Below are 271,015 nucleotides of genomic sequence, written 5' to 3'. Positions count from 1 at the left end.
TTTAGAAAAGCAATGGAATCTACCCACTCCCTCATAAAATGGACCAAAGGACAGATGTTTGGGGCAGTTTGGCATTTTGTTTTTAGGAAAGGCAGACCAGAGCTTCTCAGGCTGTTGAGGCCTGGGTTCTCCACGAGTTGTCAGGAGAGCACTTAGATCCTATCCACCTTCTCTGGACCAGGTTTGTGGACTGCTATCACATTAGTAGCCATGGCTCAGAGAAGGACAGGGTAGGACTATTTGGGGTCATCAAGGTCTTCTGAGAGAGCCGATGAACAGAGCGGCTTGGCTTCTGCCCCAAACACATATCAAGATGCTTCTCACTCCAACTTTACTCCACTTCATACAATATCACATGGCTAGAGAGTGTGCAAGCCGGGGGGTGAGCCCAAATTCTGTCTAACTGCAAAGCCTTGCTCTCAGCCGTCATACTCTGCTGCCTCCTATCCTTCTCGAAAATCTCCAGTATAGGTATTATTATAGGTAAAAAAGAAAAAGGAAGGAAAGAAGGGAGAGAGGGAAGGGAGGGAGGGGGATGTCCTCTACTTCTGTTTCCATATGTTTTCATAAAGAACCTTCCAGTCTGCTTTTTAGAGGAGAGCACTATCTCCCACCCCTGCCACTCATTCTCCCCAAGGAAGGAGCCATTTGCCAGAATGATGAGATTAGGAGAAAGGTCACTCTTACATGCGGCAGCAAATGTTTAGTAATTGGCTTTGGGATGGGGGAAGAGCCCTGACTTGCAGCACAGGCCAGTTCCCATGGTGTAAACACCTCCACCATGGCTGATTTCAAGCTAGTGAAGTAAGGTCAACCAGTTTGCAAAATTCCTGAAAATTGAACACTCAGCTCCCATGAGCTGTTATGTGGGGCACCAGCACACCAACACCCACGTAACATGGTTATGTGGGCCTCAGCTCCGTGCTGTTAACAGACCCCAGATCTCCTCCTCTGTTGCTCCATTGCTTCCACTTCTTCCTGAAAAGCATCACCTGTTTCCCTGGAGCACCTAACTCTTTAAGGAGTTTGGGACTTGGGGAAGTTCAGCCTTTCTCCCTCTCCTTCTCGCTCTCTCTCTCTCTCTTTCTCACACCCACACACATACATACACACAATTAAAGAAAAGAAAAGAAAGAAATGTCTTTTTTTAGCATTTTCTGCTTTCTACCCTACAACACAGACTTCATCTGATGAAGGAACACCAAGGCCAGGCTACCTGCCTTGAAAAGAAGGAAAAATCTAATATAGCATGAACAAAACCCAGTTCATAGAAACTTCACTCTTTGCTGCTCTGTCCTCCACAAGGAAGGGACAAGGACAGTCTTCAGTCTGCGTCCCTGTCCTAAATGAGTTCCCAGTGCTGGGTGACATCTTTGTAAGACTCCAGCCTGGACTCTGAGCACATTTCTGACCTCCCCCTTTCGGAGGCTCTTCTCCTGCCAGGTTTACCATCCCACAAGCCCTGGCTCTTTCTTGTCTGTTGAGGCTGGGCCCTGGGCTGGGGGATCAGGGCAGATATGTGAGAGCATCATGATTGACAGCCCCATCCAGATCCCATGGAATGGGGGTTGACTTTCTCCAAAGGAGGGGAGTATACTGTTTCCAGAAGGAAAGAAGGATGACGTGAGGACCAAAGGCATCCACCACAGGACTTCAGGCATAAATGAGTTGATAGAATACAAGCATCTACTCCCAATAATCAAAGCCGGGGAAGCACAAGAAAATCAGACAGTGGGGCTTCAGTGAGGGAAAGTGACTGAGACCTCTCAAAGCACTAAAGCCTTCTTCAGAGCCTGCATCCAGGTACAAACCCAGTTCAGCCAGCCTACTGTCCACAGTGTGTCCACCGCTGGGCCCACTGCTACTCCTGGAGATACAGGCTTTCCCAAACATCAGCACTTTATTTCCTGGGACCCAGGCAGGGTTGAAAGGCTGGCTGGGCTCCCATTGAACTTATGTTGTCCACTCAGTTCCTGAGCATGGGAAAAGTACTTATGTTGGTCCAGATCCCTGGGCTGGGACCTAATTTGTGCTGAGATGCCCTGGAAGGCAAACGTGGTTCAACCTGAGCCCAACCAATAGCCAGGCACCCAAGTCCAGAGGTGCTTGAGTCAGTTGGTAGGACGCTGGGCCTGCTCCAGGTCTGAGTTCAAAACCACAACAGTTTTCTCCTTGGAGTTTCTGGGGCTTATTCACAATGCCCCCTGCTGACCATTTCTGGTTAACCTTGTGTCTTCTGGATCTCTGGTCAATTTGGTTCATGAAACTAATCCAGGACCCTCTAGAGTGACACGGTGAAGTCAAATAATAGATGTGAAGATGCTCTGGAGAACTGAAAAAGGAAGTCTATATAAATGCAATGGATCATTATTGTAAAGCCAAGATTGAGGTGGACAGAAGTAAACGCTTCCCTTGTCTTCAAAACTTGCCTTCTCCTGTATACCTTTTCAGTAGCATATTATTTCAGTGGAAAGAAATCAATTGTAATGGACTGAATTGTTTTTCCCCAAAATTTGTATGTTGAAGTACTAACCCCCATTTCTTCATAACGTGACTGTATTTGGAGACAGGCCATCTACATGCTGAAGAGAAAGGCCTCAGGTGAAACCAATCTTGCTCATGTCTGGATCTCAGACTTTGAGCCTCCAGAACTGTAAGAAAAATTTCTATTGTTCAAGCCACCTAGTCTGTGGGTGTTGGGCTGCACCCCACAGGCCTGTAAGCCCTGTACTCGCCCAGCCTCAAAACTGAAGAAGAGCCTGGAGTTAATGGCTGAGACATCAATGGTTTAATGGATGGGGGAGCTTACACATATGAAGCAAGGTCCTGGAGCGACACCCCTGCGTCTGTGGCAGATGGCGGGCAGGACGTGGCGGCAGTCTTCGCTCCCAGGGGAAGAGGGAGATTACCAATTACAGGAGGAATTGACATCTGGTTCACTCACTGGTTGCCAGGGAAACCAGCAGAGTGGTGCACCCCTCACAACCCCTTTGACAAACTATCATAGTGGAGATAGTTCTGATTTAAAGATTAGAATAATCACTAGCTGGGGCCAGAGGCAAGTGCATAGGCACTTACTGATTAGGCTCTATGATTAAGGGGGAAGGTCAGTCATGTGAGTAGGGTGTGGGTGAAGCAGGGACTGGTCAAGCAGGGGATGTACAGAGAGCAAGAGAACAGCCATCTTGGGTGGCCCAACCTTACAGTGGTAATTGTTAAGGCAGCTCTAGCAAACTGATACATCATCAGTCTATGATATATTTGAACCCAGCTATTATAACTAAGTTTTACTGTACCTAAAACAAGGCCCTGCATCAGGAATTCATGACCTAGAAGGAAGAGATAGGCAAATACAATTAATTATTATGGGTGTTATTAATAATGCTACCTACTGTATGCCAGATACTTTACCTATGTTGTCTTTAATCCTCACAAGAATCCTAAAATATTGTACAGATGAGAAAGTAAAGGCACAGAGAGGCTTAGAACTTGCTCAAGGTCATAGAGTTATTATCAAGACAATAATTGAATCTATGTTCATCTGACTCAAAAATCTGTTTTATCCCCCACTAGGCCCACTGTCTCTGCACAGAAGGCAGTGGGAACATGAACGGAGCAGTAGGGAGGGTGAGAAGATGATCGTGGTAGACATTGGCGGTCTACTTTCTTTTCCTGGTAACAGCACCTTCTCTTTTATTGGAGAATGGCTCCTCAACAAAGGGAGTACCCATCTTCCCTCCCCAGGTCCAGAGGGATGGTCCAAGGCCTGGCCAATCATAACTTTATCCCTCCATCCAGAGGTCAATGACTGTGCATATGTCTGCAGCCATGCTAACCTTAGTTTTTCCCATAATTTTTATAAGCTAAAACTAGGAGAAAGAAATTTTTGCTCTCCCCTGAGATGTCTGAACTGCATATAAGCCTGGAGCACATTTTCCCCAAGCAAGAGAAAATGAGATAAACTCATAACAAGAAACCAAAGTTTGTGTGTGTGTGTGTGTGTGTGTGTGTGTGTGTGTGTGTGTGTAGACAGAGACAGAGACAGAGCTAACAGCACCATTCAAGTGTTTGGATCCAGCCATTCCTGAGGCTGACTCCAACCAGTCGTCACGTATATAAGTTAATACATCCCCCCTTTTAAACTGAAGTTTGTGGTGGGTTTCTGTCACTTAAAAGCAAGTTTTGAGAAATATAATATTGGTAAAAAAAAAATCTTCATAGATGAGATAACCCAAGAAAGAAGGGACAAGAAAGACAAGAAGAGAAGAGAGACAGAGGCCGAGATGCGTACTAACAGCTACATTTGGGGAACTGCAGACAGCTCAGTATGGCTAGAGCTGAGACATGTGGAGGGGTGGAGAGATAGACAAGGCCTTAGTGCCCTGCTGAGGTAATTTGGTTTTTATATGAGGTCAATGTGGAGCCACGCTGAAGTTGTTTTTTGGTGTTTTTTTTTTTTTTGAATTTTTGAACTTTATTTTATTTATTTATTTTTTATACAGCAGGTTCTTATTAGTTATCTATTTTATACATATTAGTGTATATATGTCAATCCCAATCTCCCAATTCATCCCACCACATTCCCACCTTGGTGTCCATATGTTTGTTCTCTACATCTGTGTCTCTATTTCTGCCTTGCAAACTGGTTCATCTGTACAATTTTTTTAGATTCCACATATATGCGTTAATATGCAATATTTGTTTTTCTCTTTCTGACTTACTTCACTCTGTATGACAGTCTCTAGATCCATCCACATCTCTACAAATGACCCAATTTCATTCCTTTTTATGGCTGAGTAATATTCCATTGTATATATGTACCATATCTTCTTTATCCAAGACCTGTACTCAGAAAACTATAAGACACTGATGAAAGAAATCAAAGATGACACAAACAGTTGGAGAGATATACCATGTTCTTGGATTGGAAGAATCAATATTGTGCAAATGACTATTACTACCCAAAGCAATCTACAGCTTCAATGCAATCCCTATCAAATCACCAGTGGCATTTTTTACAGAACTAGAACAAAAAATCTTTTTTTATGGAGACACAAAAGACCCCAAATAGCCAAAGCAATCTTGAGAAAGAAAAATGGAGCTGGAGGAATAAGACTCCCTGACTTCAGACTATACTACAAAGCTACAGTAATCAAGACAATATGGTACTGGCACAAAAACAGAAATATAGGTCAATGGAACAGGATAGAAAGCCCAAAGATAAACCCACACACCTATGGTCAACTAATCTATGACAAAGGAGGTAAGGATATACAATGGAGAAAAGAAAGTCTCTTCAATAAGTGGTGCTGGGAAAACTGGACAGCTACATGTAAAAGAATGAAATTAAAACAATCCCTAACACCATACACAAAAATAAACTCAAAATGAATTAAAGACCTAAATGTAAGACCAGACACTATAAAACTCTTAAAGGAAAACATAGGAAGAACACTCTTTGACATAAATCACAGCAAGATCTTTTTTGATCCACCTCCTAGAGTAATGGAAATAAACACAAAAATAAACAAATGGGACCTAATGAAACGTAAAAGCTCTTGCACAACAAAGGAAACCGCAACCAAGACCAAAAGACAACCCTCAGAATGGGAGAAAATATTTGCAAACAAATCAACGGACGAGGGATTAATCTCCAAAATATATAAACAGCTCATGCAGCTCAATATTAAAAAAACAAACAACCTAATCCAAAAATGGGCAGAAGACCTAAATACACATTTCTCCAAAGAAGACATACAGATGGCCAAGAAGCACATGAAAAGCTGCTCAACATCACTAATTATTAGAGAAATGCAAATCAAAACAATAAGGTATCACCTCACACCGGTTAGAATGGGCATCTTCAGAAAATCTACAAACAACAAATGCTGGAAAGGGTGTGGAGAAAAGGGAACACTCTTGCCCTGTGGGTGGGAATATTTATTGATACAGGCACTATGGGGAAGAGTATGGAGGTTCCTTTAAAAACTAAAAATAGAATTACCATATGACCCAGCAGTCTCACTACTGGGCATATACCCAGAGAAAACCATAATTCAAAAAGACACATGCATCCCAATGTTCACTGCAGCACTATTTACAATAGCTAGGTCATGGAAGCAACCTAAAGGCCCACCCTGGAGTTTTCAGCAGTGGTATGCTGTGATCAAACTTGTTTCAGAAGGTCACTCGGGAGATAAACGTAAGAGAGAACACAGCAGTAGGCAGTTTCAACAGGAGGCTGCTCCAGGAATCCAGGAGAGAGGTCAGGATGGAAAATGACTCCCAAGTTCTTGGCTTTGCCATTGGCTGGAGGGAAGGGCAGGGACAAAAAGAATTGCATTTTCATCACTGCAAGGTTGAAGTATGTGCCAGACTTTGAAATGGAGTTGTCCAGTATGTATATTAAAAGAGATGCCTGAGTTGGAAAATTTTTTAGAGTTCTGAGTCATCAACTCAACTATTTACTACATGCTTACTACTGGTCAAGCACTGTGCTGAGAAGAATACAGTCAGATTTATGCTGCCCCAGGATTACACTCCAGCGAAGGCAAAACAGATAATAAACAGACAAAGAAATAGGTAAGTGCCTGGTAAACAATAAAGCATCATTGTGTGATAGAGATGGACGTAGAGCAGGGGCTTCATTAGCTTAGGTGATTGGCTGCTAGGAAATGCAGAAGCCCCAAGGGTGGAGGAGGCTGCCACAAAATGAATGTTCCCAAATTCATGCAAATATGAACACGTCCGGTAAAAAATCCATCCATTTGGTAAAGTTGCCTTCTTTACCTGGCTATGCCCTCAAGGTTGGCCATGATGTGACAAGAGGCTTCAGGGCAGAAAACTGAGGCTAGTGCTTGGGAAATTCCCGTCAATTCCTCTTTGTTTATCCAGCGGCTTTCATCCCACATTCCCAACGCCCATCCTGGCATCTGCTCTGTAATTGGCAGGCCTGGCTCATTGGCACAAGCAGGTGGTATCTGATCATTATCCCTGCATCATAAATAAAGGCAACAAAGGCCAAGGTTTACAGGGCATCAGACAAAATTATTTTGTGAGTCAAAGGATCTTATTTTGAGTTGAACCAGAAATACTTGCTGTCTGGTCCTTTCTTTTTCTGGAATCTCCATCCCCATATCTTTCTATTATAATTGTTTCCTCTTTGAACCCAAGCATCTAAAAACTTGGTTTCTCTTCAAGGACCCTGAAGTCATGTTGCTTTATCCCACCTACTCCAGGTCTGCTACTCAAGCCAATCAGTGTTTCTCCCAGAACATTCTTTAAATTGAAGTGTTACTTAAAATTCAAAATACATTACAATTTGTTTCTTTTTTTAGGGGCTCTTGTATAATGGCACAAAATTCATGAAGTAGTTAAGGTGAATTCCTGTGTTTTTAGATTGCCTGGGCAGGGGTTTTGGTTTGGGTGGTTTCCTCAGAAGCTGGGAAGTTCAGGTCACCATCTGGGGGGCTGATTGTTTGGGGCTGTGTTGAAATGATGGTATTACCTTGGAAGCCTGGTCAGTGTAATAAACAATTTCTCTTTCTTGAGGAAATGTTTATGCAAACTAAAGAGGACTGCCATGAGATCATTTTGAATAATCTCATGGAGTTTATGCATAAGATAAAAATCAGGCAGCCTTAGGGACTTCTGGCTATGGCTGTGTGAAGAGGTTGGTGAATCTTCTTGGCAAAAACAAAACAAGTATAAAACTCGATTAAATTATTTAAAAAATAAAGTGTTAGGGCTCTGGAAATTGACCACAGGCAGAAAACAAATTAGGAAACATTTATTCTTGAAAAATTACTAGACCTTCAGATAGGAACAGTGGAAATCTATAGCTGTAATAGTTATCTACTGCTGTGTAACAAATTACTCCAAAATGTAGCTGCTTAAAACAGCAAGCATTTATCATCTCACAGTTTCTGTGCATCGGGAATCCAGGAGTGGTATAGCTGGGTACCTCTGGTTCAAGGTCTCTCATGTGGCTGTAGTCAAGCTGTTGGTAGGGCTGCAGTCTTACCTGAAGACTCAAATAAGAGAGGATCTGCTTTCAAGCTTACTCAGGTGGCAGCTGGCTGGCTTCAGTTCCTTGCTGGTCATTGGCTGGAGGCCTTTCCTCACCACATGAAGTTCTCCATAGGGTTGCCTAACCTCATGGCACCTGGCTTACCCCAGAGAGAGTGATTTGAGAGAGGAAGAAAGGGAGAACCCAAGATGAAAGCTGCAGTGTTTTTTTTTTTTTTCAAGATATAAATTTTACTAATTATTCAACTTTTTTAGAGAAATAAAATTCTGATCTGTGTTTAGAAACATCAAAGAATTTAACAATTTACCTCCTGGCTTAAGCAAAACACACTTGTAAACCAACATATGCAGCCTAGTTCAACTCAAGAGTAGCTTAGAAAGCATTTTTGCTAGTCAAAAGTCCCAAACACTTTAATTCTGCCTCTGCACTGGTTACATCCCCAGAATGTCTTCCTAATTTTTTTTTTTTGTATTGAGATAAGATTCACATAACATAAAATTAACCCTTAACCATTTTATTTTGTTGTTGTTGTTAAAATATTTATTTATTTATTTATTTATTTATTTATTTAATGTACAGTTGATTTCCAATATTATTTTAGTTTCAGGTATACAACATAGCAATTCAATGTTTTTATAAATTATATTCTATTTAAAGTAAAAATATTTACTATATTCCTTGTGCTGTACAATATATCCTTGTATCTTATTTTATACATAGTAGTATGTACCTCTTAGTTCCCTACCCCATCTTGCCCCTCCTCCCATCACAGTCTGTTTTTATTATATTTATTTGTTTGTTTAATTTTTAGATTCTACATGTAAGTGATAACATAGAGTATTGGTCTTTCTCTGATGTTGAGCATCTTTTCATGTGCCTGTTGGCCATCTGTATGTCCTCTTTGGAAAAATGTCTCTTCAGGTCTTCTGCCCATTTTTTAATTGGGTTGTTTGCTTTTTAGATATTGAGTTGTATGAGCTATTTATATATTTTGGATATATGACATATCATTTGCAAATATTTTTTCCCATTCAATAGATTGTCTTTTTATTTTGTTGATGGTTTCCTTTGTTGTGCAAAAGCTTTTAAGTTTAATCAGGTCCCATTTCTTTTTCTTTTTTTTCATTTATTTATTTTTGCTTTTGTTTCCTTTACCTTAGGAGACAGATCCAAAAAAAATATTGCTATGACTTATGTCAAAGAGTGTTCTGCCTATGTTTGCTTCTATGAGTTTTATGGTTTCAGGTATTACATTTAGTTCTTTAACCCATTTTGAGTTTACTTTGGTATATGGTGTGAGAAAGTGTTCTAATTTCATTCTTTTACATGTAGCTGTCTTGTTTTTCCAGCACCACTTATTGAAGAGGTTATCTTTTCCCCATTGTATATTTTTGCCTCCTTTGTTATAGATTAGTTGACCATTTCTGTGTGGATTTATTTCTGGGCTCTTTATTCTGTTCCACCGACCAATGTGTCTGTTTTTGTGCCAGTACCATACTGTTTTGATTACTGTAGCTTTGTAGTATATTCTGAAGTCAGGACATGTGATACCTCCAGTTTTGCTCTTTTATCTCAGATTTCTTTGGCTATTCAGGGTCTTTTGTGGTTCCATATAAATTTTAGGATTATTTGTTCTAGTTCTGTGAAAAATGTTATGGCTATTTTGATAGAGATTGCATTAAATCTGTAGGTTGCTTTGGGTAGTATGGACATTTTAACAAGATCAATTCTGCCAATCCATGAACATGGAACTTCCTTCCATTTCCTTGTATCATCTTCAGTTTCTCTCATCAATGTTTTGTAGTTTTCAGAGGATAAGTGATTCACCTCTTTGGTTAAGTTTATTCCTAGGTATTTTATTCTCTTTGATGTGATTTTAAATGGGATTGTTTTCTTGCTTTCTCTTTCTGATAGTACATTATTAGTGTATAAGGAAACCAACAAATTTCTGTATATTAATTTTGTATCCTGAAATTTTCCTGAATTCATTTATTGGTTCTAATAGTTTTTTGGTGGAGACTTCGGGGTTTTCTATATATAATATTATGTCATCTGCAAACAGTGACAGTTTTACTTCTTCCCTTCCAATTTGGATGCAACACTTAACCATTTTAAAGTGTACAATTCAGTTGTATTCAACACATATAGCCAAAACAATTTTGAAAAGAATATGTTGGAAGACTTACATTACCTGATTTTAAGGCAGCTATTCTAAATCTACAATAATCATGACAATGCATAAGGATAAACATGTAGATCAATGGAACAGAATAGAGAGTGCAGAAATAAACTCTCCTTTATGGTCAGTTGATCTTTGATAAATGTACCAAGGCAATTCAATGCAGAAAGGATATTCTTTTCAACAAGTAATGCTGATTGGATATCTATACACACACATATGCATGAAGGAGGAGGAGGAGAAGGAGAAGGGGTGGAAGAAGAAGATGAGGGAGAAAGAGAAAAAAGAAGAAAAAGAAAAGGAGTAGAAAAAGGAGGAGAATTAGAGTAAGAATTTAGACCCTTACCTCATACCATACACAAAAACCAACTTAAAATGGATCATAGACCTACAGGTAAGAACTAAAACTATAAAAAAACATCTGGAAGAAAACATAAGAGAAAATATTTATGACCTTGGGTTAGGCACAGATTTCTTCAGACAGAAAAAGTATCTATAAAAGAGATAATTGATAAGTTGGACTTCAACAAAATTAAACACTTTTGCACTTCAAAAGACACCATCAAGACAGTGAAAAGACAACCTACAGGAGAGAAAATATTTGCAATCATACATCTGATAAAAGTCTAGTATCCAGAATATATAAAGAATTCTTACAACTCAATAATAAAAAGACAAATAACCTAATTTTTAAATGGGCAAAGGATTTTAAAAAACATTTTTTCAAAGAAGACAAAAAAATGGCCAGTACACTCAACATCATTACTCTTTAGGGAAATGCAAATCAAAACCACATGAGATACAATCACACACCCATTAGAATAGCTAGAATCAAAAGATGGAAAATGAAAAATGTTGGCTAGGATGTGGAGAATTTGGAACCCCTGTACATTGCTGTTATTACTATAAAATGTTGCATCTGCTGTGGAAAAAAAATTGGCACTTCTCAAAAAAGTTAGAATTACAACATGGCTTTGTAATTCTGGGTATAGATCCAAGAGAACTGAAAACATATGTCCATGCAAAAACTTGCCCATAAGTGTTCATAGAAGCATTCACAATAGTCAAAAAGTGGAAACAACACAAATACTTATACTTTGAGGAATGGATAAATAAAATGTGGCATACCCATACAATGGAGTATTATTCAGCCATAAAAAGGAATGAAGTAATGATACATGCTACAACCTTGAAAACATTATGCTAAATGAAAGAAGCCAGAAACAGAAGGCCACATATTATACCATTCCATTTATATGAAATGTCTAGAATGAGCAAATCCATGGAGACAGAATATAAATTAGTGGTTCAGGGGGTGGGAAGAGGTAGGAATGGGGGTGACTGCTAATGAGAACAGGGTTTCTTCTGAGGGATGATAGAAATGTTCTGGAATTGGATAGTGGGAGTGGTTGCACAACCTGTGACTATACTAAAAACCACTTCATTTTACACTTTAAGATGGTAAATTTTATGGTCTGTGAATTATATATCAATAAAAATTCAAGTTTTTCACTTCAAAAGACATCATTAAGAAAATGATTAAGGTATAGATTAGGACAAAATATTTTTAAATCATATATCTGATAAAGGACTTGTATCCAGAGCACAAAAAGAACTCTTACAACTTAATCAGACAAACAAATCTAATTTAAAAAATAGGCAAAAGACTTGAGTAAACATTTCATCAAAGAAAATATTCAAGTGGCTAATAATCACACTCAGAGATGCTCAACATCATTAATCATTAGGAAAATGCAAGTTAATACTACAGAGAATCCACAACAGACTCACTAGAATGCCTATAATCAAAAAGACAGAATATAACAAGTGTTGTTGAGGTTATGGGGAAATTGGAACCCTCATACATTGCTGGTGAAAGTGTATAATGATAGTTACTTTGGAAAAGCTTAGCAGTTTCTTAAGCTAAATATACTTTACAACCTAGCAATTCCACTCCTACCTATGTATCCATGAGAAATGAAAATATACGTCTACACAAATACTTGCTCACAAGTATTTCAAATGGCATTATTCCTTTTTTTTTTTAAATGTATTTATTTATTGGCTGTGTTGGGTCTTCGTTGCTGCGCGTGGGCTTTCTCTAGTTGTGGCGAGCGGGGGCTACTCTTCGTTGCTGTGCGTGGGCTTCTCATTGCGGTGGCTTCCGTTGTTGCAGAGCACAGGCTCTAGGCGTGCCGGCTTCAGTAGTTGTGGCACGTGGGCTGAGTAGTTGTGGTGCACGGGCTTGGTTGCTCTGCGGCATGTGGGATCTTCCCGGACCAGGGATCGAACCTGTGTCCCCTGCGCTGGGAGGTGGATTCTTAACCACTGCACTACCAGAGAAGTCCTGGCATTATCCTTAAGAGCCCCAAATTGGAAACAATCCAAATGTCCACCAACTAGTGAAGAGATAAATCGTTGTGGTATATCTATACAATGTAGTATTTATTAGCAATAAAAGGAACAAATTATTGGTGCATGCAAAGAAAAAAGGATGAACTTCAAAAGTATTATGCTAAGGAAAGGAGACTATGTGTTATATTATTCCATTTATATGAAATTTCTAGAAATGGCAGAACCACAGAGAGAGAGCAGATCAGTGGTTGCCTGGGTTGAAGGCAAGAGTAGACAATGATTATGGACGGGCAGGAGGGGACATTTTGTCACAATAGGAGTGTTCTAAAACTGGATTGTGGTGAAGGTTGCCCAACAGTATACATGTACTTAAAATCACTGAGCTGTTGACAAGAAACAAAAACAAATTAAAAAAACAAACAAAGAGGGACTTCCCTGGCCATCCAGTGGTTAGGACTCTGTGCTTCCACTGCAGGGGGCACAAGTTGGATCCCTGGTTGGGGAACTAAGATCCCGCATGCCATGTAGTGTGGCCAAAAAAGAAAAAGAAATGTGCACAAGGAAGCTTTGGGATAAAGGTAATATTCTTTTTCTTGGCCTGGGTGGTAGGTGGTTATTTGGATGGGTTCATTTAATTTGTGCCCTTATATATATTTCTCAAACTTACAATTTATTCCCTTTACTGTATACATGTCATACTTTAATTTTTAAAGGTTTAAGGCAAAAATTTAACAATTTAGACAATCTAAACAATTCACTGATGAAAAAGAAATCACTAAAGAAATTTAGTTCTGCTGATGTCTGTTGGGCCTAATCTTTGCTGTTAATATTTTTTTCTATAGGGTCCTAAGAGAAGAATAGAGGGGGGACAAAGATAATGGATTTGATAATGACTCTGAGTGTTGGCCAGTCCTAGAGAAAATTGGGAAGTAGGCTAGATGCCTTTAAGGAACTCCCCGGCCCATGCTCTTTTCTTCTTTGGAATATCTTATTCCCTGTGGCCCCTCCCCGCCAAAGACTTGCCTCAACATCAGGTAGCCTGGGCCCTCATGATGCCCTGGAATGGTACCTCATCTGATTCACTCATCTCAGGTGATGCCTAAACTCTGAATTTGCCTGGACTTCTACAGTGTATGTTCTTGGGGATTGGATTTCTATCAGGTGACAGGAAAGCTGAGAAACTTACACAATTTATGTCATCCCTTCCCCCTCGGATGTTATCAAAGGAGTCTTCTCGGGAGAAAGCTGGAATTAAAAACAGCTGTTTTAATGGTGGCAAGTCTGGCTGGGAGATGTTCTCATGGGAACACAGGGCTGTGTGTCTAGCTGGGTCTGGCACAGCTCAACAGTTTCTGCATTTCATTGCAGATGTTTGGTTTGGAATGTCCCTTGGCTCTTTGGCTTCTGGAGTCCTCTCTCACCATGGAACTCCTCTGTGGGAGGACAGAACTCATCAATCACATTCCCCAAATGTCAAGCTCCTGCTGTGTGACCCCAGGAGAACCTTGCTTTTCATCTACATAACAGAAGCAAGGACTCCACGTTTGCTGGATAAAAGCTTGAACTGTTGGGCAAAGGGCCTCCCTGATGGTTAGAATTCCCAAAGAAGGCTATAAATTGCAATATAAAGGTCACCCCCATCCTCTGGATGTTTGTCATTTCACCCTTCCTTCTTCTCTTTCCTACAGTCTCTTAAGAGATACTTAGGGGATGTAATTCACTAACCATAAACAAAATTATATTTAACCTTCTCAGTTAGATGCTGTTTCAGCTATGTGAAGCCAGAGCCCGAGATCCCTGGAAGAGGTCACAGAATCATTCAGGTTCAGACTTGTAGAATTACTTGTACTTTCCAGAACCTGCCACATTTTCCTTTAACTCTAATACTTTAGACCTGCTGCTCCCTTCCAAAATAACTAAACAAACTAGGGAGTATTTCCAGAGAATGTAATTCTAATTAGAATTTGCTTCATATCCTCAAGGCTTGGCCCTGAGGGATAGGAGAAAGGGAAACTGGCAATACTAACTGTAATCTCTGCCTTTAAGGAGTTTTCCATCTTTTTGAGGATGGTACTAGTGTTGGTCACCTCCCTGCACGGCGTCAGACCCTCTCAAGCCCCGACTCCCTCTCCAGCAGTGCCCTGGTGACCACTTTCATTCAAGCCCCTCCAGTTGCACGTGTTCAAAGGCTCATGGGTGAAAGAGTATAGAGCATGCATGGAAATCCACGGAAAATCCAGACTCAAGAAATCAAGGGTAGCTGAAACAAAGTGCATTCATGTGGAAAGGAGCAGAGGCAGTGATGGGAAGGGATGAGGCTGGAAGGCTCTTGATAGGAGCCAGCTCTTGAAGGACTTTTCGATTATGCAAAAGAATGTATCCTTATGCCAAGGAGCAGCCAAAGGACGGTTTGAACAGGGGAGCGACTTGATCAGATTTATGTTTTTAGAAGCTTCCTCTTGTAATAGTGTGGAAAATTGCCCAGAGGAGGGCAAAGCTGGAGGCAGGAAGTTCAGTTGGCAATTACATGTTCTCAATCCTGGCTGCACATGAGAATCACCTGGGGACCCATAAAGAAACATGTAGAGGTGGAAACCACACATCATTTTTTTTTCTTCCAATTCACCAGTAATTCTCATGCGCAACCAGGGTTAAGAGCCATGCCATTAGAGGTACTGGAAGATGTTCAGTACAGCTGGAGTATAGAGGGACATAGGGTAAGGCAGGAGAAACACGCAGGGAGTCCCTGTTCACTAGGCTAGTGATCAACCTGTTCTGTTTTCTCTGATTCACACTAATTTTGGCCCAAATGGTTTTTAAATTTGAATTAGTTGTGCAGAGGGTTTTAGGCCAGTGAAACCATCCTGTATGATACTATAATGGTGGATACGTGTCATTATACATTTGTCCAAACCCATACGATGTAAAACACCAAGAGTGGACTCCTATGTAAACTATGCGCTTTGGGTGATTATGACCTGTCAATGCAGGTTCATGGATTGTAACAAATACACCACTCTGGTGACTGATGTTGATAGTGGGGCAAGGCTATGCATGAGTGGGGACAGTAGGTATATGAGAAATCTCTGTACTTTCCTCTCAATTTTGTTGTGAACCTAAAACCGCTCTAAAAACTAGCCTATTAAAAGCGTGAATAATTGCCAATATTAAAAAATACATAAAATTCACACAAAATATCCAAATTTCTGCTTCTCTAAGAAAGTTGTAAGATCTGGCCACACTGGGTCTGCATGACTCCACGGCAACAAACCAAATACTGACTGTCCACTGTCAACACTCCCCGGGCCATCGCAGTCCCCACCACTTGCTATCAATTTCCACCACTGCAGCTAAGGCCAGTTGCTATTTCATCTTACACCCAGCCAGCTCACTCATTTAACTCAATTGCCTGGTCCTTATCGGGATTAGAGTTTGGAAGTCAAGAGCTAAACTCTACAGGGTGGGAGACTTGTTAAGGATTTTGTTTTTGACCTTGGAAGCAGTGTGAAGCCATTGAAAGGTTTCATACAGAGCAATAATATAATGAAATCTGTGCTGTTAAATGATCAGCCTGGATTGTTTATATTCCAAGTACAGGAACTACTGTACGAGATAATGAAGACAAATCAAGACCCCTCAGCCTCCTGCAGCTCTCTTACATTCCTGTAATCAATTACATTCTTGTAATCAATTTCTTAAGAATGGATACTTTTCACCAGTAATTTTTCAGAAATAATAGCAAAATAACAGGATGACAATAGAATTGAATTAGGAGGCAAAATATCTGGAAATTTTAAGTGACTTTGACTCTGATCCCCTTACCTTTGCTGCCCTCCTTTGTAAAGTGGAAATAATATCAGATTCTCCTACATGCCTCACAGGGTCATTGTGAAGACCAAATAAAATATATGATAGGAGGAGCTTCAAGATGGCAGAAGAGTAAGACGAGGAGATCACCTTCCTCTCCACAAATACATCAGAAATACATCTACATGTGGAACAGCTCCTATAGAACACCTACTGAACGCTGGCAGAAGACCTCAGACCTCCCAAAAGGCAAGAAACTCCCCACGTACCTGGGTAGGGCAAAAGAAAAAAGAATAAAAAGAGACAAAGGAATAGGGACGGGACCTGCACCTCAGGGAGGGAGCTGTGAAGGAGGAAAGGCTTCCACACACTACAAGCCCCTTCGCGGGCGGAGACTGCGGGTGGCGGAGGGGGGAAGCTTCGGAGCCACGGAGGAGAGCGCAGCAACAGGGGTGCGGAGGGCAAAGCAGAGAGATTCCCGCACAGAGGATCGGTGCCGACCAGCACTCCCCAGCCCGAGAGGCTTGTGCATTTCATTGCAGATGTTTGGTTTGGAATGTCCAAACCCTGGGGCGGGCAGGGGCTGGGAGCTGAGGCTCGGGCTTTGGTCGGATCCCAGGGAGAGGACTGGGGTTGGCGGCGTGAACAAAGCCTGAAGGGGGTAAGTGCGCCACGGCTAGCCGGGAGGGAGTCCGGGGAAAAGTCTGGAGCTGCCGAAGAGGCGAGAGACTTTTTCTTCCCTCTTTGTTTCCTGGTGCGCGAGGGGAGGGGATTAAGAGCGCCGCTTAAAGGAGCTCCAGACACGGGCGCGAGCCACGGCTATCAGCGCGGACCCCAGAGACGGGCATGGGACGCTAAGGCTGTTGCTGCCGCCACCAAGAAGCCTGTGTGCGAGCACAGGTCCCTGTCCACACCCCTCTTCCGGGGAGCCTGTGCAGCCTGCCACTGCTAGGGTCCCGTGATCCAGGGACAACTTCCTCGGGAGAACACAAGGTGCGCCTCAGGCTGGTGCAACGTCACGCCGGCCTCTGCCGCGCAGGCTTGCCCCGCACTCCGTGCCCCTCCCTCCCCCTGGCCTGAGTGAGCCAGAGCCCCCGAATCGGCTGCTCCTTTAACCCCATCCTGTCTGAGCGAAGAACAGACGCCCTCAGGTGACCTACACGCAGAGGCGGGTCCAAATCCAAAGCTGAACCCGGAAGCTGTGCGAACAAAGAAGAGAAAGGGAAATTCCTCCCAGCAGCCTCAGGAGCAGCGGATTTAATCTCCACAATCAACTTGATGTACCCTGCATCTGTGGAATACCTGAATAGACGACGAATCATCCCAAACTGAGGAGGTGAACTTTGGGAGCAAAGATATATTTTTTTCCCCTTTTTCTCTTTTTGTGAGTGTGTATGTGTATGCTTCTGTGTGTGATTTTGTCTGTATAGCTTTGCTTTTACCATTTGTCCTAGGGTTCTGTCCGTCTGTTTTTTTTTTTTTTTTTACTTTTTAAAATTTTTTTCTTAATAATATTTTTTATTTTAATAATGTTATTTTCTTTTATTTTACTTTATTTTATTTTATCTTCTTTCTTTTTATTTTTTCTCCCTTTATTCTGAGCCATGTGGATGAAAGGCTTTTGGTGCTCCAGCCAGGTGTCAGTGCTGTGCCTCTGAGGTGGGAGAGCCAACTTCAGGACACTGGTCCACAAGAGACCTCCCAGCTGCACATAATATCAAACGGCGAAGATCTCCCAGACATCTCCATCTCAACACCAAGACCCAGCTTCACTCAACGACGAGCAAGTTACAGTGCTGGACACCCTATGCCAAACAACTAGGAAGACAGGAACACAACCCCATCCATTAGCAGAGAGGCTGCCTAAAATCATAATAAGGCCACAGACACCCCCAAACACACCACCAGACGTCGACCTGCCCACCAGAAAGGCAAGATCCAGCCTCATCCACCAGAACACAGGCACTAGTCCCCTCCACCAGGAAGCCTACACAACCCACTGAACCAACCTTAGCCACTGGGGACAGACACCAAAAATAACGGGAACTATGAATATGCAGGTGGTGAAAAGGAGACCCCAAACACAGTAAGTTAAGCAAAATGAGAAGACAGAAAAACACAGAGCACATGAAGGAGCAAGGTAAAAACCCACCAGACCTAAGAAATGAAGAAGAAATAGGCAGTCTACCTGAAAAAGAATTCATAATAATGAGAGTAAAGATGATCCAAAATCTTGGAAATAGAATAGAGAAAATACAAGAAACATTTAACAGGGACCTAGAAGAACTAAAGAGCAAACAATGATAAACAACACAATAAATGAAATTAAAAATTCTCTAGAAGGGATCAATAGCAGAATAACCGAGGCAGAAGAACGGATAAGTGACCTGGAAGATAAAATAGTGGAAATAACTACTGCAGAGCAGAATAAGGAAAAAAGAATCAAAAGAATTGAGGACAGTCTCAGAGACCTCTGGGACAAGATTAAATGCACCAACGTTCGAATTATAGGGGTCCCAGAAGAAGAAGAGAAAAAGAAAGGGACTGAGAATATTTGAAGATATTATAGTTGAAAACTTCCCTAATATGGGAAAGGAAATAGTTAATCAAGTCCAGGAAGTGCAGAGAGTCCCATACAGGATAAATCCAAGGAGAAACGTGCCAAGACACATATTAATCAAACTATCAAAAATTAAATACAAAGAAAAAATATTAAAAGCAGCAAGGGAAAAACAACAAATAACATACAAGGGAATCCCCATAATGTTAACAGCTGATCATTCAGCAGAAAGTCTGCAAGCCAGAAGGGAGTGACAGGACATATTTAAAGTGATGAAGGAGAAAAACCTGCAACCAAGATTACTCTATCCAGCAAGGATCTCATTCAGATTTGATGGAGAAATTAAAACCTTTACAGACAAGCAAAAACTAAGAGAATTCAACACCACCAAACAAGCTTTACAACAACTGCTAAAGGAACTTCTCTAGGCAGGAAACACAAGAAAAGGAAAAGACCTACAATAACAAACCCAAAACAATTAAGAAAATGGGAATAGGAACATACATATCAATAATAACCTTAAATGTAAATAGATTAAATGCTCCAAACAAAAGACATAGACTGGCTGAATGGATACAAAAACAAGACCCATATATTTGCTGTCTACAAGAGACCCACTTCAGACCTAGAGACACATACAGACTGAAAGTGAGGGGATGGAAAAAGATATTCCATGCAAATGGAAATCAGAATAAAGTTGGAGTAGCAATTCTCATATGAGACAAAATAGACTTTAAAATAAAGACTATTACAAGAGACAAAGAAGGACACTACATAATGATCAAGGGATCGATCCAAGGAGAAGATATAACAATTGTAAATATTTATGCACCCAACATAGGAGCACCTCAATACATAAGGCAAATACTAACAGCCATAAAAGGGGAAATTGACAGTAACACAATCATAGTAGGGGACTTTAATACCCCACTTTCACCAATAGACAGATAATCCAAAATGAAAATAAATAAGGAAACACAAGCTTTAAATGATACATTAAGCAAGATGGACTTAATTGATACTTATAGGACATTCAACCCAAAAACAACAGAATACTCATTCTTCTCAAGTGCTCATGGAACATTCTCCAGGATAGACCATATCTTGGGTCAAATCAAGCCTTGGTAAATTTAGGAAAATTGAACTCGTATCAAGTATCTTTTCTGACCACAATGCTATGAAACTAGATATCAGTTACAGGAAAAAATCTGTAAAAAATACAAACACATGGAGGCTAAACAATACACTACTTAATAACCAAGATATCACTGAAGAAATCAAAAAATACCTAGAAACAAATGACAATGAAAACGCGAAGACCCAAAACTTATGGGATGCTGCAAAAGCAGTTCTAAGAGGGAAGTTTATAGCAATACAATCCTACCTTAAGAAACAAGAAACATCTCAAATAAAAACCTAACCTTACACCTAAAGCAATTAGAGAAAGAAGAACAAAAAAACCCCAAAGTTAGCAGAAGGAAAGAAATCATAAAGATCAGATCAGAAATAAATGAAAAAGAAATGAAGGAAACGATAACAAAGATCAATAAAACTAAAAGCTGGTTCTTTGAGAAGATAAACAAAATTGATAAACCATTAGCCAGACTCATCAAGAAAAAAGGGAGAAGACTCAAATCAATAGAATTACAAGTGAAAAAGGAGAAGTAACAACTGACACTGCAGAAATACAAAGGATCATGAGAGATTACTACAAGAAACTATATACCAATAAAATGGACAACTTGGAAGAAATGGACAAATTCTTAGAAAAGCACAACCTTCCGAGACTGAACCAGGGAGAAATAGAAAATATGAACAGGCCAATCACAAGCACTGAAATTGAAACTGTGATTAAAAATCTTCCAACAAACAAAAGCACAGGATCAGAAGGCCTCACAGGCGAATTCTATCAAACATTTGGAGAAGAACTAACACCTATCCTTCTCAAACTCTTCCAAAATATAGCAGAAGGAGGAACACTCCCAAACTCATTCTACGAGGCCACCATCACCCTGATACCAAAACCAGACAAGGATGTCACAAAAAAAAGAAAACTACAGGCCAATATCACTGATGAACATAGATGCAAAAATCCTCAACAAAATACTAGCAAACAGAATCAAACAGGACATTAAAAGGATCATACACCATGATCAAGTGGGATTTATCCCAGGAATGCAAGGATTCTTCAATATATGCAAATCAATCAATGTAATACACCATATTAAGAAATTGAAGGAGAAAAACCATATGATCATCTCAATAGATGCAGAGAAAGCTTCCGACAAAATTCAACACCCATTTATGATAAAAACCCTGCAGAAAGTAGGCATAGAGGGAACTTTCCTCAACATAATAAAGGCCATATATGACAAACCTGCAGCCAACATCGTCCTCAATGGTTAAAAACTGAGACCTATTCCACTAAGATCAGGAACAAGACAAGGTTGCCCACTCTCACCACTATTATTCAACATAGTTTTGGAAGTTTTAGCCACAGCAATCAGAGAAGAAAAGGAAATAAAAGGAATCCAAATCGGAAAAGAAGAAGTAAACCTGTCACTGTTTGCAGATGACATGACACTATACACAGAGAATCCTAAAGATGCTACCAGAAAACTACTAGAGCTAATCAATGAATTTGGTAAAGTAGCAGGATAAAAAATTAATGCACAGAAATCTCTAGCATTCCTATACACTAATGATGAAAAATCTCAAACTGAAATCAAGAAAACACTCCCATTTACCATTGCAACAAAAAGAATAAAATATCAGGCTTCCCTTGTGGCGCAGTGGTTGAGAGTCCGCCTGCCGATGCAGGGGAAATGGGTTTGTGCCCCGGTCTGGGAGGATCCCACGTGCCGTGGAGCGGCTGGGCCCATGAGCCATGGCTGCTGGGCCTGCACCTCCGGAGCCTGTTGCTCTGCAGCAGGAGAGGCCATGGCAGTGAGAGGCCCACTTACTGCAAAAAAAAAAAAAAAAATCTAGGAATAAATCTACCTAAGGAGACAAAAGACCTGTACGCAGAAAATTATAGGACACTGATGAAAGAAATTAAAGATGATACAAATAGATGGAGAGGTATACTATGTTCTTGGATTGGAAGAATTAACATTGTGAAAATGACTCTACTACCCAAAGCAATCTACAGATTCAGTGCAATCCCTGTCAAACTACCACTGGCATTTTTCAGAGAACTAGAACAAAAAATTCACAATTTGTATGCAAACACAAAAGACCCTGAATAGCCAAAGCAATCTTGAGAACGAAAAACAGAGCTGGAGGAATCAGGCTCCCTGACTTCAGAATATACTACAAAGCTACGGTAATCAAGACAGTATGGTACTGGCACAAAAACAGAAATATAGATCAATGGAACAGGATAGAAAACCCAGAGATAAACCCACACACATATGGTCACCTTATCTTTGATAAAGGAGGCAAGGATATACAGTCGAGAAAAGACAGTCTCTTCAATAAGTGGTGCTGGGAAAACTGGACAGCTACATGTAAAAGTATAAAATCAGAACACTCTCTGACACCATACACAAAAATAAACTCCAAATGAATTAAAGACCTAAATGTAAGGCCAGAAACTATCAAACTCTTAGAGGAAAACATAGGCAGAACACTCTATGACATAAATCACAGCAAGATCCTTTTTGACCCACCTCCTAGAGAATGGAAATAAAAACAAAAGGGACCTAATGAAACTTCAAAGCTTTTGCACAACAAAGGGAGCCATGAACAAGACCAAAAGACCCGCTGAATGGGAGAAAATATTTGCAACCCTCCGAATGGGAGACAATATTTGCAAATGAAGCAACTGACAGAGGATTAATCTCCAAAATTTACAAGCAGCTCATGCAGCTCAATATCAAAAAAACAAACAACCCAATCCAAAAATGGGCAGAAGACCTAAATAGACATTTCTCTAAAGAAGATATACAGATTGCCAACAAACACATGAAAGAATGCTCAACATCATAATTCATTAGAGAAATGCAAATCAAAACTACAATGAGATAGCATCTCACACTAGTCAGAATGGCCATCATCAAAAAATCTAGAAACAATAACTGCTGGAGAGGGTGTGGAGAAAAGGGAACCCTCTTGCACTGTTGGTGGGAATATAAATTGATGCAACCACTATGGAGAACAGTATGGAGGTTCCTTAAAAAACTACAAATAGAACTACCATGCGACCCAGCAATCCCACTACTGGGCATATACCCATAGAAAACCATAATTCAAAAAGAGTCATGTACCACAATGTTCACTGCAGCTCTATTTACAATAGCCAGGACATGGAAGCAACCTAAGTGCCCATCAACAGATGAATGGATAAAGAAGATGTGGCACATATATACAATGGAATATTACTCAGCCATAAAAAGAAACGAAATTGAGTTATTTGTAGTGAGCTGGATGGACCTAGAGTCTGTCATACAGAGTGAAGCAAGTCAGAAAGAGAAAAACAATTACTGTATGCTAATACATATATATGGTATCTAAGAAAAAAAAAATGGTTCTGAAGAACCTAGGGGCAGGACGGGAATCAAGAATAGTAGAGAATGGACTCGAGGACACGGGGAGGGGGAGGGGGAAGGGTAAGCTGGGACAAAGTGAGAGAGTGGCATGGACATATATACACTACCAAACGTAAAATAGCTAGCTAGTGGGAAGCAGCTGCATAGCACAGGGAGATTAGCTCAGTGCTTTGCGACCGCCTAGAGGGGTGGGATAGGGAGGGTGGGAGGGAGGGAGACGCAAGAGAGAAGAGATACGGGAACATATGTATATGTATAGCTGATTCACTTTGTTATAAAGCAGAAACTAACACACCATTGTAAAGCAATTATACTCCAATAAATATGTTAAAGATATATATATATATGATAAATGCTTTATAAACTTCAAAGTGATTCATAGATGTAAAGAACTATCATTATTCAATTATTTCCCCCCCTCATACCCATTCCTACTGTGTTTGGCTTGGGGATATAAAATGAGTAAGACAAGCCCTAGGGGTCTATAGTCTATTCCAAGTACCAGTGATATAAAGAGATTATTATAAGGTATATACACAGAATAGTGTAATTATAAACAGAGACTTGAACACATTCTTATATGCCAATGTTCATAGAAGCATTATTCACAGCAGCCAAGAGGTGGAAACAACTCAAGTGTCCATCCACAGTTGAATGGATGATCAAAACGTGGTATGTACATACAATGGAACATTATTCTGCCAAGAAGAGGAATGAAGTTCTGATACATGGATAAACTTTGAAAACATTATGCTAAGTGAAATCAGCCAGACACAAAAAGACAAAAACTATCATTCTGCTTACATGAAACTTCTAAAATAGGCAAATTCATAGAGACAGAAAGTAAGTTAGAGGGTACCAGAGGCTGGAGATGAGGGTGAAATCAGGGAGTTGTTGCTTAATGGGTACAGAATTTCTGTTTGGGGTGGTGAAAAATTTTGGAAATAGTGGTGATGGTTGCACCACACTGTGTACTTAATTAATGCCACTGAATTGTACACTTAAAAATGGTTAAGATGGCAAGTTTTGTTTTATATATTTGACCATAATAAAAACGAATAAATAAATAAATGGGTGGCTCCCCTGGAGGTGCAGTGGTTAAGAATCCGCCTGCCAGTGCAGGGGACTTGGGTTCGATCCCTCGTCCAGGATCCACGTGCCATGGAGCAACTAAGCCCAGAAGCCACAACTACTGAGCCTGTGTGCCACAACTATTGAAGCCCATGCTCCTAGAGCCTGTGCTCCGCAACAAGAGAAGCCACCACAGGACTTCCCTGGCAGTCCAGTGGTTAAGACTTCGCCTTTCAATGCAGGGGGTGCGGGTTCGATCTCTGGTCAGGGATCTAAGATTCCACATGTCTCGTGGCCATAAAACAGAAGCAATATTGTAACAAATTCAATAAAGACTTTAAAAATTGGACCACATTAAAAAAAATAGAAAATAAATAAGAGAAGCCACCGCAATGAGAAGCCTGCGCACTGCAACAAAAAGTAGACCCCACTCAACGCAACTAGAGAAAGCCCGCACGCAGCAACAAGGACCCAACGCAACCAAAAATAAATAAATAAAAATAAAATAAAATAAAATAAAAAATAAATAAACAAATTGGTTCGAGTTCAACGAAAGACAGCAGAAAAAGAACAACAGAGCAAACCTAAAGAAAGTATAATAAAAATAGTAAGAATAAAAGCAGAAATTAATGAAATAGAAAACAAAGAAACAATAGAGAAAATCAAATCAGCCAAAAGCTGATTCGGTGGAAGAGGAAAGCTAATAAAACAATAAATATAAACAACCAAATAAAAAGAAGTAATTATAACAAAATGTGATAAGTGCTAAAACTGATACACTCATAAAAATGCTATGAAGAAACTCCTAAATGCAAAGGGAAGTAGAGGTCTTCACAAAGACATGCTTTTTGAACTGTGAACTTGGGAGAGAAGTTTTCTAGGGCACAGAGTGTGTGTGTGTGTGTGTGTGTGTCTGCCAGGCAGAGAGACTCTTGTTCTAAACATCACTGTAATGCCTTCCTAGCCCAGCGTCTCAAATCAGGGTGCTTAAGGAATGTTTGCTAAATGAACAAACATCTTCTCTGTCTTTTTCTCCAATGTGTCTTTTGTCTGTCCAGGGATTTTTTTTTTTTTCTGTACGCGGGCCTCTCACTGCTGCGGCCTCTCCCATTGCGGAGCACAGGCTCCGGACGCGCAGGCTCAGCGGTCATGGCTCACGGGTCCAGCCGCTCCGCGGCATGTGGGATCCTCCCGGACCGGAGCACGAACCCGTGTCCCCTGCATCGGCAGGCGGACTCTCAACCACTGCGCCACCAGGGAAGCCCCTGTCCAGGGATTTTAGAATGTAAAATTTCCTTAGCCCCTTACCTATAACTTTCAAATTTGTCCATTCTACAGTCTTTCATGGCAAAGCAGTGTGATGCTATTTTCCTAAAGACCCTACGTTAGAAGCTCACAACATTTTTTCTGTTTCACCTGGAAACACCTTGGCCTGAATAGAAATGGTAGTGCCTGTTGGAAAGAAAACTGAAATTCACGTGTAACAGTGGCTGCCCAACTACCTTATGCATACATATGAGGGTGGGATGTGCCCATCTTCTGCCCCAGCTTTTGGGCATTGGTGTTTGCTGTAGGCATTTTAGGTGCCAAGAGAAGGTTCTATAGCTGCATCGGGGCTGCAGTCATGGTTGTGCAGGTTGTCCACTGCACAAGAGCTCCTGGCAGAGGTGGTGAGGAGGGCTGATATACAGCCTGTATTCCACTTACCAAGCTGTGCACCCTGGGGCTTTGTCCACCCAGATGAAAGAACGCTTTTTTAATCTGGCACAAATGCATCAGTGAGTAGGAGCTACTTGCAGCCCTGTGTCCTTGGCTGTCATCACTGTGCTGTTCCAGCTGGGAGAAGAGTCATGCCTGAGAGTTTCCCTGTCCCTGAGAGTCTTCCTTTCAAAAGAGCTCCCTCAGTTCTCTTCAACTTCAAAGTATCTTTTCAGAGGATCTTCGCAAGCCCTTTGGTGGATGACTAACGCATCACTGGCAATCCACAGGTGGAGAATTATCCTCTGCCAGGAGACCTTCTGAGTTCTGTAAAAAGGCAAAGATAAGCTCATTTCCCCCATGCTTCTTGTAGCCCTGCAGTTGCTTCTCCTGCCACCAGATGGCAACCTCTCCCAGGTACTATAAAGAGACTTCACTGAGGACTAAAGTGGGGAGACAGAGGAAGTGGGGATGCAGGGGCTGCCTGTGTAGAAAGGACTTTAGTTTGATACCAGCTTTTTTTTTATTATGTGATTTGGAAAATACCTTATCATCCTGTCATGTAATTTTATTAAATGGAATAAAAGTTTCACAGCACTCACCAAGCTCATATAGAGCCTCTTTTTCTTGTTCGTCTGGATATGTTTCTTGACCTGGAGACACAGGTCAAGCCACAGGGAACCCAGTTCCCTGAAAACTAGTATTTCTGGGAAATACTACAAGGCCTTATTGATAACATCATGGGGTGTTGGTTTCATAAATTCTGATTCCAGGCAACCAATAGCTATTAATCATTTTAGCATTCTTCTTTTTTAATTGGGGCATAATTTACATTATATTTAAAAGTATAATTTTTTTTAAGGAGAAGATTTTTTTAGTCAAATTTTGATTATGATTTTTCATTGAGCTATAGTTAATTTACAATATTGTGTTAGTTTCAAGTGTACAGCAAAGTGATTCAGTTATACATATATATATATTTCAGATTCTTTTCTGCTATAAGTTATTATAAGACATTGAATATAGTTCCCTGTGCTTGTTTACCTATTTTATATAAAGTAGTGTGTATATGTTAATCCTAAACTCCTAATTTATCTCCCCCATCCCTGCTTAAAGGCAAAATTTTTAAGTGTAATGTTCAGTGTGTTTTAATAAATATATATGCCAGTGTAACCACCACCCCAATTAGGATATAGAACGTATCCATCATGATGGTAAGGTCTCTTGCCTGCCTTCAAAGTCAACCCCCAAGACCTGAAGAAGACTTAAGGCCCAGGGGAATGCAAACAGTGGGTTGAGCAGGGAGTATGTGGCCTTGAGGATAACGTGCATTATAAGAAATTAAAAAGAATTCTTTTTTTAAAACATCTTTATTGGAGTATAATTGTTTTACAATGTTGTGTTAGTTTCTGTTATATAGCAAAGTGATTCAGCTATACGTATACATATATCCCCATATCCCCTCCGTCTTGCGTCTCCCTCCCGCCCTCCCTATCCCACCCCTCTAGGTGGTCACAAAGCACCGAGCTGATATCCCTGTGCTATGCAGCTGCTTCCCACTAGCTATATATTTTACATTTGGTAGCGTGTATATGTCCATGCTACTCTCTCACTTCATCCCAGCTTCCCCCTCCCCGTGTTTTCAGGTCCATTCTCTACGTCTGCGTCTTCATTCCTGTCCTGGCCCTAGGTTCTTCAGAACCTTTTTGTTTGTTTGTTTGTTTGTTTTGATCCCATATATATGTGTTAGCATAAGTATTTGTTTTTCTCTTTCTGACTTACTTCACTCTGGATGACAGTTTCGAGGTCCATCCACCACATTACAAATAACTCAATTTCATCTCTTTTTATGGCTGAGTAATACTCCATTGTATATACGGGCAACATCTTTATCCATTCATCTGTCAATGGACACTTAGCTTGCTTCCATGTCCTGGATATTGTAAATGGAGTTGCAATGAACATTGTGGTACATGACTCTTTTTGAATTATGGTTTTCTCAGGGTATATGCCCAGTAGTGGGATTACTGTGTTGCATGGTAGTTCTATTTTTAGTTTTTTAGGGAACCTCCATACTGTTCTCCATAGTGGCTGTATCAATTTACATTCCCACCAACAGTGTAGGAGGGTTCCCTTTTCTCCACACCCTCTCCAGCATTTATTGTTTGTAGATTTTTTGATGATGGCCATTCTGACCGGTGTGATGTGATACCTCATTGTAGTTTTGATTTGCATTTCTCTAATAATTAGTGATGTTGAGCAGCTTCTCATGTGCTTCCTGGCAATCTGTATATCTTCTTTGGAGAAATGCCTATTTAGATCTTCTGCCCATTTTTGGATTGGGTTGTTTGTTTTTGATATTGAGCTGCATGAGCTGCTTGTATATTTTGAGGATTAATCCTTTGTCAGTTGCTTTATTTGCAAATATTTTCTCCCATTCTGAGGGTTGTCTTTTTGTCTTGTTTATGGTTTCCTGTGCTGTGCAAAAGCTTTTAAATTTCATTTGGTCCCATTTCTTAATTTCTGTTTTTATTTCCATTCTCTAGGAGGTGGGTCAGAAAGGATCTTGCTGTGATTTATGTCATAGAGTGTTCTGCCTATGTTTCCCTCTAAGAGTTTGATAGTTTCTGGCCTTACATTTAGGTCTTTAATCCATTTTGAGTTCATTTTTGTGTATGGTGTTAGGGAGTGTTCTAATTTCATTCTTTTACATGTAGCTGTCCAGTTTTCCCAGCACCACTTATTGAAGAGACTCTCTTTTCTCCATTGTATATTCTTGCCTCCTTTGTCATAGATTAGTTGACCATAGGTGTGTGGGTTTATCTCTGGGCTTTCTATCTTGTTCCATTGATCTATGTTTCTGTTTTTGTGCCAGTACCATATTGTCTTGATTACTGTAGCTTTGTAGTGTATTCTGAAGTCAGGGAGCCTGATTCCTCCAGCTCTGTTTTTCTTTCTCAAGATTGCTTTTGCTATTCAGGGTCTTTTGCATTTGCATACAATTTGTGAAATTTTTTGTTATAGTTCTGTGAAAAATGTCAGTGGTAGTTTGATAGGGATTGCATTGAATCTGTAGATTGCTTTGGGTAGTAGAGTCATTTTCACAATGTTGATTCTTCCAATCCAGGAACATGGTATATCTCTCCATTTGTTTGTATCATCTTTCTTTTTTTTCATCAGTGTCTTATAGTTTTCTACATACAGGTCTTTTGTTTCCTTGGGTAGGTTTATTCCTAGGTATTTTATTCTTTTTGTTGCAGTGGTAAATGGGAGTGTTTCCTTAATTTCTATTTCAGATTTTTCATCATTAGTGTATAAAAATGCAAGACATTTCTGTGCATTGATTTTGTATCCTGCTACTTTACCAAATTCATTGATTAGCTCTAGTAGTTTTCTGGTAACATCTTTAGTATTCTGTATGTATAATATCATGTCATCTGCAAACAGTGACAGTTTTACTTCTTCTTTTCTGATTTGGATTCCTTTTTCTTCTCTGATTGCTGTGGCTAAAACTTCCAAAACTATGTTGAATAATAGTGGTGAGAGTGGGCAACCTTGTCTTGTTCCTGATCTTAGTAGAAATGGTTTTAGTTTTTCACCACTGAGGACAATGTTGGCTGTGTGTTTGTCATATATGGCCTTTATTATGTTGAGGTAAGTTCCCTCTATGCCTACTTTCTGGAGGGTTTTTATCATAAATGGTGTTGAATTTTGTAGAAAACTTTTCCTGCAGCTATTGAGATGATCATATGGTTTTTATTCGTCAGTTTGTTAATATGGTGTATCACGTTGATTGATTTGGGTATACTGAAGAATCCTTGCATTCCTGGGATAAACCCCACCTGATCATGGTGTATGATCCTTTTAATGTGCTGTTGGATTCTATTTGCTAGTATTTTGTTCAGGATTTTTGCATCTATGTTCGTCAGTGATATTGACCTGTAGTTTTCTTTTTTTTGTGACATCTTTGTCTTGTTTTGGTATCAAGGTGATGGTGGCCTCATACAATGAGGTTGGGAGTGTTCCTCCCTCTGCTTATTTTGGAAGAGTTTGAGAAGAATAAGTGTTAGCTCTTCTCTAAATGTTTGATAGAATTCGCCTGTGAAGCCATCTGGTCCTCGGCTTTTGTGTGTTGGAAGATTTTTAATCACAGTTTCTATTTCAGTGCTTGTGATTGGTCTGTTTATATTTTCTATTTCTTTTTGGTTCAGTCTTGTAAGGTTGTGCTTTTCTAAGAATTTGTCCATTTCTTCCAGGTTGTCCATTTTATTGGCATATAGTTGCTTGTAGTAATCTCTCATGATCCTTTGTATTTCTGCAGTGTCAGTTGTTACTTCTCCTTTTTCTTTTCTAATTCTATTGATTTGAGTCTTCTCCCTTTTTTTCTTGATGAGTCTGGCTAATTATTTATCAATTTTGTTTATCTTTTCAAAGAACCAGCTTTTAGTTTTATTGATGTTTGCTATGGAAGAAACTAAATAAAATTCTTAATTACTCACAATCTTATGTTTTCTGGTTTTCAAACAACCGTTTATTGTTAAGAAAGAAATGGCATTTAAGAGCCATTTCATTTTACCCAGCACTTTAGTAATGTAATTTTCTTCCAGATATGACATGGAAAATATGAAATTCTCTAAAATATGTTTAGTCCTTGCTTTGTAAAGTCATTGGTTCTCATAAAGTTCTTTTACTATGCAATTGTTGGGCTGCAGCTGAGAAAATTATCAAAACTGTTTAGTGAGACAACTGATTTGTTTTGAAATTAAGTTTTCCTGAAGAACCAATCAAAGCATTCGTCAGCCCAAGAGTTTTAATTCACTTGTCAGTCTGCACTGGCTGTGCCGTTATTGCTCTGCTAGAGAAATGCAAAGCATACATATGGGAAAGTGCACAGTTCAATGAATTTATACAAAGTAAACACACCATGTAATCAGCACCCAGATCAATTAACAGTTACCAGAACCCCACAAGCCCTTCTAGTCTCTACAAAGGTAACCATTACCCTGACTTTTAAGAACATAGATGGATTTTACCTGCTTTTGGACTTTCCACCTAAATAGAATCATATATTAGGTGCTGCTTTGTGCCCAGCTTCTATTACCCAATGTTTTATTTTTAATTTTATATATATATATATATATATATATAGTTTTTCTTATTCTTTTCCATTATAGTTTATCATAGGATATTGTATATAGTTCTCTGTGCTATATGGTAGGACACTGTTGTTTATCCATTCTATATATAATAGTTTGCAGGTGCTAACCCCAAGTTCCCAATCCATCCCTCCCCCAACCCCCACCCCTTTGACAACCACAGTCTGTTCTCTATCTGTATCACTCAATTTTTTTCTCTTTATATTTGGCTGCATTGGGTCTTCATTGCTGCATGCGGGCTTTCTCTAGTTGCGGCAAGCAGGGGCCACTCTTTGTTGTGGTGCGCGGGCTTCTTGTTGCGGTGGCTTCAGTAGTTTCAGCGTGTGGGCTCTAGGGTACTCAGGCTTCAGTAGTTGTGGCGTCCAGGCTCAGGAGTTGTGGCACACGGGCTTAGTTGCTCCACGGCATGTGGGCTCTTCCTGGACCAGGCATTGAACTAGTGTCCCCTGCATTGGCAGGAGAATTCTCAACCACTGCACCGCCAGGGAAGTCCTCACTCAATATTTTTTTAACATCTTTATTGTAGTATAATTGCTTTAAAATGGTGTGTTAGTTTCTGCTGTATAACCAAGTGAATCAGCCATACATATACATATATCCCCATATCTCCTCCCTCTTGCATCTCCCTCCCACCCTCCCTATCCCACCTCTCTAGGTGGACACAAAGCACTGAGCTGATCTCCCTGTGCAAGTGGCTGCTTCCCACTAGCTATCTATTTTACATTTGGTCTCACTCAATGTTTTATTTGAGAAGATATTCATACTGTTGTGCTGTAATTTGTTCTTGCTCTTGCTGTAGAGTGTTGTGTTGTGTCACCATACCACAATTTATTTATCTATTCCACCATTGATGGACATACATATTGTTCCCAGTTACTGTCTGTTACAAATAATGCTGCTATAAAAATTTTTGAAAATATCTATTGATGCACATTACCTACACATTGCTGGGTCATAGGATCTACATTTTTTCAGCTTAAATTGATGCTGCCAAACTGTTTCTCAGTGTGGGTGTACTAATTACACTCCCATCAGCAGTGTAGGAGAGTAGTAGTTGCTCTGATCTGACAACATTTGATAGAACTAGTCTTTTTCATTTTAGACATTCTGGTGTGTGCAGTGGTATCTCACCAGGGCTTTAATCTGCATTGCTCTTATGACTAATAAAGATGAGCACTTCTTATCATGTTATATTGGCTATTTGAATATCCCTTTTTGTAAAGTGTCAATTTTCTGCAAAACACTTGAACAGGTGTTTTACCAAAGTTGTTATTTTTTTCTTTATTTTTAACTTTTCATTTTGAAATAATTTCAAAATAGTACCCCCAAATCCCATTTTCCCTTCACCCAGCTTCATATCTTGATATCTTGCATAACTATGGTCTGGTTATCAAAACCAATAATTTAACATTGGTACTCAACTACAGACCTTATTACAATTTCATCAATTGTCTCACTAATGATTTTTTCTGGACCAGGATTCAATCCAGGATTACCCATAGCCTTTAGTTGACATGTCTCCTTAGTGCCAATTAATCTGGGATCATTCTTCAGTCTTACTTTGTCTTTTATGACCTTAACACTTTCGATGAGTCAGTTATTCTGTAAAATGCCCTCAATTTGTATTTGTCTAATGTTCCCTCATGATTAAATTCAGGTCATGCATCTTTGGAGGAGTGATGTTGTATCCTTCTCAGTGCATGAGAGCAGGAGGAACATGATGTCAATTGTCTTCTCCGGAGTGATGTCAACTTTGATCACTTGGTTTAAGGTGATATCCGTCAGGTGTCTCTACCATAAAGTTACCATTTTTCCCTTTGTAGTTAGTAAATATCTAGTAAGGTAGTACATAAATGTTCTGTTTCTGGCCATTCTTTTACTCTAAAATGCTTTAAATTTATAGCATTATATATATATACTTGTTATTAGTCCTCTTTTTGATATGTGTATTGTAAATATCATACCCTACTCTAAGACTTGCCTTTTCATGCTCTTCATGTCTTTTGATGAACAGAAGTTCTTAAGATTAATATTATTAAATTGATCATTTTCCCTGTATGATTAGAACTATTTGTATCCTACTTAAGAAATCTTTACCTATTCTAAAACATTGACTTGTCTTCTTCTAAAAACTTTATTTTTTTTTCTTTCATGTTTGGATCTACAGTCCATCTGCAATTGATTCTCTTTTAGGTAACTACCAAGATTCATTATTTTTTCATATGCTGTAAATTGACCCATCATCATTCATGGAAAATGAATGGTGCACTTTCCCCACTGCACTGCTACCTTGGTTATAAATTAGGTGACTGTGTGGGTGAAGGTCTATTTTTGCCCTCTCTCTTCTGTTCCAGTTATCTATTTGTCTATCTTTGTGTGAGTGCCACACTGACTTAAGGACCATATTATTATTTTTTAAATTTTACATAAATTTATTATTTATTTTTGGCGGCGTTGGATCTTTGTTGCTGCGCGCAGGCTTTCTCTAGTTGCAGTGAGCAGGGGTGCGCGGCCCTCTCATTGCAGTGGCTTCTCCTGTTGTGGAGCACGGGCTCAGTAGTTGTGGCTCACGGGCTTAGTTGTTCCACGGCATGTGTGATCTTCCCAGACCAGGGATCGAACCCGTGCCCCCTGCATTGGCAGGTGAATTCTTAACCACTGTGCCACCAGGGAAGTCAGAGGACCTTATTATTAAGTCTTGATATCTTTATACTTCTAGATTTCATCTTCTTCAGCATAGACTTTGCTTTCTAATTAGTGTTTTTGTTTTCTTTGGATAAATACCCAGGAGTGGAATTACTGGGTCATATGGTGGTTCTAGTTTTAATTTTTTGAGGACTCTCCATACTATTTTCCGTAGTGGCTGCACCAATTGACATTCCCACCAATAGTACATGAGGGATCCTTTTTCTCCACATTCTCGGCAACACTTGTTACTTGTTATTTGTTGTCCTTTTGATAATAACCATTCTGACAGGTGTGAGGTGATTTCCCACTGTGGTTTTGATATGCGTTTCCCTGGTGATTAGCCACGTTGAGCATCATTTCATGTGCTCGTTGGCCATCTGTATTTCTTCTTCGGAAAAATGTCTGTTCAGATCCTCTGCCTATTTTTTAATTGGATTGCTGTTGTTGTTGTTGTTGTTTTGATATTGAGTTGTATGAGTTCTTTGTATATTTTGCGTATTAACCCTTATCAGATATATTGCTTGCAAATATCTTCTCCTATTTAGCATGTGGCCTTTTCATTTTGTTGATAGTTTCCTTCATTGTGCAAAAGATTTTAGTTTGATATAGTCCCATTTGTTTATTTTTGCTTTTGTTTCCCTTGCATGAGGAGACATATCCAAACAAATATTACTAAGACTGATGTCAAAGAGTGCACTGCCTATGTTTCCTTGTAGATGTTTTCTGGTTTCAGGTTTTACATTAAGTCCTTAATTTATTTTTTTAAATTAATTAATTAATTTACTTTTGGCTGCATTGGGTCTTCGTTGGGTTGCACGGGCTTCTCATTGCAGTAGCTTCTCTCGTTGCAGAGCACGGGCTCTAGGCTCGAGGGCTTTAGTAGTTGTGGCTCTCGGGCTCTAGAGCACAGGCTCAGTTGTAGCACATGGGCATAGTTGCTCCCCGCCATGTGGGATCTTCCCGGACCAGGGCTTGAACCCGTGTCCCCTGCATTGGCAGGCGGATTCTTAACCACTGTGCCACCTGCGAAGCCCCGTTAATTCATTTTGAATTTATTTTTGTGCATGGTGTGAGAGAGTAGTCCAGTTTGATTCTTTTGCATATAGCTGTCCAGTTTTCCCAGCACCACTTATTGAAGAAGCTGTCTTTTCCCCATTGTATTCTTGCCTCTTTTGTCATAGATTAATTGCCCATATAAGTGTGGGTTCGTTTCTGGGCTTTCTATTCAGTTCCATGGATCTATGTGTATGTTTTTGTGCCGTTTTGATGACAGTAGCTTTGTAACACAGTATAGTCTGAAATCAGGGAACATGACACCTCCAGCTTTGTTCTCCTTTCTCAAGATTGTTTTGACTATTTGTGGTCTTTTGTGTTTTCATACAAAGTTTAGAATTATTTTGTTCCAGATCTGTCAAAAATGTCATTGGTATTTTAACAGGGATTGCATTGAATCTGTATATTGCCTTGGGTAGTATGGACATTTTAAGAATATTAATTCTTTCAATCCAAGAACACAATGTATCTTTCCATCTATTTGTGTCATCCTCAATTTCTTTCATCAATGTCTTATAGTTTTCTGAGTACAGGTCTTTTACCTCCTTAGTTAGATTTATTCCTAGGTATTTTATTTATTTGATATGATTGTAAATGGGATTGTTTCCTTAATTTCTCTTTCAATATTTCATTGTTAATGTATAGAAACAAAACAGATTTCTGTATATTAATTTTGTATCCTGTGGCTTTACCAAATTCATTGATGAGCTCTACCAGTTTTCTGGTGGTGTCTCGAGGATTTTCTATATATAGTATCATATCATCTGCAAACAGTGACAGTTTTATTTCTTCCTTTCCAATTTTGATTCCTTTTATTTATTTTTTCTTGTCTGATTGCTGTGGCTAGGACTTTCAATACTATGTTGAATAAAAGTGGTGAGAGTGGCATCTTTGTCTTGTTCCTAATCTTAAAGGAAATGCTTTCAGCTTTTCACCATTGAGTGTGATGTTAGCTGTGTCTGATTTACTGTGTTTACTGTATATTTGTCTTTAACAATGAGCTTTTTCCTTTTGTGTGGCCTGTCTTTTCTTTTTCTCATAGCGAAGTCCCTTTAACATTTCTTGTAAAGCTGGTTTGGTGGTGTTGAAATCTTTTAGCTTTTGCCTTTATGTAAAACTTTTGATTTCTAAATCAAATCTGAATGAAAGCCTTGCCAGGTATTCTTGGTTGTAGGCTTTTCTCCTTCATCACTTGAAATATATCATCCCACTCCTTTCTGGCCTGCAAAGTTTCTGCTGAAAAGTCAGATCATAGCCTTATGGGCATTCTCTTGTGTATAACTTGTTGCTTTTCCCCTGTTACTTTTAATATTCTCTATTTATTTTTAACTTTTGTCATTTTAATTACAATGCATATTGGTGTGGTCCTCTTTGCGTTGATCCTGTTTGGGACTCTGTTCTTCCTGGACCTGGTTGTCTGTTTCCTTTCCCAAGTTAGGGAAGTTTTCAGCTATTATGTCCTCAAATATATTATTTGCCCCCTTTCTCTGTCTCTTCTCCTTCTGAGACCTCTACAGTGCGAATGTTAGTAGGCCTAATATTGTCTCAGAGATCTCTTAAATCTCAGTGATCTCCTCATTTATTTTTATTCTTGTTTCTTTTTCCTGTTCAGCTTCAGCGATTTCCACCACTCTGTCTTCCAGCCCACTGATCCATTCCTCTGTATCATTGAATCTACTATTGATTCTTTCATGTGTTTTCTCCATTTCAGTTATTGTATTCTTCATCTCTGTTTGGTTGTTCTTTATATTTTCTAACTCTTGGTTAAAAGCTTATAACTTCTCACTCTGATCACCCAATCTATTCCTGAGTTCTTTGGACATCTTTTTTATCATAACCTTGAACCCTTTATCAGGTAGATTGCCTATCTCTATACCTCACTTAGTTCTTCTTCAGGGAATTAATTTTGTTCCTTTGGAAAATATTTCTCTGTCACCTCATTTTGCCTGATTTGCTGTTTTTATTTCTATGTATTTGGTGGGTTGCTTATTTTTCCTGACCTTGGAGAAGTGCCCTTTTGTAGAAGACATCCTATGCATCCCGGGAGGGCACTCCCTTCTGGTCACCAGAACTGTTACTCTAAGAGTGTCCCCTATTTGGGCTGTGTGTGTCCTTCTCTTGTGATGAGCTGACTACTGTGGGCAGCCTGGTAGGTGTGACTGGCCGCTGGTCTAGTTGGCTTTCAGGCCCGGCCTTGTGTGGAGGCTGCTGACCATTGGTGGGTGGGGGCTGGGTTACAAGCCTGCTGGCTGTGGGCCCTAGGGGTATAGTGCTGGCCCACAGTTGGGCATAGCCAGGTTCGTGAGTGGGCGGTTGCAAGGCCAGGAGTCACAGACCTAGTGTCAGCCTGCTGGTGGTTGGGATGGCTTCCTGACATGGCTGGCTGTGGGGTCCAAGGTGTCTTGGAGCTGGTGTCTGCCTGCTGATGGTCAGGGCTGGGTCCTGGGGCTAGTGTCTGCTCACTGGTGGGCAGAGCCTGTCCCAGGGTCCCTGGCTACAAGTCCCTATGGGTCCAGGGGGTAGTGCTGGTGCACTGGCGTTCATGGCCAGGGCCAGGTGGTACTGTGGGCTCATGGAGTCTTAAGGCAGCAGGCTTGCTGGTGGATGGGGCTGTCTCTCCACACTGCTAGTTGCTTGGCCCTAGGTGTCCCAGTACTTGTGCCAGCAGGCTAGTGGGTGAGGCCTGGTCCTGGTGCTAATTAACAATGAGGATTCTAAAATGGTGCTTACTAACACCAGTGTCCACCTGGTAGAAGGAGTTCTCAAAAATGGCTGTCACCAATGTCTATGACCCCAGGGTGAGCCCCAGTTGCCTCCTGCCTCTCTGGGAGGCTCTCCAAGATCAGTAGGTAAGCCTGACCCAGGCTCGTTTTGAATTACTGCTTCTGCCCTGGGTCCCAGAGCATGTGAGATTTTGTGTGCATCCTTTAAGAATGGACTTTATTTCCCACAGCCCTCTGTCTCTCCTGAAAGTGAGCCCCGCTGGCCTTCAAAGCCAAATGTTCTGGGGGCTCATCTTGCTGGTGCAGGACCCCCAGGCTGAGGAGCCCTATGTGGAGCTCAGACCACTCACTTCTTGGGGAGAACCTCTGCAATTGTAATTATCTTCCCATTTGTGGGTTGCCCACCCGGGGGTGTGGGGCTTGACTATACCGTGTTTCCACCCCTCCTACTCATCTTGTTGTGGTTCCTTCTTTATATCTTTAGTTGTAGAAGATCTTTTCTGGTAGATTCCAGTCTTTCTCATCAACAGGTGCTCTGTAAATAATAATTTTGGTGTGCCCATAGGAGGAAGTGAGCTCAGGGTCTTCCTACTCTGCCATCTTGGCCACTCTGAGTCTTGTATGTTGTACTATGCCATTTTATGTAAGGAACTTAAGCACCCAGGGATTTTGGTGTCGGTGGGGGGGGGTCTTGGTACCAATTCCCCATGGATACCAAGGGACAGCTGTATAGAAAAATGGATTATCATGCTAGCTCTCACCCTATACTATTTGCAGCTGCTGTGTTTTTGTGATAGCTGACTTACCTGCAATCACTTCAGGGCTGTCCACGTTCATCTGGGGTATTTGCAAAAACAAATGAGACCATGATGACTCCTATGATCAGAGCTAATTTTCATAATGATGGTTTGATTTTATGAGGCATATATGTGAGCTGCAGGACAGCAGCAGGAAAAGTACAAGCTAGAAGAGCAGATGCTTTAAAAAAAAAAAGGTCAACAATCTTGAAAGAAAATTACCTTCCTCATCAGCTGCCAGGCTTCTGAGTGGGGTGAAACGTGGAAATGGGCACTTCCCTGGAGCCAATGGTCTACAAATGCATTGTTATTTGCTTGTCAAACTTTGCTAAAGTTTATGCTGTTGTAATGCAAGTGATTAACCTCTCTGAGGTCAAATCAGCTTTCTCTTTTGGTTGAGCTGCAGCATCTTATGGTAGCCAAAACAGGTTTTGGAGAAGAAGAGAAAAAAGATGTTCCTCTTTTGGGTCATTGAAAAAGGAAAAGAGCAAGTGCTGCACGTTTTTCTTTGATACATTTCTGGTAGAATTAGACTATCTCCTGATGGGGAATGGGGTTCATAGAGGATTCATCACCACTGCTTACGATGTCTGTCTGTTAGGCAAACATAAATTTCTGAGATCCTAATATCTAAAAATGAGATAAGTTGGGCAATACCTCTTTCCAAACACCAATTCATTGAATAAATATTATTACAGTACCCAAAGAGGACCTAATCCAAAGTTTGTACTAATGTAGGCATGTTGCTCACCTGCTGCCATGTTATGCCTTAAATTTCTTGAAGGAGCCCAGGCTGGAAGTGAAGCAAGTTGCAGTGTCACCTTCTCCATGGAGGCAGTGATCTGCTGGCTCAGGTTTGAGGAGGTGGGGAAAAGGGAAGTCCAATGCTAATCACTGAAGGTAGAACTGTCACTACCATTGGGCAGGGGTGTCGCCAAGCAGACTTGTTTTCCTGTCTGTTTTCTTATCACTGTTCTTTCCCTTACTTTCAATTTAGCAGGTTGGAAACAGAGATCTTCTTAATTTTTTAAATTTTATTTTGTTTTTAAAGTGAGGTATAATTGACATATGACATTATATTATCAATACTTTCAGGCATACAGCATAATGATTCAGTATTTATATACATTGTGACATAACCACCACAATAAGTCTAGTTAACATCCATCACCACACAGTTACAAAAATTTTCTTTTCTTTTCTTTTTTTCTTGTGATGAGGACTTTTAAGACCTACTCTCTTAGCAGCTTTCCAATATGTACTGTAGTATTATTAACTACAATCGCCATGCTGTACATTACATGCCCATGATTTTATTTTATAGCTGGATATTTGTAGCTTTTGACACCCTTCGCCCATTTTGACCCGCCCGACACACACACACTTCCCTCTGGCAACCACCAATCTGTTCTCTGTATCTATGAGCTTGGTTTTTGTTGCTGTTGTTTGTTTGTTTTGTTTTTCAGATTCCACCTACAAGTGAGATCATATGGTATTTATCTTTGTCTGATTTATTTCACTTAGCTTAATGCCTTTGAGGTCCATCTATGTTGTAGCAAATGGCAAGATTTCATTCTTTTTTATGGCGGAGTAATATTCCATTGTGTATATATACATCTTCTTTATCTCTTCATCCACTAATGAACACTTAGGTTGTTTCCATATCTTGGCAATTGTAAATAATGCTACAAGGAATGTGGTGGTGAATGTATCTTTTCAAATTGGGAAACACAGGTTTTCTTCATGAGAATCCCTCTTGCAAACCTTTCACAGACTTTATTTTAGCAAGCCTTATACACTGCTGTGACTTGTGATTGGGATACCTATTATATAATCTCAGGAATCAATGGATTCTATGGCCCCAGATGGGTTTGTGCCTAAAGCAGCACTAGTTCCCTGGCAGAAAGATGGAGAGAGAAAGGAGATGGAAAACTGCTGTTCTTTTTGTAATAAATCTTGTAGAACTATTTGTCTTTTAAAACTATGTGCATTGGGCTTCCCTGGTGGTGCAGTGGTTGAGAGTCCACCTGCCAATGCAGGGGACACGGGTTCGTGCCCCGGTCCGGGAAGATCCCACATGCCGTGGAGTGGCTGAGCCCGTGAGCCATGGCCGCTGAGCCTGCACGTCTGGAGCCTGTGCTCTGCAACGGGAGGGGCCACAACAGTGAGAGGCCTGTGTACCACAAAACAAAAAACAAAAAACTATGTGCATTTGCAACTATGATAAAAATCAAAGCTGTATATTAAAAAAAGTTGGTAGATGGGCTGAATAAAATGGACACAACTAAAAATAGAATTAATGAACTGAGTTAAGATTAATCCTAAGAATTCTCTCAAACTCAGAGCTAAAGGATGAAAACAAAGCCAAAATAAAACAAAAACAACCAATGAAAGAAAGGTTAAGTGACATGGAGGATAAAGTCAAAAGTTCCCACAGCATCAAATAGAAATTCCAGAACAAAAGAATGGAAATAATGGAAGAGAGATACAATATAGGTGAACTTTTCTGAGTTTGGAAAATATTTCAGTCTTAGTGAACAACCTAAGAGTGCCAACCAGGACAAGCAAAACAGGTCCACTCCTAAACACATTCTTCAAGGGAAAGAGGAAATCTTAAGTTTTTCTTGTGAGAAAAACTAGATTATCAACTAAGGAACAAGAACCAGTTGGGTATCAAATTTTTCTTTGATACCAGTGGATTCTAGGAGACAATGGAGAGATATCTTGAAGGACGGTGTCAAATTTAGTTTCCTTATGAGCCCCCAAACATGGCATTTAATATAATTAGGTGGTAGCAAATACTATTGATTTTAAAAGGGAAAGATTGGTTAATAGTTTTGTTATTGAATTTTAATTTTATTAACTGTGATCAGAAAAATAGCTAACACTAACATAGAGTTACAAAAAACTCTTCAAAAAATATGCCATTTAATTATTATAACATAGCACCTATAATGTAGGTACTATCATTATTCCCATTCTACAAATGAGAAAACTAAGGCACAGAAAAGATAAGTGACTCTCTTAAGGTCATCAACTAAGAAATGGTATAGCTGGGATTCAAACTCTGTTTTTATTTTGGAATTTTATGAGGTTTTCTTTGCAATAAATATTTTGTCAGTTTTTGTGAATATTCAGTAGATGATTGAAAGGAAGCTGCTTTCTCTGTAGAACATGGAGTCCAGTCCAGTTCATAACTATTCATTCTACCTCATAAATAATATTATTCCAATCACTTGTATGTTTTTTGGTGTTTGGTCTATCAAAGTCATAGCAGAGACAGTTTAAAACTTACTTCTGTTTCATATTGTAAAACCTGGAAAACTAGTTTCTTCTTCTGCCTCTTAGATGCTGTTTTCTTTTCTTTGTTCCAGAATTTTTTCATGGTTTTATAACCTTTTTTACGCTTACTCATCCTTGAATTTAACCATGCTTTGCACTTGTTCCCAAACAGGATGAGCTAATGCTTCTTGGCTCCCTGCCTGTCTATTTGGATGCTGTTAGAATCTTCTCATATCTTAGGCTGAAGGATTGATTACCTTCCAGCAGCCTGTAAGGATTGTGAAGAGAGCCATCTGGCAAGGAAAGTCACCCCTGTAAGGCTTCTTCTCAATGTTTTTGCAAAGCCACTGTCCCAAAGGGCTGAAGGTTATCTGGCCTTTGTCCTCACCTCCTTCTCGGCCAGCAGCCAGAATGAATATCAGAGAGGAGCTTGCCACTCAGGGTAAAAATTCCGCCCCCCCAAAGGCTCTGGGCCATTTCAGTGAGTACTGGGAAGGGAGATTCAGAAGTCTGGGTTAGACACCCCCACTCCTATCTAGAAGTGTTCTGGTAATCTGTTGTGCCATAAAATAACATCCCAAAGTTCATGGTATGAAACAATGATAATCATTTACTATTGTCATCTCTCAGGAGTCTGGGGATTGGCTGAGCTCAGCTAAGTGGTTCTCACTCAGTGTCTCTCATCTGGCTGCTGTGAGACAGGGATGATGCTGGGGTCATCTGGCTTCTTCATTAGCTTGTCTACCACTGGGTCTGGGAAAGTTCAAACTGCTGGGGCTGAAACAGCTGGGACTCCTCCGACTCTCTTTGTCTTCATGTGGTCTGTCCGCGTAGTCTCCACAGCATGGTGGCTTCAGGGAAGCTGTACTTCAGGTCTCCACAGGCATATGCTCTGAGTGAGAGAACTAGACAGAAGCTATATCATCTTTTAAGACCCAGCTTCAAAAGCATTACTATTGTTATGCAATCACGGAAGCTCACCCAAGAAGTCCACTCAGGTCCAAAGAGTAGGGACAGAGATGCTATCTCTTGACTGGGGTGGGGAGGGTGGTGTTGGAACAGCATGAGAGACTGAATATATTATTACAACCAATTCTGAAAAATACAATCTGCCACAGGAAGTTTAATACAATTTTGTTCAATTAGCAAGTGATTGTATACCATCAATAGTAATACTTACTGACACATACTCCATGCAAGTATCTAACTCATAGAACTGTTGTGAGGATTAACTGATTAAAACAGCATATCTAAAGTACTTAGAATAGTGACTGGCACATGATAAGTGCTTATATAAATGTTAGCTATACTCTACAGTTAAGTAAATTAGACTCAATAACTATAGTGTTAACTAACCACCCTTCCCTGCCATTCAATTTTCAGTTGTCCATTCCACTATTCACTTTTTTTTTTTAAACATTCTTGGTTTACTTCCTTGTTTTGGTGGAACATACCATCTGAAAGCTTCTTAAGAAAAGATTCTTGGAAGATAAAAAAATATTTTTAATCTTGCATGTCTGAAAATATCTTTATTTACCCCCACACTTGACTGATAGTTTGGCTGGGTATAAGAACCTGTATTGGAAATAATTTTCTCCCAGAATTGTAAAGACATTATTCCATTGTCTTCCAGCTTCATGTGTTGCTATGGAGAAGTGATGCCACTCTGATCCTTCCTGATCCTTTGTGTGAAACCTCATTTTTCCCTCTGAGTGCTTACGGTCTACTCTATGTCCCCAGTGTTCTGAAATTTTATCATGATGTGCCTTGGTGTGGTTCTGTTTTTGTCCGTTTTGTTGGGCTCAGTGAGCCCTTTCAATGTGGAAACTCATGTCCTTTAGTTCTAAAAATATATGATTGAATTATTTAATTGATTTCTTGCACTCTGTTTCCCAGATATCCTGGGCTGACGTTTGAATTTTCTTATCCTTTCTTACATCCTTCTCTTTTTTTGGTCTCTTATCTACACATTCTAGGATATTTCCTCACTTTATCTTCCTACCATTCTACTGAGTTTTTCATTTTTGCTATCATAGCTTTAATTTAAAAGAGCTCTGTTTGGTTCTCTGAGTGTTCATTTTTTAGAGAATCTATTGTATTTCTATTCTATTTTATTCTATTTTTGTTTCTCAAAGGAGATCAATGAAAGATTTTTCAAAGTTTTCAACTCTCCATATAGTCTGTTTCTTCCAAGTTTCTTTTTTTCTGCTCTGTTTCATATCAGATCCTTCCCTTAAATTCTGATGACCTTTGGATGTTTGTTCTTACTTAGTAGTGTCAAACTTAGTAAAACAAACAAAACAGGACACTTAGTTAACTTTTCATTGTAGATAAACAATAAATAATTTTTAGTATAAATATACTCATGCAATATTTAGGACATACTGTATATAAGAATTTTATAATTTAGTAAAAAATTATTTGTTATTTATTTGAAATTCCACTTTAAGTGTCTTGTATTTTTTCTAGCAGCCCTAAGACTGAGGTCTAAAATGCTGCCTGGAATAAAAAAGAGTGGGATGAATTGGGAGATTGGGATTAACTTATATACGCTAATATGTATAAAATAGATAACTAATAAGAACTTGCTGTGTTAAAAAAATAAAATTAAAAAAAAAGAATGAAATCTTGCCATTTGGGACAACATGGATGGACCTAGAAGATATTATGCTAAGTGAAATAAGTCAGACAGAGAAAGACAAATACTGTATGATTTCACTTATATGTGGAATCTAAAAAACAACAAATGAACAAACATAACAAAATGGAAACACAGTTATAGATATAGAGAACAAACAGGTGGTTACCAGAAGGAAGGGGGCTGGGGAGAAGAAAGAAATAGATGAGGGAGATTAAAAGGTACAAACTTCCAGTTGCAAAATAAATGTCATGGGTATGAAGGCTTGGGGAATATAGTCAATAACTAAGTAATAGCTTTGTATAGCAACATGTAACTAGATTTATCATGGTGATCATTTTGAAACGTATGGAAAAAATCAGTGTTGAGTAACAGGAACTAACATAGTGTTGTAGGTCAATTATACTTCAAAAACAAACCAACAAACATACAAACAAATTCATAAGAAAAAAGATCAGATTTGTGGTTACCAGAGGTTGGGCAGTGGGCCGGGAGGGGTAATTGGATGAAGGCGGTCAAAAGATACTACAGGGCTTCCCTGTTGGCGCAGTGGTTGAGAGTCCGCCTGCCGATGTAGGGGATGCGGGTTCGTGCCCCAGTCCGGGAAGATCCCACATGCCGCGGAGTGGCTGGGCCCGTGCGCCAACCGGAGAGGCCACAACAGTGAGAGGCCCGCGTACTGAAAAAAAAAAAAAAGGTACTACAAACTTCCAGTTATAAGATTAAATAAATAGTAAGGATGTAATGTACACCATGATAAATATAATTGACACTGCTGTATGTTATACAGGAAAGTTGTTAAGAGAGTAAATCCTAAGTGGTCTCATCACGTGCAAAATTTTTTTCTATTTCTTTAATTTTGTATCTATATGAGATGATGGAGGCTCACTAAACTCATTGTGATAATCATTTCATGATGTATGTGAGTCAAATCATTGTGCTGTACACCTTAAACTTACACAGTGTTGTATGTCAATTATATCTTAATAAAACTGGAAGAAAAAATAAAATAAAATACAAACATTTAAAAATTAAAATAAAATGCTGCCTGGAAGCTCTGTATGCCTGGGTAAGGGGTGGGGCTTGACTATGGTGAAGTCACTAAAGGATTGCTCCGCTTTCATTGAGTAACCGATGACAGTCTCTTTAGGTCTTTTCTCTTCCCCAGAGGAGAGTATTCCAAACTCCTCATCTTGGTTGCCAGGGTTGTAGGAGTCAAGTGAAGGAGGAATACTGAGCAGCTCAACATTCATTATATTAAGTTTCATATAGATCTTCAATTTCAGAGCCACTCCCCCAGCCTTGTGTGGTAGATTAAAGGTGGCTGCAAATTTTTTGCTAGTCTCCCAATTGAGGGATGGAGCCTAATGCCCCTTCCTTGAGTCTGGGCTGGCGTTAGTGACTTCCATGACCTATAGAATGCAACAGAAATAACGTCCAGGGGCTGCCAAGCCTAGATAATAAGAAACCTAGTAACTTTTGCTTGGATCTCTTGGAGTATCCTTTTTGCATGCCCTGAGCCTCCACAGGAAATCTGACTACCCTGAAACTGCCATGTGGAGAGGGCATGTGTAGGTGCTCCTGTGGACAGTGCCTGCTGAGATCAGCCTTCCAGCTCACCTTATCATGGTGGCAGACATGTGAGTGAATCCTCCAGACTGGCCCATCTGCCAGCTGAATACCATCAAGTGACTTGTTTAAAAAAGTTTTGTCTTGTGTATATTTTTAACATACATACATATATATATACACACACATATATATATGTATATATATACATATATACGTGTGTGTATATATATATGTGTATATATATACATATATATGTGTGTATATATATATATGTATATATATATTAGTTCCTGGTATACAACATAGTGAGTTGATATTTCTATACATTTCAAAATAATCACCATAAGTCTAGTTGTCCTCTGTCACCATACATATTACACATTATTACATATTATTACATATTATTGACTATATTCCACACACTGCACATTTCATACCTGTGACTTATTTATTTTGTAACTGGAAGTTCTACCTTTTAATCTCCTTCACCTATTTCTCTCCTTCCCTCCCCTCCCTCCCCTCAGGCAACCACCTGTTTGTTCTCTGTATCTATGGCTCTGTTTCTGTTTGGTTATGTTTTTTCATTTGTTTTGTCATTTAGATTCTACATGTGAGTGAAATCATACAGTATTTGTCTTTCTCTGTCTGACTTATTTTACTTGGCAGAATATACTCTAGGTCCATCCATGTTGTCCCAAATGGCAAAATTTCATTCTTTACTATGGCTGAGTGATATATATATATATATATATATATATATATATATATCTTATTTGTCCATTCATCTATTGATGGGCACTTGGGTTGCTTCCAAATCTTGGCTATTGTAAATAACACTTCAATGAACATAGGGGTGCATATATCTTTTCTAATTAGTGCTTTCGTTTTCTTTGGATAAATAGCCAGAAGTGGAATTGCTGGATTGTATGGTAGTTCTATTTTTAATTTTTTGAGGAATCTCCATACTGCTCTCCATAGTGGCCGCACCAATTTACATTCCCTCCCACGGTGCACGAGGGGTCCCTTTTCTCCACACCTTCACCAACAACTTGTTATCGGTTGTCTTTCTGATAATAGATATCCTGACCTGTGTGAGACCAAGTGATTTCTGTTGATGTCACGTGGAACAGAAGAAATGCCCAGCCAAGCCCTGTCCAAATTCAGACCTAAAAAATCAGGAGATATAATAAAATGGTCATTGTTTTTATTCACCAAGTTCTGGGCTAGTTTGTTAGTCAGCCTTAGATAACCAGAACATCTTGACTACACTTGGTATGCCCCATTCCAGAGATCCTCTGCTTTATCCCCTTCAGAGACTATGTTTCTGATTTGCTGCCCAAGTGGGAGAGGGCAGTGGCAGCTGTGTACTATTGGGAAGGAGATGGAGGAGATTGGCTGCTTCCAGTACAGACCTACAAAAAATCCTCCTGTTTTTAGTTTTAATTATATACCCACTCTTAGAAGCACTTGGTGCAGCACGCAATACCTGCATTACCCTGGGAAATTCTACAATATCATGTTGCTTCTTGGCTTTCCCTACTCCTGGCTTAGGAGTCAGTTTTCTCATGTCTGCTATGTCAATTATCACCTATCTGCTTTCGGGTTTCCAAAATTTTGTTATTTTTCCTCTCTTGTTCTTGTGAGGTTTTCTTGGGGAGAGGGGGTTAGTTTCTTGTTGTTGTTTGTTTGTTTTTTGGCTGTGTCAGGTATTAGTTGTGGCATGCGGGATTTTTGTTGAGGCATACGGGATCTGCAGCATGTAGGATCTTCAGTTGTGGCATGCAGAATCTTTTAGTTGTGGCATGCAGGCTCTTAGCTGAGGCATGCAGGATCTAGTTCCCTGACCCCTGGCCCCCTGCATTGGGAGCGTGGAGTCTTAACTGCTGGACCACCCAGGAAGTCCCTCTTGAGAGTTTTTTTTAATCTACTATTTAAAATTTTTTTTTTACTGAAGTATAGTTGATTTACAATGTTATATTAATTTCTGATGTAAAGCAAAGTGATTCAGTTACACATAGGTATATTCTTTTTCATATTTTTTTCATTATGGTTTATCACAGGATATTGAATATAGTTTCTTGTGCTAGACAGTAGGACCTTGTTGTTTATCCATCATATTTATATATAATAGTTTGCATCTGCTAATCCCAAACTCCCAATCCTTCCCTCTCCCACCCCCCTCCCCCTTGGCAACCACAAGTTCACAAGTCTGTTCTCTGTCTGTGAGTGTTTCTGTTTTGTAGATATATTCATTTGCATCATATTTTAGATTCTGCATATAAGTGATATTATATGGTATTTGATCTTTCACTTTCTGACTTACTTCGCTTTGTACGATAATCTCTAGGTCCATCATGTTGCTACAAATTTGCCCTATTTCATTCTTTAAAAAAATCTACTATTGCTTTAGTGAGATTTCAAGAGGGAGCAAGGCAAATGCATGTGTTCATTCTGCTATCTTTAATTTAAAGTCTCCTTTGAATCTTTAATTTCAACTGTTACATTAATTATTTATTTATTTTTTTAAACTGCTCAGAGGCTGTTGATTTGTTTACTTTCTTTTTTTTAAAGATTTTCTTTTGGATGGGGTACATTTTTTAAAAGTCTTTATTGAATTTGTTACAATATTGCTTCTGTTTTATGTTTTGGAATTTTGGCCGAGAGTCATGTGGGAACTTAGTTCCCTGACCAGGGATTGAACCCTCACCCCCTGCACTGGAAGGCAAAGTCTTAACCACTGGGCAGCTAGGGAAGTCCCTATATTAATTTTTTAAATACTCCTAAAAAAACCTTAAAACATTAAATGAAATAAAATACTCACGGATCAGGTTGCCTAGAAGCAAAGCCCGAGACAGAGATTCTTGTGTAAGTGTCTTAGTGAGGAGGTATTCTCAGGAGAACCTGTGAGTCAAGCAGGACATCACAGAGGAAGAAGCAAAGCACAGAAGGGGTTTCTGCTGAAATTTAGCCTCAGCCTAAGCCCATGGGAGCTCTGGAATAGGAAGGATATCATAGATTAATTCTTGGCCTTTTGTACCCTGTAAGGTTAGCATTGACTGTGGCTTCCCAACCTGGCATGAGGGCAGTTATGGGGAGAAAAGGGGGCGCTGTGAGCTGGGTACACCCGCCTAGTAAAGGTGATCTTGGCAGGGTGCATCTGCTCCATTTCTAACCTTTTCTTTTTTATTTTATTAATTTTTTAAGGATTAAGTAGTGGGTCTAATCCCTCTGAGGAAATGAATTATCCTTATTTCATTTTTTTCCCCACTGTTTGTCTTCTTCAGTTTACTCCACGTTAGTTCATAAACTGAAGCTCAGAAACTTAAAGGTATCAAGCAGAGAAAAGGGGCTGACCAGGTGTAGAATCCAGATCAGTCTGATCCCCAAACCCATGCTCTCAACCATATTAAACCACCTCCTTTAGTTGCATCTTAAGGAAATAATTTAATGTTACCTCTCCAGCTTTTTGTTTTTAATATAAATTTATTTATTCATTTATTTCTGGCTGCGTTGGGTCTTCGTTGCTGTGAGCGGGGGCTACTCTTCATTGCCATGAGCATGCTTCTCACCGCAGTGGCTTCTCTTGTTGCGGAGCACAGGCTCTAGGCCTGTGGGCTTCAGTAGTTGTGGCTCACGGCTCTAGAGCACAGGCTCAGTAGTTGTGGCGCACCGGCTTAGTCGCTCCGTGGCATGTGGGATCTTCCCGGACCAGGGCTCAAACCTGTGTCCCATGCATTGGCAGGCGGATTCTTAACCACTGAGCCACCAGGGAGGCTCACCTCTCCAGCTTTAAGGGTGCTAACAGTCACTTGCATTTTGATCTGTTGGATATAAAGCACACTCCCCAGGTACTTCCCTGGTGACGCAGTGGTTAAGAATCCGCCTGCCAATGCAGGGGATCGATCCCTGGTCCGGGAAGATCCCACAGGCTGCAGAGCAACTAAGCCCCTGCGCCACAACTACTGAGCCTGCACTCTGGAGTCCGCTAGCCACAACTCCTGAAGCCCACGCTCCTAAAGCCGGTGCTCCGCAACAAGAGAAGCCACCGCACTGCGAAGCCTGCGCACCGCAATGCAGAGTAGTCCCCCTTTGCTGCAACTAGAGAAAGCCAGTGCGCTGCAACGAAGACCCAACGCAACCAAAAATAAAAAAATAAAATCGATTCTTAAAACACACACACACACACACACACACAAACAAACACACCCTCCCCAAAGCTACCTACCCTCTGTTAAATGAAATCCGGATTTGCCGATATACCCAATAGGTTCATTATGCGACATTCACCGAGTGCCAGAACGGTACTGGGTGTGAGCGCAAAGACCACTTAGACCCAGTCAGTGCCTTGTTTGAGTCCAATCGGGGAGGCAGATACGAACAAAGACTGTATAATAAGGGGAGAGCGCTGCTTCAATGCCGAACCCGGGAGCTACTTGACCAGCAGCGAACCCAGGTAATGGTAGAGAGAAAGATCTGGGACTGCTCCGAACTCCCATTTCCAAAGGTTTCCCCAAGGAAAGGGAACTTGGCTTTTCTCAAGGTATAAGTGGAACTACGGGTAACTTTGGGGTATGTATAGTGCTGACAGGGAAACGAAATGTGCCGTTCTGATTTCACTTTCCACTTTTCCGGCGTGAGAAAGTGCAATGTCGCGGGGAGGAAGCTTTGACTCTCTGCCGGAATTCCGGCCGCGGTGGGCGCAGGGTGTGTGCGAGAGAGGTCCCGGGGCGCGGCCCTCCGAGGGTGTAGGGGCGCCCGAGCACCGGAGACCTGAGAGTCCGACTGCTTCGACTCGAGGGAGCTCGAGCAGGCCTGGGCGGGGCCGGGCAGGCTGGGATCCAGGCTGGGGACAAAGCCGAGAGCGCGACGCGCGGGCTCGAGGCCGGTGCAGTCCCTCCGCGGGCGCCAGGCGCGGCGGTCCCGGCGCCGGCGTCCAGGTGCGCTTCGCCCGCGTAGGCTTTTCCGGTCTCGTGGGCAGAGAGGGACAACCAGGAACTCGGGCTCAGTCTCCACCCCGAAGCGGGGCGGGTCCGCCTGTGATAAGACCCGCTGCCCGGCCCCGCCAGGGTGTGATCTCGGTGACCGCAGAGAAGGAGCGCCGTCCAGTCTCGGCCCCAGAGGTAAGGGGGTCCCGGGCTCCGGAAGGGGTGCAACAGCCCGGGAAAGCCTCGCGGGGGTGGCGGGTCTGGCGCCGCACCGCTCCCAGGAGGGGGTGCCCCCGGCCGGCCTGCGGGCCCGCCCGGGCAGGCACAGGGTGGAGCGAGCCGGACTCGCTCCGGGTGGGCAAGGGAGAGGCAAACACCGCCCTTATCCACCGGCACCTTCCAGGAGGACCTCCAGAGCGGTTTATGCAGCTCAGGATGTACACCAGTTAGAGAGCACCGCAGCTATTTATTGAGTTCATGTGCCAAGCACGGTGCTGGATTTAGGCATTACAAACAAAGGATTGAGTAATATTCCCTGGAGCTGACTCAGTCCAACACCCAAGTTTTGCTTTTTTAATTCTTTCTTTACTCCGTTTAAGAAACGTACTCCTTTCTCCTAGTCTCTTACCCTTTCTCTCTGTGTGCACCTAACGTGCTCAGCACAATGCCTGGCACATGGGAATCTGATATTATTATGAGATCCATGACCAGAGTCTGCCGATGGCACAGCCTCGCTCTTCAGTCATGGTTTTAACCAGCTGGAGACTTTGGGACCAAAGAGGTTATTGCTTTTCAACAATCTGCCCAATTTTAAGTGCTTCCCAAATTGATGCAAGTCTTCTGTAAGCTGTTGGGAGCATGTGGGTCCTGAGTAACCCACAGCTTTCATGAAAACTGGGCATCTGCTCTCTCCAGCTGACAGTGGGAAGAATGAATAGGGTTCCCCCCCTCTAAATGATCCATCCCATTGTCCATCAGTTCTAGAACCCTCCACCTCCTCCTTACATTGCAAGTAACTCTCTTGATAGGGAAGCCCTCGCTCTTTAGTTGCCAGGGAATTCTCAGATGACAGAGGTGGAAGAGCAAGCAGCAGAGGAAGGGGACAGGGATGAGGAAATGGGTAACCATAGCCGCCCAGGACCGGCTGACTTCCCAGAGCCCTTTCTGGCTAAGGCCGGATCCCCTACATCAGCTTAGATCAGATTTCTATCGCTTTGGGGGTACACGTGCGGGCACAGACGTACACACAACTACTGGATCAAAGGTGTCTGTGAATTTCCCACCTAGATGTTCTTGCATTTGGTTAGGGATAATTTTTCTCTGAAAGCTATTTAGAGGGTAACATTGCAGTCAAGTCCGAGCACACCAGCCCTCAGTATCTGTAGGGTGAGAAGCCGCTTGGTCATCCTCAGACTGTATCTTGCGGCCCATTTCTTTGCTTATGTCTAGCCGCTCATTTGTTTCCCAACCTTGCTCATCTGCTTGGAAACTAAGGCTGCTCTTCTCCAAGAGAGATGGAGGTGAGGGGCAGGCACCGGGATAACAGACCTTGTGCCAGGGAGTACTTGTAGCTCCAGAATAAACCAGAGGGGGAATTTTCCTTGGGTGTCAATTTTATCCAGGTATTTGAGGATAAAAACACTTTTCATACAAAAACAATTACAGATATACTTTGTAGTAGGATTCAGAATTTAGATACCTTCTTCGTATAAAACAGACACTTCTAAACTTTTTGCCTGGGCTTTGGGCTGCAGTTTGACCCAAACCTAACCTTTGGGAGTTTGCTTTTACTGCACTTAGGGCTACTTATGGAGGCAGTTTGGTGGATGCTGTAGTATCCTCCATGGAGGGACTTTGAGTAACAGCCGTGCTAGGTTACTTGTTTAATCTTTATTTCAACCTGAGGCGGGGTTATTAAGCTTGTTTTACAGAAGAGGATCCTGAGGCTCCAAGTGGTGGTCCCTAGTCAAGGTCAGACCCTTTGCAAACATTTAAATCCAGCTGCTGGATACTAAAGCCTGTTCTGTTATCCTCTCTGTCCTACTGTGGCTCTGTCAGAGTGCTTGGTTCAGAGTGATTTGGCATTTGGATTTGTGGCTTCCTGGCTTATTAACTAAATCTTGACCAATGTTTTTCTTTGCCTTTTCAACTTTCTTCTGGTCAAGCTGATATGTAAACCATGGTGGGAAGAACTGGACCTGGCAGTAGTGTGGGGATACAGGTGAATGGCCCTAAATTCGGGAAGGGCTTGGCTTGTGGATGAGGGAATAGACTCACTCTTTGTGGCACTGGGCAGAGCTGGGCAGGAATTTTTGGATGGCAGGTTCTGGTTGGACTTAAGGAAGTGGCTTTTGAAACCCGTAGGCTGGGTGACTTTGGAGCTGGCGGGAGTCTCTCCCCAGAGATATCTGGGCAGAGGCCGAACAGCCCCTTTCTGATGGAGCTGGGAAGGGGACAAGGTTAAACTAAGATGACTTCTAAAGCCATAGTTTCCAAACTTCAGGTACATCCCTCCGGAAGCTTGCACAGCACACAGATTCTTGCCCCAAAAGTTCTGATCAGTATGACAGGGTGGGACCCAGGAATCTGCCTGTCATGGGTTTTATTGGGAATAACTTGTTAGTGTTCAGTTATGTTTGAACTGGACAGAGAGCTTTGCTGTGGGAACCTGTACCACCACCTTTGAAGAATTTATTTTAAAGGTTCAAGATGCTTGAGTCAGTAAATTGCCATTCTGCTTCTTGGTCCGGACTGCTAGACATAAAACTCATGTGGAACATTTTATCTGCAATCAGCAGCAAGGATAAATTGCAGCCAAAGGCCAGACTGTAAATTACTCTGGAAAAGACCTTTGCCTTTTCCCCCTCAACATCATTAACCCTTTAAGGCCTGGACATAACACAGCATGAACAGCCTGACTTGAAACAGATCAGGAGGCCCCATGAGTGGACTTTTGTCAAGTCATCAGAAAGACCTCCCTGCCCAGTCACTGTGGATTCAATCCTCTGGGTTAAGGCACTCACCTCCCCCCACCACCCAACAGGTAACATTAAATTATTACCAGGAGCTAGTGTAGAGGGCCCCTGTGGTGAATGGGAACAAGTTCTCCTGATTCCTGTGTAGTGGAGCCATCTCCTCTGGAGGAGGTCCTTTGTGGACACAAGCCCAGTGATATCAACAGCCCCCAGCACCTGCCTTCTCACTCCTCTCCAAGGGGCTCAGGAAGGCATTTTCTGGATCCTGCTTAGCTTCAGCTTCTGTTATTGCCGCTTTTTGATGCTGTACAAGGACCCAGTGACTCACTGGTTTTCATCCTTGTTAGAGTCACAGACCCCTTTGAAAATTTTTTCTTGTTTTATTTATTTATTTTTATTTTTTGGCCGTGCCACACAGCATGTGGGATCTTAGTTCCCCAACCAGGAACTGAACCTGTGCCCCCTGCAGTGGAAACGCAGAGTCTTAACCACTGGACCGCCAGGGAAGTCCCTGAGAATCTGATTAAAGCCACGAATCTTCTCTTGAGAAGAATAAACATGCATTTGACATTTTCCCATACAGTCTCAAGGGGTTTACGGACACCCTTCTAATCCCAACCATGGACGCCTAGACATTGTGTTAAGAATTGCCCTAAAATTTGGCAATGTTTCTCAAAATTTTTAAATCCATTTACTTTTGTTCCATCAATTTGAATACTAGGAATTTATCTTAAAGGTATACTTGGACATGTGTGTGGAGACATGTGTACAGGGATATATACATTGCAGCATTGTCTGTAGCACCAAAAGTTTGGAGACGATCTAAATATCAGTAAGGGACTGGTTAAGTTATGGAACATCCATGCAACACAATACAATGCAGCTGTTAAAAAGTGGTGCAGGGGCTTCCCTGGTGGCGCAGTGGTTGAGAGTCCGCCTGCCGATGCAGGGGACACGGGTTCGTGCCCCGGTCCGGGAAGATCCCACATGCCGCGGAGCGGCTGGACCTGTGAGCCATGGCCGCTGAACCTGCGCGTCTGGAGCCTGTGCTCCGCACCGGGAGAGGCCACAACAGTGAGAGGCCTGCGTACCGCAAAAAAAAAAAAAAGTGGTGCAGGTTGATAGGAACAGATATAGAATGATATTGAAGATGTATATACATATATTTAAAGCAAAATACAGTTTTACAAGATATGCTAACATTTCTGTATATAAGAATCGTGGAGGCTATTTATATTCTTAGGTACTTGTTAATGCATAAATACTTCTGAAAGGATACACAGGAAAATTATGACTGCCACTGTAGTTGGAGGGAGGTGAAGTTCTTACAGACTTATCAACATATACTTTTTGGTACTATTTGAGTTTTGTTTTTTTTTATCATGTTCATGTATTGTCAGCTTTTTAAAACAGAGAGTTACAGATAGCACCTGTCCATTTAACACTGCTTGTGAAGAGGGAGAATGAAACAGAAATGAAGAATGTACAATTATCAAGTTTTCCAACCTTAAAATTAATATATGGTCATATACTTTCTTATTTGTATACAAAGAGCTAGCATGGAATGTGCTTTGGTTTCCATACATTTCATCTGGCTATACTTTAACTGGTTGCAAAAATATTGTAAGGTGCCTTGACTTGCATGGTGGGGAAAGTTCTGCATTTAAATGGTCCGATGGTTCCATGTGCTTTTAGCTGCAGAAGCAGAGAGAGGAGGTAGATGGGATAAGGCACAGCTTGTAGACTAGATAGACCTGCTGGGGCAGGTCGCTTTGTCAGAGAAAGTCCTCAGTGATATCAGGTCATGGGCACTCAGAGACCTGGCTCTGGCTTCAGAGCCTGGACCTCCTTCTGCGGCTTAGTCTGTGAGGTCTCTGCCTCTCTGTAGGCTGAAACCTAGTGTCCCCTATGAACCTGACCCTGTGCCAAATTTATGGCATGTTACTTTTTAAAAAATTTTCACCTATGTTAGGTGGGTCCTGCTAATGTCGTCTCCATTATACTGATGCAGAAACTGAGGCACAAAGGGATTGAGGAAGTTGCTCGACATCACATACTATCAATTGGTAGAGCCAAGATTTGAACTTGGCAGTCTGATTCTATCTCCTGTGCTTACTACTCTGTTATACTATATAATGGGTTAAAAGCGGGGAATCAGCGTGAGAAGGCAGGGCTGGTAGATTAAGCTGACTACGGGGTTGGACTTTTTCAGAGGTAAAGAGGTAGAGGCTATGTCCACACCACTGGTCCAAGATGGATTTGATGTCATCTGGGTCATTCTAAGTAGGCAGGGAGTCCCAGCTGTTAGGTGGGGAGTGGAGCAAACATCAAACGAGGATGATGTGCTGTGTCATGATGCTGGTGGTGCATCCCTATGGGAGCAAGACTTGGGGCAGCATCTAGGGGCAAGAGAGGCAGCTCAGCACCTCAGAGAAGGGTCTTCAGGTGGTAGGCGGGATGTCAGTGGCCCCCGCCAAATGGCAAAAAGTTCATTCATTTATTATACATATGCTAGCTATTCAAGGATAAAATACCAAGACCCCATCCTTAGGGAGACAAACAAGCAAATCAACAATTAAAAAATCATACAATTGCATGCAATTTTTTTTTTTAACAGAAGCCAAATACGTTTATTAAACCTGCTCTCAGCCAGGCAGTTAGATACAAAGATGTCTATAACTACAGGGGCTTCACAACCTCCAGAACCACTTAACCAGGCAATGCTGGGTAAAGGTGACTTCGATTAGTTTTAAGCAAATAAGTCCATTTTGAGCTGGTCACTTGGCCTCTGGTCAGCAGTCATCCAGTTTGAGAAGTACAGAAGATGCTGCTGCCTCCCAGAGTGTCCTGTCCCGACAGGTGGGCCCTGAGGCTGGGGCACAGGGCAGTCTGCAGAGGTTCACTCCATTGCCTCACTGCATTTATCATTGCATGATAAATGATTTGATACACTATGCACAGACTGCCATAGAACTGAGCGGGTATACCTAACTCCATCCTGGGTGGTCAGAGGAGGCTTCCTGGAGGAGGAACCATCCTGGAGATGGGCTAGGAGAAGAAGGGCTTATGCACAGGCATGGGGATGAGAAAGCAAGACCAGGCACAGTGGAGGAGTGGCATGTCAGCCAGAGCAGGACTAGTCCCAGCGGCCAGAGCAGCAGGGAAATTAAGGCCATTCTGTAGGCCCATGGGAGACAGGACCAATTATTGGGGGATAGGTCTTAGAGAGTCCAGGCATCCCATAGTACAAACTGCTGGCCTAGGTTATAAATCCCTGTTTTCTTTTGCATCTGCTCCAATGCTTAGCACAGTTATGTGATAAATGTTTTTAAATAAAAAGGAAGCTCTGGGTACCAGGAAGGAAGAGATTCAGCCTTGGAAAAACAAGGCTCCCTGCTTCCCTGCCCTACACTAGGCCAACTCTTTAAGGTTTGGCTTAGATATAGTCTTCACCCCTGATTGGCTTAATCTGGGTGAGGGGTCACCCCTGGGTGCTCCTGTCTCCCTGTGATTCCCCTACCACAGGAATGCTTACACTTTTGTGCCTGATTACAGGCCTGTGCCCTCCCCTCAGCTTTGAGCTCCTCTGAGGGCAGGGCCATGTGCCCCCCGTCCTCTGGCCCAGTGCACAGTAGGTGCTCACCAAAGGGATGCTGAATGAATGTGCTATTTTTCATGGCCTGGAAAATTCAGTCCAACCTCCAAGCCCCACAGAATGACCCATTTTTGAAAATGACTGTTCCAGCCTTTATCTCTACTCTCTTCATGTCCTTAAACCAGCCCAACTCCACACTTAATGCATTTGACCCTTGAACAACTCGGGGGTTGTTCACTTCCTGCACGGTTGAAAATCCACGTATCACTTTACAGTCCATCCACTTATCCTTGGTTCCTCAGTATCCTTGGTTCTACATCCGCGGATTCAACCATGTGTGGATGGCATACTGGTGCAGTAGAATTTAGTGAAAAAAGCTCAGGTATAAGTGGCTCTGGGGAAGTTCAAACCTGTATTGTTCAAGGGTCAACTATACTCTTTTCCAAATAAGTCTTACCATTCATAATCAGAGCTGAGGCTTCATTTTTACTGTCTTTGCCTACAGACCTCTTTGCTGTTTAAATCCTGTCTGTCTTTCTAAGCTTTTATCAAATGAGAGCTTTTTGACTCTCTTGGGTGGTGGTGGGACGACTTAGTCTGTAGTCTCTCGCTACCCTGAAGGTTTTATAATAGTTGCCGAGCGCTGCTTTGTCATTGGATTGGTTAGCAAGATCTTCTTCGTCTCTGTTTCTCTCACAATGCCTAGTACCTGATTGGGGCAAAATAACTATTTAAGTAAAGACGATGAGTGCCTGCCCACACAGCAAGTGGCAGTTTTGGAATGGGGGGGTCTCATGCAGGGACCACCTAAATGAGAATTAGGGCCTGGAACTGGGTGTGAGGAGAATAAGCAGGGGTGCTTATTGGAACTTGATTACATAAGGTCTTTGAGCCCCACCCAAGATTTACTGACTCAAGCTCTAGAGTCTAGCATCCCCCAAATCCATTTTTCTAAACACTCTCTGAGTGATTTTTGGGCACACTAAAGTTTGAGGACTTTTCCCAGGTACCGTGCTAGGTGCTTTACCCTCTGTACTAATTAGAATCTTTTTCAAGCCATAGCTCCAGACGCCAAGTCCTGACATCATCCAAGGCCCCAAGGAAGGAGGAAGTTGGTAGGCTGACTCTATCTGTTTTAGCCTGGGGGACACTCTGTCTCCAAGCCCCTTGGCAGGCTTGCCTTTATTTCTCATTGGCCAGAGTGTGTCACATGGCCACTCATAGACCATTGTGGTGGTTGGAATGGGCTTGCCTTGGACCAGTCATTATTTCTTCCTGGGGAGTCCCACCTTCCTGGTTTACCAAACCCAGTCTGTCAACTCATGAAGGTTCTCTTAATGAGGAAGGAGGGTATGATGGGGATTGACATTATTGCTAATCCTGGCAGAAGTCCTGCACAATAGACACAACTATCTCAGATTTATGCCAGAATAAACTGGCTCTCACAGTGGGGGTGAATCTTGGAGCAGGGACTGGAGCTCCGCCCTTGTTCTGGATTCCCAGCCTCCTACCTCCAGCGCCGCATGTCCTCCTTTATAGCCTAGACCAGCACTCACATGTAGGAGGAGACTTGAATTTGGAGTTTCACAGATCTTATAAATTAACAGCTCAGGCCTGCCAGAAGTAAAGCATGTTTGCAGTGGGTGGTTTTGAGAACTCTACTGTTTAAATAATCTTTGGCAAACATATTTCCTGAGTCATATTTAGGCCTAGCTATGCTTGTATATATTAAACGGTGTTAATGTTATGATACCCCCCCTTCCATTAATAAAATTTTGCCTGTTTTTCCCCCCATTACCTTACTCTTGGTGTAAGATCATGAGTGGGAATCTGCACTTATAAAATGCCCATGGGATGGTTTGGGGACCATTTTAGGCATCAGTAGTTGGAATCTAGAATCATTACTCTAAAGCAGTGGTTCTCAAATTTGAGAATGCATCAGAATCACCTGGTGGGCTTCTTAAAAACTAAATTGCTGGACCCCAGCCCCAGAGTTTTGGATTCTGTAGGTCTGAGGTTGGGCCTGAGAATTTACACTTTTAACAAATTCTCAGTTGATGGTGACATTCTTGGCCTGGGAACCACACTTTCACAGCCACTAGGTTGTGTGAACTTCTTTTAGGTTGAAATACTGGTCTGGATTTATTGAAAAGATAAACATAGTGGGATTTTAGTCATGCACATGGCACCTTCTACCTTTTTCAGGTTCTTTTGTGCTCCCTATTAAAGCTGCCTGTGACCTCCCCACCAGAGCCATGCTTTGGGTGGACTGGATTCCCAGGGTTTTCTGTACTTCAGTGAATCTGGGGAAGGCTTATTCCTCAGAAGTGAGAAGATGAAATGGCATCCACACGCCCTCCCTGCAGGCCAAGCATGGTTGTCTGGGCACTAAAGGTGGCCTTAAATATTGGTCTTAAACTCCTGCTTTTACCTTAAGAAGGAATGAATTTCTGATATGTGCTCAAACATATTGATAGAAGAACTTTGAGAACATTATGCCAGGTGAAATAATCCAGACACAAAAGAACAAATATGATTCCACATATAGGGGATGCCTAGAAAAGCCAAATTCAAATTCATAGAGACAGGAAGTAGAATGATGGTTAGCCGAGGCTGGGGTGAGGGGGGAATATCGAGTTATTATTTAATGGGTACAGGGTTTCTGTTTGGGATGTGGTGATGGTTGCATGATATTGGGAATGTAATTAATGCCACTGAATTGTACATTTAAAAATTGTTAAAATGGTAAGTTTTGTTATGCTTATTTTACCACAATTAAAAAGAAAATCATCCTTCATCTCTGTTCTCCCAGTGGTGTGCTGGAGCGTTCTTGTATCAATCCATCAGAGGTGGTTGTTAAATGTTCAGGGGTTTTGCAAGCTGATTGTTAAATATAGCCACTATTTAAAATTCAGTTAGGGCTTCCCTGGTGGCGCAGTGGTTAAGAATCCGCCTGCCGATGCAGGGGACACGGGTTCAAGTCCTGGTCCGGGAAGATCCCACAAGCCATGGAGCAACTAAGCCCGTGGGCCACAACTACTGAGTCTGTGCTCCAGAGCCCGCAATCCACAACTACTGAGCCCGCGTGCCACAGCTACTGAAGCCTGCACTCCTAGAGCCCTTGCTCTGCAAGAAGAGAAGCCACCGCAATGAGAAGCCCACGCACCGCAAGGAAGAGTAGCCCCCGCTCGCCGCAACTAGAGAAAGCCCACGTGCAGCAACGAAGACCCAACACAGCCAAAAATAAATAAATAAAATAAATCAATTTTTAAAAATTCAGTTAAAATGAACTTAGGCGTAAATACATTACATTAAAATAGGCATATTTATAAATAAGTTTTATGTATTTATTTTTAAATGTTTTATTTAAAACAACCCATCACTTTCCAATTATTTTACTACATTTTACTATTATATATGGTCTCTTATATCTGTGTGGTGGAAATACTATATAATGGTGTACTACTGCCTACTTATTCCCAGCTCCAAGTTCAGTGACACCACATAAGTAAGTTGAAATTGGTCATGTTGGAAATATTTACACCAAAGAAATGGAGACAAACCAGGGTTTTCTTTCCCTGGAGAGCTGGCTGTTAGATTATTAGCACACCCCTGGTCTCCTCATGTCTCACTGGTGGAGCAGGGTTGGAGTAAGCTTGTAGGGATAAAGCACCAGCTACTTAGGATCTTCCAGCCAGACTTTCTTGAATTGAATTCCAGCTGTTTCCAGATAGCCATGTCATTGGGTGTTTTCCCCATGCCTGAAAAAGAAGACGTGATGGCTAAGTTTAGTGGGTAGGAAACTGGATGAGTCATATAGTAAGTGAGTGACTTTAACCTCCTGGGCAAGAGTTTTCTCAACTGGAACATGAAAGGGGTGGGAGAAAAACTAGTAGAAATAAAATAAAGCACTTGTTCTAGCAATGGGGAAGAGATACTTTTTTAAAAAAAGTTTTCATTATGGACTTTTCCCCACATATACCCAAAGTGGGAGAACACTAAAATGAAGCCCCATATACCTGTTCCTCACCCAACTCAACAATTATCAACATTTCACCAAAAAAGAGACTTTTCTAACCATTGAAGTAATAATAAGAGGGAAGAGTACGAAGGAAAAGACGGGAAGAGTACAAAGTACAAAGGTATGATTTACAATTTTTCTCACGAATTTTGACTGTACTAAAAGGAGGATATGAAATTGGAAAGATACATAATAAATTCTTGATATAAAATATTAAATTTTATAATATATTCATAATTTCTAGAAATGTGTTAGTGAAGCACCAAGATCCCAAAAATGGGCAAAAAATGCAAACAGATAATTCACAAAGAAGGATACAAGTGGAAAAAGAGAAGAGAGTGTTCCTGCTACGCATTCAAAAAAGCAAGTTAAACCAACGGTAAGGTTCAGTACTACACCTCCTAAATATTAAATTATAAATAAATAGTAAATAAATAAATAAAGCAAGCAAACAAGCTTATGGCTGGCTGGGATTTGGATATCCTTTTAACTTTGGAGGACAACTGGAAATATATTATCAGATATCACAAGGAATAGGTCAAAAGAAGAATAAAATCTACAATGCTAACTCTAAAGATTGTAGTCATAGCATAAAAAAACCTGAACAACCAATAGTAGAGGGACATTGAATAAATTATATCAATACAGTGGAAGAATGTAAATTTAGTAAAATAATAAATATGATGATTGTGTAGAATTAGGAAAATTAAGAGGAGAGAGTAGAACATAAAATGATATACATACTGTGATTACAACTGTGCTAAAAGATTGGAACAAACAGTAAGTGAAAGTTGATGGTAAGTTTACATTTTTTTAAAATGACCTTTTCAGTGCTTAAAGTTGACGTAATAATTTACAAAATAAAATCAAAGGGGGAAATAGATGTGATTACTTAAGAGCTTATAGTCTCTAAAATTCTATGAAAGTTGATCTTTTCCATTTGTAGGAAAGATCCATAATTATTAGCACTGCACTGGAAAATTCTACCTCTCCCCACGTTCTCACTGGGTTTGGGAAACAAGTTTATCAGACCATGCAGGCAACTTAAATAATAACAACTGGAGGGAAAGAGAGGTGACAAATAAAATTAATGCTAACTATCCTGGATCCATACGTCATTGTTACAATTACAAAATCCTGAGGTTGCTAAAACAGAAATAAAACCAAATAATAAATTGTCTGCCATGTACATTTTATAATAAATAAAGGTTATTTTTTAAAAGCTACCCAGTATTTTCTGTTTTATCTTTTCTGTGATCTCTTAAGGTGTTTTTTTAATTTATTTATTATTATTATTATTATTTTTGGCTTCGTTGGGTCTTAGTTGCAGCATGTGCTGGGGTTGTTGTTAATGCACGCGGGATCTTTCATTGCAGCTCCTGGGCTTCTCTCTAGTTGAGGTGTGGGGGTTTTCTCTTCTCAAATTGTGGCGCGTAGGCTACAGAGTGCGTGGGCTCTGTAGTTTGCAGCTCGCGGGCTCTTTAGTTGAGGCGCTGTGAGCTCAGTAGTTGTGGCGCATGGGCCACTATCCCCGCGGCACGCGGGATCTTAGTTCCCTGACCAGGGATCAAACCCGTGTCCCCTGCATTGTAAGGTGGATTCTTTACCACTGGACCACCAGGGAAGTCCCTCTTAAGGTGTTAATATTAGATTTTTTATGATCTCTGCAGATAGTCTCCATGTCTTTTAGAAGGACTCCTGCTGGAGGATTTATTTATTTATTTATTATTATTATTTTTTTGCGGTACACGGGCCTCTCACCGCTGTGGCCTGTCTCGCTGCGGAGCACAGGCTCCGGACGCGCAGGCTCAGCAGCCATGGCTCACGGGCCCAGCCGCTCCGCGGCATGTGGGATCCTCCCGGACCGGGGCACGAACCCGTGTCCCCTGCATCGGCAGGCAGACTCCCAACCACTGCGCCACCAGGGAAGCCCTGGAGGATTTATTTTTATGGGGGAAAAAATAGTTGAATCCAAACAGTAGTGAAAAGAATATTATTTAGATGTGATTTGGTAAGCCCTCTTAAATACACGAGTGTTTTAAAAATAAAATCTCTTGCCACGGGACTTCCCAGGTGGAGCAGTGGTTAAGAATCTGCCTGCCAATGCAGGGGACACGGGTTCGAGCCCTGGTCCAGGAAGATCCTACATGCCACAGAGCAACTAAGCCCGTGCGCCACAACTACTGAGCCTGCGAGCCGCAACTACTGAAGCCCGCGTGCCTAGAGCCCTTGCTCTGCAACAAGAGAAGCCACTGCAATGAGAAGCCCACGCACCGCAACGACGAGTAGCCCCCGCTCGCCACAACTAGAGAAAGCCGGCGCGCAGCAACGAAGACCAAACGCAGCCAAAAAAAAAAAAAGTCACTGTTTTTCAAAAGTAAATTTCTTATAAAAATTAAACCAAAAAAAAAAAAATCTCTTGCCACTCGGGAGGGAGGAAAAGGGTGATCAGAGAAAATTAATCTCGGCCTTGATGTGCTGAATACAGAATATTTAAGCCAAACTCTTTAGTCTCAAAGGATTTCTTGATGTTACTATGCTAATCATTTTCTCCTCCTATTTAGAATGTGTTCTTCTGCCAATGGTTCCCTGAATGTTTCTTATGAATAATTAAGTGAGTTATTTTCAGGGATAAGCTTTGCCTTTAAATATTCTGAGGCTTTTGTTCTTTTGTCATAGACCCGTTATGTGTTTTTCTTTCTTTTTTTAACAAATGGGGAAATTAAGGCACCAAGAAGATAAATAATTTTCTTGGTGAGATCTAAAAGAGGTAATCTGAGATAATCATTCACGTAGTGTTTAGAACAGTGTCTGACACATTATAAGTGCTCAAAAATAGCTCTCACAATTATTACACAAGGTATGTAATAGAAATATAAAGTGAGCCACAAATGTAAGTTTGAATTATCTAGTAGTCAAATTTTAAAAAATAAAAAGATACAGGTGAAATTAATAATATCAATTATCTTACCCAATAGATTCAAAGTATTATCATTTCAATGTATAATCAGTGTAAGAAATGATTAATGAGGTATTTTACAGTATTCTTTTCATACTAAGTCTTAACAAACCGGTGTGTATTTTACACTGACAGAACATCTGAATTCTATTGCTGAAGTTTCATCAGAAATACTTGATCTGCATTTAGATTTAATAAAATTTAGTTTTCATGTAGATTCACATACTCACATTATTTCAACCATACATAAAAGTTTTCCAAAAAACTTAAGTACCAAAAAATAATTTTCCTTTAATATTTGCATCCACATTGAAAAACCTGGTTCATCTTTTTTAGAATTGATTTGACTTTAAACTGAAAAGCACATCACTTTTATTTTATTTATTTTTTATTTTAAAAAATATTTATTTATTTACTTACTTACTTATTTTGGCCGCGCTGGGTTTCAGTTGTGGCATGCAGGATCTTTTCAGTTACGGCATGTGGGATCTAATTCCCCGACCAGGGATGGAACCCAGGCCCCCTGCATTGGGAGTGCAGAGTCTTCCCCACTGGACCATTAGGGAAGTCCCAGCATATCACTTTTAAAACTGCACCTGTCCCAGTTAATTCACTAACTCTTATGCCAATTGAATCTCTTTTTCCTTACTGTGCCAGTCATAATGCTTCTGCCTCTCCACTCAATTCCACATCAGTAAGCTGCCTTCATTTAAAATTTTTAAATGTGTCCATAGCTTTTTTTCACACTAGAAAATGTTATAATTAAAATAAGTATTTAAATGTGATTACAAATTACAGTTTACATAGATATCACTGTAATTCATACTGTCTGCAAGACATAGTCAAATAAACACATTAAAAATGTTGCATCAATCCATAGATAGTATCAGTCAAAGTGAATCAATCCGTTGACGCCAAGTGGATTGGCGGTGTGATTAGATGTAAAACTAGAACAGATGCAACGTGCCTGACATGCGCACTGCACAGTGCAATGGTTAAAGTGAAATGTGACCCCACCAAAACATTGCAGCTGTGTGTTATGGAAAAATATCTTATACTGCCTCAATTTAAAACTTTAAACTTAATTAAAATTAAACAAAATTTAAAGTTATTTTGTCTCACTAGCTGCAGTTCAGTTACTCATAACCACTTGTGGCTTGTGGCTATGGCATTGCACGGCACAGGTATAGACTGTCTGTCAAGGATAGGGTGGATGGGACACTTTGGTCCCATCCTGTGCCCCTTTTTGTGTTTGCATCAGCTTTTTTTTTTAAAATTCATTTTATTTAATTTTTTATTTTTTTTGGCTGCATTGTGTCTTTGCTTGCACCCAGGTTTTCTCTAGTTGCTGAGAGCGGGGGCTACTCTTTGTTGCAGTGCTCAGGCTTCTCATTGCGGTGGCTTGTCTTGTTGCAGAGCACAGGCTCTAGGCGTGCGGGCTTCAATAGTTGTGGCACACAGGCTTCATTAGTTGGGGCTCGCAGGGTCTAGAGCTCAGGCTCAGTAGTTGTGGCGCACGGGCTTAGTTGCTCCGCGGCATGTAGGATCTTCCCGGACCAGGGCTCGAACCTGTGTCCCCTGCATTGGCAGGTGGCTTCTTAACCACTGCGCCACCAGGGAAGCCCGGCATCAGCTTTAAGCAGGAGAGAAGGTTGTTTGTACAGTGCCTGATCGAATTCCCACCTCTAGCTGGTTTTCTCTTTGTTTCCTTTCTGCCTCTCCGAGGTAGCATCTTTTCCTACCCCCAATGCCCGGTTCTCTGATATATAAATGATGCATTTCCGCCAGGGTTTTTTTCACTGGTCACCTTTCCCTGCCTCTACTCTGCCTCTTGCCTGGTTTGGGGATGAGTAGGGTGAGTTAAGGGTCCACCTCACAGCTTCTCAACTCAGGTGGCTGGGTTGGGCTGGGCTGGGGTTTTCTGGAGGGATCCCCACATCAGACAGCTGATGGAGGTGTGTAACCCGTCTCCCCACTGTCTCCCTCTCTCTCTCTCTCTCTCTCTGTCTCTCTCTCTCTCACACACACACACACACACACACACACACACACACACACTCACTCGATATGCCTCAAGTTAGTTTCAGTTCCTCTCAGCTTCTGACATTGTCTGTCAGTCCTAGAGCTTTGGGTTTTGTCACGGAGTTTCTTCCATTGCCTCCCCATGCCTTCATGAGTTTTTTTTTTTTAATTTAATTTAATTTTTTTAATACAGCACGTTCTTATTAGTTACCTATTTTATACATATTAGTGTATATATGTCAATCCCAATCTCCCAATTCATCCCACCACCGCCCCCGCTTCGTGAGGTTTTTAATGAAAAAACTGGGAGAGGCGGCATCAGAAATAGCAAGTTCCCTGTGTGAATCAGACATCCACTGTGGGAGAATTTTAACAGTTCTGTTTTTGTATTCTTCCTTCAGAGTCAGCTTGAACTCTGGAAAGATTTGGAAATAGAACCCTGCGCTGGCCCACTGAGGGAGTGTCTGATCCGGGGGGAGTGGAACTGCCCACAGAGCTAGATCTTGCATATTTGCAGGGCGTGGAGGTGCCAGAAGAATATGTGACATTGAAGAGAGCAGTGTTCATTCTCTGCTCGCTTCCAGATCTCCAAGGTTGAAGCAGTGTAAATCTGTGAAGGAAAACCTAGTTGCTTTTCCCGTTTGTTTAGGAAGAGTGTTTTCTTCCCTCGTGGCGAACAGAAGTGGTGGTATTGGCAAGGAAAGGCCTGGGCTGCATAATACCTGTTTTCCTACCTACAGGCAAACAAACCCTAGCAGGACAGGAGGACGCCTGGCCGCGTCAGACTTTCTCACCGCCTCTTTACCGATCACTCCCCTCCAGTACTATAGTTTCTCATTCGGCCCCGTCTGTCTCCTCCCTTCCTGCATCACAAGGATTTTGTAAAGAACGATGGAGTGGATTTTAGTTTCTCTGGGAAAGATTATAAGAGAAAGGCCAGATGTTAGATTCAGGGTCCTTTTTTCTGATGAGGCGCTCCCCTTGTTTACCCCTAAGACTTACGATGGCTGAGACAAGACAGGAGATCAAGAGTACTGGTCAACCTTGAAATTTGGGTCTCAAAATATGCGGCCTGTTGTTTGTGATTCATAAGGAGGGGTCCGGGTAGCCCAGGTGCAGATGGACATACAGAAGCTCTGCTGATAGAAGAGACAAGAACTGGAGATCAGCACCAGTAGCTTTGTGATCATCCTAGGTGAACAGCTAGTGGGGTTCCTGTCTTAGAGTCTTACTTGCCTGGAATAGTTTACTTACGGTATTTCTGAAGGGGAACATGGAATTAAGTGACCTTTCACATTACCTTGAGGGCCTCTAATTCTAAAATAACTCGGAAAATGGATCGGGAAAACAGTGTAACCTGGGGCAAAGCTTAACTATGCCGAACAGATTTTTCTCTTTGAATAGTTGTTATCCCTGAGGAGCCATGGTTTTACCCGTGATGCTGTGCAAAAGCTGTATGGATTTTTGGATTCCACTGAGTTGGACTTTGTCTTTGAGTGGGTATTGCTAAATGAAAGAGAACAGCAGCAGGCTTCGCCTGAGAGGCCACTGTCAGCCTACAAAGCTGTATAGGTGTGTGTTATCTTAATCATATACTTTTGGCTGTAGACACGTTCATTATCTTATTGAAGTGTAATTTACATACCAAAAATGCACAGATCTTAAGTGCTTAGTTCAAGGAGGTTTTTTTTTTTTTTAAGGAGTTCACTTTTAAAAAATTATTTTTTAAAAATTGTGGTAAAATGCACGTAAGATAAAGAAGATGTGGTACATATATACAATGGAATATTACTCAGCCATAAAAAGAAACAAAATTGGGTCATTTGTAGAGACGTGGATGGATCTAGAGACTGTCATACAGAGTGAAGTAAGACAGAAAGAGAAAAACAAATATTGTATATTAATGCATATGTGTGGAACCTAGAAAAGTGGTACAGATGAACCGGTTTGCAGGACAGAAATAGAGACACAGACGCAGAGAATAAACCTATGGACACCAAGCGGGGAAAGCGGGGTGGGGCAGCGGTGGGATGAATTTGGAGATGGGGATTGACCTATATACACTAATATGTATAAAATAGATAACTAATAAGAACCTGCTGTATAAAAAAATAAAAAAATTCAATTTTTATTGGAAAAAATTATTTTTAAAAAATTGTGGTAAAATACACGTAAGGTAAAATTTACCATCCTAACTATTTTTAGGGGTTCAGTTTAGTGGCGTTCAATGCATTTACATTGTTTTCCACCACTCTTTTCATCTTGCGGAACTGCAACTCTGTACCTGCTAAACTGTAACTCCTTTTCCTCCCTTTCTCTCACCCCCTGGCACTACCATTCTACCTTCTGTTTTATGAGTTTGACTAAGTACCTAATATAAGTGGAATCATACAGTATTGATCTTTATGTGTCTGGCTTATTTCACTTAGCGTAATGTCCTCAAGGTCCATCCATGTTGTGGCACATGTCAAATTTCCTTTCTTTTTAAGGCTGAATAGTAGTGTGTATGTACCACATTGTGTTTATCCATTCATCTGTCAGTTGACACATGGGTTGCTTCCATCTTTTGGCTATTTTGAATAGTGCTGCTGTGAACATGGATATACAAATATCTCTTTCAGTCCCTGCTTTCAACGTTTTTGAAAGATACATACATACATATATATATATATCTCCAGATTGTATATACCTAGAATACATATACCCATAAGTGGAATTGCTGGATCACATAGTAATTACTCTATTTTTAACTTTTCAAGGAACCACCATGCTGTTTTCCAAAGTGGCTGTACTATTTTACACTCCTGCTAGCAGTACACAAGGGATCCGGTTTCTCCACATCTTCACTGACACTTGTTATTTTCTGTTTTGTTTTTGTTTTTGTTTCTGTTTTTTGGCCTCACCACGTGGGATCTTAGTTCCCTGACAGGGATCGAACCTGCGCCCCCTGCAGTGGAAGCGCAGAGTCTTAACCATTGGACTGCCAGGGAAGTCCCATTTTGTTTTGTTTTAGTAGTAGCCATCCTAATGGGTGTGAGGTGAGTTCAATGAGTTTTGACAAATGTATACAGCTGGGTACCACTGCCCCAGTCAAGATAAGGGACATTTCAGTCACCCCCTAAAGTTCCTTTCCTCGTGCTCCTGGGCAGGTATATCCCCTCCGCCTCACCACCACCCACCAACCCCTGACCCTAGGCAACCATTTTTTGCTTTCTGGCATTATACATTAGCTTTGTTTTTTCTAGAATTTCATATAAACTTCATATAAACACTTTATTTGGCTTCATTCACTCAGAATAATATTTTAGATTCATCCATGTTATCACTATATCAGTAGTTTACTGAATAGTATTCCATTGCATGAATATTCTGCAATTTGTTGAATATTGAGCTGTCTCCAGTTTGGAGCAGTTGTGAATAGGGCTCATGTGAACACTCTTGCCCAAGTGTTTTTGTGGATATGGGTTTTCACTTATCTTGGGTAAATAAGAGATGGAATCCTGAGTCAAAGGGTAGATTCATCTTTAACCTTATTTGAAACTGCCGAATAGTTCTCTCAAGTTCACAGTGTTTGAAAGTTTCAGTTGCTCTATATCTTCTCTAACATTTAATGATGTCCGGTTTTTGTTTTCCGTTTTTTTTTTGTTTTTTTTTTTTGCGGTACGCAGGCCTCCCACTGTTGTGGCCTCTCCCGTTGCGGAGCACAGGCTCCGGACGCGCAGGCTCAGCGGCCATGGCTCACGGGACCAGCCGCTCCGCGGCATGTGGGATCTTCCCAGACCGGGGCATGAACCCGTGTCCCCTGCACCGGCAGGCGGACTCCCAACCACCGCGCCACCAGGGAAGCCGCTCCCCCTTTTTTTTTCACCATTTTATGGGATGTGAAATGGTATCTCATTGTGGTTTTAATTTGTATTTTCTGCATAACCAATAACAAGCATGTTTTCATATACTTACTGATCATTCATATATCTTTTGTGAAGTGTCTGTTCAAGTCTTTTGCCCATTTAAAAAATTGCCTTATTCATCCTTGTGTTATGATTTTTAGTTCTTTATATACTCTTGATTCAAGTCCTTTGTCAGATGTATGTGCAGTGAATATTTTTCCCCAATCTATGGCTCTTCTGTTAATTTTCTTAATAGTGTCTTTTATTGAGCAAACCTTTTTTATTTTGATGAATCTTGTCAATATTGGCTTTTATGGCTAGTACTTTTTTGTGTCCTATCTAAGAAATCTCTGCCTACTTCAGGGTGGAGAATATATTCTCCTATGTGGGTGAGAAACAAACCCCAGTTGGACTGTGGCGTTGGCTGCACCACCCTCAGATTTGGACCTTCCCATGGGTGTTTCCCATCAGAAGGACGGCACGGATTCTCCTGTACTAGTGTGAACCTGTCCCACCCATGCTGCCAGCACCTGCCAGACCTTGGGTCAGTGAATGAATCCAACATGTTATTACCACGCATGTTACCCAGAGGCAAACCCACCACTTACCTGTAGACAGGGCTATCTCATGTCTACATGAAGGGGTGGGCTGGGCGCTCTCTGTAGCCTTCTCTACCCTTAAAATCCAGCACTGGTGGAAATGAGCTCTTTCTGGGGCAGGCCTTTCCGCTCCATTTCTACTCCCTCTTTCTTTGTGTACTTACATCATGGCCTTGGATTGCTCTCTCATGGCCTTGGATTGCTCTCTCACCTGTGGTTTGCTAGACGTTTTGATCTGAAATGGGGGAAAAATCAACTCTGGGAGATCAAAAGAATAGTTGTGATTTAATTCTGGAGGGGCACTGCCTCTAATAGCGTAAGTAAACTGCCATCTGGGGCTGGAGAAAACATGTCAGAGCTGCGCCAAACCCATGTTAGACTTTGAATGAAAGCCCGTGCTGTTTTCGGTTCGTAGCATAAGCCGGAAGAGCTATTTCTAGCATCCCTTCTTTCTCTCCCTACTCGTGTACACTGGAGAGTCTAAATATTGCTGACATTAGGATAAACATAACCAAATGGGTCCATTATTTTAAACCTTTGACACTGGACTCAAACTGTCCCAAGGGTGTGATGCATCAGTCAGTCTGAAGCAGGCTGCCCTTGGGGTACTTGCATATTGTGGTTGGAACCCCTGCACTGAGTACAGGGTTCTGGGCCCTGTTATGGGGGGAGAAGCACAGAATGCGCCTGGATGGACTCCTTATGTCCCTCTCAGCTGGAAATGGCACAACTCTGGCCACGTGTCAGCTCCAAGAGACACTGTCACAGAGCCATGTTGCCTTGTTCTCCCACTGGAAAGGCTGGACGGCTGAACTAGGGCAGGGGCGTGTGGGGTTAGAAATATGGTCTCTTCAAAGAGCCAACAGTCTTGTAATCAACACTGTTGACTGGGAGCTGTCTGCCAGTCAAAGTGTGGTCTAGTTTCCAATGGATAAGTCTGGGAGAGGAATGTTTTTGTTGTTGTTTTGTTTTGCATCCAGCTTGTTAAAGACATGAAGAAGAAGAAAGTATTTAGTTCAGCAAAAGAAGTGACAATTTAAAGTTTTGATTCCATTATTACTCTAAAAGCTTCTAGCATTATGCCTGCCCTAATGCATAATGGTACACGTGTGTACACATGCCTGCATTTAACGTGGTATAGTATAAAGGTCTCTAGGGTCACGGCTGTGACTGAAAACACAGCTCCTACCACCCGCTACATGAGTGACTTTGGGCATCATGCTTAACTTTTCTAAAATTTAAGTTATCATGCCCAGTTCACTGTACAATGAGAAGGCGAAAAGATAAGAGTATTGATAAAGGACCCAGGCGCACAGTATAACTAAATGGTCAATAAATATTTATTTAAAAATAAAGTCCCTCCAGCTCCAGCACACATGACAAGGAATACAAGGCCAGCATTCCTGATGCTGAGCAGTGGCAGAGGCTGTCGCACGGCGGAGTGAGCCCCAGGACCAGAAGGAGGAGATTAAAGGCTAGGAGATGAGCCTTCAGAAAGGTTGTAGAGTCCTTGCAATGGGAAGGAAGTTCAGCAGAGTTCTCGCCAACCACCTGCAGGATTTTTTTTACTCGTAGGCTACTCTTGAACAGACAAGGCACAGGGGATAATTTTCTGTATGAAGGGAATAGCCGGGTTGATGAAGGTGTGCCTTTTAGCACCTAGAATGGTACCTAGCCTGGGGCAGGCATTCAGATCATATTTGTTGAATGAATGAGCGTGAAACATCAGTGAAACTATCCTATCAGTTCCATGATTGAGAGCAATAATTGGTGTTACCAGTGCATCAGCTTCTTGTTTCTACGGTCACTAGCCTGAGAGGACGAGGGGAAGTTTGTCTGCAGTTAAAAGGCAGAATAATTTAAAAACACCACCACCACCAAAAAAACCAGCCAACCAGAATTCCAAAGGTCTCCAGTCCACAGGTAGCATTTGGAGTCACTCAGATTATGAAAGAAAATTACTTAGGAAAATTTGAAGCCTTATGTTATGGAAGCTGAATACAGTACCCAGAGAAACACTTATAAAATTTATTAGAATATGCGTTGATTTGTGCCCTGCTTGAAGCTTGTGCCTGGGGAGGGGACACTGAGGTATTATGTGAAGTAGAAAGGACATGTAGCAAAGCAAGCATTGAATTAAGAGTGCAGGGCCCAACCAGCTCTCCAGCAATCATTAAGGCCACCTCATTGCTCTCTTTATTTTTCTAATCTTATCTCTTGATACAATATAGAACTCACCATAGCCAGCTTTCATTATTATATCACCCAGTTGGTTTGTAAAGTGGAGATAATATTATGATTCCAAAGGTTACTGGGTAGATTAAGATCATGTAGAGGAGTGTTTAATAAATGTTCCTTCCCTCCTTCTCCCTACCTTTTGGACAAAGGAATCAGAGTAGAAAACTTTAATAGACTTTGGCATGATGTAGGGATGGTAGAGAAGGAGTGGGGATGTTTTAAATTATATGTAAAACCTGTGTTTTTTAATTATTTGTGGATTGAAATTATTATTACTGTTTCCAACAATGCTATGAATAAGTGGCTAAAATTTGGACAAAAGACTGTTAATAAGTTACTTGCCAGATGATGGGTTGGAATAGATTCTTCCCTGTAATTGCTTAACAAATAGGTTTCCAACTTTCCATTCATTTAGCTTGCACACTTTGCCTTGGATTAAATGTTTGAAAATGAAAACGCCATCCCGGCAACAAAATTTCCTTTGTTTTTATTATTTATTTGGTTGCGCCAGGTCTTAGTTGTGGCAGGCAGGCTCCTTCGTTGCGGCACGTGTGCTCCTTAGTTGTGGCATGAGAACTCTTAGTTGCGTCATGCATGTGAGATCTAGTTCTCTGACCAGGGATCAAACCCAGGCCCCCTGCATTGGGAGCGCAGAGTCTTCTTACCCACTGTGCCACCAGGGAAGTCCATCCTTTAGGAGAATCTGAGTTCCAAGGAAAAAGAGTTGCTTTCATGTTCCCGTTTCATAGACAGTTTTAAAAACCTTTAGTGCCTGGGTGGGGCCCACTCGCACTCCACAGATCCACAGACTAAATGTTTAAATTTGTCATCCTGTGGGATGTAAAATGAAACCATGTACCAAAGAAAAATGGTGAATGACTCACTCACATGTGATCTTCCAGGGAGGAGAAGGATTCAGTAAGAATGTGTCACAAGGACATCAGATCCCTTCACAATGAAGGTTGAGGTTGCCTGTCCTGGCATGTGAGTCAATGTTATGAATCTGAATGGAGGCTGCCAAGTTATGTCGGGGTCTCAAGGAGAGCATCTGGTACTGGGGTGAATTCATCATGGTGCCACATCCAGCAGTACCAGAGAAATTGTATTTGTTAGCACATCAGGAAGGGGTTCACCTCTCAGGGACGGGTTCATATTTATAGGCTTATCACACATATGCACTCACATGCTTGCGCACGCTAATTTATTTATGTTGAGAAATATAACTGTTACTTAGACAAAAATCCTCATACTCCAGTGCTTTGTAGACAGGTCCACATGGGAAGCCAAACTCTAGTCCAGAGGTTGCTTGGCACCCAAGGAATGAAAGCAAAGAGTTTTAAATGGATAAAATTCATCTTCATAGTGGGGAAATGTCTGGTGCCTGAACCATTGATCGTGGGGCCAAGCCACCCTTTCTTGAGGCCAGGGTTTTGATAAATATTTCAAAGTACTCTTCTCTGATGGTTTTGGGTTGAGCTTGCATTGTTGATGGACACAATTTTTCTTTAAATATGTGTTAATACCCTTCAGCAAGCTAGCTTCATCTCAGAAGCCATTCTTTCTCCTTGAGACGAGTTTGCATATCTTTGTTTTTGATGATTATTTACTGATTTTACTAGTGAGTCTAATTTGCCTGCTTTCCAAATTCTGGGTGAGTGGGGAGGAATGCACCACACTGCTGCCTATATGGCCTACTGAAATATTACCAGGAGTCAGGGCCTTGTTCACATACCTGCAGTCTGCCGTAAGGACAGGAGAAACTTTATGCTTGAGTCAGTACCTGGCTTGCCAATTTCGGGCAGTGATACAATAGGGCAGAATGCAGGGTAGTGTAATAATTATCCTTCTGGACATACTAGAGGAAAACAGTAGGGATGTGTTCTCGACATACCTAATTTTTCTTTATGGATTCATCATAAATTATTTATGAAAGTGTATGTAATCTTACTTGAAATAGATTGAACTTATTTATAACTTATTATTCCCTTATGTAACTGCCATTGGGATAGGTCCCTCACATTTAGTTCCCAGCTTTCTTTCAGTTGCTCTAAAACTATCTCCTAAAATCTTCAGGAATCCTATCCTGAGCCCTAGGTGAGGAGTTCCCATATTATAAAGAAGATGCAGTTTCCCACCCACTGCATAACCCATAGTTTTTTTTTTTAAAGGCATCGCAAACATATGGTCCCTTCAGCCTTCATCTTTCCATCTTGAAGTGTCCTGATGCTTTTAAGGTCATTTGAGCGACACCCAAGACTGAGTGTGTCTGCATTTCACAGATGTAAAGACTGAGGCAAGTTGCTAATTATTTGCCCCCTTGTGAGCCACAAAGGAGCTTGTACAACCCCAATATAAAGTCTGAGTCGTTGTGAACTTCGTCACACTGGTCAGTTTATGTGACTGTAGGCTGGCCTTCCGAGAGAAAGAGCAAATGAATCAAGGAGGCTGAGGCAGAAGAGGGTTCCTATAAAGAATCCTTGGCTCTGCAGGCCTGCGGACGTGTGGGTGGCCTTTTAGGGATGGAGTTTCAGGTAGAAGGGCCTTTCATCCTCTGCAGGCTGATTATTCTGCGCAATTAAGAAGAGGCCTACAGCAATTCTCTATTGGGGGGGGTTCGATTCCTTCCCCCATTCTTGCCAGGAGTTATTGAGGTGCCAGATACTGTGCTAGTAAGCATGTGTGTGGGTTCACTTTACACGTGTTACCTGACATCTAATGAAAGAATCAAAGGGTGCCATTTACTGCATTCATTTCTAAAATCGATTTAGAAACTCAGTTGGTACTAGTAAATAATAAATATACAACAGCTGTCTTTATATAAATGGACTTATGCTGTGTGCTGTCCAAGTTTTAAAATAAATTGTCTGGCTAAAAGCACCCTGTGTTCAAGTGTGATACGGTTTTTTCCTTTAGTAAAACATTTCTAGCTCATCGAATAATGACTCTCAGTATTTCCAGAAAGCTTTGCTCAAGCCACCACTGAAATTTGAATTTTATATAATGTTAATGTGTCATAAAATATTATTCTTTTGATTCTTGATCAACTGTTGAAAATGTAAAAAACCATTCTTAGCTTGTAGACTGTAGAAAAGTAGAATTTGGCCCCTGAGCTGAAGTTTGCCAATCCCTCTTCTATACCATTATCCTGTTATATCTTCATCTTACTGGTATCTGAAATTGTTTTACGTATTCATTTGTTTGTTTGTTGTCTGTCTTTCCTGGTACATTGTAAGCTCCATGAAGGCAGGTTCTTTGTCTTATTCACTGTATTATCTCTATCAACTAGAACAGTGTCTGGGATATAGAGGTGTGTTATGAATATTTAGTGATTGAATGAATAAATCCATATAGTTTAGGAGCCACTAAATCCAATAAAGTCTTCCTTCCAAATATCTCATGTGTATATCCTATTCCAGGGGCCACATGCTACCCAGATCTTTGCCTCTGTTTTAGTGCAGATCTTTGCTCCTGTACTAATACCTCGAGCCTTCCTGACCCCTTGTCTCTGACTCTAGTCTACCCTCTAGTATAGTAACTTGCTGAAGTATATTTTGTCTTACATCATTTCTCTGCAAAACCCAAACCTTTTCACTGTTTTCCCATTCCTACAGTATAAGTCAGACTCCTCAGGTGCACGTACAGGGCCCTTGGTAATCAGTTCCCCACCTGCTTTTCCACCCGTATCTCTGAGCCTTCCCTGTAAGGAGCCCTCTGCTCCAGCAGCCTTGTCACCTTCTTGTCCCTGAAGCCACTGCTCATTCCCACCTCTGCACCTTTGCTCCAGCTGTGCCCCAGAGCCAGTGGACATTCCCCGTAGGAAGGGATTGACCCCTAGGTCATAGGAGGTAAGTCTGTAGCGAGTGATGGGAAACAAGGAAGAATGAGCTAAGCCTCAGAAAGTGGAAGATGAAGAATGAACGTGGCCAAACATAACTCAGTTGGTGATAAAGTGGGGCAAGAAGGATGTAGTTATTCTGGGAGAACGATTGAAAAGGGCTGCCTGGCAGGGTTATCTAGGCCAGTGCTTTTCAAACCACTGTGTGGACAGATATTCAGGGAATCTTGTTAAAACGCATATTCTGGCAGTAGGTCTGGAGTGGCAGCCTGGGATTCTGCACTTTGTAAAATTTTTTTTTAATTTATTTTTAAAATCTTTTTTTATTTATTTTTGGCTGTGTTGGGTCTTCGTTTCTGTGCGAGGACTTTCTCTAGTTGCGGCGAGCGGGGGCCACTCTTCATCGCAGCGCGCGGGCCTCTCGCTATCACGGCCTCTCTTGTTGCGGAGCACAGGCCCCAGACGCGCAGGCTCAGTAGTTGTGGCTCACGGGCCTAGTTGCTCCGCGGCATGTGGGATCCTCCCACACCAGGGCTCGAACCTGTGTCCCCTGCATTAGCAGGCAGATTCTCAACCACTGCGCCATCAGGGAAGCCCTGGGATTCTGCACTTTTAAGAAGCTCCCACGTGATGCCCATGCTTCTGGTTCTGGGATGATTCTTTGAGTATCAAGCATCTAACTAAATGCTCAGGAAAGGAGCCTTTTCCATAAGACCTGGATATGGAAACAGGAAGCCAGTTGGCCTGCTCCTCAGAGGCCTGCCTTCAATAAAGACATTTCTTGCATTCTAAACGACTGAATAAATGAGTGATGGCTCCAGTCTTCTTGCTGAAGGAGGGGGTGTTGAAGAGAACTAAGGGCCAAGCTGAGCGTGTAAGGCTGCAGCTTAAAGGGAAGAAGCACCTTTCAGTCCTGAGATGGTGGCAGTGAAAGTGGTCATTGGGAAGTGAAAAGTCTAATGTTGGTTGGGCCAGTGGCCTGTCATTATACACAAATGCGTGCGCGCACACACACACACTCCCTCATTTAGGGTAAAGGCTGGAGTGCAGTGCTTTCCCTGTTGCAGTCGGATTCTCTTTTCTCTCCGAGAGGCACCTCTTCTGATCCACTAGAGCTTCCAGTTCAGAATCTAGGTTTGGCTTGAGTACAAGCAATGTACCTCACCCTAACTAAGCAAGAGGAATCGTTTCTGTAATGTGTTATCTCCAAACAGAAGAGCAGGTAGGACAGTATTTTGTTGGCGTAATTAACTCGCCCCTTAGAACAGTTTCTCTCTAATGATTAGCCTGGCCCTTGTCTCTTTGGCTAATCAATAGCTGGCCTTTTGATGAAATTGGGTGTTACTTCCCTGTGCCTTAACTTTGTGCAAATTGTACGTTATCCTGATTAATGATTTTAATGACACTTCTCTTATCACAGCAATGTCCCTTCTGCTTTTATCACAGAGAAACTTCTGCTTGGCTGACTGAACTCTGATCCTGACATAGAGTCAAAGTCATGGTAAGTTGGAGACGTGCCTCACCCTCCCTGGTGCCAGCTGCAGACAGGTACAGGATGTGTACTCAGGGACTGTTGCCTTATACAAAGGGTTGTTTGCTCATCAGAGGAGAGGGACGAGGAAATGGAAAGGCAGTTTCTTTTTTCGAAAACACCATTTTAACTTCTTTCAGGGGTGGTGAGTAACCTGACCCTGAAAATTAATTCAAAGAGGGACTCCTTTGAATCCTTCTAACATCCTGAGATACAGAAACAAGTTGTAGTTTTCTCTCTGCAGAAACACTACATGTTCATTTGAGAAATTGTAGGCAAATAAAAAGGAAAAACTCAAAATCCCGCAGCCTCCTCCACTAGGAGATGACCGCTGTCTGCACTTTGTGTAACCCCATCATTTCAGGCTCATCAGCTAAGAAACACTTGTCATCTGCCTCCCGCTGTTGGCTGTGACAGGACTCCTCGGAGCTTGGTTACCTGATCTCAGGGACAGGCAGGGAATTGGATCCCTTTGAGGGTTCCATAAAGCTCACTGCTGCTGTGGAAGCTGAGCCTTTCAGCTACAAACATGGCTGTACCTGAGGCTGGCCCCCTGCTCTCCTTCTCCTGCCCAAATAAAGTTTCTCAATAGGCAGGTGATGCTTGATCCCTGGTCTTCTAGGAAGAAATAATAGAAGTAGAATCTCATACTTGGAGAGGAACTAGACATTCCGCCAACTCTACACACTTCCCTTTAGGAAGGTGGATGTGTAAACTATCCTGAACAAAGAGTAATATACTCTTAACATCTTTTTTTAACATTAGACATTCTAGAATTTTCTTCATCATCTCTGACAGTCAAGGGCTTACTCGTGTCTGCACCAAATCTCTTATGCTGTCCTTTAAAATCCATTTGTTCTTGATGGATTCTCCCTGGACATGTACAACATTTATTCAGAGATGTTTACAGTGCCCCTACTTTGTGCATGGTTTTTGGCTCTGGGGACCCATAATTAATGGGACACTCTTCCTGTTCTGAACAAGCTCGCAGCCTTTCTACATGTGAAGACAGTAACCAAGTGACCCTTTAGTGAGCTTTCCACTGAGGAAAATTACCTCAGTTGCTCTCATCTTTCCTCCTAGAACCTGTTTTTCCATTATGACTGTTATTTATTGGACAGATAAAGGGCTTCTTTAAAGGAAAGGAAAACCATACAGTATAATCACAATATTGTAATTCCCAATTATTTTCCATCACTTTATTTTAGACCCTACTTGTATGACAGTGGTTTTGAAATAGTAATAAGAACGTAAAGAACAGTTAATGTATTCACTCTAGTCTTTGCTATGCTAACACGTTTATTTTACATCTTATAGCATATTAAAATTATTTACTCTCGATGGTGGAGTTATGGGTGTTGTATTTTTCTTCTTAATTATTTAAAAATTTTTTATTGAAGTATAGTTGATTTACAATATGTAAATTTCAGGTGTACAGCATAGCAATTCAGTTATATATATATTATGTATATATTCTTTTTCAGGTTCTTTTCCCTTATAGGTTATTACATAATATTGAGTATAGTTCCCTGTGCTATACATTAGGTCCTTGTTGGTTATCTGTTTTATACATAGTAGTTTGTATATGGTAAGCCCAGCCTCCTAATTTATCCCTCCCCCTACCCCCGAGATTTTCTTCTTAATTCTTAAAAAAATTTTTTTTCCAAATCTCTACAATGACCATATGACACATTTCTAAAAGGAAAATATGTTTTAAAAGCCATTGTATTCAAATATTTACCAAAAATTTTTAGAGGTATAATTTACATACAATGAAATGCACAGCTCTTAAGGTTACTGGTAGATGAGTTTTGACAAAGGTATGTATCGTGTGACCTACCCCTCTTATCAAGATAGAACATTTCATCGCTCCAGGAAGTTCCTCTATGCCCCTTCCAGATCAGTGCCCACCCTGCTCTCCACTCCACTCCAGAAATGGAACCATTGTTCTGATTGTTTTCACCATAGATTAGTTTTGCCTGTTCGAGAACATCCTATAAATGGAATCATAGAGCGTGTGCTCTTTTATTGTCAGTATTATATTTTTTGCAATCCATCCCTGATGCTGTATCAGCAGTTTGTTCCTCTGTTCCTTTTTATTGCTAAGTATTTCATCGTATCGTATTCCCATCTTTTGACATTTATCTTCATCATTATTTATTATTTTAATAACTGAATGACATTTCATTGATTGTGATGTATCACTGATTTCTAGCTATTTGTTTTCATCATTCTTCCCTACATCCTCTGCCTGTTTCCTTTGCCTGCTGCCACAAGAAGCCTTCCTGGGGTGGAATCCCCTGCCTTCCTGGAACAGATAATGACACATTATTCCCTGGAATTTAGTCGATATGGATACTTTAGAGCTAACAGGAACCAATTTTCCGGGCTTATCTTGTTCTGGAAAAAAGATGCTGATAGATAAGCTGTATTATCTTTGCACATTTCTCTATCGATTCATCTTGTTAGATATTAATTTTAATCCCATACTAGTGTCCCTCAGCAATGCAATTTGCTTTAAAAGTCAAATGCAGTGTTTAAGTACCATCCAAAATTTTTTCAACACTGGAGTTCCAGAAGAACATTGGGAGACATTTGACTCAGAAAGCTGTCTTGGTGGGGTCAAGAGCTGAGCTAGGCCATTTGAAATTCTGACAGCAAATCACAGCTTGCTTATTACTACAGATATACAGTAGAAGAAAACAAGTAGAATGCCTGCATGAATTTCCTGAGGCTGCCGTAACAAAGCACTGCAAACTGGGTGGTTTAGAATAACAGAAATATGTTGTCTTGTATTTCTGGAGGCTAGAAATCCAAAATCAAGATGTTGGCAGGGCCATGGTCCCTCTGAAATCCGTAGGGGAATTCTTCCTTGTCTCTTTCTAGCTTCTGGTGGTTTGCTAGCCATCTTAGGCGTTTTTTGGCAGACATTGGAGTCAACGACACATTATCATGTGGTGTTCTCCCTGAGTGTCTTTGTCTTCACGTGCTGTTTTCTAAGAAGGACACCAGTCATGTTGAATTAGCGGCTTCCTCATCTTGCTTTAATTAATTACAATTAATTAATTCATTGTAATGACAGTATTTCCAAACAAGGGCACATTCTGTGGTACTGGGGGTTAGGACTTCAACATATCTTTCTTTGGGGATGCAATTCGGTGCAATTGATCTCTTTACCTTTTATGGACACTGTGAATCTCATTATTGATTACAGTTTCCTCTTGTTTGGCTTCTAGACAGAGAAATCTGTGGCTCATGTCGAATAATTACACAGGCCCTTAAGGTCTCCGTTTCCGTTTCCTTCCTACCCCCTTCTTTACTGTAATTTTCTATGCTTTGTGTCCTGTCACTGAACTTCTTCATCTATTTATTTATCTTTTGTATTGAATTATGTTTCTCTTTGCTGCCTCACGTACATAAATAACATTAATAAATTAGTAAATAGATTAGAAATACTCAGGGCACCTCGATCTTAATCAGTACATTATCTCTAAGTCATAAGTCAACTGAATGGTACCTACTGGTTACTAACCCATGTTTTGCTTGTTGATGTTTTTAATTTGTAGTCTGTATATGCAGAGGGTCTGATTCACTAACTTTTTTTTTGTTTGTTTGGTTTGGTTTTTTGTTTTTTTGCGTTACGCGGGCCTCTCACTGTTGTGGCCTCTCCCGCTGCAGAGCACAGGCTCCGGACGCGCAGGCTCAGCAGCCATGGCTCACGGGCCCAGCCGCTTCGCGGCATGTGGGATCTTCCCGCACCGGGGCACGAACCCGTGTCCCCTGCATCGGCAGGCGGACTCTCAACCACTGCGCCACCAGGGAAGCCCAGATTCACTAACTTTTTGTCCCTTGTATGCATCAGAGTATTTCTCACTTTAAGGCATGCTGGTTGTTTCCGGTGATGCTAATCCCCATCTCCAGTGTCTAGACTGCCGTCTCCTCCTCGTGACTTCCCATCCTTCCCTCTGCCACTTGGTCAGGCTTCTGTACCCTCCATTCCACTGCAGAAGCCTTTGTCAGGATCACCAGGACCTTCCGTGTTGCCCAATCTGACCATGCCTTCTGTGTCCTCGACTCACACCTACCTTAGCAGGCACTGACATCTTCCTCCTTCCTCAGCCTCTGGACAACACACAGTCCTGGTTTTCTTTATACATCAAGGACCAGTCCTTCTTGGTTATCCATTCCGGTCCTTCTCTGCTGGAGAGGCCCAGGCTTGTCCTAGGACCCCTGTTCTTCACTTTCTCCCTAGGTCATTTCGTCCAATACCATCCAAACGCTGATGTGTCCTGAATTTATTACTCTAGACTTGCCCTCTAGATTTACGTTGTATAACCAACCATCCTTTTGACAACTCCACTTGGATGTTTAATGGACATCCCAAACTTAACACTTTGGAAATAGAACTTCTAAATCCCACTCCCCACTGCCATCCCAAATCTGGTAGTCCTCCAGCATTCCCCATCTGGGTAGAGGATGCCACTCTCTGCTTGGCTGCTCAGGGAAAAAGATTTAGAGTTACACTTGCTTCTTTTCTTTCCTCACCTCCCACGTCAGTCCATTGGCAAGTTCTGCCGCCTTTGCTCCAAAACATGTGCTGAGTCTGTCTGTCTCTTTCCATTTTTACTGTTTCACCCTCGTCTACCATCATATCCCTGGATCATGGCCCAGATTCTCAACTGGTCTCTGTATCTCCCTACAGCAGCCCAAGTGATCTTTTTAACATGTAAATCAGATCATCTCGTCCATCCCTTTGCGGAAAACCTGCCAGTGCCTCCTACTGCATTTAGAATAAAACAGAAACTCCTCACTGGCTTGTGAAGGTTCTTGTTCTGCCCTTGAAACCTCTCTGATTTTCTTTCTTTTTCATTTTTAAAGTTTTTATTATGGAAAAAGGTAAACACATACAAAAGTAGACCAAATATTAAAAAGAACCCCTTTGTACCTATAATTATTATTAACTCATGGTCAGTAACTATTATATGACATAATAATAACTCAGTAATTATTAACTCATGGTCAGCCTTGTTTCTTCTTTACCCCCACTTACTTCCCCCAACCCGTTATTTTGAAGCAAATTCTAGACATCTTATCCTCTCATCTATAAACTCTTTCAGTGTGTATAAGATTCAAACTCTTAAAAAAGTAAAATATAACCACAATACCATTATCATACCTAAAACCGTTAACACTAGTTGCTTAATGGCATCAAATATCAAGTTAGTGTTCAATGTCCAACTGTCTCATAAATGTCATTTTTTTTTAGTGTTTGATTCAGGATCCCAATAAGTTCATCCATTATGATTATTGATGTGCATTTTTAATCTCTTTTAAGCTATATTTCCCCTCCATCTCTCTCTCTCCCTCTCTTTTTTAAAAGAAATTATTTAATTTAATTTATTTATTTTTGGCTGCGTTGGGTCTTCATTGCTGCGCGCGGGCTTTCTCTAGTTGCGGCGAGCGGGGGCTACTCTTCGTTGCGGTGCGCGGGCTTCTTATTGCAGTGGCTTCTCTTGTTGCAGAGCACGGGCTCTAGGCGCGTGGGCTTCAGTAGTTGTGGCACGTGCGCTCAGTAGTTGTGGCTCGTGGGCTCCAGGGCGCAGGCTTAGTAGTTGTGGCGCACGGGCTTAGTTGCTCCGTGGCATGTAGGATCTTCCCGGACCAGGACTCGAACCCGTGTCCCCTGCATTGGCAGGCGGATTCTTAACCACTGCGCCACCAGGGAAGTCCGTCCATCTCTCTCTTTTCTAATTCTCCTCGCAGTTTATTTGTTGAAGAAACTAGATCGTTCATCAGGTAGTGTTTCTCACAGTCTGGATTGTGCTGATTACAACCCTGTGGGGTGGGTTAACATTTTCCTCTTTCCTCTTTCTCCTATTTACCATAAACTGGTATTTGGCCTTAGAGGCTTGATTGAATTCAGGTTTGATTTTCCCCTTTCAGGGGAGACAAGATTACTTTGTAGGTAATGGTGTAACTTATCTTACCACTCCCCAGCTTGCCCACCAACTCAAGCCACACTGGCCTCTGTCCCACTCCTCCCCCAGAAGGCAGCTCCAGCCTCAGTGCCTTTGTCTCAGCTGTTTCCTCTACCTATAACACTTGCCCCTGATCTTTGCACAGTCAGCTGTTTCCTGTCACTCAGACCTCAGCCTGAATGTCACTCCTCAGAGCAGCCCCTCCAGGACCTCTCTGTCTGCCCTGTAGCCCTTCTCACCACCGGCCGCCTGGTGGAATATTTGTTTGTTGGCTCGTTTACTGTCTGCTTCCTGCTGAACTTGAACATCAGCTCCAGGGGAGCAAGAGCCTCATCTCCCACAGTCACTGCCGTGTCCCAGCACCTGGAAGAGTGTCTGGCCCATGGTGGGTGCTCAGCAAACTTGCTGTGTGAGATGGCGCCATGCTGGTGAGAAGTGCCTCTCAGTCACCATCTTTCTCTGTGTACTCAGGCAGCCAAGGGAGGCACCATCAAAGCTGCTTCAGGCTTCAGTGCCACCGAAGATGCCCAGACCCTGAGGAAGGCCATGAAAGGTCTCGGTAAGTGTCCCACTGGAGGTAAACACCCCTCATGTGCTGTGCATGACAGAGTCACCCAGAGGGTGTTGTGTCCACAGGCAACTGTGAGTACGTCTCAGGCTAAGAAAACACAATGGGAACAAGTTGACTTTTCAAGGCAAACTAGACAGGAGGGTTTTTTACTAAGAGTTTTAAATGTTATGAACTCATTCTGGACTTCCCTGATAATTTAAATCTGTTTTACATTCCGGTATTATGCATCTATATATCAAATTTGAGAAATGTATTTGTTTTCCAGTTAACCCATGTATGCATGTCGTGCCAGAAGGTTTACAAAGCACTTTGACCAACATTATCGGAACGAATACGTGCGATAATCCTGTGATGTAGTGAAAGCAGCTGGTCCTATTGTTATCTTCGCCCCATTTTACAGATGTGAAACTGAGACTCAGAGAAGTAACATAGGAGGGCACAGAGTAAGTGGAACTGAGTCATGAGTCACACTCAGCAGAGCCTGCCAGCTCTAAGTCCATGTTCTTTCCCTTGAGTCAGCCCCCCGCCTGTTGCTGCTGTAATACGCACAGCCAGGCCAGTACCCCCGTGTAGCGTGTGGGATTTTAGGTGAGAAGGCTGTGCGTACGTGACCAGAAGGGCTTGTCTTCCAGTGCACCACCCTCTGGTAGCTCCCGTGGGCAAAGGCCTCCCACTGGGTGGGCACAGCCATGCCCGGGCACTGCAGGCTATGCTGACCTAGACCCTGCCTCCAAACTTGCCTGAGTGGACATTTGGCCAGAGAAGTGCTCTCTGTTTCATAGCTGCTATTTAGAATCTCCTCAAGATTTGGATAAAAACGTTTGACCATAAGGCGTTATTTCCCAGGTTTTCTATCCAAGAAGAATTCATCTTAGCCCCAATGCTACTAACAGGAACAATAACAATATTAGTGAGCATTTATTAAGCTCTACTGTGTGTCAGGCACAATGTGTTACATAGATTATGTTTTAATTCTGACAGCAACTTGTTTAACTCATGAGAAAGTTGAGGTTTAGGGAGATGAGCTAACTTGCCCGAGGTGTCTGGGGTTGTGCGTGTCAGGATTCTAGGCAATTCCAGGCAGTCCGACTCCAGAGCCGGAGCTTAAGCCACTATGCTGTGCTGCTGCCCACCTCTGAACAGGACGTTACCCTGAATCTATCATTTTCCCTTTTTATTAATAAAATGGAAAAGGTACTCGGCCCACCCTTTTTTTCAGGTGTATCCTAATTCTTTGGTGGCTAGCAAGAACACCATAATTCAGAATGTAGACCCCATGGCATTCGGGATTCTCAGAGTCGGGAGGCATTGGATACAACAAACCATTTTCAGTGCTCGCTGTGTGGGCCAGTGAAGGTTAGAGGAGACAAGAACTATAAACCTAGTCCTGTGGTTCAATCGTCCATGGAGGCTAGGCAGCCAAGGCATGCGCAGAAACATGATCGGTTCATAATATGATAGCGACGGGAGGGGCACAAGTAAGATCCCATTAGGAGTCAGAGAGGTCACATGTCATTTGAGAGCATCAGGCAAAACTTCTTGGAGGATGTAGAAATTGAGATGGGCCTTGGGAGATGAGTTAAATTTATTCAGTAAGTAAATAGATAGATAAGAGAGAATGGGTTTCAGGTGAACGGAACAGCGTGAGCAAAGGCATGGGATGAGTGTGAGCATCGCCCTGTTTTGCATTTTAGCGGAGGCGCTTAGCTGCAGGCCACGGAAATACATGGCTTGCAGCAGGATGTACTTACAAAGCAGGAGTTGACTTTTTAGGTGACTTCTGGGAAGGCAGGTAACCATGGGGTGGGTCCTGAGGATGCTACTGACATGGGAGGATGACCCAGAGGCATTGTCCAGGAAACAACAAATGCCAGAATCAGGATGCTAGATGGAGGGGGTTAGGGAGACATAAGCCCATAGACTGGTAATGAAGGAGGTCAGGAGAAAGGAGTGCGGTGTAGTTGGGTCAAGTACAGGAATTCAGGAGCTAAGTCTCTGGATTTGGCTGCCTGTAACTTTTTATGTGGATATTTACAATAGTGAATGGGGTATGGTGGAGAGTCCCAAATGCCAGACAGCAGTGCAGATGGTAAATCTAGCAAGTGGTGGGGAGCCAATGTGTATCCTGAGCAGGGGAGGGACACTGTGAGAGTTTGTCGTTTTAGGAAAATGAATCTAGCAAGACGTTGGAAAGACCAATTAGGAAGTGAGACTACTACTTAGCAGACTTTAAGTTGTCTAAGAAGAAACCCTGAACTGGAGTGGTTGTCATAGGAATTAAAAAGAGGGGACAGATACAAAAAGGGTTTTAGAGCTAGATTTTGCATGACTTGACAGGAAATCTGAATGTGAAGGAAGAGAGCGGGTAAAATAATCAAAGCTGTTTTGAGGGTTCAAGCCTGACAGACCAGAAGAGTGGTGGTGCCTTTCACAGAAACTGGTTAAAAAAGCAAAAAGCAATGAACCTTCTCCCACCAGCTGAGAGTTCTCCTGGAAAAAGGATGGTTGTATCTATTACCCTCTTTTTTTTTTTCCCCCCCGAGAGAACAGAGTAGTTCACTAAGTTATGTAAACTTAAAACTCTATAGTGGGCTTCCCTGATGGCGCACCGGCTGGGAGTCCGCCTGCCAATGTGGGGGACACGGGTTTGAGCCCTGGTCTGGGAAGATCCCACATGCCGCAGAGCAACTAAGCCGGCGAGCCACAACTACCGAGCCCACGTGCCATAACTGCTGAAGCCCGTGCACCTAGAGCCCATGCTCCGTAACAAGAGAAGCCACTGCAGTGAGAAGCCCGTGCACCACAACAAAGAGTAGCCCCTGCTTGCCACAACTAGAGAAAGCCCGTACACAGCGACAAAGACCCAATGCAGCCATAAATAAAAATACCCCGAAAAACAAAAAAAACCTATATAGCTTCCTCCGTACACCTCACATTTTTCTAGATCTCTAATTTTGCAAAGAATAACTCGTAAATCTATACATTTTTTGATTTCTTCCTGAAATATTTCAGTAGACTCTCCTGTAACTCATCACATCTTCCCATACAGTATATGGGAAGATGGAAAACTCACCCAGCATACATGAACATCCAGCTGTGAAAGTCGCCTGTAAAAGCTGCTGCAAGAAACAGGCAAACAAAATTTAAGACATTTTAAATTTGTAATTCAGGGATTTCCCTCATGGTCCAGTGGTTAAGAATCTGCCTTCCAATTCAGGGGATGCGGGTTCGATCCCTGGTCGGGGAACTAAGATCCCACATGCTGCTGGACAAATTAGCCCGTGTGCCGCAACTACTGAGCCCATGCGCTCTAGAGCCCGCACACCACAACTAGAGAGAAGCCTGTGCACCACAATGAAGAGCCCTCGCACCACAACAGCAGATCCCACGTGCCTCAACAAAGATCCTGCATGCCACAGCTAAGACCCGACACAGCCAAATAAATTTTTTTAAAAGAGCAAAGATAAATCTTTTAAAAATACTTTTTTAAAAACTGTAATTCATAGTGAAAAGTTTTGGTAGGATATTGCATCATGGGAATTCATGGGCAGTTATAAAAAGTTTCCTGATCAGAGATCAGGAAAGAGAGCTTAGAAAAGAAAAACACAAATACAGATCTTAAAACGCAGTGGATACAATGAGCAGCCAATTTAAACCCTGTGAAGTGCCAAATCATGAATTAAAAGACAGGTTTGAACTGTTTTGAAACTCATAGGAGACGATAAAGAAATAAAAGTGAGGAGAGAAAGGCAAGAACATGGAAGATAAATATGGGCGATCAAAAGAGGGAAAGTACTATGATCACTCACATTCATAGATAAGGAAACTAATGCTCAGAGAAGTTAACTCTTTCGTTTAGTGGCACATATATACAATGGAATATTACTCACCCATAAAAAGAAACGAAATTGGGTTATTTGTAGTGAGGTGGATGGACCTAGAGTCTGTCATACAGAGTGAAGTAAGTCAGAAAGAGAAAAACAAATACCGTATGCTAACACATATATATGGAATCTAAAAAAGAAAAAAAAATGGTTCTGAAGAACCTAGGGGCAGGACAGAAATGAAGACGCAGATATAGAGAATAGACTTGAGGACATGGGGAGAGGGAAGGGTAAGCTGGGATGAAGTGAGAGAGTGGCATGGACATATATACACTACCAAATGTAAAATAGATAGCTAGTGGGAAGCAGCTGCATAGCACAGGGAGATCAGCTCGGTGCTTTGTGACCACCTAGAGGGGTGGGATAGGGAGGGTGGGAGGGAGGCTTAAGAGGGAGGAGATATGGGGATGTATGTATATGTATAGCTGATTCACTTTGTTATACAGCAGAAACTAACACACCATTGTAAAGCAACTATACTCCAATAAAGATGTTAAAAAAAAATAGCTAATGAAAGGAGAGACCGAGACTCTAATCTAGTGTCTGTTTTCCCACCAAAATAGACAAACCCTCTGAACAAGAACTTCTTTTCTTAGAAAGCTCTCTGTGTGTGTTTGGGTTACACCAGTGTCCGCAGAGGAACCCATTGTCTCATTCCTCTCTCAAATCACACTCACTCCCTGTCTCTGCTCCTCACCAGGCACGGATGAAGATGCCATCATCAACGTCCTGGCCTATCGCAACACAGCCCAGCGCCAGGAAATCAGGACGGCCTACAAGACCACCATCGGCAGGGTAGGTGGCAGCTCTCTGGCTTGACAAGGGACCTGTCAGCAGTAAGGGAGCAGGGGCCCCTTCCTTCTTGAATCCTGAAGTAGTGGCCCTTGGTTTTTAAAAGATGGATTCTTTGCCTTGTGTAAAGATGTTCTTGGAAAAAACAAAAAAACAAACAAGAAACACTTTCAGCACGTTCAAGAGTTCCTCCACTGTCCATAGCCAGAAGTGATTTCAGGGAGCTCTTGATTCACAAAATTCAAGGCTAAGTTTAGTCTCTTCCCCCACAAGTCCTTTCAGGGACTTGGTTGCGGAATGGACTCAGCCCCCTACCCTTTGGAGCACTGGGCAGGGCACAGATTTCAGTGTTGCTTCCCTTGGCCTTTCCTTTAGGCCACTTGCGAATGAAGATCCTCCAAACTGACTAAAATGTTTAAATCCAGTTTGTTCTAAATAGGCTCTCCGAGGATTTAGGGTCTATCCAACTCCTCTACATAAACCCATTTGTAGTATATATTCATTCCTTTGAATGATCCTTAATTGAGAGCCACCCCCTCCAGTTCTAGAATGGGGCTGTGTGTGTGTGTGTGTGTGTGTGTGTGTGTATGTATTTTAGTGGCTTATGCATTCAAAGGCAGTTCACTCACCATGTTTTCCCCTTCTTCTTTGAATTCTACACCCCTGAGCAACCCTGTCTCAGTCTCGTTTTCAACAGCTCACTTACCAGGGTCATTCACCCAATCTTTCCACATCACTGGAAGCCCATCTGTGTGATTAGAGAATCTTTTTATTGAGGTAATGTTCTCAGTGAGTGCTTCCAGGTCTCAGAGTGCTGTTAACTCCATGATAAGTATTTCTATTCTTGGATATTTTTATAAAAGCTAGTCAGACGGGCTGCCTCTCAAAGGCAGGCATTAAGCTGCTGGGTGGGGCATGGCTGGCTCAGCTCTTCCCGGGAGCATCTACATGCAAACCTTGGCTGGGCACCAATGGGATTCCTCCCTCAGATTGCTCAGAGTACCTTCTGGGCATTTTAAGCTCTTCTCCATCCCCAAAGAAATTTAATGAACATGCATGAGATGTGTGAGCTAGAGACAAAGTGTTGCCACACATTTGGGGTTGATTATTCAGCTTCAGAACTAAGCTGATCTGACAGCAGTTTGTTTAGATGACCAACCTTAATGGAGTGACTGAACGCTAATTTATTTGTTCATTCATCTATTTGATACATGTGGATGTAACATAAAAATATGCACAAGAGATTGAAATATAGTGTTGCAGACTCAGGTTTGTGAGAATCTGAGATCGGAACTTGAAACCAAATCAACTCCCTATCGGTTGATCTTAAGCAGGTTCTTAAATTCTCTGACCTGTACTAGGAGGAAATGTGACTAACTGTCTTTAGGAATTAGTCCTTTGGACTCCCTCTTGCGAGAACACCAGAATCACAATTAGCTGCTGGACAGTCATTGACAGGAAGACACTGGAACTCACCAAAAGAAATACCACACATCCAAAGACAAAGGAGAAGTCACAATGAAACGGTAGGAGGGGCGCAATCACAGTAAAATCAAAGCCCATAACTGCTGGGGGTGACTCACCGACTGGAGAACACTTATACCACAGAAGTCCACCCACTGGAGTGAAGGTTCTGAGCCCCACGTCACGCTTCCCAACCTGGGGGTCTGGCAACGGGAGGAGGAATTCCTAGAGAATCAGACTTTGAAGCCTAGTGGGAATTCATTGCGGGACTTCAGCACGACTGGGGGAAACAGTCTCAACTCTTGGAAGGCACACACAAAGTAGTGTGCACATCAGGACCCAGGGGAAGGAGCAGTGACCCAAGGGGAGACTGAACCAGAACTACCTGCTAGTGTTGGAGGGTCTCCTGCAGAGGCCGGGGGTGGCTGTGGCTCACCGTGCGGACAAGGACACTGGCAGCAGAAGTTCTTGGAAGTACTCCCTGGCATGAGCCCTCCCAGAGTCCGCCATTACCCCCAAAGAGCCCAGGTAGGCTCCAGTGTTGGGTCGCCTCAGGCCAAACAACCAACAGGGAGGGAACCCAGCCCCACCCACCAACAGTCAAGTGGATTAAAGTTTTACTGAGCTCTGCCCACCAGAGCAACAGTCAGCTATACCCACCACCAGTCCCTCCCATCAGGAAACTTGAACAAGCCTCTTCGATAGCCTCATCCACCAGAGGGCAGACAGCAGAAGCAAGAAGAAATACAATCCTGCAGCCTGTGGAAGAAAAACCACATTCACAGAAAGATAGACAAGATGAAAAGGCAGAGGGCTATGTACCAGATGAAGGAACAAGATAAAACCCCAGAAAAACAACTAAATGAAGTGGAGATAGGCAACCTTCCAGAAAAAGAATTCAGAATAATGATAGTGAAGATGATCCCAGGACCTCAGAAAAAGAATGGAGGCAAAGATCAAGAAGATGCAAGAAATGTTTAACAGAGATCTAGAAGAATTAAAGAACAAACAAACAGAGATGAACAATACAATAACTGAAATGAAAAATACACTAGAAGGAATCAATAGCACAATAACTGAGGCAGAAGAATGGATAAGTGACCTGGAAGACAGAATGGTGGAATTCACTGCTGTGGAACAGAATAAAGAAAAAAGAATGAAAAGGAATGAAGACAGCCTAAGAGACCTCTGGGACATTAAATGTAACAACATTCGCATTATAGGGGTCCCAGAAGGAGAAGAGAGAGAGAAAGGACCAGAGAAAATATTTGAAGAGATTATAGTCGAAAACTTCCCTAACATGGGAAAGGAAATAGCCACCCAAGTCCAGGAAGTGCAGCAAGTCCCATACAGGATAAACCTAAGGAGAAACACGCTGAGACACATAGTAATCAACTTGCAAAAATTAAAGACAAAGAAAAATTATTGAAAGCAGCAAGGGAAAAATGACAAATAACGTACAAGGGAACTCCCATAAGATTAACAGCTGATTTCTCAGCAAAAACCCTACAAGCCAGAAGGGAGTGGCATGATATACTTAAAGTGATGAAAGGGAAGAACCTACAACCAAAATCACTCTACCCAGCAAAGATCTCATTCAGATTTGATGGAGAAATCAAAAGCTTTACACACAAGCAAAAGCTAAGAGAATTCAGCACCACCAAACCAGCTCTACAATAAATGCTAAAGGAACTTCTCTAAGTGGGAAACACAAGAGAAGAAAAGGACCTACAAAACCAAACCCAAAATAATTAAGAAAATGGTCATAGGAACATACATGTCGATAACTACCTTAAACGTGAATGGATTCAATGCTCCAACCAAAAGACACAGGCTTGCTGAATGGATACAAAAACAAGACCCATCTATATGCTGTCTACAAGAGACCCACTTCAGACCTAGGGACACATACAGACTGAAAGTGAGGGGATGGGAAAAGATGTTCCACGCAAATGGAAATCAAAGAAAGCTGGAGGAGCTATACTCATATCAGATAAAATAGACTTTAAAATAAAGAATGTTACAAGAGACAAGGAAGGACACTACATAATGATCAAGGGATCAATCCAAGAAGAAGATATAACAATTATAAATACATATGCACCCAACATAGGAGCACCTCAGTACATAAGGCAACTGCTAACAGCTATAAAAGAGGAAATCGACAGTAACACAATAATAGTGGGGGACTTTAACACCTCACTTACACCAATGGACAGATCATCCAAAATGAAAATAAATAAGGAAACAGAAGCTTTAAATTACACAACAGATCAGATAGATTTAATTGATATTTATAGGACATTCCATCCCAAAACAGCAGATTACACTTTCTTCTCAAGTGCGCACGGAACATTCTCCAGAGTAGATCACATCTTGGGTCACAAATCAAGCCTCAGTAAATTTAAGAAAATTGAAATCATATCAAGCATCTTTTCTGACCACAATGCTATGAGATTAGAAATGAATTACATGGAAAAAAACGTAAAAAACACAAACACATGGAGGCTGAACAATACAATACTAAATAACCAAGAAATCACTGAAGAAATCAAAGAGGCAATCAAAAAATACCTAGAGACAGGGCTTCCCTGGTGGCGCAGTGGTTGAGAGTCCACCTGCTGGTGCAGGGGACATGGGTTCGTGCCCCGGTCCGGGAGGATCCCACATGCCACAGAGCGGCTGGCCCCGTGAGCCACAGCCACTGAGCCTGCGCGTCTGGAGCCTGTGCTCCGCAACGGGAGAGGCCGCAACAGTTAGAGGCCCATGTACCGCAAAACAAAACAAAAAAAAGAAACCTTAAAGAACACATACATGCACACCACACACAAGTATTAGCACTAATAAAGAAATTTGGCAGATTTTCAGAGTGCAACATCAACACTCAAAAATCAGTTCTTTAAAAAAAAGAAAATACCTAGAGAAAAATGACCATGAACACACGACGATCCAAAACCTATGGGATGCAGCAAAAGCAGTTCTAAGAGGGAAGTTTATAGCAATACAATCCTACCTCAAGAAACAAGAAGAATCTCAAATAAACAATCTAACCTTACACCTAAGGGAACTAGAGAAAGAAGAACAAACAAAACCCAAAGTTAGCAGAAGGAAAGAAGTCATAAAGATCAGAGCAGAAAAAAATGATACAGAAACAAAGAAAACAATAGCAAAGATCAATAAAAGTAAACGCTGGTTCTTTGAGAAGATAAACAAAACTGATAAACCATTAGCCAGACTCATCAAGAAAGAAAGGGAGAAGACTCAAATCAATTAAATTAGAAATTAAAAAGGAGAAGTTACAACAAACACCGCAGAAATACAACACATCCTAAGAGACTACTGCAAGTAACTCTATGCCAATAAAATGGACAACCTGGAAGAAATGGACAAATTCTTAGAAATGTATAGGCTTCCAAGACTGAACCAGGAAGAAACAGAAAATATGAACAGACCAATCACAAACACTGAAACTGAAACTGTGATTAAAAATCTTCCAACAAACCAAAGTCCAGGACCCGATGGCTTCACAGGTGAATTCTATCAAACATTTAGAGAAGAGCTAACACCCATCCTTCTCAAACTCTTCCAAAAAATTGCAGAGGAAGGAACACTCCCAAACTCATTCTATGAGGCCACCATCTCCCTGATACCAAAACCAGACAAAGATACTACAAAAAAAGAAAACTACAGGCCAATATCACTGATGCAAAAACCTCAACAAAATACTAGCAAACAGGATCCAACAACACATTAAAAGGCTCATACACCATGATCAAGTGAGATTTATCCCACGGATGCAAGGATTCTTCAATATATGCAGATCAATGTGATACACCATATTAACAAATTGAAGAATAAAAACCATATGATCATCTCAGTAGATGCAGAAAAAGCTTTTGACAAAATTCAACACCCATTTCTGATAAAATCTCTCCACAAAGTGGGCATAGAGGGAACCTACCTCAACATAATAAAAGCCATATACGACAAACCCACAGCAAACATCATTCTCAATGGTGAAAAACTGAAAGCATTTCCACTAAGATCAGGAATGAGACAAGGATGTCCACTCTCCCCACTATTATTCAACATAGTATTGGAAGTCCTAGCCATGGCAATCAGAGAAGAAAAAGAAATAAAAGGAATACCAATTGGAAAAGAAGAAGTAAAAAAGTCACTGTTTGCAGATGACAGCATACTGTACATAGAGAATCCTAAAAATGCCACCAGAAAGCTACTAGAGCTAATCAATGATTTGGTAAAGTTGCAGGATACAATATTAATGCACAGAAATCTCTTGCATTCCTATACACTAATGGTGAAAAATCTGAAGGAGAAATTAAGGAAACACTCCCATTTACCATTGCAACAAAAAGAATAAAATACCTAGGAATAAACCTACCTAGGGAGACAAAAGACCTGTATGCAGAAAACTATAAGATGCTGATGAAAGAAATTAAAGATGATACCAACAGATAGAGAGATATACCATGTTCTTGGATTGGAAGAAATCATGTTGTTAAAATGACTATACTATCCAAAGCAATCTACAGATTCAGTGCAATCCCTATCAAATTACCAATGGGATTTTTTACGGAACTAGAACAAATAATCTTAAAATTTGTTTGTAGACACAAAAGACCCCAAATAGCCAAAGCAGTCTTGAGGGAAAAAAACGGAACTGGAGGAATCAGACTCCCTGACCTCAGACTATAGTACAAAGCTACAGTAATCAAGACAATACGGTACTGGCACAAAAACAGAAACACAGATCAATGGAACAAGATAGAATGCCCAGAGATAAACCCAGACACCTATGGTCAACTAATCTATAACAAAGGAGGCAAAGATATACAATGGAGAAAAGACAGTCTCTTCAATAAGTGGTGCTGGGAAAACTGGACAGCTACATGTAAAAGAATGAAATTAGAACACTCCCTCTCACCATACACAAAAATAAACTCAAAATGGATTACAGACCTAAATGTAAGACCGGACACTTTAAAACTCTTAGAGGAAAACATAGGAAGAACACTCTTTGACATAAATCACAGCAAGATCTTTTTTCATCCACCTCCTAGAGTAATGGAAATAAAAAGCAAAAATAAACAAATGGGACCAAATGAAACGTCAAAGCTTTTGCACAGCAAAGGAAACCATAAACAAGACCAAAAGACAACCCTCAGAATGGGAGAAAATATTTGCAAACGAATCAACAGACAAAGGATTAATCTCCAAAATATACAAACAGCTCATGCAGCTCAATATTAAAGAGACAAACAACCCAATCCAAAAATGGGCAGTAGATCTAAATAGACATTTCTCCAAAGAAGACATACAGATGGCTAAGAAGCACATGAAAAGCTGCTCAACATCACTAATTATTAGAGAAATGCAAATCAAAACTACAATGAGGTATCACCTGACACCAGTTAGAATGGGCATCATCAGAAAATCTACAAACAAGAAATGCTGGAGAGGGTGTGGAGCAAAGGGAACCCTCTTGCACTGTTGGTTGGAATGTAAATTGATACAGCCCCTATAGAGAACAGTATGGAGGTTCCTTAAAAGACTAAAAATAGAATTACCATATGACCCAGCAATCCCACTACTGGGCATATACCCAGAGAAAACCATGATTCAGAAAGACACATGCACCCCAATGTTCATTGCAGCACTATTTACAATAGCCAGGTCATGGAAGCAACCTAAATGCCCATCGACAGATGAATGGTTAAAGAAGATGTGGTACATATATCCAATGGAATGTTAATCAGCCATTAAAAGGAACGAAACTGGGTCATTTGTAGAGACGTGGATGGATCTAGAGACTGTCGTACAGAGTGAAGTAAGTCAGAAAGAAAAAAAAATATTGTATATTAACGCATGTATGTGGAACCTAGAAAAATGGTACAGATGAACCGGTTTGCAGAGTAGAATTTGAGACACAGATGTAGAGAAGAAACGTATGGACACCAATGGGGGAAAACCGTGGGGGGTTGGGGATGGTGGTGTGCTGATTGGGCGATTGGGATTGACATGTATACACTGATGTGTATAAAATTGATGACTAATAACCTGCTGTATAAAAAAAGAAAAATGCGGTTGATATAATTCCATTTTTGTGGGTTAAAAAAATGTCTAGTAAAAACTCATGGAGCTGTTTACACACACACACAAAAAGGAATTGGTCCTTTGTCCAAATAATTGCATTTCTTTCTAATCATTGAGCGGTAAGAAATAATCATGAATGATCACAAGGATGCAGCTAAATGCCTGTTTAGAAGAATAGTAGAAAAATAGAACGGGGGTCTTATTAAAGAAATTATATTGCCTCTACATATGGAAATTTCTGCAGCTGTTAAAAATGTTGTAGGTAAATATTGACTTGGAAATACATTCAGGTTATATTGTTAAGTGAGCGAATACACTGATGTTGGAACCCCTTTACACTCTTAAATTATTGAGGACCTTTCTGTTTTTGTGGGTTACATCTATTGATGTTAACCATTTTAAAAATTAAAACTTAATTTAAATTAAGGACATTTAAAAATAGGTATTTGTTAACTTATTTAAAAAACTATAAAAACATATTACATGTTAACATAAATAACGATTTTAGGAAAAAATAGCTTTATATTCCAAAAGAGAAAAAATTAGTGAGAAGATTGGCATTCTTTTAATATTTTGCAAATCTCTTTAATGGAATACCCTGGATTCTCATATCTGCTTCTGCTTTCAACTTGTTGCGATATGTGGTTTTGTTTGAAGTAGGAAGGAAATCTGGTCTTGTACAGATAGGTAGTTGGGAAAGGGAGGAATATTTTATTTTATTATTATTATTTTTTTTTTGCAGTATGCGGGCCTCTCACTGTTGTGGCCTCTCCCGTCGCGGAGCACAGGCTCCGGACGCACAGGCCCAGCGGCCATGGCTCACGGACCCAGCTGCTCCGCGGCATGTGGGATCCTCCCGGACCGGGGCACGAACCCGTATCCCCTGCATCGGCAGGCGGACTCTCAACCACTGCGCCACTAGGGAAGCCCGGGAGGAGTATTTTAATAGCCTTTTCGCATAACTGTAGATCTGTAGACGTACCGAGTAGCCTTTGGAAAGCTCCCCTGGACAACTGTGAGAGGATGAGAGTGTAAAGTGAGATCCCAGCGTCTTAGTGTTATTACGAAGATGGTTTTGTGCACACCAGCCCCTGAAAGGGTCTTGTAGCCCCCAGCCGTCCCTGGACCCCACTGAGGGTGGCTGGTTTCCGTTACTGTAGCAGTTAAGCAGCGTGCTTTCTTGTGTCCCAGGACCTGATGGACGACTTGAAGTCAGAACTGAGTGGCAACTTCGAGCAGGTGATCTTGGGGATGATGACGCCCACGGTGCTGTATGATGTGCAGGAGCTGCGAAAGGCCTTGAAGGTTCGTGGTCCTCCCCTCCTGCTCTCGGTGCTGTTTGTGTAAATGCTGGCTGCTGGCGGGCTTTCTCAAGAAACAGTGATAGAGGCCTCCTGAGAGTGGGGAGGAGGAGATATAGGAGAAAGATTTTCCTGCATTTACGACAACTTGAAAACATGACATTGCATTCTAGCCACTGTAATTTAAAAGTTGTCTCTCCAGAAGTTAAGGAATCATTTGTTCTTTCCTGTGGCTCACTGGGGACTGATTAAACTTGTGCTTTTGGTGCAGCTCCAGAAGCTTTCTTGCTGTATTAGCTACTTTTGAGGTATGAAACTTCTGACTGACATCTTGGGGGCCTCTCGGTCTGCTCAGAACTGGTAAAGTGTTCTCAGCTGGATGCTGGATCCACCGTGCCCTACCCCAGGGTCTGCCGATTGTTAATGACCAAGTATGAAATTCAAATACAACTACCCTCCTCCACCATGTCAATAAATACTCAGCCTCGTGGAAGGTTCTGGGCTAGACTCTGGAAAAACAAAGAGATAACAGCCTTTGCCAGAAGATTCTGCCCTGCAAAGGAAAAGTACAGGGGAGGGCAAGGAAAGACAGGCAGAAACTGTCCCTAACCAACACATAGAAACAGCCTATAAATGTATGTTATGACTAATAATGATTATAGTAAACATGTTGGAATTTGGGTCGGCCAGTTAAAAAGGAGCAAATCCTGTTGCTAGAACTTGGTGAGTTGTTTTTATTCTCTGCAGATTCCTGGTTGTATTCCTCCTGTGTCTGGGACCCAACTTGGTAAACTGACTCATAGCCCTCTCCTCTGGGTTTTGCATTTAGGGCGCAGGCACGGATGAGGGCTGCCTGATTGAGATCCTGGCCTCCCGGATGCCCGAGGAGATCCGGCGCATAAACCAGACCTACCAGCTGCGTATGTAGCATCCTCAGTGGCCCTGGCTGAGGCCCTGTTCTCTGAGACCTAGAGTAACAGCAGGTGGTTACCCACTGAAACACTGACCATGAGGGATCCTCAGTTCCAAGCTCTGCCTTCAGGCAGATCCCTGTCTACACAAATGACTGTTGGCTTTTCAAGACTTCTCAGGTGCACCTGCCACTCTACTTAGGCTACCCAGGGTTTTATTACCCTGAAAGCTGGAAAGGGGTTCCTTATTATCAAGCAGAGAATCAAAGGTGCTTGTTCAAAAGTAGTGGTGCCATTGAATCTTAGCATTCCAGGGAATGGCCTGGAGGAGCAGTCTTGCCCAACTTCTTACCTTCAGACTGGACTATAGGTCCTGCAGCCACCTCAGAGGGATAGCCACTTACTCCCCTCTTAAAAATCTCCAGAGGGCTTCCTTGGTGGCGCAGTGGTTGAGAGTCCGCCTGCCGATGCAGGGGACACGGGTTCGTGCCCCGGTCCGGGAAGATCCCACATGCCGCGGAGCGGCTGGGCCCGTGAGCCATGGCCGCTGAGCCTGCGTGTCCGGAGCCTGTGCTCTGCAACGGGAGAGGCCACAACAGTGAGAGACCCGCGTACCGCAAAAAAAAAAAAAAAAAAAAAAATCTCCAGAGAATAATACATCAATACATGCCTTTAAAAGATGCCTACCTTTTTACCCTAAGAATATAATAAAAATGCACAAAGGTTTAGATCACACAGTATTGCTTATATTAGCTTAAAACGTCCAACAGGTTGGCTAAACAAAATATGGTACACACACACAATGTAGTCATCAAAACGTATATTGAAGGATATTATTAAATTACAATAAGTGGTATGGTGTATGGATAAGTGAAAAAGACAAATCATAAAATGGGATGCTATGATCCCGTTTTTCAAAGAAAGAAAAAGATTATGTGTATATGGGGGGAAATGAGGAAGGATATTCACCAAAATGTTATCAATGATTATTATTTCCGGGTGATTAGATTCATGATGAGGTTTTCTTTTCCTCCCTTCATTTTACTTAGTTGTTTTTTCCTAAGTTTTCTGTAATAAACACGTACACTTCGGTAGAAAGAAAACAAAACAATAAGAGTTTTTTGGTAAGTGTTCAGATCTGGAGATTCTAAACTTCGGGAGTCTGGTTCTAGCGCTGGCTCCCCACGTCTGCCGAATACAGGACTTCTCCCTATGGACAGTCCCCTGATTGTCCCCAAACACAGGTTCAGAAACCCCACTCTGTTTGCCTTTCCACGGGCCGCTTAGCTGTTTCTCTGCGTCACTGCAAACCATGTTCAGGACAAACCCCTGGATGGTAGGAACCACAGAGTGGGGATCACAGCCCGGCCTTCTCAACTGCCCAATTCAAGAAAAAAGAGCATCTCATTTCCCCTCTAATGACAAGCTAAACTTATCTTGACCATTTTACCAGAGTTTAGTTTTTGGAAAACTGTGTGTGGGCTGAAAAACCTCACGAGGAGCTGCTTCAGTAGACAGGTCCTGAAGAGGGTGGAAGACTCCGGGGTGTGACGCGGTGCCGGGCAGGGTTCTTTACTCTGATGTCGCTGATTTTACTCTCTTGCTAGAATATGGGCGGAGCCTTGAAGATGACATTCGCTCTGACACATCGCTTATGTTCCAGCGCGTGCTGGTGTCTCTGTCCGCTGTGAGTCGCTCCCTCCTTTTGCGGGGGAGGGTTGGGTGTTATTGAGACACTTACTCTCTACCCACTTTTCCAGCCTTTCTCATCTTTTCACCCTCCCAAATGGGCATATTCCCCTGTGTTTTTCTTGGGTCTCTGTTATTTTATCCTCTCTCCTTTAAAGACTCTGGCTAGTCATGTAGGCCCATTTGTTCTCATTTATACATACAAGCACCAGATACATGCCAGGTGCTCTTTTTTTGTTTGTTTTAAAGTTGTTTTTTGTTTTTTGATGTGGACCATTTTTAAAGTCTTTATTGAATTTGTTACAATATTGCTTCTGTTTTATGTTTCGGTCTTTTTTTGCGCATGTGGGATCTTAGCTCTGACCAGGAATCGCACCTGCATTGGAAGGCGAAGTCTTAAGCACTGGACTGCCCCGGAAGTCCCAGGAAGAGTAATGTTATAGCAATATGTTAGATGAATTGAGCCAGAGGCGGGGAGCCCAGGCAGGAAGGTTACCTCGGTATTCCAGATACCGCGAAAAAAGCAGGTCTGGGCTAGTGTGGGAGCAGGGGTGCCAGAAAAGAGAGATGGATTTGCAAGGCCTTCCCGGTGAGCTGGTGTTGGTGAGGGATGGGGCACTTTCAGGTGCTCCTCAAGCCCCCACCGTTGGCCCCAGAGTCTCTTGATTCTCCTGTCTTTCCAGCTCCTGTTTGGCAGAATTGATCAGTGTACATTTGCGAGTTAGGAAGGCATAAGTCAGCAGGGAAGACACAGGAGTGGGGGGAGGGGAGGAAGGAGGAGAGGACTGTCCCAGAGGGAGCAGTCACCAGGCCATATGTGTCCTCCTGCCCCTTCAGCTGGCAGAGACGCCCACACAACATCAGGGAGCCACACCGAGCTTGCCTTCTGATTGGTCAGCTCAGAACTGTGGGAATATCGCAAGCACGTTCAAAGACATCTTCCTCTCTCCCTAAGCTGGACTCAGGACCCCTTCTGTCTAATTACCATGTCCTTGGGTTCCCACACATTCTGTCTTATCAGACCTCCCAAATCTTCATGGATCCTCTCTCAGTCTCTTTGGTTTGTTTTTCTCATGCTCAGGGTTTGTTTTTCTCATCCTCAGGGTGGCAGGGATGAAGGAACTTATCTGGATGATGCTCTCGTGAGACAGGATGCCCAGGTCAGTAGAACTGCAGCTTCTTTCTTCTCTTTTGCCAATAAGACAGACCCTAGTTGGTGGACACTAGTTGTGTCCTAGTTGGTGGACACACACACACACACACACACACACACACACATATATATATATATATATATATATACCCACTCTCACCTTTTTGTGGGTTTACTAGGTGCTAGGCATTGTGTTAACTACTTTACATTTCTTCCTTACAACAAATCTGTGAAGTAGATGTTATTACTTCTGTTTTATAGATTAGGAGACAGATGCACAGATTTAAGTAACTTGTATAACATCACATAGCTGGTGGAATTGTGCTCTTTGAATCCAGGTCTGTTTGATTTTTTTAAAACCATGCAATTCATATTATAAAGCTATAGTAATCAAAGCAGTACGGTATTGGCATTAAAACAGACATACAGATCAATGGAACAGAATACAAAGCTGAGAAATAAACCCATGCATTAATTTATGACAAAGGAACCAAGAATATACAATGGGCAAAAGATAGTCTCTTCGATAAATTTTGTTGGGAAAACTGAACAGCCATAAACAAAAGAATGAAACTGGACCACTACCTTACACCATACACAAAAATTCACTCAAAATGAATTAAAGACTTGGAAGTAAGACCTGAAACCATAAAGCTTCTAGAAGAAAACATAGGTGATAAGCTACTTGATATGGGTCTTAGCAATAATTATTTTAATCTGACACCAAAGCAAAAGCAACAGAAGCAAAAATAAACAAGTAGGACTACATCAAACTTAAAAGCTTCTGCACAGCAAAAGAAACCATCAACAAAATGAAAAAGCAACATACTAAATGAGAGAAAATACTTGCAAATCATATATCTAATAAAGGGTTAATATCTAAAATACGTAAAGAATTCGTACAACTCAATAGGAAAAACCCAAACAATGCAATTTTAAAATGGGCAGAAGATCTGAATAGACATTTTTCCAAAGACATACAGATGGCCAACAGACACATGAAAAGATGCTCAACATCACTAGACATCAGGGAAATGCAAATCAAAACCACAGTGAGATATCACCTCACTCCTGTCAGAATGGTTGTCATCAAAAAGACAACATGTAGTGAGTGTTGGCGAAGATGTGAAGAAAAGGGAACCCTCATGCACTGTTGGTGGGAATGTAAATTGGTGCAGCCACTATGGAAAACAGTATGGAGTTTCCTCAAAAAATATATAAAAATAGAACTACCTCATGATCCAGCAATTTCACTTCTGGTATTTACCCCTCAAAAATGAAAACACTCAAAAAGATATACGCACTCCCTTGTTCATTGCAGTATTATTTACAATAGCCAAGATATGGAAGCAACCCAAGTGCCCATCAATAGATGAATGGATAAAGAAATTGTGGTGTATATGTACAATGGAATAATGCTAGTCAGCCATAAAAAAAAGATGAAATCTTACTATTTGCAACAATGTGAATGGAGGGCATTATGCTAAGTGAAATAAGTCAGAAAGAGAAAGACAAATACTGTATGATCTCACCTATATGTGGAATCTAAACAGACAAACAACAACCAAAAAAACCAACCTCATAGATACAGAGAACAGATTGGTGGTTGCCAGAGGCAGGGGTGGAGGTGGGCAAAATGGGTGAAGGGGGTCAAAAGGTACAGACTTAGTTATAAAATAAGTAAGTCATAAGGATATAATGTACACCACAGCGACTGCAGTTAATAACGCTGTATTGCATACTTGAAAGTTCCAAAGAGAAAAAGATCTTAAAAGTCCTCATCATAAGAAAAAAAATTTCGTAACTGTGTATGGTGCCAGATGATAACTAGACTCATTGTGATGATCATTTCTCAATACATACAAATATCAAATCATTATGTTTTACACTTGAAACTAAAATAATGTTATATGTCAGTTATACCTAAATTTAAAAAAAATACACACAACGAAAACCATGCAATTCAACAGATACTTGAGAGTTCTTCAAGGAGCACAGTTCTCCTTGGAAGTGACCAGATGAAAAGGTGCTTCCAAACAAATTTGGGCTGGGAGAAGTTGGAAGGAGTAGAAGCAGTAGAACTCAGAATAGGGTTTTTCTGGATCCTCCAAGTCTTACAAAGAGGCAAGGAATTTAAGAACAACTCCAGTCAAGGCTTCAGCTCTTCTTCCAAGATAAGACAGTAGGAAAACCTGGTCAACCTTCGCCCTTTAACATACGTCAGCAGTAACGGATATATGCAAACTTTGGGTATTATAGCTGAATTTTGATGTAGGAAAGTAAATGAGTTTGAGATGAAAAGAATTATCAGAACAAGTGGAATTAGCTAGTAATTTATTATCAAAGGCAGAAATTTTAAAGTATAGAGAGGCTATCATCTAAAAGTCCAATTTTATCTGTTCTTGGTATGAAAACTGCATTGAAGGAAATAGCAGGCAGTATTCAGAATTCCTACTTTAAAAAGAAATTTGTAGGATATTAATGTCACATTAAAATGCCCCTTGGAGCTTTTGTTAGAAGATGGCACATGTTTGATTCCCTTCTGAAAAACAAACAAACGAGGAAATACAAAAATAGAGAAAAATCTGCATCAACACTGGAAACTGTGGAGGAGGGCCATTAAAATGCCAGATGGGCAGCAAAGCTGGGCCAGGGATGCAGGAGAGCCATTCCTGCCCCAGAAAAGATGCTAACACACACACACACACACACACACACACACACACACACACACACGCCCTGCCCCCGCTAGAAATAGACACAGTGGCTTCCTGCAAATGGGGAAACTCCTCAGGGAAGACTTGGGCTGTGTCTCAGGTGCCTCCACTGGACCAGCAGCATGTCCTCCTGTTTGAAATTCATCCAAATGAAAAGTGAGGAGCTCAAAGAAGAATCCACTTCACCTTGTTCTGGGGGAAAAACCAGGTCTGGATATACGGTTCATCATTTCAAGATCAAAGAGCATGAACGTCAACAAATCCGAACTCAAACACTTTGTGGTCTGTGAACAAACTGGGCCACAAAGGGAGGCAAACATGGGCTCACTGTATGGAAAAGACAGATTTCAGATCGCTTTGGATCCTGACACAAATGAGAGAATGACAGATTTTAATTAAACAAGAGCCAAAAAAAAAAAGATGCAATGAGAAAATAATGGAGATGAAAATGGAGCTGGATGAAGGGCAAGCAGAGATAGAGAGCTACATGAGTGAAGGAGAGGTGTTCTTAGGAACAAGGAAAGACAGAATCTAAATGTTTATTAGAAGCAGAAATGATCAGAGATGACATTGCAGAAAACAATCATTGTGGAAGGCAGTACTAAAAAATCTCCAGAGTTCAGAAGAAAAGGACAAAGCAATCAGAGAAGAGGAAGAATATAGAGGAAACACTGTGGAGATTAGAATCTCAACAAGAAGGGTGTGGACAAATTTGCCCTAAAATATATTTAACTATATAATAAATGTACAAATAAATTAAAGCATCTGGTCCTGGTGTAAGAATAGGGAGAAGTCAATGGAATGATTAGAAGGTCTAAGAGCAGAACCAAGCCTATGTGAGAATATTCAGGAATACATACAGAATAGATGCATTTCAAGTCAGTGAAGAAAACACAGATTACTTAGTGGAGTTGGGACGATTGGCTAACCATTTGGGAAACAATAAAGTTAGATCCCAGCTTTCACCTGACATCGTAATAAACTCCAAATAGATTGAAATTTTTAACATAAATAAAGCAAGCCATAAAGGTACTATAAAAAAGTATAGTTAAATATTCTTTTTTAAATCTGGAGCTGGGAAAGGATTTTGTATGCATTTTCTTTTAAGGCAGAAACCATAAGGAAAAGGGTTGATAGTTTGGATAAAAAAAAAAAAAATGCACTGTCTTAGCAAACAATACCACAAACAAAATTACAAGATCAAATGATAGAATGGGAAGAAATTTCACCTTATGTATAATAAGCTTAATATATAAAGTACATAAGTAAACTGCAGTTTTGATACTATGAATAAGAATGCCCCATTTCTCAAAAAAAATGGTTCATGTGTATTAACAGGCAACTCAAAAAAAGGAAAAATAGAAATGGCAAATACACCAAAAGATGACCAACCTCACTAGTTATTTTTTTTAATTAACACAAAAATATACCATCTTCTACCCATTACTAAAACTTTACTCAAGTTCATTTTTATGGTATTTTACAAAAGTATCATTCTGTGACAGATTGAAAGTTCGTTCCTTGCCCACATGTTCTAGTTACTATTGCTGTATAACAAACCACCTCAAACTCAGTGACATGAAACAGCTACCATTTTAGTATGACCATGGATTCTGTGGGTCAATAATCCACACAAGGCACAGGCGAGATGGCTTGTCTCCACTCTGCAATGTCAGAGGTCTTAGCTGGGAAGACTTGAGTAGCTGGAGGGGACTCAAATGGCTGGGGTTGGAGGCTCCATCACTCATGTGTCTGGTGTCTGGGTTGCAGTGACTCAAAGGCTGGGCTCATCTGGGGCTTCGAAAGGATCTCTTACCTGGCCTTTCCAGGTAGCGTGGGCTTCCCAGAGCATGGTGGCTGCATTTCAAGAGGGACCATCTGGAAAGGCAGCACTCCACGAGAACCAAAGCTGCCTGACCTTTATGACCTAGCCTCAGAAATCAGTGTCACTGCCACCACGCTTTAGTGATTGAAGCAGTCACAAGCCTGCTGAGATTCAAGTTTGAAAAACACTGAATTAGATGAACCTTTTGTGCCCTCCCAGCTTTAAAATTCCACAGTCCTATGAACTGACTCTTTCATAGTGTGGGAATTAGAGAAGGAAGTGAAGAAACAGCTGAGTAGATGGAGGTAAGCCCAAGGAATGACACAATGTATCAAGGTAGGGAATTTTGAGAAAATGAACAAGCCAGCTGCTGATTATAAATGAACAGTAGGGTTTAAAAAAATTTTTTTAATAAAATGCATATAAAATTTACCATCTTAATTATTTTTAAGCATACAGTTCAGTAGTGTTAAATATATGTACATTGCTGTGCAGCCAATCTTCAGAACGTTTTCTGAACTTGCACAACTGAAATGCTATGCCTGTTAAACAACTCATTTCCCCCTCGCCCCAGTCACTGGCAACCATCATTCTACTTTTGGGCTCCATGATTTTGATGCATCTAGGTACCTCATATAAGTAGAATTATGCAGTATTTGTCTTCTTGTGACTGATTTATTTCACTTAGCATAATGTCCTCAAGCCTCATCTCTGCTGTAGCATGTGTCAGAATTTCCTTCCTTTGTGAGGCTGCCTTGTATTCTATTGTGTGTGTATATACCACATTTTATTAATCCATTCATGTGTCGATGGACATTTGGGTTGCTTCCACCTTTTGGCTATGGTGAATAATGCTGCTTTGAATATGGGTATACAAATAACTCTTTAAAATCCTAACTTCAGTTCTTTTGGAGATATACCAAGAAGTAGTATTGCCAGATCATATGGTAATTTCATCTTACTTTTTTTGAGGAAAAGCCATGCTGTCTTCTATAGTAGCTGCATCATTTTACATTCTCACCAACATAGCACAAGGGTTCCAATTTCTCCACATACTCATTAACACTTGTTATTTTCTGTTTGTTTCTTTTAAATAGCAGCCGTTGTAACGGGTGTGAGGTGTTATGAACAGTAGTTTTGATTTATCGATAATACTGTATAGTTAAAGGGAATTCCCTGGCGGTCCAGTGGTTAGGACTCCACGCTTTCACTGCTTAGGGAGTGGGTTTAATCCCTTGTCGGTGAACTAAGACCCCGCAAGCTTCACAGCAAAAAAAAAAAAAAAAAAAAAAAAAAGTAATAATATAGTTAAAGTAACCAGAATCAATTTCTTATATTTCTACCAGGTTGGAATATAAGCAATTACTAATGGGGTCCTGGTTCTACTGTGAGACCTTCTGTAGTCTCAAGCAAATCACAGATCATTCCAGAGTGGTGTTGTCCAGTAGACTTTTCTGTGATTGTTGAAAATGTTCTACATCTGCACTGTCTAGTATGGGTAGCCACTAGCCACAAGTAGCCACTGAGCACTTGAAATGTGGCCAGTATGACTGGGGAGTTGAATTTTTAATTTTATTTAATTAATTAAAATTCAAATAGCCACATGTAGTTAGTGGCTACTGTATAGGACAGCCCAAGTCTAGGGCATTCCTTTCGAGTCTTAAGACAGAAACATGTAGTCTGCATGTAGGGAGCTGCTGGTGTTTGCCCTGACTCTCAGGGAGATATTATAGAGTCCCATTAGTTTTATACCTAAGGAAAAATCCTGAGTCATTTCCACTCACTGCCAACACCACTTCCACCGCCATCATCAACAAAATAAAACTAAGCTAACTCTGCTCTCTGAAGTTCTGGAAATATTTACATATGTCCTGGCACCTGCTCCATTGTGTTTTAAACTTGTACTTTGTTTGGCTTCAGGACCTGTATGAGGCTGGAGAGAAGAAATGGGGGACAGATGAGGTGAAATTTCTAACTGTTCTCTGTTCCCGGAATCAAAATCATCTGTTGCATGGTAAGGCACTTGCCTCATTGTCTAAAGAAACTATTTGAAAGATAGTGAAAACTATATCACCTGTAATTGATAACCTTTTTCCCTTTACTTGGTACAAAGATCTAATTTTACTGAACTGTCTTAGATGTCTTACCTTGGAAATTTATGGGTGCAACAATGTGCATGAGGGCCAATTGCTGAAAGATTAATTATGAATAATTAGCAGATATATTCATAGAAGTTTGGAATTCCTGTTGGTAGGAAACTGACCTCCATAGTCAGTCCTTTTTCTAAAGCAGCTCCTTTTAAATTTAGTTACATAAGACAAAATCTTCAGTACATCAGCAAGCAATAAAATAGAAATGTTGGTTGACATTTATTCCTATTTAACATCCAAGTTGTAAAAGCTAATAGAGGGCTTCCCTGGTGGCGCAGTGGTTGGGAGTCCGCCTGCCGATGCTAGGGGACACGGGTTCATGCCCCGGTCTGGGGAGATCCCACATGCCGCGGAGCGGCTGGGCCCGTGAGCCATGGCCGCTGAGCCTGCGCGTCCGGAGCCTGTGCTCTGCAACGGGAGAGGCCGCAACAGTGAGACGCCCGCGTATCGAAAAAAAAAAACTAATAGAAGTGATTTTTTTTAGGGGGTATGTTGCATAAGATGAATAGTGGATGATTTCAGATTTTATTTCCTATGTGTAAAGTTTCTAATTTGCTTCTGATAATGCTAGTCTTTGTAATGTGATTTTAACTTCTTTGGGAAAAAGGTACTATACGATTGTAGAATATTTATTGTCAGGTTTATTTTCTTCTCGTAAACAGCAATAAAGGTTTAATAAAATATTTCATCTTTTATATAAGCTTTGAGGTCTTTATGCTATATCCTAATTTTATAAACTCATCATGCCCTTATAATCACTCACAATTTATAAAACCTGTGGGAAATTTGAGAAGAATGAGTTTGCTAAATTGAAAACGTGAAAAAAATTGAAAATTACGACACATTTGGAAGTTGCAGTTATTTCAGATATTCCACAGTGACAGTAGGTGATTACTCCAGTTAATAAATGTCATGGGCAGTCAGCAGATGCACCAACTTCTGACTCAGATCCTTATTTTTTTTGCCTTCCCTTGCCTGATTGCTAGTAAGGCAAATCTCTCCCTGGTGTTATTTTCCAAGAACTGCAGGTCCTCAGAAGCCGATTTAATGCAAATATATTTGTAACAATTTTCGCTTGCAGGCATGAGTCAATAGTTGGGCAGTTATGAAACATTTGCTTGTAAGCCACTGGAAGAAAATCTTTTCATCATTATTTGAATAAAGAAAACATCATAATTTTCTTACCAACCAACAATAATAGTGAGGATTCATAATAACTAAGATTTTGTTAATTATCTTCTAGGTGCAGTGCTAAGCATATTATAAGCATTGTTCATTGCAGCATCCCAGTGAAGCAGCCATTATTTTCCCCATTTTACAGTGGAGAACACTGAGTCTTAGAAAATGTGTCAATTAGATTTTTTGATTCCAAGAAATAGGCACTGAATAATTACATAGGAAAAGAGAAAATCATATAGAAGGGCACAACAGGGAAAATGGAAAATACTAGAGGTCCATTGAATTGAAGGGAGAGCTGAACAGCTCCAGAAAGACTAGAAATCAAGGCAGTTCTGAGGATCTCAGTAGAAGGGAGTCATGGATTTATTTCTAAGGCAGAGTTTCCTAAAATCTCGTCTCCATTAAAAATGCTGATTCTTGGACCCCTACTTCACAGACTGGCTAACTTAGGATTTCTGACAGTGACACGCAAGGGGTTTAACAGGTTTCCCCGGTGATTCTTATGTTCTCTGAAGTTAAAGGTGACTCAGTGCTTTTGGCCATCCTCATCATATCTACTCAGTTAAAAAATTCCCAAGAGAGTAAGACTGATTGGCCCTGGTTGGATGAACTGCTCACTCATTTGTTAGAGCTTGTCATGTATGTTGGGGGGTAGGGGTGTTCCTGGATTGACAGCCCTGTGAGAATCACTCTGATGGGGGTGGAGTAGCATCCCAAAGAAGGCAGTGTTAAGAAGATAAACAGCAGATATCCACTCTAAGAAGCCTCCAGAAGGAGGCAGCAAGAGAGAAAAATATGTTCATAATATTCAAAAATACTTGGTAGAAAAGGGGAGAAATTTTAATTATGTTAAAGTCTATTAAAAGATGCAAGCAACTGTTACCAAATGTGACCAAGTTTTGAAAAGGTTGAATTGCTCTAGTTATTTTTTAAATTGACGTATAGCTGATTTACAATGTTGTGTTTGTTTCTGGTGTACAGCAAAGTGATTCAGTTATATGTATATGTATATACATATATATATTCTTTTTCAGGTTCTTTTCCATTATAGGTTATTACAAGATATTGAATATAGTTCCCTGTGTTATAGAGTAGGACCTTGTTGTTTATCTATCATATATATAATAGTTTGTATCTGCTAATCCCAAACTCCTAATTTTTCCCTCCCCCACCTTTCCCCTTTGGTAACTCTAAGTTTGTTTTCTATGTCTTTGAGTCTGTATCTGTTGTGTAAGTTCATTCTTATCATTTTTTAGATTCCACATATAAGTGATATCATGTAAAATTTGTCATTCTCTGTCTGACTTACTTCACTTAGTATGATAACCTCTAGGTCCATCCATGTTGCTGCAAATGGCATTATTTCATTCTTTTTTGTGGCTGAGTAATATTCCATTGTGTGTGTGTGTGTGTGTGTGTACACACACCACATCTTCTTTATCCATTCACCTGTCGATGGACATTTAGGTCGCTTCCATGTCTTGGCTCTTGTAAACAGGAATTGCTCTAGTTTTGATGTGCTGAAAGGAAGATGAACATACAGGTGATTGCCAAGCTTATTAAGGAAACAAGGAGAAAAAAAAGCAAATCTCTCCAGAGGTTATCTCCACTTTATGTAGTGAAAACAGGGTCCCACATAAGGGAAATGACTTGCCTGATGTCCTCCAAGATTCACAATATTCCTTCCTCCTCTCCTCTGTTCCATTCCACTTGCCATATGCATCCTGGTTCTCACCCACATTGCTAATTAGTTTCCTCTTGAAATATGCCAAAGAATAATAGTATAGTCTAGTTAAAAGATGCTCATTCTCTCTGTACAGTTTAGTTTCCTCTATTCTTTTTTTATTATTTATAATTTCATTTTGTTATTGTTTGTAGTGTTTGATGAATATAAAAGGATATCACAGAAGGATATTGAACAGAGTATTCAATCTGAAACATCTGGTAGCTTCGAAGATGCTCTGCTGGCCATAGGTAAGCTGGTAGGGGGTGGGGAGTGGAGAAACAAATATTTATAGACTTTCCTCCTTATTATCAATTTGTTGTCATGGGTTGTAGAAATTTTTTTTCAGGGATAAAAAAAATTGTTTAAATCATTCATGACGTGTGATCCAGAAATTTTTTTTAAAATTAGTTTATTTTGGGTTGCACTGGGTCTTCGTTGCTGTGCACGGGCTTTCTCTACTTGAGTCGAGCAGGGGCTACTCTTGGTTGCGGTGTGCGGGCTTCTCATTGCGGTGGCTTCTCTTGTTGCAGAGCATGGGCTCTAGGTGTGTGGGCTTCAGTAATTGTGGAATGCGGGCTCACTAGTTGTGGCTTGCAGGCTGTAGAGCACAGGCTCAGTAGTTGTGGCACACAGGCTTAGTTGCTCCACAGCATGTGGGATCTTCCTGGACCAGGGCTTGAATCCGTGTCTCCTGCGTTGGCAGGTGGATTCTTAACCACTGTGCCACCAGGGAAGTCCCGTGTGACCCAGAATTTTAAGCGAGAAATATTATATATAACCTGATTGTTATTGTACCATGTGGCTTTATCTATTTTATATCCTCTGTGCCTTTATGTCTTAGCACGTGGAAAGGTTAATCCTATACTAGCTGCATCTTGCAAGTCTGTGAATGGTTAGAACTAATAACTGTTTCATATGGTACAGATAGCAATAATCTTTTTGAAATTTTATGCTGCCTTTTGCTTTAATGGCCTTTATTAATTATTTGTCCAGGAACTTGACAATAAATTGAGGGTACTTTCCATCTGTGAAAATGCTTTTAGCATAGCCTATGCTCATAAAACATTGTTTGCCTAAATTTTTCCACAAAGCAATCAAAAATACTACTTCACACCTTGTAGAAACAATGGGAACAACTGTCACTGCTTGTTTTGCAGATTTTATCTGTAATCTTTTCATTTCTCTTTTTATCTCTTGACAGTAAAGTGCATGAGGAACAAATCTGCATATTTTGCTGAAAGGCTTTATAAATCTATGAAGGTAAGTGGCCTCATTGTTAGCATCTGAATGGCTCTGAGGGTCTTGTGTCCACCTTCATATGCTTACTTATATCCCCCATGCAAATTAGGCAAAATCAGCTTGAGCTATTCAGTTCAATTCTTCAAATACTTCACTGAGTGCTTGCTAAGAATAATGCTAGGTAATATTTACTGAGTACTTATAATGTGTGATCACTCTTCCTAATACTTTATATGTATAATTTTATCCCCACAACAGCTCTGTGGGACAGGTACTGTTATCAGCTTCCATTTTACAGATGAGAAAACTGAGGCATAAAGAGGATAGGCAATTTGCCCAGGGTCCTCAGTGAGGAAAGGAATGGAGCAGGGATGCAAACACTGGCAGTCCAACTTCAGAGCCCCAGCTCCTAACCATGCATTGTACTCCGTGCAAGCACCCTTGCTGAGAACCATGGGAGGGGCAAGAGAGATCAAAATGCAATCCCTGGTCTCAAAGATCTTCTAGCTCTGAGAGGAAGGCAGCTATGTGCAAAACACCAGTAAGAACAAAATAGAATGTAAGACGGTAGTTGAGGATCCAAATATTACAGGAACACAGAGGAAAGGGTGTTTAAAAAAATATTTGTTTGGGGGTGAGGATCAGAAAAGGACATATAAAGAAATTGGTATATTTGAGCAGGACCTTAAAGGAAATTTTACATCAGAGGGTTTTACATGGTAGGAAGGATGGTAAAGCTGGGAAGGGAGGATGACATGGTGGGTGGATCACTGTATGTGAGGCAGGAGGGCTGGAGAACACAGGGTATATCTCTAGAAGGGCAGAGAGCTGTCTCCTCTGGTCAGAACACTGAGTGTTGAAAAGATAAGTTGGGGAAACGCTTGAGCTCCGTGGTGAGGAACCAGACTCCACAGGCCTCTAAGGTTAGAGTACAAGGGATGTCATCGGGAGACTGATACATAGTTTACCTTGATAGACTAACAAAGAGCACTGTCTGAAAACTAGCTCAGCTTTGCATGCAGGGATCTTGTTTCTTCCTTAGGGCTTGGGCACTGATGACAACACCCTTATCAGAGTGATGGTTTCTCGAGTGGAGATTGACATGTTGGACATCCGGGCAAACTTCAAGAGGCTCTACGGAAAGTCTCTGTACTCCTTCATCAAGGTGGGTCACAGCAGCCTTGCCTTGGCCCAGAGGAAAGTGCTGATGAAAGGAGGGGGTTCTGACCTAGGCTTTTAGACACTTCTTATCCTCTCCTTGGCAGACATCATTCCATTTAAGGATGGTACTCTAATTCAGATATTTCCAGTCTCTCTCCTTTCCCACAGATGTTTAAATCTCTGCCTGGTTAGAAGCTGGAAATGTTTGCTTTCTAAATAGAGTTAATTATTTCATGTTGACCCCAGACAAAGAAAGATTATATAGATATATTTTTTTTTGGAGTGTCCATATTTTTTTTTAATTTTTTAATTTAATTTTATTTATTTTTTTATACAGCGGTTCTTATTAGTCATCAGTTTTATACACATTAGTGTATACATGTCAATCCCAATCTCCCAATTCATCCCACCACCACCCCCACACCCCCCGCCGCTTTCCCCCTTGGGGTCCATACGTTTGTTCTCTACATCCGTGTCTCAATTTCTGCCCTGCAAACCGGTTCATCTGTACCATTTTTCTAGGTTCCACATACATGCGTTAATATACGATATTTGTTTTTCTCTTTCTGACTTACTTCACTCTGTATGACAGTCTCTAGATCCATCCACGTCTCTACAAATGACCCAATTTCGTTCCTTTTAATGGCTGAGTAATATTCCATTGTATATATGTACCACATCTTCATTATCCATTCATCTGTCGATGGGCACTTAGGTTGCTTCCATGACCTGGCTATTGTAAATAGTGCTGCAATGAACATTGGGGTGCATGTGTCTTTTTGAATCATGATTTTCTTTGGGTATATGCCCAGTAGTGGGATTGCTGGGTCATATGGTAATTCTATTTTTAGTTTTTTAAGGAATCTCCATACTATTCTCTATAGTGGCTGTATCAATTTACATTCCCACCAGCAGTGCAAGAGGGTTCCCTTTTCTCCACACCCTCTCCAGCATTTCTTGTTTGTAGATTTTCTGGTGATGCCCATTCTAACTGGTGTCAGGTGATACCTCATTGTAGTTTTGATTTGCATTTCTCTAATAATTAGTGATGTTGAGCAGCTTTTCATGTACTTCTTGGCCATCTGTATGTCTTCTTTGGAGAAATGTCTATTTAGGTCTTCTGCCCATTTTTGGATTGGGTTGTCTGTTTTTTTAATATTGAGCTGCATGAGCTGTTTATATATTTTGGAGATTAATCCTTTGTCCGTTGATTCGTTTGCAAATATTTTCTCCCATTCTGAGGGTTGTCTTTTGGTCTTGTTTATGGTTTCCTTTGCTGTGCAAAAGCTTTGACGTTTCATTTGGTCCCATTTGTTTATTTTTGTTTTTATTTCCATTACTCTAGGAGGTGGATGAAAAAAGATGTTGCTGTGATTTATGTCAAAGAGTGTTCTTCCTATGTTTTCCTTTAAGAGTTTTATAGTGTCCGGTCTTACATTGAGGTCTGTAATCCATTTTGAGTTTATTTTTGTGTATGGTGTTAAGGAGTGTTCTAATTTCATTCTTTTACATGTAGCTGTCCAGTTTTCCCAGCACCACTTATTGAAGAGACTGTCTTTTCTCCATTGTATATCCTTGCCTCCTTTGTTATAGATTAGTTGACCATAGGTGTCTGGGTTTATCTCTGGGCTTTCTATCTTGTTCCACTGATCTATGTTTCTGTTTTTGTGCCAGTACCATATTGTCTTGATTACTGTAGGTTTGTAGTATAGTCTGAAGTCGGGGAGTCTGATACCTCCAGCTCCGTTTTTTTTCCCCCGAGACTACTTTGGTTACTTGGGGTCTTTTGGGTCCCCATACAAATTTTAAGATTTTTTGTTCTACTTCTGTAAAAAATGCCATTGGTAATTTGATAGAGATTGCATTGAATCTGTACATTGCTTTGGGTAGTACAGTCATTTTCACAATACGGATTCTTCCAATCCAAGGACATGGTATATCTCTCCATCTGTTGGTATCATCTTTAATTTCTTTCATCAGCGTCTTATAGTTTTCTGCATACAGGTCTTTTGTCTCCCTAGGTAGGTTTATTCCTAGGTATTTTATTCTTTTTGCAGTGGTAAATGGGAGTGTTTCCTTAATTTCTCCTTCAGATTTTTCACCATTGGTGTATAGGAATGCAAGAGATTTCTGTGCATTAATATTGTACCCTGCAACTTTACCAAGTTCATTGTTTAGCTCTAGTAGTTTTCTGGTGGCATCTTTAGGATTCTCTATGTATAGTATCATGTCATCTGCAAACAGTGACTGTTTTACTTCTTCTTTTCCAATTTGTATTCCTTTTATTTCTTTTTCTTCTCTGATTGCCATGGCTAGGACTTCCAATACTATGTTGAATAATAGTGGGGAGAGTGGACATCCTTGTCTTTTTCCTCATCTTAGAGGAAATGATTTCAGTTTTTCACCATTGAGAATGATGTTTGCTGTGGTTTGTCATATCTGGCCTTTATAATGTAGAGGTAGGTTCCCTCTATGCCCACTTTGTGGAGAGATTTTATCATAAATGGGTGTTGAATTTTGTCAAAAGCTTTTTCTGCATCTATTGAGATGATCATATGGTTTTTATTCTTCAATTTGTTAATATGGTGTATCACATTGATTGATTTGCATATATTGAGGAATCCTTGCATCCTTTGGATAAATCCCACTTGATCATGGTGTATGATCCTTTTAATGTGTTGTTGGATTCTGTTTGCTAGTATTTTGTTGAGGATTTTTGCGTCTATATTCATCAGTGATATTGGTCTGTAATTTTCTTTTTTTGTAGTATCTTTGTCTGGTTTTGGTATCAGGGTGATGGTGGCCTCATAAAATGAGTTTGGGAGTGTTCCTTCCTCTGCAATTTTTTGAAAGAGTTTGAGAAGGATGGGTGTTATCTCTTCTCTAAATGTTTGATAGAATTCACCTGTGAAGCCATCCAGTTGTGGACTTTTGTTTGTTGGAAGATTTTTAATCACAGTTTAACTTCATTACATGTGATTGGTCTGTTCATGTTTTCTGTTTCTTCCTGGTTCAGTCTTGGAAGGTTATACCTTTCTAAGAATTTGTCCATTTCTTCCAGGTTGTCCATTTTATTGGCATAGAGTTGCTTATAGTAGTCTCTTAGGATGCTTTGTATTTCTGCGGTGTTTATTGTAACTTCTTCTTTTTCATTTCTAAGTTTATTGATTTGAGTCCTCTCCCTCTTTTTCTTGATGAGTCTGGCTAATGGTTTATCAATTTTATTTATCTTCTCAAAGAACCAGCTTTTAGTTTTATTGATCTTTGCTATTGTTTTCTTTGTTTCTGTTTCATTTATTTCTGCTCTGATCTATATGATTTCTTTCCTTCTGCTAACTTTGGGTTTTGTTTCTTCTTCTTTCTCTAGTTCCTTTAGGTGTAAAGTTAGATTGTTTATTTGAGATTTTTCTTGTTTCTTGAGGTAGGCTTGTATAGCTATAAACTTCCCTCTTAGAACTGCTTTTGCTGCATCCCATAGGTTTTGGATTGTCATGTTTTCATTGTCATTTGTCTCTAGGTATTTTTTGATTTCTTCTTTGATTTCTTCAGTGATTTCTTGGTTATTTAGTAACGTAGTTTAGCTTCCATGTGTTTGTGTTTTTTATGTTTTTTTCCATGTAATTGATTTCTAATCTCATAGCGTTGTGGTCAGAAAAGATGTTTGATATGATTTCAATTTTCTTAAACTTACTGAGGCTTGATTTGTGACCCAAGATGTGATCTATCCTGGAGAATGTTCCATGTGCACTTGAGAAGAAAGTGTAATCTGCTGTTTTTGGATGGAATGTCCTATAAATATCAATTAAATCTATCTGGTCTATTGTGTCATTTAAAGCTTGTGTTTCCTTATTTATTTTCATTTTGGATGATCTGTCCATTGGTGTAAGTGAGGTGTTAAAGTCCCCCACTATTATTGTATTATTGTCGATTTCCTCTTTTATAGCTGTTAGCAGTTGCCTTATGTATTGAGGTGCCCCTATGTTAGGTATATATATATTTATAATTGTTATATCTTCTTCTTGGATTGATCCCTTGATCATTATGTAGTGTCCTTCCTTGTTTCTTGTAACATTCTTTATTTTAAAGTCTATTTTATCTGATATGAGTATTGCTGCTCCAGCTTTCTTTCGATTTCCATTTGCATGGAATATCTTCTTCCATCCCCTCACTTTCAGTCTGTATGTGTCCCTAGGTCTGAAGTGGGTCTCTTGTAGACAGCATATATATGGGTCTTGTTTTTGTATCCATTCAGCAAGCCTGTGTATTTTAGTTGGAGCATTTAATCCATTCATGTTTAAAGTAATTATCAATATGTATGTTCCTATGACCATTTTCTTAATTGTTTTGGGTGTGTTTTTGTAGGTCCTTTTCTTCTCTTGTTTTTCCCACTTAGAGAAGATCCTTTAGCATTTGTTGTAGAGCTGGTTTGGTGGTGCTGAATTCTCTTAGCTTTTGCTTGTCTGTAAAGCTTTTGATTTCTCCATCGAATCTGAATGAGATCCTTGCTGGGTAGAGTAATCTTGGTTGTAGGTTCTTCCTTTTCATCACTTTAAGTATATCATGCCACTCCCTTCTGGCTTGTAGAGCTTCTGCTGAGAAATCAGCTGTTATCCTTATGGGAGTGCCCTTGTATGTTATTTGTCATTTTTCCCTTGCTGCTTTCAATAGTTTTTCTTTGTGTTTAATTTTTGCCAATGATTACTATGTGTTTTGGCATGTTTCTCCTTGGGTTTATCCTGTATGGGACTTGCTGTGCTTCCTGGACTTCGGTGGCTACTTCCTTTCCCATGTTAGGGAAGTTTTCAACTATAATCTCTTCAAATATTTTCTCAGGTCCTTTCTCTCTCTCTTCTCCTTCTGGGACCCCTATAATGTGAATGTTGTTGCGTTTAATGTTGTCCCAGAGGGCTCTTAACCTGTCTTCATTTCTTTTCATTCTTTTTTCTTTATTCTGTTCCACAGCAGTGAATTCCATCATTCTGTCTTCCAGGTCACTGATCCATTTTTCTGCCTCAGTTATTCTGCTATTGATTCCTTCTAGTGTAGTTTTCATTTCAGTTATTGTATTGTTCATCTCTGTTTGTTTGTTCTTTAATTCTTCTAGGTCTTTGTTAAACATTTCTTGCATCTTCTCGATCTTTGCCTCCATTCTTTTTCCGAGGTCCTGGATCATCTTCACTATCATTTTGAATTCTTTTTCTGGAAAGTTGCCTATCTCCACTTCACTTGGTTGTTTTTCTGGGGTTTTATCTTGTTCCTTCATCTGGTACATAGCCCTCTGCCTTTTCATCTTGTCTATCTTTCTGTGAATGAGGTTTTGGTTCCACAGGCTGCAGGACTGTAGTTCTTCTTGCTTCTGCTGTCTGCCCTCTGGTGGATGAGGCTGTCTAAGAGTTTTGTGCAAGTTTCCTGATGGGAAGGACTGGTGGTGGATAGAGCTGGCTGTTGCTCTGGTGGGCAGAGCTCAGTAAAACTTTAATCTGCTTGACGGTTGGTGGGTGGGGCTGGGTTCCCTCCTTGTTTGGCCTGAGGCGACCCAACACAAGAACCTACCTGGGCTCTTTGGTGGGGGTAATGGTGGACTCTGGGAGGGCTTATGCCAAGGAGTACTTCCTAGAACTTCTGCTGCCAGTGTCCTTGTCCTCACGGTGAGACAGAGCCACCCTCCACCGCTCAAGAAAGATTATATTTTAATGAATGGTTTTAAGAGCACAATTTCCATTTCTACCTGCTTACAATAAAAGAGAAGCAACTGAATCAGTCATCCAGAACCACATCCAGGACCAGCTGAGGTCTGCTGAAAATATGGGAAAACATGATAGTCATCCTGGATTGCTATTCTTTACCTGGCACCAGACTTCTAGGAGTCCTAACATGGCATGGGAGTGATGCAAAATGATTCATGTCTCTCAAAACCCCTCATTACTGGGACTTTGCTTCTTGAGGAAGCCAGAAGGGCCTCAGGAATATGAAGCCAAACCCATTTCCCTAGAAGCTGGTGTTGCCAGCACAGATCAGGATTTGATCTGTGAATTAAATATTCTGATCCTACTCATAGCTTGGAGAGGTTTAACTACTAGGTGATTTGAGCTGCAGAGTTTATGACTATGTCTACAAGGCATTTAGGAACTTGTTTCTATTTCTGTACAGTCTGTGAGGTCACTGTGTTTTGCAGAGCTGAAATATAGCTAGCTGTAAGCAAAACAATTTTAAGATTCAAGGATGACCATAAATGAAGCTATGGGAAAATATATTTGTAACATATACTTATAATGTAGGGTTAATATCCCTATATGAGGAACTTGTACAAATTACTAAGAACAAGGAGAAAAATCCAAAAAGAAAACTGGACAGAAAGAAAACATGAGCTTCATGAAAGATGAGACACAAATGGACAATAAATATGTACAATGTTTAATCTCACTAATATACAAGGGATTGCAAATAAAAGCAAATCATCATTTTTCACCTAATACCTTAACAAAGTTTAAAGAGGTCATAACCAACATTGAGAAAGGCTTGGGAAAATCTCACCGTCTCTTATGGAAGCACTATAAACTAGTCTAACTTTCCGGGGAGGCAACTTGCCAATAAATGTTTAAAAAATAAACTATACCTCTTACTTAGTTATTATATATTTAAGAATATCTTTAGGCAAAATAATAAGATAAAAGTGCGCTAATCCACAGAATGGGAGAAAATAATATCTAGTAAGGGTTTACTATCCAGAATATATAAAGAACTCCTAAAACTCAATAACAAAAAGACAAACAACCCAATTAAAAAATGACAAGGGATTTAAATATCGTCATTTCTCCAAGGGAGATATACAAGTGGGCAATAAGCACGTGAAAAGCTGTTCAACATCATTATGAAAACCACAGTGAAATACCACGTCGTACCTACTAAGATGGCTATAATTTTTAAAACATGGAAAATAACAAATGTAGGAGAGGATGTGGAGAAATTAGAACCTTGTGTATTGCTGGTGTGAATGTAAAATGGTGCAGCTGTTGTGGAAAACAGTTTGGCGCTTCCTCAAAAATTTAAACATAGAATTACCATGTTACCCCGCAATTCCACTTCCAGGTATATACTCAAAAGAAATGAAAAACGGGACTTAAACAGGTATTTGGACACCAATGTAAACATTATTTATAATAGCCAAAAGGTGGAAACAACCTAAGGGTCCATGAGCAGGTGAATGGATAAACAAAACGTGATATATGCACACATAATGTGAATGAAGTTTCCGATACATGGATGAACTTTGGAAACATGCTAAGTGACATAAACCAGACACAAAAGGACAAATACTGTATATGATTCTACTTACATGAAATATTTAGACTAGGTAAATTCATAGAGACAGAAGGTAGATTAGAGTTTACCAGGGGCTGGAGGATAAGGGGAATAGGAAGTTCTTGCTTAGTGGTTACAGAGTTTATTACACACTATTTTAATTTTTATTAACCAGTAGGGAATGACTCAAATTATGGGAAATCTATCCAGTGGAATACTATACAGACACTAAAATGATGGGGTAAAAAATACTGATTGACTGGGGAAACAGCACAATAAATACATTTACATTATATGTTTGTATATACATAAATACGTTAATATGTGTATACACACACTCACACAACACTGGAAAAAATTTAAAATAAAGAATACATTGCCCATTCAATAAAAATTGTCAAAAGAAACAGAATAGAAATAGAAAATATGTAAATAATAGAAAAAAGACAGGAGTAAGGTTACAAATGTAAGTTATAATAATAAATAAACTCTCAGGTTAGGTAAAAATATAAAATCCTACTCCATGCTGTTTATAAGGAACAATTGAAATACAGTGATATGTAAGAAGCTTTAAAAAGAAAAGGCCAGGGAAAAGAACATTTGACAAAAAGAAAGCAGGGATTATACTATAAGTAAAAAGAAGAATTTAAGGGGAAAAAGCATTAAATAGGACAAAGTAATAGATCACTTTATGTTGATAAAAGCAACAATTTACAACAAAGATTAAATTACCATAAAACGTTAGTTGCCAAATAGTATTGCATTCAAATATATAAATAAGAAACTTGAGGCTCCAAAAGAAGACATTGATGGAAATACTATGCTAGATAGACTTTAACACATCCTTCTCTTTTGGCAGATCAATGAGACAAAGTATAAACAAGGGTGTATTAAGATTGATTTTAATGGATATACATTAAACTTTGAATCCCATCCCATCTTTTCTAGTGCCCATGAAGCACTAGCAAAAATTGATCTATTATTTAGGCCATGAAAAATTCTATGTAAAAATTATAGCACATTTATGGAAGGCTATTTTGCAACCCATATTCAAAGAAAATACATGATCATTAATCTGGTAATTCCCATTTTATGAAAATTTATCCTGAATACATCATTTAAAAATGCACAAAAAGTTATAGTATGTTTATTGCAGCAGTGTTTATAATAGTGAAAAATTGGAAAAAAACATAAATATCCAATGGGGGGTAATCAAATAAATTATTTTACCTATGTACAATAGAATACTCTGTAACCATTAAGGAATGATGTTGTGGAAGAGTACTTAATAAATTAAAATAGGGAAATAGGCATAGATGTTTAAAAAAGTAGAATATGGAAGAATACTACAATCCCATCATGTAAGAATCTATATCCATAGAAAAAAGTCTGGAAGGATATGCAAAAACCAAAATGTTAGGCAGAGTAATCTCTAGATGTTAGAATTATAGATGATGTTTTTATATTCTTTTATGTCTATTTTCTACATTGAACAGGTGTTCTTTTTATAATAAAAAATAACAAATGTCATTTAAAAAAAAAAACCTCTCTAAGAAAGATCCCGGCAAGACTGAAAAAGTTAACCTAGATGACTTTGAGCTGTGTATTCTATTTTAAAACCCATTTATCTGATTGTAACTGTGCTTTCCTTGTCCCCAGGGTGATACATCTGGAGACTACAGGAAGGTATTGCTCATTCTCTGTGGAGGAGATGATTAAAATAAAATCCAGAAAGGATAGGAGGATTCCCTACACTTCGAATTTTTTTTAACTTCATTTTTCTACACTGCTACTAGCATTATCTCAGAATGGTTATTTCCAATTAAAATGCCTACAGATGCCTCCTAAGATATAGACTGCACTATTATTCATCTATAATTACTCACTATGATGCTTTAAAGCTGTACTTGCTTTTCAAAGCTTATAAAACCTAAAAGGAGATTTTAAATTAGAAATAAGAATGTGCTCCATGTTTTCAACAGATTTCTTCCTTGTTTGTGTTTCACAGAAATTGGAATATATTAAATTATTTCATATTTTCTTTTTGGTGAAAACTGTTGAAATGGAAGACTGGAAGACTGTTCTAAAATCACATTTCTTCCCTAATTCTATTTTTAGAGTGGCTAGTAATTTCTTGATTTGAAATTGTGAGCATCTAGTTAGTAAGAAAATCTATCCAATTTGCTATTTTACATGTCATAGTTTGAAAGCATCCACAGATCTCCTTTGTTTAGATTTTTGTCTAAAGTGTTAGTTGATCTTTACTAAGTTTGGCATTAGAGACTTCCTCCATCACATCTTATGTTACCATCTCAGTCTCTCCAGGTTAAAGTATACCAAACTCACCAACTCTTCTGAACGAATTCAATTCTAAGTGTGGTTATACAGATCATATATGTCTGGTTACCAAACATAAATGCTGAACATTCCACAATATTATGGTTAATAATAACAATATAATAAAATAATAATAATGGTATTGATCCAGCTTGAAGATGAATGTGAAAGAATTGTGTCAAACTGTGTATTCTGGTGATGGTGTAGTGCTCTGAATTTATTTTTACTTAAAGAAAAATTTTTGTGCCCAAAATTTTTAAAATCATTTTCAATTTTGTTGATTTGTAGTAATTTATACTTGCACTGTGCCTTTCAACTCTAGAATTACTGTAAAGGTGTACTTGGATTTAATTTAAAAGTTCACTTTGTATACAACATGGAAAAATAATTTCAATAAAACACAGTGCCTTTCAAATGAGGTGTATGCTTTCTCTGACTGACTTTTCTGCTTGTGAGTTTTTTCATCCTGGACTCTGAAAGTAGATATTTTTGAAGGATTTGTGTTACTCAATTTCTATTAGAAAGTACAACATTAGGAAAAATAACGTATTTAATCTGATGTACCTCTACTGCTGTAAAACTAATGTTCATATATACCAAACACTACTTAATGATATAAAATAGTATATTTAAGTTATCTCTGGAAATGAGTGATGCTCTTGGTTCTAAGTAGAACATTCATATTAAATAAGAATATTTGTCTTCTTCATTCTATAGTTATTTGTTGTATTTTGATGGGTGAAATATAAGGATTTGTTTCTACTTGCCTATTACAAGTGCTTGACTACTGGTGAAAGCTATTTACATGAATACTTAGTCATTCCAGTTAATTATAGGAAATAGTACTGCTGCTTCAATACCTACCCAGAAGAGCATGGAATTTCCAAATTAACGTTATTTGGCTTTGGAAGCATTACAAATTTGGGGGGGGGTTATCTTTAAATTATATAGGGCTTAGCCAGAATTTTAAAACAAATTACATATGTTGATGGGAAGCTTTCTACAGAGTAGGTTAAAGCCACCCTGGAGGAATGATTGATGTACTGAACAAGCATGACTTTGTAATATAACTAGGAAGCAACTTTGTTATTTTTCTCCCACTGTCTATTTACATTTATTCATTGGGTCCAGTTCTTCTCCTGTCTTTATATGAAAATTCAGATAGAGGATAGGGTCGTGACTTTTCTGGTCATTCTTAGGCTTTAAAAATTCCTACTATAGAACTGTGTCATTTCAGCAATTAATGTTTTCAGTCAAAATTCCAAACTTCATTTACAGTTGAGGCTTCTCCCCTCATTCAGATCTGGCTTATTGCCAGCAGGAAGCTGGAGTTTGGGGAGGGTGATATGGTGGGCTTCTTTTCTTTCTTCACCTAGTCTTCTTTCTAGACCCTACCTTCCCCTCCCCTACCTAGCAGAAGGGAGGAGAGTAAATGGGAGCAGGAAAGTTCTTATCTGTTAGTGCTGTGGTGGTAGATGATCAATGCTGTGTGACCCTGTCAGATGTTTTTTGTTTTTTAGTTCTGTCAGATGTTTAAAGCCGATTCTTGTTGGCGTTCTCCTGAGTTCCTTTACAACTCCATCACCAGTAAAATACTCATCTTTAGTTCCTTTGGCAAAGCAAATGCAGTTCTCCTTTTTCAGTCCCTAGGAATTCAAGCTCTTTGTGCTGAAGTCTGTTTGTCTTTCCACCCAGGCCTTTTAGACAGGATCTAAGATGATTCCATGCTGGCTGTCTTATAGTGGCCCACATTTGTTCCATGCGTATCCTTTGTGCTGACAAATTCTGGGCATGCAGGCTGATCCCCTAGCAGCAATCATTTTCTGCTTCTCCCCTACCCTCTACCTCCACCAAGCTGCCTCTGCTAGCCTCTCTCAGTCCAGGCTTCGCAGAGTGAATACGCTGTGATGTCCAAATTACATACACCGCTGATGGGAGTATAAACTGGTGCAGTCATTTCAGAGAGCAATTTGGCAACAGATAATAAAGTTGAAACGTTCCCAGCAAATTCACTTCTGGGGATCTATGTGGTGACTCTCTTGCACATGGTGTTTAATGCTTCTCTATAAGAGCAGTAAAGTAGAAACAACCTAACTCCCTCAGTGAGGGAAAGGATAAATTTTGGGTGTCACACAAGAGCAGTGAAAATTAACTATAGATTTGTTAATTGAATAATTCTCAACAGTATAATTTTGAGAGAGAAGAAAGGTGCAAAATGATAGGTATGAATGATTCCATTTAATTTACATGTCTAAACGTGCAAAAGAAAACGTATTGCTATGGGTACACGTATAAGAACGTGCATGGGAATAATGATATACACCATTCTGAGGATAGTGGTCACTAGAGTGGAGGGAGAGAAACAGACTGAGATGGAGAGGGAGCTTCTGCCTATCTGTATTGTTCTACTTAAAAGAATTAATCAAAACAAGTATAATACATTGAAGTTTTTATTAAAATTTGAGTTATCATACTTGTGGTGATAGGTATTTATCATATTACTCGATTTGAGTAATTCACTATAAATATTTCATTTATGGTATTTCATTATAAATATTTTCATTATAAACATTTTATTTAGAAAGTAGCCAAAGGGTGATGAACCTAGGGGCAGGACAGGAATAAAGACAGGAATAAAGATGTAGAGAATGGACTTGAGGACGCAGGGAGGGGGGAAGGGTAAGCTGGGACCAAGTGAGAGAGTAGCATTGACATATATACACTACCAAAAGTAAAATAGATAGCTCGTGGGAAGCAGCTGCATCACCCGGGGAGATCAGCTCGGTGCTTTGTGACCACCTAGAAGTGTGGGATAGGGAGGGTGGGAGGGAGACGCAAGAGAGAGGGGATATGGGGAATATATGTATACATAAAGCTGATTCACTTTGTTATACAGCAGAAACTAACACAACGTTGTAAAACAATTACACTGCAATAAAAATGCTAAAAAAAAAAAAAAAAAAGTAGCCGAAGGGAATCAGGGAATGAAAGCTGACTGTCCAGGGTCCATAGCAATGGCTGCAAACTCCAGGCATACACCTGTAATTTTTGCTCAGACACCTGTAAATTTTGCTTGGGTCTCCAGAAGGCACTTTAAAACCTGACAGTCCCGGTTCAGACCCTATTCAGACATCCCACTGCCGCTGGGAGGGAAGGAAAAGAGAGAATGGAACGGTTGCCATAATCAGTTAAGGGCAGCGGAGAGGTGCTGCTTAAGAAACCCGAGGGCATAGCAAAGTTCCACATTCTAGGTCCTCCTCCGTTGGAAAGCCTGCGCAGGGCGTGACCCTAGCACATGGTGAACTCCTCCAAAGATGACCCCAAACAGCAATGTCTTTTTTGCTCCTTGCCTAACACAGGGCCCGGTAGACATCTGGAGCTTAAGGAACCTTCGCAGAAAGAACAAACGAGGTGGAATTGCCGGTCTTGCTAACACAAAGGGATGTATAAAGTAATTCTAAAAGCTAGCCCGGCCCCCAATTCAGGATTGCAGGTGGGCCTAGCTGACCTCACGGCAGAAAGCGCCAATCTGCACACGCACGTCCGCGCTCCCGCCCTCATCCCATTCTGCGCAGGCTCTATCCGTGGCGTACACGCGCCTCCCCCCGCCCCTTCCGGAGGCTCGCCGTGCGCATGCGCTCTACGGTCCGCGCTTTATTGCGAAAGTCTGGGGGCAAGGTCCTGAGGTCCGCGCGCGCTGCGCGGCGAGACGCGGTGGGCGTGGCGGAGGATGGAGGCGGTAGCGTCCAACGCAACGGTCGGGGTTGCGCGTGAGAAGGTGGCGGTGTAGGCACGCGCGCTACGTGGAGGCCGGCAGTGGTGGTCGGGCCATGGCGGGAGACCGTTTTCGTTGGGCTCCCTGAGGTGCGCTCCCTGAACTGTCGGCGAGCCGTGACCCATGGGCTCGTTGAGCAGCCGAGTGCTGCGCCAGCCGGGGCGAGCCCGAGGCCAGCAGGAGCCGGGTTCTGGGGCTGGGGGCTCGGCCCGGAGGCTGGAGAGTGGTGGCGACGCGGCCGCCCACGTCTTCTGTTACTGTCCGGGCAGCCGTAAGCGCAAGCGGAGCGGAGAGGCCTTCTGCTCCTGTCACCCCGATTCCGAGACAGACGAGGATGAGGAGGAAGGGGACGAGCAGCAGCGACTCCTCAACACCCCTCGAAGGTACGTGGGGGGACGCGCCCGCACCTGTTGGGCGGCTCCCGCGGTCCGGCCTGGGGATGAGCCCGGTGCCCGGGGGGGCTTCGGGGACTGCGGCGCTCCCCAGGCTGTGAAGAGCGGACGTGCCCTTAATGGGGCAGACCTGGGAGCCGGTCCGATGCAGGGCGGATGGGAAGCACCTGGGGAGACGCCCGGTATTCTGGTTTGTAAACCACAGACGCCGCCAGGGTGGTGCTACAGCCCCAAGACGAGACTGAGAAACGCCAAGCTAGAGCTTGCGCCTCATTAAACCTTAGACAGGGCCGGCCGGCTGGCCCTTCGGAGTACACCTTGGTCCTCTCTGAGTGGGTGGCAGTAGAATAAGTTGTTTTGCATCCGGCTGCCTTCTATGGTCCAAGACACGTAAATTTAGGCTCTGAAGTGGGCACCCCTGTTGTCGGTCCACAGTGGAAGGGAAGTGATTACAAACAGGAGCTCTCGCTGTACAGGTGAAATTTATCAGTACTGTGTACATTTGTTCCTCACTAGGAACAGAGTCTTTCAACGTCTCTAGTACTCGAAGTCGTTGACCGTGGATATGTAAGGCAGCTTGCTTAACCTTTTTTAGAAGAAGTGAAAAACGGAATATTTACTTGTGAACTAAAATGTAGTTTATAAGTGGAATAAATTTTCACATAAAAAATCCGGTTGCTCTTTTTTTAAAGGCCATCAGTGGGTCACATAGATGTAATTTTTTAAACGAAACTTTGAAAGATTCTAAAATTTTATGCTACACGTGTTACATATTTATTGTCAAATAAGAGTATCATAAACATTCTTTGTTAGTAGTTTGATTTATAAATCCCTTCATACAGTTTTATGTATGAATGTTTATATTTACAAAAATGGACCCCCACTTCCAAACTGTTCAGTTACCTTTTTGGAGAATTAGTATTTTAAGAGCTCAGATTCTGAGTTCTAGTCTGTACTTTGCACTTAATAGCCTTATTTCCTCATATGTAAAATGGAGATACTAATACTTGCCTTATAGGACTTGACAAATATTAGAATGCATGCGATGCACAGTGCCAGGTATGGAAGCACTCAGTAAATATTAGGACTCCTTGATGAATTGGCTCCCCTTATCTTTACAAAATGTAAAGACATTTACATTCCTGATACTATAGCCACTGCCACTTTCTTTTGATAAGTGTTTAAATGTTACATCCTTTCCCACTCTTTCCCTTTAAACCTGTGTCTTTAAGTATCTTGTAGACAGCATTTAGTGGGGTCTTGATTTTTTAAAAATCCAATAGGATAATCTCTGTCTTTTAATTAGTATTTAGACCACTTGCATTCAGTGTCACTATAGAAATATATATGTTAGGGGTCCATTTCAAAGAAATCACACAGTAATTTGAACAGGGAAAGTTTAATATAACTATTATTAGGAAGTAATAAGCGATTAACTACTAAAGGTAAGTTACTAAGGTAAAGAGATCTCTAAAAAATACAGGAATAGAGGACATAGGGAGCTGTCACTACTTCTAGGACTGAGACAGAATGCCCAAGGAAGGAACAAATTTGGGCTAGGACCACCTTTCCCAAGCTGAGATTCAGATGTTGGAGGAGTTGTGGCCCACTGGATGGTAATGGAGATTGCTAAGATGTGGAAGGCTGAGACTGGCAAGCGAGAAACTGCCCGCTGGCGTGCCAACAAAACTAACTTGGAGGCTGTCTGGTCCACGAAGCTGAAAATATTAACTGTCTAGACCTTTACAGAAAAAGTTTGCCAACCGCTGAACTACATGAGTGGAATGGAAAGCTTCTAAAGCAAATTTTTGTTGGAAAATGCATGTCCGAGTCTAGTATGTGTTGTATCAGTACAAGATGCCTAGTTTATTCAGCTCAGCATGGATGAAGGGTGTAAGAAAATCTTGTATGTTGGCACTAATATGCTTCCTGAGGTTGTCTCGTGCGCTTCCACCTCAACTAACAACTCCATGAAAAGCCTTGGCCTCCAGGCCCACCTTCTCTACCTTATACCTTTTGTCAAGTGCATGTTTTACTTTTACGTTAACAAGACTTAAAACTCAACTGTTCAGCAACCAGATCTTTAGTTTTTCGTTCATAGGTTGTCTCTAAACATTGAAATCTAGTAAACAGTTAGTTGTTGTTATAGCTATGTAAATATTGTTCACTGCAGAGTCAAGTAGTGTGCTAGGATTATAAATCATACATCTTGGGTCCAATGTCACAACCCCTTGTTTTTCTCTTGGGAGAAATTTTCTAACCTCATAATTAAATGGAATTTTTTTTTTACATTCCATCATGTTGGGCCCTATTTTCATTTGTAGCTTATTAGAACAATACTTTTTTGTATTGCTTTTTTATTTTCTTAGACTTTCTGACTGCCTTCCCTCCCACCCCCGCCATTGACAAAATAATAATATTCCTTCATCATATCTTCAGATTTTTCTCTTTCCTAACACACTTGCATGGAGTCCTTCTTCTCTAAACCCAAGACCTCCCTCCTGGGTCCCTGCATCTTCTTGTTCCAATCTGGATCCATTGCTCTCTAGGTCTACACTTATCCTGGGACTTACTTTGACTCTGTCTCTAGGATCGGATCCACTGTTTTCTGTAGCCTGTGTCTTTTTGTTTCTGAACTCATTTGAGGGAACTACATCCTCAAATATTTTCCTAAGAAAGGTGCAAAAGAAGGTAATTTGTGCTTATCTAGTTGTAAATTTAATCTCTCACTTTAGTCATCTTTTGATTGGGTGCAGAAATCTAAAATAACTTTTGATGTCTTTGATGGTATTAATTCATTGTCTTCTAGCCTACCATACTGATGAGAAAATGTGATGCTGGTCTAATTCTCTTTTCTTTTTAGGTGACTTTTTCTCTCTGGAACTTTTGGAATTTTTTCTTTAGTATTTTGGGATTTAACTAGAAGGTGCTTAACTGTAGGTCTTTTAATGGCCTTGGTAGTTGGTGGATCCTTACAATCTGGAGACTAGTTTCGGGAAACTTTCTTCTGCAATTCTCTTTCTCCTGTTATCTTTGTTTTCTCTTTCTTGGACCCCTCTTAACTGGATTTTGGATTTCTTGGATTGTACCTCTTTTCTCTTTTCTTTTTTTCCTTTCTAGGTCTTTTTTGCTTTGTGTTCTGGGAAATTTCCTTAACTTTCCCTTTTGTTTTTTTGAATTTCAGCAACTGTGGTTTTGGTCCCAAAGATCTCTTTTTTTTTCCCCCTTGTTCTGAGTAATACTTTAGCTTAGCATCCTATTATTTTATAAATGTAGTAATCTTAACTCTCTAGATGTACTAGTTATAATTAGAGTGTTAGAGTTTTTTTTCTAAGTTCTGTTTTCCCTGAATTATATGTTTCCTCTGATGCCAATTTTTCTCTTTTTTAAAATAGTCTTTAATGCTGTTAATTTTCCTCATGTTGAGAGATCCTCGATTGTCTGCTTCAGAATGAGTCACGTGTGTGTGTGTGTGTGTGTGTGTGTGTGTTTTGAGTAAATAGATCTGTTTCTGCTGGGCCTTCCCTTTGAGTAGGAAGACTGACTACTAAGTTGGATATGGGTGGGGCATGCTTTGTTTTAGAGCAGAGATTCGCAAGCCTTATTGGTTCACAGTGCCCTTAGTGTCTCAGTAATTTTTTTCATGGCACCTCTGGTCCTAAAGAAATATCTCATAGTTAGGTCCAAACAACTTAATAGCGTAGATTGCATGGTATCTGAAAGATGTTGCTGTGATTTCCTTTAATTTTGGAATATTCCACATGCATCCCTGAATTTGCTGTGGTGCTCCAGGTGCTTTGGCACACAGTTTGGGAACCATGATTTAGGGTGAATGGGTTGGGAGCTAACAGGCTACAGATTCCTCAAATGCCAGAATGAGGATTGCTTTGTCTGGGGCACCAACACCTACACCAAAGTCTTAGATCTTCCTGATAGATTTGTTCTGTTTCTTTCTAGAAAAACCTTGGAATCTGTTTGTATAAGTTATCTGTACTCTGTGTTCATAGAGAGTGGGGGAGGCCATTAGGGGAACAAGTTTCCCCATTTTTTGCCTTCTGTTTCCCTTGAGACCTCATCCTCCCAGCCCCATCCCTACGCCCACGGTTCTGAAGGGCAGATGGGCTTCAACGTCCATCCTAGACCGTGATATCTTTTGGGCTGTGGTTGTCACTGCTCTTTTCCATTCCAGTTTATTTTCTAACTTCCAGATCCATGGAATTCTCTCATCATGTGATAAGCCCACCCTCACCTTTTTCCCGTTGTGGGTTTATTCCTTTCTGTACTTTTAATCTTTTCATATAATTTGGGGAGAGTGCTCTCAGGAACTGGAAACTACATTGTCTCATTTATTTCTTACAGTAACCCAATGAAGTGGATAGTAATATCCTCTTTTCACATCTAAGGTAACTGAGCTGTGGTAGTAGAGCTGGGACTCAAACCCAAGTCTGTCTGCACTGAAGCATGTACATTTTTTACCGTCTGCTGGGAAGGGGTGTTCAATACACTGATTTAAGACACCATCTGAAACAATTACTTCATTTTTTAAAAAGATTTAAAAATTTTACTAGGAAAGCTATCAGGATTGGCCAGGAATATAAAAGATATTGATCAGTCTCTGCCTAGGGCTTTGCTTACTTACTGAACCATCTTGAGCAATGATTGTCAAAACAAAAATAACAATTCTTCCTTTAAATTAAATCTTATGCACAAATCCAAGTTGTTTACAAATATAATATATGATGCTGCTCTGGTTGAAGTTAGATGGGATGCCCAGAGTTCACACCTCGGCTCTCCCTGGTGGCCCCTAAGACACTTCTCTATTGAGCATAATTTTGAAAACCTTTGGTCTAAGGCTGCAAACCATTTGTCCAATGTGGGGAAAAAGACATTTTAAGGAGTTTAAGAATAGTTCGATACTAAAATAAGATAAAATGTAAATTATTTTTAAAATTACTTGTGTAGGGTGAAATTTTTATTCTTGTTCTTCATTTTGTAGTTGCATAGCAGTATTATTGCAACTGTATTACATCATCCATAGTGCTGGTTACTAAATAAGGAAATACGCAAAAATCACCATGCTGACTTTTCTTTATTGAATAGGTAATTCTCTTAGTTCAAAAATCAGAAATTGCTAAAAGCTGTATAGTGAAAGGTCTCTCTTCCACGCTGCCCCCATCTATCCACTATTCCCCCTCTTGGGAATAGAGTACCCCACAGATAACCACTATTATTAGTTTCTTATGTACCCTTTCATACATGAGCACGTTTGAATATATAATATCCCTCTATCTTTTTATACAGTGGACAAATTGGTTCTATTTAATAGAAATTGAGCAAAAGGAGTATTTTGAGTTACATGCAAAATCAGTAAAACATTCAGTTTTACATATATGTAACGTTTGCATTTCTTTTAACAGGAAAAAATTGAAGAGTACATCCAAATATATTTATCAAACATTATTTTTAAATGGTGAAAACAGTGACATTAAGATTTGTGCTCTAGGAGAGGAGTGGAGCTTACACAAAATATATTTATGTCAAGTAAGTATTTTATTTTACTATATATTTGAGTAACCAAGGTAGTCACTTAAAACAACTCACACTTTTATAAGTTTTGTTCTTTCTCATTGCATTTCACAGTAATCTTTTGCATGAACATTTGTTGTTTAAGTCCTGTCTGATGAAGAGTCGTGTTTTGTAAGAGATATGGTGAACATTGTTAGTGAAAACTTAGTTTGGTCTAGAAAACAGATTTTGAGTTTTCATTGTCATACCAGCCTTTTTGTCATTACTCCAATAAGGTACTTATTTTGGTGCCTTCTGTTGACAAAAAGGGAAAAACCATTCAACGTTTAAGTTAGGATTGCTGAATTTGTTTATTTTGTATATGATTATTTCAGTTGGATAAATTCAGCTGAAATGTTGCTTTGTAGTTAAGACTGAATGTAAATGGAAAGTTCTTGGCACTTACTCTTCCCTCTCTCCTGGAAAATGCCAAAACCAAAACCAAAAAAGTATATGGACTAAGTCATTTAGCTGATATACCTGTTTGATATCTGTGAAAATATTATTATCAGCCACCCCATTTTAAAGATTCAAGACTTTCAAAATAAAAGAAAATGTTGTTCTAATGGCTCAAATATTTTAATCATTTATTCCTTCATCAAATCTGTTTTCAAGGCAGTGGGAATAGAACAGTGAACAATTCACTTTTTATCCTATGGAGCTTATATTTTCCCTCTCCTCTTCACGATATGACAGTAATTACTGGTAAGATGGTATAGTATAAGATTTTTCAGTAGAAGCATTTGAAAGGAATTTTTTCTCTTACACTTTAATCATGTTTTTTATTTAATTTTTTTGAACAAGTTTACTTTGGCTTGCATTATATACCCCAGAGACTATATCAGAATACTGGTCTTAACTTGAGGACATGGTCCATATCTTTCTTTTTGATCTCTGAAAGCAGTTTTGTGAATTCAAGGGTGAAAATGCCTCTGTTAAGGCTTTCCCTCTCAAGAGAAACTGGATTGATCATAGTGCAAGACACATGCTAAATTATAAGTCCCCTGAGGACAGAAACATCTGTTTTGTTTTCTGCTATATTCACAGTGCCTTAAACTACATACTCAGTAAATTTTTAAAAATTAGTAGTTAGTATTTGATCCGTTCCAAAGTAATTCTAGTTATGGGAGGTGCTACCTGGAAGGTAACTAAAGACTTCATCCATTCTGATGTCTTTCCAATAATTCAGATTCATTCTGGAATTTTTTTATAAGATAAAACTAAACTTTGGATTTTCCCTAATTCCTTGGGGATCATCCAATTAGTGTTGACTTGGGACTGGTCTGGACCCTTTATAGCCACTGAGATAGAGTAAGGACTCAACAGCTTTTAGTTTTCTCTTCTCTCTTCCTCAGTACATTATTTTGTATCCACGTTGTGTGTTGTTATATGTTTATGAGAGATACTTAAATATATGATATAATTTCTAAGCTTGAATTTAGAATGCTATTGAAAAGGAAAACATATTCATGTAATATACTCAGAAATTGTTCGACTAAGTAAAAAGCTTAGTTGGTTCAAATAGTAACATAGGAAGTCAGTTCAGATAGTAATACGAGAATTTGGTTTGGTTTTCAATAATTAAAGTATTTTGATAAACCTAATAAGTGTCCTTATCTTAATTTCTTTTCTCCTATCTGGCAGTTCGTTTTCTCTTGAAATAATATGATGCGTTAGTTTTGATAGAATAGTTGCTTAGAGTTAGAAATGGGAAAATAATTTGGAAGACACAGAAAGTACTGCATAAGTGTGTTTTTTGTTTTTGTTTTTAAGTCTGGCTACTTTTCTAGTATGTTCAGTGGTTCATGGAAGGAGTCCAGCATGAATATTATTGAACTGGAGATTCCAGACCAGAATATTGATATAGAAGGTAACCGCCACCATGATTACTATTATGCAAAAATCATAAAAACATAAACTTTGTATTCTTTTGACAGAAAATAAATATTTTCTTCTAACTTTGTTGGCTAGAGAAAAGCTCCATTTAACACCCTAAGGTGACAACTTTATATTAATTTACTCCAGAGTTTATCAGTTCTGTTCTAGTATCTTTAATCTATTTAGTCATGTCAGCCTTATCAATCTGTTTACTTCATGTTTGTAAATATATCTGCCTGGGATATAGAGGATGTAGAGTGAAGGAAGGAGAAGTATGACCAATAAACAATAAGCCAATAAACATTATTCACTGATTATTCCCTATATATGAAGACCTTTTCTGGGAATAAGTATATGAATCATGTAGTCAGTATTGTTTTAGAGCTGTAAGGACCTTAGATGAGGAAGCTGAGGTCCAGAGGATTTAAGAGACTTACTTTAGGTCTCAGAGCGGTTTAGTGAGCCTACATCAGACTGTAGGTCTCCTAACTCCTGTCCTAGTGCTCCTGCTCCTGCCTTTGATAGCTGAAGTGGAAGTACCCAGCAGTCACCTCATAGGCAAACAGAAAGGAACATTATAAAGCAAACCATGTAGGGCATGCATGAGAATGGCAGTAGAGAAAAGGGTGGACAGACTTAAATAGCTGTGGCAGCTGGGTGAGAGTGTGGCATGCATAGGACCAGGAGCTTTTCCACACTCCCCAGTGGTAAAGCACTGAAAGCACCAGGGTTAAGATTATCATTGGGTCTGTGTAGTTGTACTTAATGATTGGTTTACTCAGGGATATCTTTATAAAACTTTTTCCAAGGGTGTCTTAATTCTGACCACTAACTAATGTCAAGATTAGTTGTAGAAAAATCCAGCATGATTTGGTAGAACAGATGGAAATGTATAACATTGTTATTAAATTAGCACCATCAGTCCATAACCATTACTAATAGTTAAATTAATGATACTAATCTTATCCTTTTCTGTACCTACTAGATTTAGACATATGTCTTAGTGTATGAAGACTGTCATTGTTATTTTTGTAATGCTCTTACAGCTATAACTGTTATTTCATTCTACCTGTGTACTTTTGCTTTAAGCACTGCAGGTGGCATTTGGGTCATTGTATCGAGATGATGTCTTAATAAAGCCCAGTCGAGTTATTGCCATTTTGGCAGCAGCTAGTATGCTGCAGTTGGTAAGTATGCATAGTACTGAAAAAAAGGATCACACTTGTATTTTTGTTTCAAGGTATCTGTTCCAAAAACCATAATAAAACTTAGCTTTTTTATAACTTTTAAATGAAATGTATAAATATTCCATTCATGATAAGTCATTTAAAATGTTTAATGAAAAGCAGTTTATTACAAATGAGACGGTCTCGATGCCTATGTCAAATGAATGCAAGCTATTTCTGTGTGGATATCTTAGAATGACTATAATGTGGAAGGAAGGTACTTGTCTTAAATCCATTTACAGATTTCTATTCGTTAATAACTTATCTTGACTGTTTTAAGCAGGTGGCTTATTACTAATTCATATAGTTCATGGGTTTGGAAAACATTGAGTGCTTACTATGTAAATGTTTTCTTAATTATGAAATAATTGTGTGTAAACCACCTAAATGTATATAATCTATTGGTAGAATGACAGATTTGTTCATTCATCGGAAGTGTATTGAGCAGTGTGTCAAGCTAGGCATAGAGATACAAAGGTAAATAAAGATATAATCCCCACCTTTAAGAAGCTCACAATATAATGAGTGTGTAGAGTTGGGGAGGGAGGGTTGATATACAGACTCAAAGGTAAAGTAAGAGCTGTCCAATATTATAGATGTGATGATAAACTTTCTGTAGGATTTAGTGGATGCACAAAGTGGTTGGTTTAACCTGTTGGTGTCAAAGAAAGAAGTTGTGTTTGAGGTTGAGCCTTAAAAACTGAAAATGTATTTATCTTGTGAAGTAAGAAGAGAGGGGAAGAAAGAACATTTCAGACAGAAAACTAAGACCTAGAAATATGAAACAGTGGAGGATTAGAGAATCTGAGTGGAACATAGATCTAGCACAGAATATAAGAAGGGTTGGAGAGAGGGAGGCAGAGACCAGATCACGAAAGCCCCTCAATCAATACCTTTTAAGAAGTTGAGACTTTACATATAAGTACTTTTGGAAAGTTTTAATCAGGGGAAAGACAAAGTTGTATTTCAGAATGCTTTGGGAACAGTGTGAAGGATGAACTGAAGGAAAGATGAGTATAAAACCTGTTACATTCCCACCAACAGCTGATTCACTTTGATGTACACTTGAAACTAACACAACATTGTAAATCAACTATACTCCAATAAAAATTATAAAATAAATAAATAAATTAGAAAAATAATGATGAGAAGAAAACTCAAGGTATATTACCATTAAAAATTTGTTGCCACATCTAGGAGAATTATACTAGATATATTAAAATTACTGTACATTCCATTAAATATGAAGAAAATGAAAAAAAACCTATTGCAGTAATCCACGGGAGGGTCTAAATGAGGGTAGTAGCAAAAAGCATGGAGAGGAAAACTGGTTACTGGAGAGGTTAAGCAGGGATAATCCACTGGACTTGGTGACAGATGAGATCTTAAAAGGAAAGGGAAGGAGTCTAGAATGGCTTCCAGGTAAGTGTAAAATCACAGTGGAGTCAACATTTTATTTTGATCATTTTAAAAAGTTGTTTCTTTTTATGTGACTTTTGTATACTGATTTATTTTAAGTATTAGTTAATAGCTTGCTAAATATCCTTGGCTGAGGTAATTTGATTTTTTATAAACGTTTTGATCCTTTCAATACTTATTTCCAATAATTATACTTTATTTTTTAACTTTTAATCCTTTTTTGGTTTTGTTCTTAACTCACTTTCTGCATTATCTTTATGATTTAACTACTTAACAATAATACACTTGCATGATGAATATATCTCAGAAATTTGAGTAAAAAATGATGGGGTCCTTTCCATATATTAAATAAAGTTAGCTATTTGAAATCTTCCATATAAACATTTTAGATTAAAAATTCATTGTAAGTTTTAAACAATAATATATTTGTTTTAGGTGTATTTCTTAGGTATTGATAGGTGTTTTAAACTAATAAAAACTTTCTGATGATTCATATTGTTTACTTACCTAGCCCATCACCTGGTCATCTGACTATATAAAGAGGTCTTAGTTTTAAAAGAACAGGCAAAACAGACAGAATGCTGCTTAAATTTGCAAAGGTCCCAGAGAGGGGAAGGACAGAAAAGAGAGAATAGCAATATTCACCTCTGTCTTACTGCTTTTACTTCCTCCCTTCCATTCTCACTTCCAAGTATTTAGTTTAATACTTGCTGGATTTTTTTAGGTATTTTTACTGGACTTATAAAAAGACTTAGGTTTGCTGCACTTATGAGTTTTCTTTCTTTCTTCCTTTTTTTTTTTTTTACTTTTTAATATGTAAAAGCACATATTCAGAGCTTATTTTTCCCATGTGAAATGGGCCTTTCCAGTGCTTATTTATATTTACAGGATGGTTTAATACAGCAGTGTGGTGAGACAATGAAGGAAACAGTTAATGTGAAAACCGTATGTGGCTATTACACATCAGCAGGGACCTATGGACTGGATTCTGTAAAGAAAAAGTGAGTTACCTTTCTTGTTTTTCCTTTTATCCTGCTTTAGGGAATTTGGCTGCTTTGGTTTCTTAAGAGAATGTATAGCTATAAAAAGAGAGAAAAAAAGGGAGGATAGAATTTGTTATAAAAGGTCTGTTTTTACATTTGGACTATTTAGTACATTCCTCAAAAGTGTGGTCTTTGTGATTGTGGGTGGGTTATACATGCTTATAAAAACCATGGCCACGCTTTACAGCACATCTCTATTAACTTTTTTTAAGCAGTGGGCATAATAGTCATTACAGTCGTCCCTCACTATCCGCAGGGGATTGGTTCCAGGACCTGGGTGGGTACCAGAATCCGCGGATGCTCAAGTCCCTTATTTAATGGTGCAGTATTTGCAAATAACCATCCTCCTGTATACTTTAAATCATCTCTGGATTACTTATAGATACCTAATACAATGTGAATGCTATGTAAATAGTTACAAATACAACGTAAATGCTTTGTAGATAGTTGCTGGCTTGCAGCATATTTAAGTTTTGCTTTTTGGAACATTCTGGAATTCTTTTTTTTTTCTCCAATATTTCCAATTCTCGGTTGGTTGAATCCATGGATACAGAACCCGCGGATACCGAGGGCTGACTGTATATCAGTGCAACTACTGGCAATGTTTTTAATTCTTGAGAATTGCAGTACCCATTTTCAAATTATAAAGAAGGTAATAGAAGTATGTAAACCCCTTCATAAACCATTTAACACAAACTTGAAAATGAGGTTTTCTTAATTAGAAATGCTCTTTTTAATATAAAGGGAATATTCCCTTACTAACTGCTGACAAAAACAATACTAACTTTCCAATTGTTAAATTTAAAAATTTGCGCATGTCCTAGAAAGATTAATATTCTTTTTTTATTTTAACTGTAAGTACTACTTAATAAATCATAGATACATGATATATAATGTAATAATTCCATGTTTAATTCCAGGTGCCTTGAATGGCTTCTAAACAATCTGATGACTCACCAGAATGTTGAACTTTTTAAAGAACTCAGGTACTTGAATTTTAAATAACTTTATTATCATTTGTTCAAGTATGCAAGACATTTGTGTATAAAGTGAAAATATATTGCTTATGAAAAAGTGAACAATTTAATGAAAGGTATCTTGACTACATCATGAATTGAAAAAATGCTACACAAATTTCTTTTCTTTGTTGTAAATGATACAATGTATATTATGAATACTCCTTTAACCAATTTTAATGGAAAAATTCATTGCTGCTATAAAACTATAGAAAAAGGGTTACCTCACTTTTGCTGGGCTCTTAGAGAATCTAAAAGTTTATTTTAAAAACCATCTTTTCCCATTGAGAAATTACATTTGAGGAAATTGCTTTAAACTTTTTGCTAAGCTTAGTGAAATTAAATTCACAATTAAGTTGGTCTTTTGAATTAAGTTTGCTTATTATTCCTAATTTCAACAAATAATTTCTGAATGTCTACTGTGTGTAAAGGTACTATGTTAAGGGCTGTGAAGGAGGCAGAGGTGATTATGTCATGGTCTCTGCCCTCTAGGAGCTTATTTGTAATAATGGAGATGACTTATCTGCCCTGGGTCTGAGAAATTCAGAGTGGGAATGAACTTTTAAAGGCCAGTAGACTGTGCAGTCACTTTCAGGCTTGCAGTTCCTTGACAGTGGTGCTTCTGAGACAAGGGTACAAATGTCCCTAGGAATGTGTGGCATTCTGATGGAAATATGCAAAACCAAAGCCTTAACATTGCGTAGCTTACTGGGATGTCAATTTTAATGATTTTTGGGGGGAGGTGTGGGGAGGAGTAGGAGAGAAGTAAACATTTTTATGTTTAAGCACATTGTGGAATAGAGAGAATTAAGTTTCTTTGGATTTACAAGATGAAATACAAAAATTAATAGAAATGTTATTCTTATGGCTAGCCTACTCCTGGATTCCTGGGTCCTTTCCTTTCCTCTGCCCTTAAGAGGTACTTCGGTAGAAAAGTTTGAGAAGCATTATTCTACCAAAAAATCATCACCTAATGATATCAAGGCATAAACAAAGCTCTGCAGTATGTTTGGTTTAAAAGTCATTAGGGGACTTCCCTGGTGCTGCAGTGGTTGGGAGACCGCCTGCCAATGCAGGGGACGCGGGTTCGAGCCCTGGTCCGGGAAGATCCCACATGCCGCAGAGCGGCTAGGCCTGTGTGCCACAACTACTGAGCCTGCGCTCTGGAGCCCACGAGCCACAACTACTGAAGCCTGCGTGCCTGGAGCCCGTGCTCTGTAACAAGAGAAGCCACCACAATGAGAAGCCCGTGCGCTGCAACTAGAGAAAGCCCACGCGCTGCAACTAGAGAAAGCCCACGCACAGCAACAAAGACCCAAAGCAGCCAAAAATAAATAAATAAATAAATTTATTTAAAAAAAAAAAAAAAAGTCATTAGAAAACACTTTTTCTCTTTTATAATTTCTCGTTGAGCTTTTTCAAAAGGAAGATAAATCATAGTGGTCATCTTAAAGCCCCAGATGATCTTCTGGCTTTTTGTGGCTTAAAGGAAGGAAAGAAAAAGGAAAAAAGAAAAGAAAACAGCTAGTGATATTATTTCCATTCTAAATTTAAACTAACACATATTTCTTGATTTTAATCTCCTTAACAGTAATAAAAACATGTTTTATGACTAAGCAATTCTCTTAAGCCTAGAGGTGAAAGATAGACTTTGAAGATATATCTCTTTCAGTGAATTTTGACAAGTGTCTTTTTTTTTTTTTTTTTTTTTTAAATTGAATGAGGGGGAAAGAAAAAAGAGGAAGGCTGCCACTTTATCAGAGCATACTAAAACTTATCTTACTGGGACCTTGCTTTAACTTGATTAATTAGCACAGCAAAGCTCTTGGTTTCCTTGTCAGTGCAAGAAAAGACCTTTCACAGCATACTGTCTGAACTAAAAGTATCCTTATGTTCAGATAGATTCTTTGTCTTGGGCAAAAAGATTGATGTAATTTTTAATTCCACAGTCTCTTTTGATAAAAAAGACTTAAAGTTTTCAGTTCCACCAGGGTCTTTTAGCTTGTGCATGAAGAGAGGCTCACTACTTCTATTTTATCTTTTCTAGTATAAATGTCATGAAACAACTCATTGGTTCATCTAACTTATTTGTGATGCAAGTGGAAATGGATGTATACACAGCCCTTAAAAAGGTATTGCCATAATATGATGTGTGTAAAGATATCCCCACTGCATTGCTTATAATATTGAAAAGCTGGAAACAGCTAGTGTCCAGTGGTAAGGGAATGGTTATAAATGTGAGAAAAGTAAAAGGAAATATGCCAAAATGTTAAGAAGTCTTTGTGTTTAGGGAGTTGATATCATGATTGATTTCAGTGGTATTCTTTATACTTTCCTCTCCTAAGAATACATTTCTGTTTTTTCCCAGATTTTTTTTCAACAGTTAACATGTTGTTATTTACATAATCAGAAATGTTAAATGTTTTATATGTTTTTCAGAAATGTTTGCAAAATTGAGCTTTAGTTGAATTAATAACTTTATGATGAAGTTTTCACATGTTTTTCTAGAGAATGTTGAAATTCTTTTAAAGGTCTTTTGTACTTCAGGCATATATTTCAGTTCATCCTTTTGAAAGGTTTCAACATTTTTAATATAATTTTGTTTTCACAACTCTCTGAAGAGACCAATTGGCTATTACTCTTGATCTGTAGATGGTAAAACTTAGAATTCTTACAATTATTAAGTGGCAGGCTTGAGGCAGAACCCAGGCCTGTGAATTCTAGTCCATTGCTTTTCCCACTGCATAATTTTGCCTTTAGTCTTTGTCCCTAGCTAACATGGGACAAAAATGTAGTTGAGGGCTTCCCTGGTGGCGCAGTGGTTGAGAGTCCGCCTGCCGATGCAGGGGATGCAGGTTCGTGCCCCGGTCCGGGAAGATCCCACATGCCGTAGAGCGGCTGGGCCCGTGAGCCATGGCCACTGAGCCTGCGCGTCCGGAGCCTGTGTTCCTCAGCGGGAGAGGCCACAGCAGTGAGAGGCCCGCGTACCGCCAAAAAAAAAAAAAAAAAAAAAAAAAAAAATGTAGTTGAGTCTACACTCACAGTGTAGTTGAGTCTATACTAACGCGGTCGTGAAATCTGGGAATAGTCACCTTCTAGGTTATATCATTGGGATTGTTTGTCTTATGATAGAGATGAGACTCTATTACTATTTTTCCTCAGGGAAGTTTAGTAACTGTGTTAACCAGTCATTAAAGGAGGGTAGAGAGTCCATTTCTATCTCTGAGCCACTGGTAGTATTCATTCTTTCCCGTAATTATCGATGAATGCTTACTATGTGCCAGGCACTGCTCTAAGTATGTTACACATATTAATTCTTTTAATGTCCTGTGACATTGACATATTATCATGCTCATCTTACAAATGAAGAAATTAAGGCCCAGATTACATAATGATGTAATTTCCCTAGCTATTAAATGACAGGGCTAGGATTTAAAAAACAGTAATGCTCTTCATTACTCTGCATACTGTCTCAACAGCAATTAAGACAATAAGAAACTCCTTTTTCCCATATTTAATTTCTTTTATAATCTCACATAGTATGTAGTGAAACTGAATTAATTGGTGAGTAGAATAAATTAGTATATTTTATATATATATAGTATATTATATATAATATACATAATAGTGTGTGTATATTATATATATATACACACACACATAGAATATTTACCTTTTTAATACTATAATTACAGTGTGTTTGAGACCATAAGTACTTTTCAGGGATTAGCTTATTCCTTATCATATACTCATCTAGTTTTTATCTTTGGACCATGATTAATGCCATGATGAATTTAAGAATTCTGAGCATATCATGTGATAGTTCTGCTTCTTTCAATTGCTTGTAAAATGGAAATTAAATTTTTTAGATATTATGTTTTAAGGAAGCAGTTTGAAAATGTAAAATCATAAACTAAAGTCTTGTAATTTTTTTAATTTATTTTTTTAACCTAGTGGATGTTCCTTCAACTTGTGCCTTCTTGGAATGGATCTTTAAAACAGCTTTTGACTGAAACAGATGTCTGGTTTTCTAACAGGAGAAAAGGTATGCCTGAAATTTTTATTGAGAACTTGTCTTTTTTGTTTTAAATTGAAATTTAATTAAAATCAGGCCCTGATAAACCTAGGGGATTTTAGAGCTGGAGAGGACCTTAGCAATGATCTAATTCAACTCTGCATTTACACTGAGAAAATTGAGACTGGATAAAACAGATATAGAAAAAACAAAATTTTAATGGCCCTCAGATGCAAAGAAGCAGATAAAAATCGTAATCCTTAGCTCACGATTTTCATAGTTTACTGTCATTTTTGGTCCATGCATGGCCACCTTTTTCATTTTTTTAAATAATGTATTGAACCTCAGTGAATCTTCAAGTACTAGAACATTAGTAACTTCAGTCTGCTCATGTGCTTCTTTCCTATTGTGTCCCTCTGACTTTGCTTTTAAAAAATGTTTAATGTTATGGCATTTTGCACATCTGAACATGAATGCATTACATAGTGATGTGCTGGTAAGCTGCCTCTCTGAAAAAATAATCACTTATTTGTAGCATTTTTTAAAATTTTCATGATACAAATTCTCCCAGCATGGCTAATTTCAGGCTACTAACGTGACACCGCTGAATGTGGAGTTGGGAAGAAATGCATACCATCAGCTCCTGTGAGCCAGCACAAGCCAGATCCAGCACACCACTGGACAATATATCATCCTGTTTTTTTGTTATTGAACTATTTCATATTGTGGTATTGATTTTCATTTCCTTGAAAACTAAGGAGATTGAACACCTGTTTGTGTGTTTATTGGCCATATGTTTCTTCTTCTGTGAAATGTCTGTTCAGGTTTTTTTCCTATTTTAATATTGTATTTGTCTTTTCTTACTGATTTGTCGGCATTCTTTATATATTCTTGATTCTTTGTCATAAGTGTGTGTTGCATTTATCTTTCAGTTTGTAGTTTTCTTTTTTTACTTTTCTGAAGGTGTCTTTTGATGAATAGAGGTTCTTATATTAAAATTTAGTGCTCTTTTTGTCTTGTTTAAATAAATTTTGGGAATTATTTTATGTAGTGAGATTTACTAGCTAATTATTTTTCCTTCAAGCTCATGAACCAAAAATGTGTAAATGACCATATCAATAAAATCTAACTTGATTTGCTTGAAGAACAAAATGCTAAACTTCTATCTTAAATTACACTTTAGAGCTACATTATGGCATTTAAAGAGGGATTTGAGAAATTATAAAGGAAAAAAGTAGAGGAGAAAATTTAACTTAAAAAACAGAGATAAAAGCTGAAAAAGATAAGGACCGTGGAGAAGCTAAAAAGGCAAAGGGGGTCTTCCCTGGTGGTCTAGTGGGTAAGACTCCATGCTCCCAGTGCAGGGGGCGCCTGGGTTAGATCCCTGGTCGGGGAACTAGATCCCGCATGCATGCCACAGTGAAGATCCCACATGCCGCAACTAAGACCCAGCAAAGCCAAAATAAATAAATATTTGTGGGGGTGGGGAGCAAAGGGACTCAATGGAAACAATAGATGTTAGGTAAATGTTGACATAAATTTATGCTCATTTGAGCCCCAGTTGGATTAACTGCAGCAGTCCATCAAGAGAGAAATTATTCTGTAGCCTAAGTGGCAGAAACTAGAATAAGAAGCTGTGGTCCCCTTCTGGTTTTCCCACTCCAGGCTCTCCATCCCAGCCTCAGTAGTGTAAAAGTATACATTTTAAGATAACTTTTCAGGGAAACATTTATTGCATAAGGCAAAATGTATGTCTGATGCCCTTGTTTTTCAGTGAGGACTTTATAAGTTGTTTATCAGTGAGGACTTTATAGGTTTATTTCGTACAGTTTTTAAATTATAAAAGTGATGAATACTCAGGAAATAAGACCAAAAAAATCACTCATGGTCCCCTCACCCACTATATTTTAGTATATTTCTCTTAGGTTTTCTTAATTATTTGACTTTGCAGATATATATGGGTCAGGACCATCAGAACAATAGAAATTTAGAAATTTTTCTGCACAATTATATGTAGGGATTGCTTCTTTTATTTACTGTCCTTAATAGCACCAAGGCTGAGTACACTGCCATGGGTATACCTTGTAATAGAGAACAGGCTAGGGATTATGTACAAGCCTCTGCTTGATAGCAGTAACTCCAGATCTTTCCTTCCCACTCATGAAAGCATATTAGAATGCAACTGAGAGTATTTTTAGAAATAACCTTAAATTCTCCCTATAAGAAAAAATTGATAAACTTGAATTATTTTAACAATAAATACTACCCTCGTGTCGCAAATCCATGGCTACAATGTCTTTGTATCTTATTTTGTATTTTAATAGAGAATTAATATGTTAACTAGTGTTCATCACATGTAACTAAAGCATAAATTAGAAAGATCTCAAGAAATGTTCCATGTCCTGTGTATCTTGTGAAGACCCTTGAGTGAGGCGTCTGGGCTCTAGAGTTCCACTGAAGTGGTGGGATTCTGGAAAGATACCTGAACCCTAACCACCATTCTCAAGCCTTCTTTTCCCACCTTGCTGCACTGTAAGCTCCAAATTCCAGAAAGGTGTCAATTGAATTCCCAGCCCAGGGGTCTAATTAGGACCAAAGTTAATTTCCTGGGGCTTTTTCCTAAATCTCCCCAAGTTTTTTATCCACACACCCAAAGTTTATAAAATCCTTGAAAACTTTGAAACTAGCTTATTTGTATTCTAATAGACGTGTGTGTGTGTGTGTGTGTGTGTGTGTGTGTGTGTGTGTGTGTGTGTCCCTGCCCATAAAAACATGTAGGAATAAATAAATTGATTTGAAAAGAATGGCTGTTTAATTTAATCTGTTTTTTTGTTTTCTTTTACAGATTTTGAAGGTATGACCTTCCTTGAAACTGAGCAAGGAAAACCATTTGTGTCAGTATTCAGACATTTAAGGTTACAGTATATTATCAGTGATTTGGCCTCCGCGAGAATTATCGAACAAGACTCTCTAGTACCTTCAGGTAAGAACATGATGAAATTATGATTTTAAGTAATATCTTTCTGATTATAATAGTAATATCATAGAAAAAAATAATGAGGAAAATAGAAATTATCCTTAATTCCAATAAGGTATACATTTTTATACCAAAGCAGAATCATACCATGTAGATAATTTTCTGTGTTCACATTATATATTGTGAGTATTTTCCCATATCATTAAATACTCTTCAGAACATTTAAATGGCTATATAGTATTCTATAATGTGTGTGTTCTTTAATTTGCTTAACCAGCACACTATTTTGGACTAGACTTTCAAAAGACTTTTGAAAAAAAAATAAATTAATTAGATAAAATAAAAAAGACTTTTGAAGTACTATTTAGAGGTCAACTGCTTTTTCTATTAATACTCCTTAAATTTGTTATTTTCTGTTTTTTTCTTATCCTAATTAAGACTTTGTGTCAAAGTAAATGTAATATCTTTGCCAATTAAAATTTTGAAACAATTACTGGTTTAGTTTTTTAAGTTAAGTATCTAGTGCTTGTGTAGGATTAAGTTTAGTACTATATTTGCATTTAAGAAACAGAAAATAGAATTTGTTTGAAGATTGACTTGTAAATTTGTATAGATTTGTCTGAAAGTTGTAAGTTTTTTGACACCTCGGATTTTAATATAGCTGTGTGTTTATAGATTTAAATTGTTAACTGAAATCTGTAATTTATTTATAAAAGTATTGAATGGAAAACAAACCCAGAGTTAACATTTCTGGTGGTTTTAAAATAATGCATTTTTTATAAAATCACTCTAGGCAGGTTTATAGACAGTGGTTTTTTTGGTTAATTTTGTATAAATCATTTGTATTACGTTTGTGTGGGTCGTTTTTTAAGCCACACTTTCTCTTGAAGGTTATGTTCCCTTATAGTATAGCAGTTCTGTAATAGTTTTAGTTTGTGTTATACACCAGACCCTAGCAATGGTGTAATATTAGATGCCAAGGCCTATTACATACTCCCACTCTAATCATACTTGCTTTTAAGGCTCTCTAGAAATGAATTTTGAAAGAGGTTAAAAGATAAAGTCTGTCGTAAAGTAGTTTAATTTAGGTGTTTCTGTGACGCAAGTGGATAAGCTTTGTATTTTTGGAATGCAAATGCGTACAGGTATTTCTAGTCTGAAATATTTTATTTATTACAAAATTAAAAAGAATTTGTATCCTAAATTTCTGACCAGATTTCAGCCATTTTTTTTCCTGACCTAAAATTACAGTAAAGGGCATTAGTTTTTCCTTTTAGAATATAAATGGACAAATAGTTTTTCCTATATATCCAAATAAAAGTTATCATTTCAAAAGCAGAGTATAAATTAAAATTATATCCCATGCTGTTTGCGAGAGGGCAGAAAGTGGCCACATAGCTCACATTTTTAAGGTACATTGGTAAATGCTGTCAATAGCAATGTATCCTAGATGTGAAATAAATGAAAATAATTTCAATTAGCTAAAATTGACTGCTCATTTTTCAGAAATAGTGCCAAACACGTGTTAACATTATTCAAAGTTATGCATTCAGTAATCTGGGGAATTTTAATGCATACATTTTGATCATCTTTAGGTCAGAATTAAATTCAAATAGAAATTAAAATAGAAAAAATTAAATTTTAATAGAAATATGTTTAATTCCAAATTAAATCAGGATTTTGTATAGAAGCATTGTATTTTAGGATTTAACTGTGTCAAGCACAGTTGAATTCCATTATATCATGGAATTAGATTTACCTTAGGTCAGATCATTATGTGTGTTTCATTCCATGCTTTCATTGTCATACTTCCCTTCCCTTTGATACCTCTGACCTCTCTTGTTGCCATTCCTCCCTGACCTTTCTCTTATGTCTTCTCATGTCTTCCATCTCTTCTCTCCATTTATTTAGCTCTCCCAGAAGAGACTATTTTCCCTCTGTAGAGGACATTCTGTCTCTTAAGACACCCTGCTAATAAAGGGTTAGGAGGCCAGACAGTAATGGGCCAGCCCCCTCAGTGCCCTTTCCAAATCATTGTTGCATATGATCCAGCTCACCCTCTATTCTTTCTCTTCTGATCCCTGGGCATTCTTCCACATTCATTTAAGACTTGGGCACTTAATTTCTGTCTGCCTCTCTACACCTGTTCAGTAACATAATGTGTCCATATTATCATTCCATTTAGTACTCTAGCCTCCTAGTAATTTGACCTCAACTCCTGTAACATTTATCTTTGCTGATCGTTAAGCACTTGCCACCTATGAACCTTGTTGTAACCCAGAATTTCTCAGCATGAGAAATCCAGTAGTTTGCAAGCTGTAACCTTCTAGCGTGTTCATAGCCTCATTCCTTTTACACTGTTGTTTGCTTTCCAATCCGTTTTTTAAAATAAATAAATAAATTTATTTATTTATTTTTGGCTGAGTTGGGTCTTTGTTGCTGCGCGCGGGCTTTCTCTAGTTGCGGTAAGCGGGGGATACTCTTCGTTGCGGTGCGTGGGCTTCTCATTGCTGTGGCTTCTCTTGTAGAGCACAGGCTCTAGGCGCGTGGTCTTCAGCAGTTGTGTCGCACGGGCTCTAGAGTGCAGGCTCAGTAGTTGTGGCGCACAGGCTTAGTTGCTCCGCTGCATGTGGGATCTTCCCAGACCAGGGCTCAAAGCTGTGTCCCCTGCGTTGGCAGGCGGATTCTTAACCACTGCGCTACCAGGGAAGCCCTCCAATCCGTTTTAAGCCCCCCATTTTCTGCCAGTCTTTCAAACCTCCTGCCTTTTCTTCCTTTCAGGCCTGGATTTCATGTTAGATCATCTGGACCACTCTCTCTCACAGTTGCTTTCAACTCTTTGTCCTTCTACTTTACAAAATTCTAAAACTAAATTAAACTTTCTTTGTTTCTATACCCTCTACTCTGTGCTGAGTACTGCTCCAGAGCATTCTATAACTTTTGTATTGGTGCCACTGCAAACTCATATTTCAGTGCTAAGCCTGGACCTTGGGACTCCTTATATACTACTTTTACTTGGTCATTCCTCATTTTCATTTGCTTCAGCAATTATATATCAAACCTCTGCCACTCTGTTCAAGCTTCCTCTCCAGTAACCTTGCTGTCAGTATGGAGTATGGGAACTCTCCTTCTATTTTTTTATATAAATTCTCCTTTAAATTTTTATATAAATTTTATATAAATTTTTGCAAGGTAATCAGGCAAAAATTTGTTTAGATTCCTGGGCTTCTTCACCTGTCCTTCCTGTCTTGTCCCAGAGGTTGAGGTGCTCCCTCCCTGTTCAAGCCAACCTTCTACTGTGTTCATAATCCTATCACTTCCTGTTTATTATGGAATTTTGCACTGTCATTTAATAATCTGTATCTTCAACCCCCTCCTGTTCTCCCTCAGCTTATAAGTGTGGTCAAATCTCTTATTAAAAAACAAAACAAATCCCTCCCTGCCCCCCCCCCCCGCCCCCGGTCTTGACCCTGAGTCCGCTTCATGGTAACTGCTCTTGTCCTTATAATCACCTTCTTCAGAGTTGCTGTCTCCATCTCCTTACCTTTCAGTCATTCCTCAGCCCATTTCAGTCTGTCTTTGGCCCCGCTATTTCACTGAAACTTTCTAGCGAAAGTTAGGTTTGTCCTGTTTGTAAAATCTAGTGGCCTCACGTTAGTCTTACTTTAACTTCTCTAGCATTTTATATCATGGTTTGTTAGTTTTTTTCTTGAAATTCTTACAGTACTACCTTAGTTTAGAAATACTGTACTCTCCTGATTCTTTTCCGGTCTCTTTGACCATTCCTTCTCTTTTTCTTTTGTAAGCTTCTCTTACTCTGCCCACCTCTTAACTTCCTGAGGGTGCCCTTAGCGCATCATTGATATTTTCATTCTATATAGTGTCCCAGAGTGCTTTCCTTCATTCATATGACTCACTGAAAGATTCTAGTTCTGACCTCTCCTCTGAGTTTCATACTTGAATATCCAACTGTTACTAGCCATGTGTAAATTGCTTCAGTTCACCTATTCAAAACAGTACTTATGGGCCTGCCTGGTAACGTAGTGGTTAAGAAGCCGCCTGCCAATGCAGGAGACACGGGATCGAGCCCTGGTCCGGGAAAACCCTGCATGCCGCAGAGCAACTAAGCCTGTGCACCACAACTACTGAGCCTGAGCTCTAGAGCCCATGTGCCACAACTACTGAAGCCTGCGTGCCTAGAGCCCGTGCTTCGCAGCAAGAGAAACCACCGCAATGAGAAGCCCACACACCGCAACGAAGAGTAGCTCCCGCTCGCTGCAACTAGAGAAAGCCTGCTCGCAGCAACAAAGACCCAACACAGCCAAAAATAAATAATAAATAAATAAGTAAATACATAAATTATTTAAAAAAAAAAAAAAGTGCTTATGTCTTTCCCCTCCAGCTCTAGTCCCTGGTTTTTTCTTCCCATGTTCGCTTATCAGTCATCAACATTAAAAACCCACCCAGCGGGCTTCCCTGGTGGCGCAGTGGTTGAGAGTCCGCCTGCCGATGCAGGGGACACGGGTTCGTGCCCTGGTCTGGGAGGATCCCGCATGCCGCAGAGCGGCTGGGCCCGTGAGCCATGGCCGCTGAGCCTGCGCGTCCGGAGCCTGTGCTCCGCAACGGGAGAGGCCACAACAGTGAGAGGCCCGCATACCGGAAAAAAAAAAACAAAAACAAAAAAACCACCCAGCCTCACAAAAAATGGCAGAATCCTGCAAGTCATCCTGTCCTCCTCAAACTGTCTTCCTCCACATCCATTCACTATGTCCTATAGATTTTTTCCCTAGATAATTCTCAAACTCACCTCCTTTTTTTGCCTGCTACCACTTCCTTGTTAAGACATCGTCATCTCTTGCTAGATTACTGTAGTACAGAATATATCTGTGTCCTGGTTGGACTGTATGTTTTTCATCTTTTTCTCTCAGGTACATAGTACAGTGCTTGACAGGTAGTAGGCACTCAGTTTGTGTGAACTAAAATCATTTTCTGAAACATACTAACTTACATATGGCCTAATACTGTATTTACTCTATCAGATAAGTTTAGGTTCTAGCTCCTAACCTAAGAACCTTAAAGGGGAGGAGGAAAAGTAAACAAATATGTGTAGATTCTTCAGTGTCGCAGGTAATACGCCAGATTATACATTTAACACCTATCATGTAACGTAATCTTTGAAATTATCAAGGTAGTTCCCATTTTATAGATGAAGTATTACTATCCTGTCATACAGCTAGTGAGAAGCAGAGCTCAAATGCAACCCCAAGTCTTTCCTGTTCTAAAGCCCATATTTCTTTTGGCTACATCTTACTTAGAAGAAGTCCGCTATGTTTAATCTCTTTAAGTTTGCATATCCAGTTGCAGAAACTTAAGCAAACTTAACTTTGAATTCAAACTTAACTTTGAATCACCATTCTTTTGAGTATGTTTAATTTTTTGGCTTTTGATAACAAAGTAATGCAATAGATTTATTCCCTTACTTTGCATTGTGGGCAAGAAGATAGGTATTCTTGTAACTTTTTATATCAGGAATTACTGTTGTGGGAATAATGGGGAAACTTAATGCTTAATATTTTCGTAAATTCAATAGAGATAATTGTTAAAGCAGTATGAATTTTATGAAAATAAGTTGCTTAAAATGAAAAGGTATATAAATGCATGTAATTAGTTTTACTGAGAAATACTGTACTCAGGAGAGTAAATTTGTCATCTTTTGGAACTAGATTTTTAGGTTATTATACATGAAGATCTTTGAGACGAACTTCTCCATAATTTTATACTAATATACCTGTAGATGCTCTGTACAAAATATTCTTTTATCCAGATAGGAATTTTTTATTATGTAGACTGTCCTTCACCTTCATGATCTAATTCTGACTTAACGTGTTTCATGTAACATTCAACCTGTAGGCTGTTTTTTGCTATATGCTTTACTGGTTGTGAGTAGATTTTTGTATGTGTATATACCTGAATATACATTCTTTCTTTCATTTAAACAATAAAACCAGGCAAATTCAGGGCGTATCTTATCTTCTGTTTGTGTTTTAAAGTTTTGTAAATCTAAGACATTTAGATTTTCAAATAGTATACTTTTGGAGACCCCCTTCGCCATATCCTTTGTATAAGACAAGAGAAATGATCTAAATAAATTCATTCTGACTCATCTCATTTATTCTGTTAGAAAAGTACTGTGTTTACGTTCAAAACTGCTGTCGATTAGATCTGCAGCTGCTGATTTATAGCACTGTCAAATGCCACTTTGACGTGCCCGTTTTGAGTTTTTGTTTTGTATTTTGGTCTGATAAAGTTTAAAAGTGCTTAAATTTGTTTTCACTGAGTGGAAGTTTCTTGAAGGCACTTTTTCAGAATCTTTCCACCGAACACTAACTCTGCCAAAAAGGATTCTGGGAAACTCTGCCTAGTGTATCTGCGTTTTGGGAGATATGTCTGCATATAATCATATTAAAAACTCTGTATAAGGCAAATTGTTTCACTTATTTTTATCCCATGTTTTTCAATCTCATTTTATCAGAGATTTCACCCTGTGTATCAACTGTCAACATTGCATTTGAACTAGTGGTTCTAGTGACATATTTTGGGGCTGCTGCTACTGGATGAACTACCTGTGACCAAAAAGATATCTAGTTTGACTTTTTACTCTTTAAGGCAAGAAAGGAGGGACAAAAATGTGTACCCACATTTTTAACTTGTTAAAAATGCTTTCAGGGAATTCCCTGGCAGTCCAATGGTTAGGATTCGGTGCTTTCACTACCGAGGCCTGGGTTCAGTCTCTGGTCAGGAAACTAAGATCCCGCAAGCCAGGTGGCGCAGCCAAAAAAAAAAAAAATGCTTTTAGTTTTAAAGGAGTTTATTCAAAGTTGTTGAAACTAAATTTTAAAACATTTTCATGGGATATAGCTTATATGATAATTTGAGAATATGAATGTGTAACCCTTTCATTCCATTTTTATAAATGAATCATGAAAAGCCATATTCTATCTCTGGATCAGTGAGTTTCAAACTACAGGCATAACCTGTAGTGAGTTGAGAAATCATTTTAATGGGAAGGGATCAGCTTTTTTTTTTTAATAAAATACAGTAAAACAGAATTTTAAAATCCAAATACCTTGCAAATAAGATGAACAATATGTGTGTAGGTATACAGAGTCACATAAATTTTGCTGTTAGTCTTTACCTACTGAAAATGAATTGTTTGTGGCCTAGATATTCAGCAGTTATTCCTTATAATAGCAACAATATTATTTTAGGGAAAGAAGCACTCATAAGTGTATTTATAGAGAATTTTAAGGAAGGACACCAATAAATCAGTGCAAGTCATCTGGATACCTTTTATTAGTTAGAGAATTATGAAGTGAAAACCCAGATTTTAATTGCACTAGGGTTTTTCCCCTGCCTTTCGGTAGAGGTAGAGAAATCATTTAACTTAAAAATTAGAAAAACTACCCTTTTAGTTGGGAATAAATAAGAGCAAAAAATAGGGCTTCCCTGGTGGCGCAGTGGTTGGGAGTCCGCCTGCCAATGCAGGGGACACAGGTTCGTGCCCTGGTCCGGGAGGATCCCACATGCCGCGGAGCGGCTGGGCCCGTGAGCCATGGCCGCTGAGCCTGAGCGTCCGGCGCCTGTGCTCCGCAATGGGAGAGGCCACAACAGTGAGAGGCCCGCGTACCGAAAAAATAAATAAATAAATAAATAAATAAATATGGTGCTAAGCCAGTTCTGCTTATATTTTTAATAAATCCATGTTTTATGTAAAATAATTAAAATTTCAGCTTCCACAGTCTCATTTTGTGGAAAAATTATATGCTTATTATTAAAGGGAAGAATATCTATAATTATTATATTCCATTTGCAATAATTTAAATTATAATAGTTATCTAAATCGTGTCAAAATTATTTCTTGAGTTGCATAATTCATCTAATAATTTAGAGATGGTATATTTCTCATTAATTGTTTTTAGATAATTTAATATAGGAACAATCCATTATTCAGTTTTCTATTAAAGCTTTTGTTAAAACTGAAAATATTACTTTTGGTATGTTTCTCACAAATGAAAAATAGTGTCAGCTATGAAAAGGAAATTATTAAATACAAGAATATACTTTTAACTAAAGTTTTAAATGTATGTGATCTAAGTAGAGTCTGTCCTAAAGCAAAGGAAGATAACATTTACCACTTTAAAAATCATTAAGCTGTATCGTTATAGCATATTTATAAAATATAAATTACCAGCTTTACTTATTGCTGTTTTAAACTTGAATTGTAAAATGGTAAAAATTTTATCAACTTCTTAAAATTTTTAAACCCTTTATGTTTTTCCATATTTCTTATTATTCTTATATGTATTTTTACATTTTAGAATGGCTATCTTCTGTGTATAAACAGCAGTGGTTTGCTATGCTCCGGGCAGAACAAGACAGTGAGGTGGGGTAAGTATGGTACATCATAGCATTGTTCATTAAAAAAAAAAAAAATTTTTTTTTTTTTTTTTACTGAAATATAGTTAATTTACAATATTGTCTTAGTTTCAGATATACAGCTAAGAGATTCAGTTGTATAATATATATTTTTCAGATTATTTTCAATTATAGGTTACTATAAGATACTGAATATAGTTCCCTTTGCTATACAGTAAATCCTTGTTGCTTATCTATTTTATGTATAGTAGTTTGTATCTGTTAATCTCATACTCCTAATTTACCCTGCCACCCCTCTCTTTCCCCTTTGGTAACCATAAGTTTGTTTTATCTGTGAGTTCTTCTGTTTTTTATATAGATTCATTTGTATTATTTTTTTAGATTCCACATATAAGTGATATCTTATAATTGTCTTTCTCTGTTTGACTTACTTCACTTAGTATGATATTCTCTAGGTCCATCCATGTTGCTGCAAATGGTAATATTTCATTCTTTTTTATGACTGAGTAATACATATTCCATTGTATATAAATATACCACATCTTCCTAAGTCAATCATCTGTTGATGGGCCCTTGGGCTGCTTCGATGTCTTGGCTCTTGTAAATAGTGCTGCTATGAACATTGTGGTGCATGTATCTTTTTGAATTAGAGTTTTCATCTTTTTAGGATATATGCCAAGGAGTGGAATTGCTAGGTATGTTAGCTCTAATCTTAGTTTTTTAAGGAATCTCCACACTGTTTTCCATAGGAGCCGCACCAATTTACATTCCCACCAACAGTGTAGGAGGGTTCCCTTTTCCCCACACCCTCTCCAGATTTATTATTTGTAGACTTTCTGATGATACCCGTTTTGACTGGTGTGAGGTGACATCTCATTGTAGTTTTGATTTGCATTTCTCTGATAATTATTGATGTTGAGCATCTTTCCATGTGCCTGTTGGCCATCTGTATGTCATCTTTGGAGAAATGTCTATTTAGGTCTTCTGCCCATTTTTTGATTGGGTGGTTTGTTTTTTTGAGTTGTATGAGCTGTTTGTATATTTTGGATATTAACCCCTTGTAGGTCACATCATTTGCAAATATTTTCTCCCATTCCCTAGGTTGTCTTTTCATTTTGTTTATGGTTTCCTTTGCTGTGCAAAAGCTTTTAAGTTTGATTAGGTCAGGTCCCATTTGTTCATTTTTGCTTATATTTCTTTTGCCTTGGGAGACTAATCTAAGAAAATATTGCTACAGTTTATATCTGAGAATGTTTTGCCGATGTTCTTTTCTAGGAGTTTTATGGCATCATGTCTTATACTTAGGTATTTAAAGTATTTTGAAGTTTTTTTGTATATAGTGTGAGGGAGTGTTCATATTGATTTACATGTAGCTGTCCAGCTTTCCCACCACCACTTGTTGAAGAGACTGTCTTTTCTCCACTGTATTAATATATTATTGCCTCCATTGTCAATTAATTGACCACAGGTATATGGATTTTGCTATGAATTTTTAAATGTATTCATTATGTTGAAAAACCAGTAACAGTATTAAAGTCAAGAGCTGTTAGAGAAAAAGATCATGTAATCAGCTTTTATTCTTATATTTCTATAACTATCAATATTATAAATATTTATCTTTTTGGTCAATTAGTATAACAGAATGTATTGTCACTTGCTATATTAGTAAAATTGAATAATTGATATACTTTGTTTCACTTAGTGTTATGATATTCTTTTAAGCTATTGAAATATTACCTGGAATAATGCTTTCATAAAGCATGATCTTCATATATATGTATAGGTAAAGCCACTTTTCTTATTTGTGGCAGTATTGTCAAATTCTCACTAAGGTAATAGGGGTTTTTTTGTTTTGTTAAGTTCTTTTTTTAAAAATATTTATTTATTTATTTATTTGACTGCACCAGATCTTAGTTGCGGCATGTGGGATCTTTAGGTGCAACACACGGAATCTTTTAGTTGCAGCACGTGGGATCTTTTAGTTGCGGCATGCGGGCTCTAGTTCCCTGACCAGGGATGAACCCAGTCCCCCTGCATTGGGAGCGTGGAGTCTTAGACACTGGACCACCAGGGAAGTCCCCTGTAATAGTTTTTTTGAAGACTTGAGTGTAAGGTGAATTAACCCATCTGGTTACACAGGTGCCTTCATCAAAAGCATATGACCCCTCTAGAAAATATTTATGTACTGTCTTCATTTTAAGAGAAAGCATATTATCTGTTCTTTAAATGTGTAGTGCTTTGCAGTTCAGTGAAGTACTTCCACATTTATTGTTTGATCTTTATACTAGCTCCTTGGTATAGGCAGTGTGAAGAGACAGTCCACCTGTGAGTACATAAAAAGGTTTTACATTTAAATTTTTTTCTGCCCTGATCTCTTTTAATTTATTTTTATATACTAAAGAACTTACTAAAATAATAGCCTAGTTGTGTTTATAGCTAAACAGTGAGTGTGTGAAAGAGTTCCACAAACTTAAGATAATGATTGCAAGATTATTATCCAGGGTTCTTAGTTTCTACTTTACTTGTAACTTATATCCCATCTTTTCCCAAATATATTCATAGCATACTTATCTTGCACAAATACAGTAAGATTGTTGAAATAGGAGACCCCTCCAAAAAATGAGTTAATTATTTACTGGAATTCAGATTTGAAGCATTTTGTAATGTATGAAATGTTTTATAAACCATCCTACCTACTTCTTTTGTATATTCAGTTTTTAAATGTTGGATGTTCTCTATCATTCAAGATTTTTCTCATCTGTATCCTTTTTGAGTTTAATATAGAGTCTCACCGAAGAGACTGAGTTAGAATAAGTGGCTTTCTTGCATTCTTCTTATGTATATGACTGTATTGCCCCTAATGAAGCACTCTCTTCCACACATACTGAGTATCTGCTCGCTACTGTAGGGCTGCTAAAGTGAGAAAGACAGTGTACTCCATTGACTCTAGGTTATAATCTAGTAAAGTCTCTCCCTCCAGGGTTCTCCTCTTCCAAACGCTTTTCCACATTGCCAACAGGATTAGCCTCCTAAGTAGAAATATAATTTCACTTCCCTGCTTAAATAAGACCAGGGACATTTGATGATAGTTAGGGATTATTGCTTTATGTGTGATATATATTTACGGATTAAAGGATATGATGTCTGGAGGGTCAGCCTCAATAATAATCAGTTGGGAGGGATATGGGGAGAAGTGGGTTGGGAGTAAAACTAAAGCAGGATTATTGAACCTAGATGGTGAGAAAATTTGGCTCATTGTACTATTTACTTTTTTTTTTTAAGCAAAGCTTTTATTTATTTATTATTTTTAAAATGTATTTATTTTTGGCTGCGTTGGGTCTTCATTGCTGTGCATGGGCTTTCTCTAGTTGCTGCGAGTGGGGGCTGCTCTTCCTTGCAGTGCACAGGCTTCTCACTGCGGTAGCTTCTCTTGTTGCGGAGCACAAGCTTTAGGTGCGTGGGCTTCAGTAGTTGTGGCGCGTAGGCTCAGTGGTTGTGGCTCACGGGCTCTAGAGTGCAGGCTCAGTAGTTACAGTGCACGGGATTAGTTGCTCCACAGCATGTGGGATCTTCCTGGACCAGGGTTTGAACCCGTGTCCCCTGCATTGGCAGGTGGATTCTTAAACACTGTGCCACCAGGGAAGTCCCTGTTTACTTTTATATGTTTGAAAGTTTTCGTAAGAAAAAATTTTAAAGTAACAGAACAAATACATGGGAACTCTCTCTTATCTACAGGAAAATTTGAAACTCCTATGAACGTAGCCTGTGGGGCCCTTCAACAGTCTGTCCCAAATGCCTTTCTCTTTATCTCCTCTCATGCTCATTTTAGGCTCCAGCTGCACTAAGTTCTTCATACATTTAGTACCCTTTCATGCTCCGGTCCTTTTTCGCTAGTCCTTCTACCTGGAATGCCCTTCCTCTGCATAGAGTTCACCCCTGACGTCTACCCCAACAAACTCCCTCTCAGGCACAAATAATACTTCCTCTGTTATGATCCCCACTCTTAATCCCAGGCAATAAATCTGTGCCTTCTTCATGCTCTTAACATCAGTTCTCTCCACGTTATTATCTTATTACTTATGTCTAGTTCCCTGCTAGACTGAGCTCTTGGATGTCAAGGATATGTTTCATTAGTTTTATTTACATTTCATTATTTTTATGTATTGTATTTGTTTCAGTATATTTATTAGATAATGATGATGGCCCCGGTATCTAGGTACTTAATAAATGCTGTATATGAATGAATGTATTTTATCATTTGGAATTCTAAGCTAATAATAATGTCATTTTATTATTACATCTTGAAATAACAGTGTTTCTCTTAGTTGATTAAGGTTTTTAAAGTAAGAGGGCCAAGTAAAGATTAACTGATAAAATTCTACAGCTGTTTTCTATTAAATACTGAGTTTGTATAGTTGTACTACTTTAAAAAATGGCTTGTGTGCGAAACAATAATATCAAATGGTAGGTGATACCAAGTCACGTCTTAAATAATAGATTTTAATTTAATTTTACTTAGTAGTTAGACTTTTAAGTGTTTTATTTTCTCGGTAAGCAGAATTTCTCATAGATTATTTCCCCCTCTTTGGTTTCACTGGGCCCTAGTAAAAGTATTCTAGAAGTCAAGGCAATAAATGAAACACTAAAGATTTAAATTTTTTTTATTTAGCAGAGGTAATGGGCTAGATTTAGTCATTGCATTTTGATTTTTATCAGTACTACAAAATTTTATTTTTAAATCTAGTAGAAAGTTTTTCTCTTGTTGTAACTCACAGTTATTTTTCAAATACTAGTTGCTTATTTTCCGTGAGATTTCATGTTTTATATATATTTCTAGGCCTCAAGAAATCAATAAAGAAGAGCTAGAGGGAAAAAGCATGAGGTGTGGTAGAAAGCTTGCCAAAGATGGTGAAGTAAGTATGGGTTGTGACTCTTAATAGTCTTATACAAATTGTTGTACTATTAGTGCAAAATATACTTTCAGTAACAATCATGATACATATTATACCTCAGAAGAGCTTTTTTGTGGATTAGTTTCTGTAGCATGATCTCCTGGGCAAGGAGTTACATACTCAGTGGTGATTGATTATTCAGCCTTCCCTGAGACTGATGAACTTTCTGGGTCTAGATATGAGAAGATCCCTCAGCAAACCAGAAATAAAGATAAATAAGACGTTAAATGGGAGCTGTTACATAGTCTTAAAAGTAACTCTTTCTATTTTACAGTTACCCTAGATCAAAGACATTCAAACGCTTTGATTGCTACCCACATTAAAAATTACGTATTTCATTAACACCCAGTACAAATGCATATAAGTGAAACAAAAGTATTACAAAACAGTGCTTACAGCTGCTTTGTCCTATAGATGTATTTCTACTTAACTTTTTTTAAAAAGCTGATTGTGACTCATTCAATTGATTTTACAGCCACTAAAGAGACATGAACTACATTTTTTTAAAAACTCTACCCTAATTGTAATATTCATCTTTGAAAACAGTTCAGCCTAATTTAGATAACCATTTGGTTATTTTTCTCCCAAATTTTCCCTAATTTTAACTTTAGTTTTGAAAGTTTCATTATTTTATGTTTGCATTCATAATTTCAGAGTATGAAAGAGGAATAGCATCTTATTTATTCCTTAGTCCTCCTTATTGTCGCTTCCAGACCTTGTTCCACCCTCATCGTCATTGAATCACAGCTCCTTTGAAGTGCATACTTCTGCACCACTCACTACTCTGACTGTGGCCATGATTCGCTCGGCTTGCTGGCTTTCTTTCTCCCTACTCTTCTTATCAGTCTTTGTGATTTTAGCATCTGTCCCCTGACCTTCCTTCCCTCCGTGATCTTGTGCTCTACCCTACCTCAGGAACCAATGTCCTATAAGCATATCCTCAATTTTTGTATCACTAATTCATGTACCCTCTTCAAAATCTCCATTTTAAGCATACCACTTGCAGACTCCACCTCGTGTTATCTTTCTAGCACTCTCCCTCTGGTACCTGGACTCCCAACAACTTTTCAACCCCACTAGAATGTACAATACATTGTTCTTACTATCTTTTCCACATTACCCTCTCACCACATCCCTACTTCTTTCTTTACTTGACTTATATTTTATGTTCCATCTTAAAATTGGTCCCTGGCTGGGGTGGGATGAATTGGGAGATTGGGATTGACATATATACACTATTGACACTATGTATAAAATAGATAACTAATGAGAACCTACTGTATAGCTCAGGGAACTCTACTGAATGCTCTGTGCTGACCTAAATGGGAGGGAAATCCAAAAAAGAGGGGATGTATGTATACGTATAGCTGACTCACTTTGCTGTGCAGTAGAAACCAACACAACACTGTAAAGCAACTATACTCCAATAAAAATTAACTTTAAAAAGTTATTGACCAGGGCTTCCCTGATGGCACAGTGGTTAAGAATCCGCCTACCAATGCAGGGGACATGGGTTCGAGCCCTGGTCTGGGAAGATCCCACACGCCACAGTGCAGCTAAGCCCGTGCACCACAACTACTGAGCCTGTGCTCTAGAGCCTGCAAACCACAACTACTGAGCCTGCACATGCCACAACTACTGAAGCCCGTGCTCCGCAGCAAGAGAAGCCACCGCAGTGAGAAGCCCGCGCACTGCAGCGAAGAGTAGCCCCTGCTTGCCACAACTAGAGAAAGCTGGTGCGCAGCAACGAAGACCCAACGCAGCCGTAAATAAATAAATAACAAACAAATACATAAATTTATTTTTAAAAAGTCATTGAGCAAAATTAAGGCTGGGAACTTTTGTAGGTAACAATTAATTAAAAACAATATACAAGGTGAAAAAAAAATTGGTCCCTGGCTTATACTCTTAACTTCCTTTTTCCCTTTTTCACTCAGTCAAATTCACCAGGCTAAACCCCAGTTCTTGTTAAATCCCACCTTTCCATGCATTCCATGCCTGCTTCCATACAAATGAATGTGACTAAAGAAAAACACCATACAAACCCCAGCAGGTTTCACTTGAATGTTGTAACTGTAAACTTCAAGCAGGTTTTTAGTGCTAAATGGTGATCCTCCTACATTTCCCTAGTGAATTTATCCTCCTACTCCTGGAGTAACTCTCATACCTTCTCAAAAGGGCAATGCTACCACCCTTATTCTTTCCATTGGCCTTGCGTCTTTCTTCATTCAGAAAATAAAAGCAGTAGGAAGAGAATCTGTGCATCCTCCTACCAACAATACTACCAGTCTCCTTGCATCTGCAGCCGTGTGCTGTGCTTTTCCTTTTACTAGAATGGATGAACTGTCTGCTTCTATCCTAGTCCACCTCCTCTTATAATGGACCCCATCCCTTCTCACTTGTTCAAAAAGTTTGCTCCTACAGTCATCACCTCCCTCTCCTGCATCATCAGTTTTTCTCTTCGGTATCATTCTCATTTGGCATATTAACATGCTACAGCATCCCCCATCTTAAACCACTCCCTGACTCACATTCCCCTCTAGCTTCCACTCCATTTCTCTGCACCCTTTTTAAGCAAAATTCATTGAAAAAAGTTGCCTGTATCCACTCCAATTCATTTACTCCAGTAAAGTCAAGTGAAACGCTGTGCCATTGTCACCAGTGATTCCTACATTACCAAGTCGAGTAGTTTTTAGTCTTCCGAAAGTTCTTGGCAACATGACCCATCTGTTCACTCACTCCACGGAGATTTTCTCCGTTTGACTTCCAGGACAGCATACTGTGCTGGTTTTCCTCCTGCTTCGTTGGCTGCTCCCTCTAAGTCTTTGCGAGATCCTTCTCTTTCTCAACAAATGTTGGTGTGACTGGAGGCTCAGTACTTGGACTTCTTCCATATCTGTGCTCTCTGTGCTGACTCCTAAGTGATCTCTTATAGTCCCATGACTTTACACCAATTCCTAACTCCTGTATCCAGCTACTCACTTGACATCTTTCTTAGAATTCTAATAGCCTCTCAAACACAGTGGTTCCAGCTGAACTCTTTGATTTTCATTCCCAAACTCCTCCTTCCCAAGTATTCTCCAGCCCATAGATAACCCCTCTGTTCATCCACTGCATAAGCTCCACACTTCAGGTTCTTCTTTCTTTTGTTCCATATCTGTTGTCCATAAGAAGTTCCTTTGAATATATATCTTCCAAATATATATATATATATATATATATATATATATTTTATTTTTGTTAGTTTTTTTTTTTTTGGCTGCATTGGGTCTTCATTGCCATGCATGGGCTCTCTCTAGTTGTGGCGAGCAGGGGCTGCTCTTCCTTGCGGTGCACGGGATTCTCATTGCAGTAGCTTCTCTTGTTGCGGAGCACAGGCTATAGGTGCATGGGCTTCAGTAGTCGTGGCGCACGGGCTCAGTAGTTGTGGCACATGGGCTCTAGAGCACAGGCTCAGTAATTATGGCTCTCGGGCTTAGTTGCTCTGCAGCATGTGGGATCTTCCCGGACCAGGGATCAAACCCATGTCCCCTGCATTGGCAGGTGGATTCTTAACCACTATGCCACCAGGGAAGTCCCCCAAATATATTCTTACCACGTCTACCACTACGACCCAAGTCCAAGCCACCATTATCTCTTGCCTGGACTGTTGTAGCTTCATAACTGCTCTCCCTGTTTTTACTCTTGTTCTTATACATTCTGTTTTCCACACAGCAGCCAAAATCATCTTTTTAAAATGCAAGTTAGATCATGTTACATCCTTCCCTAAAGTTTTCCGTTAGCCTCTTACCACACTTAGAAGAAATCCAAACTCTTTCCTACTGTGGACTCTAGGCCGTATGTTTTCTGGCCCCTGACTGACTCTCTGAACTCATCTCCAGCCTCCATCCCCCTCAGTTATTGCCCTAGCCACGTAACCTTTTTGCTGTTCCTCAGATATGCCAAGCATGTTTTTACCTCCAGAACTTTGTACTTGTTCTCTTTGTCTAAGTCACTTTTCCCCAGATAGCTACCCAGTCCGCTCCTTAGTTGACTCAGGACTCTAGTCTTATAGCATCTCCATAGAGAGATGTTCCCTGACCACCTGCCTGAACCAACAGGCTCCCCAGCTGCCAGCCCACCTCCCCTACCCTGTCACTCTCTCCTGGCATTCTGTTCTGTCCTCTTCCATCCCATTTCATGTTTGTTGTTCATCTCCTCCTCCACACAAACACACACGTATTAAAATATACATTTACTAGGGCAGAAACTTCTTTACTGCCATTTCTTTAATGCCTAGAGCAGTACCTGGCACAAAACATGTGCTCAATAAATGTCAGTGAACTCTTGATTTAATGTTGTAATTCAGAGGGTCAACCAAACACTTGAAGTCCTAACTTTACTTCATTATACAACGCCACTTTACTTAATAGTCTCTCATTAACTATTAGGTGATAGAATAAACAAACTTGTGAACCTCATGATGGTATTTAAAATAACTCAGTTGTGTATCTGTTGGTTAGTTACTTAAGGTATTTTAGGGTATTTTTAAAATGTATTTAAACTAAAAAAGACAGTTCACTCATTTCTCCCACTCCCCACCCCTCGCCTCTGGCACCCACCAAGCTGTTCTCTGTATCTGTAAGCTTAGGGTTTGGTTTTTTTTAGTACATATTTTTTTTAGATTTTACATATAAGAGAGATCACACAAGGTATCACTTAAGGTATTTCAGAGTATTTTTAAAGCAGGAAAAATTTTAGCGGATTCCTATTACCTCTATCTAGACTCCTAGTCCCCTAAACTATACCTACTTAGAGTTGGTATAGCTTATAACTATCAACTAAGCCATATTAGTTATGATAAACTAATTAGTTTAACATATTAGTTATGATAAAATGTGGAGAGTTAATGAAACAGATCATGAAGAGACGATATTAGGAAAGTACCTGAAGGAATAATGATCATAAAGGCTGCTTTTGCTGGCTTTGATATATACTATGTCTATGTGGTAAACCTTGTATATGTATCACAGATATATTGTGTGTGCTAAGCCTTAAGGCACTGACAAAAAGTAGGGACCCATAAGACAGAAATACTTGAAATGAATTAGAAAAAAAAAGACAGTTTGAACTTTTTATTTTTGACTTGCTAATATGATAAACTGAAGTAAATCTTTCTCCTTTGTATTTTAGTACTGCTGGCGGTGGACAGGTTTTAACTTCGGCTTTGACCTGCTTGTAACTTACACCAATCGATACATCATTTTCAAACGCAATACATTGAATCAGCCATGTAGTGGATCTGTCAGTTTACAACCTCGAAGGAGCATAGCGTTTAGGTAGGATGAGATTTTCCCACCCCACTCTTCCTCACTCTAAAAGAACTATAAGAAGTGAAATAAAACCATAATTTACACCAACAGTAGTAGAACTTTGGTAAGATACAATATGTATGAAACTGCAAGGAAATGATAAAGCTCCATTCCTACAAAATGTATTAATAATCAAAATTATAAGACCCAGATCTAGTATGTCAGGAAGAAAGAATGGGCTGGAATATGAATGGTGTAGGATTGATACTGGGCTTGAAGCTGTTGCCTTGCTGCTATTCCTAGAAAATAAAAGGTCTAAACTGGAACTACAACAAGGTATTCTTACAGGAAAACATGTCTGGTATTTTCCTTAACTTTCTATAGGATTTCAGATGTCCAACTTTGCCTAATAGTTGAGCTGGCAGTATTTTTCTGGAGAGGATGCTGACAAAATGGAAAATAGCTCAATGAATGGATTATTTAAAAGTCATATATTTACCTTATACCATACACAAAAATTAACTCAAAATGGATCAAAGACCTAAACATAAGAGCTAAAACCATAAAATAAGTCTTGGAAGAAAACAGGGGAAAAGTTTTATGACATTGAATTTGACAATGATTTCTTCAGTATGATACCAAAGCACAGGCAGCAACAACCACAAAAAAAGTTGAACTTCATCAAAATTAAATTGTGTGTCAAAGGACACTTAACAAAGTGAAAAAACAACCCATGGAATGGGAAAAAATATTTGCTAACCGTATATCTGATAAGACTATATAGAGAACTCCTAATATTCCCCAACAAAAAAACAACCTGATTCAAAAATGGGCAAAGGACTTAAATAAACATTTCTCCGAAGAAAATATACAAATGACCAATAAGCACATGAAAAGATGTTCAACATTACTAATCATAAGGGAAATGCAAATCAAAACCACAGTGAGATACCACCTCACGCCCGTTAGGACGGCCAATATCAAAAACAAAACAAAAGTGTTGGTGCAGATGAGGAGGAATTAGACCCTTGTACATTGCTAGTAGGAATGTAAAATGGTGCTTACTTTGTGGAAAATGGTATGGCAGTTCCTCAAAAAATTAAATAGAATTACCAAATGATCTAGGAATTCCTCTTCTGGTTATTTACCCAAGAGAATTGAAAGCAAGGACTCAAACATATTTGTACACATAGCAACATTATTCACAACAGTTAAAAGGTGGAAGCAACCCAGGTATTGACAGATGAACGGAAAAACAAAATGTGATGTATACCTACAATGGAATATTATTCAGCCTTAAAATGGGAGGAGATTCTGACATGTGCTATAACATGTCAGCTTGAAGCTTGAAGACATTACACTAAGTGAAATAAGCCAGTTACAAAAGAACAAAAATACTGTATGATTCCACTTACATGAGGTACATAGAGTAGACGAGTTTATAGAGACAGAAAGTAGGATGGTGATTGTTGGGGGCTGAGGTAAGGGGAAATGGGGAATTCATTTTTACTGGGTACGGAGTATCAACTGGGGAAGAAGAACAGGTTCTAGAGATGGATGGTGGTGATGACTACAGAACAGTGTGAAATGTGTTGAATGCCAAGAACTATACATTTAAAAATGGTTAAAATGGTAAATTTTATGTATATTTTATCACAATAAAAAAGGCATACTTGGGGACTTCCCTGGCGGCGCAGTGGCTAAGACTCCATGCTCCCAATGCAAGGGGCCTGGGTTCGATCCCCGGTCAGGGAACTAGATCCCACGTGCATGCTGCAACTGAGAGTTCTCATGCCACAACTAAGGAGCCCATGTGCTGCAACTAAGACCTGCTGTAACCTAATTAATTAATTTTTAAAGGCATACTTATAAATTATTTTTATATCTCAGATATGTATAATAGCACAAGCTTGTAAATCTAAATGGAATCAGTTTATAGTTTGAAAAGACTTCAAATTCTTAACAAATAAAAGACTTAAAGAGAATTTTAAAAAATTAAAATAAAAGAATATGGAAGAAAAAAGTAATTATTAAAGTAAGGTAGGGCTTATTTAAATTGATATGTGCTTTAAAAAATCATTAGTTTTTGTGTGTGTGTGTTTTTATTCTAGATTACGTTTGGCTTCTTTTGATAGTAGTGGAAAACTAATATGTAGTAGAACAACTGGCTATCAAATACTTACACTTGAAAAGGACCAGGTATGTTTGATTACTTTTCTGTTAATTTTTTCATTATAGTATTTGCCTTTTGACTCCTCTTTTGAAAATTCTTAAGTAGATTTAATGTTTGATTTAAAGATTGGTTTGAGAACTTTTTGAAGGCAAGTATCGAAGTACCATGTTCACTTTTGCATAATTTACTCCATCCTACCAGAAGTGTAACTAAGACCAAAAACAATAATAATAAAAAGAAAACAGGGCTTCCCTGGTGGCGCAGTGGTTGAGGGTCTGCCTGCCGATGTAGGGGACACGGGTTCGTGCCCCGGTCTGGGAGGATCCCACATGCCACGGAGCAGCTGGGCCCGTGAGCCATGGCCGCTGAGCCTGTGCGTCCGGAGCCTGTGCTCCGCAACGGGAGAGGCCACAACAGTGAGAGGCCCGCGTACCAGAAAAAAAAAAAAAAAAGAAGAAAACACAGTTTGATTTGAGGGGCAGAGCTGACAATAAGGAAATAATTATTCATCCTGAACATGATCTTCACAAAGTTATGAATCTTAATTGTTTTCTCCATTGTGTTCATTTATTTATACAGTAATAACATATCTTAAAGGCAATCCAGTATATCTCCATAGCTCCTAGATATTAAGTGAACATTATCCTCTAGCACAGTAGGTTTCTAAAATGACAGACATCTGTAATGTTCCCAAAATTATCTCTAAAGCCATTTGTTTTTTCATAAATCACATGCATGTAGAAGTTTCAAAATGTCATGATGAAAAAGTAAACCAGTTTCAAAAAGTAAAACGAGAGCTGTTAAAAATCAAGGATGTTTATTTCTAGTAAAGCTAACCACCATTCCAAAGGACATACTGTTTTAATAAAGGGTTTGGAGCCTATGGTTCACATAAATTATTAGAAGTTAGCAGTTTTCCTCAGACTGAAGAGACTCTCATAAAACATCAAAATTTAGCACTGCAAGGAACCTTGAAGTGATAGTTCTGACCTCACCTCCCCTGTATGAGAACTCCTTTAACAGCATTCTTACGGAGGCTCCTCAACCATTGTTGGAACTCTTAGTGAGAGGGAGCTGACTCTGTCGTGTGGTAGGTGTAAGTGAGAGGGTAGGTACATAAGAAGATTCAGATCTGCCTCCATTGGAATTCTCTGTTGGTCCCTCTCACCCTCTTGAGCTGCATGGACAATATCTGTGTTTACCTTCAACTTGGAACTTCATTCAAAAACATTGTCGGGGCTTCCCTGGTGGTGCAGTGGTTGAGAGTCCGCCTGCTGATGCAGGGGACACGGGTTCGTGCCCCGGTCCGGGAAGATCCCACATGCCGTGGAGCGGCTGGGCCCGTGAGCCATGGCCACTGAGCCTGCGCGTCCGGAGCCTGTGCTCCACAGCGGGAGAGGCCACAACAGTGAGAGGCCCACATACTGAAAAAAAAAAAAAAAAAAAAAAAATTGTCATGGCTCAAAGCAGCCAGAGACTTAATTAAAAAGCACCAGGCCAAGATAGTAGTTGTATTCCTAGTGTTCCTTGATTTGTTCATTCAGCAAACATTTGTGTCCCTACTTCATGCTAGGTTCTATGCTAGGAGTGGAGGAGATAAAGAGGAGCTTATATAGCTAAGTAGAAGGAGAGGGATGGGCTCAAAGAGTGTGTAACATTGAGGGAGACATCTCTAACCTTTACTGTGGGGTTGGGGACAGGTGTGGTTATTGGGGGGAGGGGCAGAGACACAGTTCAGGGAAAACCTCTTCTGGACAAGTTGAAAAGTGAATGGATACCTGAACCAAGCCTCAGATGATGAGTAAGATAGAGGCAAGGGGGCTTCCCTAGTGGCGCAGTGGTTAAGAATCTGCCTGCCAATGCAGGGGACACAGGTTCAAGCCCTGGTCCAGGAGGATCCCACATGCCATGGAGCAACTAAGCCCACGTGCCACAACTACTGAAGCCCGTGCGCCTAGACCCTGTGCTCCGCAACAAGAGAAGCCACCTCAATGAGAAGCCCGTGCACCTCAACGAAGATTAGCTCCCACTCACTGCAACTAGAGAAAGCCCGCACGCAGCAACAAAGACCCAACGCAGCCAAAGATAAATAAATAAATAAATTTAAAAAGATAGAGGCAAGGCAGCATGTGGGTCATTCAAGGAATGGAGAGGTTTGGAAGAGGAAGTGTTCAGTAGGTGTAGAGCCAGGGCATGATGGGCCATGGATGGAGTTTGGACTTTTTCCTGAGCTCTGTTAGAGAGCTATGGAAGGATTTTAGTTGGGGGGTTGCATATATGTTTTATGTAGCTTATAGACGTTTGTTATAGAAAAATAGAAAATAAAAATAAGCAGAAAAAAATCATACATAGTCCACTGAGAGATGACACCACTGATACTTTTTTCATTGCCTATATCTTTTTTCCAAAATTTTATCTTACTGTTAACTATTTTGTAGCCTGCTTTTTTTCCACTTTGTTGTATATAGATAGCTTTTCTTGTCAATAAATATATATCCACAACATCATTTTTATTACTGCATAAGAGTTATTTTAGATATACCATAATTTAAATAATGCTTTTTTGGATAAAGTTGATTTTTTTGTTTTTTCACTATAATAAAAAATGTACATGTATCTTTATATGTTTTTCTGATTTTTTAGAAGATGAATTCCACAAAGTGGAATTCTTGTCAAATAAATGGTGTATATATTTTCTTTTTTCTTTTTTTTTTTTTTGCGGTACGCGGGCCTCTCACTGTTGTGGCCTCTCCCGTTGCGGAGCCCAGGCTCCGGACGCACAGGCTCAGCGGCCATGGCTCACGGGCCCAGCCACTCCGCGGCATGTGGGATCTTTCCGGACCGGGGCACGAACCCATGTCCCCTGCATCGGCAGGCGGACTCTCAACCACTGCGCCACCAGGGAAGCCCGGTGTATATATTTTCTAATGGCCAAATTGCCCTCCAAAACTACTGTCAACTTACACTCCCTCCAGTAGTACAGGAGAGCATACGCAAGAAAGTGTATCATTCTTTCTAGTCCTTCTCCCAATATAATAAGTGGGAACAAATCATTTATTTTAGTTTTCATTTGTTTGGTTTCTGATATAGTTGGGTTTTTTTTTTTTACTTATTGAACATATTGTATAAATTGACAGTTTATGTTTGTTTTTTTTTAATTAAGGTGTTTGTTTTCTTGTTAATTTTAACACCTTTTATATATTAAGAATAATAACTTTGTGATATGCTATACTTTTTCCATTTTTGTAATTTATCTTTCACCCTTCATGAAACAGTATCAATCTCTTCCTTTAATGAGTTCTTCTTTCGATGTGCTATTTAGGCCTTCTAGCTGGGATTATATAGTCATCTGGGTTTTTTTCCTATTCCTTTTATTTTTTCATTGGAGTATTTTGATACATCTAAAGTGTATCAGATGTGTCAATGTGTTTGAAATGCCATTTTTATCATATACTGTAAGTTCTTATATACTTGGTTTCATTTCTGAGATTTCTGTTTTACTGATTTTATTGTGGAGACAATAATGCTTTGTTTTAATTAGACTCAATTTAAAAAGAATTTTATTACCAGTAATGCAAATTCACCTTCACCCTTCTCTTTTCAAAAATCCCTGGGTTCTTTGTGCATGATTATTCTGCTGTATGGGGTATAGAATCATTTTGTCCAGTTTCCTCTCAAAAAATCCTATGAGGGTTTTGCTATATACTGTTAAATATAATTTGTGAGAAATTGATATCTTCCCTTCTGGAATATGGTATTTTCTACATTTAATCAGGTCTTCCCTTACGTCTCTAAAATTTAGTTTTCCCCCGTATTTATTCTTGCATGTTTCCTGGAAGTATAACGCTAGGTATTTTATATTTTAATTACTAACATGAAATGAATCCTTTATAAATAGTTTTTGATGACTATAGGAAAGCTAGTGATTTTTATATATTTATTTTAAAACTATCCCTCTTACAGGACTATGCTAACTTTAATCCTTGCACTATAGAAGGATCTCTCAGAAATGTGTAAGAAGGACTAGAAACGTGATAGTGGCAGAAGACAATTTAGAAGCTATTGCTATAATCCAGATCAGAAATGGTGAGAACCTTATGGAAGGTAGCAATGAAGATGAAGAAATGTTGATGGGTTCTAGAAATAAAGGGGTGCAATTGATAAAATTTGGTGCTTAAGTATGTGTGAGGGTGAGGACAAAGAAGTCAAAGGTAGTACCTGGTTTTGTGACTTGGGCAACTTAATTATAGTGGTAATAATAATCCGTCCTATAATTACCGATATTTGAATTATAGGAAGGAAAATGAACATTACTTAAAGTGAGGGTGAAGAGATGATGAATTCAGTTTAAAGCATATTTAATTTGAAGGCATTGAGGTGAGAATTTGATAGACCAGTGGATAAATGGGTCTGGAGTTTATAAGCAACGCCTGGGCTAGAAATAATGATTGGATGAGATAAGCTACAGGAAAATATGTCAAGAATATGACAGGAGGGAAACCTAGGGAACACTGGTCTTTAAGGGGTGGGCAAAAAAAGTAACCTGGTGAGACATGTAAGAGCTGGGATGGGGAATCAAAGCCAATTGCAAGGGTGAAAGTATAGATGGCACAGAAAGAAAGGAAAGAATAGGTAATATTCAGTAGCTGATGATTTGAATTTGAGCTGCTTTATGTCTAAGTGAAGATTTCTAGTAGGGAATTAGATGTATGGATCCTGGAATTTAGACCTATAAATAGAATGTAGGGCAGTAATAGAGCTATAGTACAGGTAAGTAGCATGAGCCTCAGAAAAGCAGAGAAGATAGAAATAACGGCCTGGAAACAGAGATGAAAACCCAGGAAGATACCACCACTCTGATGCTGTGATGTGTAGACTTCACTGCTTCCACTGCATAGTGGAAGAAGGAAAATGGAGCTTTTCTATAAAGATGCTTCAATGCAAGTGTAGGTGTAAATTGAGCCCTCAGGTGGAGTTAAAGGTTTGATGAAGCTAGAATTGGATCTGTCTAGTTTGGGGAGGGGAAATGGGGATTAATACAGTTCAATATTCAGAAATTGGTATGTCCATTCAGCCCCCAAGTGATGTCCGCATGGATCCCTTCTTTTCCCAGAGTTGGCCCTTTGATCTACTCTCCCCCACCAACCTTAACTATATTCAGATACCAGAATGCTAATCTTCCTTGGAGTCTTTGTTTGGTCGTGGTAGAGAATCTTGCTTTTGTCATCAGATACACATATCGTCAAAGCATATGTCCTCAACAAACTTAGTAAATGTGCCTTCACTCAGGTTATTGCTACAAATGTTGACTAGTCCAGGGTGACTCAAGCATCTAAAGATCAACTATGCTTTGACATAATTGCTCTCTGCTTAACCCTGTTAGCACCATCAGCCCAGGTGATTGCTTCACCTGACCTATCATCGTATCCATTTTGTTCACTAACTTAAAAAAAAAAAAACACCACTTTGCCCATTTTGGAGAACATAGAGATTGTGTGTGTTTGTGTGTGTGTGTCACATTTCTATTCCCTACCTTCTTTATCCAAATTTATCTTGCTGCTCCCCCAACACAGAAGCTGTGTCCAGTTGAGCCTTTGTCAATCACTCAAATGTTGCAGTTTTAGTCCCTCTTCATTGCAGGAGCACATGCTTCAGTTAAAAATTTTAAATTCTAGATTTAAACAGTATTTTAATAGTATATTCTCCAAAATATATAAAGGTGAAACTAATGCATATTATTTCAGTATCCAAGTATTTAAAAAGTAGGAGTTCTCATGTCAGTGCTACGGCTTATATTCTGAGGATTTATTCTGTTCACCAAATACTGCTGGTAAAGGATTCCAGAGATCTGTAGCATTGAGTGAGTGAGGGTTCCATTCGTCACTCTCAGGTGTAGTATCAACTCCTGTCTCTGTGGAATTTCAGGTCATTCTCATGTGTATTCATGTAACTGAACCTGAAATTGATTTTACATGATAATGTATTTTAGGTTCCAAGAGACAAATAACATGTTTGCGTTAGAGACAGTGGGAAATCTTAGACAAGAGTGGGAACCATGCTTATTGGTGATAATAATGACTCCCCACCTTCATCCCAAGTATTTGCTATACATAAAGACCATCAGACGTTGAAGCCAAATGAGAAGTGTGTGTATTTGTGCACTGTATCTGTTCATAAAATATGTAGTTACTTGATTAGAAATTTTTCAGTAATGAAAATTACTACCGTTATTTATTACTTAATATATAGCTGGCTTTGTGAGCCCTCTATGTGCGTTGTCTCATTTAATCCTCAGTGTAATCATATGAGGTAGGTACTCTTATTGTCCCCTTTTACAGTAAGGAAGCTGTAGTTGATAAGGTCAGTGACTTGCCCAAGGTCACACAGCTAGTGGGTGGGAGTTTTGAGATTTGAGCAGTGACTCTCAGACTCCAGATGCATACTTTTAACCACCATACTAACCTTCAGTTTACTCAATTCAACAGTTTGGTTCTCTGTTTTATTTTTATAATATTACTATTATTATTAAAGCAACACATTTGTTTTATAGGAACAAGTAGTGATGAACTTGGACAGCAGGCTTCTGATCTTCCCTTTATATATCTGCTGTAACTTCCTGTATATATCTCCCGAAAAAAGAACTGAAAATAATCACCATCCAGAAAATCCAGAAAACTGAGGATCTCATCAGCTGGAAACAGTAGCACTTTGTAAACTTTTTTGGCCAGCTTTAATTTAATGGCCCTGCAGATATTCACATCTAAGGTGACTAACAGTGACAAAGGCCTTATGAACTGTTCACATAATACAGAAGACTATTCTTATCCTCATTATATTTCTATGCATATATAAAAAAACATTTTAAAGCCAAGAAAATATCTGTCAAACCGTTTGTTATAAAGATGTCGACTCATGCTTTTTAATTTGGCATCAGTAGAAAATTGCCGTAGGTAAATTTCACATTTCTCTGCAACCAAATATAGAGTTAATTTTTAGCTTGAACTTTGATCCTACCTAATGTTAGTGAACCTCAATTATCCATCTGTAAGTTTTATTTTTATTTGGCTAAAAGAATGCTAAAGGAATAATTTGGCCAATTATAAATGCTGTTTCAGTTGGTGTGTTTAAAGCTGTCCTTTAATTTTTTCAACTGCTCTTTATGATTCCTCCTCCTAGTCGAATATTCTTCCAATCTATATATGTTTTTAATCATTAAAATTTTTTTTCATGGTTTTGAAAACTGAGGAACTTTTTCTTTAACTTAAACATTTTCATGCTATTTTATTTTGCTTTTTATTGATATTTAGCTTTACTAAGATTTTAACAACAAAAAAATCAGGTTCAGACTTTCAAATGAACTTGGATGGGGGAGAAAATCAGTTGGATTCTGAGGATATTCCTTTGCCTTACATGGTCTTTTCTTTGACATTCTGTACAACTCTATTATTAGGTCACAGATTATTTATGTACCAAATATTACACTTTAAACATTCTCATATTCTGTGATCTTTTTATTTATGTTCAAATTTTTTAAATTGGGAATCCTATTTCCTACTTAAGCTCAGGACTTTATAACCTCTGAATTGAGTGCCTTTGAGTTACACATGCTATTAGAAATCTCATAGTAAATGTAAATAAGGTCGGAGGATATCATATAGAAGCTGATAATAAAACATTAATGTACAAATAGAACTTATTTTTGTCAAAAATGAGATGTACATTTGTCATGATTTATATATGTTGGTTTCTTGTGTTTACTGCTGTTTTGAAAATAGCCATGCTCATTGTCTTTCCAGTCAAAGTGAGTACTTTTTGTGGTTAATGTATATTTTTAGTATGTTTTAAGAAAAATGGGAATTACTTTTGTGTATCTGTACAAATAAATACTCATTTGGAAAAAAGAATCAGCTATTATATAAAATGACCAAAATAAAAAAATGAGTTGAAACCAGAATTTTTTTTCCAAGTTAGATTTTTTCCAATTAGATTTAACTTTTAGAATTTATTGCTAGTTTTTCTTCCCTAGTGATATGTCCATCGATTCATAAATCACTTTTGTCCTTTCAAAATTCATCCTCATGGTAAATTTAAAGGAAGCTTTTAAATGCCTTCCCTATCTCCACCCCTAGAACTGTAGTAAAAAATCCAATAATTTGGCTGTATTGAGGCTTCATTTCTTGTTTTTGTATTTGGCTATAACTATATATCTCTTCCATGAGATGCTTTTGTTTTTTTCCTATCTATGGTAATATCAGAGGTTCCTCACCCTTACATATTAAAAAATATAAATAAATACCAAACAAATTGAATTCTTTGCATAATTGAATTTTTCCAAATCTTGGGAGTAAAGATACTTAAAATTTGAGTATATTAGTGAGTAAAATTATTTCATTTCACTTATATGAATTAATCAAATTGGAATTACATATGGTTCCTGTCCATTCTTTGTTTCCTGGCCAAATTGCTTATGTCATTCACAGATAAAATAAATATTTGTTCAGTCATAAGTAGGTTGTGTTCTCATTGGAGAAACTGGTAATTGTCAGCTAGTACTTCACATTGATAGTAAAGATCTGCTTTTGTTTTCTTACCAAATACTTTAATGTTTGCATACTTTTCATTCTTTATAATTGGAATATTTTCAATAAAGTATTAAAAGTGTCAGCTGAAGTATCATATAAACTATTATATATGAAGGTGTTTGTCAGCTTTTGCCTTATAATCTTTGCCAAGTCTTTTTTTAAGCTGCAAGGGCTAGAAAACAATATTTACCCACTAATAATTATTTTTACTTGGCTATCAGTAAAGAAGAGGTCCTTAAGAGAAAATGTTCTAGAGTTCCATGCTAAATTATTAAAGAGAGATATGAGTGTACCTTTCCTTTTTTTTTTTCTTAAATAAATTTGGCTTGAAACTTAGCAAGGTAGGCAAAATTAAATGAATGTTGTAGTCATTAGCTTTTTAACCGAGTGTTTAGCAGCCAACATTTTATCGCATTTCAAGTCTTTAAATAGGATTCATTGCCGTCATTAATGAGCCGATTTCAACATCAAATGCAAAATTAGGGTTACCGAGAGTCAATTTGGCTTTCTAAATTTAAGTTAATTAAAATTAAATAAAACTTATTAAAATTTACTTCCTCAATCACACTAGACCCATTGTAAGTGCTTAGTTAACCACATGTAACTAGTGTCTATTGTATTGGACAGTGCAGATATAGAATACTTCCATCATTGCAGAAAGTTCTGTCCAGCAAAGGTGATCTAGAATATTGGACTGTTAACGCTGAAACTATGTCAGGAGTTATATTCACTTAAAGATGAACCCATGTAAAGAATAGAAAGGATAATAGAGCCAGGGGTGCAAATGGTGGATGACTTGTCAATCACCTAGAACGATGTGTTGAATCATAATTTCAAGCAATGTGTACCTAAATCACTTGACTACATTAAAAAACAAAAGTCATTGTACAGTTTCATCCCAACCACAGAGTTTGCAGTTCTTCCCAAAGTCCACGGTACAGGGATACAAAAGCAAAAAAACCTCAAACATCATCAATCACTGTTAACTAGTGGTCAGACTGCATCTAAATTAGGGGGGGGAAATTACTGACTCAACAACATGCATCCATTTGTAATGATCAAGTAGGATACTTTTGTAAAGGCTGGTGATTTTACATAAAATAGGACTAGAAGAGGTAAAACAAAGTTTAACCAAGGCTAAAAATAGTACATTTGCCGGAATCACAGATGGTTAATGTTGATTCTTATGTAAAGTACATACATACTTTACAGCTTGCCTTTACTGAAAAATTGCTGTCTGGTTGGGGAGGGAAGTTATAAGCAAGTGTGATTACAAGTGTTGACAGTACCCCAGCCCTACTCCACTCAAAACCCATTAAAATGGCCATTAGAATGAGAGAAACTCAGGTATTGAAAACAGGATTTTTCTTCCAGATACAGTGCTGGATAATCTGCATTCTGAGAGCGGGCAACTTGATCAGTAAATAAGGAAGCCCTAGCAGAATACAGTTTCTATCCCACATCTTAAAGGGGGAGGAGCCACTTAGAGACATACCACTTCTTTTCCTGCCTATGGTTAATCTCAGGGCTGTCCCTTTAGGAAACTTACTCCTTTGGTTTTTTTTCTTTCTCTTCTGTACTTTGCTTTTTTTCCCTCTATACTCACACCAATATTTTAAACATGCTTAAGTTTCTCCCATCTTTGAAAAACCTTCTACATTTACCTCCACCCACTGCCATATTTTGCCCTGCATAAGCCAAACTTCTCAAGAGGGTTTTATGCAGGGAATTCCCTGGTGGTCCAGCGGTTAAGACTCCGCTTTCACTGCCTTTCACTGCCATGGACCTGGGTTCGATCCCTGGTGGCAGAGCTAAAGTGCCACAAGTCGTGTGGTGCAGCCAAAAAAAACCCAAAAGGTTATACAAGTTCTCTCTCCACTGCAAAAGCTATTCACAACCCAACTCCACTAAAACTGAGTCAGCAAAGACTTCATTGCTAAATCCTTTAGGTTAGATGTGGGGTTTTTTTTCCATTCCTTTTAACATTTAAAATTAACCTCTTTGTTCTCCTTAAAAACAGCAGCCTTCTCTTAAAACGTCTCTGACCTCACACTCAATGGGTTTTCCTTCTCTCTCTCTGGCTCCCCCTTAGTCTCATTGTGGGGTTCTTCCTCTAGCTGTCTCCAGGCCCTTTTCTCTTGGAATCAAAAAATCAGCCTAGATCTCTCTTCCAAGCTCCAGATAACACATCTAGTTGGCATCTCCTTTTGGATGTTCAGAATGGCACCTCAGATTAGTATGTCCAAGATCTGAACATACGGTCTTTACCCAAAACTTACATTACGTACCTTAGCAAATGATGCTACCATCTACCCAGTTGCACAAACCAGAAACCTGGATGTCATTGTTGAATCTAAAATTCTATCATTCTCTGCCTCCAAAAATCAAGTTTTTCCAGTTTTATCAATTCTCAAATTCAGCCACTTTTCACCTTACCTACTGGTAACACTCTAGTACAGGCCACTGGAGTTTCCAATCTAGATTATTGTACCATCCTCCCTAGGTGTTCTCCCCCTGTAGTCAAGTCTCCAGTTACCCAAAGTGTTCTCTGAATAAACGCAAATGTGATTCCCTCCGGTCCTCAAAGCCCTTCAAAGGCTATTGCTTTTGCCTCAGGATAACTCTACCATAGCTTACAAGTTTTCTAGTCTTGTCTTTACATTTCACTCCTTGCTGCCTAGGTGGCTGCCATACTTCTTTAGTTCTCTACTTTTAGCCTGTCTGCTCCCTTGCCTCTTGCCCTGGCATATGCAGTCTCCTTTGCCCAGACAATCTCTTCCACCTGTCCACACCACAAAAATCACCCCATTTGACCTGGCTAATTTCTACTCATCCCTAAGGTCTCGTTTGGACATCATTTCCTCCTGGAAACTTTTCTTGAGAAGCTTTCCCCTCAAACCAGTTAGGTACCCACTTTATGTGCACTCATAATATCTTGTTCTGCCCCTCTCAATGCATCTTGACACTTTATCCCTCACTGCACTGCAAGCTACTCAAGAGCAGAGTTGTTTTGTTCATTGATTAAATCCTCTGGCACATAGGTGTGCAATAAACATTTGTGTGAATAATTGTATTAATCATGCCTTTATTTCTTTCATTTTCTGCTGTTTTGACATCTGGGGCCTTGCTGAGACTGCCCTTCCCAGGGCTAGCTAATTTCTAGAGATAGCAAAAGACTCCCCTTCTGAGTGTGCCTTTCATATGCAAACCAGCCAGGGGAAAGCCCGTACTCTCCAACCACCTCCTTTATCAAGCTCACAAGCCAAGGCATTTTTCCTCTGCTATAATGACCCCAGGGCCAGGTAACAACAGCTCTGGACAGCCCCTAAATCCCAAGGCCCGCTGTAATTTTTCAAACTAGTCAGTCTTAAACCTACTTAGCCTGCTTCCCAGCCTCCGCTATTCCCTCCCACAAAACTCAGTAAAAGCTCTCAACCATTCTTTATTTCCCCTTTCCCCCTCTGCCTCCTGACCCACCCTAGTTCTTCCCCGGGTGGACTTAAAACTATTTGTGTATGCTGTGTTTACAATTGGTTTGGTATGAAATATTTTATGTATGTGGACAAGACAGTCGGAAAGAAAAAGGGGGGGGGGAAGGAATGAGAACTGTGTTAGGGTGGTTTATATATGGCTTTTTCCAGACATTTCTATAATAACATCAGGCAACACATTTTAACGCCCACCGTGGACAAAGAAGATGGGGAAGCCACCTCGAACCGAGGGTTGAAAGAGCAGACAGGATAACTCTGCTCTCAACGAAAACTCCGGGCTCGGAAGAGGGGGCATCGGGCCGGGGACAAGTGATTCTGCGCAAGCGCATCACCGCCCGCCTTCCTTAGAAGCCGGAACCCTGGCGAGTCGTTTCGACGCTTCCCGGGCTGCAGGGAAAGCTCAGTTCCCCGCTCTCCCGGAAGTTGTTGCACAGTCGTTTCCGGGGCGGCGTGAGGTTGGGGAGGACTCCGAATGGGTCGCAGCCGCAGCCGGTCCCCGCGAAGGGGTGAGTCCAGAAGCAGTTCTGAGGGTCTGGGGCTCGGTCGAAGACCCGTCCCCCATTTTGTTCCCAGTCCAAGGGCCACGGAGAGGGGGGACCTTTTCTCAGGAGGAGAAGAGAGGGGGTGGATGGGGAACGAAGACCTGGGCCCTACACGTTTCAGCCCTCGGATTTGAAGGCAGTTTTTTTCCGAAGTTGGGGTTTCGCCGACCCTTTGTCACCCTCATACAGTAATTTTTGTTCTACTTGTGGCTGGGGAATGTAGAGTCAGGCCACGGTTCCCTTAATTTCTGGGTGACCGATTGCAAGTCATTCAGCCTTCCAGCGTCCGAGTTCCCGTAATTAGACATTGGGGGTAATATTGTTTACCTTTAAAAACTGAAGTGAGAATTGATGCCACACTGCGTAACACTCAGCGTGTGGTACCGCCAGGTTCTTAAATGCTCAGGGTTTCCTTCCCAGTTTATAGTAGGGAAATCGATGGTTAGGAGTTTGCGTGCAGGGAGCTCACCTCGTAAGCTCACTTCGTAATGTCTTCTGGCCCATGAAGTGGGCAGTGAGAGGTAGAGAAGCCAGGACTTGGATCGGGAGATGTCAGGTAGTCCCTCGATTCTGCCCCCTCGTTAGTTTTTATCACCTTCAGCTAATCAGGGTTGATCTTAAAAGTTAAATGAGCCCTCGAGCCACAAAGGGCTATTGAGCACTTAACATGTTCTCAATCGGAATTGAGAGCTGCTGTTGAAGTCGAATACACACCGGATTTCTTTGATTTAATGCGGAAAAAAGAAAGAATGAAGTGTCCATTTTTTTATAATGAGCACATGTTTAAATGCTAATAGTTTGGATATATTGGGTTAAATCTACAGTGTTAAAATTAATTTCATGCGTCTTTTTTACTTTTTTAATGTGACATCTAGAAATGGCACGCGTTATATTACTATTGGTCGGCGCAGCATCCAGTAGATGTTGGAGGTAATTTTCGGCTCTACAATTTTGTGTTTATATTAGAGCGTAGGCGGTCCCGGTCCACCTCCCGAGAGAGAGAACGCAGGCGCCGAGAAAGGTCCCGGTCCCGAGAGCGAGACCGGAGAAGAAGCCGTTCTCGATCCCCGCACAGAAGACGTTCCAGGTAAGTGCAGAAAATAACCAGAAGTTTTACCACAGCTTTGTAGTCGCTGCGCTTGACTCTGTTGTTATACTTACAAAGGCACTTATGATTTCATGAAATGAGGGGAACTTTATCCCACTTTATTCTAAACCTAACATTCCCATTGATAAAACGGGGTTGATAACATTCCACATAGTAGAGTTGCCGTGAGGAGTAAATGAGAAATAATACATGAAAAGCACTTAGCAAGAGTAAGAAATAAGTGTTTTGTATTTTTGTCTTGCTTTTTTATTTACTTTTGGTGATAATAATTTATTCAAGTATATAATCAAGAATGTGAGGGCTTCCCTGGTGGCGCAGTGGTTGAGAGTCCGCCTGCCGATGCAGGGGACACGGGTTCGTGCCCCGGTCCAGGAAGATCCCACATACTGCAGAGCGGCTGGGCCCGTGGGCCATGGCCGCTGAGCCTGCGCGTCCGGAGCCTGTGCTCCGCAACGGGAGAGGCCACAGCAGTGAGAGGCCCGCGTACTGCAAAAAAAAAAAAACAAAACAGAATGTGAGATCTTGGAAGAATCTTAGAAGTGGACTCTGATTCTTTTTTTTTTTTTAATAAATTTATATATTTATTTTTGGCCGCATTTGGTCTTTGTTGCTGCATGCAGGCTTCTTATTGTGATGGCTTCTCTTGTTGCGGAGCCCCGGCTCTAGGTACGCAGGTGTCAGTAGTTGTGGCTCACAGACTCTAGAGCGCAGGCTCAGTAGTTGTGGCGCACGGGCTTAGTTGCTCCATGGCATGTGGGATCTTCCTGGCCCAGGGATCGATCCCGTGTCCCCTGCATTGGCAGGCGGGTTCTTAACCAATGTGCCGCCAGGGAAGTCCTTGGACTCTGATTCTTAATAAGCATCAGACACATTTGTTTGTTTCGTTGCTTTTTTTCTGCCTTACAGAAAATTTTTTTGCCCTAGCTCTACTGAGTGTAACTGATGATTAAACAATAAATAATTTTTTGCTGACAGTCAGGGCCTAGGCAGAACCTTCTTCCTCATTCTGCTTTGGGGAACAAATTCCTGGTGCTCTAGAGCCTGGCTTTTGTTCAGCCTTTACCTTGCAGGCACTCCTGTGTATCTGTGCTCATCACAAGTGGCCAGGTATGTCTCTGCTTCTGACATTTTTACTCATTAAATTTTAGATCCCCAAGACGACATAGATCCACATCTCCTTCCCCTTCTCGACTAAAAGAAAGAAGAGATGAGGAGAAGAAAGAAACAAAAGAAACAAAGAGCAAAGAACGTCAGATAACTGGTAATGTTATTAGATAAATAGCTGTAGGAAAAGTACAGCCATGTTTAGATAACTACAGTTATGATAAAATTATAAAAGTATAATTTTTGCACATTTAACTATTAAGTTTTTAATAGTGTTCATTGCATGTAGTTTTGAGATGTTGTTTTAGTTGTACCTTAGTTGCTGGTTATCTGGTGCTCTAGATACAAGGACAGTTAAAAACATGAGAATATTATATTTTGGAAGTATCGTCAAAACTAGTGTTCTGTCTGATACTGAAGGTGGTCCTTCCTAAAGGCTCCAAGCATGTCCTTTTAAAAACACTTATTTATTTATTTTTTGCTGCGTTGGGTCTTCGTTGCCGAGTGGGGGCCACCCTTCATTGCAGTGCGTGGCCTTCTCATTATGGTGGCCTCTCTTGTTGCGGAGCACGGGCTTCAGGCACGTGGGCTTCAGTAGTTGTGGCTCGCGGGCTCTAGAGTGCCGGCTCAGCAGTTGTGGTGCACGGGCTTAGTTGCTCCGCGGCATGTGGGATCCTCCCGGACCAGGGATCGAACCTGTGTCCCCTGCATTGGCAGGCAGATTCCTATCCCCTGTGCCACCAGGGAAGCCCCCAAGCGTGTCCTTTTAAGCAGTCTCTTACGATGGAGGATGGAGAGCGCAATCCTTCCTTGCCCCTTAAGTTATATGCTATCCAAATTGAGGAATTTCTATCATTAAACTCAAGTCTTTAGCTAATTGTTTAGTGTATTCTCTGCTGGTAAGCCACCTCTCTTTTTATATGTATAGAATGATAGAGTTTAAAATTTTGTCACTTATTTTTGTAGAGGAAGACTTGGAGGGCAAAACAGAGGAAGAAATAGAAATGATGAAGTTAATGGGATTTGCCTCCTTTGACTCCACAAAAGTAAGTAAAACATGTAGCCAGTTAAGTATTCTTATTTGAACTGATCTGTCCCATTTTTCCATATTCTTTTACTATCACTTGTAATTTCTTTCATTGATACACGTTTCTTGTTAGAAGACAGTAACTATCTGTGTGAAGGGATCTGAAAGCAAAGAGAAGGAAGTGGTGAGCTGCCATTGGAATTCAGGGAGTATTTGCCTGGGATATTTGAGTTAGATCTTAAAGGGCCAGTAGAGGTGATCAGACAAAGAAGAGGAGGACGATGATTTGAAGCAGGGGGAGAAGCTCATGACAATGCCATGTAGGCATTAAAGAGCATAGAGTATTGTGGGAATTTCAAATTCAGTGACTAGTGAAAGCATGTTGGTGGGCTGGTGGCTACGAATGAGGCTAGAAATAGAGGTGGGAGGCAAATCGCAGAAGGCTTGTGATATCCTTAGCCGTGCTGAGGAACTTAGAGTTGATTCTTTAGGTGATGAGAGGAAGCAGTGGTTTTTAAGCAAGGGAGTAACATACGTGTGTTTTAGAATGATGATCTGGGGCTTCATGGAGGACAAATGGGAGGCTGAGAGAACTGCCGTCGTGCAGTGAAAGATGATGAAGGCCTGAACTGAGAAGAGGGGCTGGAATATGGAGAACCATTCAGGAACCAGAGTTAGTGGTGGTGGGATGGAGGTGAGTAGTCAGTGATGACTCTGAAGTGTCAGGCTGATAGGGTTAACCAAAGAAAGGATTATAGGAAGGGGAAATGCTGTGAAACAGAACGAAGCGCAACTGCCAGATAAAGATGGCATTGCGTGGTTGCATGCATATCTCATAGCTCAGAAGAGGGGTTGACAGGAGTTTGAATGCTCTCTAGCCCTGACCATAATCCTGGAGAGAATAAGGAAGTAGGGGAGGCAAAAGCGGGAGGGATTGTGGAGTGGGAGATGAAGAGAGGGAGGTGGGAGAGAGATAGGGAGATAGGGAAGTACGGCAAAGGGGAGATGGAGGGAGAGAGGAAATTGAATGAAGAGAGAAGGGAGGATAGAGAGAGGAAGCTAGTAAGGATAGACAGGGAGAGTGTGTGTGGAGAGAGAGAAAATATATTTTTAAAACTTTCTTTTATATAATTTTAAGTCCTTTTAATTTTGCAAATTGAAGTTGGAATTTTTGAGGAGAGTTGTCAAAAACAATCCACTTCCCCTAATCTTGTGTTCCATTGAGTTGTGAATGGAGTGGGGTAATCTCAGGTGCTGTAAGAGTTTCTTTCTAACTGATGTGATTATGTGGGGCTCCCATGTATTTTTTTTAAATGACAGTGTATGACCTAAGAGGAGTACCAGAGGCATGACTGTTATGAGGTGAGAAAATTAAGAATGCGCTCTTATTCTCACAAATGGTTATGTGAACCCCATTTTAGAATTTAATGCAGTTTATGTCTCAGGTTTTTTTCCTGAATATACCAAATCCTTATTTGTTATTCAAAAGAACATCTTATGAGTGAACTGGTTTATTAATACATATATTGGGTAAATATATGGATAAAAATATCTCCAAAATGAGACAACTAAATTTTATTGTTTTTAGAATAGTGAAGGACCTTCACTATTAGAATTCTTTTCTCTTTTGGTTTTACTGTTGCTGGATATTATGTTTGAAATTCCTGAGAATCAGATGTAAAGATGGAGCCACTACTTTTAAATGTAGTCTTTTAAATGTTTGTGTATAAAGGAGAAATTAAGTGAGAATTTATAGATCCCATAAAAATTATGGAGTACCACAAGAACAAATGATGTCAGTTGTTTTTTTAATGACATCTACAAGGATGTTAATTTAATTCATATGCAGTTGGCTTCATGACTATCAGTTACAAAGTCTTTCAGCTCATTTGTATTTTTCAGTAATGTGTATCTTGTGATATTTCATCATTAATCTATGGTGGAACCTCTTCATATGCCAACATAGTCACTTATTTTCCCTTCCATTTTAGCATTCTAGAAAGTTTCAAAGTTTGGTTATGCTTATTAATTGATAATTTTCTGTTCCAGCATGTAAATGAGAAGAGAGCTAATAATATACAACTCTGCAAATAGTTTTCAAAAATCAGAAAGCCTTTAGTAATTGAACTTAGTAAAAAGGTTAACATCATTTACTTTATTTTCCAAGTCATGCCTACCTCCTATTCTTGGGAGGTTAAAATAATACACCTTAAGTAATTTACTCAGTATTCCCCCGGCCCCCAAAATGCAGTGAAAACAGGAGTAGAAAAGGAAGACCAAATATACTTGTTTTAGCTCAACTTCAAATATATACCTCACCTGTGCATGCCAGTGGATAGGAATCCTTTTTTTTGGCCTAACACAGATATCTAATAAGTATGCTAAACAGGGTACGCGCCCATGTGTAATAATAGGGGAGGGAGGTTATGTGTGTGTTCCTGCACATGCACTCATGGTGGCATTAACTGGCAGTGTTCATACATTTAACAGTCATTTTCTGAGTACCTGCAAGTGCAGTAACCTAGGATGTGACAGTTGCAAAGGTCACTCACAGCCATATCCCTCCATCAAGCTCCATATGAGCTTGCAGTCTGATGGGAAATAACATCATGTATATGATGTTATACATCATGATCATGCAGAGTAGAAAATGCAGGGTATTGTGACGAAGGCACAGTTAACATTCTATGGGAGTTAGAGAAGAGGGTGCTTCCTGGCAGCTGGATCATTTGAATCGGGCCTTGAAGGATGCATAAGAACCAGATGGTTGAAGATTGGATGGGGGTCAGGAAGACAATTCAGGCATGAGGAACAGAAAGGGGAACAGGTTGAATCAAAAGACCCATAAAGGAATTACTGGGAAAAAAAAGTCTGAGATACAAGTGATACAACATTATCATCTGTTATTCTGATTCTTGATTTAAAAATCAAAACTTCAAGGCCTATGTAAGAAATGGGATTTAGATAGGAATGGTGACTGATTTGAGAATGCCATCAGTTAAGGTCATAAGTTAAATTTTTGTGAATGGATTTTTCTAGAGAAAATATCCATAACTTGTATTTGGTTTTGAAGAATTCTTTGACCAGAAAAGGTGAGGCTCTGCTACCCAATTTCCCTGTATGTCTTGCATATAATACATATACCATGAGTGTTTGTTGGTTTGAATATTGGTTTATTTGCTTAAGTGTGACTATAAAAAATGTGAACAGAGAGTTATAACGCTTGGGAGATCATGGGATATCATCAAGATCTGAAAATTCTTTCACTTATTGGACTGTCTCATGCTTAAATGAATCTTGCCATTTAAGAGGGTCTGTGGGATGCAGCTCTTTGATCAAGGCATATAATATGTTCTTTCTCTGGTGTGTTGTTTGCTTGTTTGTGTGTGTGTTTTGTTTTTTGTTTCTTGCTTTTCTCCAGGGGAAAAAAGTGGATGGCTCTGTAAATGCCTATGCCATAAATGTGTCTCAGAAGAGGAAGTATAGGTATGCATAGCTGCCATTATTATGTTTGAACTAATATAAATTATATGCTTGGGAAAGAATTTTTTATGGGATAATGATGTTTGTAGGAAATGTAGCAGTTTTCCAAACAGTCCCTTACTTTAATAGTTTCCATATTGTCCCTTGTTTCAATCTTCCTTGTTTATATTCTTGTATGTTAAAATAGTTTCCCATTTACATGTGAACTAGTAACTATTATAAAGAAGGGTAGTTGGCTTAAATATTTTAGGGCTCTAAGTAGTTCTTTCTTCAAAATAACATAGTCTTTAGGCTTTAATTTCATTATAATTATAGGTTTTAAAATAGATTCCTCTTGAATTATTTACCTAACTTGATTGTATAAGGATTTCAACTGTAAATATCCTTCTGTTAAATATAGGTATATTTTATTAATACCACAGAACAAACCAATCCATACTTGAAATCTCACTGAATGAATGGAAAAGTCAAGACATCTTAAAACATTGCCTTTCTGTCTACATTTATCACTGATAAAAGACTAATATTCCAATTAATTTAGAATATGAATAGTGTGATTTGAGACTGCTCTGAGTTAAAGTACCAGAATCATCAACAGTCCATTGTAAAATTGCCTTCAGTTAAGGTCTTATGGGGAGAACTAGTACAGTGTGAAATCAGATTTGCTTGATGGGTATGTATTGTGAAACTCTTCTCTATTTCCTTAAACTAGCTAGGTGTTTAGTGTTACCTAAAATAAATATGGATTTTCAGTTGATTTTTTTAAAGTCTGTAGAATCTTCCCAAATAATATTGAAAGTATATTTCCATACCTCTATTTGGATTTTAACTTTGAATACTTCTTGCCCTAGACTCTGCCATTTTAAAAATGGTTTATAGGTTTAATTTCTGAAGCAAGTGATTAGTTCTTTTATAAGACGAATCCAGAATTTTTTTAATGACAATAAATTTTCTCATCATAGGCAGTACATGAATCGAAAAGGTGGATTCAACAGACCTTTGGATTTCATTGCATGAGAATTGAAATATTGAAGAGTGATTTTTTTTTCCCCCCATCTTGATGAGAACAGTGGATTTTGTATTTTGTATTTAATGTGCATCAAAAACAGGATCACGGTCCCTCCTCCTTGTAAAGTAAGAAAATTTTATTTATGATGTGTGTAGTTCACTTACCCTGCCTCAAAAAAAGGTTAAATATTACATTTTTTTCCTTTAGGAAATTTCATTTGGGGCAATCATCAACCCCATTTTTTTTTCCTTATTCCTATGGAAACTGTATATGTCTTCTTCTTGAATGCTCTTTATGACTTTTTAAAACACGTAAGAGTAATTTGGAAGTAAGTTTCTCAAATAAAGCAATATTTTTACCCTTTTGTATTTGATACTTTTATTACTAGGTAAAAGAATCTCCCTACACGTTTTCTTTTTTCATACATAGATTTAGATATCGTGATTCTTTATAGTTTAAAAATTAGAAGAATGAAAAAGTATAACTGGATTTTTGTATCTTCTGTGTTTTTTGCCCCCCAAATACCATTTTTCCCCAGTAGAAAAGCAATACATGCTTATTATTTTAAAAATTAAAAAAAACTTGGAAGAAATCAGAAAGTAGGGGAAAAAAGCCAAAAATCAGCCAATAATCTACCACCAGAATATTAATATTTTGGTATATGTGTTTCCAGGCTCCTATGGGTATGTATTTCTTGCCCCTACCCAAAGAGATCAGAATGTTTATGCCGCTCTCTTTTACTAATCCTTATACTCCCGTGTACTGTGAACTTTTTATTTTGGCTGCATTGGGTTTTTGTTGCTGCACTTGGGCTATCTCCAGTTGCGGCGAGCTGGGGCTACTCTCTGTTGCAGTGCGCGGGCTTCTTATTGCGGTGGCTTCTCTTGTTGCAGAGCATGGGCTCTAGGCATGCAGGCTTCAGTAGTCGTGGCTTGCGGGCTCTAGAGCGCAGGCTCAGTAGTTGTGGTGCACGGGCTTAGCTGCTCCGCGGCATGTGGGATCTTCCCAGACCAGGGCTCAAACCCATGTCCCCTGCATTGGCAGGCGGGTTCTTAACCACTGCGCCACCAGGGAAGCCCATACTGTGAACATTTTTTTAAATGTTCTTATAAATTCTTTGAAAACTTACCTTTTAATAGCTAGTTGGTTATAGTGATACCATAATTTATTAATTAATCCTTTATTGGTGAACATTGCCTTCCCTCCCATGATTTGCTGTTAGAATTAAAGCTGTGAGTAGATTATTTAGGGGTTAAAAAAAAAAAACAAAATACAACACCAGGACATCCCCAGCAGTCCAGTGGTTAAGACCCTGCCTTCCAATGCAGGAGGCGCAGGTTGCATCCCTAGTCGGGGAACTAAGATCCCACATGCCCATGCCATGCAGTGTGGCCAAAAAAAAACCAAACCAAAACAAAACACAACACCTGTGAGTAGTATCCCTGTTACACGTATCTTTTTGTACTTGTTGCCTTATTTCCTCGTGTTTCATTCTTGCAGGTGGCATTGCTGGGTGAGATAAAGGGTGCATGTTTTACCCTTTGTGTGCATGTTTTAAGGCTTTTTTTTTAATATTTATTTTTATATTTTGGCTGCATCTGGTCTTAGTTGTGGCACGCAGGATCTTTCGTTGCAGTGCACAGGCTGGTCTCTGGTTGTGGTGCGTGGGCTTCTCTCTAGTTGTGGCGCGTGGGCTTCTCTCTAGTTGTGGCTCACCGGCTCCAGAGCATGTGGGCTCTGTAGTCGTGGCGTGCAGGCTTAGTTGCCCCGCGGCCCTCACCAGTGAAGTATGAGCATTTCCATTTCATATACATGTACCAGTATTGAGTGTAGTTTTTTCTTAAGTTTCCACTCTGAAGGTTAAAATAATGGCATTTGGTTTTGTTTAATTTCTAAGGAAGGTGAACATTTTAAGAATGTGTTAGCCATGTATATTTCTTTTGTTTAATACTAATTCCAGACCTTGGCTCCATTTGTCTTTTGACAAGCTTTTCTTTTTCTAATTTGAAGGAATCTCTTTTTATATTGAAGATAATGACTATTACCTATTCTGTTTCTATCTCAGTGGTATTTGAGGCTTTGTGGCTAGATTTTAAATTTTGTGTTGTATTTTTTTGAGTAAGTAATATAAACACATGGAACACAATTTAGACAGCACAAAGGGTATATAGTGATGAGGTAATTGTGTATCCTTTCAGAGATATTCCATGTATACACAAGCATATAATATATATGTATATTATTACTCAAATTTGAGCAAACTCTACACACTATTTTGCACCTGTTGGTTTTTCATTTACTACTACATCTTAAGATTGTTTCTTATATTGCCCCTTATTTTTTAAGGGCAGCAATTATAGTTCATTGTAGGATGGACTATAATTGGACATTCAAGTTGTTTCTTATCTTTTGGTATTAAAAAAAATAATAATGTGGGGACTTCCCTGGTGGCACAGTGGTTAAGAATCTGCCTGCCAGTGCAGGGGACACGGGTTCGAGCCCTGGTCCTGGAGGATCCCACATGCCACAGAGCAACTAAGCCCGTGCACCACAACTACTGTGCCTGCGCTCTAGAGCCCATGAGCCACAACTACTGAGCCTGCATGCCACAACTACTGAAACCTGTGTGCCTAGAGCCTGTGCTCCACGCCAAGAGAAGCCACCACAATGAGAAGCCCGCGCACCGCAACAAAGACCCTATGCAGACAAAAATAAACGAATAAATAAATTTATTTTTTTTAATGATGTAATTACTATTCTTATATGTCCATGATTTTACAAGTGTCTAGCTGGATTTTAAATCCATACTGCACCTGAAATTTGACCACCTATTGTAGGTCTCTAAAAGCTTTCCTGGCAAATGAGTTCCCTGTAAAGAAAATAATAGTAGTATGACTGCATTGCATAATACAGTGTACAGAGCACCTTGGTTCATTTAATCCTTATCAGATAGAGCAGGTACTATTATCTCCATTCCCAGATGAGAAACCTGAGGCTATTCAGACCTAGAGGCAGAAATGATTAATGTTTACACTACCTACTGGCTTCAGTACTTAAATATTTAAATGTGCTGCATCAGCTGCACAGCTTGTAGTACCCATTGCACAAGTGTCACTGCCCCGAGCAGCTGGATTATTCTGCTTAGACTTTTTGCCAGGTAAGCTAAATAGATTCTCATACCCCCACCCTCCAAAATGCTGTCTATCTGTAAATTATCTATGACAAGGACTTTCTGACCACATTTTTGCACATCTAAAGAAATGAGACCCAACTGTTGTCTTATTGGGAAGCTAAAACTTCTGGGATGAAATAATATGCCCCAAATCAGATGATAGGTTTTTGGGTTGTCATGTCAGTGTGGTTTTAGTAGAGATTTGACTTGAGATCCTCAAGGCAGCATACTTTGTAAAGAAATAATCTGAGAATACCCGGTAGGTCAATAGGTTCACTCTCCGTAAGCTAACACCAAAGAAATGGAACAGGAGGAAATCTTTAAAGATCCAGAGATAAGACACCTCTGATCTTAATAGAAGTCTTGGTTTGAAGGAACTTTTATCCATCAGATCATCTGATTCTGTAAGAATAAGAAAAATGGAGCATCCTTGTCTTCCTCTAACAGGCTACTGCCTCTCAGAAGACATAAGTTTTGCCAAATCTTCTAAGTATCTAAATGCTAAGAGTGTTCCAGGGCCCAATCCATGGACTCTTCAATCTCCCTCTGGTGAGTCGTCCATCCACATAGCTTCAAACGTCTTCTGCCATGGCTCTCAAATTTATATTTCTAGCCTGACCATTTTACTGAATTCCAGGCTTGTATATGCACTTGGATTATTAGGCAGCTCAAATTTAAGATGAGTTGAATTCTCATTTCCCTGCCCAGTCTTCTTCTCTGAGGCTTCCCCGTCTCAGCAAGTGGCCTCTCCATTTACACCTTTGCTCAGAGCAAAATCCTTAGGGGGTCATCCTTGACTCCGCTCTTTTTCCTGTGCCCCACATCTGATTCATTAGAAATCCTTTTGGCTCTAACATCAGAGTGTATTTTGAATCCAACCACTATTTTCCCCAGATTTACTGTGATATAATTGACACACAATTTTAAGATATTGAACGTGTATGTTGTGATTTGATGTACACTGAATCTGACTACTGTTCACCATCTGTACTAACAGAAGCCATCTCTCTTGCCTGGACTACTACAGTAACCCCCTAATAGGTTTCCTTCCCTCTTCAGCCTCAGTTTATTCTCCACCTAGCAGCAGAGTGAACCTTTTAAAATGTACATCTGGTCACATTGCTTCTGGCTCTGGTGGTTTTCTATCTTTTAGGGTGAAGACCAGTCCTTACTGTGCTCTACACATCTGTATAGTTTGGAACCTGGCTTCCTGCAGCCTCACCCTTGCTATTGCACTCAGCCACGCTGCTAGCCTCCTTGCTGTTCCTTGAGAACAGGTATGCATCTACCTGAAGAGTCTTCCAACTTGCTTTTCTTCCCGGAATGTTCCTCCTCCCCCTCCCCCACCTCTCAGATTTACATGGTTAGTAGATTTACGTGGTTATGTTGTTCAGGTCACTGCTCAAAATAAGTTCATTCCTAACCACCTTGTCCAAAATAGTAGCTTCCCCTTCCCTCTCTATCCCTTTACCCTGTTTTACTCTTTTTATTTAGCGTTTTAAAAATTGAGATAAAATTCACCCTTTGAAAGTATATCATTTCAGGGAATTCCCTGGCGGTCCAGTGATTAGGACTCCGTGCTTCCACTGCAGGGGGCATGGGTTCAATCCCTGGTCAAGGAACTAAGATCCTGCAAGCGGCATGTGGCACAGCCAAAAATAGATGAATAAATGAAGTACACCATTTCAGTGGTTTTAGTATATTTACAGAGTTAAGTATTTATTACCACTATCTAATTCTAAAATGTTTTTATCATCCTAAAAAGAAACCCCATACTCATTAAAGTCACTCCTCATCCCTCCCTATCCACCTCTACCCTCCACCCCAGAAACCACGAAATGCACTTTCTGTCTCTAAAGGTGTGACTATTCTGGATGTTTTCATTTAAATGGATATTTCAAATGGATGGAATCACAAAATACATGACCTTTTGTGTCTAGCACCTCTTGTGCTGCTTTTACATAGCATAATGTTTTCAAGGTTCATTTATGTTGTAGCATATATCAGTACTTCATCCCTTTTTATGGCTTATAATATTCTGTTCTGGGGATATACCATATATTTTAAAAAATTATTTTATTTATTTTGGCTGCGTTGGGTCTTCATTGCTGCGTGCGGGCTTTCTCTAGTTGTGGAGAGCGGGTGCTACTCTTTGTTGTGGTACACCGGCTTCTCATTGCGGTGGCTTCTCTTGTTGCAGAGCACGGGCTCTAGGTGCGCCGGCTCCGTAGTTGTGGCACGCGCGCTCTAGAGCGCAGGCTCAGTAGTTGTGGCGCATGGGCTTAGTTGCTCCGCGGCATGTGGGATCTTCCCGGACCAGGGCTGGAACCCGTGACCCCTACATTGGCAGGCGGATTCTTAACCACTGCGCCACAGGGAAGTCCCCACATTTTTATTTATAAGTCATCAGTTGATGGGCATTTGGGTTGTTCCACTTCTTGGCTATTACGAATAGTGCCACTATGAACATTCATATACAAGTTTTTGTATGAACATATGTTTTCAACTCTCTTGGGTGTATAACTAGGAGAGGCACTACTGGGTCATACAGTAACTCTATGTTTAACTTTCTGAGGCACTGTCAAAACTGTTTTCCAAAGCAACGGCATTATTTTACATTCCCACCAGCAATGTATGAGGGTTCCAGTTTCTCCACATGCTCTGCAAAGTTTCCTTTTCCTTATAGCTTATCACGGCCTGACACACTCTATATTCACCTGTTACTGTCTGGTTCTTCCACTAGGCTTTGAACTTTCAGGAGTAGCGCTTCTGTCTTGTTTGCTGCTGTAGCCCTGGCACCACACAGTGCCTGGCACACAGTAAAGCACTCAATAAATATCTGTTGAATTCATGAATATAGTTCAGTAAACTTTTTTCACTTAACCACTTCCCTTGGTGTTTTTTTTAAAATTAAGTTTTATTGGAGTATAGTTGATTTACAATGTTGTGTTAGTTTCTGCTGTACTGATACAGCAAAGTGAATCAGTTATACATATACAGATATCCACTCTTTTAGATTCTATTCCCATATAGGTCATTACAGAGTACTGAGTAGAGTTCCCTGGGCTATACAGTAGGTTCTTATTAGTTACCTGTTTTATATATAGTAGTATGTATATGTCAATCCCAATCTCCCAGTTTATCCCTCCCCCCTTTCCCCCTTGGTAACCGTAAGTGTGTTTTCTACATCTGTGACTCTATTTCTGTTTTATAAATAGGTTCATTTGATTCCACATATAAGCGATACCATATGATATTTGTCTTTCTCTGTCTGACTTACTTCACTCCACTTCCCTTGGTTTCTAAGTTAACCTTTAGTTCCCCAACTCATAAATGAATACATTTTTCCTATAAAAATTTTAAAACATTATGACAGCTAAATCTGTTTTGCACAGCCCTGGTTCACTGTGTGAATCCTTTGTGGTGTTTACTTCCAGATCTTATGCATGTATGTATGTAACAGAGTTAGTGTTGGAAATGAGGAAAATACACAGTATGGCCTTCTTTTTTTTTTTTTTTTAACACAAATAATATGCTTTAGGGATCATTTTACAACTTATTTACTCAGCATTGCCTTGGGGATGTTTCCATGCCAACGTATGTACCTCTACCTTTTTTTTTTAACTGCTACATAGTGTTCAGTGTAATGTATGTACCCCTGTCTAGCCATTGCTCTATTTTTAAAGTAGCAAATATTTGTGGAATAACTAACTTTTGCAAAGCAGTGTTTTTAAAGGTTTTTAAATTTTAATTTTCTGATATTGGGTATCATGATATTTGAGTGTCCAAAGTAGCCACAAAGAAAGGGACTGATATTAAAGCAGAAAATTACAGTTCTGATTTTTACACTTAGAAGAATAAAATCAGTTCCTCACAAACTTATAAAACAGAATCATTTTAATGTCATAGTGGTTAACTATGTCAAACTCAGTTATAAATAGTGTTTTTTAATTCAGCAGTTTTGGAACTTTTTAGACAGTTATATAATATCAACAGTTGTCTTCCCTGCCACTCTGAGGTACTCACTGAAAAGCACCTCTCTGGCAGAGCTCCTGTTGCATTTAATGAACCTTCCCCTCAGCACCGGCATTTACATACTGTCCTATACCCACCTGGATTATAAACCCCTCAGAGGAAGGAAACTGGGGCTTTCTAAAATATGTAGTAAAGATTATCTGACAAGTATAATCTTTTGTGGTTCCCATTTTCAATATTTTCTTTTACTCCCCAGTTCTATTAGTTTAGCTTGATGCCTGATCAAAGATATAAACCATTGTCAGCCTACGTTTATCTTATTACAGATAGCTTTTTATTTAAAATTCTGGTCATAAAATTCAGGTTCAAACATTCTGGAATTTCGAATTCTTATTTTGGGGGTTGTGCCTATCTGTCAGTGCTTATGTAATGCCTTTGAAGTGCTAGATGCCGGGAGTCACCACTTGTACTTTGTTTTAGGATTTCATTTCTTTTTTCAAAATCTGTACTTTCAGATTATCTTATTTAACTGGTCATTATAATGTATTTGTGTAAAATAATTTCCAGAAAGACAAGAAAAAACCCTTGGTTTTATACTTACTGCTTGATGTCCAGTAGATGGCACCAAATGCCCTTTGGAGTTCTTCATGATACTAATTCCTGGTTGGTATTGCTGGCTTACTGATCTTGTCTTCCACCACTGCCAAGGAACAGAAAGGGGTCATTCTTTAGTCTAATTCTCTGATTGTTATATAACTTAGTATTTTTGTTTGGAGTTTAAGATAGACCTGTTGGTGTTTAAATGGTTCCTTGGTATATCTCAGATTTCAAACTTTTTTCCTTTTTTAATTTTGTATAAGTGTGATTTTCAGTCAGGGCAATTCTAGGGGAAGGATCATGACTTTGAAATAAGACTGGGTTTAAAAAAAAAGAGTTGAGGGTAAGGGAAAGAGTAAAGAGATTCTGAGTGTTCATAATAAAGTCAAAGAGAAAATATAGAAGTATACAAAATCCAAAATTAAGGTAATGAAATCAAAGTGTTTTTACTGTCAGTTTGGGCACTTTAGAATTGTATTCATTTCACTATGATTTTCAAATTTGTTTTACAGATAACTTGCAGTTAAAACATACTCTTTAAAACTTATATCCCCATTCTTCTAGCTTTTTTGTGCTTTCTTGAAAACCTTTATCTTCAGTGGTAAAGGTGAATATTTATTAGTTTTCATAAAGAATCACCTTTTAGGTCCAATTAACCATTAAAACCAGAAAATATGTGTTCTGTATGTCAGGCCTGGTTTACTGCATTTATTCTACGTATTAATTCTGTTGAGTTTATTTAATTTTAATGGACTTGTTAACCATTAAAAAGGACACATTTAAAAACTTACCATCGTAATGTGTTTCTTTCTTTTTCCCCAGTGTTTGAGTGTCATTGTTTGTGACTCATATGGAAATCCGTCTCTTAGTTGTCTTGTTTTTAGAACAGCTACCAACTGGAGCATTGACACCATGGGCTCTGAGTGAAACAGATCTAGGTTCAGTTTCCATTTCTGGCTGAATGGATGTCTAGGAAAGTCATTTAGCTTCTTGGGCATCAGTTTCCTCATGTGCAAAATGTAGATAATTAACCTATCTAATGGGGTTATATTGAGGATTAGCAATAATGTAGGTAAGTTACCTGACAGGCTATTGTTTTCACATATTGGCAACAATAAACTTTTCTAAAAAGCTTTGTTAAATGTGTTCATGCTTTACTCATTTCTATATTCAGGACTCTCAATTTACGAAGAGTTTTATTTCCGTTTCTTAAAACGAAGATGTCAGTATATTAACAGAGTAACTTGGGTCTTGAGATAGCTTAGGGAACAATTCCTAAATAAAGTTTTTAGTTCTGTCTATGTACATTTATATTGGTACCACACAAACACCATTCATAGCCGTCTTGAAAAGGAAGGATTCTTTTTGAGTGTTCTCCTCTAGAATTAAAAGGGAAGGAAAGACCCCGAAAGAGATTTATGTCAAAGAATCTCAGAATTCAACGCCAATCTGTAGGTACAGGAAGTTTCTGAGCTTTTAAAACCCAGTCGCGTGAGGGAGTGATTAGCCAGCACTTGGGGCGGGGGTAGTGCCTAGTGCCTTTGGAGAGCTCAGCTCTGTATACAGCCTCCCTACTCCAGCGCTTTCTGAAGAGAGAAAAAAACGCTGGGCGGCGAACACTGGACAGGAGACAGGCTTTTCCCCCGAGCCCCTCAGCCACGTGGCGCTCGGCGGAGCCCCAGGCCCACCGCCCTACCGTCGGGCTGTCTGCCGCTCTCCCTTCGGAGAGATTTCGCGGCTGGGCCCTCGACCTCGGGAAGCCTGTAACCTCCGGGTCTCGGCCGGCAGGCCCAGGGATCCAGCCCCGAACCCAAGCGGGGCAGAGCGCCCAGGTGACGCGCGGTGCCAGCTTCCACTCGAGGGACGCCCAGCAGGTCCCCGGAACTTTTCCCCAGAGACAGGTCCCGGCAACAGGTCCGAGGTGGGGTCGGGTGGGGCCGAGCCCGGCGGCAGCCGGTGAATCAGCGCCGGTCGGCGCCCGGGTCAGCCCTGACGGCCCATGCCACATCCCGCGAGGAGTAGCCGGGCCGCTGACCACCAGCCATTCAGGGCTCGCTGGCCTGGGGAAAGGTGACGTCATCGTAGCTGGGCGGTGTAGGAAGGTTCCACCAATGGGAGACAGGCAGAGTGGCTTGCTTTCTGTAGCTCTTGGCCAATACTAACAAAGCAAAAGGGGGCCCGGTTGTCGGTATAGAACCAATGGAAAACAGGGAAGGAGCACGAGGCGGAGTTGCGAATCCTATCACCAATTGGAAAGAGAGGGTGGAGCCCGGCCCTTATCAAGCGTGACCAACCAGCGAGAGGAGCGGACCCTGAGGGGCGGGGCTGTGATGCCTTCCCCCAATCGGACAGCGCCAGAGGCGGGGCATTCTTTGGGGTGCCCAATGAGGAACGCAGCCGAAGCGGGCCTGTCAAGAGAAGGGGCTGGGGGCGGGGGGGACGGTGAGTCGGGGATAAACACTCCGCGGCGGTGGTGGCTGCTGCTCTTCTTTGGGTTCTGTCACGGCGTCGGTGGTGCTCGGCTCACCGGTCCCTCCCCGTTCCGGCGAGCGTGGTCGCCAGAGAGCTTCTCTCAGCCCTGCTCTGCGGGGTCCACAGCGGGGCGTGGGTGTCCGGCGGCAGCGGCGGCGAGCCCGTGGGCAGTGGGGGTTGGTCCAGTGGCTCCGGACCCCGGTGCAGAATGGCGGCGGCGGTTCGGATGAACATCCAGATGCTGCTGGAGGCGGCCGACTACCTGGAGCGGCGGGAGAGAGGTGCACGGGGACGGGAGGAGTCCGGCCCGAGCGGGGACTGGGGGCTCTGAGGGGCCCAGCCGCAGGTCCGGGTGCCCAGCTGCTCCGGGGGTAGTTGGAGGAGCTGAGAGCGCGACCTCGAGCGCTCCCAACCCCTCCAGCTCTCCCCACGCGCGGTCCGAAGGGAGGCCGCCGCTGCCCCAAAGGCAATGAATGGGGGTGGAAAAGGGACCGCTGCCCCGGGGTCCGGAGCGCCGCCCGCTCCGCACCCCGTCGCGAGTGGGGGGCCCGGGGCCCCCTCAGCCAGGCCCTTGGTTTACCTCACTGGGGCTCGTCCCGGCCGGCCCCCAAGTGGGCCTGGCGCCAGGTCTCGCAGACGGAGGAGCAGCGCCTCCCCTGCCCCCCACCGTCCCTCCCGGGCTCTGGCTCCCGGTGTTTGCCCCGCACCTTCGCCTGAGGCTGGTCCCACTTAATACACACCAACCTGCTGGACGTTGCCAGTGGGAAACCCAGGCTCCAGGAGACTTGCTGTCTTTCTCAACAATGAGCAGCTGGAATGCTCCTTACACCTGCTCCTCACCGAGGATATTCACTCAATTAAAAAAAAAAAAACCAATCATTGTCCTAAGAATTCCACCTTGCTCCGTTTAATTATTTCCACAATCTTCTTTTAATGAAAAATAAATCAATCTTAAAAAGGAAATACTGTGGAGGGGAGAGAGTGTTGAATGTTCGGGGCTCATTCATTAACTGGATCCTCCGGTTTTCTAGAAGCTGAACATGGTTATGCCTCCATGTTACCATACAATAACAAGGACAGAGATGCCTTAAAACGGAGGAGCAAATCCAAGAAGAATAACAGCAGTAGCAGGTAATTTGGTAAATATTTCCCTTTCTCTTTTAGGTTATACTGTAGATGATACAAACTGCAGAATGGACGTTGCCTGTTGTGATTATAACAGGGTTATAATCATGTAAATGAAGTGGCGATCATGATTCAGTAATGTACACATGGTCTTAAGGCGTTGGAGGAAGCCCTTCTATTTGGGTTGAGGGGACTGAAAAGAAGAGAGAAATGGAAATGTTTTCTATTTCTTTATGAACTTTTTTTAAAACTTAATTTTGCTTTTCTTCCCTTTTGGAACAAAAATCTGTGGAAACTTCAAGTGAGATTAGCAACAGTGACAATATTTTGCCTTCAGAAGTTGCAGATTCAGGGCAAGTTTTCTATAATTGAAAATACTGGACATTATCCACTTTTTACTTTTCATAGTAAAGATTTTATAAGCGTGTTAAAGTATTTGACTTGGCATAGGTGATAGGATTTCATATTTGACATGTAAATTAAAATACAGTTATGTGTCTGATAATCTAATTTGTCACTCTATTTATAACAGCAAAGAGGAACGACTGAGGCTAAAACCTGCCTTTTTGGTGATGCAGGAACATATAATATTAAAATATTAATATGCCACAACCCTTTTATGTTAGCCTTGTAGTTCTTGAAATTTGTAAATTTCACTGGGAAGTAAATACTGGTTAATGGTCAATGAAATCACATACTAAAACCCTGAATGTACTTCTTGGTACATGTTGAGTACTCCACTAATGCTATTGCACCCTTTTTTTCCCCTCTTTGCCCTTAATATATGTTAGCTAGGAAATCTGCTTTTATTAGACTCATTCAATTATACCTTTTATTCCAGTAAATTAAAAACATTGACATTTTCAACACTGATTTAGAATCCTTATCTGTCTCCCATTCTCATGAAAATTCCCTGCGAGAAACTGTATTTGGTTAGCGTCTGCGGCATAATACAGACTACTAAAAGCCAGAGGTTTCCCACTTAAACTTTAAACTCCCTTGTCCTTGCTGCCTCTTCTGTCCTTGATTCACCCCATTGTCCTTAGCACTGGAAGAACCACAGGATATGAGTGAACAGCACATATGTGCGGAGCTCTTGAATAGGAAGGCACATGAAGGATGGATCTGTTAATTAGTTACCTGGTAGTTCTTGAAATTTGTAAATTTCCCTCCCACCTTTAACATTATCTGAAGGTGGCAACAAGTAAAACTGTGCATGAGTACTGACAGCCTTTAAGAAGAAGGTTAATGCTGACTTGTATTATGCAATGGTATACAACAATTTATGTGTTGCTTTTTGTTACAGTATTTTTAAAAACTTTTTTGGAAGAACGTTGAAGCCTTTTGGTTTATTTTTCTGGATAAGTGTAGCTCATTTGTTACTTTTATCCTTGTCCACTCATGATTTGAGAGGAATTGCTCACATTAATAGTCAAGGCTTAATCCTTAGCATTCTATTTTTTTCTAAGTTTCACTCTATTTTTTTCAAAGTTTTCACTCTGTTTTTTTCTAAGCTTAATCCTTAGCACTCTGTTTTTTTCTGAGTTTCATTTTTTTCGAAGTTTCACGGGAAAGTTGTTGAGGGGATGTTCAGTGGTGAGGAAAAGAAGGGGATGTTGTTGAAGAGAAGTAGCTTGGCCCCAAAGTTGATTAGGAAAGAAAAATAATGATAGTTGAGAATTTCAATTCAGGAAATAGCTTCTTTCTCTTCTCTTTAATATCCACCTTTATTTCTGGGGAAATGGCTGCAACTCCGGATTTGGGGAAAAACTCTGTTATTTCTGTCAATGGGTTTGGTTTGCTTTCCATGGTTAGAGACCGGAGGCTATCACCGTTGTCCATACTCTTGACTAATAATGAATTTGTGCAATAACTTAAGTGGTGCAAGGATTTCTGAGAGACCATGATTAAACCTGAAGATGGCACCAAGCAAACATATGAAGCAAGAGCAGGTTGTTTTGTTTAAATGTACTCACTTCCTTCATGACCTGTTCAGAATGACCCTTACCTGAGCAGTGAGACATCTCCCCAGAGAATGCAGTTTGACCCCTTGATTTGAATTAGACTTATATCCAAGGCCATATATGGTCAGGATTTTGAACTGAGGTAAGGGCTATAGAAAGATTACTGCTGGTTTACATAACCATTGGTAACAGTTTATTCTTGTTAATTCAGGTTGAAATGCTGGGCTCTTTGCTTGTAGTGTCTGGGGGGTGTACTTTTCCTTGGACAATAAAAAATAAGATTTAGCTACATATCAAACTTCTTGGGAAATGAAAATGCAGATCTTAAGTTTCTCTAGTTGCTTGTTTAAAGAACAAAAACAAATGAAATTGTGAATATTGATTGTCTTGGAATCATCCAGAGAACTGCAGGGAGATGGAATCTTTTTTTTTTTTTCTTTCCTACTGATTTTTGAAATCAGTTACTAAATATTTAGAATTGAAATCCAGAGTTTTTAAAAGTATGTTTTGTTAAATTGGTAAAGCAGGCATTGGCACTAATGTGAACGAGGAAGTTCAGCACTTGTTGAACTTTTATGAGACAGTGGCCATATAGCTGACTTGACAGGGTGAGTCTTTTTTAAACCAAGGACTGGTTTGGCTTAGTTATCTTTTTGTTAGAATATATTTTTAAATGGTGACATTTGACCTTTATCAGTGATTTCAGAGTTATCAAATCTTTTCAGTAATCCCATGGAAAATGATTTTGACACAAGGAAGATGATTTTGACACAAAGTATCTGTATATTCTTATAATGCTTTAATTTAAAATATAAATGTTTTCCCATCAACAGAGTTGGCGGGCAGTCTCTTAACTGGTCATTTTTTGAACGGCCTGCTTTTTATTAAAGAAGAATTCAGTTTCACTAAACCAAATGTACTTCAGTAATGCCCTAGCCATTAGGTATAAGTCCGCTTGTAGAAATCACCATATGTTCAACACTCTTAAGTAATCAGATAAGATCTGTAGTTTCCAAAGCTCTGTTCAAAGTTCGGAAGGAGTTATGCTGCTTATGGAATTTGTTTAAAAGATTATCTTGGGGATTCTGAATTTTTTTATATGTATCTTCAAAGAATCCAGAAATTTTGGGTAAGGGTGCCCTGTGTGCTACAATTTTTTTTATAATCAGAGACCATGCTCTTTTCAAATATCCACCCTTCTCTCCTCCACCACCTTCCCAGAATGGTCCTTGTCTGCAGTTAAACAGGGAAATCTTGACCAGCTTTCATCATACACTTTCATCCATTTAAAAAATCTGTCAGGCTTTGAACTTGTTATTCCCTGTTAAAACCAGAATGCCACGTGCTTTAAAGCCAAACGTTTGCAGTTGCAGGCCAGACCCTTGTTAACTGTGATATCCTGATGGCCATTGCAGGAAGTATACCATCAGAAAAATATAACTGAAGAACACTGAAGGATAACCAAGTGAATCAATTTAAAGCTTTTAAGTCAACCAGTTTTAAGGTTCCCATGTCCTTTATCTAGAAAACAAATATTCTAAAATTGAAAATACTGTCATTATCTTATTATTTGTTTTTCCTCATGAATAAAAATTGGCACCCCAGAAGCCTTGTGGAAGAGAAGTTTAGTGCTGGGTTGGAAATTTCCCATTCAAGACTACCCCACACACACCCCACCCCCAGTCTCTGGTGTGAATGAACTTGGTGGTGGTGCCTCTTGATGTAAATGAGTGGCTGAGCGTTCACAGAGGTAGTGTTCCTCCATGATTACTGTGAGAATTTATCTCCTAGGCCCAGTAAGGTTCCAGTTATGGCCCCACAGAATTCTCGACCTGAGCCAGGGTGTCATCTCTCCTGAACTGATTAGGGTCCAGAGAATTTCCATAAGTAAAGTCAAGATTCAGCTCCTTTATAATGCTGGGACGTTCCTCAAGTTTATTTATAACTAGTTAGGCATGAGTTGTATGAGAAGGACAATAGCCACATTGACTGATTTCTTATGACTTCTGTGGAAACCTGTCCATAAATCCTTAGACCAGACCTTATATTCAGGGTCAGCTATAAACACACTAAGAGTATGATTTCACATACACCTCCGCTTTCATCCAAGACTCTCTAATCACTTTTACAGTGGCTACCTCATTGATCCACGCTTGTTCAGTAGACAACTGGCAATCATTTTTATTTCCATTTTACAGAGGGGTTAACCGAGGACAGGATGGTAAGGAATTTTATTTCTTTCACAGTACCAGTCGGTGGCAAAGCTGGACTTGAGATTCCACCCAAAGTGCTGCCTTAACTAGCCTATCGTCTTTCCGTTGAGCTGAGTCTTGGAAGCCTCTTCCTGAAATAATTTGGTAGCTCTTCAACAGTAGCATCTTTCAGGAGGTTGTACATGATAAAATAACTTCAGGAAATAGAAAGATTGAGCAAAGAAGGGTTATTTTTATCCATTTTAAACTGTATCCTATAGTCAAACAACTTAGCATACAATTTTGGTGTACAGCACACCTTGAGGCTGCAGGGCTGGGGTGGGGTCCCCCATCTCCACTGCTGCACACTCGGCCTGAAGAGAGCTTTGCGGTGTTATACAGCCCAAATTCACATAGCAGTGTGCGGCTGTTCTCCTCTTTGTGTAAATAGAATCCTCTTATTTCCTTTCTTAAAATGGACTACTTTTCCACTAGGGAATGCATGCCTCTTAGTTTGTCACTTCTCCTTGAACTCTGTTTTAGATCTTTACATTTATCTAATTCCCCAAAGGGACTAATTTCTTTAGTAGAGCCCTTTCTCTGTCTTCTCTCCTACCAACTTGGGAGAGAAAGCAGTTTAAATAATCGTGTTGGTGTTGGAGTAGTCCTTTAAGACAAGAATAATCTTACTTTTATTGTTCCCTCTTTCAGATCGACTCACAATGAAATGGAGAAGAATAGGTGAGTTGCGGGTTCTGGGGGTGGGATGGGGGGAGTTTTGATGTATTCTTTTTTCATTAAGTTGAGACTTAGTTGTGGCTCTTAATTTCCCACACTTAGCACCTGATACAAGAGTTTACTCAGGGTCCTCTAATCAGCACTGCTCATACATCACTTAGATAGACCCAAAGACAACACCCCCAATCCTCAGCCCCCGCAGCCTCCTCTTCCCGAGCAATGCGTTTCTGTGTGACTATTCTAAGGCCAAAGCGTTTTAGGTCAGAGGCAGTGTTTCTACAAATAGTGTTTTTTAAAAATTACATGCTACTGAATATAATTGGTAGCGCTGTCTTAAATCATGCACACACAGATATATAGATATAGATGTATATATATAGATCTATATAGATATAGATACACATACACATACATATGTGTGTATGTGTATTTACAGTTCACTTGTGAATAAAGATTCTCAAAAGTCAGGAAAATGTATGCACAGCAGAAACTGGAGATGGTGAGGCACTCAGACGAGGCTGGCCACCCTCACCGGGCTCCATCTTGCCACAAGCTGGAGTTTGTCTCTCACCTAGGTCCCCTCTTGCTGCTTATTTAAATCTTTATTTTTCAAATGACATAGCCTAGTCATTCTCAACTCTGGTTGCACATTAGAATCACTTGCAAAGCTTTTATTTTAATGTTTTTAAATATTTTTATATGAAATACATTATACACATACACTCATATACTTGGGGGTAAGAGAACAAATTTTTATTTCTACTGATTTATTTTATGTATTTATTTTTTGTCTCTTGCGGATGCCTTTTTTTTTTTTCGGCTGCTTTGGGTCTTCAATGCTGCGCTCAGGCTTTCTCTAGTACAGCGAGTGGGGGTTACTCTTCGTTGTGGTGCATGGGCTTCTCATTGCGGTGGCTTCTCTTGTTGCAGAGCACGAGCTCTAGGTGTGCGGGCTTCAGTAGTTGTGGCATGTGGGCTCAGTAGTTGTGGCTTGCAGGCTCTAGAGCACAGGCTCAGTAGTTGTGGCACATGGGCTTAGTTGCTCCGCGGCATGTGGAATCTTCCCAGACCAGGGATCGAACCCGCATACCCTGAATTGGCAGGCGGAGTCTTAACTACTGCGCCACCAGGGAAGTCCCTCTGCTGATTTTATAAAATAACTTTTTGTTATAGAACTTTTCAAATATACAAAAGTAAAGTGAATAATGTAATCAATTCCTATGTATCCATCACCCAGCTTCCACAATTATCAATATTTTTCCAATCTTGTATAGTCAAAACCACCCCTCTCTGTGGAGTGTTTTAAAGCACATTTTCTTCTATCTCTAGTAAAGATTAAGAAAAAAAAAAGACATAACCACTTGCTTTTACCATGCTGAAAAAAAATTAATAATTCTTTGTGAAGCTTTAGGGGAAAAAAAAACCAAAAAACACCAATGCTCAGACCTCATCCCTAGCAATTCTGATTTAACTGGCTTGGGTTGAGAGTCTGCACTAGTATTTTTTTATAAAAACTCCCCAGGTGATTCTCATATGCAGCCAGGGTTCCAAACCATTTAACAAGCCTCATTCTGGTCTCTGAGCTCCCATCAGTTTGAAGTACAGGCTACCCATCCAGATTGAGTGGCTTTCTTGGTGGCCTGCATGAAGAAGATGATATGTAATGATGGTTCTGTAAATATATGTGGTTATTTCATGCAAACCCTCTTTGAAGAGGGAGCCTGACTCTGATAGTCAGGATGTGAATGACATGTTTCCTCAGTGAAAGGGCAGACCAGGCCCTGACGAGGAAGGAAAATCTTGGAACAGGGCAAAGATCTAGCATCACTCCACTGTGTGTGTGTGCGTGCGTGCACGCGAGCATGTGTGAGAGAGATGGATGCAAGGTGAGTGTGCCTCGCACGTGTGCTTCCCCCCATCCTTCTTCTCCCCTTTCAGTTTCTTTGTGATCGTGACTGACCATGTTTGAAATCAGAGCGTCTTTATGCATTAGGGATTTACGTATCATGAACTGGAAACTCCAAAGTATCTCTTCTGAAGACAGAAAGGTAGTCTTTCTGTCTTCAGATGTGGCTTCTCTTTCTCATCTTTAGATTCTCTCCCATCTTCCTGCCTCTGGGGTGAACTGGGTAAACTGGGACTATTTCTGCTGAAAAGTCTTCTAGTTCTCCTCCCCCTAGGCATTTTTTTTTAGGCATTTATTTTTATTATTAAAATTTCATCCCTTCAGGTAAGGGCTCTTAGGCTTACTACAGCTTTGAGCCTTTTACCTCTGCAGGAATACCACAGGATGTCGATTTTATCATTTTTTTTAAAAATATTTATTTATTTATTTATGTATTTTGGCTGCGCCGGGTCTTAGTTGCAGCATGTGGACTCTTAGTCCCTATCATTTATTTTAGCAGTTGAAGAATGTTTATTTTCTGCCTACAGTGTCTTAAGAGCTTGTGCTCAGCACTGGGTACTAAGTAAGTTCATACTGGGGCATTAAATCAGCATGGTCTCTATCCTGGAGAAATGTAGTTTGTCTAACGAGAAAGACACAGAAACAGTCTGCACAGGAGGCTGTGGAGGCAAAGTTTCTAGAAAATTGGATTTGAAGTCATCACTGAGCAAGCTGCTTATAATTCAGATTGCTTGCATGTGACCAGTCTACTTTTGCTTATTGAAAGGTTAGTTATCTAGTTTCCTTATTGTCCTTTTTTTTTGGAATTTGGTCTTCTAAGGTCTTGAGCATTTTTTCTCTAGTCTAGAGCATGTGAGCAGAAGAGAAGGAAGTCAGGACTCAAATTTACTTAATTTAACCAAGCACTGGTTGCTGCAATCCGGGGTGGGGGGAGGGGGGGTTAAAATTGTTGGGCTCTTCTCCCGTATAGTGTAGCTGCTTAAGATTTTAGGGTTTGGTGGTCCGCTGAACAGCTGCATTTGTAGTCCCCTTGGTTTCAGTAGCTGAATCCTATAAAACAGTACCACTTTGCTAAAGGCTAATACACCCTTGCCATTTTTTACCTTAACATCACATGTTTTAAAAAGATTGGCATGGCTCTCAAAAAAACAAAAAAGCAACTGAGGAAAAGAACTTTCAGTAATTGGATTTTTTTTCTCTTTAATATTGCGAAGTTAATTACACCTGTGTTAGTTTTTTCACGCAGAAACCTTTTCTGAGGCACGTTAGAGATTCTGGAGAGTTGGTGTGCATCAAGACTCCACTATGAGAATACTATATTCAACAGCACCCATTTAATAATCTTGGCATTGGTGGGAAGATAGAAGAAAAGACTTCTAGAAAGGTGGAGGTGGGAGGTGGTATTGGTGGCAGCAGCAGTATTTTTCATTCAATAGACTAGGCATTCATGGAGCACCAAAGATGCTGGGTGCTAGGTGCTGGGGATCCTGAGCCCACAGAGACCAAGCCCCCAGGGCAGAGGGCTCCATTTAGTCTCACTGTAGATATGTCTGTCACTTGGCCTGTGCTTCTCTGCATTGTAAGTAATTTTGTGGGTCTGTCCTCCTAAGGAAACACCCTTGGTGAGTGTGTCGTCATTCTTTCTTTTTTGTTAAAACTAATCTTGTAGAAAATTTTGAGAAATATAGAAAATCGTACTAAAAATTAAATCATCCCTAATTCTAGCAGCCCAAGGAAACCGATGGAACTTTGAAATGTATCTTTCCAATTATTTTTTGGAAAGTAACTTTAAAAATAGTTTAGTGTAGAAAATTGGAAAGTTCAGAAAAGCACAAAGAAAATAAACATTACATGTAATAGACCTTGCAGCAGTAGCAACCGCTGAGTTCTATATCCACCTAGACTTTTGTGCATACTTTTTAAAAATCAATATGGGATTATATAGTAAATAATTTGCTTCTTTTCAAGCTACGTTATGAACATTTTCCAATACCGTTAAATCTCCTTTTCTAACATTACTTTTAGTGAATGCCCAGTATTACATCATATGGATGTGCCATAACTCATATAACCAATCCCCTATTTTAGGTTCTTCCCAGTATTTTTTTAATTTATTTATTTAATTTATTTTTATTTTTGGCTGTGTTGGGTCTGTTGCTGCGCGCAGGCTTTTCTGTAGTTGTGGCGAGCGGCGGCTACCCTTCCTTACGGTGTGCGGGCTTATCACTGCGGTGGCCTCTCTTGTTGCGGAGCACCGGCTCTAGGCGCGTGGGTTTCAGAAGTTGCAGCACGTGGGCTCAGTAGTTGTGGCTTGCAGCTCTAGAGCGCAGGCTCAGTAGTTGTGGTGCACGGGCTTAGTTGCTCCGCGGCATGTGGGATCTTCCCGGACTAGGGCTCAAACCTGTGTCCCCTGCATTGGCAGGCGGACTGTCAACCACTGCGCCACCAGGGAAGCCCTTTCCCAGTATTTTGCTAATATAAGTGATGCTTGCTTAAACTACCTTATGGGTAATTCTCTGTCCAACATCATAATTCTTTCCTTAGGGTAAATGTATAGTTGTGGAATTCATGGCATCCACATTGTTACGGTTTTTGATGTTGACTGCTGGATTGCCCACCAGGCGGGTTATAGGTCATATTTTCCTTGTACCTTTACAAGTTTATATTTTACCTTAAGACTTTTATGAATTTAATAAGTAAAAAGCAAACAGAAACACACAAATTTGTTTTAATTTGCATTTCTTGTATTACTAGCACAGTTTAATAATTTTCATATCTTTGCCAGTTTGTGTATTTGTGAATTGCCTGTTAAATAACCTTTGCCCAATTTTCTACTGAGGAGTTTATATTTTTCTTTATTTTTAAAAGATTCTACTATATGAAGGATATATATGAAAGAGATTGCCTCTTCATGTATCATATAATTGTCTAGCTTGTCATTTACCCTTACGGAATCAGTCTTCTCTCACTATCTGAAATTGCCGCCTCTGTTGTATACTGAGTTCTTGTTTATGGCTAAGTCTGGTTCTAGACTTGTTCTTCTGTTCCACTGACCCACCTGCTCTTCCTGTGCCAGCGTACACTGTTTTCATCATTGTGGTTTTATGCACTTCAGGATCTGGTAAAGCAAATCTCTATTCTTCCCTCCTCCTCCTTTTTTTTTTTTTTTGCGGTACGCGGGCCTCTCACTGTTGTGGCCTCTCCCGTTGCGGAGCACAGGCTCCGGACGCGCAGGCTCAGCGGCCATGGCTCACGGGCCCAGCCGCTCCGCGGCATGTGGGATCTTCCTGGACTGGGGCACGAACCCGTGTCCCCTGCATCGGCAGGTGGACTCTCAACCACTGCGCCACCAGGGAAGCCCCCTCCTCCTTTTTATATTTTACTATGTTCTTAGCTCTTTTCACCAGTTTATTTTTCCTATGAATTTTATAGTCAGTCCTTCAATTCTCCGTACCCCAAATTCTTTTGGGGATTTTCAAAATCCAAATTAAATAATTCCAGTATAAATTAACCTTTAAAAGTTCATGTTGACATCTTAGAGCTCTCCATCCAGGATTTGATGTGTGTGTTCATTTATTCAGATCTCTTTTCTGTCTCTAAGTAAAGTTTTTTGATGTTCCCATATAGATCTTGCACATTTCTTGTAAAAGGTATTCCTGGGTTTATTTGTATATATTTTAAAATTGCTACTGGTTTCCCATTGTAATTACTGATTAATTATTGTTGGGATGTGGGAAACCTTTTAGTCTTTGGTTGTTGTTATATGCCCTTTATTGATGATAATTCTGCTCTTTCCTTTCCTTAGCTGGGAACTCCCCTTGTTTGAATGTCTTTCAATAAGCCACTCAGCAAATGGAGGCTGAGTGAACACATATACGCTGCAGCCAGTGGGTCAGGAGTCAGGTGCTTGAATGGGCTCCTTTTCAAAAGAAGGTTCTAGTATCTCCTTTAATTATAGACACTCATTTTTCTGGAATGGTACATATGCAGGCCTTTCTGGAATTAGGCAGCTGGTCTAGAGAGATTACCTCTGCCAGAGTCTTATGACTCTATGACAAAAGATTTTTTTGTGTGCTCTGTGAGGAGGATTCAGCAGCCTGATCTAAGCTGTTGTTTTCATCTGGTCAAACAGTATTTCAGTGGCATCTGGTCTGTCATGAGAAACCATTCCAGTCAGGTCTCTTCTGGCAAGATATTCTAATTGATTGCAGTTCCCTAGAGTGGTTTCTCTTGGGTCTTGTTTTTCAAATGGCCAAACTCCTTATATCGGAAGGGGTAGGGTCCTGAGTTGTAGTGTGCATTGCACCATTCTTACCGCTTCTGAACGCCCTTGACCACATTCAGATTTCACTCTAGGATGTTGTAATAAATCCACATTGCTTTGTTGCCACATGGGGCTAAGGGCATGGCCTGGTTATTACGAAGGAAGAATATAGGTATTAGTGTGGTCTATGGTGGCGGTGTGGAGGCGCACACTGATTTTTACTACTAGAATCCATCTTTCCTGGATGGTACCTCTTGGAAGAACATGAAGAAGAGACATGCTGGTTATTCAACCAATTTCCAATCCCCTACAGGGAACATTGGAGGCACTCCCTGACTTTTTGTCATAGACACTAATAGTCAAGGGGTGAGAAAGAGCTAGCAAGTACTAATTATAATCTATATTTTATATTTTTTTAATTGGGCTCTAGAAAGGAAATATTAAATATATACTTATGTATTTAATACTTTAATAGAGAAGTGACTTTATTACTTTAAAATGTAGCCACCATGAATTGCTGTTTCCACATTGCTTACTGAGTGCCAGTGTTCCCATACAGTAAGCATATGACTATCTTTGTATATTTCACAAAGATTACGATCACAGTTAGGAGAAATCTTCAAACCTTCCAAGGTTCCGCCTAAGTCGGTAATAATGATGCATTTGGCAATTATTTCTAAAGGGTCCATTTTAGAAAAAGGAGAGTACTTTTCTTCCTCAGAGAGTGACTTGTAGTCTTCCCCTGGATTTTTTGTTTAACCCACTAAGGCTTTGTTCTCAACCCAAAATCTGGAGAAGGTTATGATCTCTGTGACCTATAATCACTTTTAGGGAGTAATTTTTTGACCCATTAAAATTTGTTTCTTCTTAGTCTATACTAAATATCCTTTTTTTTTAAATCACTACACAGCTCATACATACCCATATCTGAAGTTATTTTTATTCAACTTCCAGTTATCCTATAGGATTTACAAAGCTATTTAATGGGCTAAATCTGTGTCCACACAAAGGTAGGAGAGGAAATAGATATTGTTTATGCAACTCTTTTTTTCTTCTTTGGAAATAATCTTGGGCCCAATTTTAATGAAAACTAGTACTCAGTGAGGTCCAGTGTATCATGTTCATTAAGTAGGGCTTTCCTCAAAGAGAAGGGACATGAATTACCAAAGAGATCAGATTCTACTCTTAGGTCAGCATCTGCAGGTGCGTTATTATTTCTAGGCTCCAGTGGGTTAACACGAAATAGAAGACTTGGTCATTTCCATTATTTGGTAATGAAAGAAGCAGAACATTTAAATACATAGCAGGTCTGCAGCACGCAAATAAACGAATGAATGAATGTGATCTATTTGGAAAGGAAAAAAAGCTTCTGATAGGCTATGAAAGCTTGAAAACCTTTATGGAGAAGTTAAGTCAAACAAGATGTGGATGAGGGAAAAGAAAGAATATGTTTGGTAGAGGGCAAAGGGGAGCCCATTCTAGAACTTTCAGTAGGAGCTGATATTTGTCATGGTCTGAAGGTAGGTCATATAAATAATTCTGCAATAATTTGTTTCCGTGTTTAATCACTCCAGCTAAACTTTAACCTTTAAACTTTTACCTTCAAGGCAGGGACTTGGTCTTACTCAACATCGTATCCCCAGCACCTAGGAAGGTGGCAGTATGTAGTAATCCTTTGAGAAATGCTAGAGGAATAAATGAATGAAAGAGCCAAGCGTATATTTCAAGATTTCCACCTGCGAACCTAATTACTTATCTACCCTCTTAACTGGCTGCCATACTGTTTACTGTGCCCCAACCTGATTCTTTTTTGTCATACACTTCACTGTGAAAGTCTGACGGAGAGAGTTCAGTTACATCTTCAATAAAGAAGAGTAATATCTGATAACAGTGTCTCCCTCACAATACAGACAAAGACAGACAGACACACACCTGATTTCATACCATTCCTGGTCTTGACTGCATCCAAGTCAGGAAGAACTTTAGGGACGACAGAGTAAATTCAGGAGCACTGTCTGCAGGTAGCATAATCTCTACCTGTAATCTTACTTTTTTTGTTGCATCTTTCTCCCAATTTACAAATCTGCTGGCCTGAGAGAGAGAGAGGTATGAATAAAATCAAAGAAGCTTGAGTCTGGGGACTTCCCTGGCGGTCTAGTGGTTAAGACTTAGTGCTTCCACTGCAGGGGGTGCGGGTTTGATCCCTGGTCGGAGAACTAAGATCCCGCATGCCACGTGGCATGGCAAAAAAAAAAAAAAAATCTTGAGTCTGGAGGCAGAGGTATAAAGAGCAGCCTTCAGAATTGTCTGAGAGCACACTGGTGAGCCCCGGTGCCGTCCATCAGTGCCAAAGCTCGGGTCGGGATGGCGCCTCCAACAGCCCAGAGCCCACTTCACTGATGACCTCCTTCACTTGCATATTAATTTTCCGTACTTCATGGCTGACAAGAGTGAAGGAAAACTAACAACAGAACTGTGAGGTATCCAAATATACTTTAAATCTTTAATATATTTGGAATTTATTTTGATGTTAATCTCCCCACTCCCCTGCCATTTTCTGAATAATCTGGGCTATCTCCAAGGATTTGCAGTGTTAGCTCCGTTATATGCTAAATTCATATCTATTCCTAAAGTCTGTTCCTGGGAATTTTTTCTTCTCTTCCTTTGACTTGTCTCCATCTTTTCCTGTATTAGTATATTCTGTTTTTAATTACTGCAGCTTTATAATACAATTTAATAACTGGTACCAAACAATCCTCTTCATTCTTCTTTTTCAAAAATTTTGGAGGTCTCTCACACAGTTATGCTTCCAGGTGAGGTTTAGACTAATTTCCCAGCATTAAAAAGATTATGGTTGGGATTTTTTTCTCTTGGTATTATGTTAAATTTGTAGACAAACTTGGGTAGCATTGACATTTTTACTTTGAGGGTTCATATCTAGGAAAGCGCTGGTTTTTTCCATTTATTCAGATTTTCTTATGTCTCTCTGCAAAGTTTTATAGTTTTCTTCCCAGAGATCTTTCCCAAAGTCTTTTTTTTTTTTTTTTTTTTTTTTGCGGTACGCCGGTCTCTCACCGTTGTGGCCTCTCCCGTTGCGGAGCAAAGGCTCCGGACGCGCAGGCTCAGCGGCCATGGCTCACGGGCCCAGCCGCTCCGCGGCACGTGGGATCCTCCCGGACCGGGGCACAAACCCGTGTCCCCTGCATCGGCAGGCGGACTCTCAACCACTGCGCCACCAGGGAAGCCCCCCAAACTCTTTTAAGTTTGTTCTTAGACATGCTCTCCTTTCTTCTTGCTATTGTACGTGAGATATTTTAGGTTCTCTGGGTATGGATAACACATCCAGAGATGTGCTTGGATTTCCAAGGTCAATACATATTTGCCCCAATTTTTATTTTCTTTTGGCCATCACAGTAGAGAGATGTAGGCAGAGATCTCGGTGTGCTTCAGATGCTTCCCTCCCAACCTTGGAGTCCCTTCTAGCCCTGCCTCTACACGATGGGGGTGGCTCCAAAGGAGTCTTTCCTTTAGCCTGGGTTAGCATTATAAAGTCCTTGCTGATTTTTAAACGTAAAAAAATAATACCTTTGGCATAAGCAAGATCTTTATTTCCATAGAAAATGGGTTAGATTTTCCATTAAATCTTTTAATGACAAAAGATGTCAGTTTTCTTTAAGGGAGAGTTTAGTGAATTTGGATTTTACCAGATAGCCTCTATTTACCCTGTGAGATACTCTTGAGTTCCCTATTGATTTTGAAAGGAATATGATAGGGTTATAATTATCTGTGTTTGCTCCCAGCAATTATCCTTCCTCAAAGGAAGCTAGAGTTGAAAGAATGACTGCTGCCACATACAGAGCACTTCATGTCAGACCCTGGTCAGGGGCTTCCATACCCTATCTCAGTTAATACTGAATGACAGCCCTGGCATGGAGGCATTGTCATCGTCCCTCTACTGCCAAGGAAACGGATGCTACATGGAGTTAAGTAATTTGCTCAAGGCTACACAGGAAATAAGTGGCAAGGCCAGGACCCCAAACCTTTACCCTTAATCACTACACTAATATTTTGTTGTATAGTGACTGACAGATTCAGAATGTAAAAATAATTAAAAACAAAAATAAATAAAATTTGAGATACTAAAAAGAAAAAACAATAAAAAGCTTACTGAAGAGAAGCTCTAGTTTGTATCTAGTTTAATTATCATAGGCCGCACTTGATTCTGAGCATCACTGACTGTAGCTCAAAGATTGGTTTCTGTGTGCTACCAGAGACCAAAGGTATATCAGCGCATTCAGAGTAAGGAGAGTGATATTTCTGAAGAATCAGCAGGTGAGGTTTGTCAAAGTCCATTGGATCAGCGTGAAGAGACGAGGCAGTTGGGGCAGGAGGGAGCCAGGACTTGACTACCCTTCTCTGATGCCAGTGGGGAGCTGGGAGGCAGCTCTTGACAACAGGGGGAGCTCTGTCTGAATATGTGATGAGAGGGGCTCCAAGTAGGGGTCAGATGCGGGTACCAGGTGGCTTCCTGTTGAGGAAGTGTAGCAAAACCCCCTGCTAGTTCCTGAAAGAGGGGTTAGGCCTGGTTCACAGTGGGACAGCAGGCTCCTTCTAGAAGGCCAGAGCCCTGGGCATGGGCGTGGTTGGGACTGAGGACAGAGAGCTGAGACAGGAGCTTGTTCTACTTGTTTGGGACCTGGGCACTCCATGGGTGCTCACGGCTGGCTGAAGGATTCCGGATCCCGGCGTGGGGTGGAGGGGGGCGGGGTGTGTCTCAGGCTTGAGGCCCCTCAGTGGGAGCTGCTACAGAGGGGTCTGTTTGCTTTTTTGTCTGGTTCAGGAATTGAATTTCACTATCATATCATGGAACTGAGCCTGCTTCACATACCTCATCCCTCCCCTGGGGGTGGCCCAGGCACCAGCCCGGGGATGTGTCTGCAGGTAGGCGGCAGGCGGGCAGGGCAGGCATCAGGCTGGAGCGGTGAGGCAGGCACTGCCAAAGATACAAGTTGGCTTTGAATCTCTACAAGAATCCAGAAAGCACTGTGCTCCTATTTCCATAAAACTGGGTCCGAAAACACTGAATGAACATGTTTTAGCCTAAACTTGAAGTAGTCAAATGGCTTATTTCAAGTTTCACAACTGGGAGTGTTCTTTGGAAACCCACATTTGGGTAGTGAAAATTGTACTTTCTGGGCTAGACTCCCTGAGTAACTAGGAATGACGACGCATGGAAAGATGACTTTATTATTTTTATCAGTAGACAAACTTCCTTAAAAATTTACATACTCATATCTGTAGATAAACCCATATCATAAAAGGACTAATATGACACTGTTCTGAATCATGTAGTCTTTGCAATGAGCAGGCTGAAAAATGTCTAAATCTAATTTTAATTTTCGAACTTTTTTTAAAACTTGACAGTCTGTAAACTTTGTAGTGAGAATAACTATATGTGACTAATCATACATTCTCATGGTGTTTCTAATAACATGATCTATTTTCATGGCTCTTTGTGAAGCATATTATCCAAGGTGAACAAGTACCTTTTATACACAAATTCTGTTTTTGTTTTTTTCTCCTCATGTAGTAGTTGGAGGAGCAAACCTCTAATGTGACTCTTTGCTGGTGGCCATTCCATGTGGGCAGGTTTTCAGAGCAAGCGGAAGTCTTGTAAAATAGTAAGGCTCTTGTACCGCTACCTCTTCCTAGCTCAGGAGTGAATGCTGGACTTCTCTAGCTTGCCAGGGCTTAGGGGACCTTGGAGAGTCTAGGACAACCTCAAGAGCCAGAAGAGGAAGGAGGCTCAGAAGCAGGTGAGGTGAGAGCTCAGAACCACTTGTTGGATCTGCCTTGGGGGAACCTCCTGAAGTCTTGATGTGAAGGGTGTGAATTGACTGCCTTGGTCAATATCAGGCATACTGGCCTGTATTTGAGCTTTCTGAAGCAGTTTTCTTCTTTCGATCCCAACCTTTGTAAATACGGTGAAATTTTTAAGAGGGAAAAAGGGGCAAACTGAGCTTTCCAGTTGTCTTCCAGTTCAGCTGGAGGATAGCCTCTCAGGCTCCCAGGACCTCTTCTCCAGGTTGCCGTGGGGACGGGCAGTGGACATGTACCTAAAACCCCAGGACCCTGAGCACTACTGAAGGCGCAGAGACATAGCAGAGATGGACTCTGCCCCGAGAAGCTTGAAGTCTAGTGGAATAGACAACACCAACCACGCGGCAAGCGTGCATTAAGCCGATGGGAGGGGAAGGCACCAAGGCAACCCAGCAATGGTTAAGTTGCGGCCCCATCTTTCTAAGGAGCTGGCAATGAATGGTTAAGTCACAAATACCAAAAAAGGCAGGCAGAACAGTGAATTTCCCAATGAATAGGATAAACTAATACGTACTCAGAAAATGGAGGAAGCACTGTGGACTGGAATGGCCTGTGAAGACTTGAAGGAGGTGGTGGGCTGAAGCAAAAACTCTGAATCTTGGCTGTTTCTCACATTCACGGAATCTGCTAGCCTCTAGGATAAAGCCTAAACCAAGGTTTCAGTGAAGTATTAATTTCCAAAATTTTAGGGACTCTTGTGCTTCTGCCACATTCTGCCACACTGCAAGACCTGTTGGTGGTTCTCTCCAGCTGTCAGCATGCTTGTTAGTATAGCAATACCACTGATGGGCATTTTCCTTGTTTCTAAAAAATGCATCTAACTTTTTGAATGGTTGAAGGACGAAAAAGTGTAACAAATTATTCAGTAAAAACTCCCCCCCTTTCCTTGTCCCTGTTTGACTAGCCCCTGACTCCTTTCTGCCCAGCCACTGTTACTAGTTTCTTATGTATCATTCCAAGCTTTCTTTATGTTATACAAGAAAACATGCCTTTAGATAATTATTTTTCCTCCACTTTTACCCAAAGATGTAGCATGTTATATGCACAGTTTGGCATCTGGCTTTTCTTTACTTAACAGCATATCTGAACGTTCTTTCCTCATTGTACATAGAGTACATTTTCATCCTCTTTCATAGCTGCAGAGCACTCCACTGTATGGATATACCATACTTGATTTGATCAGTTCCCTATTGATGATGAGTTGGGTTGTTTTAATCTTTGCTATTACAAATAAAGTTGTAATGAATAACCATATACATTTGTCATTCACATGGGTAAATATTATATACAGCAAGATATAGTTGTAGTGATTTAGTGGTCCTGGAAGGGGAAAGAACAGTATGGGTTCAAAGGATTCTCTCACTGGCATGTCATTACTTTCTGAACTTGGATGTTCTGTAGGTCACATCATAACCCAGAAACCTGGAGATAACCTGATTCATGTGCTTAATAATAGTAGATATGAGTCTCTACCCCTTCATACATATTATAGACTTAACTTTAGAAAACCATGGATTTTGCTTTTCCTTGGTTTTTACCAGAGTTGTATAATTTCAAAAGATGTCCACTTGGCTGGAAGTCACTGGTGGCATTTGCCATCACTGGGCTGGGCGACTTCATATTCTGTTTGAGCTTGTTCTCCCGGGTGACTTCCGGCTGGCTTTGAAAGTCTCCAATGCTACTATGATCTTGTTTTTGTAGACGGGCCCACCTTCGCTTATGCCTGGAAAAGTTGAAGGGGCTGGTGCCGCTTGGTCCAGAATCAAATCGACACACTACACTGAGTTTATTAACAAAAGCCAAATTGCACATAAAGGTAAGTGCATCCTGGGATGCCTTTTTGTCTTTACCTGCCCAGGGAGGGTTTGTTTGTTGTTATGAGGGACAGCAGATGTCTGTCTCCAGGACAGTTCTCTCCTCTGAACTCCTCCAACTCTAACCAAGTCAATGTCTTGGATGACTCACAGACTCAACATGTCCAGAACCCAACTGAGTAGTTCTCACCCCTGTGCGCCAGAAGTTAAATTGTCCATCCAACTGTCCATCTCATGTACAGGCCAGAAACTCAGGGTCATCCTTGCTGCTGATGATCATCTTGCTCCTTAGCCACGTGTCTCCAGGACTTACATATGTCACGGCTGCTGTGTCTCCATAAAGTCCATCATGTACTGTAGTAAACTCCTCAGAGGCCTCTTCCAAGCAAATCTCCAGGCTTCCCAAGAGCAATCCTGCCGGAGCTCAAATCAACATGTCACCACATTTAAAAGTCTTCCGTTGGGCTTCCCTGGTGGCGCAGTGGTTGAGAGTCCGCCTGCCGATGCAGGGGACACGGGTTTGTGCCCCGGTCCGGGAAGATCCCACATGCCGCGGAGCGGCTGGGCCCGTGAGCCATGGCCGCTGAGCCTGCGCGTCCGGAGCCTGTGCTCCGCAACGGGAGAGGCCACAACAGTGAGAGGCCCGCGTACCGCAAAAAAAAAGAAAAGTCTTCCGTGGCTCAGGACACACTGTATGACCAGACCTGCCCGACCCGGCCCTCCCCTGCCTTTGCAGCAGCAGCTTGTGCCAGAGGCTCCCCTCTCTGCCTCAGCCCTTCTTTCAGTCCCTTGCACTTGTCAGGCTCTCTCACCACAGGGCCTTTGTACATGCTGTTCCCTCTGCTTGGTACTCTTTCCCCTCCCTTCTTCACCTAGTTAACTTCTTGTCATCCTTCAGACCTCAGCACAGGTATCACCGTGCGGGGAAACCTTCCCTGACTAGGTCACCTCCTTCCTGTGACAGATGGTCCTTATTATTACTGGATCTCTCTCTCTTAGCACTTATCACAGTTGACACCTGACCATGGCTTGTTTGGCTATTTGGTTGTCTCTATCCATGCTGTTAGAGTATGTACAAGGGAGGGGACCAGATCTTTGTGTTCACCTTGTATTTCTAGCACCTCCCGGAGGGTCTGAAACAGAGTCAGCACTCAGTATATGGCTGTAATAGCAAAGGGTAACTCCTGAGAGCCACAGCCAAAATCACTGTTTAGCATGTTTTTATAGTCAGAGTCATAGCTGGACACGTGTCACTTGAATTATGGTTGATAGCCTTGCATACATGGCAGTTGTAGGAGGGAAAAGAACCTCTGTTTAGAGCAAAACAACCACAGTTACACAATCTTCAGAATTATCTGAGAAGCTAGAGAACAGATTTGTAAAAACAAAATGATCTATGGAAATGTGTTTTCTAAGCTCTTATTTGGACAATTTAGAATCAGGACTTCAAAAGGGAATATTATTCCTGCCAACAGACAGAAGTTAAATGAGGTTTGGCATGACGCAAAAAAAAGAGCGCCTATGTAATTGGGACACGTACTTGAATAAACATACTTCTAAAGGAAAGTCTGTTTCTTAAGCACCCATCACACGCAGTGCTCTAGCTCAGGGAGTAGGTGTTTGGGGCGTCACAACAGACAAGGGAGAACAGGTTGGGTGTTCCTGCCACAGTCTTTCCACTATCACAGTTGAGGGGTGCTGGACGCTAGAGTGTTAGCTCACCCCGGAAGCCATGCAACAGTGCAGGTTCCAAAGTGTTGTCGATGCTGAAAAAGTTAGATGTAGACAGGAGTCACCGGCCAGGCAGCTTCCTGTCCCTGCAAGAAGCTTGACAAGGGACACAGCAAATGGCTTCTGAGGAAAACTGCCGTATTTCCCCACAAGGCAGGGAGGTGCAGGGTCATTACCAATTTTGAAATCTTCCTGTGCCCTTCAACAACTACCCTCTTTGACCTGCAGAAACTTGAAGACTGTGACAGAAAAGCCATTCACCAAATAGACCAGCTTCAGCGAGAGCAGCGACACCTGAAGAGGCAGCTGGAGCAGCTGGGCATCGAGAGGATACGGACGGACAGCACCGGCTCCACGGTCTCCTCGGAGCGCTCCGACTCTGACAGGGGTGAGCCCCCCCCCTCGAGCCCGCATCCTCAGGCCCCTCCCCAGCCCCCTGCCGCCTGCCAGAGGCGGAGCCGAGGGGAAGCCGAGAACCCCCGTGACTCGGAGAAGTCGAGGGGCGTGGCCCGCGGGGACAGGCGTCCTCTCCTGCAGCGGTTAGGCACCGCGGCCAAGGAGGGGCCCTGACGAGTCACTTGGCCCTTCCGAAGCAGGCCTTCACCACGCTCTGTCTCGTCCTTCCCACAGAAGAGATCGACGTGGACGTCGAAAGCACAGACGATCTCACGGGCGACCTGGACTGGAGCAGCAGCAGCGTGAGCGACTCGGACGAGCGGGGAAGCATGCAGAGCCTGGGCAGTGATGAGGGCTACTCCAGCTCCAGCATCAAGAGAAGAAAGCTCCAGGACGGTCACAAGACGCGTCTTGGACTCTAGGAGAGCGTGGTCGCTTCGGCTGCCGCCCGGATGGTCCCGCCCGTCGGCTCCGATTAGGTAGCGTATCGGACCTGCCCACAATTCCCTCGCACGTCAGCTTCCGTGTTCCACCGTCACCAAAAGCAGCTGTGCAAAAGTTGTCAAGGAAGTGCTTAGGAGTGTGGGTTTCTTTTTTTTTTCTTTTTCTTTTTCTTTTATCCACGATCCCCATCTTGAATGGGGTTGAGCGGGCCCCCGTGCCTGCTGGCGTAGGGTAGGCACACGCTGAGCCAGTCAGTGCAGCCTGGACACCTGAGGGCGTCACAGACCCGTTACTGCTCAGTCTGGGGTAGCCGAATGCCACTCGTCCCTCTAAGAAGTTGGGGGACGCCAACCAGGATTGTGGGTTTCTGACTGCATCCTCTAGCTTCTCTCTTTCTCTCCATAAAAATTCGTCTCTGACAGACTGTACATTCCAATCACTTTGAAGCACCCAAGAATTCTTAGACGGAATAAGCACTTACTCACATCTCGGCAATTTTCCCCTCTTATTTACTGTCCCCGTGTAGTCTACCAGACCTTCCTTGAAGTTTTCTGGCTTCCTCTGTGACTTGCCTAGCGGAAATGTCTGAATGTGTCTTGTGCTTAGGAAACTGAAGGAAACAAACTTTTAAAGTTGAGATCCTGATCACAGAACTCCAAAGTAAGCTTTGAAAGTGGGATTTAAGAGCGCTTAACCATGGCCCTCACCGCCTGTGAGCAGGCAGGAATACCTCCAGAAAACACACCCTTCCCACACGTCCCACGCCAACACCCCCGACCCGCGTGTGGATGGCCGCAGTATTTCTCACTCTCAAACGGACCCCTTGCAAGCACGTCTTTGGGGTAGCACAGCTTATAAAAGTTCCAACATCGTTTGTTCTCACGAACAGAACGGTACAGTCTATTTTTGTGCACTGTCCTTGGGACCGTGCTGTGTCCTGCTCTCCCAAGGCACATTTCCCCTCCAAGTCAGTTATGCTCCTTGTCTCTGGAACATTTTTTTTTCCTACCTCAAGAGATAAATGAGATCTCCATTTCCCACTTAACACAAACTGATTATGCCTCTCTTGTTTTGTTTTTGTTTTTTGTTTTTTTCCCCAAATAAGTGACACTTGGTCCAATTCTAATCTATTTTGCTGTTTAACTTGCAGCAATAACTGAGCTTTGGCACTAGCTGAGCTAGTGTCCATCATCAGTGAAAGGAGAAGTCTACATTTCTACTCTCTGTTGCAGGTGAACGGGAGGGGATGGTACAGTGTTACTACAATTCCTCTCCTTATTGATTATTTTTGGACACACCCAGAAACTTCTTTATGGAGGCTTTTGGGTTAATAGTTTAAAAGGCTGATTTTTCTTTTTGGTTATGATTTCTCCCTTAAGTGGTCTCCCACTTTGTAGCATTTTTATTTAAGCTAAAACAGAGCACATGTATATGTACATAAGACACATTAAATCTATAAATACTATTTATTCATTTTATATAAACTAATGTAATGGAAAATAAATTCTTATGACTGTGCTTTTATAGATGTTCTAGAAACTTTGTATGTAGGTATCTACAGAATTGGTTCATTTCCCCTTAATACTTTTGCATTCATAGTTTTGAGGTCTCGATGCTTTCAGCCTCTGGTGAATCTTTTTCATTGAATTCAAACCATTTGTAAAACCTGTGACGCTGAAACAGAGCGTGTGTCACAAAGTGATGAGAACATTCCTAAATCCACAGCCGCACTGCAACTTAAGGGCTCCCTGGCTGAACCAGTAGCGGCGGCGCCTGTGCCCCCCGCTGGCCTGTGGTCTCCCCGGCCCCAGACTCACCTCCTCAGCGCCTCTTCCTTGCCCACGACTAAAAGTTCAAACGCACTCCTCACAGAAGCTCATTCTGGACATGAAGAACAGTCGAAACAAAGATTACTTTTGTGTTTATTTTTTCTTTTTATTGATTTCTTAATGTATTAAAATTTTTTAATTGGAAGTAGTGATTCCTAAATGATACCAAAGTCATCTGTAATACTTCTGTTTTTGTTTTGGTCTGTTTTTCTCTCCATTTCAGGTTTGGGTGGGGGGAGGGGCAGGTGACACAAAGGATTTTTTTTTTTCAATTGTTGGAATCTTTTCCAATTACCAGCTGAAGATTTGCACTGAAATACAACTTGTATGCCTTTTGCATTTTTAAAGCCTGCTTCCTGAATTTAAGCAGAGTGATAGTGTTCAAAGAGCCAGCTCAGCCTGTAACATGTTTGAAAAAGATATACCTGCACTTTGAGGTCCCTTTCGAATGCCATTCGCTAGACCTCGCAAGCATTTTGATTGCTACATTCAAGCGCCTCACAAGTCCACGATGCTAGATCCTGTACGGCATCGAAAACTCAAGACTTTGGCAAAAGCTTGTGGGCTTGCATTGGGGGAGGGAAGGGAACAAAACTTGTGTATTTGTTTGTTTAATTTAGAAATAAGGCATCTGAGAGATGCCATTATTTTCTGTGTTTTAATTGTTGTGCCTTTGAGTTAAACTGCATTTTTGTCTTTTGGTTGAAATATGAAATGTACTGTCCCAATATAAAATAGTAATTATTTGACCTTTGCACTGTTTGTCTGGTCCTTTTCAATTTGATAGCATATAAATGTGGAATTTAATAGATCTCTATATTTTTAATGCGCTTGTGATAAACTGACACCAGGGTTAGACACGACTTTCAAATCTTGAGGTAGACCGAATGCTAGACAGGCCTCTCTCTAACCAAAACTGTAACCTTCAGGACCAGCAAACTCAGCCCCAGGCAGCTAATCCCCTTCCCTACGTGGCTGATCAGCCGCCCTGATGCGCCAATCTGTCGTGTCATTCACTGATCCACCAGCATAACTGTTAAGAGCTATACAGTCTTTTTGGTTCTGTTTTGTTGTTGCTGTTGTTTTGTTTTATTTTGTTTTTTTAAGCAAAACGAAAAACCTTTCTATTAGGGTTGTTGGGGGGAGGGGACGGGCAAAGATATAAGCCCCAGCCTTTAAGACTTCGACTATTGTACGTAAATATAGATGTGTGTAAATATAGGCACATGCATATTTTTATGTGAAAACTGGTTTTAAGAAACTAAAATCAAGTCTACACTCTTATTGATACCATTGCAATGCAAATGCGAAAGTAAAGAGTATGTAGTGCAGTTTAATTTCATGCAGTGAGAAAATACATGTGTGCTTCTGTTAACATCCCAGAAAACCTAGCTTTCCATACCTGTTGGCTTAGAATGGCAGGCAGGCAACCAGGGTATATTTGTTTTCTTTTGCTAAGCAGAGATCTGGGATTCAAGGTGCTGATAGCGACCGTGGCTCCTTTCTCTAGTCACAGATCTAATGCTAGAGATTCAGTGTCACCTTTTTGAGCAGGACCTACATTTTTCTTCCTGTCAACCCAAAAGGAAAATAATTTCAGTGTCAATTCAGAATTGAGTACTAAGAAGGCTCTGACCCTGCAATCGGCCGCTTGAGTGGTTTGAGGGTTTATTTTTGAAGGTGGGCATTCTCCTTTAACCTCTACTTTTTTCAAAAGAAACAAAGGGCCCTTACCTGGGTTTCCTAGGAGCCTCTCTTCTCAGTCCCTGAAGTGGCCAAAAGCAAATCCTGGGGTGTGTAAACTAGGTAAGATTGTGATGCTCAAAATAACTAACAATATCTTGGGACTTGATAATGGATTTTGTGGGCTTGCTTCTTGCCTCTCCCCCATCCTTTAAAGAAAAAACTTATTTTTGAAAAGTATACACATACACATGATTCAGGTTTTTATATCATACTGTATTGGCAAGGATACCACTTTCATTGTGCTTTATTCCCCCGAATCTCACTCCTTTCTTTCTTCTTGTTTCCCCAAGTTTCTTTGTCTTTCCCCTTTACCAGCCCCATGTGTTGAACACCAGAAAGTCAAAGGCTGCAAGGCGATTTCCTACAAGTCAATCTATTATTTTTCTATGTTTAGCTCTTGGATGCAGTATGTTTAGGTTGCTGGCTACTCCTGATTTTAAAAATCCTTCCTGGCAGAAGACGACCCAAAGACCCCTTTAGGTGAGGTGGATTTTCTCGTTCTACACTATCAGGTCTCTGTAGACTGTGGGATGTTTTGTTTTCAAAAATACCTGGGGATGAGGCCGGGGCTGGGGGGGTACGATATGTGATTTATCCTGATTTTTTCATTAATATTTATTACATGGATGATTTTCTTACCCTGTGTTCTTCTGAAAGAAGAAATATCTGCCTAGCACCGTTAGAGTCAGCTGTCGAATGGCTGAAGAAGTTGAGTATCTTTGTGTTCTCGCAAAATCGTAAAATGAGAATTAGTAAAGCACTGGATTCAAAGATTTACCCAGATTCTAAATTTTGATTTCTTATTCTGTCTGGGGGGGGTGCGGAGGATTGAGAGGGCTTTCTTCATTTTAGCTTTTACCAGAGAACCAAGCTTGCCTTGACCCCTTGTCCTTAGAATTGGTGCTCTGGGAATGTTGCTGTGAACCGTCAGCGTTGGGGGCCATCTTCCTAACGGTGAACACAGCCTAAACAGGGAGCAGCAGACGAGAGAGTATGAAATTCTGTTTCCAGATGTTTATTTCTTTATGTAAATACGATGCCAATGTAAATCCTGTGTCAAGACATAGAGAATGGTGCTTTTTACTACAGTTAGTACGTGCATTTTGAGAACTACTCATGTTTCAGAGAATCTTTGCTGTGTATATGTAAACTTCTGTATCGTTCAACTGTTAACAAATAATAAATTATTTCATTATTAAAGATATTTTGGTCTTCCAGATGTTTTGTATCCCAGTTTAGCCTTCCATGGTTTTTACTTACAGAGCTGAGTTAATCAGGTTTCTTTTTCCTTTTGATTTCATGGAAAATTTGCTGGCCAAAAGTTTTCAGCCCTTGGATTCTGTGATGGGAGCTTTGATTGTGTGGCTCTGGTTGAAGCGCTTCCCAGCTGCTCTCCTCCCGTTTCTCCTGCTCATGCGCTCACTCTGTTAACATCCCAGAAAACCTAGCTTTCCATAGGCTTCCCTGCGACCCATCTGACCATGCAGGCTGCGTTCGGGGCCGCACAGCAAACGAGAGTGCCCCGTCTTTCCGGCAGCCTGTGGTCTGGTGGGAAAGAGGGAGATGCATTCACAGTTTGATGCAATATAGTCGGTGGTGGAATAAAGTTGTACAGGGACGGGCTGTGAGAAATCACAGAGGTGGTGGCATTCGAGTTGGGCCCTGGAGAAAGTGTGGGTGTTGGATGGAAAGAAGCCTTGCAGGGAAAGAGAACAGCCAGTGCAACGAGGCAGGTGATGGGGAGGGGAGAGCTCCTGGGACTGGGAAGTGGCTGGGAGCCCGTGGTGTGTGATAGGTGGTGTGGAGACACCACACAGGGAAGGACCTCCTGTGTTGCACAAGTTACTGAGAGGAGAAAAGTCACCTGATTTCGGAGATTCATTTTTTTACGTATTAACCCCTTGGTTAATTCACATTTATTCATTCATTTGACAAACAGGGATTGAGTGCCTAGTCTCTCTATCTTAGCGCTGAAGACAAACCGATGAACAAAACACACAAAACCCTGCCCTCTGGAGCTGCCTTTCTAGTGCAACCGACTGGCGTTCAAGTCCTCGGCCAGGCAAGTTTTCTGAGTCAAGAACATCATCCTGAAGCACATTCCCTCAGCCGAGCGCTCGTTCCGAGTTAAGGGGAAGGAAAGAGGTGTCTTTCTCTTTCTTGACCGGTGACTTCTTATCGTAAATACCACCAAAAATTTTTGAAGGGTTTTTATTATGCCCTAGATGTAAACTGTGATGGCCTGGGGGTCTTACGAAAAAAAGGATCCTTCTGGTATTTCTGCTTGGGGAAAGTAGCCTAGCTCTTCTGCTTTCTCCAAAAAGGAGGGACACATCTGGACCCTCCTAGGACATGTGATTCTAGAACCCATCTCTGTGGTCAGGCTCCAATTTGAACCCACCAAAGACTACATTGCCAGCAACATGGAAGAAAGCTACATTCTGCCCCAGCCTCAGGATCCCCATTTACTGTGGCCGAGGAGAGGAGACTCTGAACCACAGGTAACTACGAAGACAGCTCTCACATAAAGATAGCCTCCCCTACAAGATGACAAATCTTATTTCCAAGGTTTCCTGACTTTGTTGGTTCACAGTAACCTGAAGAAAAGTGCCCTTTGTAATGCTGTTTGGACCCATGTCTTAATCACGGTCAACTCGCTCTGCTCCGTGCCCTGGGGAACTCTCACGGCTCTGGGGTTGAGGCCCTCGTCGTGCCCATGTCACAGGGGAGGAAGCAGAGAGAGAGCTGAGGCATCTTGCCTCAAGTCCACGGAGCCGGTGAGCTCTGACTCCAGAGCCCAACACTCCCTTGCCTCCATTTTTGCAAATTGCAACTGTGTCCGATTCTATTTTCCATGCAGAGCACCTTTTCTTTTTTAAGGCTTCAAATGCAGCTACCTATTTTCCACGGAGGGGTCCTCGGTTCCTGTTAGTGGGGCAGAAACGCGGAAGGCACAAGACAATTGTGGATTGTCATTGCTAAGTCATTTCCCTCCCACCTCCCACCCACCGCCGGATCCCTACTCCCCTCTGAGCCTGCCCTGACCCAGCCATTCCTGACCCTGACGCAGGCCCTGTGGCAGCAACCCAGGCTGCTCCTGGGGGAGCACGACCTGTAGAGGAGTTGAAGGCGATCTTCCACTACCACGTTTTTTGGGCTGAAGACCCCGTGACATCACTCTATTGATTCAACCAGTATTTATTAAATACAGCTCCTACTTAGCCTCCAAGTCCCTGTCATCGAGTGCCCTTTTGTCCACCGCTGAGGTGTCACTGTGACCTAGACAAGGAGGGACACACCGAGGCTCCCTGCCCAGAGACTCTGGAATAGCAGCCCCTGTTCCCATTGCCCACTAGGTCTTCTTTCCCATCAGTTTGGGACACTCAGCTTCCAGGGGTCAAGGGCCCCATGGGAAGCAGGGCTTGGCACTGGCCGGGTGTCAAATCAGCTCTGCTCCCCCTCTGTCCCATGTGGGACCCAGATAAGGTGGGTGGGGCCGCTGATCAGGAGTGAATAGGTTGCCCAGAGGCAAAGGAAGCTGCAGGTTGGGAGAGAGAGGGGGAGCCCCTTTCAGGCAGACAGGAGGGCAGGCTCCACCTGGCTGGAGCTTCTGGGAGCCTCCCTCCTTGGGAGTGAAGGCAGTGTCTCTGGTGAAGACAGGCTCTGGATTTAGTGGGCAGCTGAGGCAAGAGCCAGCACGGGAGCAAAGGGTATGGCCCCAGAGTCACGACAGAGCTGGGAGCCGAGGGTCTCGGGGGCTGGAGAGCTTCACTGAGGCTCTGGAGGAGGAGGGGGCGCCTTTTATAGGATGCCCTTGGCCTCACCCGGGGGCAGAGATGAACGAGGACAGTCAAGGCAGGGAGCTCTGTGTCGGGGATCTGTCTATCTTCAGGGAAACCGTGACCCGGGAGAGACGACACCTGGAGGGCCGAGGGGACAGAGAAAAGCGAGAAACACACCGGCCCAGCCAACCCTGTTGGCCACCCAGATGCCAGGCTGGGTCACACCTGGAGGCAGTCCCCAGCCCTGCACAGGGACCAGTGGGATAAGAGACCCAACATCCATCTGCTGGAAAGTTCATTTAGTTACAAGCAGAGCGTCTGACCGACTCCTGCCTGGCCTTGCTGATATTCACATCGCACGGAAGGTAGGAGATGATGTTTTCATGAAGCGCTGGAGCTAATTCTGATCAACAAAGACGAGTGGGCTGGCCAAGTGGAGGAAGGAGAGATCCTTAGGGGGAGCACTGTGTCCCTAGGGTGAATGTCAAGCACACACACTCTGGTGGGATGGATCTGCAGGCCAAAGCCAACTCCAGCCTTTCCTCTCTGGGTGACCTGGGGCAAGTGTCGTGGGCTGTATTTACTTCCTGGGTCTCTTTGGGAGAATTAAAGGAGATGAAGTATGGAAAGCCCAGTGCCTGATGGTCAGGAAGCATTTAATGCCTATGAGCAATTATGGTTATTTCACTAGCAAGGAGAGAAGCTGGAGGAGTGCTGGGAACGTAACTTAAATTTTCAGGAAACAAAATTCTGACTTCAGAAAGAAATCAGCCTGGAAGGGAAAATTACATGAGAGGGTAAGGAAGTATGTCATTCTGACTGTGCTATTTAGACAACACATTGTGGGCAGGAAGTGGTTAAACTGAAAGGAGGAGCAGAGAAAGGATGACTCAGGGACTGAAGGTGACAGGGTGGAGGAGGGGCCATTTTCCAGGTGGTCCCTCGCCTTGCTGCTACTCAGAAGGGCAAAGCTAGCCCTAAGCCCCTCAGCCCTGCAGGGTAGCTCTCAAAGAGAAAGCAGGCAGTGCAGGGGTGGCTCTGAGAGAGGGCCTTGCTAAAATGCCTACATCTTCAAGGAACTCATCAAAAGAGTGCAGGATGGGCTTCCCTGGTGGTGCAGTGGTTGAGAGTCCGCCTGCCGATGCAGGGGACACGGGTTCGTGCCCCGGTCCGGGAAGATCCCACATGCTGCAGAGCGGCTGGGCCTGTGAGCCATGGCTGCTGAGCCCGCGCGTCCGGAGCCTGTGCTCCGCAACGGGAGAGGCCACAACAGTGAGAGGCCCGCGTACCAAAAAATAAAAAATAAAAAATAAAATAGAGTGCAGGATCCTCAAGTCCCAGCATTTGCATGTATCTTTCTAACAGCCAATTCAGACCAAAGGTAGCTAGCACTCTAGCCAGACAATCAAGGAAGACGCCACACTTCAAGTGTGAACTCTGAGCAACTACAGGGATGGTGACATTCTCTGCAACTTTGGAGTTAAAAGCTTGGGTCAAAGTAGTTGCCGGTCAGGTGCAGACTAGCACAGGGCATGGAACAGCATGGGACCTAGAAGAGGCATCAATGGAAACAGATGATCAGGGCAGGACCTGGGTGACACTGCTCTCTATTCACCATACTTAGATCCTTTAATGTTGGGCAAAACAAACTTTCAGAACTCAGTACAAGAATCTCATTGCTTTCCCTGAAGGAAGGGTGTGTGTTTCCTCAGGGAAATGGTGAATCATGAAACTGATCATCTTTCTCTTCTTGCTCTGGCTGCCAGGAAGCTCAGAGCCAAAGGCACACCTCACTTTAGAAATTATGTGAGACCCTGTGATTTGTAGATTGGTGTCCTAAATTCCCCCTAGTCTTTTCTCTGACCTTGATTTTTATTTTAAAAATTTCCTGGGCTTCCCTGGTGGCGCAGTGGTTGAGAGTCTGCCTGCCGATGCAGGGGACACAGGTTCGTGCCCTGGTCCAGGAAGATCCCACATGCCGCGGAGCGGCTGGGCACATGAGCCATGGCCGCTAAGCCTGCGCATCCGGAGCCTGTGCTCCGCAGCGGGAGAGGCCACAACAGTAAGAGGCTGTGTACGGCAAAAAAAAAAAAAAAAAAAAAAAAAGAGCACTGCCTGTGTATAATGAAAAACGTTCCGGTCTTTTCTTTTGCAAGCAGGGGGAAGTGAGGTTGACTAAGCAAGGGTGAGGTTATGAGGGTCAAGAGTGAGGAGAGGGAAGGTGAGTGTGTTTTCCTCTAAGTAGCGGAAATAAATTTGCCAAAGTATAGAAGGGAATTGCCTCAGGGCAGAAGGTAACCCGCACCTTGTCTAGAGGAACTGGAGCTCCTCTGGGGATTTCCACAGAGGCAGCGGCAGAGTCGACGTGGGTCTGAGTCACCTGTCAGAAGCAGAAGGAACACCGCCCTTTCTTCCCAACTCAAGAAAGTTCCTTCGATTGAAATTAAATGAGAATAATGTTCTCACAGGACTAGCGTGGAATGTGCTCTAGTGCATATTTTTAAAAAGTAAATCACCTGCAAATTTCAGTATTTTATTAACAAATCACTCGTGGCCACACCAAGGTTAAATGAGTGGACATGGGTCGACCAGCAAGACGACGACAGGTGGTGTGAATGGAACACTGTCCTCAGCCCTGACCCATTCACCAGGACCCCGGGAACTTGGAGTCAGGTGTGGCTGGCATGTTCTCCACATCTGGGATGACACCCAGACCACCTGACAGAATCAGGATCCAAATGTTCTTGACAGGCTGAAGTGAAGGGCATCTTGGACAGACGCATTTTAAGAGAGTACAGACTCCAGTACTCGGCCATGAATGCACCTGTCACAGAGGGGCTGTCGTCAGGCAGGTTCGATGCCAAGTCTCCAGAGTGAAGGGGCCACCACAGAGCAAAGGCCCTAGGTTATATGAAGAGGCCCGTAGGGCAAAGCAGAGCAAGGAGGGGCCCCGGGATGGGGGCTCAGGGCCCCAGACAGCACTGGGCCCAGCAAAGCTTCCTCCCTGGCTCTGCTGCCCTCACCCCACCCCAGGCTCTCCCCAAACCCCCATCCATGACCCCTTTAAAACAGACATCGGGTCTCAGCATTCCTCGCTGGCCCAAACCCTCCTGTGGATTTCCATCGAGCTCAGCAGCACGTCTATGTCTCGTCAGTGGTGGGTCCCCACCTGACCTGGCCCTGGCCACCCTGCCCGAGCTCAGGTCCCAGCACCCTACCCCTCACTCCCTCTGCTCCGCCTGCCCTGGCCTGTGGGCTGGGCCTCTGCACTCGCTACTCCTGCCTGGAATGCCATCCCGGCCACCTCCCTTCACTCAGGTCTCTGCGCAAACATCACCTTATCCACGAGGCCTCCCTGACCCCCTCAGCATAAAATTGCACATCCCCCATCACTTCAATCCGCTATCCCCCTCACCCTGCTTCATTTCTCTTTATCACCACAGGACAAATCATCTTTTTGTCTGTTTGGTATTCAAATGCAGCTGTGCCAGAGCAGAGGCTGAACTCTCCACTGTGGCTCTACCCCAGCACCAAGGCCAGTGTCTGGCATGCAGTGGGCGCTCAGTGGCCCACATTTATGGTTGGATGGATAGAAGCACGGATGGATGGATGGATGGGTGAGTGAGTAAATGAATAAGAGACAAACTTCTGGCTCAGAGCTGAGGCAGACAAGTCTCCAGTGTCATATGCCCCAAGGACAGATGGTGGGACACAGGGAGTGAGGTTTCTACTACACAGGAAGGGCTTCATCACCATCAGAGTTGTATGAAGGCAGCATAATGAGGGTCACGGAAAATGCCTGAGCTTTAGAATAATCCAGATGACTTGGTCAAAAACAAACAAAATCTGAAAGAAAACAATTTGGTTGAGAACAAGGTGAGAGGAAAACAATTCAGCCCGAAGGACAATTTGGTCTAAAAAAATATACTCCACCTTACTTTTCAAACATTGGAATTTTGATGTAGCACGCAAGTGGAGTGCATTCTTTTGTGCCTTTTCAAGTATTTTGCTTAAATTTCAGAATAGTTTTACTCTCTGCTTTAAATTTCTAGTTAATATTTTAGCTATTTCTTTTCATTCTGTTTATTTAAAAAAATTTGTTGTGCAGCCTAGGGCGGCCGGCCCGGAACCACCTGATGAGATCTCTTCTCTCTAGGAATGGTGGAGCTGGAGAGAGGCTCCTTTAACCCTCCTGCAGGATGAACCCCCTGCCAGACGACATGGAGAACGCTCGCTCTCATGGGGAGTCAGAGCTCGCACGCTTCCCTGCGCGACGTCCATTCCATCAACCCCACGCAACTCATGGCCAGGATTGAGTCCTATGAAGGAAGGGAAAAGAAAGGCATATCTGACGTCAGGAGGACTTTTTGTTTGTTTGTCACCTTTGACCTCTTATTTGTAACGTTACTGTGGATAATAGCGTTAAATGTGAATGGAGGTATTGAGAACACGTTAGAGAAAGAGGTGGTGCAGTATGACTACTTCTCTTCTTATTTTGATATATTTCTTTTGGCAGTTTTTCGATTTAAAGTGTTAATACTTGCATATGCCGCATGCAGACTGCACCATTGGTGGGCCATAGCGTTGATGACAGCAGTGGCCAGTGCCCCTTCACTAGCAAAAGCGATCCTCTCAAAGCTTTTCTGTCAAGGGGCTTTCGGCTACGTCCTGCCCATCATTTCCTTCATCTTTGCCTGGATCGAGACGTGGTTCCTGGATTTCAAGGTGTTACCTCAAGAGGCAGAAGAAGAAAACACTCCTGATAGCTCAATATGCCTCGGAGAGGGCGGCACTGATACCTGGTGGTCTTTCTGATGGTCAGTTTTATTCTCCTCCTGGATCCGAAGCAGGATCTGAAAATGAAACTGAAGAAAAGCAGGACAGTGGAAAACCACTTTTAGAACTATGAGTAAGACTTTTGTTAAATGTGAAAAACCTTCACTGAAAGTCACCAGAGGGAAAAAAGGACTGGGACTGGGGGTCTCCCTATTGAAGGCTGAAACGGTGACATCCACTGCTGACGTTACTGAACGGCTAATAAAAAATGTATTGATTGTAATACCTCACAGACATGGTACCATCTCCACACACATTTAGTCACCTGCCTGTGGCTGGTTAGATAATGTCATGATCCATCCTGTATTCAGTGAGACTGAGTCTGATCTGTCAATGAGTAGTTGCAGAAAGTCTTGTGCTGTGTTCCTGATCAAAGGACTTCTTAATATATTGGAATAACACTTTTTTAGTATGCAAAATATCTTTTTATTTTGACTTGCAGAATGGAATTTTTTTGTTTCATGTCTCGGATTTCTTTTGTCTTTCTTTTTTAACTCCCTACATTTCCCTTGTGTTTTTTTAACTCACGCACATGCACTATTTGTACAATTTTAAAAGGTAATAAAATCCAACATATCAAAATGAAAAAAAAATTTATTGTGAAATGTCACTCATACAGATAAAAGTACATAAAACATAAATGTGCTGCATAGTAAATTATTATAAACACCACCCAGTCAAGAACCAGGACGCTGCCAGCCCCCAGGCGCCCCTAAATGCCCTGCCTGACACAGAACTCTCATAACCCAAAGGGACAGGACAACCCTGTTCCTGCCCTAATCACATTCTTTCTTGTCTTTATAATTTTGCCTCCTGAGGAGACATCTGTACCCACTGTGGTTTAGTTTTACTTGTTGGTTTTAGAATATTTTATAAATGGAATCACAGCGTACATGTCTGTGTCTGGCGTCTTTCACTCGACAGTATGGCTGTGAGGTTTGTGTGTCGTGTGGTTGCAGTACGTTGCTTTTCATTACTCTAGTGTGCAGTTTGTAACAGCAAAATGTTGGAAATAATCTGAATCTACAAAAATAGGGAATTGGGGCTTCCCTGGTGGCGCAGTGGTTGGGAGTCCGCCTGCCGATGCAGGGGACGCGGGTTCATGCCCCGGTCTGGGAAGACCCCACATGCCGCGCAGCGGCTGGGCCCGTGAGCCATGGCCGCTGAGCCTGCGCGTCTGGAGCCTGTGCTCCACAACGGCAGAGGCCACAGCAGTGAGAGGCCCACGTACCGCAAAAAAAAAAAAAAAAAAAAAAAGAAGAAGAAAAAATAGGGAATTGGCCACATAAAGTATGGGAATTTACAAAACAGAAATTACCGCATAATCCTATTTTTGCTAAAAAGGAAAAGAGAGTGAAAGAAAAAGAATGAAGGAAAATACATCCATATGAATGTCTATAGAGAAAGATCTAGAAAAATATGCCACATTTGACCTAGGGAGGGTGAGTGGGTGCAGGGTTCTTCATGATGTTTCTTTATATATTTTTGGATTGACCTAATTTTCTGGTTTTCCTATAATGAGCACTACTGCTTTTGTAAAAGAAAGAAGAAAAAAACACTAAAAGGAATTTAAACAATGAAAAAATCATCAAGCAATAATAAGCAACAATCAAAAAATGGTCGTGGAATTTTGGTAAGGTTTTAGGGCTTTTTTTCCCCTCCTAATTTATTTTCAGCCACTATTTCTCCTCTACTTGTTTGATGATTTTTGTGAATTTCTTTTCATAAAAAAATGTGATAAAAACAATGAATGTTTCCAACCACAGTTAACATGTTCATGAGTTTTGCAAATACCTTACACACTTGTTTAGTTAACCTCTTTGTTGGTCATTTCAGCTGTTCAAATTCATTTTCACCCACTTTGTCTTGCCTTGCTCTATTTATAATAAATGCAAACAACCTAAATTCACTTTAGCCAAATCTTTGTTTGTCCAAACCGCTCCGGTGGACTGAATTGAACATTCTAAAGTCAGGCAGGCTTCAACACCAACCTCAGTTCAATCACTTACCATTACAGCAACGTTGGGCAGACTAACTTTTCCCAATTTCAACTTCCCCATCGGTTAAATGGGGATAAAACCTACACTGCAGGGGTTTCCTGAAATTCAGAAAGAAGTGGTCACGTCAGTACCTATGAGTCACGTCAGGCCCACTCTCTCAGTCTCGGCACTGCTGACATCTGGGGCTGAGGAATTCTGTGTTGGGAGTGGGGTGGGAGGTGTCAGGTGCACTGCAGGATGCTTTGCAGCATCCCTGGAGGATGCCATTAGCAACCTCCCCACCCCCCAAAGCTGTAACAGCCAAACTGGTCTTCAGACATTGCCAGATGTGCCCTGGGGGCAAAACTGCCTCCAGCTGAGAACTGCTGCCTTAGACTTGTCCCTCTCTCACACCCCATAACTGAGGTCCCCAAGTCCTGTTGGTTCCTCCTCCTTGTTACCTTGGGAATCGGCCCCCCTCCCTACTGAGCCTGCTTAGCCTCGTCAGCCAGCACCCAAGCAGCACAAAATCCCCACCAGACGACCTCCCTTGACCCTGTCGTATTCCCTGAGCCCTATCTGCGGGCTGTGGAACAGGAAAATACCAATGTGTGGTTTGCTCCTGATTCTTCCATCTCAGTCAAGTAGCCAGGGCTTTTAGGGCTCTCTTATGTCACTGGGCCAAAAGCCAGTGTTGCCTGTAAGACGGAAGATACTTTCCCCTCCTGTCTTCTGTACCTGCCCAAACCCACGATGATGATATGTTCGTTGGAGTGCCCAGGACGGGAGGTGTGGGGTGGCCTCAGGGTGAGTGAGAGGAGATAAAGAGGACAGATCTAACTGGACAGGGGACAGACAGTAGTCAGTCCTGGAGAGAAGAGACACCCACACTCCACTCAGCAGCCTCATCCTGAGAAGTGATAAGACATCACAGGGAGGGGCTGCCTGGTGTCCCTAGGAAGGCAGGACCCCAGACCCCTTGTACGACCGTGCGTGGCACAGACAGCAGCACAGTCACGCGGCCTAGAGGGATCCTGTGGACAGAGACATGGGTATCTATGACTTGCAGCCTCCCTCCCCTCCATGCTTCAGTGCCACATAAGCTCCTGGGACCTTCCGCCAATCCAGAGCAGGAAATGTCCCCATTTCTCACACATCTCTGAATTTGTGGAGAGGCTCAGGTGTGTTACAGATACAGACGTCATCGTGTCACTTCCCTGCCTTCCCGTTACCTAAGGTTGAAGAGCCCCTGACTGCACACAGCAGAGGAGGCAGGGGCTTATTCTCCATACTTGCTCCCAGGACAGACAGCACTAATCGATCACGGCACCTTTCTGGCCGTGTCTGAACACAGTCCCAGGATACCGTGCAGCACCTCCCATCAGACAGCTGCATGGGTCTGAGTTGGTACTTGAGATGAAGTCACGTGTCTTCTCTACTTAAGGACCCACAGCCACCCCCCTCCCATCCGCCACAAACACATTTTACTGCTTTTTAAGTCAGGATATACCGTGGGTGTGTACATTAATGCTAACAGGGTTGTTTTTTTCTTTCTCCAAAACGTATTAAATTTATAATGCACTTTTGAACTGATTGCCTCTTAGAGGTGAAGAAATCCGGCGTTGGCTATCCCTGGCCTTCTGGAGTTTCCTCAAAGGCCGTGCAGGCCCCTCCCACCTGGCCCTCTGTCTCCGCTGCCCCAGTCACCTCGTTAGCCGGCACCAGCCCGGCTTGCCTCCCTCTCGCCCCTCACATTTCTCCCTCTGCCCTGCATCGTCTTGGAAAGCAACCACTTGTCTTTTGAGACTCAGCTTAAAGACTTCCTCTGTGGAACGCTTCCTGGCCCTCAGCCCCACCACGTGACCCTCCCTCTGCCCCTGCACGGATGGGAGTGAGGAGGGGACGCGACACCAGGCCACTCTAAGATCCGGGGTTCCTTTGCCTGGCGGCCTCCCTCTTCAGACTGTAAATCCCTAGAGGGCAGGGCTCACTTCACACACTTCCCAGGACTGGAAGACGCTCTGACGGGAGCTCAGAGAGAAGGGGCAGGGCAAGGCCAGCCCCAGGCGAGTCCCACAGGCGACAGGTGGAGAATTCACCCCCATCCAGGCTTGGGGGAGGCTGGCCCACAGAATCTGAGCAGTCAGAACTTGAGAACCGAGTTATGAGCCCACAGTGAGAAACAACAGCTGGGCGGAGTGGGTGGCTAGAGTGGCCGGACCAGGGTTCATTCACCCTCTGTGGCCCAGCCATGGAAGCCACATTCATTATGCAGGGTTGCTTGGCAACAGGGGACTCTGGCCAGGACAGTGTCTCCTCGGGGGGCTGAGGACCAGGTGGGCAGGCCAGGTCACCTGTCTGGGGACGTTGAGGCTGGCCACTCCCTCAGCTGCCCTCCTGATGGACACACTGTGTCCTCAAGGTAAAGTAATAGCCATAGACTGGCACCTAAGCATACCTGGGAGGGAGCCTTAGCTCTCCTTATGATAACTGCAGTCTGATTTCATAGTTTATGAAGTTTATTTGCTGCCAAGGCCCACCCACACCTGGCACTGAGTAGGTGATTAATAACTGGTTGCTTCTGGGTTTGTTTTTCATAGGCTATGGGTTAGCAATGCTGAAACTACTTTATGGGTATTTAGGGTAGAGCAAATAAGTAACCTGGAGTCAGGTTTCTCATTGGAGAAAGAAGTTGCAAATATGGAAAGGGGGAAGATTAGAATAAACCCTGTGATGCTGCATTGGAATTGGAGGTTCAGTATGAACTCATATTTTAAATATATAGAGAGAGTATATATACAGAGAGATAGACACAGAAACATACATAGATGTACTATATTTTTTTCTGACCACTGAGAGGATCTAGGAGTAGTGACACCCTAGTAGTAATAAGCACACCCAACCCCCAGATCCTGGTTTCTAAATACCAGACTCCACCAAAAGGAACCAGGGCTCCTTGGAGAAACGGCCAATTTCAGGGGTGGTACAGGGAAGGTACAAGATGAACCTAGAACATCTTGTGACAGAAAATAAAGAAGCGTTCAGATGATGGTGGGGACATGTGCCAAGAAGACAGAAACCAGTTTGAAGAGTTCCCCAAGGCCAAATTTAAAACAACTTGAGCATCAAAATAAATAGTGGTAGTAACAGAGTATAACTCACTGAATAAAACAAGCGTCTGTGAGTCTACAATTATATAAATAAATAATAAACAAACAGGAAGGGAAAACTCTTCTTTAGAGTTTAGTGCCAGCTAACAAACGTAGAAGGGTAGAATTAGAAAATCACCACAGGCAGGCAAGGATCATCAACAGATCTAGCGGGTGACTGATGAGAAAGGCTACTTGTATAGTCTCAGAGCATCAACCCAGAAGACACTCATTAATTACACAGGGAAGGGGACTTCCCTGGTGGCGCACTGGTTAAGAATCCGCCTGCCAATGCAGGGGACATGGGTTCGAGCCCTGGTCCAGGAAGGTCTCACATGCCGCGGAGCAACTAAGCCCGTGCGCCACGACTACCCAGCCTGCGCTCTAGAACCCGCAAGACACAACTACTGAGCCCACATGCCACAAATACTGAAGCCCGTGCGCCACAACTACTGAAGCCTGCGCACCACAACTACTGACACCCACGCGCCTAGATCCTGAGCTCCACAACAAGAGAAGCCACCGCAGTGAGAAGCCCGTGTACCACAGCAAAGAGCAGCCCCCGCTCGCCACATCTAGAGAAAGCCAGTGCTTGGCAACGAAGACCCAACACAGCCAAAAATAAATAAATAAATTAATTAATTAAAAAATTATACAGGGAAAATACATGCAGTTTACAGGGGGAAACCTGGCAGACACCACTTGGACCAACTAATTAAAGTTAACATCACCAGTAATGGAACAAATAGGTATCCCATGCCTCCTGATGTGGTCCACTGAGAAGGACACAGTATCACTTTTGGGTATTCCTGCCCAAAACGCTTACTTAACCTGAATCTAATCCTGAGAAAATATCAGAGTCACCCAAATGTAGATTCTCATTCTACAAAATAACTGACCAGGCCTCTTCATAAATGTCAAGGTTATGAAAGACACAGACAGACTGAGGACTTGTTCAGATTAGAGGTTGCTAAAGAGACATGACCACTAAATGCTATGTGACTGAATGGGATCCTGGATCAGAAAACAATTGTTTTCTTTCACTATAAAAGTCATTATTGATACAATTGGGAAAACATAATAAGGTCTGTAGATTAGATAATAGTAATATTATGTCAATGTTAATTTCCTGATGTTGATCCTTGTGTTGTGGTTATATAAGAGAATTCCTTGTTTATTAGGAAATAAACACTAAAGTATTTAGAGGTACATGTATATCATATTTGCAATTTTCAAACAGTTCATACACATCTAGATACGGAGAATGTGAGAGAGAATGATAAAGTTAATTGGTAAAATGTTAATATTTGGAGAAAGTAGGTGAACCATACATGGAAATTCTTTGTTCTACTCTTGCAGCTTTTCAGTAAGTCTGGAGTTACAGCAAAACAAAAGCTCAAAAATAAAATAAATGTTTGCTGGATAAAAGCATGAAGTATTACCTAGCACCGTTGGTGGAATTAGTAGGCATTTAGTGTAAGGTGGTCATTACTAAAGAGTGTGTCTGGTGGGGGCCATGAGTTGCCCCTTAACTAGAGGTATCAGAATGTTCTAGGCCAGGGATTTCCAAACATTTGTGTGCATAAGAATCACCTGGAGATTTTGTTCAGTACAGGCCCTGCTGCGTGTCTGGGTGGGGGTGAGATCCTGCGTTTCTGACAAGCTCCCAGGTGATGCTGTCGCTGCCTTTCTGCTGGTCCAGGGATCACACTTTGGGTCGCAAGGGGGTGGATACAGCTGGGATTAAGACCAGGTGTTCTGGAGCCTGGCTGCACTTCAGGACCACCAGAAGAGGCATCGGTAATTGATCTTCCCAGGTGATTCTAATGGGCAGCAGGATTAGACCTTGATGACCTTGCCAGCATATGTCTCCTCCTATCTGTCATCTCAAGTTCAGACCCTCAGTCTGAACACTGCCCTGGCTTCCAAGCTGCCTTCTTCGCTGCTGCCTTACTCTGTCCTCTACCCAGAAGCCAGGTGAATCTTCTGATGCTCCTTCCCTGTTCAGACACTTGTGTGCAAGTCAGGTGCCAACTCCCCACCCAGGGGTCAAGCCCTCTGTGACTTGTGGCCAAAACCCACTTTACCTGGCTGCTTGCCAGCCTCCCCCTCCCCCTTGACACTCTGCTCCCAGGAGAGCAGTGTCCCCATCCTGCACCTCAGGTTCCCTGCACACAATTGTGTTGGGAACCGGCCCCCGACACACACACGCAGCAGGTCTCCAGGTAAGAACCACCACTTAGTACCTTCTTCCCCGGGGGCCCGTGCCATGATGTGTCAGTCTGGCTGGGCTCACCCCAGGCGCTCACTTTCCTCCAGGAGAGAGAGCTGGCTGAGAGCCTGGTGATCAGGCACTCTCCTCGCTCATAGCAGGGCAGGGAGGGTCTCTGTGGCTGGGACAGAGGTCACCCTGTTCCTGTTCACCCAGGACAGGGCTCGGCACCCTGTCTGCGTGGGGAATTGCAGGGAGGGGACCACTTGGGTGTTGCCCTGAAACTCTGGCCTGGCACCCAATTCCCCATTCCCCTGTCCAACCCCCACCCACTCTTTCCCCTCCCTCCTTCAGCCCAGCAGGAAGCTAGGATCTGAAGGACCTAGCCAGGTCACAGGGAGGTGCCACCTAAGTTGTCCCCTGGGGGGAGGGTTTGGCCTAGGAGAGAAGCTACATTTGTTAGGGGGTTGAAAACCAAATTTGAGAAGGGGGATGGGGGACCTGGATGCCACGAGACCACCCCCTTCTCCATTTCTCCTTCTCCCCTGCAAGCCAAGGCCTCTGGCTGGGCTGCCCCTTCTCCAGTCCTTGCGTTCCTGGGGAAAGACTTTTTCCTGATCCAGGACTGCCTGTGGCCCCACGTGCCCTGGGACTGATGGAGCTAATTCCAGTTAAGATGTTGGGCTGCCCAGGGAAGGGGCTTCAGTAATCAAAGGGGTTGGGGGCTGAGCAGTTGCCTCAGTTCCCAGGAGAATCATAGCTGGAATCTGAGGGACAAGCAGCCACTCTCAGCTCAGATAGGTTCAAGGTCAAGTCCCCAGAGGCTTCTTAGAAGGCTCGTCCCCACCTCTGGTTCCCACTCAGTCTGTTTCTCTCTCCCTCAGGGATGTCCAGGTGGAAACTCCCAGGAGAAGCTCATTCCATCCTCATGAAGGGAAGATGCCCTTCCTGCCTCCCATCAAAAGGTCTTGAAGCTTTGCACACTTCGTCTCCCTTTGGACCAGGGAGTCTTCAGATTCCCAGCCTTGCTGAGTTCTAGAGAGAGGGCCAGGAACTTGGAAGCAAATACGAGGTAGGCCCTTAAGAGGGATGACCCCATTTTCTGGATCTAGAATGTCCTCCCGCCGCCCGGCCTCCTCTACCCTCCAGATGCCCTTGGGCGCCCCATGCAGGTTAACACCTGGCCCCCAGCCTTGCTTTCTGCCTCCAAGTCCCGGATCCCAGGCGGCTGTAAGAACCTATTTCGCAGGCAGATACTTTCTCAGTTGTTTACAATAACCATAATTTTCCAACCCCCAATCAAGACCACAACTTTAGGGTCATTCTTGGCTATAAGAGTCAGTTTGGATACTAAAATATTGTAGTTTGTAATGATTAGAGGAATCACGATTAGATTAGAAATGAAAAGAATTATGGAGGGAATAAGTCAAGATATTTGAAATTGAGGCTGTCTTGGAAAATCCAAGATATATCGTCACTGTATACGTATTATCTTCTATCTCCAAGCGAGACCCTCCGTAAATACTTGAACCTTCCTTCCGTTCTCCATTCACTGCCTGTTTTCCCCACCCTCTCACATCCATTCCATTCATCCCCAATAAGCACATTACATGGTTTTCCCATGAGTCCAACTTTATTGGTTTTTGAAGTAATGAATTATTGGCACAAGGCTCAATGGGTTTTGAAGCAAATCACAGAAAGAAACACACATTGTGCAGGTGGGAAGACCCAACAGTGAAGAACCCCAGGGCAGCTGTGACCCACACCATGAGGGCTGGGTCTTGCTTGTAAGGACCCTGCAGCCAGGACCCAGCGCAGCCGAGACAGGCTACCTGGGCCCAAAGGTGATTGAGCCACATCTCAGGGAACCTGAAGGCGTCCCCCAGTCCTCTCCCAAAGATAATCATTTCTAGCCTTCTTGGAATCTTCTTCTAGCCTCCGAGTTTTTGCCACCAGCAGCAGCTTGACAACCACGAGGACCCGCCACCCCCCCCAAGAAAGCCAGCCTGCTCTCCCTCACCTGTTCCTTTTCCCATGGAAGCCTCCCCCATCAGGGGCAGATTAAGAGCCCTGCAAAGGAGGAGCAGGAAGGCGAGGGTTGGTATAAGAGGGCTGGCCAAGCCGAGTGACCACTGAGGATATGTGCCCATCCCCTCCACCGTGGTGGGTCTTCCTGCCAGTATCTGGGGGGTGAGGCAAAGGGGGCTTCTCAATAGGAGAGCTGCTGCCGCCCCTCCTCTGAGTAGAGCTCCTCCTCTATGTACTCCAGGTCGAACTCGTCTTCCAGGGACCCTCCTACAGGCAGAAGGCGGAACTTCTTCCCTTTCAGTGTGCACGTGCGATGCTCAAAGTCCAGGACGGCGTTGTGGTCCTGGAGCAGGTCGGTCCCAATGATGGCGTCTTCGGCACTTGCGTCGGCCACTAGGAAAGCCGCCTTCAGCTTCAGCTTGCCCAGGGATATCACTGTATCCCAGACACCCAGGATCTTCATTTCAGCCCCGTTGGCCACTTTCACCACACTCTCAAAGGGTCGCAGGGCATCCAGGTCGCCATCGGTGACTTCCTTCCACAAGCGCGGGTGGACCACGGAGACCTGGGCCCCAGAGTCCACCAGGAAACTCACGGGCACGTCGCCAATTTTCCCCTTGAGGTAGTAGCCCTTACCCATGCTGTTGGCAAAGAGGATCTCCTTGGGCTGGTAGCTGTGGGCCGCCCCGGGTCCCCCAGTGGTCTTCAGGAGGGCCTCTTTCACAGCCCCGTATTCCCCCTGGTCCTCAGGACTGAGTCCACTGTAGGCCTCCAGGGCGTCTCCCCTGAGGGACTCTTTCAGGAACCTCAGCTTGGTGGCGTGGTCCCAATGGCTGAGGTCACTGATGACCTCAAAGCGGTTCAGCCAAAGGTGCGGGGCCACATTGGCTCCATCAAAAGGCTCCAGGACAAAGGCATGCTCCCTGTGGCCCTCCCAGCTCCTGGCTGTACTCCCGGCCATCCCTCTGCTTTCCTCTGGAACTGCAGCAGCAACCCACACCAGGCAGAGAAAGCCACAGAGCAGCGTTGGTGCAATCACGCTGGACACGAGGCCTCTCTAAGCAAAGTGTTGCTCGGTATTCGCCATGGGCAGGCAGAAGGGACCAGGTGAGGATTGTCTGACCGACTGCTGGGTGCAGAGACGGAGAGCTGCTGTAGCCTGCTCACTCTGCAGAGCCTTTTTGATGCCTAGCCTGAGCCCCCAGGGCTCCCCATTTGCCTTTGTTCTGGAAGCTCCGCCCTGCTCCTCCTACCCTCCTGCCAGCATCCTGTCCATCTAGCAGGATCAGTACCTCACCCTCCTGCATTCGTCATCGGGACGGGTACCTGCCAGCCCACATTGCAAGGAAGGCCAGCCTGGGTCAGAGGGGCCCTACTCAGTGCCCTCCCCAGCCTATGTCCCAGAATAACAGATGAGGACAACAGGGGATGTTACGATATCCAGGTGTTTGTCATCAGCTGGAGAAGGAAGGGGGAGGCAGGGACCAGAGGCCCATCAGCTTCTATACTGGAGAAGCCCCTTTGCATCAACCTCGAGTGACCCCTTTGAGTGGTTAAGGGAAAGGAGCTTACATTTATTGCGCTTCTGCTCCGTGTGGCGAGCGCTAGGTGTTTCTCGTGCGTTCTGAACCAAGTAGAGAATCCCGTAAGATTCTCTGGAGAGGGAGATGGAAGAGAGTCCCAGAATCAAGAATGTCCAGAAATAAATCGATTTTCAAATGAGGGGACACACACATTTTCCATGAACGCAATTGTTAGAGTAACTTTCCCTCGTTGATCACACCTAATTCAGAGTCAGCGTGTTTGCGGGCTAAGCCTTGGCCCGCGCACCCACATTAGGGCCTTGCAGTGGGCTGGTGCGGATCTTGCACTTATGGGAGTGGGTTCCAGAATCCGGAGTCGGGCTCCTGCTCTAGCTCTGGGTGGGCCCCACCATGGGCTCCTCCTCTCTCACCTTCCGGGAACCTTCCAAGAGCCCCTTCCCCTGGTGCTGTAGTCCATTCCCTCACCCAGTCATTCGTGGAAAGCGCAGCCAGGGAATTCCACTCCTTTGTGTTCCAAGAGGGGGAAACATCCACCATGCTGGCAAAGCCGGTGGTGAGAGTCTGGAAGGCTTTGGATGGAGGAGGTTGGCTGTGGGACCTCTTGCAGGGGGAGGGGGTGGGAAGGTGGAGGGCCACCCCGGGCCACCCCATGGATGCCCAGAAGGCAGATCTGGGAATCCTAGGGCTGGAGCCTGACTCGGGCCTGTGCAGGGTGACCGGAGCTGTTGGGGGGCCCACATGTATGACCCCGTTCAGATGTCACCCCTACACGGAGCCCTCTACTCTGGCCCTCGCTGGTGTGCCTGCTCCCCGTTGAGCTGTGCGTTGGCTGTGCTGGTCCGTTCACAAGTCCGTCTCATGCGCGTGCACGTCTGTCTCCAGGCCCCGTAGAAACTTACTCTGGGGCCAGCAGGTGCTCTCTGCTGGACTCCAGGCCTGGCTGAGTGCCATCACCAAACAGGAGAGATGAACACAGGAGAGGAGCGAGAAGCAGCGGCACACCTGTGGCTCTGGGCTGTTTTTCCTTGCCCAGGGCCTGTTTCTCACCAGCCGCCTGTACCACCGATCACCCAGTGCCTGGCTGAATTCCAGAGGCCCCGGGCTCCAGTCCTGCCTATGGACGGTCCCAGGGTCCCTGACCATGCCGAAAGACCCTTAGTCCCTGCGGCTGCGTCAGTCTCTTCCACCTGACACAGTGAACCAGCACAGAGGCAGCTGGGTCAACACCTTTCGTCACAGCTGCCTGGCTGAGGTGGGGCCATCATGCCATTCCAGGAGCCCAGAGGAGGGGGAAGTGGAGTCAGTGGGAAGGTGTCAAGGGCAGGTGGGTCTCCGAGAAGATTGCATAATGCAAAACCTGCACCCAGAGGAATGGCCCTGCACCCACAAGACCAGGAAGCCCCTTCTGCAAGTGGACGTTTGTCAACAGACTCCCAGTCCCTGGGATGGGTGTTGTTCTGTGGCCCAGGGAACTGACCTAGTGGCTCTGTGGCTCCCCGGTATTCGTCACCCCGAACACCTGGTCCCCTGGAAGTGGGAAGGAGTGAAGAGGCTGGCATGTGACAGAGGGAAGTAAGAGGCAAGGTGGCTTGCCAGCTGACGTGCTTGGTGGGCACTGAGGACACCCCAAAAACTGCGTGCCTCCTTCTCGTCCCTGTGTCTGCTGCCTGACAACTGCTGGGGCCACACTGAGGGCCCGGGAAGGAGCCTGAGCCCTCAAGTCCCCAGGGTGGTGGGCAGGGCCCCAGGGTGCAGGGGGTGCAAGGGGGGCCTGGGAGGGCACCCGCACGTTCTCAGGAGATCATTTTGAGCAAAGAGCCTGGAGACACTTTATGGAGTCTGGGGCCCCCCGTGAGGCCCAGACTGCAACACCAGGAGGGAAAGAAGGGCACCACCAGCCCTTGCTGGGCACGCGGGCTCTGGTGGGTGCCTCACACTCCCAAGATCAAGGTCACCCTGGGAGCTGGATGGGGAGTGAGCAGGCGGGGATTTAAGGATTGTTCAAGGCAGCAAAAGAAGGCTGAGAGGACACAGAAGGTGCTCTAACCGGGACTGCTTCATGGGCATTCGATCTGGGGAGTCACGGGGCCTCTGCACTCAGCAAGGCCCGAGCTTGTTCAGAGGCTCTGCTGTTGCTGTCTTGAAATTCCCAATAGTTTGGAACAAGAGGCCGAACACTCATTTTGCACCAGGCCCTGTAAATTATGTAGCTGGTTTTGTCTCCATCCAATCTGTTGGGACTTCTCTTCACACACACACACACACACACACACACACACACACACACACACAGAGAGAGACAAACGCCCTCCTTACCCCACCTCACACGCACATACATGTCCACAGAAACGCACTCCCCACACACACTGTGCACACATCCTGCACATGTAAAACCCACCCCCAACACGCAGTCACACTACCATTCTCGGTTCAAAACCACTAAGAAATTGCATAGGCTTCCCTGGTGGCGCAGTGGTTGAGAGTCCGCCTGCCAATGCAGGGGACGCGGGTTCGTGCCCCGGTCCGGGAAGATCCCACATGCCGCGGAGCGGCTGGGCCCGTGAGCCATGGCCGCTGAGCCTGCGCGTCCGGAGCCTGTGCTCCGCGACGGGAGAGGCCACAACAGTGAGAGGCCCGCGTACCGCAAAAAAAAAAAAAAAAAAAAAAATTGCGTAACATGCATACAGAATTCAGCTCCCACCTTTCACTTCACAGACTTCTTTGCATCACATTTACGCTGAGTGTTAATACCGTATTTACTGGAGGCACCTGATGTTTATGAGCCTCTGGGCACACTTACTGGCCCAGAGAACCAGGCAGGTCCCATCACCACGGCTTACAAGCTGATGAAGCCAGCATACAGATGTTTAACAGCCCAGTTTCGAAGAGCTTAAGGCCGACGTGTATATGCAGGCTGACCCCCTGAAGCAGACCCAGTCACGGCCATGCCACTTTGAGAGTGGGTCGTCCCGCCTTCTGCCCTTCCTCCACCGTGCGGAGCCAAGGACACGACTCCCTCCATCCTTCCTATCTCTCGGCTCTGCCACCACGAGCAAGCTCCCCTCGGCCTGCCCCACTCCAAGTAGCTCCCGCCCCGGCTCGTCCCCCCCGAGGCCCCATCCCGGGGTTGGCGTGAGTGCGGGGCTGGGGAGGGGTGATGGCACAGCTCCCGGGAGCGGGGCCCCAGCTGCTTCCAGTGTTTCCCTTCAGTGGGTCGTGGCATCAGGTCCTCAAGCAGCAAAGAGGGGCAAAGAGGTGAATTCTGCATAAAAATCCAGTTAGGGATTCAGAGCAGAGCCCAAGGGAGTCTGGGTGGGCTCTGACCAAAGCAAAGCCTGTGGGGAAACCCAAGGCACCAGCGGGTTCCTTATTTCCAAACCACAAACCCTCAACTCCCAGCCCCGCTGTTGCTGAGTGGGAAGTGCCCAGCACTCACACCAGCTGTAGCCAGAGGGTACGGGGCAGGACAGCTTTTCCTTGCCTGGTCCCCCTCCTGGGCCCTGGGCACAGCTCAGGGAAAAGGAATTCCTGCCCGGCCTTCCCTGCTCCAGTTCTCCGCTGTTCCAGAACCTCTTCCTCCCATTTGGGTCGCCCTCCAACTCCTTTACCACCTGGTTTAAAAGCCTTCCACCCAGAAGCCGCTCCACTCAGCCCACCGGCTGAATCCACTCTGTCAGCAGGCAGCAAGATGCCTGGTGCCCATCGTCACCCTGGAGGGTCCCCGAGATGTTTAGAGAACAGTGATCTGAGGCCCCAGTGCCACTTGCAGTCCTCCAGGCCCAGGGTCAAGACCAGGGCCAACCAACAGTTGGTCAAAACAAGTTGCTGACTAACTCCCTAGAAGTTCAACATGCCAAAACCGGTTCTTACCCTGTTCTTAGCTTTCAGTCAAATACGAAGACTTCTTAAGGTGTTCGGAAGGCCTCCCCACACCCCTCCTCACACCCCAGCCCTCCAAACTGGGTTCCCGCCTTCTTCCCATTTCCTGATGCCCCAACCCTAGAAGGTCATGCCCTTATCCCTTCTGCCACCCTCCCTCTGGGCCACAGAAGCCCAGGGGTTCTGCCTGGCCAGAGGGACTGGCTCTAAGGAAAGACCCCAGGCAGATTCCCCTCCTCTCCCATCTCCACGGTCCCCTCCACTTAACTGAGGCTGGGAGTGGGACTCATAATGTAATCCAAACCGCTTTGGAGATGTGAACCCACTTTGGACAAACACCCTTGAAATTTATGAAATATTCAGGCATTCAAAATATATAGACTGCAGTCTCCAAATACAAGGGGGCTTCTAACAACACCAGGAAACTTGGCTCAAAGCTAGACACGTGGAGGACTTTTGTCCAACTTAAAATACCTCCAAGGCAGCTTTGAACTGATCCTGAAACAGTTCTAATTGCTGCTAATGATAACTGGTATCTTGAGCCACGCAAACGTATAAAATAGCCTCAGCACAGGAGCTGTTTCTTTTGGATCCATTGCCAGCTCAGCTTTGCTGCTAACTTACAGACGATGGGGGGACAAAGGGTGGCACCTTCCCTCTGGCATGTCAGAATGGTCTCTTTACCATCCGAAGGAAGGAGGGGAAGGTGGGAAAGGGAAGGAGGAAAAAGCAGCGGAACCCTGACCCGGATGGAAATCTCTAGGTTGTCGGTAGCAGCAGTAACACATTTATTGAGCACCTGCTCTGTGCCAGACACCGTGCTGGTGGCTGTAAATTAGTGTAAGGCACTCTGAGTCTGCAGTTCTTTGGGCCATGCCAAAGAAGCAGGTCGATTCAATTCTAGACTTATTTCTTGAGGCCAACTCTGCTTCACATTGAGCGATGAATCAGATCTGAGCCCTCCACTCACAGAGTTCTCAGGTGAGCGGGGGAGAAAGACTCAGACATAGACGTCCCAATTCCAGAGAGATGAGCACCTCATCCCACCAGAAACCAACCAATATTACCCAAGAAAAACCAAAATTAAAGGAGCGCCAGAGAGGAGTCCGGGGAATGAGGGCAGCCACAAATCACAGACTCAGATTGATTTGTTGTTGCTCTCAGCAGGCTCTCTGGGGGGAGGCCCTGGGACTGAGCCAGCTCATATCGACACACCAGACAGGAAGCCAGTTAGTCTCTGGATACAACCGTCCAACTGAAAATACAAATATAAGCATAGAAAAAAGACTGGAAGGAAAGACAACAAAACAATGACAGTACTTTTTTCTGGGTGGTAGGCTCATGAAGATCTCAGTTTTCTTCTGTATCCATTCTGAGAATATATTCTCTAATAAGAAAAACACTATTTAAAAATAAAGAAGCTTCTTGCAAGTTCTGTAAGTTTAAAATTATTTTCAAGTAAAAAAAGATTTTAAGCAGGGGTAGATGGGAAATCGCTGTACCTTCAGATCAATTTGGCTGTGAACCTAAAACTGCTCTAAAAAATAAAGTCTAATAATTTTGTTTTTTTAATTTTTAAAAAGGCACTTAAAGGAGGGGTAATAAACTAACACTGACAATAGTAATAACTGTTGAAACTAAATGGTAGGTGTAAGAGGGTTCATCTGAGTTTCCCACAACTTTTGGGTGTGTTCGAAAATGTTCCATCATAGAAAGTAAAATACTAAGTATACAAAAGCTCTGTGCCAAGACCCTCCGCAGCCTGGCCAGTCCTAGGCCCGCTGTCTGGCAGTCTGCATGTCGCCCGGTCTCGGTCACCGGAGCCGCTGGTCACTCAGGACAGGTAAGCTCAGTGTCCCTGCTGGGCGTCCTCTCCCAAGCCCCAGAGCCGAGGTTCTCAGCTCAGTGCTGCCTGCAGCACCCGCCGGCACACCGCGCCCCAGGCGCACAGCCCTACTCCCCTTCAGCGACCGGCTCCCCAGACTCCCGGCAGGGACACCAGGCTTGCTTCCTCCTGCCCAGGCTCCCACCTAGCTTCCTGTTGCAGGCCCCGGTCCTGTACTCTGTTTCTTCATGGGCTCCCCTCCCTCATCCAAGCCAGCGTGCGCTAGGCTCTCACATCCTAAAAAATACTCCCTCACGTGATCCAGCATTCCCCTTGGTCAATGACTATCTTTCTCCTTCCTGCCCAGTCAGTTTCTAGCAGGGCTGGTCCACACTCGCAGGGCCACGGCATGCAGATGCCCCACTGCGGGGAACATGGGGCTGAAGGCCACCCACGTCCCTCCCCCACCAAGCCAGTGTGCTCCAGATCTGCCTGGAGGAAGGAGGGGCCCCTTCCAACTCGCACAAAGGCGCCATGTGGTCTAGAGCAGCCCCGCTTCCCTCTGCCTCTCCGTGTCCGTTCCACTCACTCCCCAAGCCGCTGCCTTCTGCCCCTCCAGCCTGAGCTACGCCCTTGCCAAGGGTGTCAGTGGCTTCCCAATGGCCGCATCGCAGGACCCCCTGGGGATATCTGATTTTCCTAAGCGTTTGCCTTGCTTCTTTTCTTCCTAGGTCTTTTCTGCCCCATTGGCTCCTGGGACCCAAGTTTTTTGACCTTGTGCCTCAAAGACCATTCCCCTCAGTCTTTCATGGCACCTTTCTCCCTGAGGCTCCCTCTACGGCCCTTTCTCCCTCACTCTCCCCAGCCTGTACCCCTGGCCTAACCTAGCCCCCTTGCTACATGCCACACCCACCTACAAGTGCCACTTTCCACACTAAATGCATTGTCTCCTGCCTAGACCTGCTCTGCCTCCTGTGTTATCTGAGCAAAAGGTACCACCAACCAGCCAGTTTCCCAAGTCAGCCACGCTGGAGTCATCCTCGCCTCCCTGCTCGTCTCGCTGCCCATTCAGTCAGCTGATGGGTGGCCTTGTTCTGCTGGCTCCTCCTGAGTCCCCCCATCCTGCCCACCCTCTGCACCCCGACTGCCCTACCTCAGGCCCAACCGCTGCAATAGTCCCCTCCCTGCTGTCCCCTCCCCGGTAATCCACTCTCCTAGGGCTGCCAGAGTCCTGAGATGGAAGTATACTCATTGCATTCTTCTGCGCAAAATTCCTCCATGGCTCCTCAGGCCAAAACAAAATCCTGACTCTCAACATGGTACATGAGGCCCCTCCCTAGCTCACGCTCCACCTACATCAGATGACTGGTATCCCCAAGCATGAGGAGCTTTTCATGCCTTTTCACAAGTCACTCACTTGGCCAGGCAAGCCTTCCCCACACCCCTGTTCCCCTGGTGAACTCCAGCTCTTTCCTCAGAAGTCAGCTAAGGTATTGTCACCTCCAGGAGGTCTTCCTTGATTTCCCTGACAGACTTAAGGGTTCCCTCCTCTAAGCTCCCATCACAGGGACTGCAGTCCTCATGCCACCTGCAAGGTCCTGGAGGCCAGGACCAGACCCATTCCTAGTTGGAGCACCACAACAACCTAGGCATGAAGGTCGTGGTCTTTTGGGGTCTTTGTTTATGTCATTCCCTCTGCTCATCTATCCTCTAAACCCTGCTCACCTTCACCCTTTTCCCAGGAAGCACAGCCTGCTCTCCCTCAGCAATTGCCTCTCCTCTGTGGCTTTGCACGTCAGGCTGGCAGTGCTGTCTTCATCTGGTAGACCACTGTATTCAAACTTTTTTTTAAGGTGATCATAGGAAGAAAGACATTTTTCATCATACTCCAGCACACGTATGCATTATATGAAATATATATATATACATATGTGTGTATACTGTATATATGTATATACGCGTGTGTGTGTGTGTGTGTGTGTGTATAAAGCAAAGTGCATTCACCACATGTGAAACACTCATATTTTCTATTTTACTCCGCTTTTTTCTCTTTTTTTAACGCTGGTAATGACACAGTAAATTAAGCTCCCAACCCATGAATTGGTCCCCACCCGCCATTTGAAACCTCTGCTGTAGCCAGTGGGGATCACTAAGGGTTTCCAGCAGGGGAGCAATGTGATTAGGAATGTGGGTTAGGAGACTTCCTTGGTAGTCCAGCACTCCCAATGCAAGGGGCCCGGGTTCGATCCCCGGTCAGGGAACTACATCCCACATGCATGCCGCAACTAAGAGTTTGCATGCAGCAGCTAAGAGTCTGCACGCTGCAACTAAAAGATCCTGCATGCCCCAACGAAGATCCCACGTGCCACAACTAAAACCAGACACAGCCTAAATAAATAAATATTTTTAAAAAGAAGAAGAAGAAGAAGTGTGGGTTAAGGCAGTGCTTCTCAAATGTTTGAAGTTTTGTACATTTCCAATCTGTCATGTGCTTTATTTTTAAAAATACAATAAAGATGAATTATTAGAAAAGAAAATAACAAAGAGATAAAAAATAATGCAAGCCCGTATTTGTTATTATGAGCCTCCGTAGACACTGTAGAGTGGTGTCACGAGCATGCTGGGAGATGGACGCCAGACCGGGGCCAGAGGCGTGAGGTGGCTTTGCCAGGCCTTTTGAAGCCTTCAAGCCCTTGGCACGTGCGACACCTGCACTGCCAACCTCTGTCCTGGAGGAGTTCCGGTTTGTACAGTCTGAGGTGCTTTGCTAAGGGGAAAGGCAGTGCTGGGCAGGCTCCTTATCGATGGAGCTGCCCTGCCTGTGTTCGAATCCTGACTCAGCCAGTAACCAGCTGTGTGCCGTGGACAAAGGACTTAATCTCTCCCAGCTTCCGTTTCCTCTTAGGATCATCCTGGGAGATTAATAAAACAATCCATCTGGGCTTCCCTGGTGGCGCAGTGGTTGAGAGTCCGCCTGCTGATGCAGGGGACACGGGTTCAAGCAGGTTCGTGCCCCGGTCCGGGAGGATCCCACGTGCCGCGGAGCGGCTGGGCCCATGAGCCATGGCCGCTGAGCCTGTGCTCCGCAACGGGAGAGGCCACAGGAGTGAGAAGCCCGCGTACAGCAAAAATAAATAAATAATAATAATAATAAATAAATAAAACAATCCATCCTGCAGGGTGGGGCCCAGGAGGGGAACTTGGTTGACACACCCCCTTCTGGCGCTCATGGTTAGGATTTTGCTGTCCTGGTCTCCTTTCTTTCTGAGTCAGCCTCATCCTCACAGGTCCCTTCTCTGCCCCTCAGCGACCAGCATGATCAAACTGCCCCAGCTCCTCCCTTCGTCTCTGCTTCACGCTCTCAGAAGATGGGTCGCATCCTACATGGCAGAGAAAATAGTGAGCCCCAGGTTCTGTCCACTTCCACTCCTTTCTCAGGGACTCTTCACCCATCCAGGCTAATCCCTCCACCTGAGTCTCACTTACCCACCCCTCCTCTCTACATTGATGGGAGCTTCTTTCCACAGATAATTCCCTCCCTCTTCTGGGAATCCTTTCAAAGAGTCAAGCCTCTGGTCACTCCTCAGCCTAAGGAAATCAGCCCTGTGGTGTGCAAATGTTAAATAACAGACCTGCTGGAGAAAAAAATGTATGCATACATACATATATGTGAGTTTATTATAAATGTTATTGACATAAAGGATGTTTAGCAATTTACAAATAATAATAAACTATACAGTACTCTTGGGACTCCCCTGGTGGCACAGTGGTTAAGAATCCACCTGCCAGTGCAGGGGACACAGGTTCAAGCCCTGGTCTGGGAAGATCCCACGTGTCGCGGAGCAACTAAGCCCGTGCGCCACAACTACTGAGCCCGCGCTCTACAGCCCGCGAACCACAACCACTGAAGGTCCTGCACCGCAACTATTGAAGCCCACGCGCCTAGAGCCCGTGCTCTGCAACAAGAGAAGCCACAGCAATAAGAAGGCCATGCGCTGCAACTAGAGAAAGCCTGTGCACAGCAGCGAAGACCCAACACAGCCAAAAATAAATAGATTAATTAATTTAAAAACATATATACAGTACTCTTTATTGTCAATTGCATATAGCAAATCGAGCCTTACAGAATGCTTTCATTGATTTTTACCAACCCACTGATTCCATAGCCAACCTATAATTATAATTGAAAAATGAATGTAGTTCCAACATGAATGGTGGTTGATATTTTTGTGCCAACTAGCAAGGAAAAAGTGAAACAATAAAGATATATGTTGGAATTTCACTCATTTGTCCATGGCGTAAGCAACTTCCTTACTGAATCAGATAATGGTTTTTGAATACTGGAAGAACATTTGCTCGATTTTTCTGTGCCATTCACAATGTACTGGCCACTGGCACAACATACATTTAGATTTAATTTAATGTGCCTTGTTAACATTTCCTCTATAAATTTCTTAAGTCTAGATAGTCAACAAAACAATAAACTAAGCCCTGATTTGTGGTGTTTGCCAGTTTCCATGGTGTAAATATTCCCACCATGGCCGATTTCAAGCTACCAATGTGATGTCACTGTATGCAGAGCTGGGAAGAAAAGCACAGAAAAGAAAAGTAACACAACATTATATAGTATTTCCACAGACATTATATAGTAACACAACATTATATAGTATTTCCACAGACATTATATAGTAACACAACATTATATAGTATTTCCACAGTAAGAGATGTAAAGAATCTTAAAGGCATAAATAGTAAAACATTGTAAAATTCTTAGGAAGTGGTGAATTTTGAGTATTTATCTTTGTTTTTAATATAATTTATTTAATTGCAATTTTATTATAGTCTAATTTTTTTAATAATAGCTAGGTTTAATTTTTAAATAATAGCTAGGTTTAATAGTAGCTAGGTTTTCTGTCTCACATAATTCCTGAAAATTTAACAATCAGCTCTTAGGAGCTGGTCTGATCTGAACACACCTGGATCTGACCCCCCCCCCCCCCCCCCCCCGCTCTGCCTTGAATGGGACCTTCAAAAAGTTCTCGCAGCCTGATGGCCCCTTCCGATGTGTACATTTCAGGTCCTATCTTATAAGCAAAGCTGAGCCCATTTTCCTGCTCTCAAACCTGCTCCCCTCCAGGGCTACCACCTTGGTGAAGGGCTTCTCCATCCACCCAGGAACCCACCTCATCACGATCCCACAACCCTCACACCTCCTCTGGTACCAGGTCACTGCCATCTAAACCCCTCTCAAGTCTGGCCCTGCTCTCTGTTCTCTGGCTTGCTCGGGATCACAGTCCCATCACCTCCTCCCCGGAACCCCCAATGGCCTGGCACTGCCCACCTTCCTCATGGCATCAAACCACTCATTATGTCCTGCCCTGTTCTGTACTGGGCAAAGTCAGGCTTCCCAGAGCACAGTAGTCATCGTCTCTCATCCTGTCTCTCCAGATCCATCTCTGGCATGTCCTGCACATTCAACCTCTGCTCCAGCTGCGTCCAGCTGCAGTTCCCCTAAGGCATCCCACCCTCCCAAAACCTCCATGCCCCTCACATGCATTCCTTGTCCCTGGAATGCCTTCCTCCAATCAGATTCCTGTTTGACAAAATCTTATTCCTTCTTTTGGACACACCTCAAATATTTTCTCCGTAATGAGCACCCCTACTCCAAGCAGAATTCATTCATTTGTTCACTCACACATTCCTTCATTACTAATGTTTCTTTAGTGCTATGTACCAGTTCTGTGCTAGGTGCTGGGGATGCAAAAATGAGCCAGACTCTCCGAAAGCACTCAGTCTTATAGGGGAAACAGGACTACGGCAATCAGCTCGCTGGCAGACAGAGCTCTACAGAGGGTGCTGGGGAAAAGCAGAAGAGGAACGCCATTGCTAAGCCTCCTGGGGATTATAGCCCTTGATCTGAGCTTTGACAGATGGGTAGGAGTTAGCCAGGTGAGGAACGGGGGAAAGCACTCCAGAAAAAAGGGGGCAGGTACAAAGGCCCTAAGGCATGAGAATGCAGGATGTGTTGGGAGCTGTAAGTGATTCAGTTTGGCTACCCTCGAGGGTCAAGAGAAGCCCACAGAGGAAGGCCAGACCAGATCCAGAGAGATTTTAATTGGCACATGGAGAAAGTTTGATAAATGGTGATGCTGATAAATGGTGGTGAAGGCAATGGGGAGCCATGGAAGTCTTCCCCGTCCAGAATTACAGGCCTTTCAGAAGGATCATTTCGAGAAATTAATGGAGAGATACAGAGTACAGGGTTAAGTGATGGAAATGGCAGTGCAGTTAGAAATGGTGAAGGCCGCGTTCGGTGGCAGTGCTGAGGAGAGGAGAGGCCAGGCTGGGAGGGAGTGTAGGAGTAGAACCGGGAGTACCTGCTGACTACATGGAAGGGATGACTGACGGGGCTGCCCCGATTCCTGGCCTGGGTGACTTGGAGGATGGTGGTGGCATTCTCTGGAGATCCCAGAGGAATGGCTTTATGGGGTGACTATGAATTCGTCCTGCGACGTGCTGGGTTTGAGGTACACATGGTACAACCAAGTGGAAAAATCCCCTTGTCATTTCGATAGTGGAATCTGGACTTCAGGAAGAAGTCCTGATTGAAAGATAGAATGTGGGAGTGGTCAGCAAATCAGCATTTGGGAGCCATCTCCCCATGGAGGGAGGGAGCTGACTGAGAAGAGAAGAGGGTCCCACCCCAGGCCTGGGGACACAGGCATTGAAGGTTCAGCCGCAGGCCAGGAGACGAGGTGAGAGAGGCAGAAGGCCGAGAGCAGAGTGGGGTCCCGGGAGACAAGAGCCGGGGCGGCTGAGGGAGGAGAGAGGGCTTAGCACAGGCCATGGGTGGGAAAGATGGAGATGTAGCTGAGGATTTTAGCAACTTGGTGGCCCTGGTGGCTTTGCGGGAAGGAAGGCCAGCTGGCGAGGACAAGTGCAGGGCAGTGGAGGGAAGGAGAAGGTTGGGAAGAGGGGATGCTGGCTCCCAGGAACGTGGGGCCTGAGAGGGACAAAGGAGGGAGGGGGGCCCACCGTCCCGCTGGAAGGGTTAGCCTTGGGCGGGCGAGGAGCTGCCGCTCAGGACGTGTGCAGGGCGGAGCCATGACAGGGAAACATGCAGACGGCGAGCCAGGCAGGTGGTGTGTCCGTCCAGATTCCCTGGGAAGCAGGTGCAAAATGGCATTAGGAGGGAAGGGATTCAGTGGGGAGCAATGACTGTGAGAGAACTGGAACAGGAGCGGGCCGGGGGCGGGGGGCGGGGGGCCGGGGAGAAGGCTGAGAGCGGGCGGGACGATGCGCCCGCAGAACCTCACGCTCGCTCGGGGGAGCGGTGGCGAGGCCCGCACAGCCCTGCGACACTCAGCACTGTCTGCGGCTGGGGCCGCTGCCCCCAACCCCCCCCCTCCCCCGGCTTCCCTCCGAGGACTGAGCAGCATGCCTCCGCGACAGCAGGGGCTCCCCACCCGGTGACCTCAGATTTCTCCGAGACGTGGGATTGGGGCCGTTCGCCAGTAGTGGAGTGGAGAGGTGATGGGTGGAGGGCTGCGGGGGAGGCTTGGAACCATCCTGGGGAGAGGAAGACTAACGCTGGAGGCCTCCAGTTTTTAGTGGCCCCAGTCCCCCCATGGCGGAGATGAGGGCAGCAGGAGGCTGGTCTGACCCAGAGCCAGGATGTCTAGCCCAGCCATGGGCAGTGGAAGGACCGACGAGCAGGGCGTGGCAGGTTTGGGGAAAAGGGGTCTGACATGATGGAAAGGGTCTGGGCCTTCGGGAGCGGGAGGTAAGGATGGGCTGGGGCAGGTGCTGGGGAACTCTGTGAGGTTGAGGATGGGAGTGTTGGGAGTCACGGATGAAAACTCTGTAAGGGAGAAGGCTGCGACCAGAAAGTGGGAATTCTAGAATTGTTTTAGAGCAGAGGTGGAACAGTTCTAGGTAATGACAATGTTGGGTGGCTGAGGACGGCACAGAGCCATGAGGCCAGGCTGTTCCCAGGATATGGGGTCATGGGCTGATGGCATGGACAGGACTGCAAAGTCCTGTCACGTCTCCTGTCAGCCAGTGGCCCTGCAACCCTGCGCCTGACAGCCCCCAGAGCTCCTGGGGCAGGGCTAACCCTCGGGCACAGAGCAGGCCCTGGTCACATGCCTGGCAGCTCCGGCCATGCCCCTCTGGGACACTTCCAGGCTAAGGCTTGACCCTCAGGCGGGAAGAAGACGGTCCACCCCAGCCAGAGGCCACAGAAGGCTGAACAGCCTCAGTCGGTGAAGGGCAGAGCTCCCTTTGAGGAGACACTAGGGTCCAGAGGGTAAGTATAAGAGGGCATTTAACAGAGGACCTGACTGCCTCCAGGTACTCAGGGAAGGCTTTCCAGATTTCAGATCTGAGGAAAAAAGGAGGTGTCCTAGGTGAAGTGGGGGGATCAAAAGGGGGTTCACAGAGAGGCTGAGTGGAAGCCCTCAGGCAGGCCATTGGACCAGAGGAGGCTGATTCTCCAGAACCAAGACACATCCTTAGACATAAAACACATCTTTTCTGGAACCTGACACAGGGCCTTTGCCCAGAGGTGATTTTATTTATTCTTTTTTTTTTTTTTTGGCTGCGTTGGGTCTTTGTTGCTGTGCGCGGGCTTTCTCTAGTTATGGCGAGCGGGGGCTACTCTTCATTGTGGTGCACAGACTTCTCACTGTGGTGGCTTCTCTTGTTGCGGAGCATGGGCTCTAGGCACGTGGGCTCAGTAGTCACAGCTCCCAGCAGGAGCCCAACCTTTCCTTCCCTGTCACACTGCCTTCCCTCAGGTTTTGGAAGGTCCCTGTGGCCTTTCACTACAGGGCCTTTGCACATGCTGCTCCTCTCCCTGGAAAGCTCCCCTGCCTCCTCCCCCATTCTTTAGGGAATTGCTAAGTTTGGAAAGCACCCGGAATTGCTTGAGGAAGACTCTGTAGCAGATACATTTGAATTTGCCATACACTTCACTCACTTAAAGACAGAGGCCAAGTCTGTGGTTTTCTCTCTGTGGTGCCATGTTGTCGTTGGTAAAATGTGGGTCTTGCTGAGTGATAAAGGGGAAAGGAGTGGAGCACGAAGGAGACGTGAGCCTGGAGGCCCCTCGCTGTGCGAGGCACAAAGTAGGTGCCCAAATTTATTTGCTGAATAACCGACCAGTCGGGCCCAGCCAAGGGGGCCTATTTAACGTCCACAATTTCCCTGCAGTCAATGAATTTGCCTTTGACTGGGCTGAGCCAGACAACCTTGCGGTCAGAGCATATGCTGGAGACTACGCATCTCAGGGCACAAGGGGTTATACCTGTCCTTGCTCAAAGATTACAGGAAGTTGCTAAATGGGCCAAAAGAAGAACCAGCACACTTGTGGCTCTGTCTCTCTGCCCCGCCTCCAGCTGTTGCCTCATGGAAGGTCAAAACAAGTAAGATAAAATCTGACTCACAGCTCCAAAGAGAAAGGAGTGAGAAGTGTGACCCACCCTCGGCTCTGCCCCACCCAGCCCCGTCTCTCCCCACGATGTGGCCCCGGGGAGGCCCGACCCAGGACGGCGACCCCTGAGGCCAGCTCCCCAGCCTGTGCCAGGGTCCCCCTGGTTTCCGTTTTTATACTCTTTTCTGATCTCTCATGAGATCCAAACCTGGTTTCATTTCTTGATAGTGGGTCTGGTTGTTTTCATCTTCTCTGACAAAAAGTTGGGTGTTAAGTCAGGGAGGGTTGGAAACCCACAATCCTCCAAGCCCTGCTCTCGGCCCACTGGCTTCTCAGAGGAGGTGCAGTGGCATTCTTCCTTGGAAGCCAGGCCCAGCTCCCCAGCACCTCACTCCCTCCCATCTGATCTTGGTGAGGCAGCGGTGTGGCTGGCAGCCTTCTCCCACACCCCAGCCCCAGGAGGCCCAGCCCGGCCAGGAGTCTCTCCGGGGCCCTGGAGGCTGAGTGGAAGCCCTCAGTCAGGCCGTTGGACCAGAGGAGGCTGATTCTCCAGAACCAAGACACATCCTTAGACATAAAACACATCTTTTCTGGAACCTGACACAGGGCCTTTGCCCAGAGGTGATTTTATTTATTCTTTTTTTTTTTGGCTGCGTTGGGTCTTTGTTGCTGTGCGCGGGCTTTCTCTAGTTATGGCGAGCGGGGGCTACTCTTCATTGTGGTGCACAGACTTCTCACTGCGGTGGCTTCTCTTGTTGCGGAGCACGGGCTCTAGGCACGTGGGCTCAGTAGTCACAGGCTTAGTTGCTCCGCGGCACGTGGGATCTTCCCGGACCAGGGCTCGAACCCGTGTCCCCTGCATTGGCAGGCGGATTCTTAACCACTGCACCACCAGGTAAGCCCCCAGAGGTGATTTTAGATCATTATTTGTTGCATTCTTTCCAGGGTTATCTGAGTGAATGAATGAATGACATTGACACTGTCAGGAACCTTCAAAACCTATACATTTCTGGGTTAAGAAAACCCTTTACCAGCCTCTTTCCTTTTTCCCAGAGACACCATCTCACCCCACCAGTGCACGACCGTTGTAGACCCCCTTCTCCTCCAGGTTCAGAGGCTCCCAGAGAGTAAGATGGCATGATGCCTCCTTTCCGCATGGGCGACCGTTGCCTCTTCCCCACACCTCACTCCCACTCTGCTCTGTCTCTGTCACTGTGCCCCAGGTAAAACACACATAGACAGAGAGCCCTCCCCCAGACCAACCTATGTGAAATTGTCTGAGGATAGAAAGTGCTAGAATATGAAACACACACACACACACACACACACACACACACTGAAGAAGCACAAACTGGGCAAAAATATAGGAATTCAATTTCACTGATTTTTTTTTAAAATTACGGGATTTCCCAGTGTCTCAAAAGAAAATTACAACCCCCCAGACAAGCATATATAAGTAAACAACATAAAGACACTGGCAGCAAGCCCACTGTGGGTGGGAAATCACCAACAAGGGGAACTCTGCTCCCCTCGAAGAGTTCTGTAATTGTTCCAGAGGTGCCATTCCTGCTCCTTCAACCATAGTGTAAGTTGCCTAGGATGCTGTCGAAAGAGCACAGGGCCAAAAGGCAGGAAACTTGAGTTCCAAACCCACGACGGCCCCTAAGTAGCTGTATAACCTTGGCCGAGCTCCTTAGTATCTCTGAGCTGTCCTCTTTCCATCTGTTAAATGAAGGCTGGCCTTTAGAACTTTTCTTGTACTCACAGTGTCTCTGGCCCAGTACCTCCTAGGAAGAGCTTAGTAAGTACAACTGGCAAGAAATGGCCCAACATGATTTTTGTATCCATATGATCCCAAACCTGACTTAAGATTTGGATAAATAAGGTACCATTTCCCAACAAGTTCATCAGGCAAGTTGGATAGAATGCATCTTTGGAGGATCATAAGGTCTTAGAGATTCTCTCTTTTTCAACAACCAATTTTTCAGCCCATGGGGTGAAGGGGAGAGAGGTTGAAATTAGTAGGAGTAACTCTGTGGGGGCAGTGGAGGGACCTATGTGACAGAATCACTAAGGGGAGGCTTGCTTGTGTCACTGCACCGTTGCAGGCTGGCTCATACCTGTCTCTAGGTGATAAGGCCCAGATGTGGGTCCCTGCCTTTGGGGGGTGCATGGTGATAATGGCATGTGCCTACCCATTGCCTGGATGCAAACCCAGATGTCACCCCGACCCCGGCCCAAGGAGGAAGCGGGTGAGGTACCCTGGACCACCTGTGCAGGAACATGAGTGGAGAAAGGAGGACAGCCCTCTGCAGGATGGGCGTGCAGGCAGGGTCCTGGGCCTACTGTCCAGGCAGAGACCCCAGAACTCTGAGAGATGCTTACTGTTGCCCCCAGAGAACCCTCATCCCCAGGAGTTCCTATGCACTTCCCAATACCCTCTCCCCAACTGCTCAGGACTCTGGGGGACGTGAGAACCTGGGAGTCTCCTCGGGGAGGGTTTTCCCAGACTGGTTCTCAGAATGGTCACACACGCATCCCAGGACGTTTGCCTTCAGGTTCCCTCTGGCCCAGAGGGGACACAACCCAGTGAGCTAGAAAGCTCAGCGTCAGGGCCAGGCCAGTTCTGCCCCTCCCCCACCATTTGGCTATGGGAAAGCTACCTGGTCTCTGTTTCCTCTCGTATAAAATGAAAAATAGGACCAACCCGACAAGCATTAATGCAAATTAAATGAGATAATGTACTGAGAGCTAGCAACCCAGAGCTAGCTCATACTTACCGTGAAGATTACACAGAGCTACAGACCCCTCACAGGTCAGACAAGCAGCAGGCCTCGGTAACATTCTGTCAGCCATGCTGCTAAAGGGCTCCTGGCCAGGTCATGTGATTGTGACTGGGAAAGGCCAGGCACATCAAAATGAAAGAAAACCTCGTCCCCCCACCCAGGACTGGCAGACTCTAGGATGGAGAGCACCCATGGCTGCTCTAGAGGTTATGAAACCCACCCCTCATTGCACAGCTAAGGAAACCATCTCAGAGAAAATGGGTAACGTGCCAGAGGCCACACTGCGAGTTTGTGACAGTATTTGGAAAAGAGGAAATATCTTCCAATGTCCTCTAGGCGTGGCCAGGTTACTTTCTCAGATACTAACTTGTGTTTAGATGGTTGCATTCTTCTTCTCCCTTCCCATTCCAAGGTCTTAGATCTGTCCTCTTTGAGCTTCAGGACCAGACGGAATGTGACCCTGGGCACAGAAGCCTGACTGTGGTCTGGAGCAGAGTCAGAGCCTCACAGGGCACCAGGGCCCATGTGAGTGGACAGCCCATAGAAGGCCCCTTTCCCAGGCAACACCATGAGCCTCCTGGATTCTGGGGTGACCCTTACTGGGAAGGGGCCTATAGTGACCAAGATGGAATTTCCTCCCTGTCAGACCAGATGGGAGCTCAGGGTTGGAACTAAGTTGATCTCAGGAGGGTGGTGGACTGAGATTCATACTGTCTACACAAGGCACTTCTCAGTTCCCCTTCACAACATGGTTCCCTCTGACCACATCACCCATTTGTACAGCGCTTGACAAAGTGCCTTCATAACCGTTCATTCGGTCCCTGAGATTTCGCCCATTAACCAGGTGAAAAAACTAGAGCTCAGTAAATGGAAGGGATTTGCTCAAATTCACATAAGTAGTAAGAGAAGTGGGACGAAAGCACAATTCTTCTGACTCCAAGACAGTGCTCTTGACAACACGTCACCGCCCACCCTGTACTGCTCTTTGTACACAGCTGGCTTCCTGGCCGCCAGCTGAGCCCACTCTCAGAGAACACACCTCACTGTCACCTGGGCTCTACGACCTGGGGCAGGTCTCTGTAGGAGAAACAAATCCTGCAGGGAGCATCTGGGCAGGCCAACCATTCCCCGGGGCCCCTACCCTAGTGACTTTGCAGGATGCAGTGATGGCTTTCTAGAAACTCACCTGACACTGGTAGTATGTCAGCTTGGATGGAAGCTAAAGGCCTAGACATGGACAAAAACCCCTATAGATGATTGGGGAACCAAAAACAAAAGTACAGCTGGCCACCAAATATGAAAAAATCTGTAAACCCAGTAACAATTAAGAAATGCCTATTAGGGGAATTCCCTGGTGGTCCAGTGGTTAGGACTCCGCGCTTTCACTGCCGAGGGCCTGGGTTCAGTCCCTGGTTGGGGAACTAAGATTCCAAGCCGTGCGGCATGGCCAAAAAAAAAAAGCCTGTTAAATTCACATTACTGTTTTTGCTGTTATGTCTATTAGGTTGGCAAAGTTTTTTTCCTCCTATACTATTGATGAGAATATAAATTGATGCACCTTTTTGACACACACACACACTCAAAAGTCTTAAAAGTGTTCACTTCCTAAATACAACATGGTATCTTGAATTTTCCACGGAATGGAAAAAAAACATTAGGAAGAAAACTGGTGAAAGCCAAATAAAATCTGGAGTTTTGTTAATAGTAGCACACCAATGTTAATCAATGAGCTTTGACAAATATAATCTGGCCGGGTAAGATATTGATATTAGAGGAAGCTGGGTGAAGGGTATATGGGAACTCGCTGTACTATCTTTGCAACTTTTCTGCAAATCTAAAATCATTTCAGAATGAAAGCTTTATTTTTTTAAATGCTCACATTCTTTTACCCAGAATTTCACTTCTAAGATTTTATCTCAAAACTTATCAGAGATATGGATGGACATTTACATACAAAGATATTGAACCACTTGTGATAATCATAGAAATGTGGAAATGAGTATGTCCAAGAATAGCATGTTGTTATACGTTATAATAAGGTATATATAACTTATATATATATATAAGTTGTTATAAGTTATGGTGCATCCAATGATGATAGAATGTGGTCAGAAAGAATCACACTATAATAATATTTATTGGCACTGAAAATGCTTACAATAAAGGTAAAGTGAAAGAATTAGGATACAAAAGTGTATATATTTTAAGCACAATATAATTCTTTAAATGATGTACATAAGCAAATACACCAATACATTGAAGGTAGTTATTAATGGGTCATATAATTAGAGTGAATCTAAGTTTCTTCTTAATACATTTATGCATATTATAAATTTTCTACAATGAACGTATATGATGTTTAGAATCAGGAAAGAAGCTATCAAAAATCCCCAACCCATGGCAGTTCCTCAAAAATTTAAACACAGAATTACCATATGACCCAGCAACTCTACTGTGAGGTGTATACTCAAAGAGAATTGAAAGCATGTCCGCAAAAAAAAAAACTTGTACGTGAATGTTCACAGCAATATTATTTATAATAGCCAAAAAAATGAAAGCAATCCACATATCCACCAGGACAAATGCAATGTGGTATATCCATCCAATGGAATATTTTTCAACGATAATCAGGAATGAGGTACTGACATGTGCTATAACATGGATGAACCTTGAAAACATTATGTTAAGTGAAAGGCACCAGACACAAAATGACACTGATTGTATGATTCTATTCACACGAAATGTCCAGGATAAGTAAATCCATAGAGACAGAAAGTAGATCAGTGGTTGCCAGTAGGGTGTAGGGAGTGACTGCTAACGGGTTGGGGCGATGAAAACGTTTTGGAATTAAATAGCAATGATGGTTCCGCTACCTTATGAATATACTAAAAACCACTGAATTATACACTTTAAAGGGTAAAGTTTGTGGTTTGTGGATTATCATATCTAAAAAAAAAAAAAAGAGAGAGAAAGAAAAAGATTCCCCTACCCAAATGCCACATTTCACTGCTTCTCATCATTTCCCTTTAAAAATTTATTTTCTTTACTTTTATTTATTTATTTATTTGCGGTACGCGGGCCTCTCACTGTTGTGGCCTCTGCCGTTGCGGACGGAGCACAGGCTCCGGACGCACAGGCTCAGCGGCCATGGCTCACGGGACCAGCCGCTCCGTGGCATGTGGGATCTTCCCGAACCGGGCCACGAACTCGTGTCCCCTGCATCGACAGGCGGACTCTTAACCACTAGCGCCGCCAGGGAAGCCCTATTTTCTTTCCTTTTAAAAGATGCTAGGCTGGTAGAGTCCAGCTGCCGCCACAAAGCCAGACCTTTGTAGGCAGAGGAGGCGGCCATCTGTTTACGGGGTGGATGGAAGGTGACTGTGACCTGAAATCGCTCCTCGTTGGTTCCTTCCTTCCCACCGGTTAGTCCTCCCTCCCTCCCTTCCTTCACCTTCTTTCCCTCCCTCCCTCCCTCCCTCCTTCCCTCAGGCACTAGAGCTACACTGCCCAGGGGACCCCACAATGAGGAGCTCATCCTTAGAGTTACCCTTTGCAATTGACACTCTCTCTTAAATCTCCCATAGAAAACACAAGTTTTCTGGGATTTTAAATGTAACACCTGTGTGGGAATTAACTGATCTGAGCCTCCCGACATACAACTGGCTGAAAGGGAAGGCCACACAGGAAACTTGCCAAGGGCAAAGGGAAGGGGAAGGTTCACAGCCAGCTGTGCCTCCTGGGATGGACAAGTGTTGGTGGGGTGCCAGGGCACTGGCGCTAGGAACCTTGGAGGAAGGAGGGAGGACAAGGGCATCAAGGCAAATACACTGACTTCCCGGTCCTGAGGAGGTAGGTCCACTTCTCAGCCTACTCGGGCCTGAGGCCCCTTACTGTGAACCCTCAGGCTTGGAGGCCTTTTAGATGTACTGAGTGGATGATGTTGCTGCCTAGAATAGCGGGAGCAGAAAAGGGGAGAGAAGAGGAACAGAAAGGGCTGGCAAAGCTCGCGATGGGTCCCTCCCCCAGACCCTTCCCCCACAGCCCTGTGGAGGACTTGGCACTTAAGGATGCTCGGCAATCTCAGTACTTGTGTCCTCAGTCTGTTTCAGTTGAGCCACTTGTTCTGTTGGAAACCCAAGGTCTCTGGTAGCCTTCCTAAGAACACAGGACGGGGCCAAGTATAAAGTAAAAAGAAGATTCAGTTTCGAAAAAGTATACTTGAAAATTTACCTAGTGGGCTACCTGAGCACCAGGTTTCGGGTAGAAGGTGGGAGTGGAGGGGAAACTCATGTGTCATGGTCAACAGTTCTGCCCATCTAGCCATCTCCCCCTCCCTTCTTCTGGATACAGCGTCTCACTTTTCTGAGGGAGACCTCCATCTCCCTCAATTCCCAGTGGGACTGTCAGCACAGGATCCAAACCTGCCAATGAGACTCTGTCTGGAGATCACACAAGGAGGCTGGCACTACCTCTGTCCAAAGGCAGCCTTCCTGTTCCTGAAAGTCTAGGTCCAATTTTCCTGGACTTCCTGAGGCCTCAAGGTCAACCCTTTCTTCAAGGTGGTGAGCTAGGATTCTTCTAATAAATGACCTCTTTTGGCTTGTATCAGCTGGACCTACACTGATAAGGTATGCCAAACATGATGCAATGGTACTAAAAATTCCCATTATTTACTGATTATCTACCATGTGCCAGGAACAGTGAGGGGGCCTGTCACATGTATTATCTAACTCTCTTTCCATAGAAGCAGAAACCAGGACTCAGAGGATTAATACCATGTCTACAGTTCCATAATTAAAGGAGATGGAAAGGGGATTCAGGTCCAGTTTGATCTAGCTTCCAAGTCTAGGCACACTCTCTTGTTCTCTCGCTCTCCTTTCTTCCTTCCTTCCCTCTCTGTCTCTTTTAGACTTGGACCTTGGGGCAGAGAGCTGAGTTAACCAAACTCCTCAGTTCCTGGCACTTGATCACCATTGGTCCACATAAAGCCCCTCTCTTGTTTCATTATCCAAGTTCTTCCCACCTCACCATACCACCTTCTCACTGCCCAGGATCATGGTTCGCAAGTGATAGGGTCTGGCCTCTCACTGACAGGCACTCCAGGTATTTGGGAGAATCTAGCCTCTGGGTTTCTTTATTTCCTTGAGAATCAAAATCCAGTTGGACCTGGGAAACTTTTCCTGTTGACTCTCCAGCACTCCCATCAATTGGCCAAACTATCAGCCTTATTATGGGCTCAGGCCTGGGCTGGACTGAGATGTGGACTCAGTAAGAAAGGGAATGGCTGAGTCTCTACTCTCAAGAAGTGTAAAATTCATACATCCATCTAGTCAACAAATACATATGGAGCACAAACTTCATGTGCGAGGTCCAAGGACAGAAAGATGAATGCAACAGTTACTGCCCTCTGAGAGATAAGAGCCTCCTCCACTAGTAGGAGAAGAAAATTAAGCAACAAGACTTGTGTCACAAGGCTGTGGTAGGAGAGATGCAGGAGAGGTGAACACGGAACCCAGGCCTGGGCATGGTGTGGCTCGTAACATAACCCTAGAAGTGATGAAGAAATAAGAAATATAAATCTATAAGTACATTTGTTTCTCCTTATCTGCCTCAGCATTGCACAATAATGGTGGGTGGATTTTTCATCAGACTTGGAGGGCAAGTGTGGGATGGCTAGACTTAAAATGTGGACTATGGAGCATGCAGTAAATTAGATGTGGGGAGCCCAGAGGACACCTCAGACAAGGAAGCAGTCATCCTAGACTAGATCTGTCTAGGAACCAAGGGAGGCCTGCCTGCCTGTCAAATGGGACACAGATGTCCCCATATTCAGATGCCTTCACTGGAGAAAAACAGTGTGTCTAATATGAGTCCCAATCAAAAGACACAGTGCAGAAGGCTCTGCCCTGCAGGTAGGACCTCAGAGCTGGGCTGCTTCCCACATGGGATAGGTAGTAGTGGGGGCAGTTTAGCTAACAGTGCCCATTACAGGTCCCAGCACGGAGTAGGGCTCCAAAGCAAAGGTTTCTGTTCATTGAGGAATGTTCCAATATTACAGCAGATCCCCAAATGGTGAGGGCTTCCTTGTGAGGTAGTAAGCTGCCTGCTATGAGAATTCTTCAGGCAGAGGCTACAGACCTTAAATAAAAGTGTTTTTCAAACTCTTGGTGATCTATTACACATGTACACAAACATTAGGCAAAAAAACAAGTTTCACAAATGATATAGGTAAATGATACTTACTCTTTTTCCATGTAGTATGCCCTAATATTTTTATTCGATTTCATTTTTAATAAATGCTTTTAACCACTAAAAACTGGTTTCACGAGCCACAAATGGGTCGAGACCCACAGTTTAAAAACACTCCTATGCTAGCCAGCATGTTCGATTCCCTGACCTCCACAGTACTACCATTTCTCTTGACACCAGTGGGCACCTGTAGATGACTTACCCCATCAAAAGGGTGATTCTCTTAGAGCCGAGCAGGGACTAGAAGGGGAAGGTTCTGCTGACAGGTACAAGGGCTCCCTGGTACAGCTGCCTAGAGACCAAAGCCACCGATTCACCTAACCCAACAAATATTTATTGAGTACCTACTATGTGCTGGGCATTGTTCTAGTCTCTGTCCCATGAACAAGAGATTAAAAAGCCCTGGAACTTCCCTGGCGGTCCAGTGGTTAAGACTCTGCACTCCCAATGCAGGGGGCACGGGTTCAATCCTTGGTTGGGGAACTAAGATCCCACATGCCGGGCAGTGCAGCCAGAAAAAACAAAACAAACAAACAAAACAAACAAAAACCCCCTGCCACGATGGCAAGAACATAGAGAAACTGGAACCCTTGTACATTGCTGGTGGGAATATAAGATCGGGCATCCTTTGTGGAAAATGGTATGACGGTTCCTCAAAAAATTAAACATAGAATTACATGGCATATACCTACAATGGAATATCACTCAACCTTAAAAAGGAAGGAAATTCTGACACATGCTACCACATGGATGAACCTTGAAGACAATATGCTAAGTGAAATAAGCCAGACACAAAAAGACAAATATTGTATGATTCCACTTATGAGAACAGACCCAGAATAGGTCTACCTAGAATAGACAAATTCATAGAGACAGAGTAGGATGGTGGTTACCAGAATCTGGGGGAAGAGAAGATGGGGAGTTATTGTTTAATGGGTAGAGAGATTCAGTTTGGGATAATAAAAAATTTCTGGAAAAAAATGGTTCTGAAGAACCTAGGGGCAGGACAGGAATAAAGATGCAGACGTAGAGAATGGACTTGAGGACACGGGGAGGGGGAAGGGTAAGCTGGGATGAAGTGAGAGAGTGGCATGGACATATATACACTACCAAATGTAAAATTGGTAGCTAGTGGGAAGCAGCCACATAGCCCAGGGAGATCAGTTTGGTGTTTTGTGTCCACCTAGAGGGGTGGGATAGGGAGGGTGGGTGGGAGGGAGATGCAAGAGGGAAGAGATATGGGAACATATGTATATGTATAGCTGATTCACTTTGTTATAAAGCAGAAACTGGCACACCATTGTAAAGCAATTATACTCCAATAAAGATGTTAAAAAAAATAAACAACAAAAAAAGTTCTGGAAACGGATGGTGGTGATGGTTGCAGAACAATATGAATGTACTTAATGCCACTGAATTGTACACTCAAAAATGGTTAAAATGGTAAATTTTGTGTTGTGTATCTTTTAGCATAATTTTTTTAAAAACCTGCCACATGGAACTTAGGTTCTAGAGGCACAATCTGGGGAAGAGCTCATTAACAAAGAGTAGCGCTAACTCTCCCCACCTCAGAGCAGGGGTCATAAACTACATCCGGGTTCTGCAGAATCTGGGTGGGGTGGTAGAAGGGGGTCAAGAGGCAGGAGGGTGGGCACAGGTTCCCACACATTCTCTTCACACAGAATATGTATTTTCAATTTCAAGCAAGTTCAGATAAAACTCTGGGAAAAAGGCCACCACATAGATTCATCAGTTGTAACAAACACATGGATCCAGCGGGGGATGCTGACGCTGGGGGAGGCTGTGTATGTGTGGAGGCGGGGGGTACATGGGAACGCTTCCTCTTAATTTTGTTGTGAACCTGAAACTGTTCTTCAAAACAAAAAAGTCTTTAGGGGAAAAAAAAGGCCACCACTACTTAAAAACATGTTTTTTCCCTAAACCACTGCCTTCCTTTTTCAAAATGACCACTGGTTGAGAGATGTTTGCATGAAGAGTGAGCAGGCAGGGACCAATTTGCAAGACGGGGTCCCCTGAGCACTTCCCAGGCGGGCGTTGGCTTCGTGAGGGGGATCTCATGAGGAGGCAGGGATTCGGGGAGCAGGAGACAGGCCTGGAAGGGTAGGGCTCTCAGAGCCCTTCTGGCCCTTCCCCTGGGCTGGAGTAGTCAGCTATCAGACCTCTGGCTCCAACTCCTCCCGAGGGCTGGGTTCTCGGCTGAGTCACCTCTGGTGGGGTATGCAAATGGCACCCAATTTTGGCCTTGGAAATCTTCGGTCCAAGTCCTGGCCCTGACCTTTACAAGACACTTAATGTCGCAGCCTGT

General features: G+C 41.9%; 5 protein-coding genes and 1 pseudogene across 6 annotated transcripts; 5 read left to right on the top strand and 1 right to left on the bottom strand.

The window, feature by feature from the left end:
• Positions 1–51,133: 51,133 nt before the first annotated feature.
• On the top strand, positions 51,134–124,653 carry ANXA4 (annexin A4). The gene is made up of 13 exons (XM_029232344.1): positions 51,134–51,278; positions 78,661–78,715; positions 85,195–85,282; positions 89,879–89,973; positions 98,740–98,853; positions 99,679–99,769; positions 101,368–101,447; positions 102,553–102,609; positions 109,065–109,158; positions 112,352–112,447; positions 113,401–113,459; positions 114,481–114,603; positions 123,561–124,653. Exons 2-13 carry the CDS (start codon positions 78,713–78,715, stop codon positions 123,618–123,620), a joined length of 960 nt encoding a protein of 319 aa, XP_029088177.1. The 5' UTR covers positions 51,134–51,278; positions 78,661–78,712; the 3' UTR covers positions 123,621–124,653.
• Positions 124,654–127,911: 3,258 nt separating this feature from the next.
• On the top strand, positions 127,912–176,297 carry GMCL1 (germ cell-less 1, spermatogenesis associated). Its single transcript, XM_029232489.1, has 14 exons — positions 127,912–128,396; positions 133,823–133,946; positions 135,744–135,840; positions 136,938–137,035; positions 139,382–139,494; positions 140,457–140,522; positions 142,600–142,684; positions 144,507–144,597; positions 147,413–147,550; positions 155,923–155,992; positions 160,818–160,893; positions 166,105–166,250; positions 168,335–168,422; positions 174,947–176,297. Exons 1-14 carry the CDS (start codon positions 128,137–128,139, stop codon positions 175,073–175,075), a joined length of 1,581 nt encoding a protein of 526 aa, XP_029088322.1. The 5' UTR covers positions 127,912–128,136; the 3' UTR covers positions 175,076–176,297.
• Positions 176,298–180,847: 4,550 nt separating this feature from the next.
• Positions 180,848–189,107, top strand: SNRNP27 (small nuclear ribonucleoprotein U4/U6.U5 subunit 27). Its single transcript, XM_029231406.1, has 6 exons — positions 180,848–180,975; positions 181,978–182,098; positions 183,268–183,380; positions 184,190–184,269; positions 187,672–187,736; positions 188,696–189,107. The coding sequence occupies exons 1-6, from the start codon at positions 180,942–180,944 to the stop codon at positions 188,748–188,750; spliced, it is 468 nt and encodes a 155-aa protein (XP_029087239.1). The 5' UTR covers positions 180,848–180,941; the 3' UTR covers positions 188,751–189,107.
• Positions 189,108–198,969: 9,862 nt separating this feature from the next.
• MXD1 (MAX dimerization protein 1) lies at positions 198,970–226,182 on the top strand. 2 transcript variants are annotated; one of them, XM_029232502.1, is made up of 6 exons: positions 198,970–199,239; positions 199,990–200,089; positions 204,951–204,980; positions 218,729–218,843; positions 220,801–220,960; positions 221,206–226,182. In XM_029232502.1, exons 1-6 carry the CDS (start codon positions 199,167–199,169, stop codon positions 221,388–221,390), a joined length of 663 nt encoding a protein of 220 aa, XP_029088335.1. In that variant the 5' UTR covers positions 198,970–199,166; the 3' UTR covers positions 221,391–226,182. The 2 variants fall into 2 exon arrangements, with proteins under 2 accessions (XP_029088335.1, XP_029088334.1); XM_029232501.1 differs by having other exon boundaries at positions 221,203–226,182.
• Positions 226,183–232,968: 6,786 nt separating this feature from the next.
• On the top strand, positions 232,969–233,678 carry LOC114901042 (annotated as a pseudogene).
• Positions 233,679–242,564: 8,886 nt separating this feature from the next.
• Positions 242,565–244,145, bottom strand: ASPRV1 (aspartic peptidase retroviral like 1). Its single transcript, XM_029232861.1, has one exon. The coding sequence runs from the start codon at positions 243,932–243,934 to the stop codon at positions 243,155–243,157; it is 780 nt and encodes a 259-aa protein (XP_029088694.1). The 5' UTR covers positions 243,935–244,145; the 3' UTR covers positions 242,565–243,154.
• Between the last annotated feature and the right edge of the window lie 26,870 nt (positions 244,146–271,015).

The sequence above is a fragment of the Monodon monoceros genome, unplaced genomic scaffold (genome assembly GCF_005190385.1).
Source record: "Monodon monoceros isolate NGI ecotype Baffin Bay Population unplaced genomic scaffold, NGI_Narwhal_1 Super_Scaffold_19, whole genome shotgun sequence".
Taxonomy (NCBI): domain Eukaryota; kingdom Metazoa; phylum Chordata; class Mammalia; order Artiodactyla; family Monodontidae; genus Monodon; species Monodon monoceros.
This window is presented reverse-complemented; position numbering and strand designations above follow the sequence as displayed.

What these genes read in the sequence shown, in the direction of transcription:
- SNRNP27 (XM_029231406.1), top strand. Translation starts at nt 180,942, where the DNA reads ATGGGTCGCAGCCGCAGCCGGTCCCCGCGAAGGG. An exon ending in CAAAGAACGTCAGATAACTG is followed by an intron (nt 183,381 to 184,189) that starts GTAATGTTATTA and finishes TTATTTTTGTAG; the next exon opens with AGGAAGACTTGGAGGGCAAA. An exon ending in TCTCAGAAGAGGAAGTATAG is followed by an intron (nt 187,737 to 188,695) that starts GTATGCATAGCT and finishes TTCTCATCATAG; the next exon opens with GCAGTACATGAATCGAAAAG.
- GMCL1 (XM_029232489.1), top strand. Translation starts at nt 128,137, where the DNA reads ATGGGCTCGTTGAGCAGCCGAGTGCTGCGCCAGCCGGGGCGAGCCCGA. An exon ending in CAGCTAGTATGCTGCAGTTG is followed by an intron (nt 137,036 to 139,381) that starts GTAAGTATGCAT and finishes TTATATTTACAG; the next exon opens with GATGGTTTAATACAGCAGTG. An exon ending in AGACTCTCTAGTACCTTCAG is followed by an intron (nt 147,551 to 155,922) that starts GTAAGAACATGA and finishes TTTACATTTTAG; the next exon opens with AATGGCTATCTTCTGTGTAT.
- ASPRV1 (XM_029232861.1), bottom strand. Translation starts at nt 243,934, where the DNA reads ATGGCCGGGAGTACAGCCAGGAGCTGGGAGGGCCACAGGGAGCATGCC.
- ANXA4 (XM_029232344.1), top strand. An exon ending in AGATGCTCTGCTGGCCATAG is followed by an intron (nt 112,448 to 113,400) that starts GTAAGCTGGTAG and finishes ATCTCTTGACAG; the next exon opens with TAAAGTGCATGAGGAACAAA. An exon ending in GGCTTTATAAATCTATGAAG is followed by an intron (nt 113,460 to 114,480) that starts GTAAGTGGCCTC and finishes TTTCTTCCTTAG; the next exon opens with GGCTTGGGCACTGATGACAA.
- MXD1 (XM_029232501.1), top strand. Translation starts at nt 199,167, where the DNA reads ATGGCGGCGGCGGTTCGGATGAACATCCAGATGCTGCTGGAGGCGGCC. An exon ending in CCTGGAGCGGCGGGAGAGAG is followed by an intron (nt 199,240 to 199,989) that starts GTGCACGGGGAC and finishes CCGGTTTTCTAG; the next exon opens with AAGCTGAACATGGTTATGCC. An exon ending in AAGAATAACAGCAGTAGCAG is followed by an intron (nt 200,090 to 204,950) that starts GTAATTTGGTAA and finishes TCCCTCTTTCAG; the next exon opens with ATCGACTCACAATGAAATGG.